The sequence below is a fragment of the Trachurus japonicus genome, chromosome 1, assembly GCF_045865225.1.
Source record: "Trachurus japonicus isolate A0001 chromosome 1, Traja_1.0".
NCBI classification, from domain to species: Eukaryota; Metazoa; Chordata; class Actinopteri; order Carangiformes; family Carangidae; genus Trachurus; species Trachurus japonicus.
Genome location: NC_140907.1, coordinates 16,133,006 through 16,346,333, shown reverse-complemented (window position 1 = coordinate 16,346,333; position 213,328 = coordinate 16,133,006). Strand labels below are relative to the sequence as shown.

General features: G+C 41.5%; 8 protein-coding genes across 17 annotated transcripts in view; 2 read left to right on the top strand and 6 right to left on the bottom strand.

Moving 5' to 3' along the window:
- Positions 1-1,233: 1,233 nt before the first annotated feature.
- LOC146991637 (uncharacterized) lies at positions 1,234-11,135 on the bottom strand. 2 transcript variants are annotated; one of them, XR_015035831.1, is made up of 19 exons: positions 10,647-11,135; positions 10,296-10,454; positions 9,709-9,827; positions 9,432-9,615; positions 9,055-9,167; positions 7,626-8,943; positions 6,867-6,991; positions 5,694-5,925; positions 5,329-5,456; positions 5,132-5,228; positions 4,890-5,012; positions 4,423-4,595; positions 3,863-3,960; positions 3,303-3,430; positions 2,907-3,087; positions 2,536-2,677; positions 1,634-1,710; positions 1,382-1,429; positions 1,234-1,281 (listed from the first exon to the last, which is right to left on the bottom strand). XR_015035831.1 is itself a non-coding variant. In XM_085776107.1 (17 exons), the coding sequence occupies exons 1-17, from the start codon at positions 11,074-11,076 to the stop codon at positions 1,636-1,638; spliced, it is 3,825 nt and encodes a 1,274-aa protein (XP_085632233.1). In that variant the 5' UTR covers positions 11,077-11,135; the 3' UTR covers positions 1,462-1,635. The 2 variants fall into 2 exon arrangements, 1 of the variants encoding a protein (XP_085632233.1); XM_085776107.1 differs by lacking the exons at positions 1,234-1,281; positions 1,382-1,429 and having other exon boundaries at positions 1,462-1,710.
- A 3,402-nt stretch (positions 11,136-14,537) lies between these two features.
- On the top strand, positions 14,538-18,168 carry emp1a (epithelial membrane protein 1a). The gene is made up of 5 exons (XM_085775931.1): positions 14,538-14,667; positions 15,583-15,673; positions 16,151-16,250; positions 16,440-16,580; positions 17,734-18,168. The coding sequence occupies exons 2-5, from the start codon at positions 15,599-15,601 to the stop codon at positions 17,889-17,891; spliced, it is 474 nt and encodes a 157-aa protein (XP_085632057.1). The 5' UTR covers positions 14,538-14,667; positions 15,583-15,598; the 3' UTR covers positions 17,892-18,168.
- Positions 18,169-19,044: 876 nt separating this feature from the next.
- f8a (coagulation factor VIII associated) lies at positions 19,045-25,378 on the bottom strand. The gene is made up of 12 exons (XM_085775919.1): positions 25,238-25,378; positions 24,755-24,801; positions 24,531-24,603; positions 23,192-23,351; positions 22,886-22,954; positions 22,657-22,777; positions 22,433-22,525; positions 22,123-22,187; positions 20,514-20,595; positions 20,324-20,370; positions 19,837-19,892; positions 19,045-19,719 (listed from the first exon to the last, which is right to left on the bottom strand). Exons 1-12 carry the CDS (start codon positions 25,294-25,296, stop codon positions 19,638-19,640), a joined length of 954 nt encoding a protein of 317 aa, XP_085632045.1. The 5' UTR covers positions 25,297-25,378; the 3' UTR covers positions 19,045-19,637.
- Positions 25,379-25,915: 537 nt separating this feature from the next.
- nfam1 (NFAT activating protein with ITAM motif 1) lies at positions 25,916-29,984 on the bottom strand. Its single transcript, XM_085791745.1, has 6 exons — positions 29,664-29,984; positions 29,015-29,284; positions 27,260-27,381; positions 26,393-26,518; positions 26,155-26,259; positions 25,916-26,063 (listed from the first exon to the last, which is right to left on the bottom strand). The coding sequence occupies exons 1-6, from the start codon at positions 29,755-29,757 to the stop codon at positions 26,001-26,003; spliced, it is 780 nt and encodes a 259-aa protein (XP_085647871.1). The 5' UTR covers positions 29,758-29,984; the 3' UTR covers positions 25,916-26,000.
- A 1,793-nt stretch (positions 29,985-31,777) lies between these two features.
- Positions 31,778-35,791, top strand: LOC146991633 (uncharacterized). The gene is made up of 4 exons (XM_085791729.1): positions 31,778-32,083; positions 33,126-33,261; positions 33,594-33,723; positions 35,251-35,791. The coding sequence occupies exons 2-4, from the start codon at positions 33,147-33,149 to the stop codon at positions 35,558-35,560; spliced, it is 555 nt and encodes a 184-aa protein (XP_085647855.1). The 5' UTR covers positions 31,778-32,083; positions 33,126-33,146; the 3' UTR covers positions 35,561-35,791.
- A 5,002-nt stretch (positions 35,792-40,793) lies between these two features.
- Positions 40,794-144,265, bottom strand: grin2bb (glutamate receptor, ionotropic, N-methyl D-aspartate 2B, genome duplicate b). 5 transcript variants are annotated; one of them, XM_085775907.1, is made up of 17 exons: positions 143,919-144,265; positions 137,962-138,821; positions 120,239-120,943; positions 81,449-81,592; positions 79,389-79,659; positions 76,607-76,799; positions 66,637-66,751; positions 66,255-66,460; positions 63,785-63,956; positions 61,263-61,416; positions 59,516-59,641; positions 57,922-58,151; positions 55,497-55,657; positions 53,536-53,723; positions 48,249-48,487; positions 43,637-44,639; positions 40,794-42,631 (listed from the first exon to the last, which is right to left on the bottom strand). In XM_085775907.1, the coding sequence occupies exons 2-17, from the start codon at positions 137,968-137,970 to the stop codon at positions 42,222-42,224; spliced, it is 4,326 nt and encodes a 1,441-aa protein (XP_085632033.1). In that variant the 5' UTR covers positions 137,971-138,821; positions 143,919-144,265; the 3' UTR covers positions 40,794-42,221. The 5 variants fall into 5 exon arrangements, with proteins under 5 accessions (XP_085632033.1, XP_085631996.1, XP_085632014.1 ...); XM_085775870.1 differs by adding an exon at positions 142,147-142,161 and having other exon boundaries at positions 40,794-44,639; positions 143,919-144,254; XM_085775888.1 differs by lacking the exon at positions 143,919-144,265 and adding an exon at positions 142,147-142,812 and having other exon boundaries at positions 43,448-44,639.
- A 6,346-nt stretch (positions 144,266-150,611) lies between these two features.
- Positions 150,612-190,468, bottom strand: atf7ip (activating transcription factor 7 interacting protein). 3 transcript variants are annotated; one of them, XM_085775849.1, is made up of 14 exons: positions 189,783-190,468; positions 167,883-167,935; positions 166,443-166,955; positions 165,858-166,314; positions 164,722-164,900; positions 164,454-164,591; positions 164,283-164,354; positions 164,097-164,173; positions 161,141-161,205; positions 156,061-156,714; positions 155,700-155,795; positions 155,407-155,484; positions 155,170-155,252; positions 150,612-151,500 (listed from the first exon to the last, which is right to left on the bottom strand). In XM_085775849.1, exons 3-14 carry the CDS (start codon positions 166,947-166,949, stop codon positions 151,042-151,044), a joined length of 2,865 nt encoding a protein of 954 aa, XP_085631975.1. In that variant the 5' UTR covers positions 166,950-166,955; positions 167,883-167,935; positions 189,783-190,468; the 3' UTR covers positions 150,612-151,041. The 3 variants fall into 3 exon arrangements, with proteins under 3 accessions (XP_085631975.1, XP_085631984.1, XP_085631964.1); XM_085775858.1 differs by having other exon boundaries at positions 189,793-190,439; XM_085775838.1 differs by lacking the exon at positions 189,783-190,468 and adding an exon at positions 172,057-172,157.
- Positions 190,469-198,249: 7,781 nt separating this feature from the next.
- septin3 (septin 3) overlaps positions 198,250-213,328 on the bottom strand; it is a 16,976-nt gene continuing 1,897 nt past the window's right edge. The window contains exons 1-10 of one of the 3 annotated variants that reach the window (XM_085775814.1): positions 212,027-212,231; positions 206,767-207,165; positions 206,540-206,668; positions 202,964-203,045; positions 202,669-202,806; positions 201,954-202,071; positions 201,239-201,334; positions 200,901-200,997; positions 200,715-200,766; positions 198,250-199,551 (exon numbers count right to left, since the gene is read on the bottom strand). In XM_085775814.1, coding sequence (XP_085631940.1) covers positions 199,422-199,551; positions 200,715-200,766; positions 200,901-200,997; positions 201,239-201,334; positions 201,954-202,071; positions 202,669-202,806; positions 202,964-203,045; positions 206,540-206,668; positions 206,767-207,163 — 1,239 coding nt within the window. In that variant the 5' untranslated portion in view covers positions 207,164-207,165; positions 212,027-212,231 and the 3' untranslated portion in view covers positions 198,250-199,421. Of the gene's footprint in view, positions 199,552-200,714; positions 200,767-200,900; positions 200,998-201,238; positions 201,335-201,953; positions 202,072-202,668; positions 202,807-202,963; positions 203,046-206,539; positions 206,669-206,766; positions 207,166-209,987; positions 210,189-212,026; positions 212,232-212,425 lie in introns of those variants that run through there. The other 2 variants (XM_085775806.1, XM_085775824.1) reach the window with 2 other exon arrangements.

The following is a 213,328-nucleotide window of genomic DNA, read 5'->3' as shown; positions in this document are numbered from 1 at the left end:
TGGGTTGGTTGGCTGCCCCCACCCATCCACCTATTTATGATGGCTACATAATTCAGTTTCTTACTGTCCCTTTTATAGAGTCAGTTTACCATACCACATGCCATGTGTTTCCTTGACAAGAGTTAGCACAGCCTTCAGGCAGGTTACAGTTAGCTTAGTTTAAAGACGGGAACAGAGCTCTTTTAAAAAGCAACAAAATGTTCCTTCCAGCATCTCTACAGTTCACTAATTAATAACATTATATCCATGTGTTAAATTCATACAAATAACCCACACGTATAAACAACAATTTACCATTAAATGAGGATTGTGTAATGAAAATGTGACTTTTTCTGGATGTACTGTTTACCGCAACTCTGAATCAATAAAAAGATTTGGAGAAAAAAAGAGAATTGTGTGATTGTCTGACATTTTTATGGCTTTCCATTTCAACTTCCTAAAGTTTGCACTAAGTTCCCTTGCATGGTGATGACAAAACATCCAAAAGTCACAACAGCCTAGAATCATTTCTTTACGTTAACCACAACATTGTTACCTTAGGATACCAACCCTCTCATCTTCTCAACAAGAAAGCAGATCAATTTTTTAAATTATTTTTTGTTGTATTATCATTGTTGTCTGTCTGCATACTGGCAAATTCCTATAGTTTAAAGTAAAGTTTAATCTATAAATCGGTGACACCCGCAAGTGATGTTTGTTTTTCTTCATTAATTGCAATGTTATCTGTGTAAAATCATAACATGCATCTCAAAAATATTAGCCATTAAATGGTCTTGTGCTGTCATGGTGCAGAATTTTAATTTGTTTAATCCAATTGTAACAGAAAAACCCAGGGCTATGTCATATACCAGCAAAGCAGTAGAGTGCCTGCTGCACAGCGGAGGGTTGATTGGGTTAATTTTTGCCCCAATTCCCTCAAGCAGGTTAATCTGACCACGTTTGTGTGATGAAGCCTCAGTGGCAATATTCAAGTTCCCTTTCAGACGCAGTCACTTTACTGATGTGTCCTGTTTCCCTTCCTCAAATGTCTGCTTCTGCTGCTGTAAACCTACGGTATGAGATCCACATAAAGAGAAACTAGAAGGACAGTCTGAGTCTGTCAGACTCGGGTAACAAGGGCCAAGTGTTCATGTAAACAAAGCTGCCTCCCTTTTTTTTGATGGAGTGCCACTTCCTGCGGTAAAACCAAGTGTCTGAGAGCTTAGAAACAAAAAACATACACACACCCCTGGTGTCGTTTAAGAGCTTTTATTGGCTGGTTAAATGAGTGATGTCTGAGGCCTGGAAAAGGGCAGAGTAGTCAAGATATGGTCAGAATGGTCATCATGCCACACTGTTGTATATTGTAACAGCTGCTAAGCACAACTGTAGCATAGCTTACCAGATCATTGTCATCATCATCCAACTCCATGCATTATCCCTGTTGTAACTGGAAAAACAGGAAGTGGATCAGTGTTAATTAATAATTCAAAACCGTCCTCATTACTAAATCATTGTCCTGCTGTCGTATGGAACTGCAGCCACTACTGGCTCTCAGGCCGTTTCAAGTGTAAAAGTGCTCATTCATGAGATCCCCCAGAGTTCAGGAGGGGTGTGGCGGGTGATCTGAGGACAGAGAGCCAATTTTCCTCACCGTTATTGGCCAAAGCATCCCTCAACACAAGGTCCGTCACGTGGTGAGCAGATTTCAGTCGAGCACATGAAGTAGATCTGAGAGGCGAAAGCAAAGGAGGATTAGATGGAGCGTCCAGTCTCCAGAGTGTGCACAATGTACTGTGACAAACAGCTGCTGGCAATCAAGATTTGGCCAGAATGTGCAGTTTACAAAATGGCCTCTCCACATCTCCTTGTAATGAATGCTGACTTGAGATTCAGAGATACAGATGTAAATGGTTTCATTTTCCACTCTGTGCTTTTGATGACTCAAGCGATAAACTGAATTTGCACTAACGGAAACAGCCATACTCTTGCACAGATTTACATTTACTTTTGCCTAAAATAAACACAAGGTCTGCCACCCTAAGATAGCAAATTTATGAATTACCACATGGGCAAAATGCACAAGCTCTATGGGCAGAAAACATTTAGTGTTTTACAGTTTGACCTTTTGAGAAATAACATAATTTGATTTCTTGCAGTTAGAGGAGACTGACGCATCTCTCTTGTTGGTCTATATAAATATAAAGGTACAGGCAAACAGCTTGACTTTTTGAATCAAGACGAGAGGAAAACGGCTCACCTGGCTCTGTCCAAAGAAAAATCCTCCCACCTACCACTGCTTTATAACCAAAACTTTCTCACACATTGGATCTTTATTCAAGTATGTGGAAAACCAATGTGTTGATTGGGTTTTAGATGTTATGCACATGTGTTACATCTGGACGGAGCAAGACTAGCCATTCCCCATAGATTTCAGCACTTATGCTAAACTAAGCTAACAATCTCCTTACTAAAGGTTCACATTTATCCTGCAATCACAATAGTGATACTGATCATTTCATCTAAGTCTCAGCAAGGGTTTCCGCTCATGCTTACCTCTTCATTTGGGTCCTTGAACTCACCATCAGGAAGGAACTGGAAGGTGCTGATGGTGAAGCGTCGTGTCTGACCCTGAGAAAGTGGGCGAGGGTCAGACACCACAGCCTGCTGAGGGGCTGGGTCCAATGGGTTGGGACATCTAGGGATTAAAATTGGATTATTAAAACAATTAGATTACAGGACAATAGAAATATAGTTCTGTTCATTTTCCCTGCTGTCTACTTGAAAGGGGAAAACTCTAAAAATATGTGATGTGTGTGTGGTAAATCTTTATTTCTCATGCTTCTGCAACAACACCCCCGCTCCCCCCTGCTTGGCTCAATATTTTTTGTCAATGTTCTCTTCATGCAGGAGATGTTTCAACATACCCGTTATAAAGCAGCACCCACACAGATTTTCCTGAGCGTGGGTAGGCCACACAGAAGTGCACCAGCAGCCTCAAACTGGGATCAGGGGCGTTAAGCAGCCGCACCTCCAGGTAGAGGGGTTTCCCCAGCAGCATCTGCAGGGGCTGGTGATACTGAGGGTAGTAGCTGTTGTACTGAGCATCTGGGACAAAAAGGAGGTGTATTGGAATAACTGGACATCATAATAGCAACTTTCACCCACTGAAAACGAGGTAGAGGTTCTGAGTACAGCTGATACAGAATGGGTTTGAAGCATTCATATAATGCGGAAATGTGAGATTTGTTATGCAATCATCTCGACTGGAGTAACATAAGTTATGCAAAGCAGCTGTCAGTGCTGAAATGAAGAGCATTCACCTTTTGCAATCCTGAGCTGGACTCCAAACATCCCCTGGGTATGGACCTCAGGGCCGAGGGTAGGTGTTTTTACCAGGTAGCTCACAGACAGGACGGTGCCCGGCTGAAACCGGCACTCCACCAATAACCTGAGAATGACACAGGAAACATGGTCATGGAAATCTATGCATATATAACAGCTGAAAATAAATACTGACACAAAATGCAGGTAGATGCAAGGGGAGTGACAACCATCCCATAATAAAATCACACAGTGAATATTGGGAGTGTTACGAGTCTTAGACCACTTAACATCGATTCTATGAATACATTTATTGCCAAAGATGGATACATTATTTAGGCAACAAAAACAAATGAGTAATTGGTTACTACAGAAATGCCGGGCCGAAAAATCTGTTGCATCATTGCAGGTTTATCTCTTCAAATTTCTTTAAAAATAGGTAAATGAAAGGGGTACAAATGACATTAACTGACTCAGTGTTTTGTAACAATGAAATTCCTGCATCCTCTCTGTGCTTCAGGGGGAAAACATGTGATAATCCAAAGGAACACACTCCAACCTGATTGGAGAATCTCTTGTGATGGTGCCATAGTTGAGGCTGATTGCCTGAACTTTGTTAATAATCTCCACCATGTAGATCAACATTTTCCCCACTCTCTGTCAGGACAGAACAGGACACATAGGTTAGAATATGTAATTGTAAAAAATAAAATATCAATAAATCCCATGAAAAGATCATAAGTCTACAACTCTGCCTCAATATTTTCAGTTTACCCTGCCCTGCCTTTTTCCTCAGCCCCACAGCCATTGGCTCCTACTGAAGACATATCTTGGAAAATAGGTTACTGAATCAAAATAAACTACCGTAGCTGTGTTCAGTAGTAAAGGAACATGTCACCCAGTGCACCATTGTGGCTCAATAGTTTGTTTTAGACAGTCATGGGAGTTTATGGCCCCCAAAAAGGAAGCTAAGGATCAGTCTCTTGTTCAGTTTGTTCTTTTCATGGTATTTGTTGACAGTATTTGTTGACAATAAATAAACAGACAGTTCCTATTCAGGGAGATGTCTCCCTGAACTTGTCGATATTCTGGGAAAGGTGTTCATTAATCACAGCTCACCACTCTGCGTGCCCCGCAGCCATCCATTGGGATCTTGAACAAAGCATAGTCAGAAGTCACTCTCTGAGGTGTGCAGGTGGAGTTGCTGGCAGCGACAAGCAGGGCAGGGGAAAGAGGGGGCTCGGTGAGGGAGGCAGGCACGGAGAAGACAAAGTGGCGGTCAATAGTGCACTCTGGAGGAGGACACACATACACACAAATATATAGATAGACATGCACAGTTATGTAAAGGTCAGATGAACAAAAGGTCAGAAATCTCAGGAGGCAATTGATAATGAGACCCAAGGTATCTTATACCCTTTTCACATTCTGTGTCACTGCCAGCTTGAATCACGCTGTGCTGGCCCTGAATAGGCCTCTTCACGCATCTAGCCACTGTAGCGCTTACATTTCCGTATCCAAAACAGCTCAACTGTACTTAGTTAAGTGGCGTGAAAATGCCAGTGGGGACACAAACTGCAGCTCACCATCCATGGGGTAATAGCAGGCAGGGGGGTGCTTGCTGAAGCAGCAGCCCATGGAGAGGCACTGTGGCTGGGATACAGATGCGGGTCCGCAGGGGAGACGCTGTTTGCTAGGAAGGTTGCACTCTGTGGGACAGCACGACAAATGTCAGCCGCCTGGTTAAAATAAGTCTGAATGGCCTGGGGAAAACACCCTTTGGCAAATTGAATAGCCTTTCAGGGGTGAAAACATTAAGTCCATCTACCTCTTGCGGACCATGGGATGGGAACTGGACAAGAAAGCTGAGTCTCCTTTTTCCCATTTACTGTCATGTAGACGACAGTGATGATGTACATTTTACCCTTTTAGACAGAAACGTTTGTATGAGAGTTAATAGTTAAAGCAAATTGTCAATTATACAAAAGGTCTTGTGCTCAGTGTGAAACCTGAGTCAATACTTGCCTGCACGCTCATGTGGCAGCGTGAGTGTAACTGGAGACTCAAATGGATTTTGCCATTTTTGCCTTTGCTTGCAGAATACCCACAGTGCTTTGGGGCATCCTGGAGGTTCATCCAGTTCCCTTTGATGTCTGAAAAAGTACACATGGAAACATACAATTTTTGTGTAGGCTTTAAATGGCGCAATTACAGCTCTCAGCATGGTGAGGACAAGAGTTTAAGTGCTGCCCAGTGAAAAGGACACTTTCCCCCACCCCCATTCAACTGTACACCAGGGGAGCCTCCCTGAAGCCAGTTAAAATTCAACCCATGCAGTACTGATGGCAACCATATGCACCTCACACACACACACACACACACACACACACCTTTAAGAAGAATTCCAGAGATGGCACCAGGGGGGAGCTCCACAGTCATCTGATGGGAGGAGCAGATGACTCTTGGCTTCAGCACAGTACTGGGTGGGGTAGGGGAGACAGGTGGGGTAACTGGCGCTGGGGTTACGGGGGTACTGTCAAATGGGCACTGAAGTTCCAGAGTCCTATATCGTGCCATGGACAGATCCCAGAACCTAATAGGTAAGGAAGTGGTTGTGGGAGTCTAGATAGAGAGAGAGAGATCAATAAAGTCAGTATGAACAACCACGCATGGTCTCCAGCTCCTGAATTTAAAAATAGAGTATGCAAGTTGAGCTCATTTTGCCAAAAAAAAAAAAGCATGTTCTCTTACCAGTTGGGCTGCATAGTACAGAAAAAGACTCCACCCTGTACAAATGCATACAGACCAAATGCTGCATACAAGTCCATATGGGATTAATCGTAAATATGAACTGCTGACTGGGACAAAAACACCAGCTACAGCAATCCAAGATAATGTTGTAGTTTGTGGTGTCATTGTGTTGGATGGCAGTTTCAGTGTTTTCACCATACAAGTATATAGAGTGCTGTGCAAAGATTGTTTACATTCTTCACACAATACCACCAGGGAGGCATCCAAGTGCTCCTTAGTCATTCTGTAGCAACCCAACAACAAACCCAATCATCAAGAACCATCTCCAGTGACAAGGAATCAGTCTGGGATTAGATCAACAGACAGATGACACTGAGGCAGCTCAGTTAATGTCTAAATGTATGTAATTGTTTAATGTTGTATTGTCAGAATTACTGTGTGTAAGAGTTGATTTGTATTGTGTGTATTTCATACATTGTCCTTGTCCTTTTATCATGTAATCCTCTAATAAACTATTTGATATTTTGGTGGCGAGTTCCCTCCTTTTTGTCTTGTATTTCATATAGACACCAGGAGAAGATACAACAACTTCTAGGAATATACTTTTAAAAAAGTATACAGCATATCCAATACTGCTTCAAGAATGACAAAATTTAACGTTAAGTCTAGTAATAAATATTATAATATATAATGTGAGAACTGGGAACTTCAGGTTTAAGACAGAAACTATTTTCATTGTGAAAGTCAAGCAGTTACGGTATATACGGATGATGTATTCAGAGCCAGTGACGAAGCATTATAGAGGAACTTACCCGTGACTGGCTGTGGCAGGCAGGCAGAGGAGAGTGAAGGATTACCCCAGAGCCCTCAGCCATCTGCAGCATGTACTCACACAGGTGGGACACACTGGAGAGGAACAGCCATGCCTTCATTTGGTCTGACATAAGACACAATGATTGTTAGATATTCAATATCTGTTAATAAACTTTAATTTACGGATAAAGGTTGGTCTAGTAACACTGAGTATGTTATGTACTTTGAGGTGCTTGAATCAATATAGTCATCATAAGGTTATGGCGTTTTCTACAGTGTCTCAACTAACATGCATTTCAGATTTGAAATATAAGTTTGCTGAGCTAAATAACATTGTATAACATCATGAGTCATTAAGTGTTTTTTCCAGGTAAAAATGCTAAATATTCATACATACATATGGTTCTGGCTTTCTCAAATGTCAGGATTTTCTTCATTACTTGAAATGATGATGAATGCTCCGGTATAACATGATGGGAATTTGTCATGATTTTCTGACATTTTATAGATAAATAAATTCTTGGAGAATCTGATCTGTACACAAATCAATTTAATTTGCTGAAACTAAGCTTATATACTAAAATAATATTAATATGCATACAAATTGTTAGTAATAGGTAAGCTGTGTTTGTTTCTCTGAGAACTGTTGGGACTTGGAGAGGTTCTTTGTTGATAATAAATCGGGGGCAACAACAGGTAAACCTCCCACATCTGTCTCTTTGTGAAAACAAAACTCTTCTGTTTACCCAAACACTGACCTCTGACCTGAATGGAGTCTGGGTGAGCAAAAGGCAGCAAGGCAACCATCCTCCCCGGCAGACACTTGAGGTGGGGCATCTGCGGAGATGGCTGAATTGGGGTGGACATCGTTGTGCTTTCAGTGGTGGGAGCTGGAGTAGTAGTGGTGGTGAAAGGCTTTTCTGTGGCCATTGGAGGTGGATGGACTGCTGGATATTGTGGCACAGGGGGGTGAGGCTGATAGTAGGGTGGAGGGTAGAAAGGATGGTAATATGGATAATAGGGATAAGAGTAGTAGCTGCAGATGGCGTGAGTGTGGGGTGGGCAGGTGGCTTGTGGAACAACTGATTTCTGAGCTTCCTGAAGAACAGTTTGGGATCTCTCTTTACCAGGCAGTGGAGGTGTGGGTGGGAGAAAGTAAAAGGGTTTTTGCTGGTAAAAATGTGCAGCTTGATAGCTGGGATGTTTGGGAACCACGGTTGTAGTTGTGGTGGCAGGAGGTGGAGTGGTAGAAGGATGTGAAGCAGTGGGTGGTTGCACCTCAAGACCGGGGTTTGGGTAGGAACCTGCTCCGTATGGATAGTAAGAGCCGTAAAAACCAGGTGCATAAAATGAACCAATGTGGTACTGTGGACCGTCTGGTTGTCTTGGTGGAGAGGGGGGAGGAGGAGGAGGAGGACTGGGAGGGAGAGGAGCAGGTGCTTGGGTCACCGGTGCTGCAGAGGGTTGAGGATAGTATGGCATCTGATGGTAATACTGAAGGTAATAAGAATTTGCTGGAGGTCTGGGTGGGTCAGTGGCTGGAGGAACTTCAGTAGTAGTAGGTGCAGGGGTTTGGGGTGGGGTCACAGCAGGATAGTAGAATGGGAAGCCAGGGTAATACAGACCAGACTGATATTGAGAAATGCTGCCAGGGCTAAGACCTGGGGTAGATGTAGCCTGTATCACCACAGGAGCCTGGTGAGGAGGGGAAGGGTTTTTTGGGTGCTCCCCAGGAGAAGAGGGCAACTTGCCAGGTGCCGTGGGGTAAAGGGAGTGCTGCTGGGGCTGGGGTCCTGGAGGACCGTCTTTAGTGGGCTGTGGTGGATGGACAGGTTGTGGGCCAGGGGGGTAGAGCTGAGGAAGGTTGGGGTACTGGGGCCCAGGGTATGGGTAGTAAGGGTGGTCCAGAAGTTGGGGAGTCTGCCCCTTGGTTGGAGGCTGCGGAGAGGGAGGGGGAGGGGGAGCGGAGGTGGGTACAGGGCTTACAGGATCAGGGAGCAAAGGAAGCTGAGGACTGGCTGAACAGGAGAGGATGTATTCCTTATCATCTAATAAAAGATAGAGATGAAGTCCGTCCTGAGAGAAAAAAAAGTAACTGCATGACAAATTAAGACCGACTAAAATATTGATGAATATCAAAATATTAAATATAAATAAAGTAAAAAAAAAAAAATCTTAAAAACGTACCCCACTAGTGATACAAGGAGCATTGTAGGAGATGAAGAAGGTAAGCTCATCAGGCCGGGAAAGGACACGATACGCACACTGTTCAGATACAAATGGGCCCCAGCCATCATTCACTGTGAAACAGATTACATGTTAGTTTCATTCAGTTAATGAAAAGTTGGGACTTTGATGTTTCTGAAATTATGTTGTCTGTGTTTATTCTTTGGAAATATGCAGATTTTAGTAACAGAGGAGGTTTTTATACTGTATTGTGTGAAAAGAGATCTACAAAAAAGCTCTAATCACAAAAAAAAAGTTCAAAGTTCAATTAAAAACTATTTAAAGACATTCAAATAGTGAGTCATCAAATGATCAAACAGCCAAGCAAGCCAACATACTCATGACTCCCAGCAGAGGTGTATCCTGCTCCTGGCCATACATCTGCACTGCCATGCCGAAGGGGGAACAGAAGACTGAAGGGGCAGAGACGGAGGAAGAAGGGGCAGGAGAGGACATCTGCACTGGGCAGGAGAGCTTCAGAGGGCTGCCCCACCACAACATGGGCAACACATAACTGTCATTCTGACAAAAAGAAAAGCCAAACAAACAGGTGGTGGTGAACACAGGACACGCCATCAGCTAAAGGTGGAAATGTAACGCAGGTGCAGCAGGTACCTCCTGTGTAATGTAACATGCGTCATAAGGCACCATCATCTCAAGGTCGCTCCATGACGTCCTGACCGAGTACCTACAGAGTGGAGGCAACTGGAACAGAGAGATGGGAGAGGCTCCCTCTGTGCAGAGAAAACGTTAAACAGCTCATTTTAGTCCTCATACAAATGCATGACAAATCAATTAGTTTACACAGAAAATAAACAAATTCTAAGAATTTGCTTATTGTTATGGGATTTATTTTCCTTTTCCAATCAGTTGACCACATCAAATCAGCAACACTTTATCCTGTGCTCTGGAGAATAACGATGAATTCTCACCATTTTCTGACATTTGCAGCATAGACTGATTAATCAAATAACAGATCAATGCCACAGCTTTTAATTTTTAGAAGATCATTGGTGCACTATAGGGATGGAGATTTCACACCAACTTTTAATTACTTGTGTTCAAGTTTTGCTGTGGGCAATAATAAAATGCACTTTCCTTTCATTTGCATACTCAATCTGTGCCTATTGTTAACCTCCACCAAGACACTGCCAGTTTTAACACCTCTGCCTCCTGAAGTAATAATAAAATCATTATCTTACCTCTGTCGACTAGCAGGTGTGTGAGTCCTTGTCCTGAGGCAGTGAAGGTCATGACTTTCTCATCACACTGCACCAAAGGCCTCATTGCCAGCCACTCAGAGAAATGTGGACTGGAGTCAAATGATGGAGCCAAAACCTTCCCCTGGACTCCATGGAAACCTAAAGGATATCGAAAAGCATTGTATACAAAGACAAAGGGATACGTTAGTCGTTTTTCTTCTACTTCTGCATGTCATGGCCACCCTGCATCTCTGAAAACAGCACCCTGGTATCACAGTGAGCTGCAGCCTAACACCTATAAATGCATTTTGATGTTAAATTAGGTGCAGCTCCCCTTTAAGTAGCGTTCACCTGTTAAATCTGCATGATATCCATCTTGGGAGTCTGGAGCTGAAGTCCTTCGTTGCCTTTTGATTTTACCAACAGACCAAGACGAGCTGTTGTTCGCGAAGCTGCTGCCTGTTTCATCGAGTTTCGGCACCGTGAGATCCTCGGGAAGGGCGTCAGGTTCAGGCCAAATCTCCCGGAGACCCGGCTGGGCGGTTTTACGCAGATCTGTGCCCTGCGTAACCTTTTCGACCAAGTGCCAATTTCCCAGCCGGACGCTTTTGTCTTGTTTAACCTTTGCCCACCTGGTGGCTGTTGACTCTTGACCTTGGTCAGTATTAAAACCATCCCCCCACTGCCCTAAACTCACCGAATGACACACTTGAAACGTGTATAGACAAACTGTTACCGCTGATAAAAACAATGTTATTTCTCTTTTCTGTTTGCAAGACATCGCCGGATTGTTGATGCTTTTTTTGCTCACGTGCGCACAGAGGCGTCACCTGAACAAGAGGGCGATCAATTAAGAGTCATCAAGCAGGGACCAATTAAAACGCAGATGGTGAGGCTGAACGCTAGGGCCCAATCCCAATCCGCCCCTAAAGAACACTCGCCGATTTAAAGGACAATTCCGGGCAAATTCAACTCGGGGCTGTATTTTCCTAACATTTTAGGTCTAAAAGAACATATCCCTTTACATCCCTCAAAACCGCGATTTCTTTCCACAGATAGCGTCAGATGGCTACTAGAACATGCACGGAGAAGTTTATTTACTTCAAGCAAGCCGACATGTTTGTAAAACTAGATCTAATTCAAAGTCTTGTCAGTGTCTATCCCAGAGAGATTTCTCTGTCTTAAATGAGACCATTTCAGCAGCAGCAGCTACTTCTGTATAATATCTTTCCAATGGATGGTACAATGAGTGTTAGATTGTTCTTGTAGAGGCCCACATGTTGTGATGGGAATAGAAAACTCCACTGACTCAGAAGGGAAACCAGTACTGTTCAGCACCCACTCACTGTTCACTGTGAGGATATGACAAACCATCAGGGGTCAGATATAATGGTTTCAATCTTGACTTCTATTCAGACTTACTGCCTGGAGAAAATACTTCCCCTGGTCTATTCCCACACCCTCTGGCAATAATGTAGCTCTTGAATGATTTTCACCTCAGCTGTACTATAATAAAAACAGAGAGTTACACTAATGGCCTGGTCAGCATTGCACAAAGTTATGTAACACAGCACTTGTGAGGGATGTATTCACTATAAAGGAGATATTTGCTTTCAATGGGGCCTGATCCACAGATAAAGCGTAGCCCCAGTTTGTGCCCCTCATGTTTTACCATTACATTCAAGCCTCAGAGCCAAGAATCCAATTTCCCAAAAGTGTGGCACAGAGTACTCAAAGACTCTTTTAATAATCACAATGAAAAAAAGATGCAAAATAATAACAATAAAAATAGATATAATATAATACAGTAGTCTGCTGCACAAAAGTTTTTTAAACTGTCTTCTTAAGTTGTCCAGTTACACAGTGGTGCAAAGTAACTATACATTCACTCGAGTATTTGATACTGCTTTGTAAATAACTACATTTATGTGAATAATAAAGTCACGGAGCAAAGTTTACATACGTATATGTAGTTATAAGAATTTGATGCATTGATTAAACATCCACAGTAAGACCAGATACGAGAGAAGAGATAGAAAATGAATGAATTATTTTTACAATAATTTAAATTAAGTTTAAGTCATTTTTATTCAAAAAATATCAAACATTTCAGTGGTCAACTCATGAACGATGAGGATTTTGTATCCTTTTTTGTCCCACTCTTGGCAAGACCAGGTAAACAATGTGAAGTTGTCACTTAGGGCTCTGAGGTAATTGTGATGCTGTAATTAATACATTATTTAATTGAGAAACTGATCAGCAGATAATTAGATAATTAGACATATAGTAAATGCTGCTTACACATTGATGTATCAATATTTTGAGTCTGATTATAGAGATCATAGAATCATATCTGAGTTACAGGGGTATTTAGTACTACTTATTTACTACTATACACACACACACACACACACACACACACACACAGATATATTTACAATACTGTTAACAACTGTGCAGGAGAGGGGAACCTTCAATACGGTCTGTATTGATGCCAAACCACAGGAAAACAAATCCTACTTCCTGTTTTACTTAATCGCAGGAGCTGTACCTTTCCCTCTTTCAGCAGGGTATCTGACTCTAGCCTCATATTACTGTAGGCTACTGTACCATACACAGATGACCTGAATGGGAAACTGTGAGTATACTTCCTGATCCTGATATGTTTCCAGGTTAGGCTGCCCACACGGAGTGAATCTGCACTGTCAACAAATGTGGGAGCGGTCAGTGAAAGAGCAAAGGAAGCAATTATGGTGTCTATCTTCATCCCACCGCCAGGAGTATAAGGCAGCCATTGTGGTACTTGGATCAGGACCTCCTCAGTCCACATGGTCTTCACTGAGAGACTACAGCCTGAGGGGAGATAAGACAGAGGGAGAGATGAGCCCAGACCTAACATAACAGGAAAGGAAAGGCTTTGTGAATATAAAAATGCTCTCCTTTGTACAAACGAGAACACCCATAATCACTAAAGCTTACTCTCATCCGAGGCAGGTGATAAAAGGCTTTACAAGATGTACACTGTCGGCTAAATAATCCCCTAACAGCATGGTAGTATTTGACTGCAGCCATTAATAACATCTATCTGTTTCAGATATGACAGTTTGTGTAGATCTGAAATGTCTAGTATGTATGTTAATAAACTCTGCCCTGCCTTTGGTGGCTGCAGCCGATAATGTACGTTTTTAATTTGCTCACTCCTACCCTTTGTGTAAAAGAGGCCGGAGCACAGGGGAAAAGAACAAATGTCATATTCTTATTACAAACATATTTTTTGTTTGTAAATGCCATAAAATGTTTTTATATGTATTATCCCAATTACATACTATGCGTTATTAAACCTATATTAAATGTCAATGTGAGTGTGTTTGTGTGTGTGTGTGTGTGTGTGTGTGTGTGTGTGTGTGTGTGTACAGTTACACTCCCATTCACATGATTAGTGAAATGATTGAGATTCAGAGCTCATATAAAGGCACAGCTCCATGTTTGTTTTTTTCAGTGAACCCTGGAGGAAGGTTTTGCTTCATCTGCAAAAGTGGGGTTGAAATAAAGAATAAACAGAGCTGGACACGGTGTTAGGGGTTTGAAGATGCAGTAGATTATTTCCACATGGGTCTCTGGTGAATTCCAGACTTGCATTTTTTGTCCTGATGAAAACATTTGACTATCACGGTAGTTTATTAGACAGACAGAATCTCACTGAGGTTGAGGATCCCTTATACTGGCCCTTCTCCTCCCTCCAACTAGTTACACGTCCTTTCCATGATGACAGAACTTATTAACAATTTATTCAAAGCTTTCAAAACTCCACCTACCATTGTTTTACTTCATTTTCCACCTGCTTGGAAACATGCCACCATCAGAGCGTGACTGCTGCTACAAAAGATGAACTTGTCCCCAGTGCCTGTATGCTGCTCAGGACGCACCGTACTGCGTCTGTACTGTACCGCGCCATCATTTGTTTATGTCCCAACTCATTTTACGCGCATAATGAACCGGCAAGTGTGTGTGGAAATAGTCTGGAAGCTTAAGAACGAGTTTGTGCTTTCACCGTTACGGATGATGATGATAATTATTTAATTTTCACATGATAAAAGCACAGATTCCGCAGCTGTGGCCAGTGGACTGAGAAGATAAGACACCTATGTGAAAGAAACCAGCTTTTGGGACCTGAGGGTGTTTGGTTCGCCTGGACGTTTCACTTGGGGGAAAAAAAACCTTGAAACTTTATGGGTGGGGCTTTGTGAGGGGAAAGAGAGGGAATGGAGAGGGAAAACAGGCTGATGTGTGTGCTCCGAATTCAAAGCTGGGTGGGTCTACAGTGTTTCACATTCCCAAATATCTCCCGGGCCGTGCGTTAAAGCGCTTTCAGGTAACGTTTACCCATTGTTTACATTTTGGAAACTTGTATCTGATGGACTGTATGCTGCATAAGACATTTTTAAACAGTATTTATGTGTTTTGAAATTCTATGGAATCTATAAAAGTGAATTTATGCGTAGTTTAGATTTTCAGCCGCGCTTTGATGAACTGGACGGTTGTGACTGAGCGAGCGCAAAGAAGTTTGAAAAATGACGCACGGCTCCAAACTGTAGATTTACTACAGAGGCGAACAGCCACTAGTGTGTAGGCTGCAATGTATCTGTATATAATATAGAGGTGTGTTTACTATGTGTTTTCTGTCGTCGTATTCTCGCGCTCTTTTTAAAGAGATGTTGTCTGTAGCGTAGGGCCTGTGTGTGACGGAGCGGCACCCATTAGGGAATGCCCTAACACCGTCCAAACAAACGCGCCTTTCTTGTCGACGGAAGAAGTCTAAAGCCGTAGAAATCGAGTCGTTAAGCGAAGGAAGAAGGGATTTCTAGGAGCTGCAGAGAGGTGGAAATTTATTAGAGCTGCATAATTACAGAGAATACGTTTTAAGGGGTAAAAGATTTAAGTAATAGCCTAAGCCATTTATGTCTAAAGCAGGGGCTTGTGTTTGTGCATCAGATATGCGTTATTCAGGAACGCGGCTGTAAATTCTGGGGCGAGTTTCGACTTGAATGCAACAGCTTTCCTCTCCGTTTTTTCCTTTTTTTTGAGATAATGTTTATTTGGGACAGATGTGTGTGTGTGTGTGTGTGTGTGTGTGTGTGTGTGTGTGTGTGTGTGTGTGTGTGTGTGTGTGTGTGTGTGTGTGTGTGTGTGTGTGTGTGTTTCCTCCTGTACAAACTTTTGTTACATAAGACCATGCGCAAAAAATAAATGATAATGTGCATCCTTCCGCTTCCCCCCCTGTTATCAGCTTTCCGAAGGCCACAATGTTGATGCTGGCTGGAATCGTTGTTCTGCACATTACCACCATCATCCTGCTTTTGGTGGCCACCATTGACAATGTAAGTGCATGTCACTCACTCTCCAGCCTATAGGTTAACAGATAGAGAAGCAGGTTTCCAATGAGCTAAAGAATGCCAATAGGTTCTCACACTTTTCCCCTCCCCAGAGTAAATGTAAGCACCTCAAGGCATATATTTCTGTCTGGAGGTCTGGCCCAGCACTTGTTGTTACATCAGTTGGAAATACCCAGGAGTCAAATGTCAGAATATAATTTGAAAGGGGGGGTTTTGCCACCCACAGTGCTGAAAATGTACACATCTCTCCACCCACGTGTTCACCTACCCTTACATTATGCTTTGTTTAAAAACAATTACACTGTAAGAGGACACAGGCATATGTGGCGGATGTGAACAAGTCGTAAAACTCTGTAAATGTCTTCATATTGTGTAATATGTATATTTTTTCACTAAATGTGATTTAACCTTTGTATGTGCCTTGATTTCCTCAATGTGTTTATCCTTCCTCTGTGTCTTCAGGCCTGGTGGATCACTGACACAGTGTCGACTGACCTGTGGGGCAGGTGGGAGTTTAAAAGCTCTGGCTGGCATTACACCACCGTGAAAGACGTGCCAGAGGGTAAACTCTTACTTTTGTCACAACTGACAAAGATGACTGTAACTAGAACTGGCGTAGTATAGTATAGCTATTATGGTTAACAAATGTATGAATGTTAATATAACAAAGATATAATGCTTAAACATTGCATCAAGATGAACAAGATGGGCCTTTTCTGACTGACTGTGTTTTGTTGTCTTGCTGCTGCAGAATATCTCCAGGCGGTGCAGGCCACCTCAGTGCTGGCTTGTATTTTTGCCATCCTGGCCCTGTTCGTGTTTGTGGCTCAGCTGTTCACCCTGCCCAAAGGCCAGAGGTTCACCTTCACTGGCGTTTTACAGCTAATTGCCTGTAAGTAACCTTGAGTCAAATGTCTGACCTGCAAGCAGAAGAAATATTGATTTATTAGTTTGTTTCTCAGACCTAAGATTTTAATGTTTCTATGGAGGATGTGAGCCTTTTTCTTTCTTTTTTTTTTTTTTTTTTACAGAATGTTACATTTGATGTGAAATCTATTAAAGCTCAGCCCCAGCACATTGTGTTTAATATGAATGCAGACACACTCTGGAGACAGTTTTTGAGAGAGTTCAGTTTCTGGGTGAAAAAATAGCACTTTATTCCAGACAAAGGTCTGAAACTGAGAGAAAGGAGTCAGTTTACACATCTAACTTTCACCTACCATATTGTGAGTGAAAATGTCAAGGTGAGCTCTCAGGCTGTGATGGCACTTTCCTTAAAATGTCTAGAGTTAACTAAACTGTGACCCGCAGTGTCTTTTGGATCAACATTAAGGTGACTATGGTTATGCTAAACTTCTGCCTTGCTGTGTTAAATGTCAGCACTGAGATGGCATTTTCTCAACACGTTGCCCAGGTTAAATAAACCGTAGTAAAGTTGAGACAGAATGTTGAAATGTTTGATAAATATCAGAAACCAAAATAATAAAATGTGTGGAGGAGAGAGGTTGTTTTACACAGCAGAGGAGAAATGATTGTTAAAAAATCTTTCAAGACACTTTTCTTTTTTAAAAAAATGTGTAAGGGCTTCAGAAAACTATTTCTACTACAGACAGCAAACAAACTAGCAAGTATTTATATTTTAGAGGCAGAGATGAGGCCTGAAAAGTGTCAGTGTGTGTTTAAAGTTATGCTTTGCCGGATGGTAAAACTGAATAATATCTTCATGTCAGACTTTTGTCATTGTCATTACAGTTAAATAAAGTGGATTGGTTATGGTTTATCATTCAAATTGCTACTGATACATACAAAATTTACACAGAGCAGAAGTAATGGGATTTTAACATGTATTGTCATGAGTTAATATCATTAGAAAATTATTAAGGTGAAACTGTCTTGTTTCTAATTTTCGTTGTGCACTGCTCGCGGTGGAACCGTTTGCTACACAATCCTTGTTCATGAGCTTTATCTCATAATAGGAAAAGTAATTACTTCTTAATTGCCTTGAATGGGTGCACATGACAATATTCCCCTCTTCTCTCCTGCAGGCCTGTGTATAATGATAGCAGCCTCGATTTACACGGCTGAGCTTCACACCAGTCAAGCAGGAGGGTACGGACATTCCTATGTCCTGGCCTGGATCTCTTTTGTCCTCACTTTCCTCCTAGCAGTCATCTACCTCGTCCTGCGGAAGAAGAGCGAGTAAGAGGATAATATAGGGAATTAATGGCAGGGCTTTCTTTGAATATGGGAAATTAAAGAATGGGATTTTTTAGTAAAAACCTTAAGATGGTTGATCAACACATGTAGCCAGGAAAATGGAGTTGTATTCAATCACTAACAAGAGCCATTTGTTTTTATATTTTGAATGTTGTGAATGGGAATAGAACCTATGCTGACATTACATGAAGGGCTGAACTGTATGTGAACAATTTCTTAGTCGTAAATTTCCGTTTGATTCAATTGAGAAGAGGGAAGAGCAATACTTTTCGGAAAGGACAGTATAGTAGTAGGACAGTATTGGTAGCAAAATGATGGCTGTGTTAGGATGCAACCTCTAAAAGCATTTTTTGTGTCATTGCAGCCATAAAATTATCATTAGATCGACTTGAACGTTTGAAGTCAGTTCACACCCAATAGTTTGACTTTTTGAAAAATACACTTACTCGCTTTCTTGACAAGAAAAATGGAGAGGACAAGAGCATCTACACACTGAACGTTTGACTATCAGGCCACAGCCAGCAGGTTAGAATAGCTTAGCACAAAGACTAGAGCCAGGGAGAAATGACTAGCCGTGTGTCTCTCTAAGATTGACAAATTGTCATTATTTTAACTTTTAATGAACACCTCATTTGTTTGGAGTGTCCACATTTTCGATGCAGATATGAGAGTACTAATGGTTCTCTAATTCAAGGCTCAACAAGAAAGGGAATAAGTGTATATCACGAAATGTCTCACTACTGTTTTCTGTATCATTATAAGGTTAGTGTGAGAAGGGTCTATTTACAGAGCCCTTTGGAGATGTAGTAGTTGAATATATTTTGTAAGATTATAGTAGCTACTTATACTGTATAATCATGTTGTGAGGCTGACAGCTACTACTGCAGAGTGGAGGAGCGGAGGGGAAAAAAACTGTATCTGAGAAGGTATGGCATGTTGGCAAAACTGCAAGATTCCTGTTGCAGAACTTGAACAATCAGGAGAGACAAGCCTTAATTTACAGTACGAGTACCGGTAGTTTTAATCATGTATCTTTATTTTACAACTGAAGTATACTGTATGCTTTTTTTAATCTATGTACATTGTAACCATTATATTTTTGTAAGATTTTGTATGGAGTGTTTTTTTTTTTTTAATCATGTTTGAATTTATGTCTGTAGTTGGCTGCTATCCAAAGAAAAGTACATGCAACATGTACAAGTGAACATAAAATGAACCAGGGATGGAGGACAATGGTGTTTCATTTCACCATATCACAGAGCTATACAATAGAAGGTTTTGTTTGTAATTACATTGGAATAAAAGCCATATCATTTATTAATAAAACAAATTATAACACAAGGCATTCATGTTTCATATGTTCAACGGGTGTGAACACAAGAAGCAAAAACAGTCACTGTTACATAATAAATATGTATGAATGGGTCAAGCATTGTAGCCTTTACTTGACATGCCATTTTGCTGAAAAATTATTTGAAATTTAGTCTTAAGGTAGCATCCTGACAGAAACCTGGGTGATAAAGGACAACACACAAAACTAGACATTGCTAATAGATTTGGACTCATTTCTAAATCAACATGGCTTTGCTTAATAAGGGCAAAGTTTTATATTAAGTTACAACACCGAAGTTTTGAAAACACTTTCAGGCCTTACAACAGACCCAGTCAGAAACAGGAATGTTCCATTATATAAAGTATCGTTCCCAGAGGAAGTGAGTAAAACCGGACTGTGCTAAATGCCTTGGCCAGACGGTGTGATGCGCTCCTGAACCACCAGGTGGAGAAGGTGATTCTGCTCAGCTGTCAGAAGCGGCCTGAGGGGGAAGAAACCCGCAAATATATGCTAAATATGAACAATTAAGCCTGAAAAGCAGTAAAAATGTGGCTTAATTCTCATAACATCATGGAAATTAACATTTTCAAATGCTCACCACAGCTCAGTCTGAAGAGACTTGAGGGACTCTGTGTCTTTCTCCTGACACGCCATCTGCAAAACAGATTTGCTGTTAAAACACTGCACAAATAAAACCATAACCTTGACAAGTTCTCAGAGTCTTGTCAATGTTTATGCTCTCTTTTAACTACTCCAATTACATGGATCCAGTCTGTTCATCCAGAGCAAGTTGCTTCACAGAATCTTTTTTTATTAAGGGGATTAAGTCATGAATAAACATCAATCAGTGTCTAATAATATCAACTGCCTCACACTGAGGAAAATGGCTCATAACAAACACACGCACACACACATACACACCACTTAAAGCGCCACGAATAGAAAAAAAATCATTCCACTGGCAAACGAAGACAAACTCCACCACATTTATCATTGTCATGTGAGGGCCGTGATTTTTCCTGTACGAGTCAGGAAGGATCAGGAAATCCTGTGAACTGTGCATGTATGTGGATGACGAAACTCACCACGACTGACTGCAGGAGCAGGAAAACGTTCTCAGGCAGGAGGGTCACTGATAGAGAGGTCAAGGACCACATAAACATTACTTCAAACAAATCTCATTCACAAGGTTTATAATATACTTTTGTGAATTACACGTCACAAGAATACCTGTCATGTTTTCTCTACAGTCATTAAATATTGAGGTGTATTTACCTTGGCTGTGAGGGTCAAAGGACTCCCATGCATATCTCTCCAGGGTCTGTGCATGTTCTGGTAACAACTTCTGAGGTGGAGGCTGCACAGGAAAACAGCAAGGTCATTAATGTCTTGCTAAACAAGCAATCCAACATTTTTTTTTCTTGCAAGACTTATAGTAAGTAATTTACAGATGTGGAATAAAGAAGCAAAATAGTCAAACAATGCTGATACCAGGGTTTCCGCTACATGTAATTGATCGTGGCGCACCGCCACGGCAAAATAAAAGCCGCCACACCTTCAGAATGATGATTTTTTTTTTTTTTTTAATGTTAAAACAATGTAAAGCAGGTTTTCCACTAGGGGTTGCACAGACTAGTCCCCTGCTCCACAATGACGTTTTGAGCTTGACGTCGACTAGTCGCTGATCATGTAACAGTAGGCTACAGGAGTAGCAGCTTGAAACAACAGCTGAGTGCGCTGAATGAAAAAAATACGAGCGCAGTCAAGCTGGATAGAACGAGCGCGTACCAGACAGGAAGTCGGGCACAGAAAAGGCGAGAGAATCCGGTCAATTTTCAAAATAAAATAAATGATGATTAAGTTTGCTTGTCCGTCTATAAATATTTGTCAGTTGCGTCTGCACACAAGACACATCCATAGGCTACATACAGCGCTAGAGACAGACCTGTGTGTGTGGAAAACCGAGCAGCTACAGACAGGTCGATGTTTGACCGGCGTGGAGAAAGAGAGCAGGAGAAGCTGCCGCTGCCGCGGGCTGTGTGTCCGGGCTGCCGGCAATTAAAAAAAAAAAAAAAAAAACTCCGCTCATATCGACAGCTTTACGTCGCGCACAACAACAACAACAGCAGCAACCAACCAGGAAAAACTAAAACTGTGAGTGAAACTGTGACTGAGCAGGACTGTGATGGTGACGAGGCCTGTGTGTCGTTTTCCTCCCTAATTGTTTAATGAACAGTAGCTACAGTATTTTCTTTTGCACCTGTATAGGCTATGTAAAAAATAACAAAAAAAAACTGATTTACAGTTTGTTGTTTATAAAGCTGCTGTTCTGTGGACTAATTTCTGTGCGTGAGCTGTCAGTCAGTGAATACAGATTGTTGCAGAGCATTTCCCTCCTCCTGGGATTTTAGTTATGATGGGAAAAATATGAATGATGTCACCAGCGATCCGGTCGCGCCCCCCCCCCCCCGTCGATCAGACCACCCTTGCCGCCACTCTTTAAAAAAATCCTGGAGGAAACACTGGATACTTTTAACAAAAGTAATGAAATATTTTCTATTGCATTGCTGATGTGGAGGTGTTCATGCTTAAAATGTAACTGCACTCCACTCCACTCCAGCAATTCATCCCTTTCTTGACTGATGCATGTTTGACACTGAAATATTGGCAGGCATTCATGTTGCTGTGTTGTAAAACTACTTTGCACAGGGTTCACAATGTTTCATCACAACTGCATATAAAACCTGGTCCAAAACAAAGATTTATATAAATGAAGTGAATAATTACTGAACTAGTTTGATTTCTACTTTTTTTCCCCTTGTTGGGTGTGTATTTTCCCCTTAAATTACACAGGTACCATGATGTCAATGCATGGCATACTTACCTCAAGTAGCATCAGCAGTAGCACCCTGGAGATTTCACATTTTGCTACAATGTCCAGAAATGCACCTGGAGAATTTTAGGGGAAATGAAGACACAGAGGATTAATGCTGAGAACACATTATTCAACAGTTTTCCAGGCAGTCAGAGTATACAATCAAATGCAAGATTTTTAACTATAAAAATATTTTTGGTTAATTTTGTCTATGAGATATTGCATGCAGTTCCCATTTCACCAGGGACCCATTAAACATATTGTCCACACAAGTTGATTTTGAAAAGGACGGGTCTATAGATAGATGCTCCCCGCTCACCAACAGGGGTGCTGGTGCCTGGTAGCTGCAATCCTCTCTCCTGACACATCAGCTGCATCTCTGTGAACACCGACAGAGCTCCATCATAGTCACCTGAGAAAGAGAGGAGACAAGCTTGAACTACAGAAAATCAAATCAACTCATCTATATGTATACAGGCAGATTAAGAAAAATGAACAGTGATATATAATATATTCAGACGTGAATGGGAAGGCTGAACTCACGTGTGAGAATTTTACATGTGGCTATTTCCCCCATTGATAGCAACGCTTCAATCGGTGTCTGTGTCTGCAACTCTGCAGCCCTCTGATAATGAACAATTGCCTCTCCTGGTCTGTTCATCTCCTATTGGTGACAAGAGGAAGAGCTGAGATTAATACATTAAATATGCACACAAAAAAAACCATGACCATATGGGACTTCAGAGATTGAAGCTGTGATCAAGAGTTTTACCTTGAGTGCGTTGCCAAGTTCTAAACACAGGCTGGCTGCCATCACAGGCTGGTTCATCTCAATATACACCTGTAAGCCATTTATACATCTGCATTAAAGTACTGTCTCTATAGCAATGTGGTCACACTTCAGGAATGCATTTGAAAATCTATTCTGGAAATCTTTAATCCATTCATTAATCCACAAACCTACAGGACACAACTGCTACAGAATTCATTTAATGTAGTCATTTTCCAGATATTTTCACAGCACAACTAATGCTGTGCGAACTAAAAATATAATCAGACACTAGGAATCGTTCTGCACCTTGATTGCAAAGCTGTAACAGTTGAGCGCAGCCTGAAGGTGCTCATCAAAGCCCGGGGCCTGCAGGGCTCTGTTCTCCTTCTCAGATGAAAGGAAGAGGCGAGCGGCATCAGTTAATGCCAAAGCCTCACCAGGAGCGTTAAAGAGAGTCTGCTCACACCTGCAGACAAGACATTCAGGATGTGTAAGAACAACAGATGCACTGGTGAACATGTCAGCAGTAAACATGTCATCTCTGTGAATAATACAGGCACCCTCTGGACCAATTAGCAACCTCTCTGTCACCCTGCTGTGGTTTATAGTGAGGCACAACAATTACAAGAGAAGACGAATCACTCACTGGAGTGCAACTTTGTAGGATGATCTAAATACCGTAGTTATTAAATGTTTAACATTACAATGCAACAGTCTGCTGAAAACAACCCCTGTTTAACCTTGTGCTTGTACAAATCAAACTTTTTTTTTTTATTATTTGATTAATAGTTCATGATGAGGTTGTTGTGAAACACTCTAAACCCCCTCGACTTTGAGCACACTACACGACCAGGAGTATGCGACAACATGAACAATATAAACCCATGTGGTGTGCTGAAACTCTTAATCATCCCAACCCAGTGGCATTAATGAGTTGCGTTTAGATGTATTGCATTCACTGGAAAAGAGTAATTTTTTGTTTTGTTTTTCTGAGTAATTTTTTTTAACTGTGAATGCAATATGCTTCCGTACTCTTACAGCCTCCACTGCTCTGGGAAGATTTTCTACTAGATACTGGACTCTGGCAGGCAGCAGGGTTTGGTCCCACTCAGCCACATGAGCAGTGATGAGTTTGGCCACTGGCCAGAGCATTGTGGGTTTGAGGTCAAGTTGCTGTGCAACCTAATAAAGTTCTTCCACAGCAAGCAGGGAAAACTGATTCTTTACGGACGTTGATATATGCATGGCAGCAAATACAGGAAGAGCCTTTTGTTAAATTGCTCCCACAAAGTTGGAAGCAGACTATTGTTTAAAAATGTTGTTATGTGCTATGGCATGAAAGAAGCCTAGAACAGGAGGGAGCAGTGGGGGCAAAGTCATAAATAAAGCAGAGAAAGACTCTTGGTTAATTGAAAAAGGGTTTGCAAACTGTGATATCTGTCATATTGACCTAGTAGTGCAAACTTTAGCACATGTCCATTAATGTTACATCTAATTTTATATATTTTTTAACTTCATGAAATTAAGTTTATCAGTATGTCAACACTGAGAGTACACTTAAAATTTCTATTTACTTGAGTTTTATTTGTCGAAAGACAAGTCAACATAATAATTTGCCCAGAGGTACATGAGTGTGACATCTCACCGAGCCATGGCCAGGTTACAGAAGGCGGCATACTGCAGACAGTCCTGCTGCTTTAGCTCCTTGGCTAACTGACCTGAGAGGACAGGAAGAAAGCCACATGAGTGCAAGCTGACAGGACATAGCTTAATGACACACATCCTCCTACTAACACGGTGGAGCAATAGAAAAGGAGGCTGAACTGTCATTTTTGACGCATGACAGCAGGTTAGGAAACTGACACTTACCAAACTGCTCGCTTGCCTCCGCTACATTGGGCTTCCGGAGAAAACGTCTGCGACAAACAATTGCAACACTGTCAGTTCTTCTAAAAGTTTTCCAACTACCCACTTATCACATAAACATTAATCAAATTGAGTCAAATATATTCGAGCTAAAGAGAAAGAGGCATCTTGGGCAGCTGGACCATATCTTTAGCTGACTAGCATTGACGATGTTTAGCTGCCAAATAACGTGGTAACATCTTCTTTAACTCCATCTCACGAGCATCGAGTAAATAATCAAATACTAACGTTATATCAACACGATAAACGCGTCAACATAAACACAAATGCATTAAATACACGACGCTGACACCAATGATAGGCTAGCAGTTAGCAGTTAGCTTAGCTTGTTAACGCTGGCTGTATGGATCATCTAACATCAACGCCAGGCTAACGCCCGACATTGTCGCCTCTTTCAAAGTGAAATAATGCGATTAAAAGCCTTACTTTTTCAGTTTATTTGACACAGCGCGGTATCTTGCCAGAAAATCGCCCTCTGCAGCCATTGTCAATGTAGCAAAACCTGAGCAAAACAAACCAAAATCTTAAACCCGGAAGTCCGACGAGGAGCAGCGCTGCCATTGGCTCGTAGAATTAAGACCTCGCAATTTCATTGGTCCTCGTGAGCAAAAGTGTAGCTCATATGGCAGGGAAACCTTTTTACAGTCTATGAGGGAAACGCACACGTACTAGTACAATGCATGGTACAATGAGTGACAGAAATCATGTTTTCAAGCCGGAAAAAGTTTGTAATTAAATATTTATTTATTTATTTAAATCACTGCAGTTGTACAGAGACAAAACTAGAGAATTGCATTTGTTGTGCACATTAGTACAATTCACACAGTTCATCATAACCCTCCCTACAGTATACAACAGGTAGAGTTATCCCTATAGTGCACAGGCACAACACTGTAATGCTGCTTAAATGATAATATCATAACATTAATACAAATGTATGGCACATTGTAATGTAACACTGATTGATAGAGGCTATTTTACCTACACAACAGGTAATTTTGTACCAATACTAACACTAATATTTTGTACACTGGTAGCTTTCATTCAGAAAGACAATCTAACAGAATAGCTTACATTGTGTTTTTCAAATAAGCTTCTAAATAATCTGACAATGACACAGCAAAGCAATAGGATGATCTTGGCTACTGATATAAATATCACAGTCTGGGTAAATAAATTTGTTTATGACTCAAAAGTTCTCATAGACTGACTCAAACACGCCTTCTTCTTGGTGTTGTGTTGTTTGCTCTGTCTGTGGAGGAAATAGAGAGCAGGTTACAAACTGGATGTGTTCCCCTAATGACGACAGAAAATGTGACTAAATATCTGAAGTTCACACTGACTGTTTTTGGGGGCTGGTTCTTCTTAGGCTTCTGTTGGTCTGAGTCTCTGTTGGCAGCTGAGCGGTCCAGCACATCATAAATGGACCTGGGCCGAGGCTCCAGACTCTGAGAAAGTATGAAAATGAACAGATGAGTAGGCTACAATGCAGGGACGCTTGAGATCGAAATGACATGGTGCAATATATTTCAAATGAAATGTGTTTCGTGTGTACACACTGATAAGTACAAAGGTGCTTACAGCATAGACAGATGCAGACGAAGCCGGCGTCACTTCTTTGTTGTCTTCCCTTGTCTCTTTCGGCTTCCTTTCCTCTCTCTTCTGCTTTTGTTTTCCTCTTGTTTCATCACATTCATTCTGTTGTTTCTAAAAACAAGACCACACATCAAAAACACAGAACACTGACATGAACCGGATGCATTTATCTCACAGTATCTCTCTCCTTTTTTGTGTCTTTTGAGCTATTTTTCACCACTTGCACCTAATAATCTGACAGGATAACAGCAAAGGGCCTTTAGACTTCAGCCATGACAACACCACAAACTGAGAACATGAGGTAACAGTGATTTTCCACTGCCTCGCAGAGGCCATGGTTACTTAGAAAGACAAAGTAGTTCTTGTTCCAGAGATAGGACTCTGTTTAAGAGTCCAGCCCAGTTTTCCAGTCATTATAGTGTACGATCAACAGTGACAAAGGCAGTGCTATGAGATTAAAAAGAGCTGAACTTTCTCCTGATATGATATGTGCAGGACTCACATAACATTTCATTAGATAAGTTTAGTATCTTAAGCTGAGCCATGAAGTAGCTGAGTTATTTACATGATTGATTATTTATATTATTTATTTCATTTATATTATATTTATAATTATGCAACATAATAAAATGTCATCACTGTCCTAAATCTTAGGGTGACATCTTGTTTTGTCCAACAAGATTTTAAATTTAGGAATAATGTAAATCCTTAAATGATCAGCAGTAGCCAATTAGTTGCCGATTCATTTTGCGTATAGACCTTCTGAAGATTGTAAAGGAAATAAAGTAATATGCCTTTTTAAAAAAAGGGGGAAAAAGTAATATGCTTAGTAATGTGCAAGGCGCATCTTACTGGAAGTCCTCTGAAGACATACACTGATCCAAGCAAGCTGAAAACCAGCAGCACACCAGTGAAGACGGCCAGTATGATGAATTCTGTGTAATCCAACATCACAGGATCTTTGTAGCCATCATCTGGAAAACACACACCGATCAGTGTCTCTGTCAGGAATGCTCCATAACTGGACAGCAGAGGTAGACTAAGAAATCTATCTAACCCTGCAGCAACAAATCCATTGGCTTAAGTTGTCCAAGATCAACATACTTTTTGCACGTGTTTTAATCAACTGGATAATTTGTCAGCATCAGTATTAGTCTATTAAGTCCCGTGCTAAATTAACATAGTCACAAAATGATTCAAAGGTTGAGAAAGAAAAACATACGTCTCCACGACACAAAATTATGTTTATTTGTTCAGATTTTTCTCAGGGGTTTTTCTTGGGAAATACTGGCTGCTTTGGTTCACTGCCCATGTCCGTACTAACAAGGAAGACCACTGGAGACTGACTGATTGCACAGCCTGCCCTTTGTTGGCCTGCTGATGCTCACAGAGCAACCAATAGCTTGCTCACTAGCAAATCTAATCAGCTTACAACTTTATCTAGCAATTTAAATGTCAGACGGCACTTTTTTGTTGTTTGTGTCAATAACCTATACGTACCAACACTGTCTCCTGGAATTCATGTTTGTACTAATATGCAAACTGCACAAAACATATTTGTGATCAGATGTTGTTGTTGTTTTTTTGTATCTCATTGTGAGGAAATGTTCTTAATTTGCATATTTAGCAAGTGACAAATATGTTCTGTGAAAATATTCAGAGAAAACATATTCATTTCATGTCTTGAGAAGACGTCAGACAGAATATTTACATTGAACCAAACATACATTTATTAAACCCAACTGGACTGGTCATTTTTCAGAGGAAAATGTTTTATTTTCACTCCACATGTTACCAGTTTTTTTTTTCTCTGAAGATTAAGATTAGAAATAAATTAGATATACTATAAACTCAATATTCAGCATTGGAAGTAGAATCAGAAAATGTCATTACATGTCATATGTCCTTTAGAAATCTAATTTAAGAAGAAGTTAAAATGAAAAATGTAAATGGGAGAAAGCCCATGCCAACACAGGGATGGACTGGGCCCAGTGGGGCAGTAGGGCAGGGTCTGTACTGAGCCCCTGTCTGGCTCTGTGTAAACCTCTGACAGTAACCACCTGCCACCCTCAAAAGCTTATAGATGTTAGCCAAGATGGCCCAGATGGGGCTGATCCCAATGACGTGCAAGACAGGCAAAAACATGGTCTCTCCATCCAGATCTCTTCTTTTTGTTTTTTAGACCCAGCAGAGAGATGAGACATTTTACCATGGCTGCATCCACCTATGGAGGCTTGGACTTAGTAAGTCTGCCAGCAGAAGGCTTTGCTCACTTTTTGTTCAAGTGTAAGTATCACCACAAATCAGTCCTCTTAAATATTGTTACTTTTAACTTGTCACTTGTAACTTAGAAACAAGTTAAAAAGGTTGAGACACAATGATGAATACTTAAACTCTATGAGTGGCTCCACAGTCATTAGCGTTGCCTATAGCAATCTTGTTTGAACACCACGCCATGTCATAACCTTTAATTTGAAAATCTAAAACCTGTCAAGAACTGATGTATCACAATATTTTTCTAGTTGCAAAACTTCACTGTTACTTCACTGCTTTAAAATTTCTTTTCAGTTTCATTTTTCATTCTTGCTCTCCTCTTATGTCACCCACCTCTGACCCGAAGAAACCAGTACACCCTTGAGCTTTGATACTGGCAGTAGTATTCTCCAGAACCATTCAGACGTCTAAGTTGCAATTCCAGTGGAATAGTTTCAGTCTTCTCAGTCGTTGCCTGGATGTCACAGCTATATATCTCCATGTTGTGAGGATTGAAACAGGTCATTGTGTCTTTAGGTGTGTTTTTTTCTTTTGTCACATTACATTTAATGGTGAGCTCTTCGCCTGCAAGGGCCACAAAGACAGGAGTGTCCAGGAATAACCCTGTGAGGGGACATAACATACAGGTCAATATTATCTTTGTTTAGCAATCTGTCAATCAAAAGAACATTGATCAAATGGATGGACAGAATAATTATTTAAAAGCATGACTTTTTCAATTTGCTGTATTTGTCTCTACACTTGGCTTATAGATTTAGAATCTATCAATTTAACTTTATTTTTCAGTCTTTTTTTTACATCACTAGGCAGAAATCTAAACTAGGCCTAAATATTTGACAATGAAAATAAACAAACTGATTATAAAGCTAAAGAAACACATATTTGGACTACTGTGCGACAGTTTATGAGCACAAGTGCAACATGTCATACAAGTCAGTCAGATAGACAGTAGGCTATGTCAGTCCAAAATTGGATGGCTTACGTTGTGACACCGCTCCTGAACACCCATAGGCGAGTAAAAACACAAACGTCCAGGTCAGCATGAAGAACAGTCGACACAATCTTTGAGATTCCATTTCACTGAGGAGTGTTCGTTGTCTTCTTCTACAAGTTTGCTTCGTCTGTCAACTCAAAGTTGGATTTCCTCTTTCTAGCAAAAGGCACTTCCTCAAAATCTGAGTCCACTGGATTGTGACAATTTGGGGAAACTAAAAGAAGCCAGAGCACAACCAAAAATGTTTGAGTGATGAAATTTAAGATTACAGTGTGCACACCATTGGGGGTAAATCCAGAAGTAGCTAAAGGAAAGGTACAAAAACAGCATTAAGAGGGTGTGTTTTTGATTGCAATACTTTTGTGACATCAGGCTTGAGATGTGAGGTGAAGTGCAATGTTGGCTTTTTACCACAGAGAGACAGTGTTGGGGAAATAGGAGTGTGAGCCACAAGCACACTCGTCGTCATGTGTTTTTTTTAAAGACAGAAGAAGCAAAAGACTCAAGCAGGGAGGGAGAAAGCATTGTGTGAATGTGTGTGTGCGTGCACACACATGCGTGCTCGCCGCTGGAATTCAGCTGAAGGTGACAAATTGCCTGTTGTTAATGTGAAGCAGCTGTAGCTTGTGGTGTGACTTCTTCACCGCAGTAACTCTGCCAGGAGAGACGCACAGATGTTGAAGCGCAGCGGTTATCATTATTTAACCCCATTTGTCTGTCTGTTTTCCTTTTTGCCTTTACGCCTCCTCCCTCCTCCCTCCTCCCTGCCTCCTCACTTGACGTTTTCACCATTTTCTTTCTGGCTGCATTGATGGCCAACTCTTACCTCACCTTAGCCACAGCATGAAAACAGACACAGAGACAGAGAGAGAGAGAGAGAGAGAGAGGGAGAGAGGGAGGGGGAGAGTTGGAATAACATCTGGATGCCAGTCAATACAGAATAATTCATTCCATTTTTTAAAGTCCCGTCTCCTCCACTTCTTATCTCCACTCTTTCCTGGGGAGTAAAGTATCCAAATCCTTACTGACGATAAAAACAAATAGATTAGCACTCAACAGATTTTCAGATCCTCCTTAATGTTCTTACAAATCTAACCCTAATAAAAATGTTTCTTTCAGATAGAGGGACTGAAACAAAAAAAACAGGTTGTTTTAGTGGAGGGCAACTTTTCAGCAGCAAACTTTGCTTAAATACATCCATTTAAAGTTGTGACACATTCATGTCAACTGCTGGGTAACATAATAATAATACAGCATGTTGAGCCTATATATATTTTATTAATAATCTGAATCTTAACAATAACTAAAGCCTAAACCCAAATAAATATAGGGGGGAAATACAAGTAATTGTCTTTTTTAATTGCCTTCCACCACTGCCCAAAAGCATATTAAATATCAACATTTAAAAGTACCAGTAACAACAGTAAAGCCATTTAGGTCCATCTTAAATGAATCAATAATGTCTTACAGCCACATTAACATAATGTAAAAGTGGCAGTGTATATTGTTTTGTATAGTTGTGCTGACAGCATTTAATGTTATTGATGGAAGAGCTAACTACGTTTTTTTTTTTGTGTTATAGAACAACATGCACATGTCACACTTTTACAAACATTAACCAAGAAATCAAACAAAGTTGTTGCATGTAAACTCTGATCTGCAGTGTGACTACAGCTTTCACATAAATGTAGTGAAATTATTTGTATGATAAGATACGATATCTGCGATGCTGAAGTAGTAACATCATTTCAAAGAAGCAGAACTTTCACCTGCAGAAGCTAAAAAGAAGTGAGTGCTGTTAGTGGAGGGTGTGTCGAGGCTCTGATCTGCAGTGCTTTAGTGAGGGTAAAGGGCATGTGGTAGGAGGCAGAGACAGATGAAAAAGGTCCATAACTCAAGTTTTGAGAAGACAGTACATTACTTTAGAAACTTGATCCTGCAGCACAGAGTGCATACCCTAACACACATACCTGTCTGATCTCTAAAGAAGAAGGGTGAAGAGGAGGAAAGACAAAAAATATGGTCATTTATATGAAATAAGAGGATGTGCCACACATCTGGCAGCAGCTGGATGTCCTTGTGTGTGAAAGAAAGAGAAGAGTGGGAGTTGGGTTTGTGTTGGGGGATTATAAAAGTACAACTGCGGCTCTCCACAAATGAAGAGTTTTCAAAGCCCCTCTGCCCGGCCGGACCTGCTAAACCCTCTTCATAATTAGATTACAGCTGTGAGCCGAGGGTGGAGAGAGCATCAGAAAAAATAAGAGAGAGAGGGGAGGAAATAAGGAAAAGAGCAGGGCAGTGACAGAGTGGAGAGGCGAGGGAAGAGGAGGCATCTGCTATTCAAACTACCTCTGCGGAGGATTTCCTGCTGAGACTTTGAAGCATCACCATCATCATCATCACAACTTGTGAGTATCATCTAATTTGCTCCATTTCTCTGTTTCCAGCTTGTGATACTTTCACGAGTGTCGTGTTGGTCTGCACAGTAAAAAGTGTAGTCACTGCACCACAAACACCACCATGAACCTCAGAGCAAAGGGACTCTCTGGTTTGTCGTTTAATTTTCCAGTTGTTGTTGATGTGTTTTACCAGATGTGAAACAAGCTGTTCAGGATTATTGTTTGGCTCATTTTTGACGTCGTCTTTGATCATGCTCCAAATTCTTAGACTCTGAAAACATGTATAATACCTCCACGGTGACTCATTGGCTTATAATTCTTATTGTCATATGGACACAATCCTGCTTTTTTCTATAGCTGTCCTCTTTTCTCTGTCTCCCCTCTTTCATTTAATCAGTTTGCCTTCAAACGTAGTCAGTGGGAGTCATGGGATTGGAGTAAGGAAAAATATGTAAGTTGCTTTATTTTGCTAGATTGGATTGTAGTCACTTATAGCATGACAAAGACAAAAAGGCTGTTTCCTTCAAATCCTCTCTGAGAGTAACTGGAAGCTAAACAGATCTCAAGAGTTTTAGTATCAGTCCCTTGATTGTGAAGTGTCTTAGTAATCGAAGTGTTTATTCATTAATGGATGACTCCTGATGACCCCTATTCAAGCAAAAGTAGAAACACCACGATGTAAAGTCTAACTGTCTAAGTAAAAGTCTAACTTATACTTTTGATACTTGTTGCTGTTACTACTCCAGTACTTGTACTTTACATAATATCAATATGGCGTGTGGTGTTGCCTGTGAATCAATTTGTAAACTGAATTTTGTGCAAAAATAAGCCAATAGGTCATATGTGCAGGTTATTATAGCCCATAGTTATGTGTTGTTGTTGTTGTTGTTGTTGTTGTTAGGCAACATCTAGTGCAGCAACAATCACTTCTTTTATTTCCATGTCACTGACGCACTGGTTCATCTCTTTGCAAGTTAAAATAAAAGTTTGCCTGTACACTTTCACCAGAGGGCACATTTAAGTTTGTTTCGCCTCTTTTCTTCTTTTAAAGGGGGGCGTGTGTCTGCTCGTCATGGCCCCTCCTTCTCTGTTGGTGTTGCTGATGGTGGTTGCCATAGTAACTGGGGCCAGAGCTGCCAGCGAGGAGAATGAACTGGATTATGGGTACTGGAACTACAGAGAAGGAGGTAAATCATGAACCGCTGTTTGATCCCCAATGTTTGAGAGATAAGGGGCCTGGAAATCGCTGAGTGGCAAAATGTCTGAAGTTTGGAATTCTAAGAACAATTTCTCGGTGAAGTTGAAGTTGCGATTTAAAACAAACTTACAGATGAGATGTGTTTGGAAGTTAAAATAATTACAGTATGGTTCTCTCTCTGCCCTAAAAACACACACTGCTTACATCTGAATGAACAAACAGTGTTTATGTCAGCTGCCGGCCCTGCTGATTTGTATGACTCATTCAGGCTCTTTTTCTTTCTTTTTATTTGTTAATCAAAGCCTGATGTTTTGGTTTCAGCCGACAGTGTGAATGTGGCCTCGGTGCGCAGCGTAACCAGAGTTTTAGACACCTGGGGAAAACGCATCTTCAATGAGATCAAGACGTTTCTGCACTCACAGCCCAGCGCGCTGCTGCCAGACTACTCCAGGTAACTTTAAATACTTACAGCTCTCATTCTAACATCTCCCATGCTGTATGAGCAGCTTTCGTTTGATTCACGGTGCTACGCCACCTCCTCAAAGAGACGTCTGTGACATTTACATTATTTAATGTATCATGACCTGTCAGTTGGCAATTAGGTATCACAGATCTTTTTTTTACACCCTTGTGACCCAGTCTTTTTTCAGACTCCTCACCGATACTGAGCCGACCTATCGAAGATGCTTGTGTCATTTCCTCTACTTTTATGACAACTCCCCCCCCCCCCTCCATTCATCCATATTTTAGCTGTCTTCTTATCTCATCTTGTGTTTACTGGCACAAATCTGCCCAGCAGTCTGCCATATTTTAGTAAGAGTCTTGCAAGTCAAGTTTGGTTGAGGATACAGAGGTCATGTCCTCAGTAATGTGTCTGGGTGTTGTGGGTTATAAATTAGAGATGCATCATCATCCTAATACCAATGAGTACTATCTGCAGAAACCAAGCGCCAATCCAAGATTAGTGCTAGTTCATGGGAATCATCTCAGTGTGAGGTAACATGAGGCTGGGGATGCTGTGCTGAAATAAAAACTGAGCCTGCAACTGGCTGTGACTGTATGTGTGTTACTGATATTAGACATGAACAAAGAAACTGTGCTTGGACTGCTGCTGCACCAGCTTCAGTGACCCAAAGAGGTGTTTACATTTCATCATCACACATCACACACAAATTACACATGATGGGTTATTTAAGGCTGAGTCACAAAAAAAACTGAAGATCACAGAAAAACACAGGCTCAGACAACAATCTCACCGCAAGGTCCATTTAGTCTTGGAGCTTTTTGATCATATCACAAATCATGATCATCATCGGCAGAAGCAGTCAAGACAGTTGCCATGGAGTTGTGGACGTAGCAAATTTAAAGCAATAGTTCAACATTGTGGGAAATAGGCCAACACCTACTCACTCTCTTGCTGCGACTTTAAAGACTGATACCACTGTTATTTGTGTCCATATGAAGTGACAGCAGGCAGAAGGTTAACACAACGCAGCACAAAGAATAGCCTAGGCTAAATAATTAGACCTTTTGGCACCTTTACAGCCTGCAAATAGACTCCGTGTGTCTCAATGACAGTGAAAACAAGATGTTGTAAAAATGATGGTCCCGCAGCTAAATGAACATGTTATGTTTTCCATTTGTTCCCAGCTGTTGAAACATTATTTTCAGATGACATAGCTGTGTCCTGCAATGAATTAGGCCTACAGAGTGAGCACTTTGGCACAGAGCCCTAAAGTTCATAAAGTGGCTTCAAAGAGATGCAGACATTAGTTAGTTAGGTATGACTTCCGGTAAGTTTGTGTGTTTTGTGCCTCGTGGGTGGGAGTTTGGGACCCTAAAACTAGCTTCAAGTCAGTTACCAGTGCCCCGGTGTCTCATAATCCGGTCCACGCCCACGCTCACGCCCGCATCACGTTGACGGCTGTCCTGTTGTAGTGATAAACTCGAGCCTGAGCCTCCTGTGTTCGTCCTGCAGGGTGCGCCCTCTGTCCGAGTCCGTCAACGACCTGTTCAGAGAAGTCTCCCTGCTGCGCCGGCGCATCACCGAGCTCTCTCATCGCCTAGCAACGCTGGAACCGTTCCTCCGTCACCACGGCTACCGGGGGGAGCGGGAGGAGGGGGAGGAGGCGGCCCTCGCGCCTCGCAGCCTGAGCGGAGAGGTGGCGAGTCTGGCCCGCTACACCCCCAGGACCAGCCCGCCCAGGGGCAGCCGGGTGGTGAGGAGGAGACGGGTCAGAGTCCTGAAGAAGGCAGGGGGGATGAAGCTGCTCCAGAGTGACACATAGAGAAGGAGGGAGGGACATGAAGGGGGAGAAAGTTTTTGTGAGAAGAAGGTGCTTTACCTATGTTAGCTATATTATGGAATGTGTAATATCCATCTATGAACTGTAGATTTAATTTTTTGAGGAAAAATATCATGAGATGGGCCTTGTTGTGTGCAGGAACCATCATGCATAATGGTTTGTAATAATCAAAAGATAACTCATATCTTGTGTAATAAACTCTGGTGATTATCAGTCTGTCTTTGTTGAACTGTTCATGTCAGTTTGAGGTCAAGACAAGGCACGCCTCAACACTGCTGTTATTATGTGATGTACCTAAGTCTTCCTTTCCTATTTTTTTCTTCTCATTTATTGACATGTAAACAAAAATTAAGATTTTAATTGAATTTAGCCTGACTTGGTTGGTTGTTGGTCTGACCAAAATGAGTGATATGAGCACTGTGCTTCCAGAACGACAGATGGTTTTAAAAAGTGAATATAGCCTAACTCTGCTGTTATGGGGGCACTGTCAAAGCAGACTTTAAAAACAGTGACAAATAAAACGGCAAAAAAAAAAATCTTCCAAGCCATTGCAGATAGCCTACCTACCTAAAGGTGTTTTTTTTTATTGTAAATGATTGGAGAAAAAAATCCAAAGAAAAATTAGAAAATCATTACAATTATAGCGTGTGTGCCATTGTAAGCTACACATGCAAAGATAAAATGCTGCATAAATAAAGAAAAAAAAAGTTTCAAATGGAAATTTCATTCATGGAAATTCATCTTGAGGTCAAAAATAAAATCAATACTTTGAACAGGACTGTCTAGCTATGTTTTTTAATACCAATGAGACTAGGGTTCTTTGGAAATAACAGACCTAAAACTGTCACAAGAATATATCCTACCTAGAGTTTATCTTAAGTTAATGAGACTTCAAGCTAGTTGCATTAAAAAATAAGTGACATAATTATTGTGTTAAATTTCAGACGTCCACCTGGCCTCTATGTCCTTAACTACACCCAGTAAGTGGAGGATGCCATGTTTATGCCACAGGGTGTCAGTGCTCACCTGCTGCCACAATCAGACGAGACATTACTCTGATTTATGGAGGTTTGATCTTTTGTTTTTTGCTCAGCTGAAGTCAGGCACAGTCCTCGTGTGCCCAGCAGGGGGTGCCTATTATCTGCTAACATAATTATACTGTTTGTTTGCAGATGATGATCATATGTGTGTGTGTGTGTGTGTGTGTGTGTGTGTGTGTGTGTGCGCATGCTGTGGGCACAGGCATAGAACTTTATGGCTTCATTAAAACTTTGCCAAGTGTTTCTACAGCAACCAGCTTCTCTCCTCTTCTACAACTCTGCTCATCATCCACACCACACACTGCAGTGTGGCATGTCCCTCCTCTTTTTTTGTTTCTTCACACTTTCACTCATTTCCAGCCTGCGTCTACTCTGCACACTCACCACTTGTCAATTCCCCTTTTGTTTCCCTGTGATTCTCCTGCATGCGTTTCATCTCCCACCCTCCCCCTTGTTTCATACTGTAATCTGTGCATCAACCACACCATCACCCCTCCTCCGCTTCCTCTCCTCTATTTCTCTCCCTTCTTCTCTTTTTCTCTCCTCTCTACACTGCTATGTGTGGGCGTTAAGCTCAGGCTGTACTTTCCATTTTGGTATTGTATTGTCAATGCATTGTTGCATCCAATCCAGTTAAGATGCTGTGGGAATACTGTATAAATCTCTCTCTCTTTCCGTCTCTATTTCTACCCCCCTCCCTTCCTCCCCAAACCTATCTCCTCCTTCCCCGTCTCTGGAAAAAGAGCCAGTTGCTAGGTAACAGTTAATTGTCAAGAAGTAGTTACATGTGTTGCAATGCATCCGGAGGTTGTTGGGTTGGTGCAGGGAGTGAACGGCTAGGCAGAATAGATGGCTAAAAGAGAGAGAGAGAAGAGTGGAGAGCGGTGAGTGGATTTTTAGATAAAGGAGTTAAAACTGATTAAAAGATTATTTCTGCAGCCTCACCTTGCTCTGTGTCGGCATCCACGAACACAGATGTTAAAATTCTCCCACCAAAAATATATACATGAGGGAGCGGTGCATTTTCAAACCTGCTGGTTTCTTTAAATAACTCCTGTTGCTGGACAAGGCTTAAAGAGAGAGTCTGAGGAGTGAGGGGGAGTGAGGTTTTGGAGGAGAGGGGGGGACTTTGATCTTGGCTGCTCTGTGCAGTTTGCATCACTTCTCATTTCCCTCAATATATCTCTCATTATTGTTTTTCCCCCCTTCTCCCTCTCACTGCACCTTTTTATTCTCTCGCCTCTCGAGTCTACAAAAACACTTGTCCAACACGGTGAGTAACATCAATCTTGTACAATGAGATTGATGTTTATGAAAAGGATGAGAGGAACAAAAACAGATGTAGCAGAAGATGACGTGCAGCAGACATTATCTCTGATCCACTGATGACCTGTGGGACATAACAATATGATCTGTTACAACATGAACCCAGTGTATTTGAATGTCAAATATAAATGGGTCACGCATGAAAGAAGTTTTTATTGCCGACTGCCAACCTGTGGACACAACAAATCATAAAAACAAACAGCTTGAGGGAAATAGAAGAATAAGACAAACACATGTGTGAGTTCTTATTTTTTATTAATACTCAACACTTTTATTCCAAAGAGACAGAAGAATAATATTTCTCAGCACTTATTTTCACATTGACTGTGTTTAATCTCATTTTCAATATTACTAAATATTCAATCAAATTTGAAATACTCTCTTCACACAAGTAATTTCTCTCCATACAAAAAATGTGAGGGTGAACTAGATTTTTGTCATATGTACATTTTCACAATCTGTACAGGTCAGGGATGGATATGTTTGTCCTTCTGTGGTAAAACATAAGAACAGAAGATGTGGCCAAATAGGGAAAAACAACTGAGGCTACCTGTGTAAATATGCAATAGATAATCTATTGTGCTTTCTGTGTACCAATTAATAATGGAGCTTTACAATTTTTCCCTTGGGAAAAACAACTGCCTAAGACGGTCTTTGACCAAATCAAAAACAATAAAGACAGAATCAACAAACCTTAAACGTGCACGTCATGTCTAATAATGAATGATTGCACATATCCTGGCTCGAAGTCATTACAAAAGCAATTTTGCAAGGGGACCTACGAATCAATGATTTATCCCAAATAGATCTATTCTCTGCTGTTTTGTACAGTTTTTATCAAAAGTCCATGAGCGTGAGGTAAAGTATTTACATACACATTCTATATTACATGTACAATAAACAGTTACATCTCACACACACTCTGTCTCTCTTCCATATGAGCACACACAGAGGTAATCAAGCGTATGTATTCAGGCACATACAATAACCGAAAATAATGAAACGTACCAAGAAATAATCGAAGAAAAAGAAATAAATTAAATAAAAAAAAGGCTTCTTCAGTGATGAATGAATGTATTAAGACCTCAACCTTGTTAAAAAGCATTTACACAAACTATCAAGAAAATCGATCTTTGTATAATATTAACAATAAAAAACGTTTTCTATCCTTGTGAAACTCTTTAATCAATTTAGCCATATTTATTTCAGTATAATCAAAATTTAGACTATTAGATTTGTGTCTTCTCTTGCACAAACAAGCACACACGCGCACACACACTTACAGTACTACATGGATCATCAGTACCAATGAAATTGATAAAACTCCAAAAAACGTTCAGAAACACCCATTTTCTTGGGCTAAAGGTTTAAAGTTAAAAAAAAAACTGAAAGAAAGAAACTAAGAGTATACATGCAAGTCCTTACAAATGCCTTAATATCATACATACTGACTTGTCAACCAAGAGAAGGAAAGTCTTGAAGTTTTGACTGGGATGTACAACAAACTAAATGTTAGATCCATTCAGTCAGATTGTGCTTATAACAATTTGGTTTGGCAAGATGATTTAAAGACAAGATTAAATGATAATAAATAACTGAAAATAGACAGTATAGTTGTCTTTAATAGTAAAATTGTATTGTTAATGGTGAGAGCTGTAAATTAGAGAAAACATACAGTAGCTTATTCTTGTCATTATAGTGTCAGCAGAGATGACCTGCGTGTCTGATGCCGTGGACCTGGGAGCCGACTATTGATGAATAATAACTCAACACAACTAATACTAGTTGTTTTTAGGACACCGTTTACTGTCTCCTGCCTTCCTCTTCATTCCTATTCTCCACAAACAGTTTCCTTTTGACACAATCCACACAGGACCTTGGACCTGAGGGCAAATTCCCTCCTTAATCAAAATCTCAGCATGTGAAAGAGATTATGGCCCACTGGAGGGAGAAATCAAGGTTACATTACATACTGTGATGTTCCTGTGTGGTGAAAATGTGAGTTTGAGCAACATGGTGAACAATGATGACTACCTGCCCTGTTAGGACAGCTGCTCAGACAGTAGCTTTCAGAGTTATATAAGATGATAAATGTCATTTTCATATCTCTCCATTAATCCATTATGAAGCTAGAGTCAGCAGCCAGTTAGCTTAACACAAGGGCAGGAAACAGAGCCTATCTACGTCCATAGGTGTCTTCCAGCAGCTGTGTGTGGTGTGTAGGTTGTGGTTGTGCAGACCAATTCATAATCTGTTAATTGGCTGAGCTTTAGGGATGTTGGTTGGTGGGATGTATTACCTTAGGGCACAGCCAGACTGGATGTTTCTTTATTCCCAGTTTTCATGCCAAGATAAACTAGACTGCTGCTAGCAGTAGCTTTATTTTTTACCAGACAGATATGAGTGTTATTTATCTTTTCCTTTAACTCCTTGCAACTACGCTAACAAGCTTATTTCACAAAATAATTAATTTACTTTACTTGCAGGAGGACACTGTTCTGTAGCTGTACAGTGAGTAAGCTACAGCAGTTTTTAATCTACATGCTCTATCAAGCTTCAAAGAAACAACTGTCTTGTTAGGACAAAAAAAAAAAATGACGTGAAAAACAGTAAAGTTGAGTAAAGTATATTTTGAATAAGACTAAACAATGTGGTGACTATTTGGGGCTGTGTGTACCAGTGCAGTTGATGTTATGCCTGTTGTGGCTCCTCACATCCATACACACAAATGCTCATCACCATCTAATACAGAAGGCAGGGCTTATAGCTGCAAAACTGCCACGGCCAATTGAGTCAGACCCAATGAAACCCCATGAGTAAGAAGCAGACATTTTAAATGTGATTTGTATTTAATGGATAGTTGGATCCTGGGTTATCAGTTATGAGGAGGTGATGTGATAAAGCTTGTTGTTGAACTGATTTAAAAAAAAATGATTTAAAGGAAAATGACTTAACTGTTAACTGTGGAGTTAATAGTACAAGAAGATATACGTTATTTCTTCACATACAGCAGCACAGCTCTGTCGTACCTGACTTTTGGGGGGAACAGGAATGTTTGTTTATCATGGCACTGTGGTTTTAACCCTTATAATACTGCTGTTGGTAACTTTTATTGTTGGGGGGGTCGATGTAGGAATTTAAGCTTCCTCGGCTGCAGCAGTTTTTGTTGAGTATCACACCTGTTAGATACGAAAAAAGCCTGTTACGCTCATGAAACTCGACTCTTGTATCAGACTCTTTCAGATGTGTTTTCACTCAGATCGCGTGCCAAATTTTTTTTGCAGGTGGATCTGTCGACCAACAGAAGAGATCGCATGTGTAGAAAATCAGTATTAATCCTTTAAGGCACATCCAGCTCAAAATGCGAGACCCATTTGGTGCTGCCAAGCAGAAAAACGAGAGGAAATGGCAAATCAGTATGATGATGTTGCTTCTGCAGCTAAAAGAAAAAACCTCCTTTGCAAATTTATGAGTACATAGAATGTACTCAGCAAGTCATGCCTTTCACATACACTTCACAGCACTCAAAAGTAAGAAAAGTAAAAAAGCAAACATGAATAATTAATAGCAAAGAAGAGTCCAAATTACAGGAACTTCAAAAAGATCCATACTGACAACTGGTGTACCAGCCTCCTGTAATATTGGTAAGCTAAGAAAGAATTAACATCATACAAATATGTAACATGAACTATTTAAATAAATAAATAAAATTTAAAAACAATCCAAACCGATCATCATTAAACACTAGAATAATATTCAATAATATTATTAACATTATCAATACAATTATTATTAGTTTACCCTGTTACTTCAACAGAAGCGTTGATTTCTCATTCATGATTGTATTTCCGTTGTTAAACAAAATGTTTGTTTTGGTGTTAAGGAACTGCAGGAGGGAGGGAAAGACAATGAGCATGTGAAGAGCGCAGAGACTGGAGATTTTATTTCACTTTTCCCCCCTCCATCCCTCCCTCCCTAGCTCTCTTTGAGCGTCGAAGCAGCACCAGAATCCTCCGCTCTCATTAAAAACTTGTCTCCCGCCGGACTTCACCACAGCTTAGCCTGCAGTGGCCTCTGTGTATCGTCCAAATTCTTTCCATTTAGTGGAGTGAGAACAACGCACACAGCATCGCGTCTCCTCCTCTTCACAGAGAGGTCATCAGCCTGAGCCGTTTCGCTCTTTTTTTTTTGGCCTCTGTATGTTTCTCCGTTCTCCTGCTTTTCTTCACCCACTTCACCTTCCCTTTCTCTCTCTCTTTCTTCCTCCGTCTTCACCCTCAGACATCTGACTCAATGCTGGAAAGCTTTTCATAAACATGTCCGTTGCTGGCACCGTTGAAGGGTCTCTGTCCCTGCCCCAAACCTAACGTGTCCCTGCCCCCAGGCAGTAGCTTGTTGCCCCCGTGGTGGTTCCCCATGGGCCCTCCCACCCCGCCCAGACACAGCTCTTTGGGGAACCTGGGGGCCACATTGGAGATCACCCCAGCTGTGGCGGACGCAGGCAAATAGGAAGTTGCTCCCATGGAGCCGCGGAAGTCCCCTCCTCCTCGGCTGTTGTTGAGAAGTTGCTGCTGCTGCTGCTGTTGTTGCTGCGTCTGTGGCTTTTTGATGTAGTACGGTTTGGCACCGTGTAATAGACACTGGTCGTCGCCGAAGGTTGGGATGAAGGGGTTCTGGTTCACCTTATCTGGGTAGAGAGATTTAGACAAGGAGTAAGTCCCGGCCCCTCTGCTACCACCACCACCACCACCACCACCACCACCACAGCCCCCACCTCCCATCATAGCTCTATCTCTGTCCCTCAGGTCTCTCTCCCCCACCGACCGTCGATGCAACCCACCTTCGCCTCCTCGGAACAGGCTGAAGGAGGAGCCTCCTTTCGCCCTGTCCCCGCCTATTCCCCCGAACATGGGAGACTCCCTGTCACCTGAATACCTCTCGAACATGTGAGCGTACGGGCTGGGGCCCTCCATGAAGCGGTCTTTGTCTTTCAAGCTCACGCTTCGGGGTTGGCCGAACTGCCCCCCGGCGCCCCCACCGGCCCCTCCCATGCGGCCCGCCCCCTCCCTCTGCAGGTCCACAAATGTGTCATATGAGTGTTGCCTCCTTAGCACCCTCCCGCCCGGCCCCATCTTCCTGCGCTGTGCCTGAGTTTGTGTCTGGCTGGGTCCTACGCTACTCTTGCCTCCCGGGAACACCATGTTATTATCCTCGCTGATGTTGTAAAGGTTGCTTGACTGAATCTTACAGGAATCGCAGCGCTTGCAGCTAGCGGAGCTGGGGCGACTGCTGCTCCCCCCAACTCCGCTAGCTGAGCATGTGCCGCCTCCTCCTACGCCTCCGCTGTGGTGACACACACTGTGGCAGTTACGACACTCCCAGTCGCCCCCTGCTATGCCCCCGCCTCCTATCCCCGAAACCCCCTTCTCCCAGCAGGTGTGGGCCTGCTGTCCTGCCGACGCTGAGCCCATTCCACCTTTACACTCTTGTTTCTTGCCTTTACCTTTGAGGAAGTCTTCCACGGGGACTAAGCTTTTACAGATACCACCACCGCTACCGCCGCCCACACCGCTTCCTCCACCTCCACCCTCTTGCTCCCACTTGGCCTTGCCCTCCTTGGAGCGGAACTGGTCCGCATAGAACTCCCTCAGATTCTCTTTGTCTTTGCGGAATAAGTAAGGTGAAGAATTACCCCCTCCTCCTCCCCTCTTCCGCTCCAGGGGAGGTGAGACCGTGCGGTGCGCCAGGGGCCCGTGGGGGAAGTGGTGGTGGACGGTGTGGTGGTGGGGTCTCCTCCTGAAGGCGCTCAGCTCTATCTCGTCCTGCTCCCGTCTGCACTTGGCCGAAGCTGGCCTCTTTTTCAGGCTGTCCCTGTACTGCTTACGCCGCTTGGCGTTGCCCTCCAGGTTGCCGTAGGTGACGGTGTGGGTGGAGATATCCGATACATCGGAGCGGATGTTGCCATCGTCACCCCCTGAGCCTCCCCCGCCCCCACCACAGTACCTGTCATGACCCCCGATGAGCCCTGTGCTGGATGCGCCTCCTTTGAAAGAAAACCTGCCGTACACATTGCTCCCCTTGAACCCAACCTGGTTCGATTCCGCAGGGGGGTGGCCAGCGATCAGGTCAAACTTATTGGTATTCCTGTGAGTCATGGAGGGGCGGGGCTGGGTGGTAAAGATGGGCGCTACCCCTCCCCCTAAACTGTCACAATCGAACATGCCCCCCTCCAACGAGCTAGCACTGCCTAAGCTGCGCGGCCTATTAGGCGGGGGGCCGGACATACCCAGAGCCGAGGCCGGGTGGTGGTGCCGGTAATGGTCCTGGTACAGGTTGCTGTCCTTCAGGGGCAAGTTGCCAAAAGTTCTCTCCACCTCGTTGATGTAGTCACTGAACATGTTGTCCTCTGGCAGGTAGGGAGGCGCCGTTTTGCAGTCTGCGGGGTGACCTACCAGGCTGCGCCGATGCTCCTGTATGTCATAGATCGCCGACTCACGCCCGCTGTGGCTGTACTCCAGGGCGGCGTGCGGAGAACCGTTAATGCCGGGGACGGCGGTCATATCCTTGGCAGTGCGGAGCAACCGCAGGATGTTGGAGTGGGTGTTGTTCATGTTCTTCTTCATGGTGGCCGAAGGTGAGTCTATGGTCGACTTGTTTTCCTCGATTTGTACCCCATGGATGCAGCTGTAGATACCCTGGAGTGTGACAATTAGAGAAAAAAGGGAGGTAGAGAGAGAAAGAGAGGGTGAGACAGGCCATGAGAGGAAGGAAGGAAGAAGAAGAGTGAGAGTGGTAGAGTATGACACTCAAGTGAGAGGAAAACAACAGTGAGACTCATGGCAGTAGTGAGGAGTCAAGAACCAGAGGGGATTTAATGATAGAGAGACGGAGCCAGACACCAGACACATAAACAGACAGAGAGAGAGAGAGAAGCAAACAGAGACAGAGGCAGAGAGAGGTTAATGCATCAACATGTTCTCTCTGACCACCCTCTTGTTTACACACTATTTAACAGTAATAGGGGCTGAGTTCATAAATGACTTTTCTCAGGGGAATAGCATGGACCCTCACAGCTGCTGCTCAGCACTCCACCTTAGACACAGAGAACTGAGTGAGAGGGGAATGAGCATATCAAAGCCTTGATTGATAACACAAGGGAGGCAGTAAACTCATGGTTTTGACCGCCAATCAATAGGATTAATCAATGCCATTTAAATTCAGCTGACACTGGTGCCACTGGCTTTCTAGATCACAAGTGTTTTACTTGTTTTCCTTTCAGAAAAAAACACTGTCAAGGGGCTGGATCCCTTTTCTTTTTCTTTTTCTTTTTTTTAAGTTTATTGGACTTTTCTGAGACAGAGACATTAACAATCTGCTTAAAATGTCATTATCCACCAGTTTTTGTGGATTTGTTTTGGTTGGTTGGCAAAAGCATGATTTTCCCAGCAAGGGGGGAGCCATTGCCAGTGAAGTCAAACAAGCATGTTCAAATGAGGGCTGAGGGAATCTGTGGCCGAGGCGACAGCCAAATCCGAAAGGTCGAGGATACACTACCCACCAGGCAGCGCGCGGGCCAGCGTTCCTCAAAGGCGTCAACTTGTCAGAAACAGTTTCTGTCTCTCTTAGTCACTTTCCCTGTCACAGAGCTACATTCATGAATCTGAATTGTCAACCCTCCTTTCTTTTATGCCTCCATTCTCTCTTTGTGTCTGTTTTATCTCTGTTTCTGGGTGCTCAGGTGAGCAGCAGCAGCTCCAATGGGATCATCTTTATCTCTCTACATCTAAAGCTACTATGGCTGCTGTGAAAGGTAATGTAACAGAGGGTACTGGCACATCACTGTCTATTCTTTTCTACTCCGCCTTTGTCCTGTGACCGGTTTTATTCTTTATCATTACTCTTACTAACCTGTGTCCTTTTCTGCCTCTGTATCTTATTAGCCCTTTGTGGTCTCATGGTTTGCCCATCCTTTCACTTCCTTTATGATCTACAATTTTCTTGAGTGGTTCATAATCTTTCCTATTATTCCTTTCTCAAAATACAACATCGGTGTTTAACAAGGCATGAGTGTATAAAGGATATCTGGCTGTAGGACCATTTTCTATAGAAGTGGCTATAGTTATAGAACCACCGTGACAGATTGTGTCTTCACTTCAAATGGATGTTGCAATTCAAGACGTTAGATCAAACACATTAGAGCTTAGAGTGAATCTACAGTAGAACCTATCCTGCAAAAAAAAGACTGTGCTTATGTTTCATGGAAAAAGTATTACAGCCTCTGAAGCTACAAAGACTGCTGCCAATTCAACAGAGATAAAAACCCTGTCTGTTTTTGAAGTGCTCAAGGTCGGATCTGCCTTTCAAGTTGTGTCAGGTTAGTCTGAGCAGGTGTAAACCAAATGTCACTACAATTAGAAACACCTTCAGTCTCAGCACCAAACACATAAACACTTGTGTCCTTTTCTCAAGCAAATAATAACTGAGACAATTTGTATGCAACTACACCTTCCTTTCCCTTCTTAAAAGGTAGCATTATGTAAATGAATTGCACCTCAAGCAATTATTTATCAGGACCCAAACAGCCTGCATCAATAACACGGAGACACCTTGTTAAGTGACCCATCTGAGCAGAGTCGTAACTACTCTGAGATGAGCTCATCGACATCCACCAACACGCCTTCAGGTCAGCAGCTGAGAATGTGCAGCATAGTAAGTGGCTTTTATTTCAGAAGGACTGAGTTGATGAACAGTGGATTTTCTCAGAGGCTGTAAAGAGTTCACAAAATAGTTACCTGTGCAATTTATTGTGCAACTCTTGACACAGTTTGACTAAATAACAGCTTAATAGAAGTTAAGGCATCAGGATGCTTCTATCAATGTGTGTGATCACAGTGTGTCTGAAACCCTGTTTCCCTACTGCTTTGCCTATTATTTGCTGCGACTTTCCAAAATGGCACTGAAAAATCCCATTTACATCAGGTGGTGATTGGAAAGGTGTGCAGAGATGAAAAAGGCTGAGGTGAGGCTTCTGTCACTGTCTCTGTGTAAAAAGATGTGCAAAACAATGAAGAACTCTTGCTGCGTTCAAGACAACTCGGAAGTCGAAAAAAAAGAGCTCCGAGTTGTAAAAAATGAATTGAATGGCGTCGAACTCGGAAATTACAGGTCGGAAACTCGGGTATCATATCAGAACTCCGACTTTCCGACTTGACGTCACGACAACATCAAAACATGGCAGCCCTCGTCTTTAACGGTTAGAATTTAGGAATTTTAAGTTCTTTGTTGAGGTTTGAATGCATATTTTTGTGTATTATTGCAGTAGTCTATATAAAATACGTTTATATTTAGCTGTGATTGTTGTATGGTGTGAAATTGTGGTCCTCATATGTGACGGAAATAACGTTATCAAGGCTATAACATTATATGTGCACTCATCCGCGGCATCTCCTCTCCTCCAAAATAAACATAATTTACTGCTGCATTTATTTTTCGTATTCAGCTATGAGCCACAATATGCCGAACTTCCTTCAGGTATCCATGTTTTTTTTCTTCCGAGTTCCTGCAGCGTGAACGCAATGATGTCGGAAGTCGGAAATTTCCGAGTTGGGAATTACGACCTGTAAGTTGTTTTGAACGCAGCATCTGCCTCCAGACGAGTGAAAACTAGTTAGTTTTAAGGGTGCTGCCACCTTAACATAACATTTCATTTGTTTTTGCTGATATTATAGATTAATTTTGAGACTTGTGCAGGCAGCTGCAGTCAGTCACACAGATTTCACTGAGCTCAGTGAAATCTATATATAATATATAATCTATAATGAATCTAGAATAAAATTATTAACATTTCCTCATTTTGAAGTATTCCTGGTTATTTGAAACAAATAAGCAACTACAAAAGGCAAACAAATAGTTTTTAGTTGTTATACTTTTAGACTGATGGCATTAAATTCATTTTACTGTGTATAATAAGTCTAAAGTTTTTAAGACTTTGAAATCTTGAAAAGGAGCTTATACTAAATTATTACTTTTATGACTATTATGAAATTGGAAATGTAAAATTGATATACAATTGACATTGAGGATCTTTTGTATGACACAGGAGGCCCGTGACTTGAGTTTCCTTTGTTTAACAACTGCCTGGGCTCAAAAAGCCACAGGTAAGTCAGGTGAGTCATCGTATGCCCCTGACTTACTTGGTACAACTCAACCACAGCCAGTGGTTTTAAAACAACCGCTCTTGTGATCTTTCTGTCAGGAGGACAAAGGTCAGACCTAAAATAAAACACAAACACAAACACACTCACTCTGCTAATGGAGAAGGTGGCCCCAGGCTTTCCGGAGCACATGCCCATGAAGCAGAAGCGCAGTTGCCAGTAGAACCAATGTTCACAGATGAAGGTGATTAATGACAGAATCATGGCAGCCCCAAGCATGTAGAAGACCCCCGCCATGTTGTCCACGTCCAGCTGGCTGCTCATCACCTCGTTTTTCTCATTGTGGCAGATGCCTGTCAGCCACAGGGCCTCGAACTCCTCCATGTCACCTGGAGGAAGGAGACACACATGGACCCAGGTTACTGTATCGATGTGTTTGTTGATGCTGCTGTTTGTGTCCTGCACACTTGGATGGGTTTGCCCGTAGGTGTCTGACCATGTAAGTGTGAGTACAAAAAGAGAGGACACATTTTTGGGATGGGGAGTTGATGCCAAAAACAGCTCAGGTCTATTGTACGTGTAACAAATGTCATGCTGAATTATTTTGACTTGATTCTCCCCCAAGGATGATCCTCATTAAGGATTGCTTATGCAAGGATAAACCTTTTTTTTTGTTGTGGGAAATAAAACAACTGCCTGCTGGGACTTGACATTCCTCAGGGAGGAAGTGCACATGATCATGTGACGAGTGTTTCCGCTCTAACATGTGTCCCCCTCCCTGCGAGGCGTTGCTTAGGGGGGAGGACACGTCCAGAGAGATTTGTTTGATATGTCCCAATGGTCCTTTTTTGTGTGTGCATCTATGTGAGATCAAGGGGGTATACATTTTCCTAATGCTTGCATAACACTTCTGTATGGATGTTTGAGCAGACAATGGTTTCTGTTTTATTCCAACAGCTATTAACGAGTTTTCACTTGGACTTTCTTACCTATACAAACAAACATGAATGAAAGAAAAGACAGTCTCACAGCATGATGAGCGTTTGACAGCTGTTATCGTACTGATGGGCACCAAACAGGAAGCACTTAAGGCACAAAAACATATATTCTGGAATCAAGACTGAGGTGTCTTCCATGCATTTGGTTTAGCAAAGAAATAGTTAAACATTTTGTGAAATACAGTCTTGGACTTTCTTTAAAAGAGAAGACCGATATCACTCACGTCTCAGAGTCTCAAAATTAGTTGATGATTATTTTAGTTTAGTATAAAGACTGTAAGATGGCAACAATAAGTCTGGATCTCTCCAACGTTAAAAAATAAATTACTCCTTCATTTAAATCATACCAAAATAGAAAAGCATAACCAACACGAGTTAGACTATTTCTTGACAAACACTTCTTAAGCTCAGTCCTTCTATGCAGTGTCTTTGGTGGTCACAGTGGTTTTCACTGAGCAAAGGCCAAGGAAATGGAAAGGTCTTTCGATTGGTTCAGTGGGGCCACACTGGCCAAAATCACAGTGACAATTTGAGTTCAGCATGCCACTTTTTTTTTTACAAAGAAGTAGTTAGAGGATGTAAAACCATAACTTGTGTCTTTTACACTATGGATCCATGTTTGCAGTCTGAGCTAAACACTTGCAGTCACCAGGTCCCGTCTCAATGTAATGACAGAACGACAGAATTTTCCAAAATTGCTGAACCATTCCTTTCAAAAGAAAATGTCAAGTTTTAATGATAGCTGCATTTCAAAGGATGGAAGGAAAAGTGCCTGTCTCATGGAGTCATTGTTCATGTAATTAGCAACACCTGTGCTTTTGAGTACTATGACAAGGCTTTGAATTCTATGACAAGTCAAAGCATCTGCTGTTTAAAAACAACAAAAAAAAGATCAGATCAAAGATCAGCTCCAGGGAGCCTGAGAATCTCACATCTTCAAAGCCAAGGATGGGACCAGCAGATTGATTCTCATTTAAAACTGGTTCCATGCCCAGTTCCCGACTCTTCTGACAGTATCGATTCTCTCCTCAGTCTGGAGATTTAAATGACAGCAACATAAGGCAAAGATGTATATGCTCTCCTGAATGCACACTATCTGCATCACTGTTAAATGTGCATGTGCTTTCTTTTGACCCAGTGAAGTCAATCAAAGTTTAAGGGGTTGATTAAGAATGAGATCAATACAGAAAATCTATAGTGGAATTGAAATCAATATTATTATAACTAATCTCTGCTTTCCATTACTTCCTCCATTCATAACCAACCCTCTCTATCAAAGGCCACTGTGTGTCAATGTGCTTCACAATTTATGACATGAAATGACATGAGGTGAGTGATGAGGAGCAGATACTGCCAATGGATCATCATTCCATTTTTCATGTAACTTTTCATTAGACACAAAATGCTGTGCTGCTAAAACCATGGCTGGTAACATTTTAACATATTTTATTTCATTTCCATGTCTCACATACATCAGTGACATCCCCTGTTGTACACAAAATACTATAAGATATATTGTTAATTATGTAGTTGGTATAACTGTTGCTCAAGTCAATTGTATTTATACAAACCTGAATTTTCTGATGGCAAAAATAGATATTATCACACTCATTACTAGTCAGCTAACAACATGCAGTATTTTTGCAATTGTATTTTTATTGCAGTGACAATAAAGGGATCTTATCTGTATAGTATATCCTTGTGAAACGTTTTGCAGGGATGTTTAAGCTGCCCTAAATCTTTCTAATAAAATGACCTAAAAGGTGAATCTTACTCAACAAACCTTAAATAACTGTAGCAATCATGGCTTTCATACAGAAGTCATCAGCTGGCAGCGTTTTCACTGGTTGCTCTAACATGTGATGTGACCAAGGGAAAGTTTGGCTCTTTTAGTTAAAGGGGAACTCCGCCTGTGCTACACATCGAAGTTGATTTACAAGACGTTGAGGAATCAAGAATAAAGAAGTAGAATAAAACCTTTTGTGGCTCTAGAAGGAGCTGCATGAAGTCTGATAAACTGCGTCATATGATGCCACTTGCTGCAGCACCAGGTCGACTCTGAAGACGACAAGTTTGAAAAATGAAGAAAAAATCTGGAGGTGTGAAGTTAGAAAGAAGTGAGCTTACCAGACCTCTGTCGCCCGCTCCTCATCTCTGCCTGAGGCTGGCGGCAGCTAGCTAGCATAACACGCCCCAAATTTCCACCTGACTTCCAACTGTCAGCAGTGGAGTTGCATTGTGGGTAATGTAGGTGCCATATTTTGACAAGGAAGAAAAATGCTTGGGATAAAAATGACTTTATCTAACAGGAATGCAGTGCTACAGCACATCTGTGGAATATCGTTCCAGTGTTAGTAGATGCAGTTTAGGTCAAAAGATAAAACATTTCATCACCAACCTGAGCTGTTGTATCTAAGTGTATGGAAACTGACACATCATAAAGCATTGAAGCTGATTTTCATGACAAAAAAACGGGCCAATCATGTGTCACCAACTCAGTTTTCTTTATGATCCCTTGTGATAATAATAGTAATAATAATTATGATGATAATGATAATATTAATATTCCATTGTGGTGGTGAGTCAACACAGTCTGACTAGATCTTATAGCGAGAGTAGTCCAGTGTACACATCTGTCAGTCAGTGGTGGAAATGTTCATTGACAGTAATGGCTGTGTGGTGAAAGTGGTTGTGATACAGTCATGGCAACAAAATGTGACAGACAGTTTGTTTTTAAAGCATATAGAATAGATACTTGTACAGGCTCCTGTAGTGCCATTTACCTCCAGGAAAACACGTACACATTACAGGCCTGTTTTGTTCGTACCAACTTTAAAAATGTTCTGAGTAAGCTTTGACTCTGCAAGTGACTCGCTGTCCTTGACTCTCTGACAGGTAGCGGGAATATGATGGTGCGCTGCCAAACATAAACGACTACAGGCAGTAGTTTGTAGCCAGGCCTTGATCAAAAGAAAAAAGGTGCAAAGTCTGAAAATGACCATGTGCCTAAACCAACTCAACTTGGCCTGGTCCTCTCTGATACACAAGCCCTCATGCAGCACTACTCATCAATCTCTCAGAGTGATGTCAGACTCCCTGCTTGCTTCTTCTGGTCACCACCAAAGCACACACCAACGGCTGGGGTTTGAAACAAAACCCGACCTACAGATTGAGGGAGGTGCTCTGTGGCACACACAACATCCCTTGTTACAGCCAGTGTCATCAGTGTTGCTTTCTACTTGCTGCACAATGGTGGGACACAGACCCAGAGACCAATCTCTCTCTTATATAAATGCTTATATCAAATAGAGCTGGTGTAGTCAGAGAGACTCTGACACCATATTGTTGAATTGACGAGTTGGTGTCACAGTGCTAAAGTAATCATTTTTACCAAGACAAATGTACTGGTCGTGACCACTCATGCACTGCTTGCACATCACTTATCAGCCAGTGTAGGTGGTAAAAGGGTTAAAATATTTATGTGCTTTTCTAAATCGTAGACTGAGCCTTGCAACTTTTATGTGTGCATCTCTTTTATGTGTGCATGGCTTACTGGCTGTCAGAAAGAACAACCTACAACTGTGCACTAATCTCAACCTGGAGGGGATTTTACTTTTAATATGTCAAAGAAATTTGGGACCAAAAGTCAAAACAAATTGACCCAGACTGTAAAAATGCAAAAGTGTTTCATAGGAAACACTTCACTAACACCCTCAAATCCTCTGCAAAGTCACTGTAAAGTTTGAAAGACTTCTTTTGACGAGATGCCACAGTATCGACCAAGTAAGAACAAATCAAAACATACTCCAGGTTTCCCAGGCAGATTTATTAGTCCACTACCTGAGTCTGTCAATCCATGGGTCCTGCTCCTGAAATCCATGTGACATGTGAAATATGTCAATCACACCAGTCCAACAATATGCAGAGACTTCAACATTTCAGCGCTCATCTCGTCCACAGAGCTCATCCTCCCCCTCTTCAGCTAAGGTCAATGTTTTCGCTGTCTCCGCCCAAACAGCCTTTACGTTGTGCTGCCAGAAGTTCCTGAGTTACCAACTTAACCAACTCCTTCCACACTCTGGCTTTTACTTCAACAAGAACAGCAGCTGCCTCTTTCCAGCTGCTGGTACAGTACCTTGCCTGGATCCACCAGTAGGTTGGTGAGTTATCACCATAACAAGCAGCAAGCTCCTTCAAAGCCACTTCAACAACTGCAACCATTACACTGATGAGTGATTCAAATCTAAAGGGACTTAAGTCATGTTTTCTTTAAACCGTGTGAAATTACAACGACGAGAGCAATCCCTATTTATATACTTGGTTGTCCATTAACATGGTTGTTACATTATACCTCCTCTGTGTGTTGTTCAGGCTCTATCTGTGGGATGTTCACTGCATGAGTATTAAATATGGACAACAATTAATGTAATTTGATTTACCATCTCCAAACAGCATGAGGATGGCGAGATCCACAGCTCTTTTCCAGCCTGAGTCCTTCTGAATGGCGATGCCGTAGCCAGTGGAGGCGAACACCTTCCCGCTCCCAATTGTGACCAGCTTACAGCCCTCGTCTCTGCCCGCCATGTAGTTCAGCACTGCAGCGTCGTAGATGAAGGCATCCAGTTTGCTGTGGGGCAAAATTGCAAGGAAAATGTTTCACAGAGTGCGATGGAGCCTGTGGTTACCACCCATCACCAATCACAGTGACTGTGAATGAATGTGCTCAAAACCACCCCCTCATTCCGATATTCACTATACCCATTTATTTATATACTACATACGTATGAATCACCATAATTTGTGTTGCTTAAGTGTAGTGTTCACGTCTTTCTTGGAAAGTTGCCTGAGAGGAACAATGTGATTTATTACTAATCTCTAGGTAATGATCATTCAATTTTTACAGAAAGCGTTTCCGAGACAGTTATATTAGTTGGTGTAGGTGGTTGTATTGAGTTGTAAGTACCGCTCCATTTAAACCAAACTAAATACTCATTCATCATGCATTTACTATTGGAAACTGTATTCTGGAGTCACAAGGAATTATGTGCTTGCCTGTGCACATTTCTGCACATTCAGTGGACCTGCTGCGCATTGACTAACACTCAAGGATACGCTAGCTTAGCAGTTAATTGGAATTAATTAATTGGAAGTTTACCAATTGAATGCCTTTTCTATTTTAGCTGTAATTTATGACAAATTAAACTGCATTTCTCTTTTAAGGAAACTTACAAGGAAATTGTTAGAAATGTATGGACCACCAAAAATAAAGCTTTACTACCATAGACAATAAAGTGCAACGTGGGATCTTTTAAGAAAGGTTATTGTGCATCCACTTAGAATTCAGACATCCAGATAAAATGTCACAAAGCAATAAACTTTATTCCTGGGTTTTCCGTGGCATAGTGTAGTTAAGATGGGGCGCCTTGCCCGAAACAAAGACAACCTCTGTTGACATCATGAATAAATAATTATGTTCTGTGAAATTAAACATTAATCTTTAAGAGAAAAGAGCAGCAGCACTATTTCACACACAGTTAATGCCATACTTTTAATAACATTGATCCACAAACAGAACTCTATGAAAACAAAAAAATGTTGTTTCCTACTCTTTCAACTACATCACTTGGCCTTCCCAAGCAGATGGAACTGCTCAGTTATCATGGAAATGGTTTAGCTGTTTAAATTTCATCCATGAGGTAAAACCTAAATCACTACCATGACAACCGAGTAAGGCTGCAAATCTGGTCAAAAGCTTCAGAAACAATGAGCAAGTTGGACTTTGCGTTGAATTTTGTTTGTGTCAGGTCCTGGGTGGTTCACCAGCTGAGCTCTAACTGAGCTTTTTTGAGGACACCCTTGTATCCTATACTATATGTCCTGAGTGAGTGCACAGATAAATTAACATGACAGTCTCTAGCTTGTTGACAAACCGCCATCAAATGGTGCCTCAGGGCTCCCCAGGCCTCTGTGGTCATTTAGCTCAAACTCTCACCAAACACCAGAGGTAGTCTTAAGTCTGCAGCAGAGGTTGAAGGAAACAGTGGGAGACAGGAGAGAGAGAGCGTAAAGAGGTAGGGAAGATATTAGATAGGCTCCTCGGCCAGAGAGACTGAATATTAGCTAGCTTTCACATCATCCACAGGCTCCGCTGCTATTCTGAGCACCAGAGGCAGGCAGATACACAGCTCCACCGGCTGCCCACCCACAATGCCCAGAATGCTCCCTCTTCCTCTGTCTCCCTCTCCTTAATCCTTCATCATCTTTCCTCTGTATTGCATCAGTACAGGACCTCACAGCTCCATAACACTGTCTCATTTCTCTCCACTGAGATCCTTTCAACTCCCTCCTTCCTTACAGCCCCATCTGTCTCTCCACCCTCCCCTCTATTTCTCTTCCTCACCCGCTCTTCAGACTGTACAGCGCTTCATCTACATTCTTCTGGTGGAAACTGGTCATGTAGGCATGCATGTCCCGGTAGTTGTTGCGGATGTTGCGCTCTGTACTCCCATTGGGCACCGTGCCGAACCGGAATGGCGGTGAGAATTCGTTCGGCTTCTGGAACTGTAGTGGGTTTTCCGGAAAAGAAACCACACAGAGAAAATGACAGAGGAGTGCTCATTAGCATGGAAAAGGCACTGAGCCACATCAAATAGCCTGCAATGCACCGCTGAGCAGGAGCTCAATGGACAGACAAGTGAATGTCGAACACACATTTAGACAAACTTGCACTGTACACCAGATCAAGTTCAAAATTAGGATCCACCATGCAGATCAGATGTGTAAAATGCTGAAACAACTAGTCTGCGGCTGCAATCAATCATCATTTTCATTACTGATTAATCAATTTAATTTCTCAATTGACTGATTTGTTATTTCTGTTTCAGAACTAGAATTACCGCCGAGCTGTATACCTCCAACAAGTCAAGTTGCTGCTTTCATGTCCGTCCAGACTTACATCTGTGATATACAGTATGCTGAGAAGACTTTTCAGCCCCCAGCACAGAAAACCTTTACTATTAGTATCACCAATTCAGAACCCAACCAATTGTGAAATATGGTCACAATCTCCCCTCCCTCAGCTTCTGTTCCTCACTTACAGTATTGATCAATGGCCACAAAATAAATTTTGCAGAACATTGTGATGCCACAGTGAATGTGACCTTTGGTGTCGGCTTTGGGCTCTAAAATGTAAACGGTTCATCACTGTATCCTATTTGTTTTAAGTTTTGGCATTACTGACTTTTGTATTTTGGAGTTATCAAAACATTTTAAACAATCCCTTATTGGTGTTCCTGAGATGTTGTATTAATAAGAATAGGACAGACAGACGGATAGAGTGAAAAGAGTGAAACCACAAAAATGATAAATGTTCATCATTATGTCCAAACACCTCTGCTCTACGTAACAACACAAGACCGAAGACTTTCAGATTACACAGATAAACGAGAAGAGCCTGGAACTGGGTAACATTTAGCATTTTGGCCTTTGTGCTTGAAAAAGTAATTTCAATCTATTAATCAGTTATCAAAATATCAGCTGACTCATTCTCTGCTGTTCACCTTTTTGATTAACAAATTATCTCAAAACTAAATTAGGCAATTAATTAAGCTGATTAGTGTGGGTATAAAGCTATTTAAAGATCATAGTCAACCCACTACAATACTGACAATTATTTGGTAATTTAAGGGAATAATTTAGCAAAAACGTCTAGTTCCACCTTCTCAAATGTGGTGAGAAAGGTTTCCTGTGCATTGGCTCTGCTATGGCTGGTAGTTTATTACTTATTGAGAATAAATATTTATGATTATGCCACTTGTAATGATAAATGTGTTTGTTTTCTTCCTGAAAATAAAAAATGTGGATTGTTAAAGCTGGACTGCAGGACTTGAATGTCTGGTTCTTTCTAACTTTTGCCAAACAAGTTCACAGGCTGCTGGTTAAGCCCCACAGCATTACTCTTCTGTGTTATATAGTATATGCAAGATTTAAATCTACGTACTGTCTTTGGCCTCTCTCTTGCTGTGCGCTGGTATCAGACAATGCATTATACATCAATCAGTAAGCTGCAGAGGGTGTTTCTGCTGTCCATATGTACAGTGTAAACAAACCCAAAGGCACAATGAAGCACGGGACAATTAGCTACACCATTTCTTGGATGGTTTTCCCATGCTCACGTTTTAACACTGTACAACATCCTGAAGCTTCCTAGATGAAATACGTGAGGATGAAGCTTCAGCATGTTGTGATGTGTTGCTCAGTGCTCACAGATAAAAAGTTACCTGGTACTGGTGTTGAGCCTCCAGATACATTTATAATGTACATATGGACAAACCGAACCGTAGTGATGGAGGAAAAGTTTCTGATGCTACAGACACAATAAAACAAAAAAGGTCAGCATTCAGAGGAAGGTTTACAGAGTAAAAAAAAAGAAAGTAATCATACTCAAGGTTTTGGTATGGATTTTCCTTATTTTCTCAGAGCTGTGGAAATGTCTCTGTATTTAACTATGTTTGTGTAATTAATCACAGGGATGTCAGGTAAAAGGTTTGGGACCCACTAAACTAAACAATCAATGGACTAATCAAAAGAGAAGTAGCTTTTCTGTTTTAATAACTCAATTTGGTCTTGTTACATAGTTTGCGGACTGTGGCTGTAAAATAACATCTATCCTGTGTAAATAAAGGTTACATAAAATGAAGCAATCAGACATGGAAATGATCATTAGTTGCAGCCCTAAATCATGAACCCCATGAACTCCTTTATAAACTGACGCCGTGCACTTTCAGACACCTGCACCTTCACCCCACATTGCATTGAATTCACACCTTTTTGTCTGACAGGCCCGACACCTGGTCGACATACTCCTCCTGGATCATGAAGGCAGCCAGGTTGGCAGTGTAGGAGGCCAGGAAGATGACAGCGAAGAAGGCCCACACCGACACCATGATCTTACTGGTGGTACCTTTGGGATTCTGCACGGGGACAGAGTTGTTGAAAACCAGACCCCAGAGCAGCCAGACGGCCTTACCGATAGTGAAGGAGGGACCTCCAGGCTCTGGGAGACAGAGTGACAGAGAAGGAAGAAGAGAGTGAAAGGAGGGTTGGAGAGAAAGATGAAAGAAGAAAGAAGATGCAAAAAAAAAAAAAAAATCAGTTTCACACATCAAACTACTTCACTCTATATGCATTTACTCATCACTGCTGTTGTGGGAGGGAGTTGATGGATGGCAGCGACAAAGACTAGATTTATTCCCATCCTTTAGTTTGTCAGTGATCGCAGGGTGAGCTGTACGGTCCACATCCACTCTTCGAGCCGCCGCCGTGACAACCCACTGTTACAGACCAACTCTGTTCCACCTACTTCTATGGCAGTATGACAAGCTACCTACTGTAGCTGTGTGGCATCAGAGATGGGGAGAAAGAGAGGTGGGGTGGTGGTGGTAGATGGGCACACAGCAGGCTACAATTATGCTACAGCTGGAGCAGCGGTATAGGACAACAACCTTACATAACATAGCGATTAAACCACACACGCTGTTGCGGTGACAGAAGACATTCAGAAAACAGTGCTGTGTGAAAAATAACTCCAAACCAAACACTATTACTCCCTCCCCCCTCTGGCCCTTGATGAAAAGGCTGCAAGCAGCAATGTAACACTTTCTGATTTTATCTTGAGTGGCTGCCGTTGTATCAGGCTAATGCAATCCTGAGAGTCCAACAGAGCTCGGTGTATAAAACATAGAAAGAAAAAAAAAAAGAGATTGAATCTGAACCATTGCTTTTGATGGGCAAATTGATTTCAACAGCCGGCTGGAACCGTATATTTGATTCAAGAGGGTAGTCTCGCTCCATACTGTCAGAGATTGTTAAATCTCACACATATTTTCAATGTATGGTAATAGATCTACTAAAGTTGACTCATCAGTTTTACAAGCTTGTGTAATATTGGAGGATGTCAAAATAAAAAAAATTAAAAAAGGATACTGTGAGGGAAGAATATATAAGTCTTTGTTCACACCTTGATCCTTGATGCTACAAAGACTTAAGATCACGTATCTGCTCCTTGTCAATTATCCTTTTCATTAGTAAAAGAGCTTAAGTGACGATAGATGTAGATAAGTACTCCAAGACATCGAGCAGTCCTAGAGCCCCAGTTGCACTCATTCAGAAGGGATTGTCAATGTTATTTAGCACATGGAGGGCGCTCTCTGGATGGTGCATTCAAGGTAACAAAACATGCCAACTAGGCATTCATTTTTAGCACACAAGATTACCTGCAAATAAACCTCATAGTCATCGTTTTGCAGCAATTGATTCACTGGAACATGGGCTTGTGTGTGTGTGAGTGAGTGTGTGTGTGTGTGTGTGTGTGTGTGTGTGTGTGTGCGCGTGCGTTTGTAGATGTGTGTGTCCTCTCACCTCGTCCGTCTGCCAGACAGCGGTTGTAACCCACCGGGCTGAAGTACTCAAACACAAACACGGCCACGGCTGACACCATCAGCAACATCACAAACATCATCACCCAGACATCAGCACTGAAGGGCTCTGAAACACAGAGAGATGGGGGGTGGGGGGAGTAGGAAAAGAGGGTGCAGTGGGGAGCAGAGGAAGCGGAAAAAAGGAGGGATGGTTGTGGGGATACAGAGAGAGGAAGTTCATTAAACCAAATTAAACAAAATTTTTCCAATTCACCCCCCGGTATCAACATGATTATTTGTACTCAGACATCATGGACCGTGTGCTCTTGTTACAAATTGCAGGATTTCATCTGAGCTTGTGTGAACGTTAACAAGCACTTGTCAGGAGAGGCCGCGTGAGGAAGGTAGGAAGGTGTGAATGGACATATGTACTCACCGAAATGGACACTTTTTCCTCAGCTTGCTCGGCATCCTGCTTGGCAATTTTCACACAGTGCAGTTGCAGTGACAAAAAGCAGTATGACCATACTGTTTTTATTCTTTTTGCCGTACTGCTTTTATTGTTTCTGCCATGCCCAACGTCCAGCATTGAGATTTAGATTTTATATCACAGATGGCTCCACGAAGGACTGCCAAAAGGTCGTGTTATAATCACAACAATCTCTGCAGCTCTTTTCAAGTGACTATCATCAAAACCAGAGCCCGATGAGAAACTGCGTTAATCAATAACTCCAGGACATTTTATTCCACAACAATTTGTGTGTGTATGTGTGTGTGTGTGTGTGTGTGTGTCAGAGAGAGAGATGTGATTGAAAGCTCCAGAGTTGCTACAAAACAGACCTCTCTGTTTTGTGAACAATTACTCATAACTAATAATGAAAAGATAATTTCCTCGATTAAAGCAGAAGTAAACGATATTTTTGTGTTAATATAAGTCTTAAATAGTTATATCTTCCAACAGCAATCACTTACATAGAGTGTTTGGTCTGAAACACGGGTCTGTCAGTCCCTCTGCTCTGCTCTGAGCCGAGGAGAAAACATTTCTCGTATCCTACAAGTTTTATCCAATGAGGAGAGAGAACGGCATGAAGGGCTGTGTGTGCAGCCAAGGGATGCGCGTGAATGTGGTGACGTAGGGACGAGGACTGCCAACTCCATCGGCTGACAAGACGTTATGGTGCGTTCAAGGCAACTCGTAACTCGTGTATTTCCGACCTGTGAAGGCGTACCAGTTCGATCTGGTACGAGTTCACGGGTCGGAAGTTACGAGTGGCCGTTATAGTGACTTTCACAGGTAAAACAGGTCGGAAAAACACGAGTGGGTTGCCTGGAACGCTACAAAGTCGTAAGTCGTGACTTGAAGCTGTAATTTACGGTTTCAAAAGCCTGCCTGGAACGCAGCATTAGCCAAAACGACCGGATCGCTTACTTCTGCTTTAACAGTTTGTTCTAGAAAAGTCAAAAAAGTGTGTAAATATCCATCATGAGAGAATCTGTGACTACAGTTTGTTTTTGCTTTAAAAAAATATTTGATCAGAAATGTCACTTATGACTTCTCTGTCAGTTACCTGATGAAACTTAATCTGTGGAACTAAACTTTATGTTTTGAGTTGTTGAGTGCAAAACCAATTTGAACCTCTTTTGATATTCTGCTATTCCACCACGATGCGAGCATGCTTTTGTGCATGTGAGTGGTCTCGATTGTGTGCTGTGCATCTGCCAGAAGCACCAGGTGCGTATCTCCTCACCAAGAAAGGCAGAGGGGGAGACGGTGCCGTTGCTACGGGAGACCATGACACTGATCCCTGTTTCAATGAACGGCACAGAGAAGTCGATAACCTCCGACCTTTCCTCGTTGATGGTGAGCGAACCCACTGCCATGTGGGCATTCTTCAACACCACCTGTGGGTCAGCCACGGGTAGACAGAGACAGACATGAGGGAAACAGTGGGTCAGTGGGCAATATGCAGCACTGCATAATCCTAGGACTGTGGTGAAAAACAGATTAGTGAAGGTGACGTGATGATGAAAGTAATTCTGTGCTATGCTGCAGGTCTTTATCAAGCCGCTATCTCTGACACATGTTGAACAGGCTATGTTGGTAGAATAAAACGAGGATGAGATCTGGATCATTACTACGACTGGGTCAGTGTTTGACTCCCTATCACTCTGGTCTCCCATATAGGGAGCGTGTTCAGGTATATTTAGCCCTAAGTTTCTGGAGCCTCGGGTCATGAATAAAAATGGAGCACAAACGACCATGTTAATGAGGGATGTGTAAGCTACAGTGAACAGAAAACCTACACACTGTTCTTTCTCTTCATTTATCGCCCTTCTTTATGGAGGCCTCTCTCTCTCTCTTTCTCTCTTTCTTTTGTTCCCCCATTCAAATTAACCATTAGCTACTTGCTTAAGCACTTAAGGATGTGGATTAATGCATCCACGCATGCATGCACTGCACATTTGCATAGTCTTGTCTATATAATGATGTACGTCTTTTTTTTTAAACACAATCTGCAATAGATGAACATAAGATACTGTAAATTTACTGTAAATGTTACATGACCCTGCACATCGTCTCTCATCTGTGTTCTTAAGGTAATAATATAGTCGCTCGTTCGATGTCGTAATCAATTAACTTGGACATCACATTGATTTGTAAAGGCTGCCTCTTACTGGATGTCTAATGTGTAATGTGTGCAGGAGAGAAGTGGGTCTTTCCCTCAGGCTGCTTTCTCGCTCTCCCTCCCTCCCTCCCTCTCTCTCTCTCATTCTCTCTCCCATTTGCTCTCTCTTTCTCTCAATGTCTTTTTCTTTCTCCAGCTCTGATTAGGAGCCTCATCATCCTCCTCCCGAGGTTTTACGGAGCTGATCACAGCTCCCCCTCAGGCCAGGTTGTGGGGAACAAGAGCTCGATGGCGTGACAGAGAAACTAACAGAAAGAAAGAGACATTCAGACAATACAATTAGCCCTATCGTAAAAATAAATTCCCATGGGCACCAAAACACTTTCCACAGCTGTAGTGGCAATTGAATTAGATGGCGTAAGGTATTTACATTATTGTTTCATACTTTTTTTGTAATCTAGAAATGCAATTCCTCTGTATCCTGTGTACATATTGTAAGCCATTAACAAAGTGTTTGAGAGTAAAACTCAAAATAAGAGCAGCAAAAGTGATGAGTGAAGGAAAATATAATGAAAAAACAACAAATAAAGGCACAACATGTAGGCTGAATGAATAAATAGAAAAACTGATTAAAAAGAAGAAAATTGAATGTATATTTGTTTTACTCTTTATCCTGCAGTGGCCTCCAAATTTGTATCTATGTGCCATGTTCTCACAGGACATCTGGTGGATTTATGACCAAAGATGCACTGTGTTTGGTTTTAAATTACCACAGTTTAATCCTTTGGTTAATATTCCTGTAGGTTTGATTGCTGTGGCTCAATATTTCCTGAAACAGGGCAACAGTAAATGAGTGGTTTCGCTTAACTTCTTCAGGCTGCTGCAGAGAGATTTTTCAAATTGGTGCAATTCCTCCCTGAAGTTTCTCCTAGTGTAACAAATTCCCAAATGATTTCCACCAGGCCACTATGAACGAATGTAACTTGGGAATTGAATCCTCACGTAACCTGAGATGACACCTCTTCTCAGTCTACAATTCAAGAGATGTTAAATCCTGACACCTGAAGCAGCTTTACTGCCCATTTTTCAGCTGTCATTATAAATAGCGCTGCACATCCTCAAGGAGGCATGCTAAATGCACTAAGCGCTTAAGAAAATAGCTATGAGGTGGTAGGGACACTGTACACCGCCACTGACACACCACCGACAATGATGAGCTAAATGGTGTACTACACACTGGCCTTGATTCATGTCAAGAAACACACTCTGAATATCAATATTTCATTTGCAGTGTACTGCCTTACACACTTTAATGGTTCAGTTGAATGCTGAGGTCCCCAGTGACTTGTCAGATGTGAAATCTGTGATCAGCTCATCTGCCTGCAGGTTTGTATGAAATCAACCAAACTGTTATTGTCTATGTATTTTTAAGCCGTTTACAGCTGATGCTAAGCTGCTTCACACTGGTGCTGTGCTCGGTTTATAAAAACATCCACACAACATCCTCTTCAATACATCACACAAATCTCAATAAAACACATGCTCGCTAGAAAGCGGTGAAACAGTTACCATCAGGGCCAGTGCTTTATCTGTAACAGGTGCAGTAGAGTGATTGAGTTAATGTGTGAAAGAGAGTTCCTCACCTCTCCGACCATGCCGTTCCACGTTCCATTCACTTTCTTGCCATGTTTGCCGTTGGTGACCAGGTAGAGGTCATATGTGAACTTGACCGCCTTGGCGATCTTCTTCAGGATGTCAATACAGAAACCCTTACAGCAGCGCTTGATGTAAATCCCTGAATCCCCTGTCTGGTTGCTGGTAGGTAGTGAGAGGAGGAGAAGGGGTCAAAGGGGCGCAAAAATGAGCTTCAGCAAATCAGGATCATTTTTGACTTCCGTCTGTATATACTTAAAGCAGAGAGGACAAGAACAAAGATGTGCTCAGTTTGTAGACAGTGCAGGTTTTTGTTCCAACCAAAAACTCCACCAGGCTGATCACCACCTATTAAAACACGTGAGACACCAGGAAGTGTTGCTGTCAGGTAAACCACCTGGAGAGTCAGATATGAGCAGGAAATGTCAACGAATAGACAATTAATTGGTAGCCTAACACATGGACAGGTATGCTTTTGTTATTTGTCATGTATGACAGTTGGTTAGACAAAGCAAGACATCATCTGGGTTCCAGGCCATTACAATGTACAATACATGCATCCCCTGGCACAAAATCCAACACCTAAAATATAAAATGATCCATGTCACACTTCCTCACATGCATTAATGTGAAAATGGGATATTGCAGTGTAGAAAAGAGAAGGCCAGACTTTTGTCAGTCCCATGCAGACCTTAACACTGACACAAATTTATTCTAGCACAAGTAAACAGGGTTACATTTTGTCATCTCAATTATACATTAATTGGCGACTCCGAATAAGAATAATGCACAATGAGCGACACATTTTTAACAAACTCTGAGTCATCAATCAGTGGGTTGTCTTGGCTCACAGCAAATACAGGTGCATAACAGCTGTGGGTAACAACACAATGGCAGTTTTGGCACAGTTAGGGTATGTTGCCAGTGCCAGACCAAGGACAAATGTGTTTGTTTTAGTGTGTTTTGTATTCACACAAGGGTGTGTCAACCTACATTTATGGACAATTGTGGGATTATAAATTCAGCTCCTGCAAGTGAACAACCTTCATGATTACTGAGATAAAACATGCTGGAGAACATGGAATAATGTGAACACAGCGGTTTATCTATCTGGCACAAAGGCTGTGTCCACATACTTCTGCTTTCGTGCATACAAGGACAAATCTGCACAGCTCTCTGTGTCTGGCTCGTGGAGTATTATTTGGTCAGGGAGAAATTCTGCATATTCTCTGTGGCATATTGCTGCCTTTTCCTGAAATACTGCGTGTGAGAATGTCTGTGAAGGAAGAGATAGAAAGACAGACGGACAGAAGGAGGGAAAAGGGGGGAGTAGGAGTAAGAGCAGGGTGAAAGATCAGTCAATAAAAAAACCACTGAGCCAGAAGATGTAGGACGCCCTCAGGAGATTTCAGGTAGGCCAGTGATAGAAAAGGAGGCCAATAAAGAAAATTCATTATCACACACCAAGGAGAAGTGGGTAGCAAGAGGGTCAGGGTGAAGAGGCAGGGGAAAGATGAAAACAGTGACAGAAACCACGACAATGATCTAGTTAGCAGGTAATCACAGGACACTGACAAATTGTGAGAGGACCAAATAGGTTGTTTCAAACTCCAGAGAAGAAAAAAAAAAAACAGGAATGGGAAGATCAAGAAACACCGAACAAAACATTCAAAGAAGAAAGAAAAAAGGACAGTGCAAGGAAAATGCTACAACTATCTTTATTTAAGCATGTACTGTAGGCTACAGATCTTCTTCAGGACTGGACTTCAGTCCTGAGGAATATCTGTAAAGATCGAAATATTGACTATACAGCTCCATTCTCATTACATTTTGGGGAGCATTTACCACTGTGCGAACACTTTTTCCTTTTTTTTATTATAGAATTGATCCATGTGTGTACATCCTGCGTTTGCATAATATTCTGCTACACCACAAAAGCAGCTGTTGGTGTTCGATGCATTTTTCTACCTATGAGTAAGATGTCATAAATGACTTTAGATCTGAGCAGGTTATATGCTGCACCAGAAAAGTTCTAAATAATTCATATTGCAGTATCGATGTATAAATCAATATGTTCCACACTTGAGAAAATGTGTTCTATTTTAAGGCCTTACCGCACCAATATCATTCCTGGATTGAAGCAGTAGAAACAATATTAAAATCTAAAAAAGCTGGGGAGTCGAGTGGCGCAGTAGGTTGAGCCCCATGTGTAGAGGCTACAGTCCTCGCTGCAGGCGGCCCCGGGTTCGAATTCCGCATCAGGCAGCCCTTTCCTGCGTATCATTCCCCCTCTCTCTGCCTCCCCATTTCCTGTCACTCTCAACTGTACTCTAACAAAGGCATGCAAAAGCCCCCCCCAAAAAAGTGTATATTTTTTTATACTGTAGCTATATATATATATACATATACAAAAAAAAAGAAAATCTGAAAAAGCTGATTTGTAGAAGTTTAAATCCTTACCTGAGTTTGAGTTGTTTGCGACACGGCACAGTGTTCCTCATGCAGGTCCCACTGAGCGGGTCCACGTCCTCTACGATGACAAACGGTGCCTCCTCCAGAGTCACGATGGACAGGTGGTCCTCCCGCTCCTCTGCTCCAGAGTACAGCTCAAAGCGAGGCCACACATGGTACCTCATTGTCAAAGAGCCTCTTTCCCACTTTCCAACCTGCACCAGTGAGTGGGAGGAAGGCCGTGAGTTACACAGACTACTGTAACAGGCACTTCCAGTGGCAGGGAGACACTCCAAATGAAAAAGTGACAGATGGATCACAGAGGGCAAAAAATACAAACCATGTAAAGGGTTTAGATTGAGGAGATGCTAGTAGAAGAGAAAATATTTACCCTATCCCACTGTCTGTCCGTGCCAAGAAGAATGATGACCAACTTGGGGAACATCTGGTGACCCTCTTCACTGAATGACAGGTTTCGGCCCTCAAATGTGACATTCATGAGGTACCTGACAATGAGAAATTATTTTTGAGTTACAAATACCAACATGTCTGTTGTTCTGAAAACAAAATGGGCAGCATTTTGACATTGAACATTAGTTCTTACACATGATTCAGGCTGAATGAAGTACAATAATGTAAATAATTGAAATCCCCAATTCCCAAGAAATTTTAAACTGTGGTGAAAATGTTGAATATTTCAAGTGAACAAGTTACACAATGATGAATTCAACATATTGTATATTTAAGGTGATTTTCAGGCCACTTGGCAGTGCAACAAGCTGTGACATAAGAGTGTCAAATAAGTGCTCATTTAGAGTCATCTTACTAGAGATCTGGTGACTGTAATTCCAAGATTCACTCTCCTTTAGCTCTGGATTTGGTCTCTACCAACTCCTGAGAGAAATATCTGGCTCTGTAACTGCTACATGCTTCACTACTTTCGCTGGCTAGTCGCTGTCTGTCTCATATATAATAAAGAGCAGATCTGCAGCAGCCAAAACTATAAAGTTGCGGCCTTCAGCCAAAACAATGAGCTGAAAGGTAATAAAACGCCTTGAGGAGCTGAGAAGAACTGCAGAGTCTTGTGATGTTTGTCTGTGCGAGTCCATCATGGCAACACCTTTAACATCACACATAATCACTTTCTTCCGTTTTTTAGCTATTGATTAATGCAGCTGCTAAGGCTACAACACAAGAGTTACAGGTGTACCCATACAGTATTGCTATCGCTGCTGATGTGTGGCATACGCACACTAGTGGTGGATGAAATACATTAAAAAAATGACTTTCCTTTCTGAATATTCTCAAATGTCTGGAACATTGAAAGCCAAAACATTTCAATCACAAATCGTTCTCTGCTAGTGCTGATAATGACTCAGTGCTGTCAAATATTAAGTTCAAACACTTGGCAGTGTAGTAATAGTGATGTCCTTTTCTCAAATGTGTTGGTATATTCATGTGACACCCACAGGTTTTACATTACCCTTTTGAACACGTTTGCCTTGTTGATTCTCAAACACTCTCTTAGAATGCAAAATAGTACATAGTAGAATAGTAACTATTATATGGCTATAGGTTTGTTATTTATACCTGGTGGTGTTATATAACTATATACTAGTATATAACTATATATACACACATATACATAATACATACAGGTGCATCTCAATAAATTAGAATATCATGGAAAAGTTCATTTATTTCAATAGTTCAATTCAAAGAGTGAAACCAATACATGATATAGATCCATTACACACACACCGGAATATTCCATGTCTTTATTTTGTTTAATTGTAATGATTATGACTTTCATTTAATGAAAACCCAAAATTCAGTATCTCAAAAAATTAGAATATTTCATCAGACCAATTAAAAAAATGATTATTAATACAGTAAGCCATAATAATTACAATTAAATTATTGACATGCACCTGTATATAACTGTACTAATACTAAAAATACATATACACATATATACATATATATATGGCAATGATGACTCAGTTTGATACGTGGTAGAATATATGGCACCCGACATACTCAGAAATATAAAGCAGGAATAGAGGGACACTGTGTAGAATAAGTGAGAGTCAGGAGGGTGAGGAGAGCAGAGAGCATGGGGAAGCCAGCAGCAAAAGGTGGAAGAATACAGGAGTAAAGGGAGTAAAGAGTGTATTAATCGTCTGTGTGAATACATATCATCCTATATGTGTGTCAACAAGTGCACAGCGGTGGCAGATAAGCTGGAATCAGCTCTCTCGCTCTCTATCTGCCGCCTCCTTCCCTCACTTTTCCTTGTCCTGATCTGTGGGCTGCCATCACCATGGAGATGCTCTGCCTCTGAAACAATTCACCGGAGAAATAAATATCTTGTCTGAATGCAAGGAGTGAGGGGCTGCGTGTGTGCGTGTGGTGCTGTGTGCCGACTTTTTAAAAGAGGTGCCGAGCACATTTTACCCGCCATCATCTCCAACCAAGTCAACGGTGTGAAAATAAGACAATAAATCTATTCACAAGTGAATAAAAAAAAAACAGACAACAGATGAGCAATGGGCCTGAATCTAACCCAAGATTGTATTGCAAGTACCTCCTACTAGAACACTGAGTGCCTCTATCTGTGATGTCTTTGACTGTATTTATATCTCACCTCACACGCTCGCACGCACGCACACACACACGCACGCACGTACGCTGCAGTAGGCAACATGCTTGGAGTAAGTCAATAATATGACTCAAGCCTCCATGAAATGCCCATTGCTGCACACTGGCTAGCACACTAAAAGTGCTGTAATGCGCGTGTAACATAGGATTAGCCTCCTAAGCATAATCTCAGTTTGAATAGGGAACCAAAAAGATCAAGGCAGCACGGGCAGAGACTCACAGGGTCCAACTTGTTGCCATCCTGACGCCGTGGTGACCCATGTGACCAGAGGGGGTTTGTGTTGTGTGTCATCATGACGGGGTGACATATACAGTATAAGTATATTTAAAACCGCAACGCAAGGATGCAAGGGAGGCTCTTAACACCAGTATAATGTAATGTAAGGTGTTTCCATGGCACCCACAACCACAGCAATTTTCATGCAATCAGCTGCGTTGCCATGGGAACAGTAATCTCACCCAAGAGAGGCTGGTTGAAAGGGAGAAAGAGAGACAGAGAGAAAAGGAGTATTTTTTGGTCTAAAACTGAGTGTTTATCCACTTCCCCTCATGCTGTCTTTCACTCTCAGATCAATCTCTCCATCTCATCTCTGAGTAGCGCGTCGAATCTCACATCAATGGGATTCTTCTGTCCGTACATTAACCTGCACCTTTACAAAGGCTGCTGCATGCTGTGAATTTACAGCAGAGAAGCCTCCTCTGTTTATCATTTTGTAGCCCTGTACTATTGATGTAGCTTTTATGTGCCGTTTGATCCCCTCTCATGTCAGTATTCCCCTCTGACTCTGCTGGAAGAGGAAAAAAATAAAATAAAATAATGAAAACTACTGGGATGAGCTACTAACACAACCTCATGCGGTTTCATCGCAGCCATATGTAGCGCTTGTGTGCGCCTCGCTCACCAACTGTTCCCCAACTAATCACTTCACTGAGGGGAATTTATTTTTTAGTTACAGAGACACTGAATCATCAATGGCATGGACACAACCCACCACTCGCTACCCTCAAGCGCTTTTTTTCTTTTTTCCTCAAATCTCTTAAAAGGTATTTCAGACACATTTGATATGACTTTCTTTTATCTATAACTGAAGCAGTCTTTGTCGCTGCAATGCAGGCATGTACTGTACATGTATATGTGTGTATATACAGTATATACATACTCTTATATATGTATGTATACTGTATACATCTGCTCTGTGTGCAATTGTGGTTGTAAAGAAGTCTGCACACGCACACCCTAACACATGTACACATACTGTCAGGTTTGGGTGCATGACTCATAATCTGGGATGACTGCAGAAGACCTGCCTCTGAAGAGTCACCAGTTACTGATGAAATGTGTCCCCGACATTACAAGTCCTGCAGGATAGGAGCAGTGACTGTGAGGAGACAAAAGAGGAGGCAAAACATACAACTACAGAATCGTGTGAATTATAATAGTGTGGTGTACATATGGTGTCAGAGCTGTGCCACTCAAGATTCACCCCAGAGAAACATTTGTTGAGGAGTCTGTGACGAGTGACTACAACACAACTGAAGGCCACACTTTGTTCAGTTCATAGCAGTGTTTGTACTTGTCTTTCAGTAAAGTGGTTAAACACTCAAACAGGAAGTTACACACTGCACTTTCTTTACATTCATTACACTATTTTGTTTTCTGTACAAGTATTATCTACATTAAAATTTAAAATATATATTTTGTAGAGAGAGGGCAATGCAATAAAAGTTGAATTATGTGTTTCAGTATGAATTTCCACAGATTCATACGTAAATATTTGTGATTTGGGTATTTGTGAATCAGATGTATTGTCTATTATGACAAAATGTTTTCAGTTGTGCGAATTTCAGATATAAAACTTGTCACTTTGAAAATCTTATTTTTTCTGAAACTTAATTTCAATTCAGTAATGTACACACAAATGTACTCACTCAAAAAATGCTTATTTATTGATTCATTCATTGCTGGGGGCACAGCTCTGACAGTATAAACACACACACACACACAGGGTGGTGTGGACTACACACTGGAAAGATGTTCAGAGCCTCTGTGAGCTACAGTCTTTAATAAGTGAGTCCAGGGGCTCCATGTGATCTGGGCCCATGAGGACCCCTGTTGAGCAGGAGACATCAGACAGCTACCTGTGGAGTCAGGAGCACTGAATCAGAGAGACGACTCTCATTTAAAATGTGAACAAGCACTTCAGAGACAAGGACGCTGACTTTGTACAGCCCACAAACATTACATACTGATGGGTTTTTTTTCCTAGAGATAATCACAATAATCTGATTTGATGTGTAATTGAACACATTTCATTTGGTTATTATTATGTTATTTATTGTTGTTTTTTTTATTAATTAGCTTATATTGCATTGTGGTATAGGCTATCAGATTTATCTGCCTATGTATGTTAAACTTTGTTGCTTTCTGTGAGTGCAGAAATAAATCTTTGCTCTTCGATTTGGGACTGACACCAAATATTTAATTTGAAATAATGTTGCATTATCTTTATTTTTCTCACAGGAGTAAGAAAAATACACAATAGTAGCAGCCCAAGTATAAAATTAGAATCACTTAATCTAGTGTTCTTAGTGATCTGATATTATAATCTTTCTTAAACTATATTGATATCAGCCTCTAAATTCCAATATTAGTCAGGCCAACTGCAGAGCGACATGTGAATAAGTCCATGGTCATTTAGTTTGTCTGCTGTTGCTTAAAACTAATTAGAAGTCCCTCATTCCCTTGAGTAGGCTTTAACATAGAAATTAGTGTGAGGTTATTCAATAGTGAATTTATATAATTACAAATAATCATGATAAAATAAAGGTCAATAACAGTGAAACATGTAATAATCTCACATAAAGCGCTGAACATGCAGTGAGCAGCACACACAGTGTGACAGATGTGCAGCAGTGGTCACTGACCCAATATGGTAAAATCTTTCTAATTCCAATAAGCAAAAGGCCATGTGAAATATTGATTGGTTACTTCTATGGCATTTTAATGTTCCTCAAAGGAATTAGTCATAAATAGGAAAAGAACAGAGCTGACAGACTTAAATGAGAGAAATTGAATTCATGCTCAATATAAGTAATCCTGTCCTTAAACACACTAATCCTCCCTCCTTACAATGTATTTGTAGAGAGAAAATTAGGATCAACAGTTTTTGACAGAGGAAGAAAGAGAGAGGGTACGGGGAGTGGGGTAGAAAAGAGCCATCGTTGCTTTCAGATTTAGCCTCATGTAATTGTGAGAGCTTTTTGGTGAGAACGGACTGATGTGGGAGCTTCACAGTGGGAGGGTGACAAACAAATAAAAACAAAGGGGAGGATATTTGAGAACAAAAGATGACGCATTCACAACGAATAGAAAGAGACTTAAAAAAAAAAGAAAAGAACCAGGAGACACAGATGTGTAAACTGATCCTTTTACCCACTTCCATTGCAAGGACTGATCTATGACAAGACATGGTCATTTTCGCTCTAGATGCCCAAAAAGCACAATGAAATGGCGTGCTTGCACTCTAATAAACAGAGCATGGATTTATTAGACAGACACTTTTATTGTGCCCATTAAGAAATGCAATAATACTACTCTCCCGCTGCAGGAAAAACTACTTTAAAGGTGAAATAGAATGAGAGTAACATGCATGAGAGGCCACTCAAGTGTCAGACGGCCTGCAGAAAAGGCCATCTACTGAGCTGTCCTGTAAGGCTTGGATGGAGCGCAAGCATTCAGCCCGCAGACATGGAGACAAATGTCTTGCATGATCCCATTAAAGAGAAAACAGACTCCAAAATATTAATAATCTCTTAGGTTTTATCTACCGGTGTGGCTGTGTGCGCACCAGGTTTTGAGAAGGAATTTGAGAAAGGGGCGCACGCGGAGTCAGACATAAAAAAAACATCCCTTTCCCTGCAACATCCACACACAAATAAGCCCCTTGGCGCCTCATCCAAAACCACTTGGAGAACATTTTCTCATTATCCCGGCGTTCCTGTCCGCTCTGTAAGGCAGGAAACAATGGATGGCCTCTAGAGCTTCTTTGAGTGTGTGTCTCTGTGTGTGCGTGCTTGCTTATTCGTGCTGAAGCATGAGTGCATGTGGTGTATGCATGCATATATGTGTACTTGTTTGTGTGTGTGTGTGTGTATGTGCCCTATAAGGTCAAGGAGCCCCCAAACAAATTTGAGAGCGTGACTCACTGAGGCCTCCCATCTCCGTCCATCAGTGCTGACAGGATGGCATGCTAATCCAGCGTGCATGCAGCCCACGGTGGCCTGTAGCTATACAGGACCACGCAGAGACGTATGGCCTTATTATTGCTTCAGTCTCTGGGGGTGAAGGGATGGAATAGGTGGAATTATGTGAGTGTTTGTGTGTTAGGCTGTTTCCAGCCTCTGGGGTCACAACCAAGATCCACCAATCCTAAATCTCCACCTTCACTCAGGCGAATGGAGAAAAATGCAATGGTTGGTTGGAAAACACACGATTGCATCACACCACTCTGAACATACACACACACACACAAACACAGGAAAGTAGTGTCCCAGGTGTGTGGCTGAAGGATGATTGAGAGCTAACCCTGTATCTGATAGCGCCCTTTGGGGACTGAAATATTCATGGATGCTGTGTTATTGTTATCTCAGTCATGTTGGTGGCGGAATCCTAGACGGCACGCATAAGTGCTCCTGATATTAAAAACAGAAACGATGGTGAAGACAAGACCAAAATTTACAGTAATACATCAACCACAACAAAAGGGATTAACGCACTGATGGCAGCAGAGGTTGCATAATGTTTCCTTAGTTTATCACATTGCACAAATTTTTTTTTAAAAAGGGAGAAAATATTTAATATTAAGAAACAACAGAGATGAAAGGCAGGCTGGCATATCACTTTGTAAGGCTCAGTAAACTGTATATATAATAAGGGGATGCCATGAGTAAGCTTTTATAGGACTAAGCCCTAAACAGCAGTTAAATGTCATGCTATAACAACACGTGAGTGCATGTGTGTGTGTGTGTGTGTGTGTATTCACATGTGTGTCTGTATGCTTGCGATAACCCCACTGTTGTTCTTTACCTCTGTTTTCATTAATCCGCTTGTCCCCAAGCATTCAATTAGATGTGGAATCTCTGATCAATGTGAACAGTAAAAGCCTGCCCTATGAAGTTAAATGGGGATTAATTATTGAATACCAATGCTCCCGCTTGTTCTGTAATGTGCCAAAAAGCAAAACAAGGAGGTTCAGAGGAAGAGGAAAAGAAGGATGTTTTCCTTTTAAAGATGGCTGTGGGTTAAGCTAAAGATAAGACGACATGTTGTTATAATGTCTGTTAATGTCTCTGCTCATCTTGTGTTTTGAGTTTTTATTGGCTGGTTAAATAAATTCCGCTGCTCCTCGGGGAAGGTGTCTGCATTGTTAATGCTTGTGTGTATTTGTGCAAAGTTGTTCTCATTTACACCCTGTGTGTGTGTGTGTGTGTGTGTGTGTGTGTGTGTGTGTGTGTGTGTGTGTGTGTGTGTGTGTGTGTGTGTGTGTGTCTGGTTGGATTCATTTAGTTTTTTTTTTTTTTTTTTAAACTGTACATAAGCAACTAAAAACCAAACTAATGTTTTTCTATTGTTTCACCAGCCTGGTCATTTGGCTCTGATTAATATGAATTAAAAACAATTTAATCTGTTTTTGTTCAGCATTGTGAATGATGCCCGGCTCAATTTCTGAACCAAAAGAAATTTCAAAGCCTTAAAAGTAGGTGAACAAGGCACATTGCTTTTGCCATGTTTTTTTTTTTCCAGCAGGAGACCTCCTCCTTCCTAGATCAGGGTTCATACTCAAAACAAGATTTCATCAAAAGCACAGATTGCAGGAGGAGTGTCAGGAAATGATCTGTGATGAAAGCACGATGTAAAAACAAACAGAACATATGTAGTTAACAATAATAACGCTGGCATCTACCACTTTAAATGTGGGGTGATTTCCGGAACAATCATTATTTGATTTCACTCATAGAAATATAAATAAAAGCAGCTTTTCATCTCTATCCAGTAACAGTGGATTTAGCCACTGACATGGCCTCAATCAAATTTCATCAGTTGTAGCTTGTGTAAGCTACATCAGACTTTTTAAAGCAACACTATGTAGGATTTGCGGTAGCTACTGGTACTCTGGTTCAGAAGAGCAACTGTCTGTTACTATGTCTTTCCCGGAGAAGTACAGGAGCCTATGGAGCCTATACCGGTGCCGTCGCCGCCATCATTACCGGTCTGGTGCCGCCACCATTGCTGGTATTGGCGATAGACAGCACTGTGTCGACAGCCTTTGTCGTTGCCGGTACTGGTGCCGAACAAAGCTCCAGAGGCTGGAGGGAGGCTGGTTGGCTGTGTGGCCCAGCACAGGGCGCTGGTGTGTGGGTGAGAGGAGCAGGGAGACCAGGCTTGAGCTCGGTCTCTGGAGCTCACCACGGTGTTGCTACCTGCGCAGGGAAGTTACATAGCGCAGTTTCCGCTCAGGCTGCAGTGGTGGCACCATTCATCCTATTAACCATTTTTCTACCACTTCAATGAGTTTAAAACATTATATTAGGGCCAAAGAACTGCATAGTGTTGCTTTAAAGCTTAAGTTTAAAACAAAAACCATGTAAAACCACAATAAATTATCGTCTGATACCAGACTCTCAAGTTTTTCCTGCTTTTCTCTGCCACATATCATTGTAAAGTACAGAGTGTTTTGGAAATGTGGACTTCAGTTTGAACAAAACAAGACATAAAGGTGCCACATTTTATGAACTTGTGACAGGGTTTCATTCAGCAACAAGTGTTAACACCAGATTACATCAGCAGAGTGAAAGGCTAGCCATCAATGAGAAGTAGGTGACAGGGCATCATTTAAAACTGATACTGTGCACATTTTCAGACAGTGTCTCCTGGAAGATATTCCAGTGCTGCAGTGGGACAGAAATAGTTGTGTCAGGAATGGGGGGACAAAATGAAAGTGAGAAAGAAGAAGATCAGCTTACTTTCTCAGCTGCGCACAGCTGGCCAATCACGGCCAACACCTTTTAAGAACAGGCCGCTTCAATGTACGTTTGGCCAACTTTAACACAGTCTGACACAAGTTTGGCCAAAGCTGCTCAAGGATAAACATCTTTTTTAAAGTATATATTTTTTGGCTTTTCATGCCTTTATTCGATAGGACAGTTGAGAGTGTGACAGGAAATGGGAGACAGAGATGGGGGGAATGACATGCAGGATAGGGCCGTCCGACGCGGGACTCGAACCGGGGCCGCCTGCAGTGAGGATTATAGCCTCAACACATGGGGCGGGTGCTCTACCAACTGAGCTAAACACCGCCCCAAGGATAAACATCTTTAACGCATATCAAGTGTGAGACATAGCTACTACAGTATCATTATTCCTTTTTTGGTTTAGATTTGTGGTATGGCACTGCCAGAAGGCAGTTAAGAGGTGTTTTTTCTAAGTAACCTGTAACTACACTAAATCTCTAGCCACAAGCCTTTAGAAAGATGTTGTAGCAGGTGTTGTAAAGCCTGAGGAAAAGAGACCACCCTCCAAATACGACAGGCCCATGCTCAACATGTCGGCATGGAATCCAAATCTTACCAATATTTGCATTAGTCCAGCCCATCTGCCCTGCCTTCCCATCACCACACACCCCCGCCCTGCACTGACTCACTTCAGTATTTCCTTGGAGTGGCCGGTGTTGGAGCTCTTTTTGTCAGGCGTCCCGAGGCAGCTCGACTTCAGCAGGGTGTGTGGCCCCCGGTCCAGCATCATGGTGGAGGTCGCCGTGGCAATGACAGCCACTGCATCACGTACCCTGGCCTCGATGTTGTAGTCCCATTCGTCATATGACACTGAGATAAGCCCTGGGAAAGAGAGAGATGGAGAGAGGTGAGAGGAGGGGTGCATGGAGAGTGGGAAGAAAGAGAAGTAGAAGAAAGAAGAATGTAGAAAGATGAAAAGGAGGAGGAGGGAGGCAGAAAGTGTGAGAAAGAGAGGGAGGATACAAATAGGGAAGCAGAGGCAGAGTGTAATGAAAAATAGCCAGAGGGGGAAAAGATATACAAAAATGAAAGCATTTTAGAGGATGTGAGAAGTGGCAAAACACTGAGACAAAATTAAGAGTGTAATCATACCTACAATATTTTAATTTGTTCCAAGCCAGAGTGGAGCTATTTACTTTTAGAAAAAAGCTCATATGGGTTGAAAACACATGAAAAAGATATCTAAATATAACTTTATCAGTCATCCTCCCGCTCATTTTGTTATGCTTGACTTTTCAAGCATTAATAACTACTGGCTATCAAATGTCAACATCAATTTCCAAACTGTGTTTTTGGGTCATTTTCCATTGCTGGTTTAGAATATGTTTAAATCTGTTGCGTTTTCAGGCAATGTTTGTGCAGTTACTGGTTTCACACACGATAAAATAGGATAGACAAGCAAATGGAAGTGCAGAAGTGATTGTCTTGCAATACAAATGGACTGTTTCAAAGTGACCAGTGGAGAGGAAAGGTGCGAGGAAGAGACAAAGAGGTCTTTTTCCTGCTTGACCCGATGCCCTGCAGCCCTGGAGACATTTTCAAAACAACATCACAGGAAATTCTCTTAATGATGGATTCCAGTGAGGCCAAAGCTCAGACTATTATTAGACCTGATAGCCACAATAAAAAAACACAAACCTTGTCATTCTACATTTGTCTCATATTTATGTGAAGTATTGCATAAGGAGTGAATGTAAAATTACCACAGAGGACCAAATCAAAGTCTTACTTACCTGAGGTTAATTAGTATGCAGCCTACCACTGACTGGGACAGCATACTGCAAATAAACTAGGAGGACATTTGCATATATGCAAAGAGGCCCATCTGTCATTTGTGCCCGCATTTCAATACAAAGTTTTTTCTAAGAACATACCACAGAAAAATGTGGTGTGTACATTTAAGTCTGTTGCTCAGTAAGGAGTTGTTTGATCCTGGTTTTGACCCCTTAACTTCTGTCACCACACAAGATGGGCCCAGTGAATGGAGATGGAGAATCTAGTGATGCAGGTACTGAATGAATTTCAAATTGATGCAACAGATAAATGCAGTTGATGCTGTGAAAGAGCACAAAAGCTACACCTTTTTAAAAAGAGTGGAGACTAAACCTATCACGATTTATCATCAATGGTATTAGTGGTTGTTTGTCATGTACAGTGATGAAAAAAAAATCATTCACAGTGTGATGATAGAGAGTCTATTGGTATTATTTGTTTGAGATCTCTATTTAAACTCTGAAATGGTAATAACACCTCCTACTTATCTGGAGTGGGTTTCATGAAGATATTTTAGACTGACCAAGACCAGAGACTTCATATTTTTGCTCTTACATGAATCAAAAACAATTTAGAAAGTTTCTGCACAAAGAAGACTGACTTATTTTAAGGCAAAGGATTAACTATGTGACTCCTATGCAAACTCTACACCAACAGCAATTTCCATAGTAACCGTCTCATCAATCCACACAGATCTGATCTGCCACTATTTTTTGTCTCATCAGTAGAGAGGAGGCTTCAGCGGACATTGAAGTCACATGTGTCAAGTATGTCATGACTCATTCACTAAGTCTCTTTGTGTTACACCTGCTTCACCTTAGTCTTTGTACCTACTTTCCTTACATTTTCTGCATGTCCGCACAGTTTTTTCATGCCCCAAATTTAAAATGCCTATAGAACATGTGGGTGGAAACCGCTGCAAAGGGAAAGTAACTAACTTGGAGCGAGGACATCATCTTTTACATTTCCACAGGGCACCTTTGCCTCGTCACCAAGTTCTTCACACAATCAGAGATTCAAAACCTGCAAGCAGTGATGGCTGCTACTAACTGTGAATAAGGCTCTGCAGCCTTGTGCCTCCCACTGAGACTTGTGAGAAACACCCTGCAACACTACAGGGAAACGTTAAGTAAGACTTAACCTTCTTCAAATATCCTGCAACACAGAGACTTGAGCCAGTCGCAATCATCCTGATTCCAACAACTAGAACTTACTTGACTTTACAAAAAATGGAGGACAGGCTGATCAGCATGGCCTTGTGGCTTCCTAATTCTCTATGACTCGTCTTTAATGAGTAAAAGGAAACAAAAAAGGAGAACAGATGTGTGAGAATAAGCAGTGCTGGTGAATCCCTTAGAAAAGAATTGTCCAATCAAAGTACAGATGTAGGAATCATGCTCAACACAGCACAACTCAGATTCATGAGTGGCTAGATACATGTGTATCTGTAGGAAGGTTTTTACTCCCATGAATGGAGCTCAGTATTTGACATGGTTCCTTGGTCTTACTTATGTTAAAATAATGAGAAAGTACATCGCTTTGTGCAAATTTAGAGGTTTAAAGTCTGACTTTTCTTTAGGTTTGATAGACAGTCAAAAGCCAGTCTTTATGAAACCAGCCCCTGGTGTTTGGGCGTACCTGTGGGGAAGACAGCGGGAACATTATCTGCATCTCCGGCCACCAGTGAGGGCACGATCCAGGTGAAGCCGTAGCCAGTAAGACCTACAGAATGAGCTACTTCAAAGATGGTGGAGGCTTCCTCCTTAGTGCAGTAAAGCAGAATGACGGGACTCTGCAGTTTCTTCATCTGGTTCTGGATCTTGGAGTCTCCATCGTCCACAGACATGTCCAGTAGGAGGACCTCTTCTAGCTCCCAGCCCACAAAGCTGTTCTCTATGGTGCTGCGGACCTACAGTAGATAGGAAAGGGAGATGTGGTTTTAAAAAGTGTAGGCTGCACATATTCAGTGGAGTTGTTAAAGAGAGATACTGGAACAAAATTGACTGAGATGTCTCCTCCTCCAGCTCCCGGATTGCAAAAATGTTTTGTCTTTACACGTCTCCTGGGAGTAGGAAGCACTGGTCGATTCTTTTTTGTAAATGTAACAAGAGTGAGATTAGGTAATGTTCCTCAAATGGCTCCCAAATCCTAAAGACACACACACACACACACACACACACACACACACACACACACACACACACACACACACACACACACACACACACACACACACACACACACACACACACACACACACACACACACACACACACACACACACACACACACACACACACACACACACACACACACACACACACCAAACACAAAACTATCATATAGAGATTATATATGATATTGTTAACTTTATTTTCATTGGGCACTTGTAATCCCATATCACAAAACAATGTTTTTATATTTATTATATATTTTTATTTTTATTTTTATTTGTGGATCCATGACTTTTATGGGGTAATGATTCAAAGGGAGTTACAATATATATTACAATATTATATTTGTTCTTGCAAGAGGACAGGAATGAGATTTATGTTGTTGGTAATAACTGGCTGCACAAATGCACACTGGTTTAAGCTTTTCTTGCTACTGTATTCACTGGGGATTTGAATTTCTTTTTTTCAAAAATATTTTCAAATATTACACAAATATACAGTACAGATGATACAAACTAAACCAGCTGATATAAGGGTCTATACTGTACTGTACATTACTGTAGTCTTTCAGCATAAAGCTCACTGAGCATAGCACCTCAGAGGACCATTACCACTAATTATAATCATTCATGACCTCTATTTACATGATTCTTTTTTTTATTTATTTTTTATTTTTTTCAGATTGTTACACTGCTGCAGTATTATTAGGAGATATGATTAGCTTACTTTCAATAACTTTTCATTTTGTGAAGTGTCTGATGTTCAAAGCTGTTCAGAATCTCATACCATCCACTTTAAAGTGTCTGTTCTCAGCTCTGGAGATAAGGAGGCTGAAGCGTCAGTGAGTGGCTGCATTCAAAAGGACATGTTCGGCCAATCTCCTATTTCCATTAAAGCAATCAGAAAATGGAACTTACAACCCACTTGTACCAGGCTCTGCCAAACCTTATCATTTTTTAAAAGCTTGAAATAAAGGCTTAAAACCAGACTCAGACATACTGCAGATACTTTTGTTACGATTATTCCATCCATTGTATAGCTTTGCTAAATAAATTGCACGATATAAATAATAAAGAAAACTAAAAAGAAATGATGTGAAACTTACAGGAAGTGTCAGGCCCTCCTCTAATGGGTCCCCAAAAGACAAAAGTAATAACATCTAATGTTCCTGGGACGCAGAGCAGAAATGAATCTCTAATATGAAATCGTGGTTGAAAAAGTTTATGGCCATTAGCTTTATATGTAATAAGTGTCCTGCTGTCTCTGGAGTCGGTGTTTATCAAAAGAACATATTTATCTTTGCAGGTAATAGTCTGGCCTCAATTTATTGCCAAGCGTCTTTGAGCACTTATAAAAGCGCATTATAAATAAAAATGATGATGATGATTATTATTATTATAAGCAGTATATTTTGTACAAGTGTTGAGCATTAACAATACTTAAATCATGCCATATCAATGGTAATATACTGATTTGTGGGGCATATTTGTGTACATGTTTGTTATAGAGTGCCGTTTAATTTACCTTATTAACAAAATCCTGGTAGCCTGGGTAGTATGTGGTGACGATGGAAAAGATGTACCAGTCATACTCCTCCATGATGTTCAACATGACGGAGGCCTGCTGCTCGATGGACGGACCAAACTGGAAAAACATGGAGTTGTCGTCCTAGAAACCAGAAACATGGAGCTGATCAGCGAACAAGGTCATGAGTCATACAGCATGAGAGTGAACTGGAAGGTAGGGCACAGACGATGATGGAGCGTGTCCAGCGACCGCAAGCCTCAGGAACAAATAAAGTGCAGTTTGTAGCTCTGAGTGTCTCCTCTGTTCATATTTTGAAACGGCACAAAATAATATGCAATAACATGACATATTTGTTTACATTGTACTTTTTTATAACTAGACCACTACTCCCATGCAATGTCAAAAATGTTTTTTTTTTTTTTTTTACAGTTTATACAGTATAGTTTTTTATAGTTATGAATATTCAAAACAAGAAAAGGTGACTCATTCATTATCAAGGAACCCTGATAAATCTTAGCTCATTTAGTATGCTACAGGGAACCCAACAGGTAAGAGGGCCACCACCTGGCCCCATGATGTTTAATGTAGTCTCCTGGACACATTTCTGTCAAAACATTTTTCTTCAACGAGAGAGAGGGAAGAGACAAAGTCAGAAGCGCTCTTGGAGCTGCAGGAGCCTGATGGCTCATGTCATGGATTGGTCAAGGGCGGGCCAGCAACTCATCGGGACATAGAAGTCAAGATGGATTATTCACAAATGTAAGTGACCAGAGGCGACATGCTAGAGGGGCCGTAATGAGGACAGCATCATGTCTGGGGTCTTCTGTTTGCCCAGAATGAAATATAGGCTACTGTTGAAATGTGACTGAGATGACTGGAGGCATTGGCTCAAGCTTAAACACTGGACAATTAATTTGAAAGTGTTAGGATTAAAGCAATAGTCCAACATTTGAAAATATACCAAAAGACCCAATAGGGAGGAAAACACAGAGCTGGAGGACATGGTTAGCCTAGCTTAGCATACGCTTTATACAATTCAATTCAATTCAATTCAAAAAACTTTATTCATCCCCAAGGGGCAATTAAAAAGCACGCTGAGCAGTTCAGGTAAGATCACAATAAACAGCAAACACTCACACATGCACACACACACACACACACACACACACACACACACACACACACACACACACACACACACACACACACACACACACACACACACACCACACACACACACACACACACACACACACACACACACCAAACACAAGTATGAGATAAATAAATAAATAATAAGTAATGCAACTTTAAAGTGCAGTGCATTCATGTCCTTCAGGCCAATCAAGTCCAGTCCAACCCTCCACACAACTTAGAGCCATAACATTTACCAGGGGTGCTCATTACGTTGATCGCGATCGAAGACAGTGTGGGTCGATCGCGTGATGAAGAACAACAAAAAAAAGTAGATTTAAAAAAACACAGTTGTCTGGACAGCAGGCATTTTTCTCACAACCGACCTCAAAAGCGAGGGCAGGTCTGCCGAAGCATCATTTCGGGTGATTCACGCTCTCCGCCTGGTGTCTTTGTTGTTACTTTGTTGCCGCTCCACAGAGCGCACATGCTTTATACTATCATCAACAAGCAGACAAATTAGTTTGTCCAGTAATTAGCAAATAAATGTTCACCATCGCTTTAGGATATTAGCATGCTATATTAGCTTATTACCAAAAAACACAAAGTAAAGTTGGTTAATTTCATTAGGAATGCTAAAGACAAATGTGGGTGATTATTGAGGCGACAACTAGCACTAGTTTTCATTATCAATTAATCTGCTAATCATTTCGATTATTACTTTATTAGAATAAGGCAAAAAAAAGCTGATTATTATTTCCCTTTGGCAACCAATAATCTAAAGATAATCAGACCATTATCATCACATTTGAGAACAGAAAATCAAGGGAGGCCATTTTTGTTTACCAAATGTCTTCAATCATTAATCAATTACCAAACAGATGTTGTTTATCCCTTTTTGATCAAACATTGTATTTTGGGGAACATTTCTGAGAAACTGCAGTTTTGGTAATTCCTCTAAAAAGAGTATTATTTCATGTATAAAATGACATACACGAAAACAGATTTCACAAACATGACTTGAAATATATCTCACACTGCCTTTAAGGTTCTCTTGTTTAAACAGGGTATAACATATAAATAATTCTGCCCTGCAACATCCCTGACTGCAGCTCAGAGATGATACGAAATGTGAACAGGCGCTGTGCCAGGGAACAGCTGGGTACTGTAGTAAGCTTTAACATGTTCTGACTCCAGCCTCACACATTACACACAGACCTGTGATCGATATCAATCTTCTCGTCTCACTCTCAAAATAACAGTACTTGAATTTCCTAGAAATTACTCCGTTTCTGTTTTCTACTTTTTTACGTAAGGTGAAGACAATGATTGAACTTGAGGTAAAATCTGGGATCCTCCGCACATCACAATGGCACAGATTACCTCACATGCTATTTAATCAATTATCTTTTTTTTGATTGTATCAAACTTGAGTTTACATACTGTACAAGGTTAAAGTTCAAAAATTCACTCTTCAGTACTGGATTTACCTGGATATGCCCTCCAGAATAACTTAGACTTGCATGCACTGATGTTTATGTTTCAGCATGCACATATGTGAACTACGTATATCCATCCACATCAGTCATACATGTTAGTCATGCAGGAGGCTGAGCACTCCCCAGGTTAGGTGTGCTACCTCCACTCTACATCAAAGCTCATCTCTCCCGGTCTTCCTTGTTTTTACCCACAGGGACAGAAATGATATGTTACCTACTTTTCACTGTAATGAGGTTATAACATAGCAGTGTCAAGTGATGGTGAGGGGATTGGCAGCGGTGGAAATAAGCAGGCTGTGTGAGTGTGAGAGTGTACTGTATGTGTGTGTGTGTGTGTGTGTGTGTGTGTAGGCTGACGTTGTCACCTACACCAGTAAATACACTGTGGTTGGTTCAGAAAGATAATGAAGGGACTCTCATGCATGACTGACAGCTAATGCACCGTCCACTTTTGACCTGACACTTTCCATCAAAACCAATCACCGTTTGAGGATTTCAGCTTCAACATGCTGAGTTTTAAATGAATTGTAAAAACGAGTGCTACTGTACATATGATTTACCCCGACATTATCGTTCCATCTGTGGATCCAGTATAATTCCTCCAACCCTTCCCAGTATCCATCCTGCCATCTGTTCACCACACTGAAAACTCCCTCCTGTCTTAAGGAGGATAAGACTGGTGATATTCTGAATTTTTCTCATTGACAACAAAACCCCATAAAAAGATCAAAACTTAATTATGCTAATACATTTTATATAGCTTATTCATCATATTGTTCTAAAATGATTAAAAATGTATCAGTGACTCACACTGTTGCTCTGGATGACATGTTCCTTCATTACTAAGAACATGTGCACTGTAATTTATTTTGAATCAATCCCACATACACCGTCCTACTGCTGTAAATATTCACCAGAGCATAAATTGTGTATTAAGCTGAAAATAGTTCTTAGCACATGCCCTATTTTCTCCTGTTTGAACAATGTGTGTTAAATACTACGGTGTCCAACCGTTTAAGAAAATCACTGACCATTTTGTGAAAATTAAAATTGCATATTTATGATCTATTTTATGGATTTGCATCTTCAGTAGGAACAAATGGGTTTTGTGATGAATGCTGCAGACAGGGTTGGTGCATAAGGAAAGAATTGATGGGTGAACTAATGCATTATTGGTTTTTGTAGGCCTATTTCCATGGGGTTTGTTGCAAATATGGAATATATAGACTAGAATATAGAAAATAACACCAGCCTCATCCTTTAGGTCAGAATGAGAAAAAAAAGTCTTGAATGATTACTCACTGTCCAAATACTGTATTGTTGAGATATTTTTAAGTTTTTGCCTCCACAATGGAGTTAACGTAATAGATTTTGGTTTCTGATGCTCTTTGCAATGAAAAGTGGTGTTTAAAATTCAACATACAGTATGTGGGTAATTAACTGACTGTCAACACATAAGGACTATTTCTTCTACCTAGGGCTATGGCAACAATTAAGGACACCCCATGTGATGTATTTAATTTATCTATTTATTTGTGAATTGCCACCTGAGTTTGAATTCTACACTGAATGACTTACACATGCTGGCTGCTTTAAAAGCCATTTCCAATAGCTTAGATTCAACAAGTCTAAATTGGACTACATGTACTTTATGCCAGCAAAACTAACAGATAAAATGCTTCAGCATTTCTCCGCCATAATTTTAATGCTTGCTATGAAGAGAAAGCTTTGAAACAGCATTAGACCTTCATGTATAATTGAACAGTTAACTCAATGAATGAAATATGAAAAGTCCAAATAATTCAAAATATGGACACTTTCCTTTTGCCTCATAACTATCTGAGGGAGGTTTCTAAAATGCTGGCTATGTCCGCACAACGTGGTTTCACTGAAAACTGTTCCGCATGAAGACATTATTGCTGCTGAATTAGTTAAATATAATTTTTCAAATGCAGTGATCACAATAGCTAAAGTAACACTTACCTCCGCTACATAGGGGTTTAGGTGTACAGAGACAGACACCATGTCATGCTTTAGTATTCTGCTCTCAACTGGATTTTTTTCATTTCTTCTCACTTCCTTACAAACACACACACACACACTTTTCATTTCTCCTTCAACCTCTACTCCCTCCTTGTCTTGGTATCATAGTCTCCTTGTCTCTCTTTGTAAAAGTGGGCTCAGAGCAGTGTAATCACTTGTCAGATCAAACCTACTATTCAGCCAGATCGTGAGGGCACTACTTACTTCATTCGCTCCTTCTTAGATTGCAGCTAATCATCATCTCATTCTACTTTCTCTTTCATATCCTAATCACCCCTATTTAATTCCTGTCCTCTATTCACTGGGCATTAGTGTCCTTTTCTCTCTCTCTCTCTCTTTTCTGTTGTGACCCCCTCACCCGATCTTTTCCTCTTTGTCCTCAGTTTCTACATAAAGGACCTCAGCTCCATTGCCATGCAGGTGCCCTGGGGAGTGGGTGTAGTTTGCATGTGTCATCACAGGAGCTACCTCCCTGCCTGCTTGCTTACCTGCCTGTCATTTCACATCGGCAGCCTACAGGCTGGGCTCGCCAGCTACTAACAGAGTGCTTAACACTAGAAGCAGCGTGCCCACCCCCCTACAAGCCCCTCAGCAGTCTCCCTGACCTCATATGTAATTACACCGTTTCCAGTCACACACAGTTCTGTAAATGGAGAAAAAAAAATACTATGTTAGTCCTTCTTCATAATATGTTGTGTTGGGGTAGGGATGAGTGATTGAATGATGATGGGCCTGTACTGACACACATCTGCATCTGGATACGTGTGCTGCTCTCATGTCGTGTCGCTGTTCACACTGATATTTACTGGATTATTATCTTTGCCCTCAGAGCCTTTAGTTTATTATCTACAAGGTCTTTTATAGTTGTTCTGTCTGTGTGCCATTATCCGATCCTTCCACACTCACACTGTGAGGACAGGATTAAGTCTCCTGGACATGTATTATGTATATATTCTTTGTGTTTTTCTTCTCCATTTCTTCTCATTTCTAACAAACATGTTTTAGTTTTTGCTGTTATGTGTAATTGGTGTGTGCCCGGTGTCTTCTCTCTCTTTCTCTCGCTCATTCGCTTACTCCCGATTCACATATAAACTAATGTTGTATGAAAACAACTAGTGAGGAAAAAAATAGACACACAAAAAACCATGAAGTGTAAACATTGTGCCGTAATTATTTCTATAACCACTGCTGGCCACAGCGGTCTATGACCGCTGAAGCAGGCGGCCTGAGGAATACATGCTCAGTTATCGTGTGTTTCATTTTAATAAGTTGTAGGCTTCAGAAACCATCAAACACATTACAGTATGTTTAGGAAAAGTCATAGATTGTAGTATTGATGTAAACAGTCTTGGTGGTTCTAACTAAACTGATGGCTTGTTAACATGCCTCTTGTTAAAATTAAACCTTTGTGCTGGCTGCTACTCACAGACTGGGCTGCAGCCTCCTCTGACCCAGATCACCTCCGCCATCACACTAAAGATGATTTTAATGGTAAATGAGGTAGATATGCCTAGAGTACTGCTGTGCCTCTACTTATATATCAGTTACCTTCAGCTCGTTTGGTTCTGTAGCCTAATGAATGACACCGATATGCTTTGGTAAGTTCTTTATCATTTGTTCCATAAAATATAATGTGTACAAAAACAATATGAAATGGAACAATTAAAACTTTATGTTGCTACTCACAGAATCAGCTGTGACATCCTCTCACCCAGACCAGCACTCAGAGGATGCTGATGGTGAGTGACTGAGGTAGACACTGGCGATCACTTAACTACACATTACTGACTCAGCTCTCTCAGTTCTGTAATGTAGATTTATCAAAATCTGAAGTCACTGTTGTGAATATAATATAAAGACAACTGGTAATACATAATTTACATACTAATGTCCAGTAACTCTATTGAGAGGTTAACTGGAAAAATAATAATAATAATTGGCTGTATTACATCAGAAACTAAGTATTCTTTCAGGAGGCCCAAAATTCCTAGCAGCGGCCCTGCATCTCAACCATGAGGAACCCTAGAAAGTGGTTTATCCCCTCATTTTCAAGCTGCGTGTGTCTCCTTTCTATAGATCACAATTTACTGGCGGTGAGGTGGGTTACATTTCGTCATTTGTGCTGCCAGATTTGGTTAGACACTGTTGAGGGAGTGCGGGGTGGACAGGCATGAACATGTCTGTCTGGTTGTTGTATAAAGGACCTTTAACAAGATGAGGTGTATGTTCAATGTGTGAAAAAGAGGACGTAGTTGGGAACTGCTGTGAAACTGCAGTAAACAAATGACATCACTGTGATGTCTTTGTCCGTTTGCTCACATGTGCAGTATTTTATTACAGCTGAATCACCAATAAAGATGTTCTTATTTTCAGTGTTTCTGTTTCTGTTGTAGGACAAAAAAAGACGTTTGAAACAGTGACAGAAACACAACCAATTAAAACAACACACGTTAACCAGCATGTCACCCCAAAACCATTTTCCAGCTGCTGCTGCCCAGCACAAATGTTTTGCTTCTGTATTTCAGTTACATCTATTTTTAAAATGAACACTCAGAGAGAAAGTCAGAAAGGTTTCAGTGGTTTAGTTAAAGTTGTGTATGTCATTCCAACAGTCAACACCGCTGTCCAGAGCATGATCCACAAAGAAGACTTTAAAGTAAAGACAAATTGAGGAAGGGTATTGCACGTTTTAAAAAATCCAGGCTCACACTCGTATTTCATTATAACATAACCCTGTTTGGATGTGTTTTCAAACACAAGTTTGCAAGAAAAAACTTCACGACTAGGACTCGATGGTAACACTACCCTGGATCTTACTGTTGTTCATAAAAATTAGGCCAGAGCGGCTAATTTCACCCTAAACTCTAATAGCATCCAGATAACCTGTTACTCCACACACTAATATACTTAGTTGATGAAGATGAAAGATCAAGCTGACAAATATGATTCATGACATTTCAAACATTGAGATATAAAAAAATAATATTAAAGGTTATAAGATTCCATCACTACCTACGTTGGAGTTTAATATTTTCATACCTGTTTTCAAGATGGTTTAAATGTTAAATGGGACTATCTGACTAAGTGGTAAAGATGTGATGTTCGCCGCAAGTAATTTAATCAATAAAACATGTATATCTCCTGAGAAAAATTTAGTTGGTATTCAGGTTCCTTCTGTCTTTTTTCTTCTTCCTTTTCTTTTCTTTTTTGTTTTATTATGTTCCACAAAAGGCTGTAATCCTCTTTAAAAACATGTGCACTGATGTACTTTTAAATATACTGTAGTTTCTTCTGTCGCAGGTAATAACAAACTAATGTGTATTGTCAGTTATAGTCTTTGTTTCTTTATATCACTATTCTCACTTTTGCTCATCCTGACTTCCATCAGACGTTGCCTTGGTGTTTCAGCTTTCAGTCTCAAAGCAGTCTAGGTGTAGTTGCACTGAATCTGCAACAGTTAGTTGTGTGAATTACTCCCCCATCCAAGACAACAGGCTGGTGGTGGAGGAGTGAATCATTTCTGAGGCAGTATTCAACCTTTGTGCAGATATGGCACCAGAGAGCCAGCTTAGTAACACAAACCTCCACCGTCTCTCATTCCCGCTCCCTGAGGTGCAGTGCTGCTGCCTACAGTAACATACGAGTGCAACCTCCTGTTAAGACGATGACTCTGCGCTCTCAGTGAACTCACTGGAGACCCAGCAGATGACAGAAACACACGGTACATTAATGCGCACACATCTGTGTAAATACAACACCACAGAGTTTTCTTTCTTTTTTTTTTTACAGTTCCATGATCTCCACAGTGCTGACGTCTCTCCCTCTCAGTGTCATGTATTTAAATTGTCGGCGAATGCATCAGCGGCTATGGCGTGATTTAAACCCATTAAGACGGTGAGCACTGGGTATGTTTGATTTGGCTAAGACTGTCATGGACACTTCCTTGGGTGCGTAGTCTGCGCTGAGCCTGCCTCGGCGGCTGCAGCTGCTGCGTCAGTGTGCAGTACTGTACAGGAGCTGAGGCTGAGGGGAGCGAGCCTCAAACAGGAGGGCTGAAAAGGATTTGGCAACTCATCTCCATGTCATGCCAGTGAAAGCCTGTCTCCAATTAGATTTGCAGAGGCAGAGCGACATATTGGCCCACCGCTCAACAAGCCCTGGCGGGAGAGGACTGGAGGGTAGAGAGACGGAGCAGAGCAGGAGAGGAACAGGGAGAGAAAGAGGCAGACAAAGAAGAAAGAGAGAGAGGGAGAGCGGGAGAGAAGTGGAGGCTGTTAAGGCTGAGAGAGAGATAGAGAGGAGCCTCGCTTGAAAAAACAGGCAAACCCTTGGAACTCAGAGACAGGGGCTCACAAACACACACACACAAGTGGCAGCGTGCACATTGTTCCCTCTAACACTCAGCTTTTTCCACTTCATCACACTCGTCTTTCTCCACCTTTCATCTTCCTCCCTCTGTCTATCTCTCCTCCTCACAGTCTGAGCGCAGCCACTGCCGCTGTCAATCCTCCTCAGTTTGAGCCCAACATGCTTCATCATCATATTCCTAATCAAACACACACACAGCGTTAATTAATCTCATATTCGGCTGCTTAATTATCAATGACCCTGTTTCCACGACTCTTCCCCAGCTTCACTCAGTGCACTTCATTTAATGTTCTGATTGAAACACTCCTGCTATTTTTGTCGAGGAAATGATTTCAGAAGCACCGAAATATGATTCACTCCACAGTGGCCAGTTGAGCGATGATGATGATGACGATGGTGCTGCTGTTTTCCACACAGGACGGCCTTTGTATGCAAGGCTGATTTTGAGAATATGAAATATGGTGACAATAGAAAAAAAATGAAAAAAATAAATTATTATTTCTTGGATAGTATTTGTTTGTTTGTTTGTTGTACTGCTGATGTATGCAACTGGTTAGATATCTACATAGGCCAGGATAACAAAACGTTATGTGGTGCTAATGTTTTGGTGTTGTGTGTAAATGAACAATTCAAGGCAGCAATAAAAAAAATTAAGGCAATAGATTTGCCTCTTTTATCATAGCTGAGGTTGATGTTCTTTGCTTTGTCTTTCATTTGTGTGGTTTGAAGAACTCTAATACATTTGGGTCAAGAAAGAGCAGCATTTGTACTGCATTTAAGTCTTTTTTAGCTCTTTTCAGTATTAGGAAAATCTTTCAAAATTTCAGCAATAACTCAACTCTTCAACAAGAACCTCAAATGACCTCTGCAAACAGACAAGCCAAAAAAAGAGTCTTTGTTGCATCATGTGAAAGTGCACATTTACTTCCAAACTGTTTGGACTCCTTCACAGAAGAGCCAGAATCCACTTTGCTGCAACCTTGTGTTAGAAACCAGCACATGGTCCAACTAAAGCCTCCAGGAGACAACTTGTAGGACTGAACAAAAACTACACAACTCTGTGATTATGGATCACTGACTATTAACAATCTCACACACACGCATGCACGCACTTACCATGCAAAATCAAAATGTTTATAAAAAGTGTATACAGCAATATATTGACACAGATTTAATAATTTGAAATTTTGAAGAAGCTCCACAGCTCCAACAGAGTTCACAGTGTTTGTGCTGAATCTAAACACAAACAAAGGGAAAGATAGGCACAAATCATCACAGAAAAAACATTGTTTCATGTTATTTCCAATGTGCTGCTTTGCCTTTCAAGCTGCTACGCCCTCAACAAACTACATACTGTAGGCAAAAAAATACCTATAAAGAATTTTAAGAATCAGTTTATTGAGGTGAAATCTGAGTGGCATGACATCTATTGATACTCATTCATACCTTCATGCAAAGAATAACCATCACCTGCCGAGCGTGTAAATATACTTTTAAAGCACAGCACATGGGGAATAATTATATGTTGATTTTCTCAGTAGTGACTGTGAGGCTGCTCTCTCTCTCTTGCTCCCCGCACCTGGTGAGTAAAGCTCACAAATCAAATCATGCAAATGATGTCTTACAGTAGCTGCTTATAGAAGCTCAACACATCAGCTCCCCGCAGAAAGCTGTTGCTGGTTAAAAACAGCATATTCCTGCTTAACAATGCTGCCTGCCATCATTTTATTTGCATATTTGTTTATTTGTACGACTGGTACGCTGCTGATACAAAAGGTAAGTTTAATCAAAGCGGCAGGCAAAACATGTTTGTTTTTTGCTACTGTACGTCAGCTGCATAGCGTAAGAACGATGGTGTTGGTTGATAGGGTCGTCTGAAAACTACGTCAGGACCAATGACTGCATATTAAATGTACTGTAGATGTTCATTGTTTGACTGACGTTTCCTCTCTCATCACCACCACAACACCAAAGTTCACTGGGAATATTAAAATCTAATAAGAAACTGTACATTTCCTAAGGATATAAATGTTGTCTGGAGGATGAACCATTTCCGGGTTTTTCAAACTCCAAATGATCCATATGTCCTCCTTCGGCTCCACCCTCAGCATAAAATGCCAATTTTGCACAAATTATATTCTGCAGAGATATTTAAATATATTAAAATCTAGGTATATTGGCTGAAATTAGCAGAGCACACTGATGCTCCCAAGATTATGAATGAGTTTAATTTAAATCTCTCAAGTTGTACATCACGATCTACACTCAATAATCATTATACTGCGATGTACATGTAGTAAATACTGCAGCCCATTTTCTAGTTTACAGTCGTTTTCATGCAATAAGCTGCGACCTCGTCACAGTATCTATTACCCACAATGTGACAGCCAGCAGCTAAGCCACATGCTTACATGCTGTCTAGATAGGTCAACTGTATCCTGATTTATCAAGTAGAGATGACACTCGGTAGCAATGACATCATCTGCAAACTCATACCAAGTAGTGAGGAGTAGGCTCAATCCCTGGCTCAGGAAATGAGCAAGGCAGAGTGCCACGTGGCTTGTACTTGGCTAAGTCGGGAGCGTTATCCTACTGCTGACAGACTCAGAGGAGGCGGCTGCATTCACGCTTCACTCAGGAAATGAAAGTCCCTCGTGCTGCACAGTGTTCAGAGGTTTTACATTCTTACTTCAAACTCCACATTGTTGCTTATGAAGCCATTTATTGAATTACTCCTGTGCTGCACTTGAATTTTTCAGACAGCTGCAAAGTGGACAAGATGTATAACAAACAAAAATCTCTGAAGGGACTTATTCCCACGCTAACTGGAGCTCACTCCAGTAAACAAAACCATCCAAGTATGCCAAGGCGTCAAGGAATTTTTAATGACTTATGATTAATAGAAGTTCTCTTTTTTCCCCAATGTGATCTTTTCCTTTTACTGTAAGCCAAATGTGATAAAGCCACAGCCTGCATTCAACCATCAGACTCCATTAAAGCTCTAGAGAGTTTATATTATCTTCTCTCCAACATGTCTTCAATTCTGCACCACCAGCTCCTGAAACGTAATCATCAGCTGAATGTCTAATTAGAACAAATCTCTTTGTCTTACACACACACACACACACACACACACACACACACACACACACACACACATTGCCCAGCAAACCCACCTCCCACACCCACACACATGCAGGCGCGCACGCGTAAAGACTTGTCTGAAAGCACACAAAAGTAGCGTTTGCCTCAAGCTCTCTCCACCACTCCACCGCTATCGCCACTGTGGGCACCACGAGGAAGATAAAATTAATTGTCTGATTCAATCTCCCACTGTTACATCTGACGCTCCGACAGCACTCACATCATGTCAGTCAAGCCCAAAGCTTCAACCTAACACGGAGTGGCAGAGATGATGACGGAGAACAACAGATGAAATCAAGTCCGCAGAGCAACTGGTAACAGATGTGAAACAGCAATGACAACTAATGAAAAGAGCTGCACAACAACAACAACAAAAAGAAAGTCACACAAAAGAAGAACTTGTCAGAAACAGCGAGCCCCGTGCGACAGTGAGGGTGAGTAGGGGGGCTGGGAGTGAGTCAATTTAGCATCACCTTTGGCCCTACTATTTAATGGGAAGCGCCTTCACGAGGAGTTGATTAAGCTCATTAGCACAGCGGAGAACGCAAGTAATTAATCACTGACACATGGGAGCACTGCATGCTGATTGGGCCAAATCCCACCAATCCAAACAAGCCCGAGACCCAATGAGACCTGACCTCGGCTGCCACACGACCTGGCTAACCAACTGGTGTGCTAGCATGTATGTGTGTGTGTGAGAGAGAGGGAAAGGGAGAAAATGAGGGACAGCAAAGTCTAGTTATACAAAATTAGACTGAAAATGGCTAAAAATTCAACTTTAATGGGTTTTTTTATGAGGGTAGAAGGAGCAGAGGCTGACATACTGTACTATAACAAGTAGCATTGTTTAATTTCACTCTCTGCGCCTGGTTATTGCTCATGGTTGTGTTTGAAATCTCTCACTACTTCACTGCTCCCTATATATAGTCCATATTGTTCCACAATGTATCAGTGAAAAATAGCGTACAACTGATGATCACTAATGAAACAACCTAATACCATCACGCATTGTGCACTCACTGAAAGACAGAACAACAGTGCAGAGACAATGACCCGAGTAATGTCTAAACGTTGTCATCATTTTACTGATGAGCTCACTGTATTATCTTTCAAACATCCAGTGAATGTGCTTGTGATCAGTAAACTCAACATGTGAAATCTGTGATAGTGGTGCCGCAGCGTTGTGATGAGGTGTTCTTTGGTAAAACTGGGCTCTGCCGTCTTGTCTAGTCGTTTCGCGGTGTACTGTACATGGAACAGGGCCATCGCCAGTGTAATCAGCTGAACCTGTGCTTTTCCTGCAATGACGAGTCCAAATATCTGCAGGCCAGACACTTCCTCTCTGCTCTCCTGTCGTTGCACTGACACGTTGAAGGTAAGGTCGTCACGGTGACCCAGCTCCAGTCAGATATGTTTGCTCCTCTCCAAATCAAACACATCCCGACTACTAGTGTGGACATTTTGGATGACAGATACTTGAGCTAGGCTACTTAAAGCTGTGTACACACTTACACACACACTGGGTCAGTGCCCTGCACAGGCCTAGAATCTGGGTCCGAGCTCTGCCCTGGCCCGAGGGGGTGGAGCCCTAGCCTGACCCGGCCCGACAGGTTTTCAGAATTATCAGGCCCAAACTCGAATCAAGCCTGACTTTTTTTTTTTTTTTTTTAAAAACCTCCCCTCCCATAACAACCTGCGGGCTGTTAATGTTGCAGACATTAAAGGTGTTTGAATGAGGTGGTGCCGTCCGCATGAGCTATTTAACGTATGCGACACTACCTGATCCGGACGGACACGTTCACCAGCCGATCAGGATTGGCGTGATGAGATTAATGCTCCTGAGGGCTGCAGCGAGGCATGCATCCTAAAGTAATATTGAATATTAGGAACGAGAACTTAACAAGACTGACTGGCAGAACATGGCAGATCATCATAACACAAACATCCCAAAATCAACCAAAGGACTGCAAAATAGAAGCATTGTCCATTCTTAACTAGCAGCCAGGCCTTTATTATTTTCGACTAGGAATGAGCCCCAGTTACGTAACACAAACTCCAACCGTCCTATGTATGCTGGCCACCTCTCCCTGTTATTACAGAATTTAAATCATTATTACCTCTGGCAAGGAGGTTATGTTTTCATTTTTGTCAACATGATTATGCAAAAAGTACCAAACTGACTTATTTGAGTTGGATCCAAATCATTTCCCATTAATCTGAATTTTTATGTTTATGTTGTTTGACATTGGCCTCACATTGGACTCACCAACTTTAGAAGGACAAGAGCTCCACTTCAGCCTATGGGCAGTGTTAAAGTGTAGTCTGTGAATTCAGGCTCAAAAGCCTCAAAAGGTTTTACTTTTTACCCAGAGAGGGAGAGAATGTGAAAATGTGAAATGCGTCTCCAAAGGTGTTGAGTCTCATTGACTTAACATTAAAGGTCCAGTGTGTAATATTTGGCAAGGTTTATTGGTTGAATCTGAATATTCTACTCATTAATATATTTGTATAAGTGTTGGCTGTAAAATAAAATTCATTTGGTTTCCATAGTCTTATTTTTTCTTTTATATATAAATATAGCAACGGTCTTGCTTTAGAGGTGTTGCCTCTGCCTGTTTGCACGGCAGCCCAAATGGAAACTCCAGCCAAATAGCATGTTTCGTGAGTTTTGTGTTTATAAATAAACCAACAAACAGCAGACATATTGTAAAATGGTTCAGTTCTTCGCCCCATCGCTCCATCCTCCCGAAATTCTCCCAGTCGTCCCAGTCAACAAGTTTTTTTGTTCACCGTCACTATTTTTTAAAAATAGGAAAGAGATACAGTAAGCCTGAATAGGGCCAAATCATCAAGGCAGAGCCATACCTGTAAACAAAACAAATTCAGGGGCATTATCCCTTCAAGGACTTAAAGTGAACTAATGGCACACACACACTGCACTTCTGCTGCGGCGCATTGCACATGCACTACATGTTCTTTAGCTGATCTACAGCTGTAAGGGTTTAATGTGAGCCTTTGACTGTGTCAGAACACATGTTTGCTCTCTTCCTTCGCTTTGACTCTCCCTCCCTCCCTCTTCCCATCTCTCTTCCCGACATCCATACTCTCTGCCTTTTCAGTTCTGCTTTCCTCTCTAACAAGCACACAGGGTGAGAAGTGCAGGCTGGAGTCAAGTGCAGCGTGCAATGAGAGACACGCAGTTCAAAACCTTGTCATGACGCACTCCTCTTCAGCATGTCTTGACTCTGTTTTCCTTTCTGTGTCTCCTCACCCCCTCCACTTTTGCTGAAGCTCTACCCCTCACCCCTCTTCCACTGTGAGACATTTACTAGCACCTGGGAAAGAGGGTATGTTTCTCCACACTTCTCATTCAGCACACTCAGCCCAATAACTTCATTCGATTGTCTGACTACGTTTTCTCTCCTCTTTTGGGGAAATTCATTCTGCATACATGTGTCTTCATCGCTCTTCCCTTTAACACGCATGCTGTTAAATCAGATAAGTGTGGCAGTATGGTTACACAGATACGAGAGGCACAAGAGAGAGCAAAAATCAATCACTTCTCCTTTTTCTCTTTCATCAGCTATCTCCCTCTCCCTCTGTGTCTTTGTAGCCCTCCCTTCCTCCTTCAATCTTCCCGCTCTTCTGTTCGCAGCATCCTCCACGTCATCATTATCTTTTGAATGTCACTCAACATTTCCTTCCTATTTCAATATGTTGCCTTTGATTAAAGTCCCCTCACCCTCCCAAAAGAATGATGCCCTCCCTCCCTTTCTGAGAATTTTCTTTTTTCCTGGAGAGCACAGATGCCAACCCATGAACCCATCATCCCTCCATTTCCTCGATTTGTGCTGCACGTCTCCTTTAACAGCCCGAGACTTTCTGACTGACAGCAGCTGGCCTGTCAAAGACGGGGAAGTCAGGGAAGAAGAAGAAGAAGAGGGCTAGGAAGCAAAAAGTGAGGGAGAGACGCACAGAGCGGGGAGGAGTGAGGGATGGAGAAAGACATTTCTAATTCAAAGAGACATGCAGTGTTTCCGTGGCAACTCGGTTTCCATAGAAACGGCCTTGCTAAAGATGCCATTAGTGTGAAAAAATATCTACTTACACTCTACTGCACTGTATGCACACAAATATAGGAACGTATCCGTTGTTACGCATTAAGTCTGCACATGTGAGAGAAGACACACATGAGTGCATTCCTGCACACTGTTTTATTCACTGACACACCTGAGGTCAATTATGACGGCTCAATTACAGGCCACTTACATTGGGAGCTCAATTATAGGTTTGGGCCTTTGGGGAGAAGAAGTGACAAATTGTCTTGCTAATATTATTAGCTGTACTCGTAGCTTTAGTGCATTAGTGAGTTTTGTTGTGACTTCACTCTTCAAATTACTTCTATCAGATTAAGCTGCAGGGGCCAAATTTTCCATATATTGTCTCATTGACCATGACAGGCTGGGACCACCCACTCATCGACACACACTTACTATATATAACTAGCACAAGTTAACGCAGGCTGACAGAAGTGGACTGTATACGAAGTCCTACTTACTGTATGCACTCGGCCGGGGTGGGGGTTGCGGGGTCACGCCAGTAATGAACCTCAAACGCGAGTCATGTGTTGATGTCTCCTCTAACATCTCTGCTGATTTGTGGTGGATGGCTGATGATTCAACATAATGAGATCTCATCACAACAACAGAGACTGAGTTATGTCACGGCTTCATCAGAACAAAACGTCCCTGAACATCATGGCACCACACCCTCCCCTGAGGCATATTAAATACTAGGGATGTATAGCTGCAAGCTAGTGAGAAACGTACAGTTCAAAATCCAAAGATATTCATTTTACAGTGACATAAGAAAGAAAAAAGCATCCAGTGCTGAACAATGCTGGAGCCATATTACCAAACAAATTCTATCGAAATAGCTGCTGATCAATCTTCTGTTGATTAATGGACAAACACTTTCATCTCTGATGATAAACTGTAATAGAAAAGACTACGAGCCACACCTGACTGGCAGCATGTTTCATGTCTTGTACCTTGGCCTCTACTGGATTCAATTTTCACATATCTATACATAGTATAAAAGCTCAGAGTCTCCTGATTGTATCTGTGCAAAGTGTTTTATAATCCCCATATCACTACACCAGCCCTTGACACAGAATTGGTTCGGACTTGTGGCTATACTTCAAAGTGCGTACTGTTTCCCACTCTAAAGGTCACACTACAGGCGTTATATTCCATTTAAAAACAAAACTGAAGAGGCAGAAAAACCTACATTTCTCATATGTGATTGTAAAATAAAATTAATTTAATTATCTTTATTTATTTAAAACTCTTAGTTATGACTGAATAATAGGGTTATTGAACAATAATCTTTCATTACTTTTGGGTGTATGCACAAAAATGAGGGGCAGTGTGCCTAATAACAGGTTAATTTACTGTCACACCGTGTGTAACAATTAAAAAGCAGAAATTGATATCAAAAGCCACCAATTATTTTTGTGCTGAGTGACTTTTTGATTTATCATTTTTTTGTTGCAGCTCTAAAAAAACAAAAAAAACAAAAACGTGGATTTAAATGCTATTTCTGTAGGTCTGTGTTAATCCCATCAACACAACTGATCCTCCAACTGCGGCAAACATCAATCAATGAGCGTAACACCACATGTATTTGAATCCATGAACAACCTGATGTGGGATTTGACTTTTCTGTACATCTGGTCACTGGTTCTCCCAGGATTTCCAGGTTGGCTTTTACAAGCTAGACGGCTGTGAGAACAACTGTAAATTTGAGAGTCTTTAGAGACGTAAAACCTAAGAGTTTTCTTTGCATGAGACTGTGGCAGGTGACACGGCTCCTGTAGCGGTGGTCAACACATTTAGTTTTCTAATCTCGCTGTGATGCTCATCACCCACTGTGCCAATAAAACATGCAGCAGACATGAGCTGCCTGCTTTTGAATCTCCCCACTTACTGCACACATTTACTTCCTATTGACTTGATGTTGAGGAGACCTGACTTTGTTAAGCTACTGCGTAACTCTGTATTATGTGTAGAAGCAGAGGAAATAGATTTATCACCTGCTGTATAAAAGATAACATAATGCAATAATGCATGATTTTCAGGTATTGTGTTGACTCATTCATTGGTGGAGGATGAATCACATTCATTTCATTTCCCCTTTACTCTTGCATTTTTCGCTCAGCTTGTCTTAAGTACAAAAAAATGTTGAATGACATTTCATTTTTCTCAACTTATACACAACACAGTGGCTTTGAAGGGTGAGAATGTAAGCTTTGAGCCGGTGTTTGCCGGTGAGCGCTGGCTTACTTTGATGCAGAACAGAGAGGAAAAAAAAGGGAAAGAAAGGGAGATTAGCGAGAAGAGCCGAGAGAGGGAGAGATGTGGTATAATGATAGAGAAAAGGTTGAAATAGAAAGAAGACTGAGGAATCCACAGAAACGCAATGAAAAATTAGAGAAAGACAGCCAGGAAGAGTAAAAGAAGAGACTCCCTTTCTACAGCTGAACGTTTTGGAGTCTGGCGCTCCTCTCCGCTGTGTGTCGAATAAACAGAACTGTGTGTGTTAGCGCTCTGCAGGGGCTAACAGCTGCAGTGTCACATCACCTCTTGCCTTCGCCCCGGTATAATCAGCCTCAGCGAGTGAACACCCCAACGACGAGCTAACCTGACTTTCCAGCTACATCTCTCTCCTAAGGTGGAAGATTTCCTCTCTGTGAGGTTCCAGTGTGCTCATATAAAACCAGCTCTGCAGCGCCTGACACTTACTGTAGTGTATTTCAGGATTTTTGTGCACTTGCATTTCAAATCCCTTGTTCTAAATATAGAAAGTAGCCCCCAGGGTTGAGAGGCACTGATATTTAGTACATGGGGTATTATGTGGTAGTCATTTTATAACTCCGTCATTGTCACTGTTTAGCTGTCTCAGCGGGAGTTGGGGGACTCAGTTCTCTGCAGAGTGACAGCTTGACAGCTCAGCAGCTGTGTAACAACAACTGTCCAGACAAATGAGAGAAGTTACCTGCAACAAGCTGCACACACTGGCCCTCGTTTATCAAACTATGTAGTAGATCCTGGTCTTAAAATCAGCCTCTGCTCGGTGTCACGTGCGATTTACTAAAGGAGTACATGTTGCTGGTTTCAATGTAAAACTGGCGTGATGTTGATAAATTTGGCGGCTGAAAACAATTTAAATGGCACGCCCCGATATGCAGTATTTCTGCTTTAGAGCCAGGCCTCGTCCTGCCCACTTAACGACACGGGGTCACGAAAGAGGACCGAGAAGATTTCACTGACATTACCACATTCAACCGGGAGAGGGCGGCGTTACAAATGACATGTAGCTACATTAATAGAGAAACAGTTTTTGTGATCGATGAATGCATAATCACCCATTCATAGGGTGTACACAGGTTTGATAAATGAGGGCCACTATGACAGAAATTACGCAAAACGAGGCTTCAAGTGCACACTCATGGTCGATGGATGTAGTTATAAACCACACACAGCAGGAGGCCCTGAGTGCTGCGTAGTGTGAGCGTTGAGAAAGGGCCAAGGCTTATTAGAGATGAGAAGTGAGTGCCAGTGAAGGTGCCACTCACTGGGGCATCACTCTCGCCATAGATAAAGACCACTGAGCCCGATATGTCATTCTCTGCTCTTGGAGAGGCTCACCAGCTGTCCCTAACAGATATTGCTCTCCATCGCTAGCGCACACAGGCTGCAGCAGAGAAGCAACACACAGGGCTGAGAAATTCGCTCTTTGCGAATATATACAAATTGGGTATGATAAATGCAGTCACTGTGGTGAAAAGTAAAAACAAGAACAAGTGAGAGATTATAAAAGATGCATTGATTAAAACTGCTGTGATTTTGTTAGACAATTGTGACATAGACCTCCAAAAACTGCAGTAAAACACTCCATGTGTAGAAGTGGCTGTTCGACTCGAATACTTTGTCTATACTAAGCAGAAGCAGGTCCTGCAACATCAAGGGGTATTTGAAAAATATGCCACCTTGTCTGAATTGTTCAAAAGTAAAAACTTTTCTTTGATCATTTTGTCTTTTTTCTGGGGTTTCACTCTGCTTTTTCTCTTCTTCAGAACAAAACTTTACTCCTGCAACAAACACTTCTTTCCCCTGCTTCCTCTGTTCCCCTTTCTCTCTTTCCATATCTCCGCTCCAACAAATTGAAGTTCACTGATGAATGTAAATGACTGCACTCCCATGCTCCACGCAATTAGACCAAACTCAACCTTTTTCTGCCTGTTTGGGATTAAATACCCACAAGTCAGCTGGCTCTCTCCATATTTAAGAGCCCTTTGTCAGCCTGATGCAAAACCATGAAAACCACCACATTATGTGACAATTTGTTTCTCCACCGGCTCTTATCTTTAAATCTTTTATCTCTCGCTGACTATTTCTTCCTCTCTGTATTCCCCAAACATAAAAAAAATGTTGCATGATGAAGCTCAGTTGCATGAAGGGTGGCACCAGAGTTTCCTCTAGTACATCCTCTGACAAAATGATCCAAACATAGTGACAGTTTGTTTTAAGTTTGAACCCCGAATGACACTGATGGTGAAAATCAGAGACAGGGTCATCAGGAGACGAGCACTGCCTTGAGGATGTTGCTGTGGGGGCTGAATAGTGTGCTGTGGAGGAGAAACTTACAGCAGAATGGACCGTCATCAGTATGTGTCCTGTACTATATGCATGCACCACCTGCTTATCAGTCTAAGACTCTCGATACTTGACTGCTCTTTAAATACTGTGCGCACAGAGGAGACTCGACTGAACAGTTGAGTGTTTTCATGCCATAACTGAGACATCTGTCTGCATTAGTATGTTCAGTCCCACTAGCAACCACTCGATGCTCTGATTTTAAACCAACACAGACAGCTGCTGTGATTGGCACATAAACAGAACAATACACGACACAGCAGTTCATCACTCAATCTGATCAATGCTTGTTTTCCAAAGGTCACAGGAACAGGTCTGTCACGCAGTGATACCAGCAAGTCCTCTGCACTGAACAAAACACGTTGTTTGTCATTTCCTTACAAAGTAACACATCTGAGAATTTCCCAATATGATGTCTGTTGGGGGTATCATCACTATTTATTTGCCATTGCAATATGTTGATACAAAGGTTGGTGACCCTGACCTGGGTTAAGGGCTCTGACTGGGCCATTTTCTTTGTTTGAAAATCATTCTGTGGTAGATTCTGTGGTTTAAGGGCATCGTCCTCACCTCAGGATCAGCTGGTGGACAGACAGAGACCCTGACTTTATCCTGTAAGATACCTCGACAAACTCTGAGGATTCATTCAACAATGACATGTCTGAGACGAGAGGCAGCAAAGCCCCAATCATGAAGTGTTATACAGTCTTATCATTGGCTAACATCATCCTGTATGAGATGTCTTCTTGGTGTCCGGACATGGAGGTCATGCATTATCAGTGTATGATGTACCGTACTCAAGAACAGAGATGATTAGCAGCTAAAACGATTCCTTTAGTCCTTTAGCTGCTTCTATGGGCTTTGCTTTTATTTCACTGGCACTGTTTATTCTGCATTGTGCCTTTGGAGTCGTCTTAGTTGGACGCCCACCTCTGGGGAGAGTAGCAACAGAACCAAATCTTCTCCTTTTATAGAGTTTGTTTAACTGTGGTCTGATGAATATTCAGACTCTTTGAAATCACTTTGTAACCCTTTCCAGCTTTGTGCAATCAACAGTTCTTGATCGTAAGCCTTCTGAGATTTCTCTCTCTTTTTTTCTTTTGTTTAAATGAGGCACGGTTCACATCAGACGGATGAACACAAAACTCAAAATGTTTTTCATGAGTCAAAGAAGCTCTTACCAACACCTCCATTCTTGTTTCACTGATTGGACAACAGGCTGACTCCTGAACCTGTTACTGTGCATTCACACCAAAAGCTTCCAAAGCGTCAAAAACGCTCAAGGGTGCACTTCAGACAAGACAGCTTCCAAAACGGCAAATATTTTTAGCCGCTTTGGTCGCTCGTCACGTGACTGATGCCAAAGTTTGATCGCGTTGGTAATTAGGGAGCCGGAGGACAAAAAAAGAAAATAAAGGCAGCCGAAGGACCTCTCTATTCTGACAGGTTGCCGCCGAAACCGCGTCATAGCTAATTACCCTAAAGTTAACCATGGCTCAACTTCTCGTCTGGTGACGCTTTGGACGCTTTGGAAGCGCGGTGATGCCAGTTGACGCTTTGGTCGCTCAGCGTCACTGGGCTCTCATTGAAAATGAATTGACTTCCGGCGTTTTGACGCTTTGGAAGCTTTTGGTGTGAACGCACAGTTAGCTGACTCCAGTGTATAAATGCCATTAGCGGAGAAGTTCCCATACTTTTTCCAACCTCCACTGTGAATATTTCACTGATGGATTTAAATTCATGAGAACAAGGTCAGAGGTAATCAAATCAGTCATTCAGCAGACAAGAACAACACAACGCTTTGTGTGTTTTCAGAATAGTTTGTTTTGTCATCTCTGATACTTAGACGAAGATGTGACTATATTTCAAGACAAAATGCAAAAAAAAAAAAATGCTGCTGCAAATACACAAACAACTTGGTTGAGGTTATAAACTAAACATTGTGGTTTGGGTTTTTTTTTTTTTTTTTAAGGAGTCCTTTGCTGACCATCCATGACACAAATTATGTTTTTTTTCTTGCTTTTTACATTTTAATTAGTTGTTAGTTACTTTACCATGTCTTTTATATTTGATCATTTTATTATGGAGTGCTATAGAGACTCATCTTTATTAAATCATGCCTGCTTTGGCTTCAGGTAAATGGAAACAAACAGTAAAGCTTGTCAGGAGCCAAAAAAATAATGTGTCTCAAATGGAACGGCAGGTGAGGGATCTGAAAAAAAAAGATCTTGGTTATTATCAGGTTTATCTGGCTTACCTGCTTTCATTTGAATCACATGCTATATCATCATATCTTTACCATACGTAATAAAATTAGTTTGTAATTAGGCTTCATAGCTGGAATGTTAAAAGACCAGCGAGGCTCCCACAGCCTTCTGAAACCTGTTGTAACCGAGTGCAATGCAGAGAAGTCTCCTGTGATCTTCAAAATTACTCATCCTGTCCACGCACAGCAGAGCTGCTGATAAAACGAACTCATTATATGGAGAGAAAGACAAGGAGGAAGAGGGAGAGAGGGGTGGGGGGGTGAAAGAGAAGTTGAGGAAAGGATTTGCAGCCCATTTGAAGGACACAATTAAAATTAAGAAATTTATCAGGGAAAAATTAAAGAGTAGTAAAAGATTATTGTGTCGAGTGTATTCATTGGACAGCGATGGGCTGGACCACTTTCATAAACAGTTTATGGTGTCATCTGAGAGGACAATGCGATAAAAGTGAGGATAGTGAAAGTGAGAAGGAAGAAAAAGGAGGAGACAGTGGCAGAGAGGACTTCAGCCTCACATCTTCTTTGACCTCATCTAACTCCTGGTTTTCAGAGAGAGAGAGAGAGACTAGGAAAATATGACGAGCAAATCGGTCTCATCCTGGGAGCATTATGAAAACAATCTTACTGGCTCACTCTCAGTATAAAGCACTGACATTCAGCTGCACAAACCTTCAGCGTAAACCTACTGTACAGTCCTCTCTGCTGCTGCTGTGTACACACCATGAGACAGAAGGACTGTAGGCCGACATGAACAATGATGGGTAAAAGGTAGGGGTGTGACCAGATCTCATGGCGAGATTAAAACGTTACGATATTTCTCGTTTAAGTGAAAGATGTCTCGTGGGCACAGGGTCCACGGATCGGTTGATGGGAAAAAAAAGTTGTGCGTGTAGTGTGATAACACTGCTGCACCGCCCCAGCCGAATAAACAGGCAATACATTTTTTTTTTTTAAACTCTGCTCGTATCGGCAGCTCTACGTTGCACACAACAACAACCAACTAGAAATCTGATGGCCGCATTCATGGTCCCCAGAGGACAAATACTAATGACTCTGATGACTGCTCAACTTTTTTTCTAGCACATTATGGAGATAAAAATCCTGATCTAGGCGGCATTACATTCCTCCCAAATGTTTTTTTGTTGCAAATTAGTGGTATACAAATGTCATCTATTAAGAAAATCAAAATAAAATTTAAATAACTCACTAAGCACAGCTCAAGAAAACGCATGTGGATGTTGTCATTTTTTCACAAACGCCGTCTTCCATACAAGACGGTGCTTTGTCGTTTCATGACATGGCAGATTAGAGTGAGCTCTTTTGATTTTTTCGCTCCAAGAGGCAGACGATCACATCCTCATATAGTATCTACGTTCAGCTGTCAAAGAGCACAGGAATGACACACAACACACAGCTTTAAGGCAGATTCTCTCTCTAACCACAGGCTCCAATCTGTTGGACTCTGAAAGGGTTAAATGTAATGCAAAGGCAGGAAAATAGGGACATCAATCAAACACAGACTGACATAGTATCTCACAAAGCCAGGGTGAGTGAGTGGGAGAGAAAGAAAGTGTGTTTAAAACTCTAATAGGGTGGGATTAGTTTTACGGGGAGAAGATGGGTGAAGTAATCACCACTGGAGCACATCTGCTGTTTGAGCCACATCCCAAAGCGGGTCGGTCAGCCACTGTGCACAACTACACATTAGTCATAATTTCAAATCTCAAAAAGAGGTCCTCTCATAAATGTAGTCTTTGAGACTGATAACAACCACCTCTGTGTTACTAAGATTAGAGCAGGACCACTGGTTCAAACTTGCTCAGACTTTTCTTTCCTCTTGTAAACAGGCTATATTGTTGCTGTCATAGTGTATAAGAATCAATTTTTGAAGTTACATGTGACATATGGAGCTTTTTTGTCACAGTGACAATGCACAAATGGAGCAGATGCTCCCGTCTGTGCAATTTCTGAGACTGATCGAAGAGATCTCCTGCGCAAATTGGCTTTTCACATTACTGATGTCCTGCGTTAACGATTACGTTCCGCACATTTTCCTGAAAACTAATCCTGTCTGAATAGGCCTTACAAATGAGAGTGACAGAGGCAAGAAAACTAAAGAATAATATCTGATAATGGCTGCATGAGGTATAATACGCAGTGTGCAGTTCATTATTGCAGTTTGTTCTTTAATTCTCTTGTCTTTTGGGATTGGTCCTAATTGCAAAAGGGGGCATTACGGAGGCAGTCCATTATCCCCTCATGTACAACCACCAGACATAATGGGATACATGGTGCATGCAGGATGAAAGGAGAGGACTCATAAAACCACTTGGGAGCAAGAACAATAAGATGAGAACAATAAGATGAGACCACAGAGAGCACCCTCGGCTCAGACGATCATGTCGGCTGCAACAGATTGGCACGGACCTATACATCACTGTGGAGCTACCAGCTGCTCTGACCCACGTCAAATAATTTAGTAACCAAACAGGTCAATTTACTTCCCTCGTCATGCCTGTTTTACAAGAAGTCCTCTCACATTTGTGCTCGAAGGATGCCTATTTTAAGATAGAGAGGCTGTATAATTGCAGTAATCAATCATGGAGTGGTGAATCAGTCCTCGCTGGCAGAAAGTGCTGTGTCTGTATATCAAAATAACATTTTATTTCTTAAGGGTTGCAATGGCAGCTTGTTCTTCTAATACACAGTATTTTATCTTTCCTTCAATAGGAGAATCACACCACAAGAGAGCCACAGCACAGTGGTCCATTCATCCATGAGTTTTACTATTGACCAACCGACACACAGTTTTTCACCCCAAGAGAGATTTGTATTCCACAAGCAGGAACTTTAAGCCCTGTATGGTTTAAAAGCTAGTAGACAGTGTTGAATGGACAAACAAAATCCTAGAAGAAAAAAACAACAACTTTAAAGTAGAGCAGACTTTCATGAGAAATGGTACAGGAGACCGCACGCCTCTTGGTACCTTGTTTGCAGTGAAAACAACTGCTGTAATCTCCCCAAACACAGGCAAAGAGGCCATTATCGTTGAATACAAGCAGGTTGTACGTTTCCACACATGTACACAGACACACACACATGCACAAAAGCATGTACACACACAGCTTAAGTCCCAAACAATAGATCTGGAAGACCTCATTAGTCTCCAGAGCCAGGGTTGAGTGTTGGCCGGGGCCAACTCTGTCGTCCTATTATGCCAATACCAACACATGGCACGGAGTGAATTAATGGCTAAATGGAAGCATGCAAATTGTTTGGTGCATAATGGGCCTACCTGCATCTGTCACTGATTCATTATAATGGGGTATTGCAAAGGAAAATAAAGCCAGGAGTGCTACGAGGTATCAATCCAGTTCATTTGGCCACACTATGTCTACTGGGGCTGTGAAGCATGTGGAATAATGCAGTTTAAAGACCAAATGTCATTAAAGGGAATGGAAATTGATAAGAATTTAGCAATTCTGATTCCATTATCAATATTGCTTATTGATCCGATTCCTTATTGATTCTCTTATCAAATCTCATTGGGTGAGGGAATAAAAGAGAAATGGGTTTGTTAGCATTAATGGCTCCAACATTAAAAAAATAGACAGGAACAACCTGCCTGGAGAGGTTAACACCATAGACCAGTGGTTCTCAACCTTTTTGAGTCGCGACCCCCAATTTAACATGCACTTCTGTCCGCGACCCCCCCCCCCCCCCACACACACACACACACACACACAAATACACACACACACACACACACACACGCCAGTGTGAACGCATGATGGATAAAGCGCAGCGCTGTCCGCGGTGGGTTTTTTTTTTTTTTGCCTTTTTAGTTCTTGATCCCTGCGCTGAAAAAATCTATTGGCTGCTGTAGTTTTGTCTCCATGGCCAATGTTTCGACCTGGAGGTTTTCATCAGGGCAAAAGAACAAAACAAAGTGACGTAGTTTAAATAGATGCGGGTGGCGAGTTGATGCGGTGTCCACACACCCGGGCTGGTTTATGTGACATGCGAGGACCTGTCGGCGCAGGAGCGAGTGGAGCGTGGATGCAAGCCAGTCTCCTTCAACCATGCACGGAAAAGGGGAATGATAAGAAAAATGTTTCTAATTTATTAAGAAACAATGCCCAGGTCAGCAATGCATGCCAAGAAACATGTCATTCATTTATCCCCTCCAGTCAACACAGCTGGACACACACAACTCAACTGACGTGTAAATGTAAATAAGTGTTTCAATAGCACTTTTACGATACACGTTTATATCGATAACGTCTGGAAAACCACCTCATGAGAGCGTAAAAATGTTTTTGCGATATTTGAGACTTTTTTTCAAAGTTAAGGTGTCTCCATTACCTGTTTTTACCAGAATCTCACGCGCACAGACCAGAACCATACCGCTTGATACAATGAATTTTGGACAAACAATGAAGCGAAAAAAAACAACTAAAACAACTCTCTGTAACGACCTTTACTGTTATAATGTTTAAGTAGCCTAATGATTAAGTTTAAGTTCTGCGATTTCAGACTGTCTGTGAACGCATGGCCCTATGTGGTGATGAGGTGAGGTGAGGGGCAGGAGAGAGAGAGAGCGGTGTCTGTGTGAAATGAGAAGGGCAGACATGAGACAAGTGGACAGGTTCGTTGTTATTGTTTTGGTGTAGTTACGGCCGACAGTAACTGGTTTTGAGTAATACAATGCATGTTTGAGAGTCGCTCGTCGTCCTTCTAACGTCCGGTCGGACGCTACATTAATTAATTAATTAATTTTGCATATTTATATTTTTCCAAAATGATTTGGCGACCCCCAGAAATCATCTCGCGACCCCAACTGGGGTCGGGACCCCAAGGTTGAGAATGGCTGCCATAGACCACTGTGGCCTGTGGATCCAGCTGTGCTCACAGGAGTTATTACAATGTTTCCATTTTGTGGTTTTCACACATCTGTATTTTTTTTCACTAGTTATTGTTTTCATATAACATTTATTTGTATATGGGGATCGCGAGTGAGCGAGTGAAAGAGACCTGTACTGTCTACAGGTGTGTGTGTGTGCCGTAGGTGTGACAGGTGATGGTGTCACATCACTCAATCTATCCACACACTTGAGAGTCTTCTGCCTCGACGCCGTGTTTGCTTTGTTCTGACCCAAACACAGCGTGTGTTTGCAATAAAAAAAATTAAATAAAAAATTATAGCTGCTGCGCAGCGATGGGTCGGGTCCGGGCTAATTTTGGCAAATTTAGGCAAATTCTGAGCAACAAAAAGGAGAATAGGAAGACAAGACAGTTGACCTTGTAATGTTCAATTTGCACCAGTTGAGGCTCGAACCCACAACCTCTGGAACCAAAGACCATTGTCTATCGCACTGAGCTAACTGGCAAAAGGCAGTTTAACAGTGGCTTCACAAATTGAGTAAGCCATTCACTGTTGCGCAGGCAGATTTGAAATATGATAATACATAAATTGCATCTTGGAGTCCTTGGAGTTGAGTAAATTTGGCATGAGGTCGGACGGTTTGGTGAGCTTTCGCCCATGGGAAGTATGATTTCCTTGGAAGAAGAAAGAAGAACATGAGACTGGACCTTTGTGCAAAGTTTGTTGAGCTTTCGCCCATGGTCCAGTCCAAGCTATTTGTTTTTTTAAATGTAGAGGCTTGCTGTGTGATGCAACTATCAGGACTATTGTCTTGTGTTTCATGTTGAGGACATCTGACATTTTGATCTGTCATCATCATCACCCTTGCTGGGTCTCGAACTCACAATCTCTGACACCAAGAACCAGCTCCTAACTCGCTGAGCTAATTGGCTGGTAGTGAGACCTGCTGTGTAGCTTCATTTATTGACTCAGGGAGTCAATGCCCGGGCAGCTGTTGTCAAGGCAGATTTAAAATCGTCAAAATGTCAGAAATTCTGTTATCCAAAAAAAACCCTGATAATACATAAATTCTATCTTGACAGCATGGAAATGTTGGTGATTTGTTTTTAACTGTAAGTGTTTTGCTTTATAAGACAAAAACTGATGTTTAACTGGACCTTTGTGCAAAATTTAGTGAGCTTTCGCCCATGGTCCGGTCCAAGCTATTTGTTTTGTTTTTTTTTAATTTAGAGGCTTGCTGTGATGTCACCATGAGGACATCTGGCATCCCCTCGCACGACAAACCAGCGCTTAACTCACTGAGCTAATTATCTGGAAGTGAGACATGGTGTGTGTCTTCTCAAATAGACTCAGGGAGTCAATGCCCGGGCAGCTGTTGTCAAGGCAGATTTCAAAAATGGTCAAAAGTCAGAAATTCAGTCATCTAAACAAAAATCTGTTAATACATAAATTGCATCAGACAGCATGGAAATGTTGGTGATTTGTTTTTAATGATAAGTGTTTTGCTTCATAAGAGAAAATCTGATGTTTAAAAATGTCACTCTTACATTGACTGCAGTTGTTCCCATGAGAGCAGAATTCAAAATGTTCTCAAAAATTCAGTTTTTGAGATAAAATTCTGATATTTGCCAAACTTCATCAACCATGACTCCAGAATATTGTCATTTTTTTCAGGAAGATTGAAAAGAATTTGATGGTATATGTTTACAGTACTGTTTACAGTCAAACGTTTTCATGCACTGTAGGCTCAATTTTTGCTTAATCAAAAATCCGAGAAACAAGTTTTGTGGAGGACGGTCTGAAGATGCTCTGTAGCAAGTTTGGTGTCAATTGAGCAAAAATTGTGGGAGGAGATACATTTTTAAAGTTGTTGAAAAAAACAGAGTGATGGACTTCATAATTTGTAATGAGTTTAAGTTGACAAAAGTTTCAGCAGTATTGGGGCTACATTGTGGTGAAGTTTCAAAACTGTAGCATCTACTCTTGGTTTGGTAGGAATTTTTAAAGTTTTTAAATGTAATCGCTTATTGTACATTGCACATGTCCTTGGAGTTGAGTAAATCTGGCATGGGTTTGGACGTTTCTGCAGAGTTTGGTGAGTTTTCGCCCATGGGAAGTATGACTTCCTCAGAAGAAGAAGAAGAAGAAGAAGAAGAAGAAGAAGAAGAAGAAGAAGACCTAGGAATACAATAGTGTCCTGGCAGCGTTAAGCAGACACGCACACGATCCCAAGGAATTGATCCAAGTTGGAACCGGTTCTGAAGAGGAACCGGTTCTCGATACCCACCCCTAAAAGGGACACGTGAGTTCAATGTATTTTTTTTTCAAATGGAAATCTTATTGCTCAGTGACCAGATATGGATAAATCAAGTAGTTTGCCCTACATTGAGGCCTAGAGTAAAGACTTCAGGAGGATTTAGAGCACAATAGATTAGACATAATTATGAACTGATAAGTAATGGACTTGGAAACCTGGAGAGAATTGAGTTATTGATGCTGGAAAATCACTCAACTGCTCTTTCACAGATGTATGCACACGGGCATGTGCACATGGTTAAAGTAGGTTCATCTGACTGCCCTTCGTGACTCTATAGGCTTCATGTTCCTCCTTGCTTTTGTGAAAATCCTGCAGCACTTTCTCTCTATTTTGTTGACCTGTTTTAAGAGTAGAAATACAACTTGATTCAAAACAAAAAAAAATGTCCAAAAAATATAAACTCTCTAAATGACAGTTAGCAAGCTTGATCGCTGGGAAAGCTTCTTCCCTCTTCAGTACAACCCTATATTGAATTCAATTATGGACAAAATGCATGAAAAGCACAGAGCAGAGAAGGTAGAAGGAAGCTCGGGGCCTAAAATGACTCAGTAAAGCTTGCATGTTAATTTGTCAGCTCCAGTACTTCAACACTGTGAGTAGTCACAAAGCTTCGAGGTCAAGGCACCAAGACGTGTGCATGAGCTTTGCTGTGCCTGTACAAAATCGGTAAGGAAAGGTCAAATCACTCCAAAGACATTAGTTCAAATGCTTTTGAAATAGACAATCTGTAACACAGTTATAATCCTGACTGACTGAACCACGTAGACACATGACAACAGAACTGTACACAAGAATTAATGGTTTTTCTTTTCAGTTTTTGACTGGACGGCCTGTGAACACTTCAGGATAAATACTGTACTTCACTAAAAGTGACATTCTTGATTGTAGACGGTGTCAATTGGTGTGCTACATAACAATGAGATAGAGATACTATCTACTATCCACAGACTTTTGTTGTGAAATACAACATGTTTTACATTGTGATGCACCCGTACAGAAAAAGATATGATGCGTAAGACAACTTGTTATTTGTAATCATCTAATTCTGCAATAACTTCCTGTTTGTGTATTACATAGAGATGCAACTTAGGTTGTTGTGTTTATTAATTTTTCATTTTCTTGATTAGTCCACAAGGTGTTTGGTCTGGCAAATTCTTAAATTTCCCAGACCCAAACCAACTTGTTAAAAGTCACATATTTTGCTTGATGAAGTGTCCAGAAAACAAAAACAATCAATTCTCTCACCAGAAAATATTTGTCTTTGAAGAGCTGGGACTATGAAATGTTTGGTTTCATAATCAGACAATTAACTGGCCACCTGTTTCAGCTCTTATTGTAGGCTTTTACTCATTGTCTTTTTTTGTTTTTGTTTGCAGGCGAGGACATGGGTGGCTACTGATGTCGGGATGCAGGGTTTTTTTTTGTGTGTGTGTGTTTTTATGCTTTTCTTGTATTTTGATATGCTTAAATAAAACATTACAAAAAAGAACATCAAAACAGCTACAGTAACACTAGACAACTTTACAACAATGAAATGCAATTCACCTCAACATCCTTCTCATTCACTCTTAACACCATATTTTTGATCTTCTTTCCACCTCTGTTTTTACACCTAATCTATTCTGTCACCCCCCCCCCCCCCACCCCAACCCCCATCCCCATCACTGCTCCTCTCTTCTAGTGCTTCTTTTGTCACACTCAGAAATACTCATTTCTTTTCCCTCTCTCTCTCCCTCTGTAACTGCTTTAATACAGAACATAGAGAGAAATATATAAGCAAGTGGTTGCCATGCCAACAGTATCTACCGCACTCATCACCCTCACTCTGTGTGTGTGTGCGCGTATGTGTGTGCGTATGTGTGTGCGTGCGTGTGTGACTGACAGTGAACATGTGTAACAGAGGAAGAATGAAGGTTTAAGGAGAACGAGCCAAGTGAACGAGGGGAAAACACGGAGATTTCCTCAAAAACTATGGCGAGTAGAAAATGATGTCTAATGCAGCTCCCCTCCCCCTCCACCCACACACACACACACAGTACTCTATTCCCACAGCAATGCTTTATGTGTGTGACACTCTTGTCTACGATTTCCCTCCTGTCACTTTCCGTTTGTGCCCTCCGTCTCTGTCAGCTGTAAAATGTGGTAATTATATGTTGAGCAAAATCCTCTTCCTCCTTCACACCCACACAAGTTGTGTTATTTCGTAACCTTCAACCTCCCCGCCCTCTCCCATCATTTTTACCTCTATCACGTTCTTTGACCACTACTCGACTTTTATATGCAGCAGAAAAAACCCTGTGGGAATCACAAGTGTCTGAACCTGACAGGCCATTGGATGTATCTTCTAGCTGCGAGGACATTAAAGCAACTCCTACCTTTCTGGCATTTCACACAGCACAGCACAAAAATTTGAACATCAACTCCATCTCCCTCCAAAGTCCCCCAAAAAGTGACCAAATAACCCACGTACTTGTGTACTACTGTATGTACGTGTGTCTCCATTGTTAAAGTTTAGCGTTACCTCTGCGAGTGGTGCAGCGTTTAGAGTGAAAACAAACATATGTAGACGGGAACCGCACTGCTGTAGCTGAAAAAAGAAATAATGTATCATTCTTGCATCTGTATGTGTGAAAACACCCTAAAATTAATCAAAGACAGGCTCAGGAGCACTCTCTCTTTCTCAGCAGCACCTGGAGGCATTTATGCTCATGGCCACTTAAGCAGATGTTCTGAAGATGCTGGATTGTGAGGAAATCATGGACTGTGTGGCAGAGACAGAGAAAAGTGAGCTGCTGAAGAAATTACTACTTCAGTAAGGTGATGATATGTTCACTCATGTGTTATATGGAGAGTGGGAGGGTAAGGTGTCAAACACAACCAGTTTAATCATTCTTTTATAAGCTAATGATGACTGAATTTGTCTGATAGGATTCTTCACACTGGACAATTGGGCCTCATTCACGAACCGTTCTTAAGAACAAATCTGTTCTAAGTCCTACTTACGAAGTTTTTACGAAGATTGTGGCATTCATGAATGTTTTCTTATCCAGAATTTGTTCTTAACTAAGAACAAAATCTACGAACAGTCAGGAGTATACTTACGCACTTTTAAGTGCTGAGACTTCTGCAAAAATAACCGATTATAGCGTTTTCTTTTGTTCTGCAGTTGTGTGATATTATATGATTTGAATAAGAATAATTTTCTCATCTTTAATGATGTTTTTAATAATCATATATATTAATAATAATAATTGACAAATCATTGCAGTCTCTTAAAAAACATTATAGGCGCTTAATTCATATCAGTTTTTTTTTCTCGCTTTTTTGGGGGGTGGGGTAGTAAATGTGTTGTTTGTTGTTGTGCGTAACATACAGCTGCCGATGTGATTTTTTTTTCCTAATTGCGGGCTGCAACAGTGCACTTACTGTAAGTGTTCACACTACACACAACAGTTTTTTTTTCATATGTGATAATATGATGATATTTATGATGGCACACGTGAGAGTGTGGTCTCTCTGATAACAACCGAAGAGCTGCATCCACTGCTGACACTACTAAATATAAACTAAATATAAGCCTTTTGTTTGTTTCTTTGTTTCATTCCTGCCGCAGTAGCGCCACTTCACTACTTAAGTTCTTTTTACGTTTGCTCCCTCCCAGATTTTCATTTGAGCATTTCAACTTTCTCTCTCACTTCACCTTCTCTGCTCAGTGCCTGTGGGTTCTGTGTGCACACGGCCCTGCAGTCTCATGCCCTTTTATGGGCATTGATGGGGCGGTTACCTATGCTAATCCTATGTTAATTAGACTCACCTGGCACACGCCCTCAATTTACGAGGAGATGGCATAAGAACACAGCTGCGAACATTTCTGAGGCTTACGAACGCGTTGATGAATCTGACGTAGGGTTTTCTTAAGAACAACTTAAGAAAGAATCTAAGAAGGTTCTTAAGAAGATACTGGTGAATGAGGCCCAATGTCCTTAGTAAGATGGTTTTCACAAACGTCATTTCAAGAAATTACAGTCAAATAGATTTGTGCATCAAGATTCAAAACCGGATTAGCTGCTCAACAGGAGGAAAATTAGTTCCCAATATGTATTGTTTTTTGATCACAAAAATGTCGTCATACATGACTCTTGACTAGTGTTGGGCGATTTTGACATTCTCAGATCGTCCCAATCGCCCTCCCTGGAGATCGCCGATAGACCTATCTATCGCCGGGGTCCGGGGGGGGGGGTGGCGGCGGCGGCCGTTCCACGTGTTCGTTCGACCGGGGGGGGCGGCGGCGGCGGCGTATGAGTATCGCTTTTACCGTGCCCTGCTGTCATGCATGCGCGCTTCTCCGTGTGTGTGTGTGTGTGTGTGTGTGTGTGTGTGTGAGGGCTAAAAACGGAGAAAGAGCGCTATGATCAATGAACGGAACGCTATTGCGTTGCCGAAAGCCGAAAAATCTATTCATGGCGGACGTAATTTATTTGTGGCATATCAGTGAACACGTCGTCAGGCTGTGACATACAGGGCTGGCGTCGGCAGCCTAGCATAGACTGTAAAAAGAAGCCTAGTCACAGCCACAACACCAGCTAAACGTGTTTCCTCAAATTTGAGGCGGAGTGGCCTCCCTGTTTACCACAGAGATGTTGCGTGCGGTCATATGACTACCTGGCTCCGTCTGATTGGACGTCGCCAGTGGCTGCATTTGATTGGTGAAACACTGTCATTTGACAGAGTATAGTTGGAAGCAGCAAGCCAAGCGGCTTCATTAAAACAAAACAAACAGATTGCGCATTAGATCAATAAAAAAGTAGCGAGTATGTGTGTGTGTAAAATCGGCAAGAAAACAAAACATCGCCGATCGTCCTTCCAATCGCCGATAGACGATTGGATCGCCAATCGGCACAACCCTACTCTTGACAACACAAAACCTACTGTTACATGCAGACTGGACACAGTAAAACCAACAGTAGACTATATAATGCAACCACAGAGTGTGACCATGTTGACAAAGGAGTAATGAAAAATCATGGTACCCAGTGATTTACCTGGATTTATGCAGGTTTCTTTCTCCAAAAAATTTCACATCAAGCTACTAACACGCTTTACTACTTGCACAGCAAAACTCACAATTGTTTTTTCTTTCGTTATGTTTTTCACTCTGTGTGTACAGAAGTTATTTGTTTACTAATTACTATGTAAACAATTGGTCTGTCGGCAGCTAGAGAGAATATCCTGAGCCTGCTCATCCTTCATTCTGTATCCTGCGTCAACTAAACCAAATATACGTCACCAGAGCCACTGTCCAGACCACTAAGAAAAATGCAGGAAATCTCAACTGTCCTATTTTCTCCAGAAGCCAGGTTGCACCAACCTTAAAAGCTAATAAAAGCTCAAACTCAGCATCGTATGGATTTCATCATTCTTCTGTGAGAGATGTAAACACAGCTAAGCCCATTAATGCAACATCATTTAAAGATACATTTCAAAGCTTTTGTTCCATTTCAGGATCTTAGATTCTCCTCATGCAGTCTGATTTGTGCCAAATCTCTTGTGTTCTGCTCCCACAGAGATGGGTTTCGACTTGCTATGTACAGTGCTCTTTTATTTGACACTACGAGTCCCCTCAGAGTCGAATCAGCTCACTGTCAGGAGCTTGTTCTTCAGGACCTCAGTGTTGCATTTGACACTATTTATCACAGTATTTTACTGCAGAGACTGGACCATGGAATTGGGATTAAAGGATCCACCATTACAGTAGGTTCGAGTCATATCTGTCTGATAGGTTTCAGTTTGTCAATGTGAATAATGACCGCTCCGAGTACGATAGAGTTACTTACGGTGTACAACAGGGTTCTGTATTAGGGCCGATACTCTACATTCTTTACATGCTTCCATTAGGGGACAAGCACTCCATCAATTTCGACTGTTATGCTGATGATACACAGCTCTACTTATCGATAAAACCAGATGATAGTGGAAGGCAGTCGGCTGACGTCACCTTTTAGTATCGTCCGACTCGCTTGGAACCCGGGCTGAGGCTTTACCAAAAACGTACCAGGTATCAGGTACTAGAGGCTAGTGGAAAAGCAAAAAAAACCAAAAATGAGTAGAGCCATGCGATGCCAAGCCGAGCTAGTGGAAAACAGCCTTAAGACTGCCTTCTTTCACCTGCACAGTATAGTTAAGGTTAGGAATATCCTCTCTGAGTGATGCTGAGAAACTGGTCCATGTAATATCACCTCTAGGCTGGACTACCGTAAATCTCTCTTGTCAGGATGTCCAAAAAAATCTCTCAGGAGCCTTCAGCTGGTCCAGAACGCTGCAGCGAGCGTTTTGACAGGAGTTAGTATGAGAAAGCACATCTCTCCCATTTTAGCTTCTCTGCATTGGCTTCCTTTAGGATATAGAATAGACTTCAAAATCCCTCTACTGACTTTTAAGGCTCTTAAAGACAAATGCAGGTTTGTTGTCTCTAAAAACAGACTAGGAGGAAGAGCTCCACTACTGTGGAACCAGCTCTCTCCGTGGGTCAGAGAGGGAGACACTCTCTCCACCTTTAAGTCCGGCCTTAAAACCTTCCTGTATGACAGAGCTTTTAGTTAGGGCAGGTTCAGGTAACCCTGAAACGTTTTATAGCTATACTGCCATAGGCCTCGACCGCTGGGGGACACATCGGGTTACATGGACTCCTTTCTTCCCCTCTCCTCTCCTCATTTTTTGAACTGTCATTATCTGTTGTACTTTGTAGTTTGGCTTTGCACTTTCTCTGTGATTTCCACAGATTTCTCCAGAGCTCTATCCCTCTGCACCAACCGCTGCCTGCATCACCTCCTTTCCTCCTCTCCTATGAACCAGCCTGCCATCCAGTACTCCCATTAAGCTGGCTTGTTCTCCCTGCTTTCCCTGTATATGGCCCAGCCCACCCATCAGAGGCTGCCTCCATCAGCTCTTCCTTGACTGAACAATCCCCATTTATCCCAAATTCGATGTTGTGAACTGTTTTCTTTTCTGTACACAACATTTATTGCACATCTGCCCATCGTGGATGAGGGATAACTCCTCCGTTACTTACCCTGAGGTTTCTCCTGTTTTTTTTTCCCTGTTCAGGGTTTCTTTGGAGTTTTTCCTCAGTCGATGTGAGGGTCTAAGGAGGATGTTGTTATGATGCTATGTAAAGACCTTTGAGACCAACTGTTTGTAAAAAAGGGATATCCAAAAAATCGTCTTGCTTTGCCCTGCCTTCGATGTGAAGCAACAAGGGGTCAATTAACAGCAAAATCAATCAGCCGAGAGACTGGAGTCAGAATGATAAGCTGTTCGACACAGTGAGAAGTTGATGCATCTTCATCTCTCCATTTGCGAGTTGTCCGTCAAAAAATCACACTAAATAAAATTTTCCTTTTCCACATGTTCATGGAGCCCTTGTTGGAAACTTAACTTGACTTTTATTTTGAGCAACTGATGTGAATTCAAAGCCAGGCGCAGACAGATATAGCCTACTGTGTGACAGGACAGATGCTCATCAATCAGCTGTTTAAACAGAAACAGTCAGTGACGGACCTATTAATGTTAGAGTGGTAGGCTACACATCACAGACAGAAACCTCCTCCAGGTAGAAGATCTCCTGCAGGGCAGTGATGAACTGCTGCTCAGTCTCTTTCTCTGAGAGGGAGGGATTGAGGAGGGAGACAAGCCGCTCCAGTGTCCGACCTGTCATCGGGCCGTTGTTTCACAACCCTCCATCAGCCGAACCATGTCATCAGTGCTGATGATAAAGTCATGTCCACGGCACCTAATTATAATTTCCCAAACACTGATGTTCAGCAAACTGTGATTAAAAGAGCATTTAATGAGATCGCTGTGCACATACGTGCATCTGAAGCCTCCATCCACCACTGATTATGCTTTTATCAATCACAGAAAGTATCACTCTATTAATGTTCAGATCATTTATGGTGCCGCCCTCTCCCTGCTGAATGTGGTAATGTCAGTAAGGTCCCTCTTCTTGGTCGTCTTCTGTGTCTCCATGTCGTAAAGTGGGCAGGACGAGGCCTCTAAAGCAGGAATATATCGGGGCGTGACCATTGTTTTCAGTCACCAGATTTATCAACACCATGTTGGTTCTACACTGAAATTGGCAACGTACACACTATTGTAAATCACATGTGACACCTGGCACACGCTGATAGTTACACCAGATCCTACACGAGTTTGCTAAATGAGGACCATTGTCACTCGAGAGTTTGTAGTAATTTAGATATTCTAGATGTCCAGATATAAAATATTATTGTCATTAATTTTGGATAAATAAATACCAACAAGTGATGGTTCACAGCAGCTTTGAAATACAGATGCATGGGTTCACACTTCCTTTTTTCCCCCCAAAATAAAATAAAATACATTTTTAGTTTTCCTACCTTGGCTGCCATGACCATGGAGGACCCTCCCCTGATGCCCAGGATGGGGATGTGTGTCTGGGCTGAGATGAAGTCCAGGATCTGAGCGATGGCTTCCTGATCCGTGTCGTCACCGAACACGACACCTTGCAGTGAGTTTCTCGTCATTTGCCCACAGATCCGATTGATGATGCTCTTTGGGTCGGTCTCATTCATGGTAACCACGTCGACTTTGGGAGGGAAAGGGATGTGGAGGAAGTCCTCCTTCTCAAGTCCAGCCCCCAGGGACACTTCACTAGAGTTGCCTACCAGGATGACAGCAATACTGAGTGAGTTGATTATTTTGGGATTGATTGGTGGGAGAGCCGGCGAGCCAGGAGAATACTGAGGGGGGATGACGACACCCCTCTGGGTGCTGCCTCCCCTCTGGCCACCTTGTCCTCCTGGGGCACCTCCAGGTCCTGTACCTGGTCCTCCACCCCTGCGAGACTCGCAGACAGGCAGGAGGAGTACGGAGAGGAGGAGCAGAGAGAAGGACAAGGAGAGGAAGGGAGGGGTCGGCCGAGGCTGAGGATAAGGAGGATGCAGAGAGTGGTCTTGAGGAGGATGAGAGGGGGGAGGACACCCGTTGGGGGAGGAGGCCGGGGAGACGAAGCGCTTGTCCTGAAGACGGGAGGGAGAAGGGTGGAGGCTGACAAGCATTGTGAAGGAGTGTAAATGGCGTCCCTGGAGGGAAAGAGAGGGAAAGAAAGACAGAGAAAGGTAATGAATGGTCTACGGAAAACAATATACACACACACACAACACAACACAAAATATTAAAAACATGTTGTGTAGAAACATCAGACACTATGCATTTGAATCTTCCAGATCAACAATATCATCTGTTTATGTTAGGTAATCAAGGATATCTCCACACAGGCTTGTGCAGCATTGTCAGCGCGTCAGCTCAGAAATGCCTTACGTATTTGCTGTAATTTAGAAGCTGCAAAATGTCCTTAAAGGGTCTTCATCAAAAACATTTGTTTATGTTATGTGTTCTGTTTAATAAATAACTACTTGCTGATAAGTCATTTAAACCATCTCTTCTTAAATCTCAAATACAACAATTTAGTATCTGCTTCAAAATGAAGTCCAAGCATGGGAGATAAAAGCATGTTGTTTTACACCCCTCAAGCAAGTGAAGAATCAATCAATTTCATCTAAATTGTGGAGAGACTGTGGAGAAACTCATGCCACTTGTATTCATGGGTCTTTTCGTAAAGTAATACAAAAAGAAAAGGAGCTTTTATGACTCAATTTTTGCTATGTCCTCCTAACCATCATTCTGTATCATCGGGGGAAACTGGACAATAGAGATGAGCATCGGTTCAGAGCTTGAGTGGCTGCAGATTCAACACATGAAAAAATTAAAGTCCGAACCAACCTTTGTTTACATGAAAATGGTCAAACACATTGACTAGATGAAATTGTTGATTTAAGTTCCTGATAAGCAAGACTTGCTTTACTTCGTAATTAACACAGATTAGTCAAAACATTACAACCACTCACAGATGACGTTAGTAAACCTAATTATCTCATAACGTTGCACGTCATGGGACACATCAGATGATAAGTGAACAGTCAGTCCGTGTATTCAGTGTGAGGACCTGACCTGACCTCCTCATTAGATGGATCCACTTTATGTGGAGTACTGCTCACTGACAAAAAAAAGTGTAATAATCTCATCGATGCTGGCTCGATATTATTAATACTAATAAAGAGCGCTTGAAAATCCAGTATAGGTCAGGGTCTTACAAAAAACATAACTAAGTGAGCCACATAACTGGGTATCAAACCACACACTGAGAGAGAGGCCTGTAAGCATCAAGTGACAATGCCACATCCATTATACTGTGCTGTGACTTCCTCGGAGGAACCCTGTGGCACACATCAAAGTGTGTGTGTGTGTGTGTGTGTGTGTGTGTGTGTGTGTGTGTGTGTGTGTGTGTGTGTGTGTTTCGAGTGAGTCAGGACAGCACTGGCTGCTTTTTGACAGACTGACAGCCTCACAGCTTCATGGACTAGCTGCCAGGCTAAGTGACCATTAGACACTCAGACTGGGCCCAACTTGGTGTCTCTCTCTCTCTCTCTCTCTCTCTCTCTCTCTCTTTCACTGACTGTCTCTCTCCCCCTCCCACACTAGTTGTATTGCCTTTCTCCCCTTTAGCCTCTAAACCTGTTTTCTTTCTGTTGCTCCCTCCAACCCTCTGAGATCTCGACACTGCTCTTTGAAGTCAACTGCAGACCTATTATTTACTATTATTGCTATTATTTACTGCTTCTATATTATCAGCCATACAAAGAGCGGTGGAGCAGAGTATGGAGGAGAAGTGACGGAGGGAGGGGAAAAGAGAAGGAAAGTGAGAGAGGCGGGGAGAAAGATTTAAGCAGAGGGAGGTGACAGGCAGGGAGAAACACAATTAGTCATAGCCTGATGTGAAAATTGTGGTTTCTTATACTGCGTGTGTGAGCTCACGCACAAAGGTATCTGGAGTACAAATTTGGGCATGTTTTCTGCACGAATAAAGACAAGGAATCTTAATGAGCATATACGTTCATGCTCATATTCTAAATTAAGCACAGAGGAGCCCTTTGGAAGAGAGATTGACGAACGAAGGGCAAAGGAAAAGGCTTGTTCCTCCTCATCACTCACACAACACCTTCACTAATCTGTTATTTATCAAGTACCCTGTGCACTGTGGAGCTGATCCAGTCAGCACCAAAAAACAAGAGTCCAAAGAAAACAAAGGGAAAACAGAGAAGTTGCAAAGGGAATGGAAATCTGACAGAGGTAGAAAACAGTGAAATACGGAGCGAGCAAAGAGAGGAGGCCAAACAGGGTGGAAACTTCAAAGAGGAGAAAATGTTCACATAAAAAACTGTTTGTCTAAAAGGTCTAATTATCAGAGGTTTGTCAGGCTTAATTGCAGGTGCACATACTAATTGTAAACGAGAACACACCAGTGGAGAGACGGAGAGAGGGAGAGGGAGAGAGAGAGAGACAGAGAGAGAGGAGGAGGAGGAGGAGGAAGCGAGTGGGAGGAAGGCAGCAGAGAGAAGAGAAGAGTGGGGTGAGAGAGAGAATAAATAGAGACATACACAAAAGAGATGGAGGTGGAGGAAAGAACAGCAATAAGAAACCATAGGAGGGAGGGAGGGAGGAGGGAGAAAGTGAGGGAGAGAGGTGTGGAGGGGCAATGCAGCTGAAGAAAGGGAGATGAAAAGAAGACATGATTAGCACAAGATGATAAAAGAAGAGCACAGGGTGGATGGGAGGTTAAAGAAATCTAAAGAAGAAAAGAGCAGGAAGGAAGAAAAAAAAAAGGTCCCAATGCACGGATGGAAATTGTGCAGAGGGGATGATGAATCCACTGAACAGGGGGCAGTGGAGGGGAACTATTAGAAAATAAATCTTTAAAAATAACACAAGATGTGTGACAGTAAATGAGGCAGCAGAGAAAGACAGAGGCCCATTCGGATATGTGTTTCTATATAACAGCAGTGCTCAGTTTCCATAGTAACAATTCAAATATGCCTCCACATAACACTGTGATGGACAGGAAGATATACACAACTTGCAGCAATTCATGCAGTACACTACATGCAGCGCGTGCCCTCACCTAATAATACACAATTTACTTTCATCTAAGCTGGTGCATGTTGCTGCGCTGACTCTCACTGACAAAAATAAAATGCCTTTAACATAAAATAAATAGCACAGTGCCTTCACACAACCATGCGCATGCACACCCACATACACACATACAAGATAAGTTAATGCACTCCTGCAGATCGAGATGATCCACTGCTCCGCCTTTTAGTGTACCTCACATTAAAAATGAATCTCCAAAAAGGGCTACAGGCAAATAAACAGAAATAACACGATGGATGGAGTATCCAGCCAGGAAACTGGCTGAGCACGAGCTGCTGTGACATTTGGACTAATCAGGCCTTCATACAACATCTCCCCCGTCTCCAACAGTCCCCAATTAATAACATTTAAATGGAGGGTGTCAAGAGTGGATCATTTACTCGCAGCATAATAGAACATAAGTAAACAATCTAACGCGGCGTCAACGAATCCAAGCTGACATATGAATTTATGTGCACTCGTGTGCCCATTACAGCACTTACACAGCTATTACAATAACATATGCAGTGCAGAGAAAACATGGATAAGTGGCGATGAACGGCTACACAGAACACCCACATGTGTGCATTGCTTGTATCCAGTAATTTACTGCAGACGTGACTAACCCTCTCCCTGGTGCTCTGATACAGACGCACATGCATGAATGCAGAGCTGGACGAGCAAATGGTTTGAACGTGAGCACTGTAGGTCAAACACTGTTTGTGTCCATTCGCTCAGACATCTGAGCCCTCACGGTTTGCAGGTGAGGGCTTCTGTTTTTCCAACATGTGCAGCCCTGTGTATGACCTTACACACACACACACAGACATCATGTTGATGTGCATAAAGCGGCTCTGGGTTGAGCTAGATCATGCAAAAAAGACTGAGACATCAGTCATATGGCACTTAACATTTACAAAGAGCATTGATCACAGAACTCTGTCAAATGGCACAAGCCACCAATAGAATAACCAGCGCTGTTTGAGACAGACAGACACACATACACACTCACTCACTCTCATGGACTCTCGATCTGCCAATAAAGATTCCACATGATCAATCAAGCCGTGGAGTGTGCACCCTGATCAAATCGCCCCCCCCCCCCGTCACCTCCCACTATAATGTATAAGTGTAGACTTTTAACGGTCACGTTTCTCCTGAATATTGCAGTGGATTACAGACGGTGGTGTATTCACTGCAGAGCCTCTGAGTAGCAGCCTGAGAGACAGTAAAACTGAATCTGCCACGCTATTTAAAACACACGTAGGCCATCATTATCAGGCTCTACTATATCCCTGGAGAGTTGATGTGGTGGGCTGCGCCGTATAGCATTTGAATGGCATTGTGGATAACATAAGCTGACAGGCATATCTATTAAGGAGCGCATTTACATTCAGTGGGTGGTCAGTTACAGGTAAGAGTGGTAGTTTGGTCATCTCCGCTAAAGCTCATGCTGCATCAGACATGATTTATAAATAATAACAAATCACACTAAACGCTCTGCTTTAATGAATCATAAAAGCCATTATAGACTTTATTATTGCTTCAGTAAATGTCTCAACTATGAGACACTGATTGACATTTCTGTTTACTTTCATAACTCCATTATTTCATCTATAATTCACAAGCGTGTGTGTTTTTGTTTTCTGGGACTGTTTTTCCTACATAAGTCTTGTGTTTCCATGGCAAATATTCTGTTCTTAATTACAAGAATAAAAAAGGATATACATAAAAGGAATAAATGTCTAAAACAAGAGCATAACTACTGTATCATCAACTAGATATTCAACTAGAGACGATTCCAGAACATCCGCTTCAACTAGTAGCAGCAAAGTCTGGTAGCTCGGAGTTTTTACTAAACCATTGCTTTATTTGTTGTTATGTTTTTGTCGTATTTTGTCAACTACTGATGGATACTTCTGTGGGGAAAGGAGATTCTTCAGGAGAGGAGCTTCTTTCATTGACAATGGTGCAGATCTGGAGGATGTCACCCTGTTCCAACTGAGATGAAGAGGTGCTTTCGTGGTTGTTGTTTTTCTGCTGTCGGTGCAAAGATGAAGGCTTGGAAGTGGAGATGTACCGCACATCTTCTGCCGTCAGTCATCATGGGAAATGTCAGCTCTCTGCCCAACAAGAGTGATGAAGAGCTGGGGATATTGTTGATGACTCAGAAAGTAGACATTTTTTCAAATCATACTTGTGTACATGCCACCAATGCAGGCACTTTTAATGATATCAGGAGACTTCAGTCATGTTTCCCTGATGGATTCACTGGGGGATGTGGTGGAGAGATGACCACTTCACAACACCTTGATGGACCAGGAGAGCGGCGGTGGTGGACAGCTCCTCTCTCTTTGCTGCAGGACAGATAAATATAGAGGATCCTTTGTACCTTTAGCCATTGGGATTTTTTGATTCTTCTGCAAATTGTGATGAGCTGACAGACAAATGAATTTCCCTTTGGGGATTAATAAAGTAATTCGTATTTGTATTCATATTCTGTATTCGTATTCGTATCAGTATCTGTATCAGTATTAGTTCCCCTCAGTTCTTTGCACAGTTTTAGGCCCCGTTTACACGACAACGCTCGCGGATGAAAACAGCAAAATATTTCATCGGATGTGTCTTTCGTTTAGACGGTGACTGTGTTTTCGGGGCTTGAAAACGCAAGAAAGTGAAACCACTCTCCAGAGTGGAAATCTTAAAAACGCTCCGCCATTGCATCTCTGTGTAAAGGGTGAAAACGCAAAATCTCTGCTCCGATTGCAATGACCTGAGGAAGGCATGGAGGGCACGCAACGACGGCCGGCGTACAGCCTGCCGGGATCAAGAGGAGGAAGAAGAATACACAGGCGTGCGGACTTGGTGGTGTTGTGTGTTGTGCGGCACACTGCCACCTAGGCTCCTGGGCTGGCATGCATACAACATTGAATTACACAGACTTTTGCGTCACCGTATGCACGCAGATTTCCACCCCAAAAACGGTGAAAAAAGTGAAGACGCGACACTACTTTTGCGTTTTCTGTTCGGATCGTTTCCGTATAAACGTAGCCTAAGTCTCTTTCACCTCATTGTTTTAGTTTTTTGACCAACAAATTTTCTGTTTTGGTCCTTCTCCTACCAAAAGTTGGTGGAAAACAACCCAGGGATAAAAGGAGAGTAAATATCAGACAAAACATATTAGGCTAATGCTTATATTAATCTGTCTGTTAAAATATTTAACGTATCAACTTTTTAAGGCGTTTCAAGCTTGCCAAAAATGAATAATTGAATGTGTGAAATCTATTACCTGTGTGTGCCATCACTGGCCTGTTACTAAATCACCTAAGAGCTTTCTTTATTCATAACAAGTGAATAGTCAAATGCTTCTGACAAAAAAAACAAAAAAAACTTACGTGGATCAAAAGAATGAATGAATGACGTTTATTCTGATTCATCAGTCAGAGCTGCGTGATGGGCTCAGGTAATCAGACATCATGCAGCTATAATGACTACCCTGCAGTGGTGGTGGAAGCTAACACAAACTCTATTTACATCCTCTGTAATTATTCAATTCACTCTCACAAAGTCAACTCTTGGTGTGAATGTGTACCGCAAAATATATTCACTCTATGCTACACTGTCACAATGATAACAGAAGAAAAACATTCAGGCTGTGCAACTGTTAACCATGGGATAAAATGATTGATAGTTAGATTAAAGTCTGTTTTTATTCTTGTCAACAAAGAAAAGACCAAAACCAATGTGATTGTGCATTTCAGTATTAATTCTTTCCTACTATCTTGTGTATGAGCCCCTTCTCCATTTGTGCCCACTGAAAATGGTAAAAGCCTTAAAAAAAGGTTCAGTAATTTCCTAAAACAGACTGGTACTTAAGTTTTTAGTAAAAGTTACTCAAACAGCAGTAATTAGGGTGTTTGCCAGGGCTATTTTCAGATGTGGGTTAACGCATATGAGTGTTTACGTCAGGAGGGTGGTTATTGTGAGACGGACTAACACTAAAATACAATGCCTATTTTCATCATAATGATGGAACATGTCAGCTACTGGAACAGTTTTTGGACAACAATAAAGCTATATCTGTCTCTGAATACGCTGACAACAATACTTGTTGAAGGATGAATTCATTGTTGATTTTGGTCTTTTCATGGGATTTTTACTGGCAATGTGAAAAGTGCAGAACACTTAGAGCCATATCCTTTAAATCAAGCTGATATTTTTGGACACGTGGGAGAGAAAGAGCGAAAGATGCAGAATTGGGAAAGTGGTGGCAGCAAGTGAAAACAGTCAAGGGATCACAACATATGACAAATAAGGGGCTGAAACCATCAGCATGCATCAAGAGCAGCAGGTACTGTAAGATCATTCAGGTGTTTGAGTGATCCGTTAATTCTCTTTCCTATTGAATAACACGTCATCTCACTACTGTCTTGCACAAGGACCACAATGGCAGGAAAGAAAGAATCACTGTTTTGTTGAAGAGGGTCTTGGGTGTTTCATTAAGTGCACTTAAGTCTGGTCAAGAATCCTCTCACTGCTAATTGCACTTACAAAGAGAAGCACTACAGATACAGCTCTACCATTGCGTTGAGGTCGCCTCAGCTCTCTAAATAACACGATATGGTCTCTTCACCAGAGGCAAATAAACTGACCACGCACGCACAAAACTGCAAGAGACAGACACATACATATGGCCACACCAGTGTAATACATATGCATTGCACACATACAGTACATACATATACATATACATATGTGTGTATATATATGTATATATATATATATATATATATATATACATATATAAATATATACACACAGTATACATATATACACACTCACACAAGAACAAAAACACACACACAGACATAGGGATGAAGAAAATGCAGGATCCATCTATCCCCCAGGGTCTTCATTACCTCATTGAAGCCATTTATTCCACTGAGGTTATATCTCCTGCTTCGGACTTAATTTAGCTGCAAAGTGACGTGTCCCTCTCTGCAGCGATACGGGGGCCTTTAGAGCCTCAGAGGGTCTGGACCACCACTGTTTCATACAGCACATGTAGACCTTTGCAATATATACAATATGTCAGAAGGGTTCACACTGGATACTGTTGGTTTCTGGCCTGTTTTTTTCTTCCCCTCTTTCTAAAGTATATTATAACTCACTCTGATTTAATATGTTATTTTATACAAGGCAGCACAGTCTATAAAGAACCAGTTACACCCTCTTTTCAGCCACAGCTGATATTTTATTTCACATGTTTCCTTCAGTGGTCTTTCTGAAAAGCTAAAATCTGACAGAGGAATCTTCTGTCCACATTCCTCTATCTGCTACTTAACTACTCTCACAATTTTGGTATTCAAATGCTAAAGCTCTCTTGAGGTTTTGATAGCGTGCCTACGGCGCCTAGGACCCATGGGAGTATTTGTAATGACAGACTAAATATCCACTGTGTGTATCTTCTTTAATTCCTCTTAATTACCTGAGTCCTCACTCCAAGACCCCACCTGAGTCTCCCCCAAGGCATCCTGAGTCCTCTGTTAACACCTGTGGCTGTGCCGCCTCCTAGAAAACCCTCCATGTCCGGCTAAAATATTTTATCAAATGTATTTAAGTGTCATATAAATAATACACCCAGGCTGTTCTCCACTGATACAGACCAAATCTAAAAGATCCTGAGTCTTTTTAGTCATCACAAGCCCTTCTGCCTGCTGGTCACCAACCACACAACAACCACAAAACATCTGCTCCGATTCCATCTGTGAGCAAAGACACGTGCACATGTCAGGCTGTTTTTCTGCCCTTGAAATGCTCTTTGTGTGTGTCTTATTTTTTTTTTTTTTTTTGAGGATTCAAATGAAGTGTTTTGTGATTTTGGACCCGGTCTGTCATATCAAATAATACCACACACATCAAATCAAATCTTATCCTGATATTTTGGGATTTCATTGGATAGATAAAACAAAAAGTACATATTAGAAATGTGTAACTGCAGAATAATGCAGATTATTACACATTTTATAGATCAATCATCTCAAACCATGAGTCATATTTACCAGCATTTGTGCATCACTGTCTCACATTGAAATAATCAAACAAATTTAAACTGAACTTTAAAAGGAGAACACAATGCGGCTTTAGCTGTGTTTGTGAGTTCTCACACTAACTCGTTTCCTGCTTGGAGAACTGGGTTTGCACTCTACTCTCTCTATTTGGTGAGTCACACAAGGCACCACTGTAATTCACACAGCTGTATAAAAGGTGTGACAAGAAATGTTACTGACTGAGCATTAGTTATTAATAACTACACTCCATTTCACCAAGCAGTGAAAGAGTGCTGTGTGTATATTTGAATAAAACCGGGTTGAGGTGGGTTATGCCCTTATACACCTTGAGCATGACCTAGTATTTTCTTTTCTGTAATAATCTGATCAGATTTACATTTAGTGTAGACGACTATTCAGCAGGTGCACAGGCAGTGTCAGGTAACATGTGATGACAATAGAGCTGTTAATGATGAACCACATACAGATCATTAAACAGCAGAGAACAAAGATTCACCACCTATACACAAACTGCTGTCAGGCTGTAACGAGGAGTAGGACACTTGCCCTCTATGAGGTCTTATGTATACGATGGTGAAATTTTCAGGTATTTTTCAGCATTAAATGTGTGTTGTTTTTATGTATCAGAGTTTTTTATTTATTGTCCTTCCAAGATCAAGATCAAGATTAAAGCAGAAGTAAGCAATATTTTTGTGTTAATATAAGTCTTAAAGGGATGGTAGCATTTTTTTAAAGTGGGGTTGTATGATCTACAAATAGCCCCTAATTACTTTAATTGCAGTAGCAGACTCTCTACACTCCTCCCGTTAGCAACGCCAGCCCATAGCCCTGCCCAGAGATTTACAACATACATTGTTGTGAATGGACCCGAAGAAACGGCCTGTTTTCGTGGCCTAAAAGAGGTTTTACCTGAAAAAAAAAAATACAGTTCCATTGTTCACTATAATACAATTTTTTCCAGCCCCTCAAAGTGCAGGAAAACCACAGTTTTTATTTGGACCTAACCAACTGCTGATCGGCGGGCGCTAACCCTGGGCCAGAGGGATACGTGAGTTGGTTAGGTCCAAATAAAAACTGTGGTTTTCCTGCACTTTGAGGGGCTGGAAAAATTTGTATTATAGTGAACAATGGAACTGTGTATTTTTTTTTCAGGTAAAACCTCGTTTAGGCCACGAAAATAGGCCCTTTCTTTGGGTCCACTCACAACAATGTATGTTGTAAATCTCTGGGCAGGGCTATGGGCTGGCGTTGCTAACGGGAGGAGTGCCGAGAGTCTTCTATTGCAATTAAAGTACTTAGGGGCTAATTGTAGATCATACAACCCCACTTTAAAAAAAATGCTACTATCCCTTTAAATAGTTATATCTTCCGACGGCAATCACTTACATAGAGTGTTTGGTCTGAAACACGGGTCTGTCAGTCACTCTGCTCTGCTGTAAGCCGAGGAGAAAACTTTTCTTGTATCCTACAAGTTTTATCCAATGAGGAGAGAGAACGGCATGAAGGGCTGTGTGTGCAGCCAAGGGATGCGCGTGAATGTGGTGACGTAGGGACGAGAACCAATAGATCCATGACGAGGGCGGGGGCTGCTACTCCATCGGCTGACAAGAAGCAACCCGTAAGTCGTGTTTTTCCGACCTGTGAAGTTGTACCAGTTCGATCTGGTACGAGTTCACGGGTCGGAGTTGCACTAATTAATGGATAACCTACAACAGTGTTTTTCATGTTCTCAAACCGACACAGTTGTGATGTGATCGCGAGAGGTCCCATGATGCTATAGTGACTTTCACAGGTAAAACAGGTGCAACAGGTCAGAAAAACACGAGTTGCGGGTTGCCTGGAACGCTACAAAGTCGTAAGTCGTGACTTGAAGCTGTAACTTACGGTTTCAAAAGCCTGCCTGGAACGCAGCATTAGCCAAAACGACCGGATCGCTTACTTCTGCTTTAACTATATTGTCTCACAAAGTGAGAAATTTGTTCTGGGCCATTCACCCATGCTGCTGCAGCCACAACATAGAACCTACAGCACAACACAATAACAAACAGTACTAGATATGCACGGCCATCCATATCCCTATAAGAGTCAGATAAATTAAAGAGAGTTGTTCACATGGACGGGACAGTTAAGCCCGAGAGGAGGTGCCCAGTTTGAATTTTGTGTTTACAAACTACAACGAACAAACCTACAGACTCTACTTTTAAAGTTCAATTGGTAAAAAAATTCCAACTATTGTTAATAGGATCTTTGACACCACAGTAGACTGAGTAGGCCTTTAAACGCATGATAAAGAAACTGTGGCAACTATATATCTATCAATATCACTCCAAGTGTGTATTGTTAATTTGATCTGCTTTGTAGCTTTATTGTCCACACTTTTAACATGCACGTTTGGCCTGGCCACTCCATTAGAGACACTTGTAAAGTCTATTGGAATTCAATATGATAGTCCTGCCATAAATTATTACATTATCTTCGTAAAGGTAAAATTTATGGCAGCGGCTGTATTGGATTGCAGTAGATTTTGACAGTTGGACCTAATAAAGTTGCCACTGAGTGCATTTCAGGATGGGTGTCTGTGGTCTTGTGATTACTTTAATTATTGTCATCCAAATCTAGCTATATCTGAAATATTCAGGACAATATACATTCACTCTTAATGTGAGTAGGTACAACACAAATTTCATCCAACTACTGCTGCTTAATCCGCTGGGACTATTCTCTATAAAACGTGAAAGAAAATGCTCATCATAATTTTCTGAAACCCAGCGTGGCATGTTTAAATTGCAGATTTTGTCCAACCAACAGTCCGAAAGACACAGGCCCACAGATATCCAACTCACAGTGAACTCACGAAGGAGAGAAGCTGCACATCTTCATAGCTGACTCACATTTTAGTATTAAAATAGTTGCCAAATAATTGACTAAATAAACAGAAATGAGAAATCAACTAATCATCTCAGCTCCTCGTCCAACATGAACCTGGAACATTTGTCTGAAGATCCAACTGCACAGGCCCAAACCCCCACAAACAAATCTCAATAATATAAGCCCACACACTCTTCTCCACTTAGGCCTAAATGTGGCAGCAGAGCCCCAGACACATGGTTACATGTCCTCTTTTTCGCTTTCTTCACCTTCCAATCTACCCCCCTGAGAGGTTAGCTCTACCTCTCGGCCTTGCCCCCGTCTCACTGATCACCTACTTGCTTTGTTAGAAAAGACGAAAAATAACACACACAAACACACACAGACAGAGACAGGCAACCGCAGCTCTTCCCCACTGAGCCTGTGTTGTTCCTTATGTGCGGGGGACTATTTCCTTCTCCCCTTTGCAGCTGACTGCTGTCCACACCCACCCCCCGGTCTCATGTCGAACCTAATTAATTGACGGGTGGCCCCACGGAGCGTTAGATGAAGACAGATTCATTGACACTTAGAACAGGTTTGCAAATGTAGCCACTGGAGATGTCAAACAGATAATACCCACCATTAGCGCTGCTACAAAGTTGTGATATACCAACAAGACAACACAGCTATCAGCGCAGGAAAAATTTGGGATGAAAGACATGTAATAAGTTTACCCTTTAATTCAATAGGTATTATTACTGATGTATGGTAATCACTGTGAATGGAGATCAAGATTTGCTCCTTATTCAAGCTAAATGTCTGTTTTGAAGTAGCATCACACAAACCTATTTCTTCTTCTCATACTATGAAATGTTTTTTTATTCTGCATCTTTATTCCATCATCCCCCTCTCCATCTTTGAAAATGTGATTATCAGCTTATCATTCCCGTTTAGCAAAGTCATCTGCATCACATGATTTCCTGGGAGTCCTGGCGTCTGTTTCTTGTGAGCTTTTTGAGGACCGTATCATCAAATATTACTCAATCTTGTTCAGCTATCAAACCCTCCATCAGTTCCTCTCATCTCCGCACCTCGACCCTTCTCTCAGCCCGCAGATCTTGTCTTTTGTTCTATCAGTCTCTTCCACTCGTGCAGGAAAAAAACATATGAAAAAAAATCCTGACTTGCTTCCCTTTTTGTGTAGAGGAGCTTCAAAAGGGCTCCCTTTGGCATTACATGAAGAGTGACCGTTTCTGATGAAATTTCTGTATGTGCCAGGCCAGTCATTCTGATCATGTTATTTGTGAACATATCTGTAGCTGTATTTCTGCACCCTAACCCTCCATGAAGAGGAACATTTCTAATACAGCAATAGATGGAGATTATACTGTGTTCAGTTACAGCAGAGCCAGCAGAGGCAGATATCAGCGAAAACTGCCTGCTGACTTCTGTGACAGAGCGGCACACCAACAAGCTGAGCAACGTGGGTAGAAGCAGCATCACAGTATTGGGCCCCCTTTCCTCTATTCTTAGCTCTTCCTCCTTCTCTCACAGTCACACATGGCTAGGTATAGAAAAGGAGAGGCAGAAGAGGCATCTTGAGTTTCTGCCTCCAACAAAAATAGGTCGGAATTAACACTCATTTTCCACTTTGTTAATTTTTTTTTTTTTCCTTTTATTAAAACCACTTTTTAAACATCCAAATACAGTTCATTTGTAACCATCTTTTGAAATGTCCAAATTCACAGCATGTTAAGTGCAACAGGCTACTCCAGCAGGGGGCTTTCAGAAAATGCAGTGTCCCTCTGACCCATGTCGATGTTTACTTCATTGGCACATAATGGAGAAAACTAGCAAACTGTGCGAATGAAAAAGCATGAGACCAAATTATTTGAGTATTCACATGAAGAAAGGCCTGTGCAAAAAATGAATGGAAATATCTCAGATAAAGATTTGGCTGTTCACTGACTTGGCAAAATTCAGCAGCCTTAAAGAGGAACTATGTAAGTCCGGTCACTTTTCCACTGTTTTTCTAACCCTCCTCCCGGCCATGTGCATTTGTTTACATCGAAGCCAGCGGGAAATCAATCAATGGCGCGGTACATGCCGTTATATATACGACATGTATAGTTGTGTAGTTTAATCAGTCATAAACAAGAGATTATGGTTTACGGGTCGCGTTTGTGTCGCAGTGCACAGAGAGGAGAGCCGGGTCACTGGGGTGGCGGACCCCATCTTGTCCGATTGGTTTTCAGCCAAGAGCAATAAGTGACACGCACCTGGAGGACAAAGAGTCTTCATTGTCCCTCGTAACAACAACAAAAAAAACTCACCACTTTGCGACATAACAATAATAAATCACAACAATAAATCCTGATCCATCTTATGAACATTTTACATTTAACATTAAGATGAATTTGGCAGCTGCAGGTTGTAGCACTGTTGAATTAATACTGAGAAAAGTTTCAATTTAGTCAACCCTCACTGTTACAAATTTGATCAACAAAATAAAACCCCTCCTAAATGTTCCAAGGTATGCCTTATGCCTCTGTTAACCTGTATAGAGAGGGGTTGTGGGTAGGTTGCATAACCAAGTATAAAAAGCAATATGGACATCTCCCAATGACAAAACTGGCATACAACTGGTGATATTTCTTTCTTTTTTTTTTACATTGTATTGTATCATATTTTAAAAACTGGATGCATGAATAACAGATGTATTTCTGAGGTGATGTCAAACTACTTTGCACTTCTCTGTCTCTCTCTCTCTCTCTGGCTCAGAGTAAACAACAAACACCAGGCTGCTCAGCACCTGTAATCTCTCAACGACTCAATCAACATTTGTAAAGCTGGTCACATGAGGCTCGTATCCAAAACTGACTCAGCCGGCTGGCTGCGAGTCCCCACGTCAACATCTCAACGCCCATATATTCATGGCACTTCACTGCCTCCACTCTGTTCACAGTCCACCAATCAAAAGCGGGGGGCCACGCCGCCCGTCTGACAAGAGAGCCAACGCTCAGATCCAGTAATCCCCTCTACCCAACCCACTCTCCAGAAACATGCAGCCTCACGACGCAGCAGCAGCAGCAGCAGCAGCAGCAGCAGCAGCAGCAACACGCCCCTTCCAGGCCTTGTTGCTTACGCACTCAGAGCTACATCTGTCTACAAAGCTGCCTCCTTCATCCACTGTCAGTGAGGCTCCCACTGGATTTTCCGCCTGGGCCTGGATCTTTGCCTGTCTGTCTCTTTTTCTGTCTGCCACGCCTTAACCCCTCGCTTGTTCAGTCATGTTCGCTCCCGTCTTTTTCTTTTTTTTTTCTTGATATGGAAAATCTGCCCTAGAAACACAGTTCACATGCAGCCATTTCAAGCCTGCAGTGTCAGCCAATACCCAACTGTTGAGATGAATGATGAGTTTTTGATTGAAATATCTCGGGGAAGAATTTGGGAACAGTAGAGTGCAGAGTCTGTGCAGCATATGTGAGCAAGTGAGCAGAATACAGTAGGTCTGTTCGGTGCTGAAGCTGTTGCTGTTGTGTTATGAGCGAGGGACACACCAGCTGTCACACACCTCTCTAAGTCACGCTTCAACAAAGAGGCGCATCATAATTAGATAGTTACATCAGATCTTGCGAGTCTATGAATGCAAATGTGGAAAAGCTCAGTTTAGATTTGTGATCGTAAACTAGTCTCATCCAAAGCTAGAAACAACCCAGCCAAGAACCTAATCCGCTATGCCACCAGGAGACAAAGCCTGGAGCTGCTCCATTGGCAGGAGATGGACAGTGTGACAGAAGGCAGGATTTTACACATTTTCTGTTTCAAAACTGTTCACGTACATGAAGTAAAATGGCTGTACAAAAGTTCAAACACACTTTTTCTAAAGGTTCATTCTGTGCTCATGATTGCCATGTATGAATTTGCGTTTTGAGCTGATTCGACTTTATCTCTACTCTTGTTGTCACACTGCCTCTTTAACAAGTCCTTCCATTATCTTTACACGTCCTTCCAACTTATAAATGTGCCTTTTATCCGTCACACTCCTGAGCAGCTGCAGAAAAGAGCACAAGCTCAGCAATAAAATTGAATCCAGCCACTCCGCTCTCCTGCTTTATACCGTTACTATTGTCTAGACCTGTTTTCCCTCGTGAAGCAGCACAACTTGATGAGCTTATTGAAGCTAGTGCCTCGTTATCCTCGCGGCTCTGTCACAAAACACAGTAAGAAAGAATCTGTGACAAAAAAAGAGTCAATTTCTCTTACATTCTTTTTCACTTTGAATTTTTCGCCCTTATCCTCTTGTCCCTCTCATTCCCGTTTCCCCGTCTCCTGCTCTCACTCAAAATGAAAACAAATCCAGAACGATGATGTGCTTCTTCAAAACAAAGGTTTCTTCACATACTGGGCCCTATTTGTGAAATTACCTACTGATACATTTTTACCAACTTTGAAAAATGCAACTACAAACAATTCACTTAACAGATCCGAGTTTCTCTGTAACTTTTTGTTTCAGGCAAATTTCAAGAATATGTTGTTATGTAGAGATGTTGACTATGAATTGTACAGCCCAATAAACATCTCCATAGTTTTTATTTTCCAGGAAAAATAAAGTGCAGCGCATATGAAAAACATAAAGCAGATCCTTGAGGCAATTATCTCGAGAAGCACCAGATGTGCCATCACAATGTAGAGAACATTATTATCTAATATCCAACATGAAACATCTGTAGACCCATTATTTCCACCTCTGCTGTCATTTTCCATGACCTGAAATAATTATGAGTAAGGACAATTTCTGTGGCTGAATTAATTGAAAACATAGGAAACAAAACACTGACAACTGTTGCATATTAATAGTTATGATGGTGGCTCAACATGGGAAATGATGCTAAGAGCTGTGATGAGCAGTGGACTATATAAATATATGTGGGTTTTATGCTGTTGGTCAGACAAAACAAACAACTGTGACAGACATTTTACACAGTTTTATGGACTAAATGATTAATCAATTCATCAAAAAAGATGGTGATTAAAATATTTGTGACCATTTTTGCTCAAGTTCAGCTCAAATCCACCTTGGTGTGGAGTAGATCTGGAAGTTTCAGAAAATGCTCATGAACACACAATTACTCAAATCGCAGGCCTACCTTGAACATTGCCAGCCCGGATCTCCTCTCTACTCTTCAGAACTGGCATGATGGAGTGATCTGGGATTCGACTCCTCCTCTCATAGCCTCGGATGAAGGGATGGTAGACAGATGAAGTCACGCGCAGAAGACTGAGGTGGGGTCTTGCAGGAAGAAGGATGCAGGAGGGCGGAGGTGGGCAACGTTGGGGGCCTTATCAGCGTGTGGATGTTGTAGGAGTTAGTTTTTAAGTGTAATAATATGTACAGAATCTACAATTATAGGAACTAAATCATTCATTAGAAACCTGTTAGTGTATATGTAAAGACTGTATGTCTTGGAGGGCAGTGCTTTTCTTCAAAACAATGGTTTTCCATGTAAGGTGCCAAAAAAAATCTAAATCTGCAAAGAACCAGATTCAAACTGGCTCAAATATAGTTTCAGCTCAGATTTTAGAAGAACCTGAAATTTGAGCATTAACTCAAAATGTCAGTGAGAACTTAATAAACGACTAAAAGATGGTGGATGGAGAGTGATGGAGGGATGCTCTTTCATTTGCCTCTCTCCATCCCCGTCCTCCAACGCTGGTGATGCAGCTCGCCGAGGTCTCCTTCCAGAAGTCTGCAAGCGTGTGAACACGGTTACCGTGGAGATGAGGAGATGAGCATCAGAATGTGTGTGTGTGCGTACTCCTCCTCCTCTTCTTCTTCTTCTTCTTCTTCTCCTCCTCCTCCTTCTTCTTCTTCTTCTTTTTCTTCCCTCCCTCCCTTCCTTCCTTCCTTCCTTCTTCTTTGGCTTTGTTTCTCTCAGTGCCTTTGCTTGCTTTAGCCAGTCATGATCATCAGTTTTCTCGGCCACTCTGCGCTCTTCTCTCTCTCAGTCTGGAGGGAAGAAGAAGAGAAGGGCAGAGTCAGACAGCAGAGTACGGATGCAGATGGATGTGTTGTTGGTGAGGGCTGAATGTCACTGTCCACACGTGTCAATTGTCTCTGAGGTCAAGGCTTAACTTAGCCAAGCCACTGTGTCTACATGCCCACTTTCACTGCAATTTGAGGGTGTTGTTGCACAGCAACCTTACTTTTTTACATTCTTCTAATATGAGTCCTGACATGTGCATTCACATACAGTCAGGGATGATAGCTCACCCTATCCAGTGAGATGGTTAGGGTTAACAAGGTTAGTCAATATACCATCAGAGAATTTGCCTCCTTGTACCAATGGACAATGGCATCGGTGATCAACAGTCATCAGACCAATTGCAGACTGCATATGCTTTAGCAAAATGTCAGGACAACATTTGACTTGTTTTCCCATTAATGTGGGGACTTGTTATTTATAGTATTAAATTAAAGGGACAACGAGGAGTTTCTATTTGGTTATAAAAAAGTCTCACGTTAATGTGGATGAATCTCTGCTACCCACACCTCTTAATGGGTCAATTTTCGATAAATATATCGTTTTGTCTCTATCGTTATTTTGTTATTATTAGTGGTGGTGGAAATGCTGGTCGAGCCGACCAGCGTTTCCTTACTTTCGGTTTCGCAACGAGTCATGAGAATAACGTAGCTGAATCGCCGTTTATGGTCGGAACTACAACGGTATGTGAACCTCTTTGAACCTCTGACTTTAATTCTTGATGAATGAAAACATGAGTCTGTCTTGCACCGGTCAAAAGATTTTACGGTGCGTGCGGAGGCTCATAAATGTAGTGTGAAAACGCTTCGCTTTTCCAAAATCCCTCGTTGTCCCTTTCAATTCAACTATTTATCTTCTGTGTTAACTTTGATTCATCAGTGTAATCTATTTTGAAGGGTAAAAACATTGAAGAAAAAAAAAAAACTTGACTGATTGAATAATCCATCAATACAAATTATGAGCGTTTAAAAAAAAAAAAAACACACATTTAAAATTAAATTATCCTAAATTACAATGGACAATTTATAGATGTAGTAATGTAGTAAACCTTTATTTTACCAGGCAAGAATTGCTAAGAATACATTCTTATTAAGGCAATGGCCTGGTAGGAGGTGAAAGACCTCCTAAGGGGCAAGATCAAATTATAGATCAAATAAATAGGTGTTAAAAGCAACGGTTTTGCTTGTATTTTTTACCATCTACAGACAAAAAGCCAATGTTTGTCAAAGATTTCTCCAATATTCATTTATGTATAATGTTGACAAGGATATGTCTATCTGGTTAATGCGTGTGTGTATCTGTGTATTTTGAGGAAGTAGAGTAGGTATGTGCAGCTTAGCCTTAGGAAAATAGTCAGAGAATATCTGCATGTGAGGAATTTTAATCCTGTCTGGCAGTGTAATGAATTATTCATTCAATGAATTTTATTTACAAAAATCCATCTTTTTCTCAAACTCCTCCAAAGTCTAATTATCTCTGACTTTCATAGTAGTATTAAAATGCCACTGTTACCTTGAATTATCTTTAAATAAACATTTGCAGAAAACAACCGAGTCTTCTTTGTTTGTTCAGTTCCTTTATCCAAGTTACGAACCAACAGCTTTTCAATATGTTGAATTATGTTGAATTATGTTGTTTGGCTTGAATTATTCCAGAAAGCTAAGGAAGCTAAGGTTAGTAAATGTTATTGTACATGTATTTAAATGTATTCAAACAATTCTTAATCAAAACGCAGAAGTGCATGTCCAAATGTGATTTTTTTTTACAATACAATTGGCTCCTTAAAAAATGAAATTAAGTTATGTTTTTGTTTTTTTTGTAGTTTAGTTATACTCATGTTTCTTTTTTCTGTTTTGATGTGTGGACAGTATTATCTAAACATCTCAACAGCCCTAACACAGTTTTAATGAGTGCTCTTTTAAACATAAATCCTTCATTAGACTGAAACCCGAGAGGTGAGCATGCCCTTTAAAGCCTTTATATTTAAACTATTGTGTGCTGGCAGCATGGCAGTGTCCGACCACTCGTTTCAAAGATGTCCAAAATAATTTAATTAAGACTGTTTGTGCTTAGAGACACTCAGTTAAAAAATCAAGTTGAAACTTTTAAGGCAGGAGCCCAGTCTTTCCCTCTGTTAACAGGGAATATTTAAGAGCGAGCTGACCCTTGCGATGCTTTAGGTTTGTATATGTGTAAACATTTGATGATATATTCAAATGTGAAGTGACTGCTGAATATCTTATGATGCTTCAGTATTTTATGTTGTCAGAAAGGTATGGGCATGGGCAAGAGATACTATACAGACTGGATTCATAGTTCAGTTTGGGAAATGTGGAATAATTTGCTTTAATCATCTTTAACATAATTATGTCACTGTTAATTAGCTATTTAGTTGATTCATTCATTAAAATCTCTCATACAAAATAAGACCTCACAGTTGAGACTCTGGTTGTGTAAAAGCTAATACAGCAGTGGATCACTTAGGCAATAGCCTATATGATGCACTCTGAGACATATACAGCGTAGTATGTCATCTATTTTGCACAGTGTGCTCATTAAGGTCATGCTGAAGAGCCCAATACAGTAAAGCTGGTGTATGAGTCACATTAGATCTGTAGTAATTTTCAGAGATCTGTTGCAGATCCATCAAGCAGGAAACAGAAACGAATGTAATGGAGGAGGAGGAGGCGGAGGAGGAGGAGGAGGAGGAAGGTATCAGCATGGTTTTGGTTACCACACATTTAAGTAAAATGCACAAGGAGAGAAGCAAAAGATAAATGCATGTAAATTCATGCACTTGCACAGTGCACTGGACTAATTGAGTGAGTCACCTGATGACAGATTTAACCAAATTAACTTTCTGCCATAAATTTGAAATAGTGTTTGCTCGAAATCACCCTCTAAAGAAGGGGTAATAATTTCAGAGAGATAGAAGAGCAATTTTAAAGACAATGGTTAAAGAGATCAAAAGCATGGCCTGATAAACAGCCAATTAGTCACAGCAGGCTAAAGAAGGTTCAACAGTGCGAGCAAATGTGGTGGAAGATACACATTTAAAAACACCCTTTACAGAGAACCTGCTGATGAAAGTTCATGCAGAATACACTGCCATCTGCATCATGCAGACATTTAAAATACAAACACACACACACCCTAACACATGCACAACACTCTCCATTCAGTGTACTCCTGCATTCACACATTCAGTGCACACACACACCTACTGTTCATGCATGTGCATACACTCGGTTGCGAAGGAAAAAGTGAGTGCTATATTAATTCACTACTCACCTAATTAACTCTTTTCTGTAACACATAATTTATAGACTGTAGTGGAGATGTTTTACAGAGTAGCAGAGTTGAGACACAAAAGCAAAGACAGAGCAGAACGAGTGGTCCTTCATATTCCTTCATGACGACATCCCACTCTCAGAACAATCAAGAAAGAGGGATTACTTAAGCCCCTTTATGAGTCCATAAGAGAAGGGGGCGGGGGCTACAGTGGCTGGTGTTGGCCTATGCTACTGGGTGTAATTTTTCACCTTAAGGTGAGTGCACAGGCAATTTCAGGTTGATGTCCATGGATATACAGGCTAAAAACTAACTGAGAACAGACTAGCAGTGGTGATGGTTTGAAACAGTGGCCCCAAAAAGGTGTGGCAGTGTGAAGTAGAGACAAAGCATCAAACAACGCAAAAAAAGGAGGAAATTGTGACAGAGGAGGTTAGAGAGAGAGAGAGAGGGGTAGTGATGAGATGGGATATCAAGTTCTATCTATTTTTTCTGTCTATCAGTCTGTCTCTATCTACGACCTGCACACGCTGTCTGTTACACCTCAGATCCGCGGCAAGGCATTACCCGCCTAATCCACTGTTCAACATCCAACTAATGCCAACTCTCGGTCTCCTTGCCTGGTAGAGGATGAGGATGAAGACAAGTGAAGGGGGAGGGGGGGGGGCATCAGGGAGGAAAAGCAACCAGCAACCAGAGAGAAAACGATCAAAGTGAAGGAAGGGAAAACTGAAAACGTGCAAAAGCTATAGATTTCAATTTTGAAATTTAGGTTTTAGGATTGTTAGTCGATGTGTGTGCATCTGAGTGGTGTATAAGAAAAGTGGACGTAAAATAACTAATGGCTGCTGATGGACTGGTTGGATGAAAATAAGCACAAATCAAGCATGAAATGGGATACACTCTTAGTGACTTAAGATGGCCATTAGCTTTAAATGCAGTTCAGCAAACAACATTAATCGAGTATAAAGTAAATATTCCCAACTTTAACAAATCACAATCAGGATTTCACGTTTGTTCCGCTTTACAACAGGTTGCTAAACAAATTAATGTCTTTATTAAATTGAAAAGGGGACATGGCAGATGTACAGGTAAAAAGATTTCTCAAAGACAACAATTAAAAATGGGTGCACTTTGCGATGATGAGATTGACAGATGAGGGGAGGATGTGAAAACGATGCGAGACCAGACCAATATTGACTCACTGAACACTGTCCTTTTAGGCATAGTTTAGTGTGCGAGTGCATGTGTGTGTTAATGTGTGTTTTATGTATACGTAAAGCACACACAAATACACACAGACAGACAGATAGACAGACACTAAACAATAGTTAACCTACCTAGAGTAACATTTAAGAATCCCGCAAGAGTATGATGCAAAGAAAATGGGTGTGGAGGGACCAAAAGAGAAGGAAAAGGGGGGAAAAAAGAGTCATTCATGAGGAGTTTTTTTAGTTGTCTTTGAAGAAAATTCATCCAAGTTCATAAAACATATAACAAGAGTTTAGAGACAGAAAGAGGCATAGGATGGGGGAACTGATGGCAGCAGTTAGAGATGAAATGGCAAAGAGGGACTGACAGGTAAGATGTGGTTTGATGAAAGGGAGGAAAGAGAAGAGAGGAGGAAAGAAAGGATAAAAATTTAAGAAAAACTCTTCCCTCCTTTCTCTTTTCTCTCACTCATAAATAGAGGAAATTATACACCAGGTAGATGGAGAAGTAGATGAGAAGGCAAATAATGGAGAGAGAGACTATATGAAAAGATGAAGCACCTCCCAGCACCGCGATGAGGAATAAGAAAAATATAAAACGAAAGAAAAAATTGAATACTCCAAAGCCTTCCGTTTTTGCTCTGTTTTGTGAAGTGAGAGGGAGGGGGCTTTCAGCTTTATCCCCCCCTCTCTCTGCAACTGGTCAGTCTTCTTTTATCTTCTGTGCTCCTCAAAGCAAGGTGCTACCTTCCCTCCAGATGAGCTGTAACCCTTTGCCAACAGAGCTGTTAGACATGGCACTCAGGCTGGCTGCATGGTGAGGTGCTGCTACCCAGAGATACAGAGTGTGGAGCCGAAAACACACCTCTGGCTGGCGTAGAGCGCAAAGCACAACTCAAACTGCACTCACTCGCTCGCTCGCTCACTCACTCGCTCTTCTCCCCTTGCTCTAGAAAGAAGGATGGGGTGGGTGAGGTGGGGTGGGGTGAGCTACAGACAGAGAGAGAGGGGGAGCGAGAGAGAGAGAGAGAGAGAGAGCGATGTGTGGAGGTGGGTCCCTCTGTTGGAGTGTGAATTAGAGAGATGCCACAGTAAAGAGGGGCTGTTGCATCAATTGTCAAGAAAGTAGTCTCTATAAAGAAAGCAATGGCTCCCTCTGTTGCCCTGCGCTCATGGATAAAACTAAATAAGAAGCAATACCAAGCTGTAAAAACAGTCCAAAATCATTCACTGAAGATGTTACTCAAGTAAAAGCACAGTAGCATGGTTAAACTATCACAAGCAAAAGTAGTCAGTGCTGGAAAACTGCCCCTGCATGTGACTGTCAAATAATATGGAAATATTTTTACTGATGCTTTGAGTTGAACTAGCTAATTCATTTTAACTGGATTTGCAGCAAATTACTATTTTCACTTCTCTTGAATCAATAAATTAAGTAGCCTGTCAAATATCTGAATAAATAGCCTAACAATGTTGTTCTCACATTTGAGATTCAGGTTGAATATGAGTGAATATTTCGCTCGAACAAATATTTGATTTAATTGATCAACTATTTCTGGCTGATGTACTAATCAAGTAATTGACTTATCTTATTCTCGGCACTCTTATTGCCGTCAAATGTAGCTAATTTATACAATATTTCCCTCTAATAAAGGACAAGTGCCTCAAAATAGTAATTGGTATTGTATAATGTCATCTTCATCCCTCGCCTAAAGGCAGAGTAAACGCTTACAACCCCCCCCCCAACAAACTCAAACTTTTTACACCAAGTTATACAACCCCATATTTACAGATAAAAAAAATTCTGAATAGATTTAAAATGTAAAAACAAGAGGTGTATCTCATGCAGCCAGTGTAATATGATCCCAAACTTTTTTGAGTCAATAGGCTTTATGCACAGCTCCACTACTTCCTGAACTTTAGCCAGCTCCTTTATTTCCTGTCTTGGACAAACTGATTAATCCAGGTGCGTCTGACGACCTCACAACAATGGTCTATCTGTAAATATTAGCATTTTAGCTCAGTAAAGCTTCAGTGTGGGATCATGTTACTACACTAGCTGCATGAGATACACCAATTGTTTTTACATTTTAAATATATTTATTCATTTTTATTTGTAAATATTAGCATTAAATATTAGCAACAAAAAAAAAAAACGTTTTGAGGTGCCCCTACCATGGATGTAACTTATTAGCTATATCCATGGTCCCTACTTGCTAGGCTAACGTTACCTAGGCTTTTGTAGCTAGGCTAGCTAAGTTTTGGGAGCCAAAAAATGTAGGCTAATTTACAGTGACATATCTGAATAAATCCACGCCATATTTAATGTAACGTTAGTTCACTTGTGCTGGTGTCAATTTTGAAATGCCACGATGCGACTGACATTTTCTCAGGGTCACGTGACGTGTGTCGGTTAAACCGATATAGTGAACGGTTTGAGTTTGTCACCAAATAAAAGTTACGACCGTTTTAGCAAATAACTGGTCAGAAACGGGTCAAACTCACCATGTCGGCGGAGCAGCAGCTCAGCGGGACGCCGTGGGGTTCACGCCTCATCTTAACACATCACAAGAGGTTGAAAACACAGCGCACAGCGTGTTTTTACCACTATGGTTTTTACTAAAGTCACGGCGACGTGAAGAACGGCTGTGGTGGAGGAGGCCGGGCTAGTTTCGTCACAATCAATTAATCCGTAAAAAGAAAAGGCTATGAACTGACACGTTTTTACAAAAAAAAAGAGATAAAAGAAATAGCCTACTTGATTTAAATAAGTTCTCGAAAAAAATATTTACCGGTAAATTAAAAATATTTCAATGTAGCCCAGCTTTTGTCTTCAAATGCTCTGACTCAGTGGTGCAGCGCCCCTACGTGGTGACTCAAAGTATTGCTGTCAACAGTATGTGGGTTTCTGATTAGAAATAGCCTACTGAAGATAAAAAATCAAAGTAGCCTACTTGAAATTGTTATGTTTGAGTCTTCCATTCCACAAATGTGAATAATGAAAACTAAAAAATAATAATATGACCCCTATATGCAAAGTATATATATAAAAACACACTCTGCCACTAATAAACATGTAGGCTTCATATTATTTGTATACGGTACACATTTCCCATACATTCATGATTTCCCTTTGGCGCTTTGTGGTGCAATATGGGGGAATAAGTCTCCAGCTAAACGTGCCTCTGTGGCTGACCAGCATGTCATGGAGAGGGTGTCAATTGTTGTCCAATACTGTCTTTATTTGGACAACATTCTCCTCTCCAACACTGGTGAGACGCCAGCTCCCTTCCCACAAAATGGTGGGACTTGGATGAGTTCATTCGGTTGACCGCCACTCCCAGCACACAACAACACAAAAGATGACTGTTATGACCCCTTTCCCATCTTAAACGTTCCCAACGGGAGGGTTAACATAACTAAACAGTAGCTTGTAGGACAAAGGAGTTTTTTATTTACAAGTGAAGAGCATGATGTTTTACACTCCGGAGCAACGGGGGCAACTGGTCTGGCAGAACAAAAGAACGAAAGCAAAAGGAAAGGCCAGCCCACAAAGGGCCGTCAGACCTGCCTTCTGCCCTAAACCCAACGTAACACGAACCTAAACCCTCAAATCAATAACTGAAACAGAAACCAATGTCTGCCAGAGCAAGCTGGACATGAGCGGAATTCCTGGACCCCTGGGCAGGAAGGAGTGGCCTGATGGTGGAGCGCAGGATCAGGGGAGGAGAGAGAGAGAAGAGCAAAAAGTCCTCCTCCCTTATATACACCCAGCAATTTGCACACCTGTAAGAGAAGGAGCACAGAGAAATGTTAGTACCTGGCCAGCAGAGGAGGACAATGTAACAATGGCACTGTCCACAACAGACTCAAACGACATTGTCAACTCATCATCTATCTGGCAGATGCTGAAGGACCTCAGCAGGCCTTAGTAATTGCATGTCCACACTGACCCCATGGATAGACATGGGGGTTTCCAGAACCTCCTCATGTCCACCACCGGCTCCTTTGTCTGTAGTATGGTTGAGCTGCAGTTGGTTCTGCTCACGCCAAGTGACAAATTTGTGCAACACAGCCATGTGCTTAGTCTTGTCATCAGAGTTTTTCCCATTTATTTTGAAAAATCCCTTGACTTGTGTTTCCCTCCTTTAATCAGCACCTGCACCATCCTAATGTGTTGCTTGTGTCCCATTGTCTTCCCTCTGTCTATGTATTTACGTATATACCCATATTCTACCCTCTTGTTGCCAGTTCGCCTTTGGATCTTCTCATATTTGGTATTTTGTGATAGACACTTTGTGTTCCATTGGTGTTTATTCGGGGACTTAGGCCTGTTGACATTTTCTTTGATACTTTGGTTCTGTTTTGTTCAGAGACTTATTGCATTTGCCCTGTTTTTTTTCCAATAAATTGCCTGTTACCCATTACCCTGTGTCCTTTTGCGTCTGAATTTGGGTCCAGTTCCTCTGTGACACGTCCAACTACGGCAGAGTCATCAGAAAACTTCCAGGTCTCTGAGCAGTAGATGTCTGTGGTGTAGAGAGTGAAGAGGAAGGGAGAAAGGACTTCCTGCAGAGCCCCAATGCTGCTGATAATTCTGTCTGACACACAGTGCTGTAGGCACACATACTATGGCCTGCAAGTCAGGCAATAAACAATTCAGGACACAAGTGGGATAGCACCTGCATCTCTGTCAGTTTCTCACCCATCAGAGCCTGTCTGATGGTGCTGAACACACTGGAGAAGTCACAAAAACATATAACCATAGGAGTGCTCACTGGCCTGTCCAGGCAGGCATGGATGATGGCATCCTTAACTCTTAGTCAGAGCTGGTAGGTGAACTTGAGTAATTCCAATAAAAGGGGCAATAGTCTGACCATGGAGCTGATCTAGTATGAGTCTCTAGGATCTTCATGATGTGTTGAGCCTGCAACTCCCCATACCTTTCTTCATTTATTGTTAGTAAGAATCCTTTCAACTTGGCATCACACTATACCCTCAACATCTCAGTTCCTCCTTGTCACCAGGTTTGCTTGTATTTATTCAGCAGGACCTTCAAGTTGTCGCTGATCTAAGGCTTGTTTATTATCGTTATCGTACCTTCCTGGTTGCATCCTCACATAATTAACATATTCTGTGTTACAATGAGTAATATCATTCCCTGAGCCCATCCCAATCATTTCAACAGCATCCAGAAGAATGCAGACACAGACTCAGGGAAATGGTAGTGAAATAAATGGTTAATTAACTTCTGAGGCATGCAAAAGGGGTAGACAACAAACTGCTGGAAAGTAGTTAGAATAGAGTCTGGATTGACATAGGCTAAATCCCCAGTGGTGGTGCAAAAGTTTAAGGATTTGAGACTATATTGGCATATGCCACTGCCTCGGTTAATGGTGGAATGTCAACACTGATTTAACACTGGGGTGCAAGTGAACAAGTATCAATAGGCAGCATTTGGGGGGTATTACCCTAACCCAGATGGCAGCCCTCCTGCAGACCCCTTTGGGCAGACACAGCTCCTAGAGGGTCTAGGCCATGTGGATACCCAGAAAGGGGCCCTCTTGTTCTGAAGGACAACTTCCAACACAGCACCCTGCTGCTGTCTCTCACCCTGGGAAAGACAAACTTAATGTAGCTGACGTTTGGAAGTCCCCAAAAGGCATGACGTTTAGAAATACAAGTTTCTGCCTGTGCGAGACCTCTTACCTGCTTTGATGCCAGATGGTCATTTCCCTTGATGATTATTGAGCAGCCTGTTAAGTGTTTGCCATTCTTGTCTGGAAATCCAGGGCCTACCAATAAGTTGGAATTCTGAACCAGTCAAACTTGAATCGAGAATGGAAAAAGTTGCAGCCAGCACCATGACAGAGCTACTGCCTCGTCACCTACTACAGCTTATGTCAATGCAATATCAAAACCTTAAAAACACATAGACACACAATAAAAGACAAGACGTCTTATCTCCTCCTTGCTTTCACATTTGCTCCATTCTACTGTAATCAACAGTTCATTAGTTAGAGGTGAGGTTAACTTCTGTTTTTCTTACCAACTCAAGAGGTTCCTTCAAGATGAGTGCTGCTGCCTCATGGTATTTTCTATGATGTCTCCAAAGCTCTGTTGTACCCTTAGAACCTAAACCTGTCTTTCTGTCATAGCCTGCACCTTTCTATTTAGATCATCTACCTGTTTTAGTCATTTCTGCATCCCATTCTGTCAGAACCATTTCAGTTACCTTTAATTTGTGCTTTTGTTTAGCCTCTGTTGTTTGTGGTAGCCCAATTTCCATAAGTTCTGTGTGCAATTTCCATCCAGTTTCCTGCACTATAGACCATCGAGCAGTCTTCAATGCAATCTTAGGTTGAATCACAGTTGAAGTCCATACTATCCCAAATCCTGTCTTTCAGAAGAATAGATGAACCAGGAATTCTGGCATCAGGACTCTTCCTTGGTTTTGGTGGGACTTTGTGGTTGACTTCATTGATGCCTCCATGGACCATCTGGCCACCCCCAAATGCATGCCACCTTTCGCTCTAGTAGTTCCATCTGTTTATGTTGTCCCCTGGCAAACCTCCTGACTGGTTTAGAGGGTGTGCCCCAATATTTAACATATTTAAATATTGGAACATTTCAATGTTGCTCTAGCACCACCATCAGACCAGACTCAGATTTCAATTGAAGATGATTTGGTTTTCCATTACCACCTCCATCAGAGCTCCCTTTGTTTTCAAAGGATTATATCCGCTGATCTTAAGTGTTAGATGATATGGTTTATTGTGCACATTCCTGATCCATGAGATTTAATCAGCATTTTTATTTGTGTGACCCTGGGTTTTTTCCTGCAATTCTTCAAATAGCATCTATGTAACAGACTTGCTTGATTTCATAACAAATATACTTTTTCCATTCTCTGACTCTTCTGTTAAAGCAACAAATAGAAAATGCAATGCTATGCTAGAAACTAACATTGTCTTGCTGTCTGTGTGAAACAATTAGAAGATGAGTGTTATAGTTAATGTTATCACTAATGTTGGCAGATCTGTGTTTCGTCACTAGCTGCCAGATTTACGAGAGCCAGCTGCTATGAGATTTCTGTGGAAATAAAACTTCAAACAGTACATTGATTTGAACTGGTGAAACATAGGAGTTTCTCAAAAATATTACAAAAGTGCCACTGTTGTTAGACTGGTGGTGTCCATATTAGCATGAAAGAGCTATGGAACTAACAATAGCAGATACAGTCCCAGTCAAGACTTTAATAAAACCTTTTATTGTGTTTGTCAAAGTCTGGTTATCAGACAAAACTTACAAAAGTTATCATTCAGTTTCTACCACACATTTATACATTTCTGTGCAATTCTGAGTTTACATTGATAATCCTGTCACCTCTTCTCAAGTAAAGCAAAAGACATCTGGGTCAGAGTAACAAGAGTCAACAACATAAATATCTGACTTGGTTGAGAGGCAAAGTAAATCAAGTATGTACAACAGCTTAAGTCACAAAAAATACAATACATACAATAACCAGACAAAACCAACTTTGCTGCTTCAACTTTCCCAAATCAGTCAAAAGTCAAGTTGTTTTGTAGATATTTACAGATACTGTATCTCTTCCTAACACAAAGAGAAGTAAAGGAAGTCATGAACTTCCAAATGCAAAAAAATGTTTTAATTCCTTTACTGTTCAACTTGAGCTAGAATTGATGACATTTGTGCACTGAGGTTCACAGAAAGTGCCAAAGCGCCCGTAGATGTCTTTGGCTCGAACGGCAAAATGATAAGTTGAGCCAGACTGGAACTGGGTCAGTGTACAGGCCATGGGCAGAGGAAGGGCCTTCACCTCCCCAATCTTCTTCCAGTGTTGCTGCGCTGCATTGTTGTTGGAGTTGTCTTGATGGAAGGCATAGAGGTGATAGCTATCTACAGCTGCACAGGTCCGATCAGTTTCTGCCACGCACCAGGACAGCACTATACCAGTCTGACTTGGCACCAGCTTCAGCTGAGGTTGCTGAGGAGGTGAGGTGCGCTCGGCCTCCGGAGGTAAACGAGCAGGTGCGGGAGCTACTGGGAGAGGGGGCAGTACCGTGTTGGAGCTCCGGGCTGGCGCAGAAGTGGTTACAGCACGGGATTTCAACGGAGAGTCCTGCAAAAGAGGAAACTGTCGTAAGTTGATCATGTAGAAAGGCTGTATATGATCATAACCAATCTGTCTTGAAAAAAATATAATTCAAAGTGAAATGAAAATGGGTCCCCAAAGGTTAAAAACTGAGATAAATGGAGAAATGTGTAGCCAGCTCCACTGATGGTAGCCTCTCAGTATAACATCTACATATTTAGGGTTTTAACAAGGCCATGCAAATAACAAATAACCAGTACTTAACAGGTAAAAAAAAAAAAAAAGAGAGAAATGATTTATAATATACTACATGCAAAGTAGTTATCAATCAATCAATTTGTTTATTTCGGGCATGTCAATTTAAATAATTATCATCACACTTCATCTTGGTTCAAATAATACAATACACATGGCCGAAAGGGAAAGCGGGAGAAGCAAAAGCTTATCTAGTCCCGCCCCCAGTTTTTTTTTGTTTTGGATTATTACAGCCTGGGATATTTCAGTGACTAGCATCAACACAGATTTTTATGCATTATTATTTTCTGCGCATAGTCAAATACTCACACTCATACCACTAAGCACAAAAAATGTGCTTTTGATAAGGTAGCTATAAAAAATTATTAAACATTGATATCATTTCCAGCTTTTCAGGCTTGAATTTTAAACCAACATCAGCCAATATATATTTTCCACTACTTTTTAATTACTGGACTTTAAAAAAAAAAATGTATCCAGAAGTGAAGCAATGAACAACAAACTATGAACAGTGAATCAGGAACATCAACAATGGCTCAATAACATTCAGTAACAGCAACAAATGTGTGTCCGAGAGAGAGAGTTGCATTTTTACTTTGGCTGAAATCGCAGCTGTGTAAACAACTCAATAAAAAGCCAGAGTTTATTATGTCACACTCAACGGCTGCATCATTCATGTGATTCAAGATGGCCCATGTTTTAATTTATTTGAAGCAGTGCATGCTTGTGTGTACTATGAACCTCTGTAGGTTTGTATGGTTTGCAACTGTGCATAAATACAAAGTAATCTTAGCTCGTTTTCACACCTGACCAAGAGGACTCGGTTCGATTGGGGAGCTGAAAGTTTTAACATCGCATTTATCACTGGGTTCGGTTCTGCTTTCACGCTGCCATTTCTGAAGCACACCAAACTTTCTGAATACGTCACACGAATACGTCACACAGTTGAAAAGGGCGCTCATCAATTGGGCACATTTGCAGGGGAAATCCTGACCCGCAAAAACAAACAGCAAAAATGGATCAGCGTGTTAAAGTAACATTGCTGAGTTTTTCGGCCTTATACCCAGGGGGCAAAATCCCAGTTTTTTGAAAAACGGACACGGAGCGTTGTAAAAGGTTTGACACCAGAAATGATATCTAGGAACTTCAAGGATTAAAACCTGGGTGGACAACCCGGTCAACTAGCTGCTGGAAAGCTACAGGGGGCCAAAACCCCTTTCTGGGGTCATTTTGCTGGCGAAATGATGTAAATGCAAATATTTAGGTACTACAATGGCATAAATAGTCATACAACTATAAAACTTGGCAGAGAGTATCTTGACACATAGGGGGAGGCATGAAAAAAAGATTCTGGGGTTTGTTGCAACTCAATTTTAAGATATCACCCTCAACATCCCAAAAAAGACCAAAAAAAGTACTGTTCGCCTGACAAATTCTCATGAAAATTATTATTTTTCAGCACTTTATGGAGAATATCTATGCTTAACATATATATAGAAAATTTCCTTAATTCATAAGCTTCCATTTGAGTCCAAGATATCCTTTCTACTAGCTACTGGAAAGCTACAGGCTGCCTCCAAACAATGCAACACCTATTGTGAAAAACTGCATGTTAACTGGCATGATCAGAAACCATTCTATTTCTGGTCTCCCCAAAGTGAACAGATAGATAGAGAAGACCGTTGGCCACAGCAAGTGGGGCTTTTGAGATAGAAAGGCTAGCTTGGTTTCAAATGGAAGCTTATGAATTAAGGAAATTTTCTATATACATGTTAAGCATAGATATTCTCCATAAAGTGCTGAAAAATAATAATTTTCATGAGAATTTGTCAGGCGAACAGTACTTTTTTTGGTCTTTTTTGGGATGTTGAGGGAGATATCTTAAAATTGAGTTGCAACAAACCCCAGAATCTTTTTTTCATGCCTCCCCCTATGTGTCAAGATACTCTCTGCCAAATGTTATAGTTGTATGACTATTTATGCCATTGTAGTACCTAAATATTTGCATTTACATCATTTCGCCAGCAAAATGACCCCAAAACGGGGTTTTAGCCCCCTGTATCTTTCCAGCAGCTGGTTGACCGGGTTGTCCACCCAGGTTTTAATCCTTGAAGTTCCTAGATATCATTTCTGGTGTCAAACCTTTTACAACGCTCCGTGTCCGTTTTTTTGCTTTGCCCCCTGGGTATTAAAATAATGTTTCCAGACTCATTGCAATGGTAGAAAAATGGTTAATAGGATGAATGGTGCTGCCGCTGCAGCCTGAGCGGGGTCGCGTCGGCTGAAACTGCACTATGTAACTTCCCTGCACGGGTACGAATCACCGCCCCCCCTCTCCTCCCCCCCTCCCCTCTGCGTCGAGGCAGAGACATGGTGGGTAAAAGCGAAACTTACGGTTCCCCTCCGGTCGTCGCCGCCGGGAAATAAGGGCAACTACATTTCACTCTCACAATGAGAAAATGAAAGGAAAACGGCATCGGAGGAAAAATACAGTCGATGACGGACAATGAGGTGTATGTGTTGCTAACGCCTACAGACTCACTGTGTACAGACGCACTGTGTATTGCAACACTTTTTACATTTGGTCCTGTGTTTGGTCCGATGAGCGTTCATACTGTATACGAACCGCACCACGGTACACTTGAAAGCGAACCGAGACCCACGTTTTCAGGCGGACCAGGGTTCGCTCGTTTGATCCGCTCCAGAGTTCGGATGAGCTTTCACACCTGCCCAAATGAAGTGGACTATCCCAGGAAATTAACCCTGGTCCATTTAAAGCGGACCAAACAGCTCTGGTGTGAAAGCGACCTTCGAACTCGAAAACCCTAGCCCATTGCTCATCATGATGTGCAACACACACACACACACCTCATGAGAGGGAGGAGGGAATTGTGACAGTGTCATCTAGTGGACATAGCATGTTTTTTCTCCATTTGCCGAATATGGTAAAAATGATGCCATCTAGTGGAGAGTAGTAAAAATCATCAATTCCAAGGCAAAAGCCCAGATTGACACCTGGATATAATAAAATGAATGTATTATGCTTTAACCCTTCGGGACTGTTGTGGACATTTTATGGCCAGGCCATGCTTGTAAAAGAGATTTTTTTTTTATCTCAAGCAATTTGCCTGGTAAAATAAAGGTAAAATAAAAATGCGCTTTTCATTCCTAATTTTTTTTTTAAAATTTGGCCGGGTTCATGCATATGGCAAGATTGTGTGTATTTTTTTATTTGAACTTGTTATTTCCAGCTCAGCTCCTACAGTACGAAAAATACACTGCAACAAACAAAAAGTGTTTCACTCATACTGTTATGTGCAAAAAATGTGCCATTGAAACCCATTCAAACTGCAATTTTTTATCTCACTTTCATTAAAAAAATAGATTAGTGGCTAGATTTGGTGTGTGCAAAATATAAAGAATGCATTTCAAATTCCTCACCAATGGGGGTCGGTGGTGGACAGTCAATTGTGGATTGCTGGGAGAGTTTTGATTGCTTTGTGGGGATGACCTTGCTCCTGCACCTGAGGATAGAGCAGATAGGAAATTTATATTTGCAGCTTGCAATCTGTACACACACTTGCTTTGACATACAAACATTTTTTCATGATAGAGCCTTGCAGTCGAGATGACACTATATCATTCCTTCATGCTCTCAATAAAATGTGGTAGTCTTACTGTTGGGAATGCTGACGACGGGGTGGGGACGCTGGCTCGGTGAGGGAGCTCCAATGGTGGCATTTTTCACTCCTGTCACTACAGAGCATGCAGTACACCATAATTAGACTCAAGGTTTCTTTTCAGTACAGCATTTGAACAAACAAATTATGAATTAAAATCTATTTTAAAGGGATAGTTCAACATTTTGGCAAATTGGCCCATTGCCAACTACTGCTATCACCATAGGGATTATGGCAATGGGCCATATGGGCCTTTAATGTACGGGAAAACCAGGTATGTTTCAGCTTTACCTTGTACATCATCGTCATCTTCAGTGAGATCAATGACAGAGCCTTTGGGTCGTGTTGTGGCTGATTTGGGTGTTGCAGGTCCTGCAGCTTGGTTGTCTGAGAAAAATAAAAAAATAAAAGTTGATTGAGAGAACAAAACAATCAGATAGTACAGAGAGGCACATTAGAATTTAAACAATGATAGCATAGATTTTAAGTAAAAATCAAATGTCATCTCGTCTCTCCACCACCCTCTGACAATTGTGAGACAAGCCCAACTGACAGACAAGTACAGTTTTATAATCTGCAAATTACAGCAGAGATGACATTTTAATCAACCCCAACACACAAAACAACCTTTGTCATTAATGCAAACCCCCACCTGTCTTTGATGTAAGGGACGTTCCCTGTGGCGGTCCTGGAGCAGTGGAACCTGTTGCTGCTGGTCCGGACGTCGCAGGTGAAGAGGCTGATGACATAGCTCCAGCTACAGAGACAGACTGAGCCGGCGTCCTGGCTGTGGTAACAGACACCCCAGCATTGGGCGTGGTTATCCCCCCGGCACCCCCTTGGTACACGGCTCGGGCAAGGGAAATTTGGGCAGGAGACATCTGACCAGTGGAGGCCTGTAGGGCTGGGACAGTGGCAGCAGCTGGGGCAGACAATGCTGCTGTGGTAGTTGTGGGAGCAGGCTTGAGTATAAAAGTGGCGGTGGAAGCAGTGGTTTTGACCTTGTTGAGCGAATTGGCTGCAGACAGAGAGGCGACAGGGATGTTGACCAGCGTTCCTGCCTGGCCATTAGTCAGCTGGATGAGAAGTGGCTGGCCTGTAGCCATCATGCCACTCCCAGGGGCCGTCTTCAGAAGTAGGGTGCCTGTGGGACTCTGAGTGGTAATGGCAGTAGCCAGGGTGGAGGCAGCATTAGCGGTGGAGGTGATCAGCTGGAGGATGGGAGCCTGTTGAACCATGGCTGTGGAGGTGGATGTAGCAGCTGGTGTTGGGACAGGAACTGCAGGAGCAGGTGGGGCTGGATTTGCTGAGGAAAATAGGAAAGTGTCAAAGAGATTTTCAAATGACTGGCATTCTGTACTTCTTATACTCATCTGCTCCTCTTTACGTACAGTCAACTAAAGGGTGCCTAACCAGAAGCAGATTAGCCCTTATTAGAATCATTCATTGATTATTGTCAGAAAGGATCATGGCAGTTCAGACCCTTGTGTACAGTTAGAAAACACCCCCTAATTTACAGTTCGAGATGAAAACATCCAGTACAAAAATCTCCTGTAAAAACTTTTTTTGCTCAAATCTGTCAGTCAGCCTCAGTCCTGAGCAAAACTACTAAAATGATTTATTTTTTACTTTTTTTTTTTCATTTTTAGAATGTAATGAGTGTGTAACAAAATTTACTTTGATGCATTATTAGTTTTTGTGTAGCATCACATATCAGATTCTTTTTCACCCAGATTTGCTGTTAGTTCATAAAACTTCCCCAAAGACTTCTGTTATAAACATATTTATTTAATTGCAGAGCCATAACAGTATACAATCTTGCATTTCTGCAATATCAGTGGCTCCCCCTGTAGGAAAGAGGTAAAATTAGTTTTAGTTTTACTGTTGACCACCAGATGGCACCATTTACCTACTATCCAGGCCTGTGCAAAGAAGTAGTAGTTTCTGGGCTTATACTGTAGTGGAGTTTATCGGCATAGTTTCTTACAATAGTATTTTCCATTTTACCTGAAAAAAAGGACTCAGCCTAATATTTATGAATGTCAACATTTATTATGAACCAAAATTCAACATTCAAAACAAAACAGAACAATAGTGCTACAGAGTTGAGGATGAATACAGAACTAAACTTTTTTGCTGTGTGTGCGCATGCGTACTGTAGGTGGATGGGGGTGAAAATCTGTTCAGTCTCTCCAGCAGGACAATGTCACTTGATAATTTGTTTCCACCACATCAAATGCAAGAGCTGGCAGTTCTTTTTCTTTGCCCTGGGCACAATTTGCATTTTCCCCTCATTCTCGAACTGCTGGTGTCCTCCGTTGTCTGTGAGATGGCTTCTGTAGGGGCACCTGCAGAAGCCTGCATCCCTCTCACCATAGCAGCAGCAACTGGTGTGCGAATGAAGCGCTGTCTCCTCAGAATCGCTGCAGAGACCAGGGAATTTCCCAGCTCCCCCAAGAAGAGCCTCCTTCTGAAACTCTTTGCCTGATTCAAAGAGGGATCCACAGCCATGTAGATGACAATGAGTTGTATGACGGGCAGTCCACCATGTTAAAAAAATATCATTAGTGGCCACCTGCTTGTCTTCCTTTTGCAGCTGTAGGTGCCAAGACCCTAAAAAGAAAAAAGGGCGAGAAAAATGGTATTACAAATTTATCCTAAAGCTGCTTCTGACAGTGAGAATACTACTACATACATAATCCAACACTATATATACATATATATATATATATATCCATCCCAAATATATCTCTAACAAGCATACAAATTCAGAAAAAATAAACAATAGGACACAAGTAGTAATAAGTATGAAATGGCACACACCTTGTCGAGATTGTCGACACCTCCCTTGCAGTTGTTGTAGTAGGCGACAATCTCAGGTTTCTTCTTTGCTCCCTTTGTCACCACTGCCTCCCGGTGCCTGGTGCTGATGAGGACCACATCCCTCCCCCACTTTAGGCAAGTAACTTATATTACAGCTGTGGTGCTCTTCGGGAAAGTGAAGAGGGAGGAGAGGGCAGCTTGTCCTTTGCCCCGCACCAGGTTGGGTGGCAACTCTGGTTTGTTTTTGCTGATCATCCCAACCAAGGCCACTTCCTTCTGCAGAAGGTCCTGAGCAAGTGCAGTGTTTCCCACAGGTTTGCAAGGAGTCTCTCTCAAGTAAATGTCGCACCTCGCATCCAAGCATGTGGCAACGTCAATTGTTACCCAAATTTTTCCCATATATCCCATATTTGGCTGGGTTGTTTGGCATGTACTGCTGAAATCGGCATTGCCCTCTGAATGGCAAGAGCTGCTTGTCCACTGTGACATCTTTGTCGGAGTTGAAAAGGAGGGGAAGGTGACGCGTCCACATTTCCCACAGGCTGAGGGGGCAAGCTAGTCCTCCTGATGACAAGCTGGTCTCCGTAGCTTGTAGAGATGCTTGAAGATGGGATGGCCCTTGTGTTCCTTCCACATGGTGTGGGTGGACTCGCCTCTGGACTTCTCGATGCCCGCCAAAATCAAAAGTCCAACATGTGCACGGACCTCTTTGGAGTCCACCTCGGTCCAGTTTGTGACCGTACGGTGACCGTGGAGGTTGGTCATATTGACGATGAGGTCAATCATCTCATCTGTCAAAAACAAGCTGAATTCACAGTCAACGCTGTGGACCCTCTTATTGGCGTAGCAAGTCGATTGCCCCGAGTCCCCTGTAGAGGACCACGAGGGCGCCACAACAGAGTCAGGCTCGGACTGTGCCGAGTCGGTGTCAGAAAGAGAGGAGGATGAGCCCCCACGCACTCCCCACTAGGGCTGCAACGGTATAACCGCTATACAGTTTGGAACGTATTTCTGTTTGGAAGCCGCAATCCCAGGTCGCATGGCCAGCCAAACTAGAAATAAAAACGCGACTTATAGTCCGGAAAATACGGTAAATAAAATTGAAAATTGAATAAATACTAAATATATACTTTAAAACTATTATTAACATTAGTATTGCACTTTCCTTTGAAAGAGACTTCAAAGACCTTTAAAAAAGGTCAAATATCAAATCACAGCTCTGTCAGCTCACATTCTGCAGTAAGTGTAGCAAAAACTGCTGAATTAAAGTGCAGCATCAACAAAAGTGCAAACTTGAATTCTCTATCTTTTTTTTAATTGAAGAGCAGCATTAACTGCAGAATTAACCACTAAACCACAACAGCTAACAGAAACTTTTTTGCGTGAGTGAGTGAGTGAGTGAGTGAGTGAGTGAGTGAGTGAGTGAGTGAGTGAGTGAGTGAGTGAGTGAGTGAGTGAGTGAGTGAGATTTAAAAGACAGCAGAGTGTGCTGTGTAGTGTTGAATGAATTAACTGCCTCTGTCACTATGTTTTACCATTTACATAATGTGTGTGGTGCTGAGCGTAGTTTGGTGGACATGTGTTTTAAACGTGCACTGTTTTAAAATGTCATTGTGTATTTAAAGTTCTGCATCATTTGAACGTGTTTTTTTTTTTAATTAAATGTACTGCACTGCTCTGTACGGCCATGTACCAAATGAACAGTGTGTACCAAAATGGTTCAGTTCGGTACTTGTACCATTTCAGTCCTAATACATACCCATTTTGTAAGACTCTCATACAAAACCACTGGTGTAACAATTGTACATTAGGGGCTGTTTTGCCTGCAGTGCATTATTGACCTATTACATTTTTTTTAAACTAAATTTCCAAAATTTATGTAAAATTGAGATTCTAGATAAATAAGTGAACAGTGAAAGTTACGGCCAAATTAGGAGTGAAACACACTCCCCAAACTCCCCAAATGTACATGAGGGTTAAAACCTATCCCAGCATGAAAATGGCAAACAACAGCCCTTTTGCAACACTCAGACATATTAATTCGCACACTTTCACACACTTGCAGAGGACTGAAAACATACCCGGAATACCCGTTTTGTGAGGCAACGCTCTCAAGACTGAGGGACAGCTTCATCCCATGTGCAATACAGCATAATGTGTGAATTTGCACAAGTTACATCTGCAGCACACTTGTAGATCATCATGTACTTGTTTTACATATTTATATATTTTTGCACTTTTTCCTCTTAAATTTTTTTTTAATATATCTCAAATAATCTTTGTATTATTCTTTCATCTCTATTCCTTTTTTTCCCTTAAATTATCAAGGAGAGATACACTTAAATTTCACTGTGCTTTATCGCTTGATGATGATAAAAGGAAATTGAACTGAATTGAAATAGGGCTGGTGATATGTCCATTACTGTCAGTATGTTCAGCCAAAATGTTCCTGAGCCTGAGGTATTCAGTTCCAAATGTATTTGTTACCAAAAAACATTTAATATTCATATATTATTATTTTTTTAAATGTAGGACTTGTTTGCCTCATAAAGCTGAAAAAAAAATATTCAGAGAAATATAGATTGACAAATAAATATGACATGGGCACTGTAGTTTCTCTAAATAATAACACAAACTGGACTGAACTGTGACAGCGACCATTTTAGGTAACGATTCAGATTATCTGTGAATATTTAAAATATTTTGGTCTTTTTCTTCCTGCTACAGTCGGACATGACAGAATCCAGACAAAAACGCATGCAAACGCCAAATGGAAAGAAACAGGACCAGAAGTCAAAATCCACAACTTTGTTGTTGGTGGCACTGCTTCATATTATGCCACTAAATGTTCAATTAAAAAGAGTGACCAACACTAAATGGCTAACACAAAAGGAAATCCTACAACTCACCAGGTGCGCTGGAGGAAGAAACTGTTGTTGGAGTCTGCTTTACCTCCATCGAAGTCCGGACTGGCCTGTTCAGAAAGATTGCTTATGCTTAGAGTTGTTTACACTTTGAACCGTTCATGTCCATGACAGGAAGATGACTTAATATGGTAAGGTGCTGTTTTCATTAAAGCATTAATATGCAATTATAGTTGAATGATTTCAAGTGCGGTGTCAACAATTTTTGGTGTACAAGTCACCAGGATGAATGAGAATGATATTTAGACAAAATGTTTTGAAAATTTCAATGACACATAATGACAATTGTCCCAGTATGCTTCTGTTGCTGTAATATGAAACCCTAAAAACGACAGCAATTTCCTTTTCATTTAGACTTTATTTAACCAGGTAAAGTCTGGTCAAAAAAAAACAAAAAACTTCCTATTTAACAGCGTCCCGGTAGAGACAGGCAGCAGCACAATGAACAGAGTTGCATACATAAATGTGACAACTAACGACGAAAATAAAGCAAAAATTACAGAAATGTAAAATATTCATCATATTTGTCACAACTCGTCAGCGTTGGGGATCAAACACGGCCAATGTGAATCAGTCAACAGTCAAAAAATATACAGCCAGGTGTTCAGTCCTCCAATTCATTTAAAACTACTTGAAATACATCCGATGACACCAGCTCCATAAAATTCTGGTTATTTTACTACTCATTCCAAGCAGAGGGAGCAACACCCTTTTCTGCAGTCCAGTATGGGAAAGATGGTAGGAAGCCGAGACAGTAATTTCCCCATACTTTTTTTAAGGATATAGAAGTCGAGGTGAGATGGAAACGGACAAAAAAAAAAAAACGTACAAATACGAAAAAGCTTCAGGTTGAGTCTACAAGTGAACAAGGCAGACCATCCAACCTGAGCATACAAGCAATGGTGAGTAAGGGCATGTGATAAACCTCAGTGCTCCATGGCAGACAGCACCCAGCGCATGTAAGTACTGCCAACAATGCATGCATGTACACGATATTGCCATAGTCCAGCACAGATATAAAGGTGGCAGTTAACAACTGTTTTGGCATTGAGCGGAGGCTAACAATTCTAAAAGGAAAACCAAATTTCAACTTTAATTCTTTCTGTTATGGCTGTTTGTGAGGGTTCAGTGGCTTTGATTTTGTACTATAAAACATTGTTTGTTTTGTCAGCATTCAAAACAAATTTAGTTCAAGCAAGATACATCGTACAGTGTTTAAAGCTAGATGAAGCTGACATGGAGCCTGGCTTGACATAGATGCAGAGTGGTGTCATCTGCATAAAAATTGATTTTTGCATTTTTTTTTAATCAAGCCTTTATATATATTTACTAAATAGAAGTGGTCCCAGGACCAATCCCTGGGGCACACCTTTAGATTCGCAATGAAAGCTACAAGTGTATATCTTATGCCTGCATGCACTGAGGTCTGCCTGACACATTTTTCAAACCAATGGAAAGTTTGCTCTGACCGTCCTACACTTTTACTTCAATATTGCATGATCCACAGTGTCAAAAGCCTTAGACGTCAAGTCAATAAAAGGGGCTGCACAATGTTGCTTGTTGTCTAAGGATTCAGTGAAATCATTTACTACTTTTAAGGCCGCTGTAGTTGATGTTGAAGTGCTGTCTTTTTCCTAAAACGTAATTGACAGTCAGATAAGGTAGTGTTAGCAGATAAAAACTCTTTGAGATGTTCTTTCGTCATATTCTCGAAAAAATTCTGGTCTTCTCTTCACTCGCAGTAATTCATTGATAACATCCCGAATTTCTCTCCAGCTCTCACAGGACAGTAGAGGGAACCGACGCTCAATGTGAATCCTCATCGTCTTCCTTAAGTTCATGGGCAGCGCGTCCTTGCCCATTAATCCAACATAATTGACCTTTGCAACCCAGTCACAGTAGACATCATATGGGACTAAGGAGCGGAATATGTACGATGCGTAACGGTCAGGCCTGGGACTCCCTGAGCTCCTTTTGCAGTTGTGGTAAAGCACCTTCTCCAACTGGGAAGTGATTGCACGGAGTTTAATGTCTGCCCTGCATCTTCCCTCACTGCATTCTGCCAGTTTGTTTGCCATGGCAATGTCACGTGACATATCTTTATCCTCTTCCTCCTCCATTTTCTTGTCTTCCTTGTCCATCCTGACAGGAGTCTTACCAACATAGGACACCACTTCATCACTGGGCACCTCACGGTGTGGCTCTACTGTCTGCCGACGGAGCACACTGTTGGGAGGAGAGGTGCAGTTTTAACTACACTCTGCACTGGATGAGGAAACGCTCAGGCTTCACATTGTAGAACGTCACAAGACTCAGGACCTGGACCCATGCAGGGTTACTTTGCAGGTGCAAAACAGACTGGCACGTGTTTGTTTATTCCAAACCAGTCTTAAGAAATATTTGGAGTGAAGTTAAGAGCTTAAAAAAAGCTGATCCGGGAAAACCGAACAAGAGACATGGGATCTTGGTTTCCAAAAAGAGGTATGGATTTAGAGGATGTAAGGATTCGTTATTCTATCCATTTTTTTTGTAGTGATTACAGATAGCAACCTGGGACAATGTCAACTACTGATGCTGTGAACGGCTCAGTGTGTAGTACTGGCTTCAGTCCGGTATTGTCACGTTCATACAAAGGCCAAATTATATCCACACAATACCAAAGAGCACACACTGCTGTATTCAGAAATAACATGTTTAAAAACAATGATGCTGTGAATTTTGAAAACTCAGAGGTAGAATTAGAGAAAACAATTTTCATCCGTCACAGGATGAAGTTGTTTGACAAACATGTGAACCTGCAGCCTGCAGTGATAAAAGAACAACAACAACAAAGAAAAAACAAAAATCCCTTAAGTTTTTAATGTGAAATTATAAACTGCAAAACATAGTCTAGTTGACAGGAATCCAGAGGAGAAACTGCTCTAAGCATGGTCACACTTACCGTTGAGCTTGGGGGCTGATTGCAACAGTTGCAGTCTTAGCAGTAGCAGCGGCGACGGCGGCAGCAGCAGCAAGCGCCTGTGGAAATAAGACAGTATGCTCTGAGGACATTTTTATGTAATACTGCTTGCATTTAAGTAAGAAGTATTTTCATGAAAAAATAAAATAAAATAAAAACATGTTGTACCTCTTGTTTCCTTTTGTTCTCTGATGCCTGATTAGCCGCGCCAAACTTCTTGGCTAATCGGGTTATTTTGGCCTACAAAACAGGAGAGAGGGAAGTGGTCTTTACATTTGATCCTTGGAAACTGTAAGGAGGGAAGCAGCTCCAAAGACTGCAATGACGCCATCTACTTACTTGGAGTGTGTTAATGGCTGTTTGGTGTTTGGCGGCACAATCGATCTTATCTACGCGATCCTTAAGCTCTTCGAAATGCTTTTCAAACAACGTTAGCTCCAAGACCCTCAACCGTTCATCCACTAGCTGTTGGACAATCTGAGAAAGAATATCAAGTAAAGGAGAAAAAAAATGTTTTCAATATCTATTGCCATCAAAGCTGAATTCAGCTAGATTAAACTAGGAGGAAAAAATATCGAGCATGGCAGGATACTAAATCCAGACCCACCTTTTCAAGTTTATGGTGACTCCCAGCTTTTGCAGTAATTTTAAGTTCCAGTTGTGCTTCCAACTCTTCAGGCTCCACCTTGGGCCTCTTCCCGTCTCTTGTCTGGGTTTCTCCATCTTTTTCTGAACCCTCTGATAAAGTGCGTTTGAGTCCCGAGGTCGAACCCTTGTCCTCTTGCACTATTTGGGACACAAAGACAAAGACCTGCTTATTTGCCATTCATTAGCCTGTATCTGAACTCAAGACTCAGAGCTTTGAGTTTGACTAAAAGTTTTCATTTATATTTTGTCGCCATTTCACCCCTCAGACCATTACCTTTATGAAAGCAGAACAGATAGCCTAGCATGAAGCCACATAAGTTATTAAAAGTCCAATTTATGTTTGATCTGAACTTGACAAGTACGCAATGACAACCTCCTATCAGAAACTGCAGGCCATTGACACATTAATGTAAATGGAACGTGCTTGTGGTGTTCCATCTCAAATTCAGAAAAGGTAATTTATCATGACAGAGAAGTTTGATGTTTGAAGTGTGATGGTGAGTCATTTCTATAAATATAATATAAAATGCAGCAATTGACACATCGTGTTTTAGAGCTGAATTATTGAGGATGAATACCTGATTAAGATTAAGGTACATTTTCGGGCTTCAGACTGAAATACATCCAAAATTCTATGATTTAATGAACTTAAGATTTGCAAACTATAGGCCTCCTTTGTAGTGTCGTAAAGTTTAAGTCAATTTTACTTGTCAATTTACAAATCACAGGGTATAAGAGAGAACCTGAAAACAGTACCATAGTATGCTTTGCAACACTAGAGGAAAATCCCAGTTTAAGGATCTTTATCCATACTTATAACAAAGGGATACCTCTGTCTGCCCATCTAATCAATCACTAATAAATAAATAAATAACTGCCGAACTTACAGACTAAACCATCTGAGTACCATTCTGACTGTATCTTATCAACAGGAGACTTTTTGTAATAACTTCCAGTTTTCCGTTGCATGTGTGTAATACTGAAGGACATATCTAATTATACTGCTTTTGGCTCATTTCCCTTTGTTCTATATTGGCAAAGATCAGCAGAAATCTACAGTAAATAGGCTATGTGACACAATATGCACTCACATACCTGTAGTTGATGGTGGAGTGGATGATGGCCGAGATGGCTTTGTGGTTTTTCCATCATCAGGCTTTTCCTTTTTTATTTCAACTTTCACCAAGTCTAGATCCATCTTTTCCTCAGTAATGGGTCCTTTCTTCACATTTTCTTTGTTATTCTTCTCTTTTTTTATATCTCCCTCTTTGCTTTTCTCTTGTTTTACATCCGCACTAGACGGAGCTGGATGAGACGAGGAAGGACAAGGGGGAGAGGAATCTGAAGTTATAGATTTAGGTGAAGAAGGTTTTTCATCTTTTATTTTGGCCATGGAGGCCTCAGGGTCCTTGGCCTTTGTAGTGTCAGTATTTGTATCCATTGGTTCTAGGCAGTCAGAAACCGGAGGTGGCACAGGCGAACATGGAACCAAACCTTTAACGGACTCCTTCGATGAATCCACATCTGTGTTAACTGTTGCAGTAGGTTCCTCCTAAAGAAGACCACAAATAGACAATTATTGGACTGTCTGAACAACTCTATCATAAACCTACATATCTGATGTTACTTTTTAGAGTAAATGAATATTTAATGTACATTTTTTTAAACCGAAACATTTACCTCTTTCTTTTCCACCTCTGGAATCACTTCAGTGTCTTTTTCCTTGGATTCTGCTGATACCGTTGTAACAGGCTCATTTGATGAGGATGACGAGGAGCCTTTCTTCTCCCCTTCCTCCTCCTCCCCTCCCTCTTCCATCTTTTTCAGTTCAAAGTTCAGAGAGTGGAATGGCGACGTGGGAGAGGGAGCATCTTCTTTTTCTTTTGGACTTTGTGAAGAGGCTGGGGAAGGTGATAGGTTCAAGGACAAGAAAGGAGCAGGAGAGGCTGGTGATGTAGCGTGTGGGGAGTTTGAGTCCGAGATGTTGTTTTGCTCTTTGTCTCCCACTTTCTGTCCATCCTCTTTGTGTGTGCCATTCATTAGGGGTGGTGGAGATGGGTTGGACAAACCTGGAGTTGATGTCAACAAAGTGGTGTGAAGACTCTCCAGTTGCTGTCGATCACTGATCTTCATGGTTTTCCTGGCACGGAAAATCTTCTTCTTCTCCTCTGCCACAACAACTTCCATTGCTGCCTGTGGAGTGACAAGGAGAGATTAGATGCTATGAAAGGGTATGATGAACCTGGAAAAGACCTACGACACATAGCGAGAGCAGTAAACAGCACAGTCTCTTCCGCTTATGAACCTGCCCTGAACCTTACGCACTGCACAGTAAAGAAGTGACTGCAGAGTTTCAGAGGAAACACAAGGGGTCACTGTAGAGCCCTGTGGCTTTATGTCTCTTCTTTTCCAGAAGGTTCTTCTTTCTGAGAGGTCTGCATACCAAACTGGCCGGTTCCCTAACACCCTCTGTCTCTTAACCACGTATTTCAAGCTAATATCCAAGTAAACCAGACACATCCTTACTACCTGGTTACACTCTGCTGCATCGGTCCTAAAGTAGGTGTCTAGGTGCAGCTCAGTGAGCCAGAAACACCCTTTTTCATGTCACTCAGTAAAGCTTCAACTGCTGACAAATTCTCTGCCTTAATTTTCTTTTTTAACTTATTAATTTCATGTTTACCGAAGCCCTGATCCAGAGAAAAGGAATGACATTGAAGTTAACGACAGCAGCAACCCAACCTTCCTCCCATCCCCCCACCTTCCTATTGGTTCTGTCCTCAGCGAATCAGAACGGAAAAACTGAGGCTCTGTTGGCAGCAGTGAGGAGGTTGTGCAAAACATGACTGATTTTCCGTTCATAGTTGTATTTGCACAAATTGTAGTGTTGAGGCTAGTTGTTTTATTTCATATGTATTCATCATCTAAATTCATGCATGCATGGATGTGATTATTTGATCTTCTTTTATGGGAGTAAAACAAAGTTACAAGCTGTGTGTGAGCCTGTGCTTAGCTGCATACAAATTGTCATTTTACATTTAGTAGCAAAACAAGAAATGTGCCGGGATATTGACTAACATGCAGTGGATATACTAATTAAAACATCTGAGAATAACTCACCTTCAAGTTGAAAGGTCCCTGGTCATGGACTTACAGCAGAAGTCTTCGGCAACCTAAGGGGCAAAGAGATGCATTCTTTTGAGTAAACTGCACTTAAATGCTTCTATGCTTGGTCTATAGAGTCAACTAAGCATAAAACCCAGACAGACAATGCAAATCAAAATGTAACCCTGAATGTAAATTCAATTCCTCTGAATTGAGCAGTCTATCTCTATCCCCTGAGCTGGAATTGAGCCCTTAGCCTCAAAACAAGGTTTATTTGTGTGGTTAGTTCAAATGTAATCACACTAGAAGTATAATTATATCAACAAAAGTTCACACCATAGCTATTGCTTTTTGTTTTAGCAGTACTATCTAACTGTCTGATCATTTAGACAATGCTTTTATTCAAGATTCTTGGACGTTTAGCATTAGAATTAAGATCGAGCTAAGATCGATAATACATCAACAATGACAAATATATCAGGTGACTACCGGTACTCAGCTATTTGCTGGCAAGACACCAGTCTACGAGAAACCAATTAGACTTGACATGCTACCAAAAGTATGAGCAAAGGTGAGGAGAAAAAAAGACAACAAAATGCTAGACAGAGAGAGACGCGCCACGCCACACTGCAAGACTTTCACAGAAATCACTCAGTGAATCTGAACTTGGACGAGTAGAGGCCAGGCGACTCGACTGTATTGCTTGATCAGTCTGTCTACACTCTTGTAATGTTATAACGGAAAGCAGAGACATTCAAATTGTACATCCATACTATCTGTCGTGAAATCACAGCAGCACAGAAACAGAACCCAGAACGATCTTCTTCAAGTTATCTTGAAAATCATATCTGGTGAACATTAACCTGCTTCGACTTCATATTTGTAAAGCTGGTTACCTTTACAGCTTTCTGACATGTACGCATGCAACTGACAAGATATCTCAACAACAATGGTTAACTGAGCCATGTATGCTTTGCAGCTTAGCAGCCTGTCACATGGCATGCATGGGGGAAAAAATGTGCAACATCTGTCTGGGCTGAATGCATACTTTACACTGTAAAGCTGAGCGCACTGAGATGCTCGCACATACGCATAACACTGGAAGCCATTTCCACTCTGCTTTGATACCAGTAAGTACTCCCTGCCATGTCTCAAACTCCTTATTGTAAAAAAAGAAATTGTGGACATAATTGCACCAAAAGGTACAATTAAAACACCTTTGAAAAAGTCAGCAAACAAAAACAGTGGTGTAAATGGTGAGCACGATAACTGGTACACCTCACATTCCAATGTTACTGCACACTGCGCAGAGCACAATGCCCTCCACCTCCCCACCCCCACCCCCCATCCTACGGCCTCATTTACTATGTCTGGATTCAGTGCAGAAACTCAAAATGGCCGTCAGCTCTGCTGTTTGCTGCCAGACTGAGCTCTCTGTAGCTAGCTGAGCAGGAGTCTCTAACAGACATGTATCACGTTGCAGCATCACCCTTATTGACAAGAATTTTACATCGACTCTAAATCAGTCAACTAAATGTAGAAGATGCAAGATGCATCGTTATATAAAACAAACATCTAAAATTCTCCAAATTAAACATCTCTCAAAAACACCTCTGTCCACCAAGTTCCAAATATAGAAACTACAGCTAATCCACAACCACTTTAACTGTGCTGGTTGACGATTTTAAAATACAGGCAATTATCGTTTAGGTCATGCTTTTTTGTGGTTTATTCGATAACTATACAATGTGTGTGGTAAGAAAAAGAGGTCTGACTAAAGTTAGTTCATAAGACCATATTTAGAAATGGGGCTCTCTGCAGCTACATCGGTGAATCCTCGACTTTGCCTGACTTGGAGGAATACAGAAAGCAGTTATCACATGTGTTAGGCAAACACGCACTGGCTGTGGCCTCCGCCACAATTTAGTCCATCAGAGGCTTAATCATTTTTTGGAATGAAAATCGTTACCTTACTTGCTGTAATAGCAGAGCTGCTACTTGTGTGCTTGAATTCTCACAAACAACTAATGAAGGACTGTAGGAATATCTATTTCCATGTTGTATTACTCGCAATAAGGTTTCGCATGGGTCTGAAGTCACACCCCAAAATGTGGTTTCAAGCAAGTCACAATTGTCTCCTGTAATATTATACCCTATTACTAATTCAAAACAGTCGAGTTGACATCCATTATTTCTGTCTTTCTCAATGCATCTTCTGTCAAATAAATCACTTGCAGGATTTTGCTTATATAAATTACAAAACGGTTTTACAATTTATTTAAAAAACTTGCCCAGATTATAATGTTTAGTCAGTCAGGCTTTGGTCAACTAGTCTCGATATACAATAAGGAATTCTTACTCATAAATGCCTTTGTGCTAACCTGAACACGTCAGAAACAGGAGGTAAAGCACGTCTCTCTGGATTTTTGACCGTTCCTTTTCACACAAAAAAACCCAGTTGACCACTTGTTATCAGCTCTATATGCAAATAAACAGATATGTTGTTGCTTTTAGCCAATGGAGCTTGTGTGAGTGAGTGAGAGTGAGTGAAAAGACAGATAATGAGAGAGGGAGAGGGAGAGAGCAGGAGGGGATGAGCTAATTACTGCACCACGCACGGCTCTTACAATGAAATAAAGTTGTAAATTAATTAGAATATTTTTGGTTCATAATAAAACTGTGGTGGGACTAATTAAACTGTGGCAGAGGATATCCTTCAACGTGACCAGGATGCATTTACATTCACACTGCAAAAAGGAATGTGGACACATGTGGCTCAAACCACCACCCATCTCAAATGCATCATCAGTTGGTCTTGGTATGATGTTCACACCTTCATTGAGCACTGACCACTCGGGATCACTGAAGTCAGGCGTCTAACCAGACCCAAGTCACAACAAAGACCTGGCATTGCAGCTTCACAGACAGAACATCACAAACTTTAAGGAAAATACATCACATTATCTGTTGAGATGCAACTATGTTTCTACAGATGACTTCTTCTTTGACTCATTAAATCTTGCCCAATATGATTTAACACTCATTTGGAGTCGGTGGTAAGGCTGCTCACTAACTTAAAGCGGGGGGATACAGTGCATGGACATGCATGTGCAACTTGCCAAAACAAGTTTTTGCTTAGGCACCAGTTTTTGAGATGTTCCCTGGCCAACAAATGAGACTGGTACCACAAATGAAGGCATTTTAAATCCATCGGTCTGTGATCTATTGCTACCGGTTCATATCTAGACCTTTGTTTATTGCGCTCTCCTTCAATCTGTTCACGACAAAATATCGTTCACCATTAAAATACTGGGACCTACTCCTCGAACCACTGTGTGCCAAGAGTGTCAACAAGCAGGTAAAATAAATTGAAGCACCATTTTGCAGGTGCATTACGAGTCTTAACATGTTATTGCTTGAAATTTGTCAGGGTTGAACTTGGGAATGATGAGCCGGGGCCCATGTTGTGCTTAAAGCTTGGCCCCACAACAATACACGCAGATGCTTCAAACTACGTGAATATACCTGCAACACTATATAACCTGCCATCAGACATTAATAAAAAATAATAATAACAGTCGCCGCAATCTGAATGAGTACGATCTTGTCAGTTTGATACGCAAACAGACAATACTGTATAAAAATAAAAAAGAAACACCTGGGCAAAAAAAAACTTTCATGGGAGATGCTTTACACCTGTGGGATGTTTGTGAGAATCACAGACGAAGCCAGTTTTGCACAACTACAAATGGGTGGATGCTGATAAAAATCTAAACGTATGCACAGCCACCTCTGTATGACTCAAGTAAACTTAATTTACTGCGCCCACTGTGAGTGAGTGTCACCAGCGGAAAATCAATGGTTAAAAAGCATGCATACTCCTGGCATCACGCAGTGTTGCAGGTGACAGAATGTCCCCACTGATATTGCACATCAGGTAGCAAGTGAGAATTTACAGCAAACTCCAAGACAAATATGCCTCAAATGTATGTTATCTATGCAAAGAAAACAAAAAAAATGAATTAAAAAAAACAATCCAAACTCAGCCTTCTCCAGCTAGCATCTAGCATACCATGTACAAGTATAAAAGCTAACCTTGAGAGGAGAGTGAAGCTGCAATGAGAGCTAAGACAGATTCAAATAACAGACAGAAATGTTAAACATGCTCTAAAAAGAAGGAAACATTGACCTTTAGCAGGATGTATGGGATTGAGGCCTTCCATGTATTTGTTGATTGTGGGAGCAAGGAACAGCTGAAAGGCCAGCAAGAGAACATGAAAAAAAGGAGGAGGGGCTCAGTTCGGACTAGTCCATCTTATTCCTTGCAGGGGTATGTTCTTTTGAAAAGGTGGGTGGGCCTACCTGAATCTGTGGTGGGTGATAATTAAACCTTTACACAAAAAGTGGATTCCTGACTCAGCATTGTGATGCAATGCATAATTTTGAAACACAAAGATTAAATGTTCAATTAATTTTTTCTCTTGATGATGTGTGCATTTTATATTTGAATGCTCAACAAATTCATATAAAGTAGGTTATTTTCAAGTACAGTGTGATGATTATCAAGATCAACCCTAGCTAGCAGCGCACAGACAGAGAGGAAGTACACTGCACAGGCTGTTGCTTAGCAACCCCCATCCCCCAACTCTAGCACAAACTAGTCCACAGTGTGGAAAGCTACAGTCAAGACGGACTAAACCATTCTGACAAAGGGCAGAGGGGGGTGTTCTTTCTGAATAACCTCTAAAGCAAAGAACGTTTTCTGATTAAAAAAGGTCAAGCACAAAACAGAGAGAAACACAGAACTATCACATGGGTGCAGTACTTCACCTTTATTGTCAATGTGTATGTTTTTAAGATATATACCTGACTACTCTGTTCAGAATGTTAAGCAGTTGATTATTTCCATGCAACTGATTTAAGATGGCTGATGCTGCAATTATTTATTTTAAGAATAGTCAAAACAGATATAATTAGACACCTGAAATAGCTGTAAATAAACCTCCTTTTGCCTCCCTCATGAATCTTTAGATTCGATCTGAACTGCAGACATGTGACATGATCACCCGAGGTACTATGTGGAATAAACTGAGCACTCGCTGCCGCTGACCTGAGTACTGAGTTAGCTTCAGCCTACTATTATCCCTCTTGACCGGCTAGAGGGACCATACTCAGGCTGTAATATGATCTATCGTGTTCAGACCAGGCTACAGGCCAACTGAACAATAAACCACAGGATAAAGAAGATACAATTAATAGGTTAAATAACCTAATAACAGCTTTGACTGAAAGAGGCTTTGTCAGGTGTAATCTGGCTATGGTAGCTGCTCTATTTGTCGTAGCAGTTTCTGTCATGGAAAGTCATTAGCACTAGTGGTTTGCAAAATCTCCATTATGCTGTAATTTAAACTCCACTGTGTTACCACCCTCAAAACAGATCAACACACGTTTTCAAGATTTGGAATATTTATATTTTCGACTTTCCAACTGCAGGAGGTAAATTGTGTCTGAAAATCCAATCAACTGGACCAAACAAAGAGTTTGCCATATTATTCCATCTCCCAGTCCTGGAGAGATGGTATTAATAGATGCAGACTGAATGAAATGCAACGTTCAACAAAATGAGGATGGAATATGTTTTTAAACAGTTCACCTTTCACAGAAGGTGAATTGATTAGATGGTAGGAAAATAATTTGTTGATTTTATTATCAATTGGCTACACAGCAAAAAGGCCAGAGAAGAGAAGGTAATGGGTGGTGAGCCTGGTTCAGAATGTAAGTAAAAAATAAAAAAAAAAATACAGAATGTGTCTGTTTGAGGAAGCTATGTAGTAACAATGACAAACAAACAATAAACTTAAACAAACAAAAAAAGTCTGTTTTACAAGACAAAGCAACTCAACATGCACTTTAGTCAAGGCCTAGCTAGCGGCGCACAGCCAGCGCTAAATTGCACACCCTTAACACACTCGTCTCAGAGGCAGCTGCACCCTCCCTCCCCCACCTCTCTCTCTTTCATACACACACACACACACACACACATTGTCTCTCTTTCACGCTCTGGAACAGCCTCTAGTCAACCATGGACTGAACCATTCTGACAAGGGGGGGAAGTAAGTGTGGGGGTGGGGCGTTCAAAACAATAGAAGATACCAACATAGTGTTAAAAGTAGAACAGTTACAGATTTGCTTAAACCGTTTTATTTGCTTGAGATTTCACACCAAAAATTAAATGATGCTGATGCACTGATGAGTTTTTTCTTTTTTTAGCTAGGGCGCTTTGATTTTATATTCTTCAAAACAATTCGGTATGAGCCAAATAAGTACTTCAAAATCATAACTGCTATCCATGGTTACCTGCAATTACAACTTTGGAATCTGAAAGATAATCTGAGCAAACTGTATCAGGTATTTTTGAATCAAGCATAATTTGCAAGCAAGAAATATCGCTTTTTAGCCACACAGTGTCATGCTAGCTGCGCACAGCAAGAAATTAGAGCACAGCTTGACATACTAAGCTGCCTCGATCCACCCAGCCTCTCCCACACAGCAGGGAGGGCTGCTGTAAAACAGGCTGAACCATTCCAGCACGGGGGTGGTTCTTTACTCAAGAGGAACAAAGAACACCCACTTACAAACAGATAAATATTGTTATTGCGCCATAACTACCTTTACTGAAGTTTGCCCCGATTTATTAATCATAAGAGTTAAATTTAGTAATCTACAGATTTAAACAGGTGACTTTCAAACACACAGATAAATTGTAGCAGTAGGAGTAGAAGAGAAAGTAGTGAATAGGTAAGGTATTTTGTGATGGAAATTAACTTTTGCCCACAAACTTCACCTGTTTTCATCAAAAGCCCTGACGTGAGACTAAATAAAAGCTCGCTGTGCGTACTCTGCCCATCCCCCTCTCTGCTACTGCAGAAACACAAAATGGCCACCAGCGCTGCTGCGAGCAGCATGCTGAGCACAGGCTGAGCAGATCCTGTAACAAACTCCGCCCACTTAGAAAAAAAATCCCCCACTGTATCTGCAGAAATCTCCATACGTACGTTGATCTTGAGGGAAAGCTGAACAAAAACTTGTTAGAAATAGCGTGATCTCTAGTGATCACTTGTAAATCCTGGTTTAGAGAGTCACTGTTGCTGCCAGAGCCCACTTGTGTTGTGTTCACTGTTCAGCAGCACCCTGAGCTATGACTGAAGAGTTAGCAAAACGAATTAGTTTTTTTCATTACACGTGAGTTCAGAGCTACGCTGCTAAATGTTTTATGAATCTAAGTCATGATGATAGCTGGGTAAGAAACAAATGACTTTTCTCCTTCAGCCTACTTTAACCAAACAATAACCGGACACTTCGCTGTCAGACAGAGAGGACGCTGTTGGTCTTCCTTATTTAAAAAAACACAAAAAAAATATCTTCAACAGCTACATTTTCTGTGGAGGACACTTAGTAGAAAAATGGATATCAGCCTGTGAGAGCAGAGACTGCATTCCAACATTACTGCGCACAGTGCGCAGTCTTTCCTCCCCCACCCCCACCGCCTGCATCTGGATTCAGTGAAACTCAAAATGGCCACCTGGTCTGCTGTGCGCAGCCACACTGAGCCTTTAGGGGCTGCTGTATCTAGCAGAAATAACATGTCATTATGTTATGCCAGCCAGCACCACACCATGGAAATAAGCTCTATGTGCACAGTGCTCACATTGACCACCACAGAAAGTTTCAATCAGGTGAATGGACCCACTAGAATTTGTAGCTGGATAAAACAGAGGCAAATTTCGCACGATTCTCCTGCGACAGGCAACATACGTGTGTGGCTGTTAGACCAATCAAAAGCTGCTAGGCTGTTTTTGTTCCTACAGTGATCACAGAATCCTGGTTACTGTCACTGGCTTAATATTATAGCTTATATCTAAAATATTATTATAGCTAGTCAAGTAATTTATATGACCTTGATAAGCTATTTTTACTACTACTACTGATTATATAATCAAAGTGACTAGCATGTGTCTGTGTTGGCTCTCTTTGAGAGCACCTACTAGATTTAACCACATCCGGCCTTCCTTTCTTTTTTTATTTCTCACTGGGAGGCTTCATTTTCTGTCCAAAGATATCCAAGTCAGATGGACCGCAAACTCTGAATGCATAGAGGTATGGAGGTGAGTGAGGATGTTTACCTATCTAGATGCTAGCTCTGTGATAGACTGACAACCTGCACAAGTGGGTACTAATTTAAAACTGCTAAATAACTGATTACATAGTGAGAAAGATACAGTGTTATTATTGCTCCTTGTGATGTCACAACCATCGGTTGGGTCTAAAAATCTCTAAAAAGGAGAACTTTGTTGAAGCGTAAGGTTTTGATATCCAGGAAACACTCTATCTTGTAGAGTAGCTTGACAGTACATTCAGGATGCTAGCAAGTGTTACAACTCGTGCAAGCTGCCTGTGCCTTCACCCTCAATTAATAGATACACACGCATAAAAAGTACACTGGCAAAGCAAAAATCATACAGCGATTCATAACTTAACACTGCGAACACCTAGTGCAAACTTGATTCATGCTTTCCCATGTGTCCAGACACTTTTATGTTTCCTGCTATCTGACAACTAGGAAACCAGAGGGAGCCAAGAGTTATTCTAAGCAGCCAGTAATTATTGATCTTGTCTGTGACATTCCTTCATGTATGCCTCTTTGTGTGTATTTTTGTGTCCCATTTTCCATCAAGTCAGGTGGGAATTTCCCCCCTAACATGTTAAACTAGAGAAAAGGCCCCAAACATAATATCTATTTATGATACACAATTGTAGTGACTAAATGCTGTTGATTACACTCCCAATAACTGTTACATAAGCTAACAGTGTAAAAATAGTGACAAATGACATATCAGATTGTAGGTAAGGTACACAGGTATAGATACAGGTGAACAAACTAAAATATGCCAAAATTAAACTATCAAAAGGAAAGTTGTTCTCAAAATGCATTTGAACTGTTCAGCAATGGTCTGAAAGCAGTGCATCTTAGCCTACCATTGCACAAACGTTGTACGCGTGATTTGTTTTTCTCTCCTGGTAAATGAGTGGAGACTAGCAAAGGCTGGGTAGAAGGAAAAGAGGGAAGAAAAACAGGGAGGGTGGGGGCGGGCAAAACCAGAAGTTTCCATGTGAATCAAGCAAGCACATGGTGAATCTTCTTTACACATGCGCTGCAGAGCCAGGCTCATGCATAGCTTCAAAGAAGGAAAAAAGAAAAGGGGAAAAAAAACTGTTGACCAGCACATTACAGACAAAATGGCAAAATACAACATGAGAAAAAAAGATCATTTTTTTCTGAGCACACAGTAATAAAACACATTTGGTTAATTAAATGTCTTCATGTTTGCTGTCTGGTCAAACTCTGACAACCTTAAGGCCATCTAAGGAGTAACTACAGTTTAAGTCATATCGCATGAGCTCTAGCTAGCACCACACAGTCAGATCTAAGTCCACAGCCTGACACAGAGCACAAACACCCCTCCCCCACACCAGCAGTGTGCTCCTGTCTGGAGTTTTACAGCCAAGCATGGATTAAACCATTGCAGCAGAAGGGTGTTTTCACTAACAAGGGAGGGAGCTAGAGAGGTGAATGACAAATCCAAAGCTCTCCAAAAGATCTGAGCTTTGTAGCTATAAGTTAAAAACTAAATTGTGCTGTGTCTAACAGGAAACCATTTTTAGTGGATCCTGCTTTTCCTACATTGATAGATAGTCCGCACCCGGCCCTGAAAAAAATATCTCATTACCCTTGAGCAATTTAATGAAATTTTAACTTCTGTCCCTGTAGCAATAAGGGATTTCTGTTTTGTTTTGTTTTTCTCTATGTGGCGCATTTCTCGGATGTTTGTAAAAATCAAGGGACTTGTAATGTTTTGATGGCAGGGTCAGTGCAGTGCTTTAAGCTGCTTTTCTCCTCTCTGCCTAAAACACACGTAGAACATTGCTGTGAGGAAATATAGATGCTATTCTGTGACGAACTGTCATAACAAACAGCCAACATTTCCTGAAGTTAGTGACTTGAATTAGTCAACAAGCTAGCGTTCCCTACGCTTTCCCCACCCCCACTCCTTTCTCTTTGATGGATTGTTTGCAGTGAACGCTAGAGCACAAAATGGCTGCTGCTGCTGTACGCAGTTAGAGCAGAAAGCAGCAACACGGCTGCCTTTCCCTTCTTATGATCGTCTGTTGTTAATTTATTTAGTTGAAAAGATATCACATCTACCTGGTGGTTTGTCTTTTCATCTACAAGAGGTAATATGTTTTTGCATCTCAGGAAGATATATTTGGCCCACAACACTGGGTGAATGTTTATACATTTTACGTAATAATTATTATTATTTTGATCGCAGTAGACAGAAAAACGGTATCACCTTATTTCTCAAGGTTTTAAAAAAAAAAATTATTAGAGTGTCTCAGAACAGAAACTTGTGCTGGTGACTTCAATTATATCGCATTTAAGGTATCAGCATTTAAAAAATGTAAGCCCCTTTTCCACTGGTCAAAATACCTGCTAACACATGCTAGCAGCCAGCTTTTTAAAAAAAAAATGTAAATGTGTATTATTAGCATTCACACCTACATCAAATGATTCTGCAGTAGGCATTGGTATTTATTGGCTCCTGCTCCTATCAACACTGATGTGAACACAATACCTGGGTGTGGATGCTAATTTTCGCACCTCTTTCAGCTAACTGCAGCATCTCCCACAGGTCTGAAACGTACTCCCACGTGGTGGTAGCTGCAAACCCCTCAGCGTAACTTTTCTGATGAGGGCTTGCTACTCACTGCTGTATTTTGTCTAAAGAAGCTAGGTACTCCAATTTTGAAAAAACGAAAGGATCCGGAAGGATTTCATGCACTTGTCAGTGACTTAAAAAGTCCCAACATAATTTTGTAGCGCTCACACCACATGGGTAAAATAACCAGTGGTCTGCCGATATTAATGAGCATTGAAAGTTTTAGCGGAGGTGCTAGCAGCGGCGGCGTGCCAATGATCATGGCCGGCATCCTCATCCATTGTCTTGAATGGATTAAAAAAATGCTGCAATGGATCACCAAATATACTTTGGTGGCACGCCCAAGAGAAGTATGTGTGGGAAACAATCCTGTAGTGTCTGATGCTAGGAACATACCACTGTCAGAATTACCAATTGCAGGGCACCTATCACTAAACTAGTGATTCCCATACATTCATTTATTCGTGGCAGCCCGTCACGATTAATTACGCCTGCCACATATTTTTCAGCTTTTGGTTCGACCAACGCAATATTGTTACATTCATTCATCTCCGCATAGTGCTCTTTCTCCGTTATTGTCGTTCACACACACAGACGCGCATGCATGAGTAGTGCGCGAGTTACACAGGAGGAATTAAAGTATGTGTTATGCAGCGAAGTCCCCATGAAAGAAGGTCAGACAACAAACTTACACAGACATCTACATCACCTGTAAGGACGGCGCTGTTAAAGAAAAAAAAGGAGTTGCTGCGCCCTACAGCCGGCTCACCTGCAGCTCCACAGATGAGCTGTCAGAGGAGCGCTCTTTTGGAAAATTGGAAAATCTAACTGCGGTCGAAGCGCCGATTAGCTGTGCCAGAGCACAATGGATGTGGTGCTGCAGAGCTGTAGCAGTGTGTGTGTATGTGTTTTATAGGCTAACATCGGCAAGCGAAAAATCTTCCATCGTCCTCTCAATCACCGATAGAGGATCGGATTGCTAATCAGCACAAGCCTAGTTTCAGACACTCCTGGAGAATTTCACTTTATTTAATAATAGTGCTTGTCAGCTCCTGCAGGGACAACTGCAACTCCCTCCTTTTAAGAGACGCATCTACCACCTGGCCTACCACCTGGAGCTTGCCCCGAATGCTGCTGCCCTTCTGGTTTTCATCGTCCCAAAGTTTCCTCTGACCGCTCTCCTTTCATGTTTATTATTCTGGCTCCCACTTGCAGCTTGTATCTAGTTCAATACTCTGGTGTTCCGGTTTCACACCAAACGCGCAAAGCGTAGGCGGCCGACAGCAAACCCATTCATTGTGCTACCGCGGCGCAAGAACGCACCGCCCTGCACCAAGCTGAGCCGCACGCGAGTTGGGTGCCTGCCGGAGGTTCAGTTGTAGTGATGGGCTGCCTGAAGTTAGTTGTCATTATCCTGAGGCTTGGACCAACTCTCCCCAACAGGCTGTTAAACTGCTCACTGCTCAGCCTGAAGTAAACCTGGAAGCGGTCACCATGGTGTTGTAGCTCCTGGTGAACATACTGTATACTCTCCCAAATCCTGTCTTGTTTGTTCGGCCGCTTAGCAACTCGCGCCAACTATGTGCATGTGTGCCTTGCTCTGCGCCTGTCTGCGCTGTACTCGGCGGTTGGTGCAGCGCAAACCATGTTTGGTGTGAAACGGGCATTACCCTTCAGTGCAGCGAAAGGAACTGCTCCTTCCTACTGTCAAGTCATGGTCAAACCCTCCATTCTATACCACAACCATTCCTCTGCCTTTTGCCTACTGGCTGTACCGTCACTCAGAAGTATGGCCTCACTCTTTTTTCTATCAAGTTTGAATGTGACAGTTGATGGTCCTGTCACTATGCCTCCAATTGATCATGTGCCCTGGCTACTTGGCCATCATCCTTCATCCTGCCACATTCTGGCATTGTTGGCAGGATCCATGTAGCACTAGCGGGTCCATGGATTCCTGATAGGTGGCAGCCTACGTGGAGCATGAGGACGTGCTTGTGAAAAGCGGGGGAGAGATGTGACAGTTGACAGTCCTGTCACTATGCCTCCAATTGATCATGTGCCCTGGCTACTTGGCCACAGGGATATCCCTTTGATTGAATGGCAAGCGCACATGACTCTTACCCGGGAGACTAGGGTTCAAACCCCGTCTCCTTCGTCCTGCCACAAATAGACTGTTTTAAGTCCATTTGAACAACTAGCAATCGGCATTCACATCCAGGTTTAAGTGACTCTGGTTGATGTGGGTAAAGTCTGTAAGGGCACTCTAAAGGTGCATTCACACAAGCCTTGTTAAGTCCAGTTAAACCGAACCGTGGAGCATTTGCCCCTTGGTGCGGTTTGTTTGGGTCAGTGTGAACACTGGCCTCGAACTCTCGCGCAGACCAAACAACCGTTCCCTGGTCCGCTATCAAGCTAACTCCAGAGTGGATTAATTCTGGTGTGAACCACATCCACATCCACATTCGGCCGATAGTCGAACCTCGGATTCAGGAGGAACAATGCGGTTTTCGTCCTGGCTATGGAACGCTGGACTAGCTCTACACCCTCCGCAGGGTGCTCAAGGGTGCATGGGAGTTTGCCCAACCAGTCCACATGTGTTTTGTGGACTTGGAGAAGGCTTTCGACCGTGTCCCACGTGGCATCCTGTGGGAGGTGCTCCGGGAGTATGGGGTCGGAGGCCCTCTGCTGAGGGCTGTACGGTCCCTGTATGACCGGAGCAGGAGCTTGGTTCGCATTGCCGGCAGTAAGTCAGACCTGTTCCCGGTGCGTGTTGGACTCCGGCAGGGCTGCCCTTTGTCACCGGTTCTGTTCATTATTTCTATGGACAGAATTTCTAGGCGCAGCCAAGGGCCGGAGGGGGTACGGTTCGGGAGCCACTTGATTTCATCTCTGCTTTTTGCAGATGATGTGGTCTTGTTGGCTCCCTCGAGCCGGGACCTTCAGCATGCACTGGGACGGTTTGCAGCCGAGTGTGAAGCAGCTGGGATGAGAATCAGCACCTCTAAGTCCGAGGCCATGGTTCTCGACCGGAAAAAGGTGGTTTGCACCCTCCAGGTCAGGGGGGGAGTTCCTGCCTCAGGTAGAAGAGTTTAAGTATCTTGGGGTCTTGTTCACGAGTGAGGGAAGGATGGAGCGCGAGATTGACAGGCGGATCGGTGCAGCGGCTGCAGTAATGTGGTCGTTGTATCGGTCCGTCGTGGTGAAGAAGGAGCTGAGCCGAAAGGCGAAGCTCTCAATTTACCGGTCAATCTACGTTCCCACCCTCACCTATGGTCATGAACTCTGGGTCATGACCGAAAGAACGGGATCCCGGATACAAGCTCAGAGTAGAGCCGCTGCTCCTCCACATCGAGAGGAGCCAGCTGAGGTGGCTTGGGCATCTGTATCGGATGCCCCCTGGACGCCTCCCTCATGAGGTGTTTCGGGCATGTCCCACCGGGAGGAGGCCCCGAGGAAGACCCAGGACACGCTGGAGTGACTACGTCGCTCGGCTGGCCTGGGAACGCCTTGGGGTCCCCCCGGAAGAGCTGGAGGAAGTGTCCGGGGAGAGGGAGGTCTGAGGATCCCTGCTCCGACTGCTGCCCCCGCGACCCGGACTCGGATACATGAAAATGGATGGATGGATGGATGGACCACATCCGCACCAATAACAAGAAGTGCACCGTTTTACGCCTCATTTCCGGTTAGCGGTAAAGTTAGCAACCAGCAGCTGATATAAATTTATTCTTGATGAAAGGGGAGCAACTTTTGAAGTGTTTCGTGTGTGCATTTCGTCTTCGGCGAAATGCATGGATTACCACATTATTTAATGCTCACTGCTAGACAAGGCGTCCTGCTTACAGTAAAGTCTGCTTACACGCAGTAAAGCCTGCGTGTAAGTGAGCAGTTTAACAGCCTGCTGGGGAGAGTTGGTCCAAGCCTCAGGATAATGACAACTAACTTCAGGCAGCCCATCACTACAACTGAACCTCCGGCAGGCACTCACCTCGCGTGCAGCTCAGCTTGGTGCAGGGCGGTGCGTTCTTGCGCCGCGGTAGTATACACAATGAATGGGTTTGCTGTTGGCCGCCTACGCTTTGCACGTTTGGTGTGAGACGGGCTTAACACCAGAGTATTGAACTAGATACAAACTAACAAGAAATTAACTGGCAGAGAATATTGAGGTTTTATGATTCTGATTTGGCAGTCCCACAAGCCAAAAGGTTGAGTGCAAGTTCCAGATGTAACAGTACCAACCAGCCAAAGAGATGCATTGGTCATGATGGTTGAAGCTTGCAGACAACTCCAAATAAGTCAACCTGATTAGATGTATGGGAACTCAAACCTACCAAGATTTTAAATACTTGAGGTTGTCATCCATCCATGCTCTTATGGGATATCACTCCATGTTTCACCTTTCTGATGACATGTTTTTTTAAATCTTAATATCTTTCTGAAGCTAATGAGTTGACATTCAGATCCAGCTTCATGCAATGGTTAGTTATTGGCAAGAAACTAAAAGGTAGACAGCATTTTTTCAAGATTTCATTTCGTTCTTCACAAATCAAGTTCTGCCACTTTTTAGTGTAACACCATTAATGCAATTGAAAGGAAACTATCTAGAGGCAAATGCACATGCCATATCATTTCAATAATGCAACGTCAATACTACAAACAGCTCCAAAATTACAAGATCAGAAAGGCAGTTTTATAGCGTGGTAGAACCTTTAACAGCTGGTCTTTACCTTGCTTCAAATGTGACCATCAGAACAAAACACTTTGCTCTTCAAACATGGCGAGAATGATAAGGATCTGCACAACATGGAACAAATTGTAGATGTGGCACAATGTCTAGGAAGGTTATTGGAAAAACACCAGCAGTCATGAAGAAATGTTTGTTTGCCCAGATTGGTGCAAACGGGTTGATTTACACAAGCAAGTAGCTTTGTCATTTTTCAAAAAAATTATGTTGGGTTACAATAGCATCTTTCCCACTGAAATGAGCGGGTTGACGCAGGTTTTTTCAACGCAGGTTGACCTGCGAACAATCGGCATATATGGCTCCTTTCCCATTGACACAAAAACCCAGGTCTGATCTCAAGCTGGCAACTGCCGCCGCTGCGCATTGCCATCGAGACAGAATGTAACAGCACACATAACTATGCACATGAAATCAATCACCTAGTACTGTAACTGATATCCGAGTACTCGCTCGGTTTGGGCGGCATCCGAGTGCCATCTCACTACTCGGATACCCCATGCAAAGCATCTTGTACGAGTCCTGACGGGCATGTTGTCACGTAAATTAGCGGTTTGACCTGGGTCTGACATTCCTACTGCAAGCCGATCGGTGCAAAGCTGATTAAAACATGCATCAATTTCAGAGTCGTTTGACGCGGGTTCACACGGATTGGTGAGCCTTTCCCACTACTGTCAGAAGCTGATTGTTAGCGGGTTTAAACAGGCTTTTTGGCCAATGGGAAAGAGGTATTTAAGTCTATTACAGTGACTGTAGAAAAATCTTCTGCTCCTCTACTACTACAGTGAGCACCAAACTGTCATGGACATCAGCTTCTTCATAGTATGTATGTATTGTGCATGCTTCACGTTTTCCACTTGCTTCACGTTTTCTTTTGTGTTTCTGGTGTATTTTGGTGGCAGTGTTACTCGGCAAATACAGGCCTAGCTGTTTTCAGTGGTTTCGTGTGAATGTGTATGTTTTTCTACATTTCTCGAAATGATGCTGTGTTTATGGAAAACATTTTAAGAACGAAAAAAGCAAAAGATTGTTTAGGGAAAGTTCTCTTACCATGTGGATAAGGCCTTAATGTGAATGTTATTGACTGCCCAAGGGACTGAGTGAGTTACACTCCAGTCAAGATTAGGCCACCAAATGACATGTGACTTTTGGAGAGTTCAGGTTTCCCCCTTTGTGTGAACATGCAGAGTTGCAAATTTTTTGCGCATTTATTGCTAGACTAGCGCCTTTCTGAATAAACCTTTTTTAATAGAAGATAGTCACAAGTCACTACCCCTATAAATGTAAGGTAGGGCATTCACGCCCACCACTTTTTGCTGACCATATAGTAGCTGATATCTTAGATTTACAGTATTTGCCCGTATGCAGCACAGTCCCCGTGAAAGAAGGTGACAAACACGGACACGGACATCTGCGTACATCACCTGTAAAGATGACACCTCTAAAAAAAAAAAAAAGGACAGCGCTGCGCTCTCCAGCCAGCTCACCTGCAGCTCGCACAGAACTGTCAGAAGACCGGTCTGCTGTTCCTCTCTATTTAGCCTGGTGCTTGGCTACACTTTCTATGTACGATGAATATAGAATTGAAGAGATCAGTGTCAGGGATCAGCCCCATTATCCCATACCTGATACAGCTATTTAGTCAATATCTGTGCCAATATCAGATCTGAATATCGGATCAGTGCATCCCTAATTATTTGGCCAGACAATACCGTGGTTATAAAATCTGGATAGTGCAGAGCAGCAGTTTTGAAATGGCTTTGAAGTGACCTCAGGTTATCATTTTATTTACACACAATTAAATACACAACAGCAGTGTTTCCCACAGACTTACTTGGGACGAGCCCCCAGAGTATCAATGGCCACCACATTTTGAACTCTCCTGCAATTAACGGCCACCACCACACAGTTTTTGCGTGTGTGACTTTTGAGACTAATTTAACCCCATAACATAACTCACCTTATTAACTCATTGAGTGCCGCGCTCCTTTCCAAAGTTTTAGTCAAGTGTACCAGCAATTTAGACTAGGGATGTGCACGGTTACCCGAGTACCCGGGTACCCGAGTAGGCAATCTGCTACTCGGTTATGAATTTATTATCCGGTTAACCTAGGATTAAAAAAACGGCACGTTAGAGCGCAGTCCAGTGTCGCATCAAACTACATCATCATGCCATGGTTCGGCTTTTTGTAGTGTTAAACAGTTTCGGATCAAGCAACGTGATTTTCTGTAAGCGTTTTTGGATTGAGCCTCGGACTTACAAACCTTTTACAATAATCTGTGGTGGTTCCCTCGGCTTACGCCGTCGGGCGGGAGACGACAGGTGTCATCAAGTCTGTTAGAAAATATGCTTTCAGTTTACAAACATTCTGAAACCTTCCCAGTTATTTCCTGCAACGATGCAAGGCAGAGAGGACCGAAGGCACCAAAATGTAGTGTGGACTAATAAATAAGCACCGCTAATTATTTAAAAAAGAAAAAAGGTTTTCTCCATTTTATTTTTTATTACAGTAATTGGTTACCCGGGTACGACAAGGTTAGGATACTCGGTTAGAAAATTATTCGAAATGCCCATCCCTAATTTAGACAATTTTTGACCATTTTTGTAGAGCTACAGTGTATTCTATATTATTGCCACCAACACATACTGTGGCTCATTTGAAAGGTGAAACTTTATGCTTCAAATGGCCACAAACCGTTTGTTTCTACGTGCCTCCGTTCCTGAGAAAATTCAAGCTAAACATGGCTGGGTTTCACCAAAATCCCTGCTTTTTTTCTAGAAAAGGAGATACAGCGTCTTTTATGAAAGGTGCTCTGTTTGTGCCTGTCGCTCTTCTTACACTCGCATTTCTGGATCAAAGGGCTCGTGTAAGATAAATATATTGTTCTATTCACAAAACCACTATCGGGGGCGGGGGGGTGCCACTGACCAGCAATAACACAGAAGCACCGTGCCGTGTCACAGCCTCTCGCTCCCGCAGTAAAATGTGATGGTCTCTCGGCCAAAAGCAGGTCGGGAACACCGGCCCCACCGGTGGTCGCGGTCCTTCTGTGATACGGGTCGGTGGTGCCGGCCTGCTTTGGCCCAGAGACCATCACATTTTACTGCAGGAGGACACGGTGTTGCTCGAGATGAAGACCGGGCGGGACTGTCGGCTGAGAGCTTCCTGTTTCGGCTCCGAGCTGCTGGAGCTTCGCGGGTGAGAGCAGAGCGGCTGCGCTGCATCCACATGCATAACTCCGTTTGCAAAAGCCGAGTTATGATAAAAACTTCCAGATCATGAGCTGTCATGAGTTTTTGATCGTCATTTCAGTTCTGCTCGTCATAGAGTCCCCAATTTACACATAAGGTGTGTTAAAGTGTCTATTTTCATAATTTAACAAAAAAGCAAAAAACGTAAAATCTCGTTTTTGGCACTCAACGCATGGGAACGAAAAACGAGAAATTACGTGGTTGGCACTCAATGAGTTAAGAAAGTGAAGAGAGAAATGTGTCATTGCCCCTAATGCCCATCTGTGTGTTTAATTTCTTCTGTGGTGGTTAAGATTTTAATCGTACACAGAAATGAGTGTCAGAAAAAAACTTTTCTATGGTTTATGAATAAGATTTTAATTGTTATGTGCAAGAATGAGATGATGGTTATGTTTAATGGTGTTCTGTGCATTTAATTTCTCGCTTTACATGTTTCACCTGTTGTAGCATTGATAATATGACGGAAACATAACTGCATTTAACTTAGCACGCCTGCCACCATGAGATAGGCCTACATGTCTGAGAAGCTAACTAGTGATAAATAGGGTCATCTTCTTTGTGAGGGGATTGCCTTAAAAATTCAGGCAGTGGGTTCCCATGACTAAAGGAAAAGAGCAGAAACTGAACCATACTGCGCAAGGAAATGGGATTGGTGGGAGACATGCTGTAGGTGTACGTAAAGCTTACACGTACGGTAAGTATTATGTTCAGTATGTTTTCAAAGGCTTAAACACTGAAAACACACCAATGTTCAATATCAAGCATTTTGACACAGAGCCAAGATAATTTCTTATCATTCTGATTTTCAGCCTGAAGCAAAGAAACTGGCTGTAACTGGTTGAAACTGGTCTTCGTAGACAAGGTATGGCTTGAAAAACTGATTTCTACTGCCAAAATAAAAAGTGACAGATTGCTTCAACAAACCTTCTCTCCTCATCAGCATTAAAATTGGGTTGAGCTCATCAATTTAAGACCAGAAACACACAAACATTTTTTTTTTTTTACAAACTAATGTAAACTGTAAGCAAAACATCTGGCAAAATAAACAATAGCTTTCTATTCTACCTACATGAGCTATGAGATATAACAGAGCTGTCACAGAGCTGAGGGTATTATACTCTCCTTTTTAACAGTGCCAAATGCATAGAGCCACATAGATATCTGTTATCAGGTTGAACACCACAGACATGTATGGCTGGCATGAACTGTCATGCAAAAAACACTTCAAGTTTCAATGGACCTATGGTGGGCCTGCAGCTGCACAGCACTGACTTATTGGCAACAAATCTCTAGAGACCAGGATGCATAATGGTGCCACTAACAAGCACATAAATTCCTCTTTTTCTCCACATATAGGACATTTTAGGTCTCTCACTTGAACAACACAGACAAAAGGCAATGATGTTTTCTTCAATTCTCGCTTAGTATTTGAAGGCAGCTAGCTCTCCAAATTGTTGTAGTAGGTGCACGATCAATAGGCAATTCTCATCAATTGTACTTGATGGGAAGTTTAACAAATATTTTCAAAAAATCTGCTCTCAACATTTTCACGAAGGGTTTTGAAAAATGTAGGTGGAGCCTTTCAGGGGCTGCTTCCTCTCCAGCAGAAAAAAACAGACTATAATGAATTACAAGTGCACCATGTGAGCTCTGCCATTGGGTGAAGTAGGGGAGATGAAACCAGACACACCATGTTTCAAAAGGTGACACAAACCTGAAACATCTCACTTTTATCATCATAAGTATAAAGGAACAGTTCAGTTTCTGCTGATTGACAAATCCTCAAACTGTGGCAGACTTCTCTCTCTAAGGTTCAGACAACAGAGACTAGATTGGTTACTTATCCTCTCACCTATATTAAAATGATTTGAACTATTTTTTCTCTTTTAAAACCCCGCAAGACAGGGTCAAGAGGAAAACTATTCAGCACTTGTATTACCATTTCGATTAAGCCACACCCACATCCTAGGACAGTGTGGCGCATGGAAAATTACTGGGCTGTACCACTTTAGACCAAGAGGGGGGTGTGAGGGCACAATGTAGTGACAGCAGCTCAGTTTCCTCTTAACTTTAGAACAATTTTATTTTCCGTGCTATTTATGCTCCAATGTAATGCTGATTTTCAATTTGAGGACACTTTGTAGAATGAACTCAGACGTAATGAAAAAAAAAGCTTATTACAGCTCTATTGGGAGAAGAAAATTAAAGTGACAAGAGGAGATTTAATATTTTTCTACCACCTTCACTTTTATCGAATCAGGGAGGAATACCTCACTTCAAGTTGTGTGCCCCTCCCCCAAACTGCCACCTCTGCAGTATGCAGGCTGTGCCTGCTGCTTGTTTTAGCAGCAACACAACATGGCCGCTTCACCGCCTCAGAAAGGTTTAACCTCTAAGATATAAGTGAAGCACAAATACATCTGACACAAATGTTTCCTGTTGCTACATTGAAAAGTTGTTGAATTACGCAAAAGAGTAGGCTTTCTGATGACTTATCAGAATAAAACCAACATGAGCGGTGTGGGTGTACCTCTGACCAAACAGAAATGACTCAAATTTTTGGTTGCTGGTCTTGTGTTTGTGTACAAGTGCTTCTCAACTATGTTACTGTGGAAAAGTGTAGCAGTCTAACAGCAGTTAATTTTTTTTTACTAAAAAAAGGACTCGTTAAACACGTGACATAATTATGTAGCTAATGTAGTAACAATCAGAATTCGTACAGTTAGCAATCCTATTTTACTCGATTTACGAATTTGTAAAATTTGAAATTGACTCGAAATTGACTCTAACGTAACAAAAAAATCTGCTAATGTGAGCCCCTAGTTGAAACTTTTCTGAAGCTAAATATAAAAAGAAAGAAAATATTTCTTCTCTGAGCATCCTTGAAGTTTTAGTCATTGAGCTAACATCACGAATGCTAGCTAGCGTTACGCTGGCCCCGCTGAAATCCCAACCAGTACGGCTAACGTTAACACAAATGTGCCATGCACGCATCCAGGTATAGATAACACAGCAAAAAATATTCATAATACTGTCATGTAATTCATGGTCAAATGCTTTATGTTTATGAGCCCAAATCCAAAGAAACACAACATATTTGCATTACATAAAATGGCAGGTGATAGCTAGCAAGCTAGGTGCAATACCGCGACTCACCGACTCCTCCCGACCCGTTGCTAAGTGATGTTCCCGCGATTTTCTGTGTCGGTCTCTAACGACTCTCTCCTCCTCCTCTTGCCGCCGTTGCACTCTTCCGGATCCTTTTGTACAACCGTTGTGGTCGGGATGTGCTCTCAGATGGGCATCAAGTCCATCCGTTTGCACATTAACTGTTAAAACTAGAGAGCTCTGCCCCAACAACAACAACTGTGTAGTTGTGCGTTCAACCGACTGATCGCCCGTTCCCCCTCGCGGATAGACTCCTCCTCTTTTCGTGGCCAAAAAAAGTCCCACAGTAAAAACCGTACGTACGTCAGCCGTCGGCGGCAGCAGCGGCGGCGGTGGGGGTTGGTCGACAGACACCAGGCAGTCGCGTTGACCACACGTTGCGACCTGAGCGGTTGTCTTCTTCAGTGCTGTGGGGTTTTTTTCAGTGTCTCCAGCATTGGCGGTGAAGTCGGTAGCTAGAGTAGAGCCGGGCAAGGTAGGTATGCAAAGCTCCAGGGACGTGTTAGATCGGTTTGTGTGGAGGATCTGGCTGGACCAGCACAGTATGATGGAGAGCAGCGGCACCGCAGCTAGGAGTAACCGAACTGCAGTGTGGTTAAAACAACCTCACGGAGCCGATGGCTGGAAGTAAGGACAACAAGGAGCAGTACATTAGCATGGAGAGGGAGGGGTGTGTGAATTGTCCACGACAGACACAAGCCCGGGCTAGGGGGGGAGGGGTTACACAGCGGAGGAGGAGGAGCCAGTGGAACAACAGCCTGAAAAACTGTCTCCAAACTTTACAAAAACTGGTGTCAGTCTGTAGTTTGTAGGTTATGATTAGAGTGATGATGGCTTGTTTGAAATGTCTTACTTGTGACTAAGTAGTAACTTACCCGACACTTAGGTGACATTTAGATCATGTAAGATTTTCTTTAAGATTTTTTTTTTTATTTTTTTTATGGCAGACACACAAGAAATAGTCCAAATGAAGGAGAATAACCTATTTTCTTCACATGGGATATAACAATCAAAAATAAGACTAAAATAGCCCGTAGGCTAGATATATTTATTTATTTTACACTTAAGTTTCATGAATTCCCACAGGACGACAAAAAGGGATCCAGTATTCTCAGCATCCTGAAAATCAAATGCTTTACATTTCTGGATAGCAAATGTTGAGAAGTAGCTGTCCTCTGACATTTTACAACATTGTGCAGGTCAGCCATTTTGTTGATTCACATGTAAAACGTGAAGTTTCCCAGCTGGCCAGCAGGGGGCGAGTTGTGGAGATGTTCTGATAACAAACGTGTTTGTTCTTACCACAAGGAGTAACCTAAACCTTTGCACCTACGGTTGTCTGTGTCATTAATGGCTAGCCCTCTTACAGGTTGTAGGGTCACACAACCAACAGAATCCATGTGATTGGTAGTGGGACTTGTAGAGTAGTGTTCTCCCTTGCCCTGGTTTTCTCTCCCTCTCATACACTCTCGCACACACCAGACAAGGTCTGCAGTGCTAGTCGAGCCTGAGTATCTTTTCTACATGCGTGAACAAATCCACGCTAAGGTACACTGTAATGTAGTTCTTGTGTGGAATCAGTGGCATGGACATTTTTCAATATCACAAAACTCATGCAGATCACAGGCAGCTCACAAAACAAGATTAGGCCTATAGCATGTAACAGCTTGAAGATCAATAATACAGCTGGAGCTTCTACAATACCCTGTCTGTGTTTGGTGATTCACTTTTCAGGTTTGCCTGTTGAAAAAGACGTAGGCTAAGTAAACATATTTGTTGCAGCGGCTTAAGAGAAAATTGTACGTAGGTTTCATTTTCACAAAAATCTTATAAATTCGCAAGTAATTTGAATAATTACTAACCCTAACCAAATTTAGCGCTAATTAAATACGTTTGAACTTTTTTTTGTCTTTATCATTGAGATCACCAGGAAAAACAGGGTAGATTAAAAAACTCTAGTCTTATCCAATTTAGTAAAGGTTTATAATATGGTTACTAAATCATGTTATATTAAAAAAAAATTGTGTAAAATTTTATTGGTAAAAGAAATCGTCTTGGAAGATACTACCTCTGTTCACATGTAGCTATACACTTTGAAGATCATGAAAACAACAGCCATAAAAAGTACCTTCCCCAAATTGAAGGATGTCACGCTGGTGCTCTCTATGAATATATTTATGGAGCTCAGACAGGATGGCCTTTCAAGGGCTGACGTAGGAGTCATGTTTTGCTCAAACAATCCAACTATGTGAAATGATATTGAGACAAAATAATCACCAGTCAATGTGACATAATGCTGCGCACACCAAAGCTTCAGGAACTTAACATGTTTACCAAAAATAAACCAATGCAGACTAATAAAACCTCACGTTACTTAATGTTTTCTGTTAAAACCACTTGTGAACATGTATTTCCAAGAGTAAAGCTTTTTGACTGATCAAAATCGTGGTACTGGAACTTCTTGCTTGCAGAGGAAGAAAGTAAAGGCGGAAGTAAGGAATCTAAAAATCACAATTAGCCATTCTGAATAACCAGCAGACAGTCAAAAGACAGATTGCCTTTAACCTGTAACCAGCATGATAACTCAGCCAAATGGCTGCTGATAAGGGCAGACTAGCTAGCAGGGGTAGTCACACTACAAAACTACAAACAATAAACACCACAGACATTCAAGAGCAGTGAAACGGTGATGGATGCTGTCACGGCATTAAAGCTCTCGGTAAGAGCAAGAAATCCATCAGAATAAAGGAGCAAGTTTAAGTGGGGAACGATCACATCAGTTCCCAACTAGGACAGCTGAGGGTGCAATAGTGCAAAAACAATCAATATGGACAATGGTGTGATAGTGACAGTGAGGGCACATGCACAACTCTACTGGAGAACAACAAGTGTGACAGTGGAGCACATATTATAACAATCAGAAATACAAGTGACATCAGCTCTGTCCGGGCTATATGCTCATCAGCTCTATGTTATGTGTTTTAGGCTCTGCAGCTGCTTTTACAGTTTTGTCATGGGAAAATTCCTGTTCAGTTAGGTTATTAAAAATTGTATCACTACAAAGAGCACTTTGGGTTCATCACATTATCGGTGCTCCGAAAAATGTTGTGTTTCTCAGATTCAAAAAGAAAGCCTTCAGGTAGACCAGGTACTAAATTACTAACCTACCCAGTTAACATTTTCTGCACACAAGAATGATGAAATTGATATATTAACTTTTTTTTTAAAAAAATGACTGCAAAGCCAAAGCTAACGCTGATAATTGTGTTCACCGGTATTTCTGTTGCTATAATTATTTTAATTTTGGTTTTACTGATCATTATAATTTGATTACATCTGATCCCGGTCTCCAGTTAGTCTAAGGGCTTTGGTCTTTGTTGTGTGAAAAATGTATTGTTTAAATTTCTGAAACTTATTTGGACTGTGTTACTGTTAATTATCATTATTACATTAGTTGTACTGGAATACAATCAAAGATCTAATAAAACTAGTAAATAATTGGGAAGATAAATTGAAAATACAAGAATGAAGAGATGCGAAGAGCATTAGTAATGTCAGCAAGGGGAATGACCCATGATTTAACTGGCAATCTTTTTAAGTGTCTAACATTTTGACCTATTACACATTTTTTCATTGTTAAAATTGTGTGCCTTTTTTTTTAATAATGTAGCGTATGTCAATTATTTTTCATGTGTTAATGTGCTATCTGGGGAACAGACTTCAATAAAGACCTTAACATTAGCTGAAATGGTAATAGATTATATAAAAAAGGCTAGATGTCCTTAGTGACACCTATAGGCAGTGGCGGGCATTTTATTTTCTTTCCTGTATGAGTCATACTTCATTTGGGACAAACATGATGACATCACCTACAGAACTCACAAAAAGTTAGGGATATTCGACTTTTGGTTGAAATAAATGGAAAATATAAAAAGTTCATGCTTCAATGATATCATATAACCAAAGTAGGGCATTTAAGTAGAAGTATGAAATAGTAAACTCAAACAATTTACTGAAACAAAAGCTAACGACAATGGTGGATATACCACAATGAAAAATGTCAATGTCTCAGTATCTTGTCATGTGGCCAGAGGACGTCCAATTCTAGGCCTTTCTGTGACCCTTCCGGTCTCTCTGTGTCTCTGTTCTGTCAAGTGTCATCTTGTTCTCATAATGTCAAAATGTGAACAGCATGATGAAGAGGACTGTTTCAATACAAACTGTCATTGAACCAGAACATTTTCTGGTCGATTCATGGATCAGACACTTATTGTGATTTTTGCAGTTAATCACCTTGTTAGAGAACAACATGTTATGCTAAAATTGAAAAACTGAACATTTGGACATGTGCATTCAAAGGTTTAGAGATAGTCAAATTAAGTTCACCTCTAAGGTTATAGTGCATTTTAAGTGCGTTCTGAAATTTCAACCAAAAGCCGAATCTCCTTAACTTTTTGTGAGTGTGCAAATTGTTGGTAGCTGACCATACATTGGCCTCTCAAACTATTTGGACGAGATTTTACATTTGTGTTATTCATTAGTAAGGTGATGTAACAGCCGAGCAGAATGTTTTTGCAGAACTGTGTTGTGAAAAATGAGACGTACAAGTTTTTAAAAACGTCATTCTCGCCAAGTGTTTCTCTTTCTGCCCTGCTCTTTCACATCCACGCTCGAAACAGGTTTACCACACCTGCCTCTATGAAAGGATAACTCAATACATGTCTTCATGAGTACTAGGGCTATAAAATAAAATGTTTGCCCTTGAAACCAGGTGGTTATATTGATATATTGATAAAGCAACGGGATGTTGGGGGCGTAAAGGTTGGATTTTATTCTGAAGGTGGTGCAAAGTGTATAAAGTGTTAGAATTGAACATGATTCATCCTCTGGGGTGCATGAATATGGTCAGCATTTTGTCAATCTACTTCGCAAGAAAAGCCTGTTGAGCAGGTTAGTAGCTGAATTGAGGTTAAAGGCACTCTCTCTGCTGGATTTTCAGTATGGCAAATTTTTTTTAAGTGCACTTTTCTCCATTACCGTTTCCAGAGAAAAGTTTAGTGACTTAGACAGGGTCATGTACACTATAATATACACACACAAATACACCCAAACAACTGAAATTCCAGTGTGAAAATCCATTAGTCATATTATGTGCAAGCAACAGTGCCCCCTATTTGTGGAAAAAGGAAATGGGAAACCAGCATGGTTCAAGGTCAAATGGCAATGATAGTGATTAATTTGTGTGCAAACTCACAAAAAGACTGTATAACTTGATGTTTCTGGTCTCATTTATTAGCTTTTTATAAACCAATCGGGGCCTATCCAATTGATGAACTTCCTGTGTGTCACACTGTGTGCTTGATTTGAGATGAATAGGTTCTAGGCTACATGATGAAATTTAGAGTTGCTTGTTATAGTGACACCATCCAGCACATGGTGTTGCAGCATGTCAGCTTTCCAAGCTCAAGTTAATCTTTATTGTCCCCAAATGGGCAATTTGTGTTGCAGCATAGTACATGGCATAAAAAAGACACAGCAGACACCAGAACAAGCTAAACAGCACTACATCGATGACAGGCAAAATCCACACAAAAGAAACACACTCTTATACTAGTCACATTGAAATACCAACAGTTCTGACATCTCTTTTGTGATAGGTAGTCAGCAAAACTTGGCTGGCGACTCTCAGTGGGACCTGGGGTTTAGGAAAACATTTCACATTCACCTTACATTGTGTAGAGAAGGTAAATAACTTGTAGAGTGTAAATCCCCAGTGGGTCCCAAAAGATCCTCATAATCAACTTGACAAAATTGAGAGACTTTGACATTTTTGGTTGGCAATGTCCTTGGTGTTAAAGGGAGCTTTTTGAGACCAAAGTTTGCTTGTGAATTACCTTCAGTTTACACATTCAATAGTTAAAAGTAAAGATGTTATCAAACGAAACTGTAAAAATAATCCATGTGGAAAAATTACCTCAGTCGATACATAATGGGCATGTAGCTTCCATTCCTTAAGGAAAAACAATAAATACATAGGTCACAGGTAGGCTAAAATAAAATATATAGGGCCTACCAGTTTTTTCCATTGTAAAATTTTCATGCAAAAACATTAGTGACTGGAAGTTGGAATCCGTGATCTTGCTTTATCTGATGTCTGACAACCAATGCTGAGGTCTGATGTCCAACAATGCCCTGTATGGACGAAACCACAAAACACTGCCACTACAAGCAGGTTGGTCAAGATTATATTAATTTTTTTTATCATCATTATCCCTATTATAAATAATATTACAATCCTTTGTGTTGGGGGTTTGTTTGTACTCCATTTTTGCTGCTATTAATAAGAAACACTGATGTTTGAAACACCAGCTGTGAAACAATATTTTTTACTCCTAGAAAGGTGTGGGTTTGACTCTGTTATCATTTGGTGATGTTATACTGACAGATGTTTCTATTATTTTTGTCCATCTCATTTATATCACTGAGGGTGGGCCAAATAATGCAGTAGGCCTACTTTTCAAGAGCACTACAAACCACATGCTTGAAAATAACTGAAACCTATCTGGAAACTAATGTAATAGACCCAAGATAGAACCCTGTGGCACACCACAAATCGACATGGTAATAACAGATACAAACATTCCTTCAAGTAAGTGAAAGCGTCACTGGAGGACTTTTTCAGGAATACTCCTCTGGCACCCATTCCTCCTCATCAGAATGCAGCACTATATTTATTCATCCTTTTGTGGACACTACAAAGGGAAGTGCACCCAGTTTAAGCTGCTGTGGATATTTTCAAGATAAAATTCCTTTAGATAGAAACAGTAGAGATGTACTTGAAAGTTGGGGAAGAGAAAAGGAGAGGACATGACAGAGTAAAGGACCCAGACCTGATTCAAACCCAGACTTCTGTGGAAAGGACTCAGCCTTAGCAAGATGCTCTACCTGGGGAGCCCCTAAACTTGAATGGATGGACCTGTGAACTGCAGAGCCAGTGGTCAGTATGTTTCATGAACAAACCCACACATGTAGTTTATGATGGATATTTTTGTATTACATTTGCCCCTTTCCTCTCTGGTAATCCAGCCTCTGCAAAATAACCTTGCAAATGGTGAGTCTGCAACTCATACAAACAGGAAATTAGTTGTATACCTTGACACCAATTAGTAATTCCAAAGTGTGTGAGGGGTTTCGGTTTTGAATCTAATAAATTTAACAATGTGTAGTGGATGAGGTCCCCACATTTTTCTCATGTCATCATCAGTGATGATATACCTGCAGTAAATATTTACAAGCTTAGCAACAGTCCTGAAACATGAATTCTGAAAAATGTAAGTCATTGTTGAGACAGTCATGGAAAAGACTCTTTGAAAAAAACATGGAAATGTGCTTTATTAAATAAAGAATAAATAATAATAAGACATTAATGTATGAATAATACAACACTAGAAATTATGTCTCAGGGTGTCACAGCAACTTTGAGAGCAGTGGTTATTAAATACATTTACATTGTGAAGTTCTACTAATTGAAAGGGATGAGTGATATGAGGATAGCGGGCTGTCTCTTTAGTTACAGAAGTTAAGACAGCAACGTTTTACCACATGATATAGCACTTTCATGAAAACATCACGCACTCAGAAATTACCGATAAGTTGATGCATAATTGGCGTGGTGTGAACTTAGTGGCTGTAAAGAAACAGGCAACATGGATACATGCATGCACACAGAAACACTTTCAAATTTCTGCTTTAAAACCTTTGACTGCACTAAAATCACAGATAATTATTTGTTTGCAGACATCACATTTCATATCAAAATCGCAATAGTGTGTATGTTTGTATAAAACGATGACTCAAAAGGAAAAAAATGGTGGCTTTTGAAAGATTGAATTAGTTGTTTTGGCATCTTTGTGCTCTACTGCTGACAATTCATGGCAGAACAGTAGAAATGTGGTGTTCCTGAAGAAAACCTGGTAAACATGTTTACAACTTTAAATGTATTGATTTTAAATAACTCCGCCCACATGTTGAGTGTGCATATACTATTGGGTTAAAGTTTGAAGCTTCATGTAAACCTGATCTGGAGAGATATACTGTGTTAGCTATCAGTGACAGCAGTGGACGAGCCAAGCTCTGTAAACTTTGTAAACTGGATTTGGTATGAAAAAACAGACAGTGTCAGCTGAGGACACAAAGGTAGCCCAATTTATGTCTTGATCTGTTGAGTAATTGCTTATACATGGTAGAGTGCTGCCACCAAGTGGTGAACAAGAGGGATTTTATCTGAAACTGACAACACAAACAGGAGCAAAACGATGTCCACATCTCTGGGTCAGAGGTCTTTTACGTTCACCCATACTTTGCATGGTACAAAATATCAAACCAAAAATAATAAGAGATGTGATTTTTATTTCATTTTATGTCCCTCTTTTTTTTTTCTAAGTTAGTCATTTTCAAATAAACCTTGCAGGCTTTTAGATTATTATCAAAATTGGGTGCCTGTTGTCCAATTAAGTGGCAGAACAGGCCACAAGTCCATCTGGCTCCAGAAAAAAAGTATAATATTACTAAAACTACTCACCTATTGTATAATTAATTATCCTCCAATGTCACTGTAAGAACTTAGTCAGCAAATGCAGGTGAGCATAACAAAAGCACTGGGCCTCTCATCTTTCCTCTGTGCCCACTGTGGTGTAACAACGTATGCTGAGCTGTTCATTTTGTTTTAGGCTCTATTACAGTGATTAATAGAATCACAGAATCTGAAATATGCACAGTCATGTGCCCTGAGGACCCTTTAATTACGCACACACTGCCGCTCACAGAATTGCATTTCATATGTGACTGATGTTGCAGCTGTCTCTCACCTTAGTATGCAGGTCTGCACCCGCCCACTTTTTTTAAATGGAAAATCAAACTCAAAGAGAGCAGGGGAATTTTCATTAGACAGATTTCATTTGTTTTCTTCATGAGGGTGGTTGTAGATGGAGACAGCTGTGCTTGTAATGTTTGTTAAGCCCTCCTGACAGTGAAGCCATGGGGAGTCTTTCTTCAAATGAACAGTTGCTGATGAGAATTTTAAAAAAGCTATTTGTACAGAGTCAACTGCAGAGCTGGCTCATGCATCACTACTATGCAGGAATTATGATTTTTATATCGAGAGTAAATAATTTCCTTTGTCTGAATTCAGACGTTGGTTGCTACACGACACCAAAACTGAAAAGATAAGCCTCTTCTACACATTTTTAATGTGGCACTTTCTAAGCTCATACTACCCGGGCAATGATGAATGACAAGGCATTGGCAGTAGATAAAATGTTAGTTTTATAATGGCACTAAATCTCTGCGATGGGGCTGTTCTTTCATCCAAATATTCATACGAATAACTCTGAAATGGACCTAGAGGAGTTTGATATGTGTATGTGTCAGGATGACATAGGGAAGAATGTAAAATAAATAATGGGTGCAGTTTGGAATCACAAAAAAACACCAATTTTTTTTTACAGAATTAAATGGTTTCCAAGCATGCAGAGATGCTGTGGTGACTGATTATAATACTCTTTAGATTCATCTATCAGCTTCATTGCACTGTTTTCACTCTCGCTCCGTCTGACTGACTACAGGTTGCTTTCTTGGGTGTCGTTGGAGGATATGGGATGTAGGCCTCCATTCTCGTTCAGTCTCTTGGCACGGTAAGTTTCATAGTGAATGTTATGAGTGACCTCTTTCAAATCCTGGAGGTGAGACCTAAGGAAGAGGAATGTAGAAACACAAACAAGAAATTACGAGTCATTTAGAATTTAGTGATGTTTATGCAAAAGAATAACTGGTCATAGGAGGTTTAATTTAAAAATTATACCTCTTTACTAGCAAACAATTATACAAGTTTCAAAAATGATCTTCATGTGTCAGTGCTTAAAGGGATAGTTCAACATTTTGGCAAATTGGCCCATTGCCATAATTGCTATAGTCATAGCAGTAGGTTCATTACCTTTAATTGTAGGTGTAAGCTATTTTTAGTACAGCGGAGCGCAGCAGCTGGCTGCTCAGAGCTACGCTATGGAGGCTAAGGGAATTTCTTGGTTTCCCTCATTAAACTCATCAAATACAAAATCCCAAAACTCCACAGCGCTTTTGTAGACAAGTTGTGAGCTGCACAACCACCACGCTATGAGATAATGACGGAACGATACGAAATGGAGCCGTTTTCGAGGTAAATACATACAAAACCGCTGATGCGCGTTGCGTTCAGGGACAGTTTTTCAGCAAGCAGTCTCCGTATTTACCCTGTATTTACCTCGAAAACGGCTCCGTTTCGTATCGTTCCGTCATTATCTCATAGCGTGGTGGTTGTGCAGGTCACAACTTGTCTACAAAAGCGCTGTGGAGTTTTGGGATGTTGAATTTGATGAGTTTAATGAGGGAAACCAAGAAATTCCCTTAGCCTCCATAGCGTAGCTCTGAGCAGCCAGCTGCTGCGCTCCGCCGTACTGAAAATAGCTTACACCTACAATTAAAGGTAATGAACCTACTGCTATGACTATAGCGATTATGGCAATGGGCCAATTTGCCAAAATGTTGAACTATCCCTTTAAACAGTGAATTACTTAATGAATGAATTAATTGGTAAATTGACAGGTGATAAGCTACTATTTTGAAGCTTAAAATGTCACAAAGGCCCTTGGGAAATTGTCAAAAAAATATGATTACCCCAGAATTAAAGAAAAAGAAAAAAAAGATAATGATAAATGAGTATTTGACAACTGCACTGTTATTTAGCCCTATTTCATGTCATCATTACAATACTACAAGGTCGAAAGAGTTCCCCAATATATCAAATCGTAGAATCCTAGAATTGCTCCTTATTTCCAGTTAATTGCATTGCTTTAAGATTCAAAACAATACTTTACCTGATCAGGAAATCTCTCAGCTGAGCAAACTCACAATGGTTGGGATTTTCAACTGCAACAAAAGTAAAATAATCAAATAATATATCTTGTATTTCAAATCCTTTTCCTAGGACTGTCAATATCAAACTATCAATACCTTGTCTTGGACAAAGAGACTGTAAAAGTTACTTAGTAAAAATCACCCACCTTCTACAATTCCCCATGCTGTCTTCCTTCCCAGAACTCGTTTGCCATTCACTTGATATTCTTTGTCGCTGCCCACCACAGCAAAGGGCATGGCCTCCTATGGACAGACATTTCAACACGGTTCAGTATACTGAGGGGAGCGACACAAGGTTTATGAGATGAAACAAACAAACACACAACATGCCCCAGTGCCCTGACATTCTGCTCAGAGGGAGCGGTGCATGTGGATTAAAGAGGGGGTTGGCCAGGCTTTGGGGAAAGGAGGGGTGGCACACAGTCATTCTGTTAAAGAGGAAAAAATCATAAAGCCAAAAAAGAGAAAGAAGAGGACAACTTACTCTAATCTTGTCATTGTCACTCTTGTCCTCCATGTCGTCATCAAACTCTTTCTGGGGGTAAAACTCAATCCCGCCCATCTCCAGCTCCTTTCTTACCTGCAGCAGACAAACAAAAAAGCAAATTAAAAAAAATCTGCGTCATCTGAGTCCTGTCTCAGAACACAAGTAGAAATCTGACACTGATTTTTTTTTTTTTACATACACAGGATCCTTTTAATTATATCTTTCAAACCAGTAAGTGATTGTTTTAGCCACTAGGGGGCAGCAGAATTAAGATATAAACACAACAGTGACATTATCATCTTGTGTGATGAACTGTAGCATATTTAAAGACCCAGCAGACACACAGCAACATTAGCTCATTCATTTAAATCCATGCTTCTGGCCACCTTACCTTTGATCTTCAATAATAAAATTATATACAATTCAATAAGATGATATTATATTGATTCCAGGATTGACTGGAGCAGCCTTGAACACCAAGGTTATACCCAGCAGAGCATTTCAAAGGTGAAAAACGTTTTAAAAATAATCTCTCAGTGGACTAACAGTGTAATGTAGACACTTTCTCTACATGACCTCAAACATATCTGGTGTTTCTGTGCTGACGTTTGTTATTTAAATGTGAGCTGACATTTACTCTGATACCAATTTCTCTGCAATGAGCCGATCTAAGCTTTAGTGGGATGATCTTGGGCTCTGCGGCGAAACCCACCCGCTGTTTGAATTCCTGTCTCTCCTCGATGGTCATTGTGTCTGCTTTCGCAATGATAGGGATGATGTTGACCGAGTGACTCAGTCGCTTCATGAACTCGACGTCTAGCTGCCGAAGACTAAGAGGGAAAGGACAGAGGAGACAAAGAGAGGAAATGAGTTAGTAGGTAGACATAGGGGCTGTGATTCTCCCAGAAAGCTTGTTTGCATGGTAACAAATAGCCAAAGGGAGCCACAGGGACTTTCATTTATCGTCTACAATACATCTAATTACTCTTCCCTCGTCTTGCAGCAATTATAAAAGATTTACAGAGTGAATGGTTTTTGAAAAGTGGGCTTATCACCGGACAAAGTTTGTGTCCCAGTTCTTGTTTGCCTGCACACAAAACATCCTGATGGTCTCAATTACCCCGACTAAGAGGGATGAGATACACTGGATGTAACAAAAGACTGAATCCATTTATCCATTTAAGAGCAATTTCACAGTTGTCAATCGAAACTAATTGTGAGATGTTCAGAGGGGAGACAAGAGGTGTGTGTTGTCTACAATATAAAGTAGCACAATTGATAGAGGGCTGTTTTTGGATAAATGGACACGAACACTGTGTGTGTGTGTGTGTGTGTGTGTGAATTTTGCCTTTGCCAACAGATTACTAAAAGCCCATGGTTGGACTGATTACTTTACTAATCTGTACTTCTGGTGACATTTAACTCACGCGTGTCCAGTAGGGGAGATGAAATAGAGACAGCAATGCACCCTGGTGTCAGGAATACGCTTCTTTCGGGTGATGTTGACCTCCTCCTTTAGGAACTTCTCATACTGCTCATTGATGTACTTGGAAATGGGTTCCCAGCTTCAGAGACAAGAGAATGGAAAATAAATGCTTTGCAGCACTCCTGAACTAAAAGCATGGTTTAGGAATATGACAGGAGATAAGTAGTTCTTGGTACAATAAGGCAGTATTTATGACATTTATGAGGCTTTAAGGATCCTGGAGTAGATAAACCCACCAGTTGTCGTTATTGATTAGGTCTCCAAAGCCCGGAGTGTCAACCACTGTCAGCTTCATCTTCACACCACCCTCCTCAATGACTGTAAAAAAAGATATGCAACTGATTTGTATTTAATGTATATTGATATCTGAATATTCAACATATTTACTCAATGTATTAATTGTGTGAGTAATCAGAGAAGTGGCAGTCAAGATAGAAACATGACAACTATCATAAAAATGATCTGAACAAGATTTTTTTCTTTTTTTTTGCTGCAGCACATCTGTTGTGTGTCTCTGGCAGCATCTCTAACTGGGAAGGGCATATTAATGTCAGGTCACCGTCCACCGCAGGCAATATGTGCATGATGATGTAAACTGTAGCGGCCAAACACTGAGCACAATCCATGGTTTTGACACATCACCACTGTTTCCCTGGTGCTGATAAATCATCAAGGACATATGTAAATGCAAGTTCATTTAGTTTATCAGTCCCATTTGCCCTGATTAACACAGCGCTGCGTTCTCCATACTGAGGAGCCACCAACTGATTTCATCAATTCTGCACATAGCTGGTCACACTCAGACATTTTTAAATGCTATCCAGACAAAGCTTTAAATGAGAGTAGCTACTTAGCGATCGGCTCAATTTTGGACTTTCCAAACTGAAAACGTGACTAATTGTTGTTGCTCAGGAAAACTCAGGGATAAATAAAACAATTTTGATTTCTCGCCCAACGATGTTGTCAACAGGACACAAACGGGACAATGATTACATCTTCTACCTCATTTGTCAGCGGGGTTCACTGGTTGTTTCCATGGAAACACAGATCTTCATTCTGAGGTTGTCTCATATTATGGTAGCAAAGTTATTAGGCTTCAGATTACGTGATCTTCAACATAGTGCAGCAGCCTAACTCATTTACGATAGATGCCTAAATCCATAGACCTTGGTATTAACAGAATGGAGATAAGAGACTTTATTTCTTTCTTTCTTTTTTACTAGTGTAAAACTTACATGTCTCATTTGAGATGGCCTATTGTAATGTAAATGTGTAAAAACACACAAACACAGCCTGGCTGGATTATCTTAAATCCCCATGCAGAGAAAATGGGGGAAAAAAACTCAGTCTGTTAAACCAGTTCTGATGTACCTACAGTATATATGTGAACAAGAGTAGTTTCGAAATCAACTAATATGCACAAGCCTTGTGTAATATAAAAAATCTTTCTCTCCATTACGAAAATACCCACAGTTGAGGACATTAGGCTACTGCCAACATGAATTAATTTGTGTCGAGTAAAGCTGTCACCGATCCAATGAGAATCTGTGGGTCCAAGAACAATCTGTACTGACTGATGACTAAATTACATTTGTCATGAAGTAGTCAGAGTTTCTGTCATGAAGGAGAAATAAGGTCAAGCTATTTATTACTGCACATCAGCATTCATAATTTCACTCAACAAAATGCTGCACACACCACAGCTGATGCAGAAAATCATTATTTGACATTATTTGCTGAAAGCTTCATTAAACTGTCTTGGTAATTATACCGACGTGTTATATTTAGGCTCATGTCATGAGGCATTATATAAAATTATATAGTAGCTCATGATTAAAAGTATTGATTAGCACATGGGAAATCTGAATTAATCTGGTGATTTCAACGTAAACCATTAAGAAATGGTTTATAGAGATACAGGGATAAGATTTTTGAGCCATTTACGATTTTCTTTCTAACAGATATAATTGAAAGCTACACTAGACATTTTGTAAATTTTCTAGAAAATGGAGATGTTCACGATGATAGTGTTTTCAGTGTCTGGTTAAGTTTGATGTTCCTAATGTTTTCATGGGTGTTTATCCACAGCTTCCACAACATGAGCCAGTATCAATGAGTGAATGTCAATTTAAGTTGGTGTAAATGTGACCATCCGAGAATAGACATACCACACCATGCAAAAAAATTCTGATCACCACCTGACTGATCTTGTGCAATTCTATATCAATACAATTAACAGGACATTTCCAGTTTAGGGTGTGTGCAATATTATGACTTCCCCAAAGAAATACTTTATGTTACTAAGAGTGATTTCTACTTAAAGGGACAACGAGGAGTTTTGGAAAGCGTGTTTTCACACTACATTTACCGTGAGCCCGGCGAAAGACAAACGTCTTGCCAAGAATGTTTTCATTCATCAAGAATTAAAGTCAGAGGTTCGAAGACGATCAGATACCGTCATAGTTCTGACCATAAACGGCGATTCGGCGGCATTATTCTCATGACCCGCCGGGCAGCGTCCGCAAAACCGAAAGTAAGGAAACGCTGGTCGGCTGGCCCAGCATTTCCACCACTAACAATAATAACAAAATAACGATAGAGACAAAACGATATATTTATCGAAAATGGACTCATTAACAAGTGTGGGTAACGTAGATTCAACCACATTAATGTGAGACTTTTTTATAACCAAATACAAACTCCTCGTTGTCCCTTTAATTGTTGATGTGCTAGCGAAGGCACGGTGTTGGAGCTAACAGGTGTCAATACATGAACAGGCTTATGCTTAAAGCTAGTATTAGCTGCTGCTAAGTTAACTCCAGACTCCTACATTAGACAGTGAACATGACAAGGATGTGGGGGGAAGGCCTGGGCTGACAAACTTTAACCATCACAGGATGAAAAAACTGTGAACCTGCCCTTTAATACTCATTTTAAAAGTTGTTGCTGCCAGTTACCAGTTCTCAACGTGTCTCCCATCGTTAAGCACCACCTGAGCTGAACCTCCACCTGCACAGCTGTCACCAGTCTCCTACTCAGCTCCCAGCATACAGTGGCATGCAAAAGTTTGGGCACCCCTGGTCAAAATGTCTGTTAAGGTGAACAGTTAAGCAAATGAAAGATTAAATGATCTCCCAAAGGCATAAAGTTAAACAGTCTTTTGCAATATATTAAGCAATATCAGTTTATTATTTTAGTTTTCTACAATTGTAGAGTGAAAAAGGGAAAGCAGCAGCCCGAACAAGAATGAGTGTCAAAATCTTTGCTGCAGGCCCTTTTCCTTTTCTGTCATTTTGGAGATCATTTAATCTTCCACTTGTTCACATTAACAGAAATTTTGACCAGGGGTGCCCAAACCTTTGCATGCCACTGTATATATAAACCTGTGCCCCTTAGCCTCAGCTCCCCGTATGATTGTCTACTGTGTGTTCTGCCATAGTGGGAGAGTTTCTGTCAACATGTTATAACCTCTTACTTGCTTTTTTCTTCTTTTTTTTCAGACAATTGCGTAAACAAAAAAAAAGCCCAGAACCAGATCTTGGTCTGTCTGTTAAATTTCCCTGTGATGTTAAACAAATAGTTATTGTATCTCATACAAGACATGCAGAAGCTGGCAATGAGCAGCTGAGAGTAAATGGCAAGCTTTCCTGGCAGCTACCAGTGTGCACTGAGTGTACTGTAAGTAGGCTATGTAGGACTTTTAAGAACATGGAGAACAAGATAGTTAATTCTCTCTGTCAAATTAAATGCTGCTATATATATCTGGCCCTAAAGAAAGAACAGGATCTCTCTCGCTCTCTTTCTGTACTCACCATGAGATACTGCTTTGATCTCCACAGTTTTGGGGATCTTCTCATCACGGGCCCATCCAGCACTCCTCCTGCTCACCTGGGACTTGAATAAGGTGTTCACGAGAGTCGACTTTCCCAAACCGCTGTGACCTGAGAGGAGAAAGAGAGGAATGAGAAGTGTCCAGCTGTGAAGGAAGAACTTAAATCTAATTTGTTTTCACCAAGAGGAAAATCCCACTGTGACTTACCCACTACCATGATATTGAAGTCAAAGCCTGTCTTCATGGTTTTCTTCCTCATCTGCTCAATGATGGTGTCAATACCAATGTACCCCAGCAGAGTGGATCCTCCGCTGGAGGTGTGGGAGCCACCATGATTGTGACCTCCGCTGTGTGCTGCAGCGTGACCCCCACCATGACCCGCAGCATGGCCCGCACCATGACCAATACCATGACCGGCAATATGGCTGGAGCCGTGACTCCCGATTGGGACAGGGATGCCACTCGGAGGAGCAGAGATGCCACCGCTGCCTGCTCCTGGCCCCTGGGGTGGGTAGGGGCTGGAGGGGGAAGGAGCCCCCACATTTGGGGGCTTGGCAGGGACGACTGGTTTGGGTCTCACTTCTGGAGGAACTACGTCTGACATGTCTACAAAGGAGACAGCAAGGAAGATAATGAGGCAATGTTTCATCAACTGAAAACGCAGCTACACTAACAAGAAGTAGCCAGGCCACTAGAGCAGCTGAGGTTTCTCCTCCCTTTACTTGTTGCAGTAGGTTTGAAAAGCTGCTTCACCTAAATGACCATACAAATCCATATGCGCTAAACAACAGATATTGCTGTTGTATTCAATAAATATAACTGGGGCTGTGCTCACAAAGACATTTTAGTCTTGTGTGTACTGTTGTTTTCATATTTAATTTAGCTCATAGATGAATCTGATGCATCTAAGACTGTTTCACAGAAATTAAGACAAACACATTTTAAGCCAAAAACATGAGACGGTGCATGAGACTGGCGCCTTAGTCTGAGACTAACTCAGGTCGAATTATACATATTATATTACCATGATAACACAGTAATTAGTGTGACCTATGCTGACCAGTGCTACCAAGAAGAGGGAAACATGCAGCTTTTCTGACATTGTTATGGACAGAGCAATGAGATGGGAAAAAGTATTTAAAGACAGCAGCCATTCTTGCAACATCAATTTTTGTCTTTTCATTGTTTCACCTTTCACTAAAAAAAATGAAGTTGCCCTTGTAGCTGCAGAGTCCTTCCAAAAGACTGTGCTGTAAATGGAGCTGAGCAGCTGGATGAGGTTCCTCTGTCTGACATTTTTTTTATTTGAAAAAAAGTCTTAATTTACCCAGAATGCATTTGGACCACAGTCCAGTTTAACCAAGGGAGCAGTTGTCGGTCTGAGAAGTGAAGCTCACTTCCGCGTTCAAAAAGCTGCAATCCCCTGGGCTGTCGCTGGGGGCTGGCTCCAGAAGGGAGCAACTCCAATTGAGCCCCATGTTAAAATAGCCGATTTTACAGCTTTAAAAAACATATTTACAGCCTGGTACATTTCATTTTTTTGGTCTCAACCGATAGTTTCTACCCCCGCACACACTCTGAGGGGGGTGAATTTTTTTTAAACTCTACTGTTTTACTGTTATTAGGTTTAAAGTTCTGGCCAATTAGGGCGCAGAACCGTTGAGTGACAGGTCCGGCGACCGCTGCTTCGAGGCCAGTGGGCGGGCTCTCGGCCGGCCAACGGCCGCACCGCTCCAAATATGGCAAGTAGAATCCAACATGGCGCGGCTCAAACCCCCGTAGTAGCGGCACAAAACAGACTCCCCCAAACCAATGGGTGACGTCACGGGTGCTACGTCCATTCTTTTTACAGTCTATGAGTTTAACACAGTCAAGAACTAAACAGCTGTGACCATTTGTATATCTATAGTCTAAGTCTAGAGAGTAGACTGGTTCAAATAATGACTAATTGGGTAACACCCAGATGTTATAGACCAGCATTACAGTGAGTTTATTCTTCAATATTATTGTATGAAAAATTTCCCAGCAATTATCCTGATAATCACTTGATCGTTTTTGAAAAGAAAATGAGCAAGAAAACCCAACAACTGAACTATCTGTGTGGCTCTGACATCACTACAGGTGAGTGTGCAGCAGACAGTGCAGGGCAGGCAGATGGTAGCAGTAACAGACATGAGGCAGAGCCAAGATGTTGATAACCTAAAAGCCCTCCAGGCCGTACACATGGAGCAGCCTGCTGCCACGCTTCAAGCCAGCGCAGCCACAGTCGTAGATCCAGATCGTACAGGTCACAGAGGCAGTGGCTGTCGCTTTGATTCACAACACTCAGTGGTCATGCAGCTATGCCCCCATCTCCGCCTCAGGAGCGAGGGGGGGGGCGGGGTCAGATGGGACGGCCAGCGGTGACACTGCCACATGCAGAGACAAAGACACAACACAAAATGGACTAAAAAACACACAAGATGGCTAGAAAAAGACATCTGACTGTGTGTGAACCAAGTTATCTGCTTTGCTTCTCCTCCTGTTTGGACTTCTTGCCTCTGTGTAGGAGGAGCAAGGGAACTCTGTGTCCAGGGACTTACTGTCTGACAATCTGTCCTCAGTTGTTGAATTTGTAGAGAACTACTCATTATGATTTCACAATAGACTGTTTGGAGCCATATATTTATTACACTGGTTAAATAACGTAGATCATGTAAAGTCTATTGCAAAGATTCAAGTCTTAACACTACAGGTGCAATGGTTTAATTAGTTAATAGAAAGACTGTTAATCAGCATTCAATTAACCACTTAGCCTACATCATTAAAGCAAAAATGTCAAATATTTGATGACTCCTTGCTGTGACCCTTATTCTTACTGTGTATAATTGTAATTACACTGTAGCTATATTTGTGGGCTTAGACAGTTGGCTGGACAAAACACAGCATTTGTTCATCTCCAGGTTATTATGATGGGCAGGCTCCAGCACCAATCAATTAATTGAGAAAATAATCCAGTCTCCTTTTAATCTGTGAACCAGTTAGGCCCACGTTATTATAAAAGTTTATATATAGACTCCTGTAGCAGCCTACATTCACAGATCAACACATTCAGCAGAATTATTTCATCTTCATTTTGAGCTACTGTAGCCTACATGCTTCGGGCGAATCTCACTTGAAGACTGAAACATGCAGTAGCTGCTGCTGCTGTGGGGGCGCGGAGGCTGCGACCTGTTTCTCTGATCAAAGATGCTTATTGGAGACAAATGCAGCTTTTATCTTTCATTTACAGAAAACAAAAGGTCGGCTCCATCCCTGCCTGTCGACCCCATTGTCTCTCCCCAGCCATGCTGGGAGGCAGCAGCTAGCGGCGGCTCCCTGTTAGCTGCTAGCTACGATGGGCTCGGCTCGGCTCGGCTCGGCTCGGCTCGACGTGGTGTCTCACTTACCGAGTCCGGTTCAACCGACCGTCAATGCGCTCGAGGAGGGGACGGGCTGATCACGGACTGAGCTAGTGCTGCTCCCGGTCCGCCGTTAAACGATACGTATCCAGCACAGAAATAACGAGAGGAGGAGCGGTCATGTGATGAGTCTGGGTACCTCTCCTGTCCTCCCCTCCGACCGTGAGCCCCCCTCCTCCGTTACCATGGCGACAAGAGGAGAGGGAGTGGGGAGATGCAGCGCGCACGCGCAGTGCAACATTGCCTCAAAGGGACATTTTTTGTTACAGTGAGTGATACAGACTATTTTTGGATAATGAGGTGAAATAAGTCCAGTTTGATCTGGATCCAGTGTTCACAACTCAGAGTTCTCCCAAGATCCTTTAGCGAGGCAGAGTGGGAATAAGTCGACCTCTATTCAAATCCTTTCACTAAGTAAAAGGTCCTTAATATTGTTATATCGATTTAAAGTGTTGCATTGGTTATTTTAGCATTTTGGCAGAAGTATCCAACTTTAGATTCAACACGGTGGAACTCCTCCATCGTAAGTCAGTGCCATTGAAAATCTTACAAAACAACAAAACATCAGTTAGGCTATAATATTATTTAAGATCTCATAATTTTATAATTATAGGTCATTAATGTGCCATTGCTTAGGCAGCACTTTACTTGCATTATGAGGTAGTTTTATCAGAGACGCTTCAGTGGCTTACCTACATCGGGTTAGCACTGGAGCACTTTTACTTTTTTGTATTGTTTTATCTTGTTTAATCCTGTGTGGTGTTTATGAAATGTGCCTCTTTTCATGCTCAAATAAAACTTAAGGTACAAATAAATATACCTGACCCTGACCCTGACCCTGCACCTGAGATTACCATATCGGATTTCACTGCCTCCAAAGACCCCTGAGGATTATTTATGGGGCAAATAATAAGGAAGTTCTGCTGCAAAAATCTGTATCCTTCCTTTGGACCTTCCTCAGATTTTTTGTGAAATAATTGAGACTTTGTCTTTTTGAGCCGAAGGTAATTAGTGAAATAAATATTTCAAAGTCAAACCAGAGGGGTCAAAGCTGTAAAAAGCAGCAATATTTCACTCTGAAGTGTCTAGTAGAAATAAAAGTTTAAAGCAAAAAGTATAAAATGAAAAAAAGAAAAAAAAGAAAAAGCTCAAGTTAAGTACAAGCATTTTTGAAAGAACAGTGGTTCATTAGATGCTCTGAAATACACTTGGCCAGTGGTGAAATGCACAGAATAGTTTCCAAACATGGGGTCAGGACTCACCTAGGATAAACTCTGATTGCACAATTATTATAATATAATATAATATAATATAATATAATATAATATAATATAATATAATATAATATAATATATATAATATAAGTCATATATTTCTGACACACAAAGTTTTTTTTTCTGAATTTTCAATGTGATCAGTTGCTAAACTCACAATCAGTATGATGGCTCTTTCTCCACATGAGCAAACCTGATCCCCTACTAAAACCTGTAACATAGTTCAAAGTTTAAAAAAAAGAAAGAAGTGTCTCTATTCAAACAAAACCATCTCACAATCAACTTTTTGGTTGGACTACACGTAACTAATGTGATAGCCTATTGCTTCACAGATCTCCACCACTACACTGTGATTTACAACTGGCAGGTGCTTTCATCCAAAGCCACTTAGAAGAGGGGGACAACATTAAATCTTCAGTGCAGTCGGGCACCTTGGTGTAAGTACTGAATATTACATCTATTCAAGGAGATCAAGTAAAGAAGTGCACCAAAAGTGCATGGTATAAAAATGCATATTAAGTGGCAAATTAAGCTGTTAGAGATCCTAAAGGACCTCGTCGGACTGTGATTCTCATCAGGGAGATGGAGATACCTTATTCAAACTTAGTAGAGTTTTTTTTAAATCTCTATCCTGTGATATTACACCAGGATTTACTTCAGCTTTAAAAAGGAACAATTACAAAGTGTCAGTGTGATATTATGTTGTGGTTAATATTCCTCAAAGTGTTATAGGAACTGTGTCACAGTACTCACACTTTATGCCTGAGCTGATCTCCTCCCGCCCTTTTTTTGCTTTCCTTTTGGCCTGTTTTCTGTCTCTTTGCTTGGTTTTTATTGCAAGTTGTTTTTGTCACTTGTCCTCGTGTGCTAGTCACTTTGATAGAGTCTGCTAACCAACGCCGTCACGTCTCCCTTCAGCACGTCTGTTACTCTGCTGATAAGCAGCGGTGTCTTAATTCCCTCCGCTATCCTCTTTGACCACCCCCTAATCTGAATTCCCGCCCCCTTAGATAGCAAATTATTTAACTCCTACTCTAAACAGATTAAAAAAAACAAGAGATCAAAGACTCCCTGTCATGTGTGTACTCAGACGCATTTATTGACTTTGTTGTGTTAAAGTCGCCCAAGTGGTTTGGATATCTCTGTACTCACCCACATACACTGAGCCTGGGTAATACATGGTGACGTAATAGGGGTCCTCTGGTTCCTCCATGATAAATGCTCTTTTCGCTAAAGAGTAATCCACTTGGTTTGGTGGAAGGGAAGCTGTTGTTGGCGTTGTGGTTTCCTCTGGTCTCTGGTACACTCTGTGCTGTGGCAGGTCAAAGACCCCCTTTGAACTACCACCACAGCTATTTGTGTTGAATTGGCACCCGGCCACCGATGGGGGCCAGCTTACTACGCATTTCTCTGAGGGATGTTCTGGTAGCTTTGTGGGCACACTGTGGTGGTCAGGTGCTGCAAAAATATCTGTTTGATTCAGCCCCATGCCACCGAGCGTCACCTCTCTGTGGTTTTTATTTTGCTTGTGATCCAACAGACATCTCTGTGATGGGAAGTCGGGCTTTGAGGAGCTTCCTGTTTGTGCTGTGGTGTGTTCATCAGGGGAAGGTCGGGAGGCCTCTTGCGTCTGAGGCACCACTAGACACGTTTTAAGTCGATTTAATCTGTGTGCATGCTGAGAAGCCTCCGCTTCCTGGTCGATGCCTCTTGACTGGCAGCTGTAATCCTTTGTAAAACAGTCAGACTGACTCACTGTGCTCTCTACATCCATCTGGGCAGTTTGACTCTTGGCCTTTGACCAGAGTCTGTGTCTCTGAGGGGACTTGATGTGTTCAGATGCTCCAGTTTGTTGCCGGGAGTTTCCTGTAACTGTTTGTGTGTTGTTTTCTTTGTTGGGTCTCCTGAGATTAGAGCCAGATGGAAATGTTGTATCCATTTTTATTTCATTGTGCAAATCAAATCGTCTTCTCCTTGTCTCAACACTGGGTACAACAGTTGACCGACTCCAGCAATGCTCTGTGAAAAATGACGTTTTGGAAGTTGTAGGTAGAG

Excerpts from the sequence above, each read along its gene's own strand:
- nfam1 (XM_085791745.1), bottom strand. The coding sequence starts at position 29,757 with ATGGAATCTCAAAGATTGTGTCGACTGTTCTTCATGCTGACCTGGACG. Across the intron at positions 27,382-29,014 it reads CTGGTTTCTTCGGGTCAGAG|ATGATGGCTACAAAGATCCT; the intron begins GTGGGTGACATA and ends TGTGTTTTCCAG. Across the intron at positions 26,519-27,259 it reads ATGTCTTCAGAGGACTTCCA|AAACAACAGAATGAATGTGA; the intron begins GTAAGATGCGCC and ends TCTTGTTTTTAG.
- LOC146991637 (XM_085776107.1), bottom strand. The coding sequence starts at position 11,076 with ATGTCTTGCAAACAGAAAAGAGAAATAACATTGTTTTTATCAGCGGTA. Across the intron at positions 9,616-9,708 it reads CATGTTACATTACACAGGAG|AATGACAGTTATGTGTTGCC; the intron begins GTACCTGCTGCA and ends TCTTTTTGTCAG. Across the intron at positions 1,711-2,535 it reads TCAAGGACCCAAATGAAGAG|ATCTACTTCATGTGCTCGAC; the intron begins GTAAGCATGAGC and ends TTCGCCTCTCAG.
- emp1a (XM_085775931.1), top strand. The coding sequence starts at position 15,599 with ATGTTGATGCTGGCTGGAATCGTTGTTCTGCACATTACCACCATCATC. Across the intron at positions 15,674-16,150 it reads TGGTGGCCACCATTGACAAT|GCCTGGTGGATCACTGACAC; the intron begins GTAAGTGCATGT and ends CTGTGTCTTCAG. Across the intron at positions 16,251-16,439 it reads CGTGAAAGACGTGCCAGAGG|AATATCTCCAGGCGGTGCAG; the intron begins GTAAACTCTTAC and ends TTGCTGCTGCAG.
- grin2bb (XM_085775870.1), bottom strand. Across the intron at positions 53,724-55,496 it reads CTGTACAGTCTGAAGAGCGG|CAAACTGGATGCCTTCATCT; the intron begins GTGAGGAAGAGA and ends TTTGCCCCACAG. Across the intron at positions 44,640-48,248 it reads CCACCTTCTCCATTAGCAGA|GGTATCTACAGCTGCATCCA; the intron begins GTGAGTGTGTTT and ends GTCACACTCCAG.
- LOC146991633 (XM_085791729.1), top strand. The coding sequence starts at position 33,147 with ATGGCCCCTCCTTCTCTGTTGGTGTTGCTGATGGTGGTTGCCATAGTA. Across the intron at positions 33,262-33,593 it reads CTGGAACTACAGAGAAGGAG|CCGACAGTGTGAATGTGGCC; the intron begins GTAAATCATGAA and ends TTTTGGTTTCAG. Across the intron at positions 33,724-35,250 it reads CTGCTGCCAGACTACTCCAG|GGTGCGCCCTCTGTCCGAGT; the intron begins GTAACTTTAAAT and ends TTCGTCCTGCAG.
- atf7ip (XM_085775849.1), bottom strand. The coding sequence starts at position 166,949 with ATGGAAGTTGTTGTGGCAGAGGAGAAGAAGAAGATTTTCCGTGCCAGG. Across the intron at positions 161,206-164,096 it reads ATCAGCCCCCAAGCTCAACG|GCCAGTCCGGACTTCGATGG; the intron begins GTAAGTGTGACC and ends CTTTCTGAACAG. Across the intron at positions 155,796-156,060 it reads GTCCCTTACATCAAAGACAG|ACAACCAAGCTGCAGGACCT; the intron begins GTGGGGGTTTGC and ends TATTTTTCTCAG.
- f8a (XM_085775919.1), bottom strand. The coding sequence starts at position 25,296 with ATGGCTGCAGAGGGCGATTTTCTGGCAAGATACCGCGCTGTGTCAAAT. Across the intron at positions 22,188-22,432 it reads AGGCACCAGCACCCCTGTTG|GTGCATTTCTGGACATTGTA; the intron begins GTGAGCGGGGAG and ends AAAATTCTCCAG. Across the intron at positions 19,893-20,323 it reads TGCTCCTGCAGTCAGTCGTG|ATGGCGTGTCAGGAGAAAGA; the intron begins GTGAGTTTCGTC and ends TCTGTTTTGCAG.